This window comes from Ranitomeya imitator, chromosome 1 (assembly GCF_032444005.1).
Source record: "Ranitomeya imitator isolate aRanImi1 chromosome 1, aRanImi1.pri, whole genome shotgun sequence".
NCBI lineage: Eukaryota > Metazoa > Chordata > Amphibia > Anura > Dendrobatidae > Ranitomeya > Ranitomeya imitator.
In genome coordinates this window covers 1198436471-1198724828 of record NC_091282.1, presented here as the reverse complement: position 1 = coordinate 1198724828, position 288358 = coordinate 1198436471, and the positions used below count along the sequence as shown (strand labels likewise).

Here is a 288358-nt window from a genome sequence, read left to right as displayed (position 1 = left end):
AAAAGAAGGCGACATAAATACAAGTGTTTTTGTTTTTTCACAAACAGCGTATTTATTGTAGAAAAGTAACCAAACAATTAAAACTACATAAATTTGATCTTGAACCAAACTATAGAATAAAGAGATCGCTTTATGCGGCACGTGAAAAGCAATAAATGTAAAAAAAAAAAGTTGCTTTTTTTCTAGTTCTTCCCAAAAAGAGTTACGGTAATAAAAGTTAGGCATTAAGTTAGCTGTACTCCCCGAAATAGTGCCATGGAGAAATGCTACTCGTCTCACACAAAAGAAAGAAAAACTAAAGCCGTAAAAAAAAAAACGAATGTAGAAAATAGAACTAAAAATCGAATTTGATGATTTTATAAAGGAAAATAGATGTTTGCGCTCTGTGACCAAATCAGACCCCATCCTTAAGGGTGTAAGAAATATTTTTAAAACATAAATCTGTGGCTTGTGATTACTTTTTTTTTTTAGGAATTCATTGCAAAATTTTGACCCTGTAACGTAGAGCACGCGATACACAAATGTTCCACTAGGGGGAGCACAAGATCTGTGCGGATAAACCGTTTCACGGGTTTTGCACAGTACCATATGCATATGGCAGATTAATTAATAATAAAATAATAAATAATAATGCTGGCAGTGTTACACAGTCCGCATCTTCCTGCAACAGCAGCGATCAGCAAAGCGTCAATTGCCACTGTTAACCTCCGGAGGTGTTTAAGGCGCCCAGTTCAGGGGGAACACCATTCTGTGAGCTCTCCTGGCCCCCCTCGGTAGTCCTGTGATGCCCAGTCATAGGCGATTGTGATTTTCTCTACATACAAATACAGTTGCATTTCATTATATAGTAAAAGCGAAAAAAAACAATCAAAGGGTCAAGTCCCCTAAAGGGAACTAGAAAAAAGTTTACAAATTTTGTAAAATGAGAAAAAAAAACAAGCTATAATTTGGAATCAGTGCTCTTTCCCCCCATTCATGAGGAAAAAATACATTTAGTATTGCCACATCCCTAAAAATTCAGTCTATCAAAATATAAAATTATCTCACAGTAAGGTAAACACCGTAAAGCAAAAATAAACAAGACGATCTGCTGTTTTTCAGTGTCACATCTCTTTCATAAACTGCAACAAAAAAAAAGAGATTAAAACTTTTTATGCCCATTAAAATGGTTTTGATAAGTTTGGTATCGCAGTAATTGTAACGACCTCAGGAATCATATTTATAGGTCAATTTTACAACACAACGAACACTGTAAAAACAGAACCCATCAATGGCGGGGTTAATGGGGTTAAGCCGCAGCACTTCTGGTCTCCTCTGATCGCTGCTATCTCTGTGACCACGGGCTCTAGTGACCGGTGGTGATGTGCCATCTAGGTCAAGGATGTGAATATCAAACACACAGAGGGCCAAAATGAAAAAGTTCATCAAAGTTGAGTGGCCTACATAGTCTTCCATACAGAATAATGGGCCTCACATAATCCTCCATACAGAATAATGGTCCCCACAGTCCTCAATGCAGAATATTGGGCCCCACATAGTCCTCCATACAGAATAATGGGCCCACATAGTCCTTCATACAGAATAATGAGCCCCCCAAAGACCTCCATAAAGAATAATGGGCCCCACATAGTCCTCCATGCAGAATAATGGGCCCCACATAGTCCTCCATGCAGAATAATGGGCCCCACATAGTCCTCCATACAGAACCATGGGGCCCACACAGTCCTCCATACAGAATAGTGGGCCCTACATAGTCTTCCATACACAATAATTGGCCACACATAGTCCTCCATACAGAATAATGGGGCCCACACTGTCCTCCACACAGAATAATGGGCCCCACATAGTCTTCCATACAGAATAATGGGCCCCACATAGTCCTTCATACGAATAATGGGCCCTACATAGTCATCCATACAGAATAATGAGCCCCACATAATCCTCAGTGGGTTAAGCACTTCTGGTCTCCGCTGGTCGCTGACATCTATGTGACCACTGTGTCTAGTGATCGGTGGTGATGTGCCAGGTCCATCTAGGGCAGGGATGTGAAAATCAAACACACAGAGGGACAAAATGAAAAACTTGTACAAAGTTGAGCGCCCCACATAGCCTTCCATACAGAATAATGTGCCCCATACAGTCCTCCATACAGAATAATGGGCCCCCCATAGTTCTCCATACAGAATAATGGGCCTCACATAATCCTCCATACAGAAAAATGGGCCCACACAGTCCTGCATACAGAATAATGGTCCCCAATAGTCCTCCATAAATAACTAGATGGGCATTTCCTGAAGGAAATACATGGTGCTTGAACAGCGCTGCCAGCTTTACAGCAGTGTATCAGGTGTGGACTGTAAAGGCCCCTTCACATTAAGCGACGCTGCAGCGATACCGACAACGATCCGGATCGCTGCAGCGTCGCTGTTTGGTCGCTGGAGAGCTGTCACACAGACCGCTCTCCAGCGACCAACGATGCCGGTAACCAGGGTAAACATCGGGTAACTAAGCGCAGGGCCGCGCTTAGTAACCCGATGTTTACCCTGGTTACCATCCTAAAAGTAAAAAAAAACAAACAGTACATACTTACCTACCGCTGTCTGTCCTCCAGCACTGTGCTCTGCACTCCTCCTGTACTGTCTGTGAGCACAGCGGCCGGAAAGCAGAGTGGTGACGTCACCGCTCTGCTTTCCGGCTGACCGACGCTCACAGCCAGTACAGGAGGAGAGCAGAGCACAGCGCTGGAGGACAGACAGCGGTAGGTAAGTATGTAGTGTTTGGGTTTTTTTACTGTTAGGATGGTAACCAGGGTAAACATCGGGTTACTAAGCGCGGCCCTGCGCTTAGTTACCCGATGTTTACCCTGGTTACCAGTGAAGACATCGCTGGATCGGTGTCACACACGCCGATCCAGCGGTGTCAGGAGGAGTCCAGCGACGAAATAAAGTTCTGGACTTTATTCAGCGACCAACGATCTCCCAGCAGGGGCCTGATCGTTGGTCGCTGTCACACATAACGATTTCAATAACGATATCGTTGCTACGTCACAAAAAGCAACGATATCGTTAACAATATCGTTATGTGTGAAGGTACCTTAAGAAAGTAAAGTTAGATTAGAAGGTGACTAGCAGATTAGGAAGAACAGGCCTCACACAGTGAAACTGCCTGACAGACAGCTCTAGCTGCCCCGACAACCAATCAGAGGTCAGCTTTCATTTTACCTCAGCAGTTTCAAATATGAAAGCTGACCTCTGGCTGCTATGGACAACCAAAATGGTTTTACTCTGAGGCAATTTTCATTAATCAGGCCACTAACATTTGTTATAGAAATCAGGGAACCTTGTCACATACATTTCTTATAGCAGTGCAGTGGTCCCTATTTACTCAATAAAATTGTACAATTAGTGGACTAGTAAGTGCTTAAGGTCCCTTCACACTGAATGATACCACTGACGATTGCAACGCTAGAGGGTTCAAGCACCGTAAAAAATGTATTTATTTCAGAGTCGGGTGTCGGAGTGTCGGGTGTCGGAGTGTCGGGTGTCGGAGTGTCAGGTGCCAGAGTGTCAGATGTCAGAGTGTCGGATGTTGGGGTGTCAGTGTGTCGGTTGTCAGTGTCGGGGTGTCGGAGTGTCGGGTGCCAGAGTGTCGGATGTCGGGGTGTTGGGGTGTCAGAGTGTCGGGTGTCAGTGTCGGAGTGTTGGGTGTCGGATTGTCGGGGTGTCGGAGTGTCGGGTGTCGGAGTGTCGGGGTGTCAGAGTCGGGTGTCAGAGTCGGGTGTCGGAGTGTCGAGTGTCGGGTGTCAGAGAGTCAGAGTGTCGGGTGTCGGGTGTTGGAGTGTCGGAGTGTCGGGGTGTTGAGTGTCGGGTGTCGGAGTGTCAGGTGTTGGGGTGTCGGATGTCGGAGTGTCGGGTGTCAGAGTGTTGGGTGTCAGAGTGTCGGGTGTCAGTGTCGGGTGTCAGTGTCGGAGTGTCAGGTGTCGGGTGTCAGAGTGTCGGGTGTCAGAGTGTCGGGTGTCAGAGTGTCGGGTGTCAGTGTTGGGTGTCAGTGTCGGAGTGTCAGGTGTCGGAGTGTCAGGGGTCGGAGTGTCAGAGTGTCGGGTGTCGGAGTGTTGGGTGTCAGAGTGTCGGGGTGTCGGATTGTCAGTGTGTCGGAGTGTCGGGGTGTCGGATTGTCGGGGTGTTGGAGTGTCGGAATGTCGGGGTGTCGGAGTGTCGGGGTGTCGGGGTAACGGCGTAGTGAGAAAAAAGTAAAAACGCCAGAATTACGTTTTTTGGTCGCTGCTACATTGCATTAAAATGCAATAACGGGCGATCAGAAGAACTTATCTGCCTAAAATGGTATAATTAAAAACATCAGCTTGGAACCAAAAAATAAGCCCTCTCCCAACCCCAGATCACGAAAAATGGAGACGCTACGGAAAATGGTACAATTTTTGGAATTTTTTTTGACCACTTAGATAAAAAAGAACCTAGACATGTTTGGCGTCTATGAACACATAATAACCTGGAGAATTATAATGGCAGGTCAGTTTTAGCATTTAGTGAACCTAGTAAAAAAGCCAAACAAAAAATAATTGTGGGATTGCACTTTTTTTTGCAATTTCACCGCACATGGATTTTTTTCCCGTTTCCTAGTACAAGACATGGTAAAACCAATGGTGTCGTTCAAAAGTATAACTCGTCCCGCAAAAAATAAGCCCTCACATGGCTATATTGACGGAAAAATAAAAAAGTTATGGCTCTGGGAAGAAGGGGAGCGGAAAACGCAAAACCGAAAAAAGCCTCGGGGGTTTAGGGGTTAAAAATGTACAGTTCTTAGAAAATTGCAACAAATACCAATTTTTTTTTCCAATTTTTAACAAAAGTTTTGAAATTTTTTAACCACTAAAATATACTACACTAGGATTGAGTGAAATGGATCAGACAATTTCAAAAGTCGCCGACTTTTGAAAAAGTCGGGTTTCATGAAACCCGACCCGATCCTGGTGTGGGATCGGGCATGCGGTCCGCGATCTTCGCACCAAAGTCGGGTTTCGTATGACGCGTTCAGCGCCATTTATATATATATATATATATATATATATATATATATATATATATATATATATGTAATTGAGACACATATATATACAGTGGGGCAAAAAAGTATTTAGTCAGTCAGCAATAGTGCAAGTTCCACCACTTAAAAAGATGAGAGGCGTCTGTAATTTACATCATAGGTAGACCTCAACTATGGGAGACAAACTGAGAAAAAAAAATCCAGAAAATCACATTGTCTGTTTTTTTAACAATTTATTTGCATATTATGGTGGAAAATAAGTATTTGGTCAGAAACAAACAATCAAGATTTCTGGCTCTCACAGACCTGTAACTTCTTCTTTAAGAGTCTCCTCTTTCCTCCACTCATTACCTGTAGTAATGGCACCTGTTTAAACTTGTTATCAGTATAAAAAGACACCTGTGCACACCCTCAAACAGTCTGACTCCAAACTCCACTATGGTGAAGACCAAAGAGCTGTCAAAGGACACCAGAAACAAAATTGTAGCCCTGCACCAGGCTGGGAAGACTGAATCTGCAAGAGCCAACCAGCTTGGAGTGAAGAAATCAACAGTGGGAGCAATAATTAGAAAATGGAAGTCATACAAGACCACTGATAATCTCCCTCGATCTGGGGCTCCACGCAAAATCCCACCCCGTGGGGTCAGAATGATCACAAGAACGGTGAGCAAAAATCCCAGAACCACGCGGGGGGACCTAGTGAATGAACTGCAGAGAGTTGGGACCAATGTAACAAGGCCTACCATAAGTAACACACTACGCCACCATGGACTCAGATCCTGCAGTGCCAGACGTGTCCCACTGCTTAAGCCAGTACATGTCCGGGCCCGTCTGAAGTTTGCTAGAGAGCATTTGGATGATCCAGAGGAGTTTTGGGAGAATGTCCTATGGTCTGATGAAACCAAACTGGAACTGTTTGGTAGAAACACAACTTGTCGTGTTTGGTGGAAAAAGAATACTGAGTTGCATCCATCAAACACCATACCTACTGTAAAGCATGGTGGTGGAAACATCATGCTTTGGGGCTGTTTCTCTGCAAAGGGGCCAGGACGACTGATCCGGGTACATGAAAGAATGAATGGGGCCATGTATCGTGAGATTTTGAGTGCAAACCTCCTTCCATCAGCAAGGGCATTGAAGATGAAACGTGGCTGGGTCTTTCAACATGACAATGATCCAAAGCACACCGCCAGGGCAACGAAGGAGTGGCTTCGTAAGAAGCATTTCAAGGTCCTGGAGTGGCCTAGCCAGTCTCCAGATCTCAACCCTATAGAAAACCTTTGGAGGGAGTTGAAAGTCCGTGTTGCCAAGCGAAAAGCCAAAAACATCACTGCTCTAGAGGAGATCTGCATGGAGGAATGGGCCAACATACCAACAACAGTGTGTGGCAACCTTGTGAAGACTTACAGAAAACGTTTGACCTCTGTCATTGCCAACAAAGGATATATTACAAAGTATTGAGATGAAATTTTGTTTCTGACCAAATACTTATTTTCCACCATAATATGCAAATAAATTGTTAAAAAAACAGACAATGTGATTTTCTGGATTTTTTTTTCTCAGTTTGTCTCCCATAGTTGAGGTCTACCTATGATGTAAATTACAGACGCCTCTCATCTTTTTAAGTGGTGGAACTTGCACTATTGCTGACTGACTAAATACTTTTTTGCCCCACTGTATCTATAATATAAGGCTGGGAGCGTTACTCTGTTCGAAGCCTTTATAGACTGCGCAAGCGCAAGCGCCGGCGCAGTCTGGACCCCACAGAGTGACGCAGCCCAGGAGATCGCGGTATGCGTAAGCACTGAACGCACACCGCGATCTCCAACGGAGAGGCAGGGACGTGCCAGGAGGGTAAGTATGAGCTATATTCACCTGTCTGTCCCGTTCCAGCACTGCGCGCTGCTCCATCTTCCGGGTCCTCTGCCTGTAATGTTCACAGTTCAGAGGACGCGATGACGCGCTTAATGCACGCTGCCCTCTGACTGAACAGTCACAGCCAGAGAACCCGGAACACGGAGAGGCACGCAGCGCTGGATCAGGGCCAGGTGACTATAGCAAGTGTCGGGGGTCTGAGCTAGCGGCGATACCGGCACCTGACCCCCACAGCGCACCGGTGTCCCCGCCTGCTCAGGCCCCTCAGCACTCGGCGCCCAGCGACGATAGGTGAGTATGTTATTTTTTTTTTTATATATCGCAGCAGCATACGGGGCATATAATACAATGGAGCATCTTATGGGGCCATCAACATTTATGGAGCAGCATACGGGGCATATAGTATGGAGCATCTTATGGGGGCCATAAACCTTTATGGAGCAGCATACGGGGCATATACTATGGAGCATCTTATGGGGGCCATAAACCTATATGGAGCAGCATACGGGGCATATACTATGGAGCATCTTATGGGGGCCATCAACCATAATGCAGCAGCATACGGGGCATATACTATGGAGAATCTTATGGGGGCCATCAACCATAATGGAGCAGCATATGAGGCATATACTATGGAGCATCTTATGGGTGCCATAAACCTTTATGGAGCAGCATACGGGGCATATAGTATGGAGCATCTTATAGGGGCCATAAACCTTTATGGAGCAGTGTACGGTGCATATACTATGGAGCATCTTATGGGGGCCATAAACCTTTATGGAGCAGCATACAGGGCATATACTATGAAGCATCTTATGGAGGCCATAAACCTTTATGGAGCAGTGTATGGGGCATATACTATGGAGCATGTTATGGGGGCCGTAAACCTTTATGGAGCAGTGTATGGGGCATATACTATGGAGCATCTTATGGGGGCCATAAACCTTTATGGAGCAGCATACGGGGCATATACTATGGAGCATCTTATGGGGGCCATCAACCATAATGCAGCAGCATACAGGTATATACTATGGAGAATCTTATGGGGGCCATCAACCATAATGGAGCAGCATATGAGGCATATACTATGGAGCATCTTATGGGGCCATCAACCTTTATGGAGCAGCGTATGGGGCATATGGATGGGAGCAGCAAATTACAGAACGGTGGCGCAGGATGGGAGCAGCACATGACAGAACGGGGCGCAGGATGGGAGCAGCACATGACAGAATAGGGCAACACATGACAGAACGGGGGTGCAGGATGGGAGCAGCACATGACAGAACGGGGGCGCAGGATGGGAGCAGCACATGACAGAACGGGGGTGCAGGATGGGAGCAGCACATGACAGAATAGGACAGCACATGACAGAACGGGGGTGCAGAATGGCAGCAGCACATGACAGAACGGGGGTGCAGGATGGAAGCAGCACATGACAGAACGGGGGTGCAGGATGGAAGCAGCACATGACAGGATGGGGGCGCAGGATGGGAGCAGCAAATGACAGAATGGAGGCGCAGGATGGGTGCAGCACATGTCAGAATGGAGGCGCAGGATGGGTGCAGCACATGTGAGAATGGAGGCACAGGATGGGTGCAGCACATGTCAGAATGGAGGCGCAGGATGGGTGCAGCACATGTGACAATGGGGGCACAGGATGGGAGCAGCACATGTCAGAATGGGGGCACAGGATGGGAGCAGCACATGACAGAATGGGGGCACAGGATGGGTGCAGCACATGACAGGATGGGGGCGCAGGATGGAGCAGCACACGACAGGATGGGGGCGCAGGATGGAGCAGCTCATGACAGGATTCGGGACGCAGGATGGAGCAGCACATGACAGGATGGGGACGCAGGATGGAGCAGCACATACCAGGATGGAGAGCATATACCAATATAAATGAAACGGGTTCAATAGCTAGTATACAGTGGGGCAAAAAAGTATTTAGTCAGTCAGCAATAGTGCAAGTTCCACCACTTAAAAAGATGAGAGGCGTCTGTAAATTACATCATAGGTAGACCTCAACTATGGGAGACAAACTGAGAAAAAAAAATCCAGAAAATCACATTGTCTGTTTTTTTAACATTTTATTTGCATATTATGGTGGAAAATAAGTATTTGGTCAGAAACAAACAATCAAGATTTCTGGCTCTCACAGACCTGTAACTTCTTCTTTAAGAGTCTCCTCTTTCCTCCACTCATTACCTGTAGTAATGGCACCTGTTTAAACTTGTTATCAGTATAAAAAGACACCTGTGCACACCCTCAAACAGTCTGACTCCAAACTCCACTATGGTGAAGACCAAAGAGCTGTCAAAGGACACCAGAAACAAAATTGTAGCCTTGCACCAGGCTGGGAAGACTGAATCTGCAATAGCCAACCAGCTTGGAGTGAAGAAATCAACAGTGGGAGCAATAATTAGAAAATGGAAGACATACAAGACCACTGATAATCTCCCTCGATCTGGGGCTCCACGCAAAATCCCACCCCGTGGGGTCAGAATGATCACAAGAACGGTGAGCAAAAATCCCAGAACCACGCAGGGGGACCTAGTGAATGAACTGCAGAGAGCTGGGACCAATGTAACAAGGCCTACCATAAGTAACACACTACGCCACCATGGACTCAGATCCTGCAGTGCCAGACGTGTCCCACTGCTTAAGCCAGTACATTTCCGGGCCCGTCTGAAGTTTGCTAGAGAGCATTTGGATGATCCAGAGGAGTTTTGGGAGAATGTCCTATGGTCTGATGAAACCAAACTGGAAATGTTTGGTAGAAACACAACTTGTCGTGTTTGGAGGAAAAAGAATACTGAGTTGCATCCCTCAAACACCATACCTACTGTAAAGCATGGTGGTGGAAACATCATGCTTTGGGGCTGTTTCTCTGCAAAGGGGCCTGGACGACTGATCCGGGTACATAAAAGAATGAATGGGGCCATGTATCGTGAGATTTTGAGTGCAAACCTCCTTCCATCAGCAAGGGCATTGAAGATGAAATGTGGCTGGGTCTTTCAACATGACAATGATCCAAAGCACACCGCGAGGGCAACGAAGGAGTGGCTTCGTAAGAAGCATTTCAAGGTCCTGGAGTGGTCTAGCCAGTCTCCAGATCTCAACCCTATAGAAAACCTTTGGAGGGAGTTGAAAGTCCGTGTTGCCAAGCAAAAAGAAAAAAAACATCATTGCTCTAGAGGAGATCTGCATGGAGGAATGGGCCAACATACCAACAACAGTGTGTGGCAACCTTGTGAAGACTTACAGAAAATGTTTGACCTCTGTCATTGCCAACAAAGGATATATTACAAAGTATTGAGATGAAATTTTGTTTCTGACCAAATACTTATTTTCCACCATAATATGCAAATAAAATGTTAAAAAAACAGACAATGTGATTTTCTGGATTTTTTTTTCTCAGTTTGTCTCCCATAGTTGAGGTCTACCTATGATGTAAATTACAGACGCCTCTCATCTTTTTAAGTGGTGGAACTTGCACTATTGCTGATTGACTAAATACTTTTTTGCCCCACTGTATATATATATTTATATTTACTTCAGCGCGATATAGCAGAAAAGCCGGTAATTCAATTGCCGGCTTTTCATTTCTCCTTCCTAAACCCGACATGATATGAGACATGGTTTACATACAGTAAACCGTGTCATATTCCCATTTTTTTTTGCATATTACACACTACTAATGTTAGTAGTGTGTATGTGCAAAATTTGGGTGCTGTAGCTATTAAATTTAAGGGTTAAATCGCAGAAAAAATTGGCGTGGGCTCCCGCGCAATTTTCTCCGCCAGAGTGGTAAAGCCAGTGACTGAGGGCAGATATTAATAGCCTAGAGAGGGTCCACGGTTATTGCACCCCCATCCCCCGGCTAAAAACATCTGCCCCCAGCTACCCCAGGAAAGGCACATCTGGAAGATGTGCCTATTCTGGCACTTGGCCACTCTCTTCCCACTCCCGTGTAGAGGTGGGATATGGGGTAATGAAGGGTTAATGTCACCTTGCTATTGTAAGGTGACATTAAGCCTGATTAATAATGGAGAGGCGTCAATTATGACACCTATCCATTATTAATCCAATAGTATGAAATGGTTAAAAACACACACACAATATTGCAAAGTATTTTAATGAAATAAACACACAGGTTGTTGTAATATTTTATTCCATTCTCAATCCACCTGAAGACCCTCGACCTGTAACAAATTAAAAATAATAAGCCAACAATATCCCATACCTTCCGATGATCTGTCACGTCCCACAATGTAAATCCATCTGAAGGGGTTAAATTATTTTACAAGCAGGAGCTCTGCTAATGCAGCTGTGCTCATGCCAGTAAAACCCCAGCGAATGAATGGAAACTAAGTCAATGACCTGTAGTTACCTTCATTCGCGGTGATGCGCCCTCTGCTGGATTTCCTCATATGACCTCGAGGCTGGGAAAATATTCAGAAAAGTTCCCACGCTCGAGGTCATATGAGGACATCCAGCAGTGGGCGCATCACCGCGACTGAAGGTAACTACAGGTCATTTACCTACATTCCATTCATTCCCTGGGGTTTTACAGGCACGAGCACAGCTGCATTATAGCAGAGCTACTGCTTGTAAAATAATTTAACCCCTTCAGATGGATTTACATCGTGGGACGTGACAGATCATTGGAAGGTATGGGATATTGTTGGTTTATTATTTTTAATTTGTTACAGGTCGAGGGTCTTCAGGTGGATTGAGAGTGGAATAAAATATTACAACAACCTGTGTGTTTATTTCATTAAAATACTTTGCAATATTGTGTGTGTTTTTTAACCATTTCATACTATTGGATTAATAATGGATAGGTGTCATAATTGACGCTTCTCCATTATTAATCTGGCTTAATGTCACCTTACAATAGCAAGGTGACATTAACCCTTCATTACCCCATATCCCACCGCTACATGGGAATGGGAAGAGAGTGGCCAAGTGCCAGAATAGGCGCATCTTCCAGATGTGCCTTTTCTGGGGTGGCTGGGGGCAGATGTTTTTAGCCAGGGGGGGCCAATAACCGTGGACCCTCTCCAGGCTATTAATATCTGCCCTCAGTCACTGGCTTTACCACTCTGGCGGAGAAAATTGCGCGGGAGCCCACGCCAATTTTTTCCGCGATTTAACCCTTAAATCTAATAGCTACAGCGCCCAAATTTTGCACATACACACTACTAACATTAGTAGTGTGTAATATGCAAAAAAAAATGCGAATATGATATGGTTTACTGTATGTAAACCATGTCTCATATCATGTCGGGTTTAGGAAGGAGAAATGAAAAGCCGGCAATTGAATTACTGGCTTTTCTGCTATATCGCGCTGAAGTAAATATATATATATATATATATATATCTCAATGACATATATATATATATACTAGCTATTGAACCCGTTCTACGCCCGGGTGGCGAGCATTTATATTGGTATATTGTCTCCATCATGGTATGTGCTGCTCCATCCTGCGTCCCCATCCTGTCATGCGCTGCTCCATCCTGCGTCCCCATCCTGTCATGTGCTGCTCCATCCTGCGTTCCCTTTCCTGTCATGCGCTGCTCCATCCTGCGTCCCCATCCTGTCATGCGCTGCTCCATCCTGCGTCCCCATCCTGTCATGTGCTGCTCCATCCTGCGTTCCCTTTCCTGTCATGCGCTGCTCCCATCCTGCGTCCCCATCCTGTCATGCGCTGCTCCATCCTGCGTTCCCTTTCCTGTCATGTGCTGCTCCATCCTGCGTTCCCTTTCCTGTCATGCGCTGCTCCCATCCTGCGTCCCCATCCTGTCATGCGCTGCTCCCATCCTGCGTCCCCATCCTGTGATGCGCTGCTCCATCCTGCGTCCCCATCCTGTCATGCGCTGCTCCATCATGCGTCCCCATCCTGTCATGCGCTGCTCCATCCTGCGTCCCCATCCTTATGTGCTGCTGCATCCTGCGTCCCCATCCTTATGTGCTGCTCCATCCTGCGTCCCCATCCTTATGTGCTGCTGCATCCTGCGTCCCCATCCTTATGTGCTGCTCCATCCTGCGTCCCCATCCTTATGTGCTGCTCCCATCCTGCGTCCCCATCCTTATGTGCTGCTCCATCCTGCTTCCCCATCCTTATGTGCTGCTGCATCCTGCGTCCCCATCCTTATGTGCTGCTCCATCCTGCGTCCCCATCCTTATGTGCTGCTGCATCCTGCGTCCCCATCCTTATGTGCTGCTGCATCCTGCGTCCCCATCCTTATGTACTGCTGCATCCTGCGTCCCCATCCTTATGTACTGCTGCATCCTGCGTCCCCATCCTTATGTTCATGCTGCATCCTGCGTCCCCATCCTTATGTGCTGCTGCATCCTGCGTCCCCATCCTTATGTGCTGCTGCATCCTGCGTCCCCATCCTTATGTGCTGCTCCATCCTGCGTCCCCATCCTTATGTGCTGCTGCATCCTGCGTCCCCATCCTTATGTACTGCTGCATCCTGCGTCCCCATCCTTATGTGCTGCTGCATCCTGCGTCCCCATCCTTATGTTCATGCTGCATCCTGCGTCCCCATCCTTATGTGCTGCTGCATCCTGCGTCCCCATCCTTATGTTCATGCTGCATCCTGCGTCCCCATCCTTATGTTCATGCTGCATCCTGCGTCCCCATCCTTATGTGCTGCTCCATCCTGCGTCCCCATCCTTATGTGCTGCTCCATCCTGCGTCCCCATCCTTATGTGCTGCTCCATCCTGCGTCCCCATCCTTATGTGCTGCTCCATCCTGCGTCCCCATACTGTTATGTGCTGCTCCATCCTGCGTCCCCATCCTTATGTGCTGCTCCATCCTGCGTCCCCATCCTTATGTGCTGCTCCATCCTGCGTCCCCATCCTTATGTGCTGCTCCATCCTGCGTCCCCATCCTTATGTGCTGCTCCATCCTGCGTCCCCATACTGTTATGTGCTGCTCCATCCTGCGTCCCCATCCTTATGTGCTGCTCCATCCTGCGTCCCCATCCTTATGTGCTGCTCCATCCTGCGTCCCCATCCTTATGTGCTGCTCCATCCTGCGTCCCCATACTGTTATGTGCTGCTCCATCCTGCGTCCCCATCCTTATGTGCTGCTCCATCCTGCGTCCCCATCCTTATGTGCTGCTCCATCCTGCGTCCCCATCCTTATGTGCTGCTCCATCCTGCGTCCCCATCCTTATGTGCTGCTCCATCCTGCGTCCCCATCCTTATGTGCTGCTCCATCCTGCGTCCCCATCCTTATGTGCTGCTGCATCCTGCGTCCCCATCCTTATGTGCTGCTCCATCCTGCGTCCCCATCCTTATGTGCTGCTCCATCCTGCGTCCCCATCCTTATGTGCTGCTCCATCCTGCGTCCCCATACTGTTATGTGCTGCTCCATCCTGCGTCCCCATCCTTATGTGCTGCTCCATCCTGCGTCCCCATCCTTATGTGCTGCTCCATCCTGCGTCCCCATCCTTATGTGCTGCTCCATCCTGCGTCCCCATACTGTTATGTGCTGCTCCATCCTGCGTCCCCATCCTTATGTGCTGCTCCATCCTGCGTCCCCATACTGTTATGTGCTGCTCCATCCTGCGTCCCCATCCTTATGTGCTGCTCCATCCTGCGTCCCCATCCTTATGTGCTGCTCCATCCTGCGTCCCCATCCTTATGTGCTGCTCCATCCTGCGTCCCCATCCTTATGTGCTGCTCCATCCTGCGTCCCCATACTGTTATGTGCTGCTCCATCCTGCGTCCCCATCCTTATGTGCTGCTCCATCCTGCGTCCCCATCCTTATGTGCTGCTCCATCCTGCGTCCCCATCCTTATGTGCTGCTGCATCCTGCGTCCCCATACTGTTATGTGCTGCTCCATCCTGCGTCCCCATCCTTATGTGCTGCTCCATCCTGCGTCCCCATCCTTATGTGCTGCTCCATCCTGCGTCCCCATCCTTATGTGCTGCTCCATCCTGCGTCCCCATCCTTATGTCCTGCTCCATCCTGCGTCCCCATACTGTTATGTGCTGCTCCATCCTGCGTCCCCATCCTTATGTGCTGCTCCATCCTGCGTCCCCATCCTTATGTGCTGCTCCATCCTGCGTCCCCATCCTTATGTGCTGCTCCATCCTGCGTCCCCATCCTTATGTGCTGCTCCCATCCTGCGTCCCCATACTGTTATGTGCTGCTCCATCCTGCGTCCCCATCCTTATGTGCTGCTCCATCCTGCGTCCCCATCCTTATGTGCTGCTCCATCCTGCGTCCCCATCCTTATGTGCTGCTCCCATCCTGCGTCCCCATCCTTATGTGCTGCTGCATCCTGCGTCCCCATCCTTATGTGCTGCTCCATCCTGCGTCCCCATCCTTATGTGCTGCTCCATCCTGCGTCCCCATCCTTATGTGCTGCTCCATCCTGCGTCCCCATCCTTATGTGCTGCTCCATCCTGCGTCCCCATCCTTATGTGCTGCTCCATCCTGCGTCCCCATCCTTATGTGCTGCTCCATCCTGCGTCCCCATCCTTATGTGCTGCTCCATCCTGCGTCCCCATCCTTATGTGCTGCTCCATACTGCGTCCCCATACTGCCTCTGACCCGCTCGGCGCCGAGTGCTGGGGGGCCTGAGCAGGCGGGGACACCGGCACGCTGTGGGGGTCAGGTGCCGGTATCGCCGCCAGCTCAGGCCCCCCCAGCACTTACTATACTCACCTGTCCGGCGTTCCATCGCTGCGCGCCGCCATCTTCCCGGTCTCCTGGCTGTGACTGTTCAGTCAGAGGGCGGCGCCGGCGCGCATTAAGCGCGTCATCGCGCCCTCTGAACTGAAGGCCACAGACCGAAGACCGGGAAGATGGCGCCGCTCAGCGATGGAACGGGGACAGGTGAATATAGGCCGATACTCACCCTCCTGGCGGTCCCTGCTTCTGCGGTGGAGATCGCGGTGTGTGTTCAGTGTGAACGCACACCGCGATCTCCCGGGAGCGTCGCTCTGTGAGGCCCAGACTGCGCCGGCGCTTGCGCTTGCGCAGTCTATAGAGGCTTCGGACAGAGTGACGCTCCCAGCGTTATATTATAGATATATATATATATATATATAGGCACTACATATGTTTTTATGATTTTTTGAGCACATGGATCCATTGTATGTCCGTATGTCGGTTTTGCAAGCCTGCGAGAAAATTTCGCAGTACGGATGCCATACGGATTACATATTTCCCATTGACTTGCATTGGGTTTCGTGTTTCGGTCTATCCCCGACCCCGACTTTTCACGATAATCGGCCGATTTCACTCGACTCGACTTTTGAGAAAGTCGGGTTTCGCGAAACCCGACTCGACCTTAAAAAAGTAAAAGTCGCTCAACCCTATACTACACATAAACTATATTTGGTATTGTCATACTTGTACTGACCTGAATAATGATGGTGCCTGATTATTTTTACCGCACAATGAACGCAATAAAAACAAAACCCAAAAGACAAGGACGGAATTGCGTGTTTGGAGTTTTATTTACACCATTGTAACCAACTTAAAAAAAAATGTACCCATTCTTCAGCATTATATCATTATGTGGTAAAATAAATGGTGTTATTCATATTTCTTACTTGTCACGAAAAAAACAAGCTCTCGTACAGCTGTGTCGATGGACAGGTTACAAACAAAAACGTTATGAAACTTGGAAAAAGAGCAAAAAAAAAAATGAAAGCGCAAAAAATGTACGTTTGTCTGGTTAAGATGGGATTAAAAAAAAAACATTTTCATTATAATATTGAGGTTCTTTCCACATAACACTCCCCTGTGAATGATCCACAATACCGCATAGTTTTTATACATCCAATTAAAAATGTGATTCCGGTTTTCCTAACATTTAAAAAAAAAAAGAAAAATTAAAAAGTAATTAAAATATTCTGATAAGGACCCAGGGGGCTTATTAACCCAGTTACTGCATGCTAGGCCCTTCTCAGCTTGAACGGGTTTGCATTTTAGAATTCCAATTATTATATTTTATATTCAGTGAATAGAAGAAAAAAAAGAAAGATGTTTTGTTTTGCGCATATTTAATAACTATTAATGGAAAGTTATGCAAATTTTACTTACTGGAAGGGAGTAAAATTTTTGCATCATCCGGTCCAAGTGGTTTTGCATGCGTTACCATTAATAATCCGTTAGAGCGTCTTTTACTTTGCGCCAAGGCCCTATATTAATTGCATGGTATTTCGTTGTGTGGTCCCTTCCCCCACCTGACCATTATATTCGGCTGGCCCCTCTGATCTTGGCGCTTCTGTTCAATTCTTCTTCTAAAAAAAAAAAAATAAAGCACAGCGGGAGGCTATGGAGTCCTGACATAAGAGGCCATGAAGAAAAGCTTCCCTCTCACAAAGACATGGAGGGAAATTGGAGACGAGGTATCAAATATTTATCAGAAGTAGCTGCCTTTACATCCAGATGCCATTTTTTTTTTTGTTAAAATTTGAGGAGGATTGTCAAGCCCAGACAGATGTGAAATATAGCAGATAATTTTTAAAAATGGCACAAGTCCAATCAAATCTTGTTACGAATGTGCCCCGGTGACATTCACAACTAATATTAAAGATCAGGTCAATTAAATACAAAAGAAAGTCACAAGGTAAAACTTGCACTTGTCCTCTACTGCTGAAAAAAAAATTTGTATTAAGCCAAAGTAGCAGGAGCAAGCGTGCTCAGCAATTTTTGGAGCTCCCAAAGAAGTACGGTAAGTAGAGAAAGCCAGGTAACTTGGCGCAGGGTGGTAGCTGTGAGCAAGGTACTCGTCTCTTACGCCCCAACACATTACATGAAGGCGAAGACTGTTCAATGAGAGAGACCACCATTCCATAATAAACTGTTTACTGAACGGGAACATGGTATGGAATATATATCTTCACTCTCTCTACTTGTCCTCTTTCTCCACCGTTTCTCACTACTTCACCACAACCCAGCTCAGTATTACAGTCGTCCTTAGCAAAAGTGCGTATTCCACGTATTCTTTCTCTTTAGAGTACCAGTATGGCCGTACTCAGCTCCAAGCTCTCTGATGCTCTGGTACACCTGCCTGGGACTTTCTACTCGTCTCACGTACTCAGTCCTGTCTAGGCCCGTTACCTTCAAGAGTTACAAACTTTGTGACTTACTGCTGGGCATCCGCTATCAGGATCCGTTTCCGATCTATCATTCTGTCATTCTGTCATTTAGTCACTTCTGCTCTGGATCTTACTATCTTTTCCTTCCGACTCTTCTCCCTCTGGGGACAGCCCAGAATGCTGCACTGCTCACAATGTACCCGAGGTCCTTTCTCTATGCACTCCATGCCCTATCTGACTCTCGTCACTTCCGTCAATTCCCCTTCAGCTCAGCTATTCACACTCTCGACTAGTCCCACACACCAACTTCCACTATCAAACTATATACACTATCTGTAATGGGGATACCACAATAGAGGGGGGCCAGAATATCATGGCTTCTGGTTACACGAACTCCTGCACTTATTAGAACTGCTTCACCATCCTACTAAACAGTGCAGGTTTCCTTGTTGTCATGGCAAGGGTTAATCAGTTCAATTGGTCTCCTGGACCTTTCCATCCTGAATTGCCTTAGCTGTTCTGTGTTGGCCACTCCCCTCTGGTATGTATGCTTGCCAATGGCACTTCGGAGTTGCCAGTGATCGTTCTACTTCCTGGTTTGGTGGTGAAGGCGAAAGTTCAGTGTTTGGAATTGGCGATTGGAGAGTTTTTCTGGAGATTACTGCGTTGGTTTGCGTGTTTTTCCTTATCCTCTCACATTTGGTTTCCCCTTCCTATATCTCCTCTGTTTTCCGCTCTTTTGTTTTGTGAGTGCATTTGTAAGATTGCTGTTTGCTTTTTTCCCTGTCTGTTAGCCCTGTCTGTCTAATGTTTTCTTATACACTTCAGCCCCTCACCTCCCTGGGTGAAGGGGGGATCAGATGAGGGTAAGTTAGGAGCATAGATAGATACGATAACCCTCCTTCAGGAGTAATCCAGGTGACAGGGATAGACTAGGGCATCCCCTAGTTATAAAGATCAGATAGGTGCCCACAGTTTCTTGTCACTACGTGACATTTTCACTGGTCCAACTTTTTGGATCCATTATGGATCCTGTGGTTGCTCAGGCAGGGCAGCTACAACAACTCTGCTGGAAGTGGCAGACTTGCGCGATGTGGCTTTAAAGCACCCTTCAACTCCAGGCTTAGGACCCGCGGCTCCCGAGCAACCCATGGTGGAGCACAAGATCGCTTTGCCAGATAGGTTCTCTGGGGTCGGGATAAGTTTGTGATTTTCAGGGAGGCCTGCAAACTTTATTTTAGTTTACATCCTCATTCCTCAGGTACCGAGGAACAACGGTTGAGGATCGTCATCTCTGTTATCCAGGGTGACCCTCAAGCCTGGGCATTTTCTCTCCCATCTGATTTCCAGTTGCTTCAGACGATCAATGAATTTTTTCTGGCTCTAGCTCTTATCTATGACGACCCCGACCGTGTTTCTCTGGCAGAGTCCAATCTACATCACCTGCGGCCAGCGGAGTATTGCTTTGAGTTCCATAAGTGGTCTACAGATACTAAGTAGTTTGACCCTGCGCTGCGTAGTCAGTTCGGTCAGGGGCTTTCTGGGAGGGTAAAGAATGCCTTTGCTCTGTATGGACTCAGATTTCCCTGGAAGCGGTCATGTCTCTAGCTATGCTAGAGGACCGCCGTCTATGTCAGAGACATAAAGAGACACCTCTACTATCGGGGGGGCAGGGGTCAATGGAACCTAGGGCTGAGTCTACCGAGAAACCCATGCAGTTGGGGGGGGAACGACTCATTTTTTTCGGTTCTCCTGAAGTTCGGAGCAAAGAGGGAGTGTTTTTTTCTGTGGCAAGAAGGGTAATTTTGTTGGTACTTATTCATCTATATGTATCCGCAAACAGCCGCTGGAAAACTAAGGAGCCCAGGTTGCAAGGAGGTTAGCAACCCGGGTGTACATATTTCCCTTGAGGGTAAATCACAATTCTTTTTACAGGCCGAGATCCATTTTGGAGAAAGAAAGGTGGTTAATTCAGCCTTTTTAGGCAGTTAATCCAGTCATGGTAATCACCGTTCTTAAAAATCTTTTGTATTTGGAATTGACAAACGTCTGAAGCCTTGACAGGCAAGATGGTCATTGTTCTTTACTACATTCAACTTTTTTGTGACTTATAGGCCAAGGAATAAGAACATTAAGGCGGATGCTTTATCTCGTTTTCCAGGGGGAGGATGTAATTGCAAGCCTTTTCCTAAATAACAGAAGGGTGTAATTATTGCTGCTATATGTTCTGATCTGGAGAAGGTTGTAGAGGCTCAGGGGGATTCCCCTGCTGCCTGTCCTTCAAGTAAACTGTTCGTTCCTGTGAATCTCCATCTTAAAATTTTGAGTGAACATCATGCTTTGGTCCTGGCTGGACATCCTGGTAGTAAAGCCACCACAGATCTTCTTACTCGTCATTTGGGAATGTGTAGCTGCCTACAGTACTTCAGCACATTCTAAGGGCTCTTCAATCTTTGCCAATTCTATGTAGACCATGGGCAAATTTGTCTTTAGATTTAATTACTGATCTACCCTCTTCAGTAGGGAACACTGTAATATTGGTGGTGGTGGATACATTCAGCAACATAGCTCCTTTCATTGCACTACCTGCTTTACCAAATGCCAAGACTTTGGCGCAAATTTTTATTAAAGAAATCGTGAAATTACATTGAATTCCATCTGATATTTTTCCCACCGAGGGGGTTCAATTTAATTCCAAATTTTGGAAAGCGTTTTGTGCTCCCTTAGGGATTCATCTTTCATATTCATAAATCTTTCATCCACAGTCTAATTGGAAAACTCAAAGAGTGAACCAGAATCTTGAAACATATCTTAGGTGCTTTGTGTCTGAAAATCAGGAGGATTGGGTTTCTTATATACCTCTAGCTGAGTTCACTGTGAATAACCGTTGACATGAATGTACTGTTAAGTCCCCGTTCTTCAGAACATACGGTTTTCATCCTTAGTTCTGCTCCTTAAATAGGAATTGTTCTTGAGTACTTGATGAGGAACAGTTTTCTTCGTCAATTACATCAGTAAGGCAAGGGGTTCTTAATAATTTGAGAAAGATGGGGTCAAAATATAAGATTATGTCTGATCGGAGACGCTTTGTGGGGTCCGGACCTATGTGTCGGTGATTTGGTCCTCGAAAAACAATAAGTGAAGGGTTCCTTCTTGGAAATTGGGACCCAGATTCTTCAGTCTCGATAAAATATTTGCCGACGTTAATCCTGTAATGTTTCGCGTAGCTCTGCAACCCACTTTTAAGATTCATAATGTGTTTCATCGATCACATCTCAAAAAATATATATTGCTTCCTCTGAACCATCTCCACCACCACGTTTCCCAGTCATTGTTGATGGGAATCAGGAATTTAACCCCTTAGTGACCGAGCCAAATTTTTGAAATCTGACCAGTGTCACTTTATGTGGTAATAACTCTGCAACGCTTCAACAAATCCCAGTGATTTTGAGATTGTTTTTTCGTGACACATTATACTTTATGATAATAGTAAATTTTGTTCAACATTTTTTGTGTTTATTTATAAAAAATATCAAAAATTTTAGAAAAATGTTAAAAAATTAGCAATTTTCTAAATTTGAATGATTATCCCTTTAATCCAGATAGTCATACAACAGCAAACCATTAATAAATAACATTTCCCACATGTCTGCTTTACATCAGCACCATTTGTAAAATGTTATTTTATTTTGTTAGCATTTTAGGAGGTTTAAAAATGTAGCAGCAATTTTTCATTTTTTCAAAGAAATTTACAAAATGTATTTTTTTAGGGACTTATCCATGTTTGAAGTGACTTTAGGGGTCCCATATATTGGGAAACCCACAAACGTGATACCATTTTAAAAACAGCACCCCTAAACATATTGAAAACTGCTGTCAGGTAGTTTATTAACCCTTCAGGTGCTTTACAGGAATTAATGCAAAGTGGTATGACAGAAATGAAAATGTGTATTTTTACCACCTAAATGTTGCTAACTTCTAAACAGATTACTACAGCCATCAGACTCTAAGGCCACTATTTGGTCATGAATTGCCATGGCAAACATCAGGACAACAAAATCATGATCTGAGGGCACCAATTGTGACAAAGAAGAAGCCCCCACACTCTGTTAACCATTTATAATGATGTAGTCACTATTGACAGCAGCATCTAAGGGGTTAAACAGATTTAGATGGTGCAAATACTGATCGTGGCTGGTACAGCAAGTTGTCAGCTATAGTGTACAACCGACAGATGCTGGATTGTCATCTGTATGGGGAGGCTATTCTCTTATATCTCAGGTCAGTTAAAAGACGTATTGGCGGTCATTAAGGGGTTAATATAGCAAAGAGTATCGATTCTCACTTGGTACGCCGGTCTCTTTAATATTTGGTTAATTGGAAAGTTTACGGTCCTCAGGATCTGTGTACTAGCGTCTGACATTCATGTGAACAGGTTGTTCCAGTCTTTTCACACATCATATCCAGATAAACCTGCTACTGAGGTTCCGGAGGTCCCTCTTTGGAGGGTGGAGTACTGTCACAGGGATACCGTTACAGAAAGGGGCCAGAAGGTCGCTGCATCTGGTTACACGAACACCTGTATTTATTAGAACTGCTTCACCATGCTATTAAACAGTGCAGGTTTCCTTGCTGTCATGGCAAGGGTTAATCAGTTCAGTTGATCTTCTGGAGCTCTCCATCCTTAACTGCCTAAGCTGTTCTGCGTTGGCCAATCCACTTTGGTATATATTTTCGCATATTGGCACTTGGGAGTTGCCAGTGATCGTTCTACTTTCTGGTGTGGTGGTGAAGGAGAAGGTTCAGTATTGGAGTTGGCAGTTGGAGAGTTTTTCTGGAGATTGTTGCGTGAAGTTGGTTTGCGTGTTTTTCCTTATACGCTCACATTTAGTTTCCCCTTCCTATACCTCCTCTGTTTCCCACAATGTTGTTTTGTGAGTGTATTTGTATGATTGTAGTTTGATTTTATACCTGTCTGTTAGCCCTGTCTGTCTGGTTAGTCTTTTCCTATACACTTCAGCCCCTCACCTCCCTGGGTGGGGAAGGGATCAGGTAAGGGTAAGATAGGAGCATAGAACCCATTGTCTCCACATTCAGGAGTAATTCAAGGGGTTGGTATAGACGAGGGTGCCCCTAGTGCGAGGGATCGGGTAGGTGCCCACAGTCCCTTGTCACTACATGACACTATCCATATTACCAATACCTTTAACACACATCCCGTAGAATGTACGTCCGCAAGGACAAGGTCCTCTCCCCTCTGTACCAGTCTGTCATTGTATATTTGTTTACTGTAAACGATATCTATAACTCAGTACGTAACCCCTTTCTCATGTACAGCACCATGGAATTAATGGTGCTATATATATGAATAATAATAATAATCACAATTCACATTACTACACATAACATTTTAAACTAGGTTCTTCAAGGGGAAACGTGGGTAGCATGTCCATCTCCAGACAGCCACACATACATCTGTTCCTGGGACCATTGTTTATCGAATAGTTAGGCGAGGGTTACACGATAAACTGCTTCTGACCTTTTGCGGCTTGCTTGTTTCAGTTTTAGTACCTTGCGGGTTGCAATCTGGAAGCTGCATACTGCGATCTTTGGCTATGTGACCCGTGTCATGGGCAAAGTTGCTATGCAGCCCCAGCCTTATTGCAAGTCCTGAAGATGAGACACTTAAGGGGCCGATTTATCATAGTGTTTGGGACTTTTGGTGTTTTTATGCCTGTTTGAAACAGCTCCGCCAAAATGGGCAATGCTGGGGAGGAACCGCAGCTACACCCACCCGGCATGTTCAGCCAGGATGCTGGTCCAGAAATTATACTCCAAAGGCGCACTCCAGTGCTCGATGAGCTGAAATCAATAAGTGGTGTGTACCACTTAGTGAATTGGGTACATCTTATTCCTGCACACCCCTGATGGCATACAAAACATCAGTCTTGATGAATCAGGGCCTAAGAGGGTGGCCTAAGCAGAAGAACCTCTGTAATATTCAGCCACCCAGATCCCCTACAGGTCTCGTTCCATCACTTACCTGGTCACTGCTGGTCTCTGTTGCTGGATCCTGTCCTCGACAAACCAGAAATGGCACCACATAAACCAGCATAGAGTCCATTTCTAGTGTGTTGAGGACGGGACAACAGTGAGGCACCTCCTCTTCTTTCTCCGAAACTAAAAATAAAAAAGTGGCAACCCACGCCGGAGAGCATTAATGGTTGGGAAGTCAGATACAGCTTTTCCAAAGTCGGATTTTGAAAGTATTAGCATTTTTTCACTCCGCTGAGGGGGATATCTATGTGTATCGATAGCCTCCCAATGTAGATAAAAAAAATAAAAAACAACTATATCACCGAGGAGTAGACTGTCATGCTATGCCACAAACCATCAAAAACATATACTGGACTAATGTAGGCCAAAAGGGGTCCTCATGTGGCCTCTACAAGGCAAGTAGTGGCCTATGGGTGAGTTACAACATTTCCACAGGATAAGTAACATCTGATTGCTAGCGGTCATGAAGCAGTAGACCAAAGCTTTATTCACTGTCTATAGTAGTGACGCATGCTTTTCCACAAGGGGGTCTTTTGTCCCCCACTTTGATGATGCCACGATCATGCATGCTACACATGAGCACCCGTTAATTAAATCTCTTGCCAAGTGACCGTCCACTTAGCGTATCTTGTGCATCGGTGATATATATTGTGTGTGATTCAACCCTTCTAACCTGTAGAGTACAATGGGGAACCCATGTGTGATTGCCGGTGAATGATTATGAGAGTGTTGGGTTAAGTCGATGCTATTATTACACGGCTCAGCTCCTTGGAGGAAGTGGTTTTATTACAAAACAATCTCAACTGGTAACCTTAATATAGGCATGGTGACAGCTCTGGGAAAAAAAAAAATCACCTACGCAGTCCGAAAGTGCATGCAAATGTATATTAGTGCGGTGCATAACCTTATTTGGGGCGAGTGTCACACATCGAGTAAGTGATGAAAATATCACGAACAGTGAGTGATCAGTCAGATAGAAACAGACGTAATGCTCGGATTACCCACAACTTCTCAGGGAGGGTCACCAAGTAATTCAGCAAAAAATAAAATGGTATATGACGCATCATGTGATCAAGAAGCATTAGGTTTAGGCATACCTTTACCCAAAGGCTCCCGAAAAAAAAAAAGGGAAGACCTCCTTAATTCCTGAGGAAGTTAAAAATTCCCCGTGGTACAGCAGAAGCCTTCCAAAAATCAACGCTCGTTAGACGTTTCATGTGTGTTTGATCGCGCATTAATAGGCTCCGCACTCGCGGGCAGACATACTTTTAGCGGGGGGTGGGGGGTTGCAAATGTGTCCTGTCAGAGTTTGTTTATGGGCACTGTGGGGGTTTCGGCTCTCTGGTATCTGCCTGGATACGCACAGGCACAGGCCTTTTATATCAAAACAGAATAAAGTTTATTGTCCTTCATAAACTTTACAGCTCCACAAAAAAAAAACATCCTTTCTTCAGTAGAAATGAATAACCAAACAGTCCTTTCTCTGGGTAAGGGAAAGTAAAAAAAATGGTCACACTAATTTCGTATTACAAGCACTTCTCAGTCTCAAGCATAGACTATCCACCATGAATGGTCTTTCGCCAACTCCAACACACTCGGCTGAGTTATTCCCAGCTGCCCTTTATTAAGCCTGTAAGATCCGGACTGGAGTATGGGTGCAACCTTTCCCACCCTGGCACCTTTGGTCGCTCCTAAATCCCGGACCAAAAATCTAATTACAATAAAACCATCTCAGTAACACTTGCCATCCAGGACCTTGCTTTCTTACACGTTGAATGTGGATCATAATTGGACATGTCTCCGGTTTTTTTTGGTGCAGACATGTGAATAGCTCCATAGACTATAATGGGTACGCGTTCTGTCCATGAAAAATGCAGATAAAACACTACAGTCTGAATGGGACCTAAAGTCTATAATTATCATGAATGACAAATGTAGGAGTTTTAAGTATATGTCAAACATATCCATTCACTCAGTCTTTTGGCGGCCGTTCAGATGGTAGACTTCGGTATAATTTCTTTTTAATTTCATAATAATTTACAGTAAGGTGCACTCTCCTGTACAGCGTCCTACACAGTATCCTGTTTTGTTTTTTTGTTTTTTTAATATTGTGAGCAAAGGATGATATAGGCCACCAAATAGCTGAATACACCTTCTATCCCAGCCGTAATCCCAGAACAAAGCTCCAAATTCCTCACTTTCTTTGTACAGTCGCACTGTACTGCACTTTCCATCCTGTCACTTCCAGCGCATTCATCAAACTGAACGTTTATTGTGTCTGCTTTATGCCCAGACATAATTCAACATGCACAAAACACTAACACTGACAAAATCATGCTGGGATAGATAACTCTCTCATATGTCAGGAAACCGTCCCTAACTATACCTCTGATAATAAGTTTTAAGAGGTTGTCTGGTGAATAAAAGTTATTAATTATCCATACCAACGGTCACTGGGGGTCCAACTGCTGGGACATGCTCCAATCAGCAGAACGAGGCATTTTTATCCCCTTTAAAATTGGGAGGTGGTGCTCTTGCTTGACCACAGCACCATTCATTCCCTACGAGGATGACGAGCTGCATTCGACTTTTCCCAGCAGCCCCATAATACATGAATGGAGCGACGTTCGAGCCTACGTATTGCTGCTCTATTCTAACTGGAATATAAATGCCCTGTTCTGCCAATCGGTGAGATCCCAGCGGTCAGACTCTCAGCGATCAGTATGTTATCACCTATCCTGTTTAACACTTAAGGTACCGTCACACTAGACGATATCGCTAGCGATCCGTGACGTTGCAGCGTCCTCGCTAGCGATATCGTCCAGTGTGACAGGCAGCAGCGATCAGGCCCCTGCTGTGCTGTTGCTGGTCGGGGAAGAAAGTCCAGAACTTTATTTGGTCGCTGGACTCCCCGTAGACATCGCTGAATCGGCGTGTGTGACACCGATTCAGCGATGTCTACGGGGAGTCCAGCGACCAAATACCGACAACGATCCGGATCGCTGCAGCGTCGCTAAGTGTGACGGTACCTTAACAACTTAGTTTTACTACAAGAAAGATATATATCTTGGTACCGGGTTGGCCAGTAGATAGAAAAATAGACTAGTCTATGCCTGATGAAGAGACCTGAGTAGTCTCGAAAGCTTGCAATTTGTTACCACCTTTTCAGTTAGCCATTAAAAGGTATCAACCACCGAGGACTCTCAATTCTAAATATTTTTTTAGTTTTACTATACATTCTAAATGCAATTTTCACTAGGACTATTATTTTACTATGTGCCTAAGAACTAACAGGCAGGTAGTTGAAAACTAGTTGCGTCTGGTACCGATCTCTGCTGGCACGGAGCGGTCACAGACTCCGCTCCTACCGGCGATTCAACGGCTTCTGCTGACAGTACGTCTACAAAGCGGCGGCTGCTCTTCCGGGCTGCTCTGTCGATGCGGAATGACTGCTAACATCATGCTGATTGACAGTCAGTTCCATGCTGCCTAATGGCGGGAAGTTGCCTGTCAATTGGCATGACTTCCGCAGTCGCGCCCTGTCGAGAGAGCGACCCGGAAGAGTTGCTTTATTGAAGTGGAGCAGCAGAATCGTCAACAGGATTGGTCAATGACTGTATTGAGCCAGCACCAAATAGGTCAGGCAGGTAGTTGCCTCTGTTAGAAACTACCTGCCTATTATTTGTAAGGCCTATAGTAAAAAAAAAAAAAGAAAAATAGTCCTGGACAAGCCATTTAAAAGCAAGAAGGATTCTTGTTGATGCAGCATGAATTAAAGCCTGGCTGCATGATTGCAGCCAGGTATATATTTTTTCAAACGCTCCAGTTTTATTCTAATTGGGGCAGATCTGCAGTAACTTGTAGCGGCCACTACATGATGGACGGAGCTGCGCTATTTAGCGTGGGAACTGCTAACAGCCAGCCGATATCGGCATCGAAAACATACGAGTGTGTGGATGAGAGGGGGTCCGTCTGATCTGATATTGATGATCCTCAGGATAGGTCACCAATGTAAAAGTACTGGAGCAATCCTTAAAAAACAAAAACTAAAAATGTTTTATATTTTTTGGCACATCCACAGGTTTCTGGCACCTTCAGCAAACTGAGAATTTTGGCAGGCAAAGCCAGGGATGGGCAGCAGGGCTGGGGTCACCACCCAGGCAAGTGCTGGGAGCCTGGATGAATGGGGGGGGGCTCCACTCGCCATCGGGGTGACCGGCACGTTATGGGGCCTGTGAGTAGGGGGAGCCTGGTGCCCTGGCCCTGAGCCACCCCCCTCAAATACTGACCTCTCACCGTTTCCACGCTGCTTCGGTCTCTTCAGCATCTTCTGACTCTCTGTGGTGTCTCAGGGCAGAAGGTGTAATGACGTAATTACAGCAAGACCTCTGCCGAGTAGTGCAGAGTCAGAAGTGCATTTGATTTTTTTTTTTTTTTTATGTAAGGAGCATTATATGGGGCCCAGTATACTGTATGGAGCATTATATGGGGCCCAGTATACTGTATGGAGCATTATATGGGGCCCAGTATACTGTATGGAGCATTATATGGGTCCCATTATTCTATATGTAGCATTATAGGGGGCCAATATACTGTATGTGTCAATTTATGTTTCTATTATATACTGCATGGAGCAATAACAGGGGGCATTATACTGTATGGAGCAATATATAGCGCCCATTATACTGTAAAGAGCACTATATGGGGCCATTATTCTGTATGCAGAATTATATGGGGCCCATTATACTGTATGGAGCAATATATGGGGCCATGATATACTGTATGGAGCAATATTAGAGGCCCATTATACTATACTAGATTGTGGCCCGATTCTAACGCATCGGGTATTCTAGAATATGCATGTCCCAGTAGTATATGGAGAATGATGATTCCAGAATTCGCGGCAGATTGTGCCCGTCGCTGATTGGTCGAGGCGACCTTTATGACATCATCGTCGCCATGGCAACCATTATGACATCATCGTCGCTGTGCCCGTTGCTGGCGACCAATCAGAGAGCCGGGATTTCCAGGACAGACAGACAGACAGACGGAAAAACCCTTAGGCAATTATATATATAGATGGAGCAATGTATGGGGCTATTATATTGTATGGAGCCATTATATTGTGTGGATCATTATATGGGACCCATTAAACTGTATGGAGCATTATATGGGGGTCATTATACTGCATGGAGCACTATCTGGGACCAAACATGTAGACTTTTGAAAAAAAAAAAAAAATTGGTAAAGAAATAAATGTTGTTTGTACGGCCATTTTCTGAGGCCCGTGACCATTTTTCCCCATGGATCCGGCTGGGTGAGGGCTCGTCTTTTTTGCGCGGCCACCTGTGGTTTTCATAGCTATTATTTGGGGGTTTTCATTACTATTTATTACATTTTGGAGTGAGGTGACTATTTTTTTCTTCACAGTGTTTATGGTACCGATTATATGTGCATTGCTTAGACTTTTATGGATGAGACAATAATAATTATGTATTTTTGGGTACTTTTTTCGTCCCCTCATATTTTTAGCGGTTGCCTCTGCTGTATTTTGTTGGGACCCGGTCTATCAGGTGGGCTGGCACAGCACTGTATGTGGCCACACGTCAATCAGTGTCACCATGACACCGCAAAGCCCCGCCCTCCTGTGTTGACAGCGTGTAAACACCAAGGCCACGCCCCCACCCTTCGTGACGTTCCCGCCAAAAAATATCAGGAACATTCGGAAGCCCCTACGAGAGGTAATACCGATGTGACCGTCTCAGTTTATACATCGGGCAGCGTCTGCGCAGTGCGCGACCACCGGAGACCGGTAAGGAGCGGGCACTATAAGCGGCCGCTGAGCACCCATGTACACGGGGCAGCCAATCATCATCGCATGTTTACCGTCTGTGGGCGGGGCTTCCTCTTGTTGTGCTGTGACGTCAGATGGCTCTGGCTCCCCCTGGCTGTCAGGGAATGACATTGGCACTGACGGCTGATGGCGGCGGTCGCCTCTGTCTGCCCCGGGCGCCGCTGCTGCGAGTACGGGGGGCGGGATGGCGGGTGTCACCTATATATCACCCTGCAGGAGGGGAGCTCAGCCAAGATATATCCACAGTCACCAGAGTATAGGAAATATATCCACAGTCACCAGAGTATAGGAATATCCACAGTCACCAGAGTATAGGAATATCCACAGTCACCAGAGTATAGGAATATATCCACAGTCACCAGTGTATAGGAATATCCACAGTCACCAGAGTATAGGAATATCCACAGTCACCAGAGTATAGAAATATCCACAGTCACCAGTGTATAGGAATATCCACAGTCACCAGAGTATAGGAATATCCACAGTCACCAGTGTATAGGAATATCCACAGTCACCAGAGTATAGGAATATCCACAGTCACCAGAGTATAGGAATATCCACAGTCACCAGTGTATAGGAATATCCACAGTCACCAGTGTATAGGAAATATATCCACAGTCACCAGTGTATAGGAATATCCACAGTCACCAGAGTATAGGAATATCCACAGTCACCAGAGTATAGGAATATCCACAGTCACCAGAGTATAGGAATATCCACAGTCACCAGAGTATAGAAATATCCACAGTCACCAGTGTATAGGAATATCCACAGTCACCAGAGTATAGGAATATCCACAGTCACCAGTGTATAGGAAATATATCCACAGTCACCAGTGTATAGGAATATCCACAGTCACCAGAGTATAGGAATATCCACAGTCACCAGAGTATAGGAATATCCACAGTCACCAGAGTATAGGAATATCCACAGTCACCAGAGTATAGGAATATATCCACAGTCACCAGTGTATAGGAATATCCACAGTCACCAGTGTATAGGAATATCCACAGTCACCAGAGTATAGAAATATCCACAGTCACCAGTGTATAGGAATATCCACAGTCACCAGAGTATAGGAATATCCACAGTCACCAGTGTATAGGAATATCCACAGTCACCAGTGTATAGGAATATCCACAGTCACCAGTGTATAGGAAATATATCCACAGTCACCAGTGTATAGGAATATCCACAGTCACCAGAGTATAGGAATATCCACAGTCACCAGAGTATAGAAATATCCACAGTCACCAGTGTATAGGAATATCCACAGTCACCAGAGTATAGGAATATCCACAGTCACCAGTGTATAGGAAATATATCCACAGTCACCAGTGTATAGGAATATCCACAGTCACCAGAGTATAGGAATATCCACAGTCACCAGAGTATAGGAATATCCACAGTCACCAGAGTATAGGAATATCCACAGTCACCAGAGTATAGGAATATATCCACAGTCACCAGTGTATAGGAATATCCACAGTCACCAGTGTATAGGAATATCCACAGTCACCAGTGTATAGGAATATCCACAGTCACCAGAGTATAGGAATATCCACAGTCACCAGTGTATAGGAATATCCACAGTCACCAGAGTATAGGAAATATATCCACAGTCACCAGTGTATAGGAATATATCCACAGTCACCAGAGTATAGGAATATATCCACAGTCACCAGAGTATAGGAAATATATCCACAGTCACCAGAGTATAGGAAATATATCCACAGTCACCAGAGTATAGGAAATATATCCACAGTCACCAGAGTATAGGAAATATATCCACAGTCACCAGAGTATAGGAATATCCACAGTCACCAGAGTATAGGAATATCCACAGTCACCAGTGTATAGGAATATCCACAGTCACCAGTGTATAGGAATATCCACAGTCACCAGTGTATAGGAATATCCACAGTCACCAGTGTATAGGAATATCCACAGTCACCAGAGTATAGGAAATATATCCACAGTCACCAGTGTATAGGAAATATATCCACAGTCACCAGTGTATAGGAATATCCACAGTCACCAGTGTATAGGAATATCCACAGTCACCAGTGTATAGGAATATCCACAGTCACCAGTGTATAGGAATATCCACAGTCACCAGAGTATAGGAAATATATCCACAGTCACCAGAGTATAGGAATATCCACAGTCACCAGAGTATAGGAAATATATCCACAGTCACCAGAGTATAGGAAATATATCCACAGTCACCAGAGTATAGGAATATCCACAGTCACCAGAGTATAGGAATATCCACAGTCACCAGAGTATAGGAATATATCCACAGTCACCAGTGTATAGGAATATCCACAGTCACCAGAGTATAGGAATATCCACAGTCACCAGAGTATAGAAATATCCACAGTCACCAGTGTATAGGAATATCCACAGTCACCAGAGTATAGGAATATCCACAGTCACCAGTGTATAGGAATATCCACAGTCACCAGTGTATAGGAAATATATCCACAGTCACCAGTGTATAGGAATATCCACAGTCACCAGTGTATAGGAATATCCACAGTCACCAGAGTATAGAAATATCCACAGTCACCAGTGTATAGGAATATCCACAGTCACCAGAGTATAGGAATATCCACAGTCACCAGTGTATAGGAAATATATCCACAGTCACCAGTGTATAGGAATATCCACAGTCACCAGAGTATAGGAATATCCACAGTCACCAGAGTATAGGAATATCCACAGTCACCAGAGTATAGGAATATCCACAGTCACCAGAGTATAGGAATATCCACAGTCACCAGAGTATAGGAATATATCCACAGTCACCAGTGTATAGGAATATCCACAGTCACCAGTGTATAGGAATATCCACAGTCACCAGTGTATAGGAATATCCACAGTCACCAGAGTATAGGAATATCCACAGTCACCAGTGTATAGGAATATCCACAGTCACCAGAGTATAGGAAATATATCCACAGTCACCAGTGTATAGGAATATATCCACAGTCACCAGAGTATAGGAATATATCCACAGTCACCAGAGTATAGGAAATATATCCACAGTCACCAGAGTATAGGAAATATATCCACAGTCACCAGAGTATAGGAAATATATCCACAGTCACCAGAGTATAGGAAATATATCCACAGTCACCAGAGTATAGGAATATCCACAGTCACCAGAGTATAGGAATATCCACAGTCACCAGTGTATAGGAATATCCACAGTCACCAGTGTATAGGAATATCCACAGTCACCAGTGTATAGGAATATCCACAGTCACCAGTGTATAGGAATATCCACAGTCACCAGAGTATAGGAAATATATCCACAGTCACCAGTGTATAGGAAATATATCCACAGTCACCAGTGTATAGGAATATCCACAGTCACCAGTGTATAGGAATATCCACAGTCACCAGTGTATAGGAATATCCACAGTCACCAGTGTATAGGAATATCCACAGTCACCAGAGTATAGGAAATATATCCACAGTCACCAGAGTATAGGAATATCCACAGTCACCAGAGTATAGGAAATATATCCACAGTCACCAGAGTATAGGAAATATATCCACAGTCACCAGAGTATAGGAATATCCACAGTCACCAGAGTATAGGAATATCCACAGTCACCAGTGTATAGGAATATCCACAGTCACCAGTGTATAGGAATATCCACAGTCACCAGTGTATAGGAATATCCACAGTCACCAGAGTATAGGAAATATATCCACAGTCACCAGTGTATAGGAATATCCACAGTCACCAGTGTATAGGAATATCCACAGTCACCAGAGTATAGGAAATATATCCACAGTCACCAGAGTATAGGAATATCCACAGTCACCAGTGTATAGGAATATCCACAGTCACCAGTGTATAGGAATATCCACAGTCACCAGTGTATAGGAATATCCACAGTCACCAGAGTATAGGAAATATATCCACAGTCACCAGAGTATAGGAAATATATCCACAGTCACCAGAGTATAGGAATATCCACAGTCACCAGAGTATAGGAATATCCACAGTCACCAGTGTATAGGAATATCCACAGTCACCAGTGTATAGGAATATCCACAGTCACCAGTGTATAGGAATATCCACAGTCACCAGAGTATAGGAAATATATCCACAGTCACCAGTGTATAGGAATATCCACAGTCACCAGTGTATAGGAATATCCACAGTCACCAGAGTATAGGAAATATATCCACAGTCACCAGAGTATAGGAATATCCACAGTCACCAGTGTATAGGAATATCCACAGTCACCAGTGTATAGGAATATCCACAGTCACCAGTGTATAGGAATATCCACAGTCACCAGAGTATAGGAAATATATCCACAGTCACCAGTGTATAGGAATATCCACAGTCACCAGAGTATAGGAATATATCCACAGTCACCAGTGTATAGGAATATCCACAGTCACCAGTGTATAGGAATATCCACAGTCACCAGAGAATAGGAATATCCACAGTCACCAGAGTATAGGAATATCCACAGTCACCAGTGTATAGGAATATCCACAGTCACCAGTGTATAGGAAATATATCCACAGTCACCAGAGTATAGGAAATATATCCACAGTCACCAGTGTATAGGAATATCCACAGTCACCAGAGTATAGGAATCTCCACAGTCACCAGAGTATAGGAAATATATCCACAGTCACCAGTGTATAGGAATATCCACAGTCACCAGAGTATAGGAATATCCACAGTCACCAGTGTATAGGAATATCCACAGTCACCAGTGTATAGGAATATCCACAGTCACCAGTGTATAGGAAATATATCCACAGTCACCAGAGTATAGGAAATATATCCACAGTCACCAGTGTATAGGAATATCCACAGTCACCAGAGTATAGGAATCTCCACAGTCACCAGAGTATAGGAAATATATCCACAGTCACCAGTGTATAGGAATATCCACAGTCACCAGAGTATAGGAAATATATCCACAGTCACCAGAGTATAGGAATCTCCACAGTCACCAGAGTATAGGAAATATATCCACAGTCACCAGAGTATAGGAAATATATCCACAGTCACCAGAGTATAGGAATCTCCACAGTCACCAGAGTATAGGAAATATATCCACAGTCACCAGTGTATAGGAATATCCACAGTCACCAGAGTATAGGAATATCCACAGTCACCAGAGTATAGGAATATCCACAGTCACCAGAGAATAGGAATATCCACAGTCACCAGAGTATAGGAATATCCACAGTCACCAGAGTATAGGAATATCCACAGTCACCAGTGTATAGGAATATCCACAGTCACCAGAGTATAGGAATCTCCACAGTCACCAGAGTATAGGAAATATATCCACAGTCACCAGTGTATAGGAATATCCACAGTCACCAGAGTATAGGAAATATATCCACAGTCACCAGTGTATAGGAATATCCACAGTCACCAGAGTATAGGAATATCCACAGTCACCAGAGTATAGGAATATCCACAGTCACCAGAGAATAGGAATATCCACAGTCACCAGAGTATAGGAATATCCACAGTCACCAGAGTATAGGAATATCCACAGTCACCAGAGTATAGGAATATCCACAGTCACCAGTGTATAGGAATATCCACAGTCACCAGAGTATAGGAATATCCACAGTCACCAGAGTATAGGAATATCCACAGTCACCAGAGAATAGGAATATCCACAGTCACCAGAGAATAGGAATATCCACAGTCACCAGAGTATAGGAATATCCACAGTCACCAGAGTATAGGAATCTCCACAGTCACCAGTGTATAGGAATATCCACAGTCACCAGTGTATAGGAATATCCACAGTCACCAGAGTATAGGAATATCCACAGTCACCAGAGTATAGGAATATCCACAGTCACCAGAGTATAGGAAATATATCCACAGTCACCAGTGTATAGGAATATCCACAGTCACCAGAGTATAGGAAATATATCCACAGTCACCAGAGTATAGGAATCTCCACAGTCACCAGAGTATAGGAAATATATCCACAGTCACCAGAGTATAGGAAATATATCCACAGTCACCAGAGTATAGGAATCTCCACAGTCACCAGAGTATAGGAATCTCCACAGTCACCAGAGTATAGGAAATATATCCACAGTCACCAGTGTATAGGAATATCCACAGTCACCAGAGTATAGGAAATATATCCACAGTCACCAGAGTATAGGAATCTCCACAGTCACCAGAGTATAGGAAATATATCCACAGTCACCAGAGTATAGGAATATCCACAGTCACCAGAGTATAGGAATATCCACAGTCACCAGAGAATAGGAATATCCACAGTCACCAGAGTATAGGAATATCCACAGTCACCAGAGTATAGGAATATCCACAGTCACCAGTGTATAGGAATATCCACAGTCACCAGAGTATAGGAATCTCCACAGTCACCAGAGTATAGGAAATATATCCACAGTCACCAGTGTATAGGAATATCCACAGTCACCAGAGTATAGGAAATATATCCACAGTCACCAGTGTATAGGAATATCCACAGTCACCAGAGTGTAGGAATATCCACAGTCACCAGAGTATAGGAATATCCACAGTCACCAGAGTATAGGAATATCCACAGTCACCAGAGAATAGGAATATCCACAGTCACCAGAGTATAGGAATATCCACAGTCACCAGAGTATAGGAATATCCACAGTCACCAGAGTATAGGAATATCCACAGTCACCAGAGTATAGGAATATCCACAGTCACCAGTGTATAGGAATATCCACAGTCACCAGAGTATAGGAATATCCACAGTCACCAGAGTATAGGAATATCCACAGTCACCAGAGTATAGGAATATCCACAGTCACCAGAGTATAGGAATATCCACAGTCACCAGAGAATAGGAATATCCACAGTCACCAGAGTATAGGAATATCCACAGTCACCAGAGTATAGGAATCTCCACAGTCACCAGTGTATAGGAATATCCACAGTCACCAGTGTATAGGAATATCCACAGTCACCAGAGTATAGGAATATCCACAGTCACCAGAGTATAGGAATATCCACAGTCACCAGTGTATAGGAATATCCACAGTCACCAGTGTATAGGAATATCCGCAGTCACCAGAGTATAGGAATCTCCACAGTCACCAGAGTATAGGAAATATATCCACAGTCACCAGTGTATAGGAATATCCACAGTCACCAGAGTATAGGAATCTCCACAGTCACCAGAGTATAGGAAATATATCCACAGTCACCAGTGTATAGGAATATCCACAGTCACCAGAGTATAGGAAATATATCCACAGTCACCAGTGTATAGGAATATCCACAGTCACCAGAGTGTAGGAATATCCACAGTCACCAGAGTATAGGAATATCCACAGTCACCAGAGTATAGGAATATCCACAGTCACCAGAGAATAGGAATATCCACAGTCACCAGAGTATAGGAATATCCACAGTCACCAGAGTATAGGAATATCCACAGTCACCAGTGTATAGGAATATCCACAGTCACCAGTGTATAGGAATATCCACAGTCACCAGAGTATAGGAATATCCACAGTCACCAGAGTATAGGAATATCCACAGTCACCAGAGTATAGGAATATCCACAGTCACCAGTGTATAGGAATATCCACAGTCACCAGAGTATAGGAATATCCACAGTCACCAGAGTATAGGAATATCCACAGTCACCAGAGTATAGGAATATCCACAGTCACCAGAGTATAGGAATATCCACAGTCACCAGAGTATAGGAAATATATCCACAGTCACCAGAGTATAGGAATATCCACAGTCACCAGAGTGTAGGAATATCCACAGTCACCAGAGTATAGGAAATATATCCACAGTCACCAGTGTATAGGAAATATATCCACAGTCACCAGTGTATAGGAATATCCACAGTCACCAGAGTATAGGAAATATATCCACAGTCACCAGAGTATAGGAAATATATCCACAGTCACCAGTGTATAGGAATATCCACAGTCACCAGAGTATAGGAATATCCACAGTCACCAGAGTATAGGAATATCCACAGTCACCAGAGTATAGGAATATCCACAGTCACCAGAGTATAGGAATATCCACAGTCACCAGAGTATAGGAATATCCACAGTCACCAGAGAATAGGAATATCCACAGTCACCAGAGAATAGGAATATCCACAGTCACCAGAGTATAGGAATATCCACAGTCACCAGAGTATAGGAATATCCACAGTCACCAGAGTATAGGAAATATATCCACAGTCACCAGAGTGTAGGAATATCCACAGTCACCAGAGTATAGGAATATCCACAGTCACCAGAGTATAGGAATATCCACAGTCACCAGAGTATAGGAATATCCACAGTCACCAGAGTATAGGAATATCCACAGTCACCAGTGTATAGGAATATCCACAGTCACCAGAGTATAGGAATATCCACAGTCACCAGAGTATAGGAATATCCACAGTCACCAGTGTATAGGAATATCCACAGTCACCAGAGTATAGGAATATCCACAGTCACCAGAGTATAGGAATATCCACAGTCACCAGAGTATAGGAATATCCACAGTCACCAGAGTATAGGAATATATCCACAGTCACCAGAGAATAGGAATATCCACAGTCACCAGAGAATAGGAATATCCACAGTCACCAGAGTATAGGAATATCCACAGTCACCAGAGTATAGGAATATCCACAGTCACCAGAGTATAGGAAATATATCCACAGTCACCAGTGTATAGGAATATCCACAGTCACCAGTGTATAGGAATATCCACAGTCACCAGAGTATAGGAATATCCACAGTCACCAGAGTGTAGGAATATCCACAGTCACCAGTGTATAGGAATATCCACAGTCACCAGAGTATAGGAATATCCACAGTCACCAGAGTATAGGAATATCCACAGTCACCAGAGTATAGGAATATCCACAGTCACCAGAGTATAGGAATCTCCACAGTCACCAGAGTGTGGGAATATCCACAGTCACCAGAGTGTGGGAATATCCACAGTCACCAGTGTGTAGGAATATCCACAGTCACCAGAGTGTAGGAATATCCACAGTCACCAGAGTATAGGAATATCCACAGTCACCAGAGTATAGGAATATCCACAGTCACCAGAGTATAGGAATATCCACAGTCACCAGAGTATAGGAATATCCACAGTCACCAGAGTATAGGAATATCCACAGTCACCAGTGTATAGGAATATCCACAGTCACCAGTGTATAGGAATATCCACAGTCACCAGAGTATAGGAATATCCACAGTCACCAGTGTATAGGAATATCCACAGTCACCAGAGTATAGGAATATCCACAGTCACCAGAGTATAGGAATATCCACAGTCACCAGAGTATAGGAATATCCACAGTCACCAGAGTATAGGAATATCCACAGTCACCAGAGTATAGGAATATCCACAGTCACCAGAGTATAGGAATATCCACAGTCACCAGAGTATAGGAATATCCACAGTCACCAGTGTATAGGAATATCCACAGTCACCAGAGTATAGGAATATCCACAGTCACCAGAGTATAGGAATATCCACAGTCACCAGAGTATAGGAAATATATCCACAGTCACCAGTGTATAGGAATATCCACAGTCACCAGAGTGTAGGAATATCCACAGTCACCAGTGTATAGGAATATCCACAGTCACCAGAGTATAGGAATATCCACAGTCACCAGAGTATAGGAAATATATCCACAGTCACCAGAGTATAGGAAATATATCCACAGTCACCAGAGTATAGGAAATATATCCACAGTCACCAGTGTATAGGAATATCCACAGTCACCAGTGTGTAGGAATATCCACAGTCACCAGTGTGTAGGAATATCCACAGTCACCAGTGTATAGGAATATCCACAGTCACCAGTGTATAGGAATATCCACAGTCACCAGAGTATAGGAATATCCACAGTCACCAGAGTATAGGAAATAAATCCACAGTCACCAGAGTATAGGAATATCCACAGTCACCAGAGTATAGGAATATCCACAGTCACCAGAGTATAGGAAATATATCCACAGTCACCAGAGTATAGGAATATCCACAGTCACCAGTGTATAGGAATATCCACAGTCACCAGAGTATAGGAAATATATCCACAGTCACCAGAGTATAGGAAATATATCCACAGTCACCAGAGTATAGGAAATATATCCACAGTCACCAGAGTATAGGAATATCCACAGTCACCAGAGTATAGGAATATCCACAGTCACCAGTGTATAGGAATATCCACAGTCACCAGAGTATAGGAATATCCACAGTCACCAGAGTATAGGAAATATATCCACAGTCACCAGAGTATAGGAAATATATCCACAGTCACCAGAGTATAGGAATATCCACAGTCACCAGTGTATAGGAATATCCACAGTCATCAGTGTATAGGAATATCCACAGTCACCAGAGTATAGGAATATCCACAGTCACCAGAGTATAGGAATATCCACAGTCACCAGTGTATAGGAATATCCACAGTCACCAGTGTATAGGAAATATATCCACAGTCACCAGAGTATAGGAAATATATCCACAGTCACCAGAGTATAGGAATATCCACAGTCACCAGAGTGTAGGAATATCCACAGTCACCAGTGTATAGGAAATATATCCACAGTCACCAGAGTATAGGAATATCCACAGTCACCAGTGTATAGGAATATCCACAGTCACCAGTGTATAGGAATATCCACAGTCACCAGAGTATAGGAATATCCACAGTTACCAGTGTATAGGAATATCCACAGTCACCAGAGTATAGGAATATCCACAGTCACCAGAGTATAGGAAATATATCCACAGTCACCAGAGTATAGGAATATCCACAGTCACCAGAGTATAGGAATATCCACAGTCACCAGAGTATAGGAATATCCACAGTCACCAGAGTATAGGAATATCCACAGTCACCAGAGTATAGGAATATCCACAGTCACCAGAGTATAGGAAATATATCCACAGTCACCAGTGTATAGGAATATCCACAGTCACCAGAGTATAGGAATATCCACAGTCACCAGTGTATAGGAATATCCGCAGTCACCAGAGTATAGGAATATCCACAGTCACCAGTGTATAGGAATATCCGCAGTCACCAGAGTATAGGAAATATATCCACAGTCACCAGAGTATAGGAAATATATCCACAGTCACCAGTGTATAGGAATATCCACAGTCACCAGAGTATAGGAAATATATCCACAGTCACCAGAGTATAGGAAATATATCCACAGTCACCAGTGTATAGGAATATCCACAGTCACCAGTGTATAGGAATATCCACAGTCACCAGTGTATAGGAATATCCACAGTCACCAGAGTGTAGGAATATCCACAGTCACCAGAGTATAGGAAATATATCCACAGTCACCAGAGTATAGGAAATATATCCACAGTCACCAGAGTATAGGAATATCCACAGTCACCAGAGTATGGGAATATCCACATTCACCAGTGTATGGGAATATCCACAGTCACCAGAGTATAGGAATATCCACAGTCACCAGAGTATAGGAATATCCACAGTCACCAGAGTATAGGAAATATATCCACAGTCACCAGTGTATAGGAATATCCACAGTCACCAGAGTATAGGAATATCCACAGTCACCAGAGTATAGGAATATCCACAGTCACCAGAGTATAGGAATATCCACAGTCACCAGAGTATAGGAATATCCACAGTCACCAGAGTATAGGAATATCCACAGTCACCAGTGTATAGGAATATCCACAGTCACCAGAGTGTGGGAATATCCACAGTCACCAGAGTATAGGAAATATATCCACAGTCACCAGAGTATAGGAAATATATCTACAGTCACCAGAGTATAGGAATCTCCACAGTCACCAGAGTATAGGAAATATATCCACAGTCACCAGTGTATAGGAATATCCACAGTCACCAGAGTATAGGAAATATATCCACAGTCACCAGAGTATAGGAATCTCCACAGTCACCAGAGTACAGGAAATATATCCACAGTCACCAGAGTATAGGAAATATATCCACAGTCACCAGAGTATAGGAATCTCCACAGTCACCAGAGTATAGGAAATATATCCACAGTCACCAGTGTATAGGAATATCCACAGTCACCAGAGTATAGGAATATCCACAGTCACCAGAGTATAGGAATATCCACAGTCACCAGAGAATAGGAATATCCACAGTCACCAGAGTATAGGAATATCCACAGTCACCAGAGTATAGGAATATCCACAGTCACCAGTGTATAGGAATATCCACAGTCACCAGAGTATAGGAATCTCCACAGTCACCAGAGTATAGGAAATATATCCACAGTCACCAGTGTATAGGAATATCCACAGTCACCAGAGTATAGGAAATATATCCACAGTCACCAGTGTATAGGAATATCCACAGTCACCAGAGTGTAGGAATATCCACAGTCACCAGAGTATAGGAATATCCACAGTCACCAGAGTATAGGAATATCCACAGTCACCAGAGAATAGGAATATCCACAGTCACCAGAGTATAGGAATATCCACAGTCACCAGAGTATAGGAATATCCACAGTCACCAGAGTATAGGAATATCCACAGTCACCAGTGTATAGGAATATCCACAGTCACCAGAGTATAGGAATATCCACAGTCACCAGAGTATAGGAATATCCACAGTCACCAGAGTATAGGAATATCCACAGTCACCAGAGTATAGGAATATCCACAGTCACCAGAGAATAGGAATATCCACAGTCACCAGAGTATAGGAATATCCACAGTCACCAGAGTATAGGAATCTCCACAGTCACCAGTGTATAGGAATATCCACAGTCACCAGTGTATAGGAATATCCACAGTCACCAGAGTATAGGAATATCCACAGTCACCAGAGTATAGGAATATCCACAGTCACCAGTGTATAGGAATATCCACAGTCACCAGTGTATAGGAATATCCACAGTCACCAGTGTATAGGAATATCCACAGTCACCAGTGTATAGGAATATCCACAGTCACCAGTGTATAGGAATATCCACAGTCACCAGTGTATAGGAATATCCACAGTCACCAGTGTATAGGAATATCCACAGTCACCAGAGTATAGGAATATCCACAGTCACCAGAGTATACGAATATCCACAGTCACCAGAGTATAGGAATCTCCACAGTCACCAGAGTATAGGAAATATATCCACAGTCACCAGTGTATAGGAATATCCACAGTCACCAGAGTATAGGAAATATATCCACAGTCACCAGTGTATAGGAATATCCACAGTCACCAGAGTGTAGGAATATCCACAGTCACCAGAGTATAGGAATATCCACAGTCACCAGAGTATAGGAATATCCACAGTCACCAGAGAATAGGAATATCCACAGTCACCAGAGTATAGGAATATCCACAGTCACCAGAGTATAGGAATATCCACAGTCACCAGTGTATAGGAATATCCACAGTCACCAGTGTATAGGAATATCCACAGTCACCAGAGTATAGGAATATCCACAGTCACCAGAGTATAGGAATATCCACAGTCACCAGAGTATAGGAATATCCACAGTCACCAGTGTATAGGAATATCCACAGTCACCAGAGTATAGGAATATCCACAGTCACCAGAGTATAGGAATATCCACAGTCACCAGAGTATAGGAATATCCACAGTCACCAGAGTATAGGAAATATATCCACAGTCACCAGAGTATAGGAATATCCACAGTCACCAGAGTATAGGAATATCCACAGTCACCAGAGTGTAGGAATATCCACAGTCACCAGAGTATAGGAAATATATCCACAGTCACCAGTGTATAGGAATATCCACAGTCACCAGAGTGTAGGAATATCCACAGTCACCAGAGTATAGGAAATATATCCACAGTCACCAGAGTATAGGAAATATATCCACAGTCACCAGTGTATAGGAATATCCACAGTCACCAGAGTATAGGAATATCCACAGTCACCAGAGTATAGGAATATCCACAGTCACCAGAGTATAGGAATATCCACAGTCACCAGAGTATAGGAATATCCACAGTCACCAGAGTATAGGAATATCCACAGTCACCAGAGTATAGGAATATCCACAGTCACCAGAGTATAGGAATATCCACAGTCACCAGAGTATAGGAATATCCACAGTCACCAGTGTATAGGAATATCCACAGTCACCAGAGTATAGGAATATCCACAGTCACCAGAGTATAGGAATATCCACAGTCACCAGTGTATAGGAATATCCACAGTCACCAGAGTATAGGAATATCCACAGTCACCAGAGTATAGGAATATCCACAGTCACCAGAGTATAGGAATATCCACAGTCACCAGAGTATAGGAATATATCCACAGTCACCAGAGAATAGGAATATCCACAGTCACCAGAGAATAGGAATATCCACAGTCACCAGAGTATAGGAATATCCACAGTCACCAGAGTATAGGAATATCCACAGTCACCAGAGTATAGGAAATATATCCACAGTCACCAGTGTATAGGAATATCCACAGTCACCAGTGTATAGGAATATCCACAGTCACCAGAGTATAGGAATATCCACAGTCACCAGAGTGTAGGAATATCCACAGTCACCAGTGTATAGGAATATCCACAGTCACCAGAGTATAGGAATATCCACAGTCACCAGAGTATAGGAATATCCACAGTCACCAGAGTATAGGAATATCCACAGTCACCAGAGTATAGGAATCTCCACAGTCACCAGAGTGTGGGAATATCCACAGTCACCAGAGTGTGGGAATATCCACAGTCACCAGTGTGTAGGAATATCCACAGTCACCAGAGTATAGGAATATCCACAGTCACCAGAGTATAGGAATATCCACAGTCACCAGAGTATAGGAATATCCACAGTCACCAGAGTATAGGAATATCCACAGTCACCAGAGTATAGGAATATCCACAGTCACCAGAGTATAGGAATATCCACAGTCACCAGTGTATAGGAATATCCACAGTCACCAGTGTATAGGAATATCCACAGTCACCAGAGTATAGGAATATCCACAGTCACCAGTGTATAGGAATATCCACAGTCACCAGAGTATAGGAATATCCACAGTCACCAGAGTATAGGAATATCCACAGTCACCAGAGTATAGGAATATCCACAGTCACCAGAGTATAGGAATATCCACAGTCACCAGAGTATAGGAATATCCACAGTCACCAGAGTATAGGAATATCCACAGTCACCAGAGTATAGGAATATCCACAGTCACCAGTGTATAGGAATATCCACAGTCACCAGAGTATAGGAATATCCACAGTCACCAGAGTATAGGAATATCCACAGTCACCAGAGTATAGGAAATATATCCACAGTCACCAGTGTATAGGAATATCCACAGTCACCAGAGTGTAGGAATATCCACAGTCACCAGTGTATAGGAATATCCACAGTCACCAGAGTATAGGAATATCCACAGTCACCAGAGTATAGGAAATATATCCACAGTCACCAGAGTATAGGAAATATATCCACAGTCACCAGAGTATAGGAAATATATCCACAGTCACCAGTGTATAGGAATATCCACAGTCACCAGTGTGTAGGAATATCCACAGTCACCAGTGTGTAGGAATATCCACAGTCACCAGTGTATAGGAATATCCACAGTCACCAGTGTATAGGAATATCCACAGTCACCAGAGTATAGGAATATCCACAGTCACCAGAGTATAGGAAATAAATCCACAGTCACCAGAGTATAGGAATATCCACAGTCACCAGAGTATAGGAATATCCACAGTCACCAGAGTATAGGAAATATATCCACAGTCACCAGAGTATAGGAATATCCACAGTCACCAGTGTATAGGAATATCCACAGTCACCAGAGTATAGGAAATATATCCACAGTCACCAGAGTATAGGAAATATATCCACAGTCACCAGAGTATAGGAAATATATCCACAGTCACCAGAGTATAGGAATATCCACAGTCACCAGAGTATAGGAAATATATCCACAGTCACCAGAGTATAGGAAATATATCCACAGTCACCAGAGTATAGGAATATCCACAGTCACCAGAGTATAGGAATATCCACAGTCACCAGTGTATAGGAATATCCACAGTCACCAGAGTATAGGAATATCCACAGTCACCAGAGTATAGGAAATATATCCACAGTCACCAGAGTATAGGAAATATATCCACAGTCACCAGAGTATAGGAATATCCACAGTCACCAGTGTATAGGAATATCCACAGTCATCAGTGTATAGGAATATCCACAGTCACCAGAGTATAGGAATATCCACAGTCACCAGAGTATAGGAATATCCACAGTCACCAGTGTATAGGAATATCCACAGTCACCAGTGTATAGGAAATATATCCACAGTCACCAGAGTATAGGAAATATATCCACAGTCACCAGAGTATAGGAATATCCACAGTCACCAGAGTGTAGGAATATCCACAGTCACCAGTGTATAGGAAATATATCCACAGTCACCAGAGTATAGGAATATCCACAGTCACCAGTGTATAGGAATATCCACAGTCACCAGTGTATAGGAATATCCACAGTCACCAGAGTATAGGAATATCCACAGTCACCAGTGTATAGGAATATCCACAGTCACCAGAGTATAGGAATATCCACAGTCACCAGAGTATAGGAAATATATCCACAGTCACCAGAGTATAGGAATATCCACAGTCACCAGAGTATAGGAATATCCACAGTCACCAGAGTATAGGAATATCCACAGTCACCAGAGTATAGGAATATCCACAGTCACCAGAGTATAGGAATATCCACAGTCACCAGAGTATAGGAAATATATCCACAGTCACCAGTGTATAGGAATATCCACAGTCACCAGAGTATAGGAATATCCACAGTCACCAGTGTATAGGAATATCCGCAGTCACCAGAGTATAGGAATATCCACAGTCACCAGTGTATAGGAATATCCGCAGTCACCAGAGTATAGGAAATATATCCACAGTCACCAGAGTATAGGAAATATATCCACAGTCACCAGTGTATAGGAATATCCACAGTCACCAGAGTATAGGAAATATATCCACAGTCACCAGAGTATAGGAAATATATCCACAGTCACCAGTGTATAGGAATATCCACAGTCACCAGTGTATAGGAATATCCACAGTCACCAGTGTATAGGAATATCCACAGTCACCAGAGTGTAGGAATATCCACAGTCACCAGAGTATAGGAAATATATCCACAGTCACCAGAGTATAGGAAATATATCCACAGTCACCAGAGTATAGGAATATCCACAGTCACCAGAGTATGGGAATATCCACATTCACCAGTGTATGGGAATATCCACAGTCACCAGAGTATAGGAATATCCACAGTCACCAGAGTATAGGAATATCCACAGTCACCAGAGTATAGGAATATCCACAGTCACCAGAGTATAGGAATATCCACAGTCACCAGTGTATAGGAATATCCACAGTCACCAGTGTATAGGAATATCCACAGTCACCAAAGTATAGGAATATCCACAGTCACCAGTGTATAGGAATATCCACAGTCACCAGTGTATAGGAATATCCACAGTCACCAGACTATAGGAATATCCACAGTCACCAGTGTATAGGAATATCCACAGTCACCAGTGTATAGGAATATCCACAGTCACCAGAGTATAGGAATATCCACAGTCACCAGTGTATAGGAATATCCACAGTCACCAGTGTATAGGAATATCCACAGTCACCAGACTATAGGAATATCCACAGTCACCAGAGTATACGAATATCCACAGTCACCAGTGTATAGGAATATCCACAGTCATCAGTGTATAGGAATATCCACAGTCACCAGAGTATAGGAATATCCACAGTCACCAGTGTATGGAAATATCCACAGTCACCAGAGTATAGAAATATCCAGTCACCAGAGTATAGAAATATCCACAGTCACCTGTTATGAACAGGTGGCCTTGGAGCAGCATGAAATGACCTTCGCTGGAGCAGTGGTAACTTTACTGACCGCAACCCCTGATCCTATCACCGAAACTAGAAGTAGCCGTGGGGTGTGCCTAACCAGACCTAGACACCTCGACACAGCCTAAGGACTAAATATCCCTAAAGATGGAAACAGGAAAACTCTCTTGCCTCAGAGTAGACCCCCAAAGGATAGGTAGCCCCCCACAAATAATGACTGTGAGTAGGAGAGGAAAAGACAAACGCAGACAGAAAACAGGGATAAGCAAAGGAGGCCACTTCTACCTAGATAGGAAAGGATAGTACAGGATACTATGCGGTCAGCATAAAACACTACAAAATGTCCACAGCAGAATACAAAAACTCCACCACCTAACTAAAGATGTGGAGAGTATATCTGCGACTCCAGCGAGTCCAACTAGACTGAGAAAAACAACAGGCACAGTCTAGCAGGAACAAAATAGAAACAAGATAAGCACAGAAAATAAACACACAGCAGTGTGTGTAAAAAAATGAAGAAAAGACTTAGCTGAATTGGCAGCAAGCAGGAGGGGCCAGGCAGAGGACCAACACTTCCAAAGGAACATTGATTACTGGCAAGGACTAATGAGTCCTGCACAGCTAAATACCCCAGTCCGAATTGCAATTAGCAGAAACACCTGTCCAAGACTGCTCCTCAGGAATAACTGCATTACCATCAACAACCACCGGAGGGAGCCCAAGAGCAGAATTCACAACAGTACCCCCCCCCCCATTGAGCAGGGGTCACCAAACCCTCACCAGAGCCCCCAGGCCGGTCAGGACAAGCAAGATGAAAGGCACGAACCAAATCAGCGGCAAGGACATCAGAGGCCGAAACCCAAGAATTATCCTCCTGGCCATAACCCTTCCATTTGACAAGGTACTGAAGCTTCCGCCTCGAAAAACGAGAATCCAAAATCTTCTCAACCACATATTCCAACTCCCCATCGACCAACACAGGGGCCAGAGGATCAACAGAGGGAACAACGAGCTCCACATATTTCCGCAACAAAGATCTATGGAAGACATTATGGATAGCAAAAGAGGCTGGAAGCGCCAGACGAAAAGACACCGGATTAATAATCTCAGAAATCCTATAAGGACCAATAAACCGAGGCTTAAACTTAGGAGAAGAAACCTTCATAGGAACATGACGGGAAGATAACCAAACCAGATCCCCAACCCGAAGCCGAGAACCAACACAGCGACGTCGGTTAGCAAAACGTTGAGCCTCCTCCTGAGACAACACCAAATTGTCCACCACCTGAGCCCAAATCTGCTGCAACCTGTCAACCACAAAATCCACACCAGGAAAGTCAGAAGACTCAACCTGCCCAGAAGAAAAACGAGGATGAAAACCAAAATCACAAAAAAAAGGCGAAACCAAAGTAGCCGAACTAGCCCGATTATTAAGGGCAAACTCTGCCAATGGCAAAAAAGCCACCCAATCATTCTGATCAGCAGACACAAAGCATCTCAAATAAGTCTCCAAAGTCTGATTAGTACGCTCGGTCTGGCCATTTGTCTGAGGATGAAATGCAGAAGAAGACAAATCAATGCCCAGCCTAGCACAAAAGGCCCGCCAAAACCTAGAAACAAACTGGGAACCTCTGTCGGACACAATATTCTCAGGAATACCATGCAAACGGACCACATGCTGAAAAAACAACGGAACCAAATCAGAAGAAGAAGGAATTTAGGCAAAGGCACCAAATGAACCATCTTAGAGAACCGGTCACAAACAACCCAGATAACCGACATCCTCTAGGAAACCGGAAGATCGGAAATAAAATCCATAGAAATATGCGTCCAGGGCCTCTCAGGGACCGGCAATGGCAAAAGCAACCCACTAGCACCGGAGCAACAAGGCTTGGCCCGCGCACAAGTCCCACAGGACTGCACAAAAGACCGCACATCACGCGATAAAGAAGGCCACCAAAATGACCTACCAACCAAGTCTCTGGTACCAAAAATGCCAGGATGACCAGCCAACACAGAACAGTGAACCTCAGAAATCACTCTACTAGTCCATCTGTCAGGAACAAACAGCTTCCCCACAGGAGAACGATCAGGTTTGTCAGCCTGAAATTTCTGAAGAACCCGTCGTAAATCAGGAGAAACGGCAGAAAGGACCACCCCTTCCTTCAAAATACCGACTGGTTCCAAGACCTCAGGAGAATCAGGCAAAAAACTCCTAGAGAGGGCATGAGCCTTAATATTCTTAGAACCTGGAAGGTACGAGACCACGAAATCAAAACGAGAAAAAAACAAGGACCATCGAGCCTGTCTAGGATTCAAAATTTTTTTAGCCCTGTGTCAAGGTCAAGAAGCGGCAGAATCGTATTGCCAGAAATTTAGAAAATGGTCTGTACTGACTAAATGGAATGAGGATGCCTTGGCGGCAATTTTCAGAAAGGGTCTTTCTGAATCCGTTAAAGTCGTTATGGTGGGGTTCCCCACGCCTGCTGGTCTGAGTGATTTTATGTCTCTGGCTATTCAGATTGATCGGCGCTTGCGCGAGCGCAGAATTGTGCACACTGTGGCGTTGTCCTCTGAGCGGAGCCCTGAGCCTATGCAGTGTGATAGGATTTTGTCTAGAGCTGAACGTCAAACATTCCGGCGTCAGAATAGGTTGTGTTTTTACTGCGGCGATTCTGCTCATGTTATTTCTGATTGCCCTAAGCGTACTAAGAGAATCGCTAGTTTTGTTGCCATCAGTACTATACAACCTAAATTTCTGTTATCTGTGACCTTGATCTGCTCATTATCATCATTTTCTGTCATGGCATTTGTGGATTCAGGCGCCGCTCTGAACTTAATGGACTTAGAATTTGCCAGACGTTGTGGTTTTCCCTTGCAGCCTTTGCAGAACCCTATTCCTTTGAGGTGCATTGATGCTACACCGTTGGCTAAAAATAAACCTCAGTTTTGGACACAGCTGACCATGCGCATGGCGCCAGCCCATCAGGAAGATTGTCGTTTTCTGGTGTTCCATAATTTGCATGATGATATTGTGCTGGGTTTTCCATGGCTGCAGCTACATAATCCGGTGTTAGACTGGAAATCCATGTCTGTGACTAGTTGGGGTTGTCAGGGGGTTCATGATCAGGTTCCTTTGATGTCAATCTCCTCTTCCCCCTCTTCTGAAGTTCCTGAGTTTTTGTCAGACTTTCAGGATGTATTCGATGAGCCCAAGTCCAGTTCCCTTCCACCGCATAGGGACTGTGATTGTGCTATTGACTTGATTCCAGGTTGTAAGTTCCCTAAGGGTCGACTTTTCAACCTGTCTGTGCCTGAACATGTCGCCATGCGGAGCTATATTAAGGAGTCTTTGGAGAAAGGGCATATTCGGCCATCTTCTTCATCGTTGGGAGCGGGGTTCTTTTTTGTTGCCAAGAAGGATGGATCCTTGAGACCCTATATTGATTATCGCCTCTTGAATAAGATCACGGTTAAATTTCAATATCCCTTGCCTTTGCTTACTGATTTGTTTGCTAGGATTAAGGGGTCTAGCTGGTTTACTAAGATTGACCTTCGAGGGGCATATAATCTTATTCGTATCAAGCAGGGTGACGAATGGAAAACTGCATTTAATACGCCCGAAGGCCATTTTGAATACCTTGTGATGCCATTCGGACTCTCTAATGCCCCATCTGTGTTCCAATCCTTCATGCATGGTATCTTTCGGAGTTATCTTGATAAATTCATGGTTGTATATTTGGATGATATTTTGATTTTTTCCAATGATTGGGAGTCTCATGTGAAACAGGTCAGGATGGTATTTCAGATCCTCCGTAATAATGCTTTGTTTGTGAAGGGGTCAAAGTGCCTCTTTGGAGTGCAGAAGGTTTCTTTTTTGGGTTTCATTTTTTCTCCCTCATCTATAGAAATGGATCCGGTTAAGGTTCAGGCCATTCATGATTGGATTCAGCCCACATCTGTGAAGAGCCTTCAGAAATTCTTGGGCTTTGCTAATTTTTATCGTCGTTTCATTGCCAACTTCTCCAGTGTGGTTAAACCTCTAACCGATTTGACCAAGAAAGGCGCTGATGTGACGAATTGGTCCTCTGCGGCTGTGTCTGCCTTTCAGGAGCTTAAACGCCGATTTACTTCTGCCCCTGTGTTGCGTCAGCCAGATGTTTCTCTTCCATTTCAGGTTGAGGTTGACGCGTCTGAGATTGGGGCAGGGGCCGTTTTGTCTCAGAGGAATTCTGATGGTTCCTTGATGAAACCGTGTGCCTTCTTTTCTCGGAAGCTTTCGCCTGCGGAACGCAATTATGATGTCGGCAATCGGGAGTTGTTGGCTATGAAGTGGGCATTTGAGGAGTGGCGACATTGGCTAGAGGGGGCCAAGCACCGTATTGTGGTCCTGACCGATCATAAGAATCTGATTTACCTCGAGTCTGCCAAACGGCTGAATCCTAGACAGGCTCGATGGTCCCTGTTTTTCTCCCATTTTGATTTTGTGGTCTGGTACATTCCTGGTACTAAGAATGTTAAGGCGGATGCCCTCTCTAGGAGTTTTTTTCCTGATTCCCCTGGGGTTCTTGAGCCGGTCGGCATTTTGAAGGAAGGGGTGATTCTTTCTGCCATCTCCCCTGATTTGCGACGGGTTCTTCAGGAATTTCAGGCTGATAAGCCTGACCGCTGTCCTGTGGGGAAACTGTTTGTTCCTGATAGATGGACTACTAAAGTGATTTCTGAGGTTCATTGTTCTGTGTTGGCTGGCCATCCTGGGATTTTTGGTACCAGAGATTTGGTTAGTAGGTCCTTTTGGTGGCCTTCTTTGTCGCGGGATGTGCGTTCTTTTGTGCAGTCCTGTGGGATTTGTGAGCGGGATAAGCCTTGCTGTTCCCGCGCTAGTGGGTTGCTTCTGCCATTACCGATCCCCGAGAGGCCCTGGACACATATTTCTATGGATTTTATTTCCGATCTTCCTGTTTCCCAAAGAATGTCAGTTATCTGGGTTGTCTGTGACCGATTTTCTAAGATGGTTCATTTGGTGCCTTTGCCTAAATTGCCTTCTTCTTCTGATTTGGTTCCGTTGTTTTTTCAGCATGTGGTGCGTTTGCATGGTATTCCGGAGAATATTGTGTCCGACAGAGGTTCCCAGTTTGTTTCTAGGTTTTGGCTGCCTTTTGTGCCAAGCTGGGCATTGATTTGTCTTTTTCTTCTGCATTTCATCCTCAGACAAATGGCCAGACTGAGCGAACTAATCAGACCTTGGAGACCTATTTGAGATGCTTTGTGTCTGCTGATCAGGATGATTGGGTGGCTTTTTTGCCATTGGCCGAGTTTGCCCTTAATAATCGGGCTAGTTCGGCTACTTTGGTTTCGCCTTTTTTTTGTAATTTTGGTTTTCATCCTCGTTTTTCTTCTGGGCAGGTTGAGCCTTCTGACCTTCCTGGTGTGGATTCTGTGGTCGACAGGTTGCAGCAGATTTGGGCTTATGTGGTGGACAATTTGGTGCTGTCTCAGGAGGAGGCTCAACGTTTTGCTAATCGTCGTCGGTGTGTTGGTTCCCGGCTTCGGATTGGGGATCTGGTTTGGTTATCTTCCCGTCATGTTCCTATGAAGGTTTCTTCCCCTAAGTTTAAGCCTCGATTTATTGGTCCTTATAGGATTTCTGAGATTATTAATCCGGTGTCCGTTCGCCTGGCGCTTCCGGCCTTGTTTGCTATTCATAATGTTTTCCATAAATCTTTGTTGCGGAAATATGTGGAGCCCGTTGTTCTCTCTGTTGATCCTCCGGCCTCTGTATTGGTCAATGGGGAGTTGGAATATGTTGTTGAGAAGATTTTGGATTCTCGTTTTTCTAGGCGGAAGCTTCAGTACCTTGTCAAGTGGAAGGGTTATTGTTGTGAATTCTGTGGCAGAGCTCCCTCCTGTGGTCACAAGTGGTACTTCGGCTGATTCTCTCTGGGAGCTTCCGTTTGTGGAGGAAACTGGTACTGCTGCTTCTGAGTTTCCTCCCTCAGGTGATCTGGTGAGGTCGTTAGGTGCTTCTCTACTTAACCCCACCTAATGCTTTGATTCATGCTTCCTGTCAATGTTCCAGTGTTGGACTTGTGTTTCTCTGGATCATTCCTGTGGCCTGCTGCTCTGCATAGCTAAGTGCTTCTTTGCTATTTGTTGCTATTTTTTCTGTCCAGCTTGTCTATTTGTTTTGCTGGAAGCTCTGGGACGCAAAGGGTGTACCTCCGTGCCGTTAGTTCGGTACGGTGGGTCTTTTTGCCCCTTTGCGTGGTTTTCTTTAGGGTTTTGTGTAGACCGCAAAGTTATCTTTCCTATCCTCGTTCTGTCTAGAATATCGGGCCTCACTTTGCTGAATCTATTTCATCCCTACGTTTGTCTTTTCATCTTACTCACAGTCATTATATGTGGGGGGCTGCCTTTTCCTTTGGGGTATTTCTCTGAGGCAAGGTAGGCTTATTTTTTCTATCTTCAGGCTAGTTAGTTTCTCAGGCTGTGCCGAGTTGCATAGGTAGCGTTAGGCGCAATCCACGGCTGCCTCTAGTTGTGTTTGGAGAGGATCAGGGATTGCGGTCTGCAGAGTTCCCACGTCTCAGAGCTCGTTCTATTATTTTGGGTTATTGTCAGATCACTGTATGTGCTCTGACCTCCATGTCCATTGTGATACTGAATTGCCTTTCATAACAGTACAGGAAGCCAAAAGTACTAATGATTCTCAATAGAGGGAAAAAAGAAGTTCTGAGACCATTTTTTTTTCTTGGCTTTGTGTTTTGTCTTTTTTTTCCCCTAGACATTTGGGTGGTTCAGTACACAGGTGTAGCGATGGACATTAGAAGTCTGTCTTCATTTGTGGATCAGCTCTCGGCAAGAGTACAAAAGATTCAAGACACTATTGATCAGAAATCTATGTTAGAACCAAGAATTCCTATTCCTGATTTGTTTTTTGGAGATAGAACTAAGTTTCTGAGTTTCAAAAATAATTGTAAGTTATTTCTGGCCTTGAAACCTCGTTCCTCTGGTGATCCAGTTCAACAGGTTTTGATTATTATTTCTTTTTTGCGCGGCGACCCTCAGGACTGGGCATTTTCTCTTGCGCCAGGAGATCCTGCATTGAGTAATATCAATGCGTTTTTCCTGGCGCTCGGATTGCTGTACGATGAGCCTAATTCAGTGGATCAGGCAGAAAAGAATTTGCTGGCTCTTTGTCAGGGTCAGGATGAGATAGAGGTATGTTGCCAGAAATTTAGAAAATGGTCAGTGCTCACTCAATGGAATGAATCTGCGCTGGCAGCTATGTTCAGAAAGGGTCTCTCTGAAGCCCTTAAGGATGTCATGGTGGGATTTCCTATGCCTGCTGGTTTGAATGAGTCTATGTCTTTGGCTATTCAGATCGGTCGACGCTTGCGTGAGCGTAAATCTGTGCACCATTTGGCGTTATTACCTGAGCTTAAACCTGAGCCTATGCAGTGCGATAGGACTTTGACCAGAGTTGAACGGCAAGAACACAGACGTCTGAATGGGCTGTGTTTCTACTGTGGTGATTCCACTCATGCTATCTCTGATTGTCCTAAGCGCACTAAGCGGTTCGCTAGGTCTGCCACCATTGGTACGGTACAGTCAAAATTTCTTCTGTCCGTTACCTTGATCTGCTCTTTGTCATCATATTCTGTCATGGCGTTTGTGGATTCAGGCGCTGCTCTGAATTTGATGGACTTGGAATATGCTAAGTGTTGTGGGTTTTTCTTGGAGCCCTTGCAGTGTCCTATTCCATTGAGAGGTATTGATGCTACGCCTTTGGCCAAGAATAAGCCTCAATACTGGACCCAGCTGACCATGTGCATGGCTCCTGCACATCAGGAGGATATTCGCTTTCTGGTGTTGCATAATCTGCATGATGTGGTCGTGTTGGGGTTGCCATGGCTACAAGCCCATAATCCAGTATTGGATTGGAAATCCATGTCGGTGTCCAGATGGGGTTGTCAGGGGGTACATGGTGATGTTCCATTTTTGTCAATTTCGTCATCCACCCCTTCTGAGGTTCCAGAGTTCTTGTCTGATTACCGGGATGTATTTGATGAGCCCAAGTCCGATGCCCTACCTCCGCATAGGGATTGTGATTGTGCTATCAATTTGATTCCTGGTGGTAAATTCCCAAAAGGTCGACTGTTTAATTTATCCGTGCCTGAGCACACCGCTATGCGCAGTTATGTGAAGGAATCCCTGGAGAAGGGGCATATTCGCCCGTCATCGTCGCCATTAGGAGCAGGGTTCTTTTTTGTAGCCAAAAAGGATGGTTCGCTGAGACCTTGTATAGATTATCGCCTTCTTAATAAGATCACTGTTAAATTTCAGTACCCCTTGCCTTTGTTATCTGATTTGTTTGCTCGGATTAAGGGGGCTAGTTGGTTCACCAAGATTGATCTTCGTGGTGCGTATAATCTGGTGCGAATCAGGCGAGGCGATGAATGGAAAACTGCATTTAATACGCCCGAGGGTCATTTTGAGTATCTAGTGATGCCATTCAGACTTGCCAATGCTCCATCAGTGTTTCAGTCCTTTATGCATGACATCTTCCGAGAGTACCTGGATAAATTCCTGATTGTGTACTTGGATGACATTTTGATCTTCTCGGATGATTGGGAGTCTCATGTGAAACAGGTCAGAACGGTTTTTCAGGTCCTGCGTGCTAACTCTTTGTTTGTGAAGGGATCAAAGTGTCTCTTTGGTGTGCAGAAGGTTTCATTTTTGGGGTTCATCTTTTCCCCTTCTACTATCGAGATGGATCCTGTTAAGGTCCAAGCCATCCATGATTGGACTCAGCCGACATCTCTGAAAAGTCTGCAAAAGTTCCTGGGCTTTGCTAATTTTTATCGTCGCTTCATCTGCAATTTTTCTAGTATTGTCAAACCATTGACCGATTTGACCAAGAAGGGTGCTGATTTGGTCAATTGGTCTTCTGCTGCTGTGGAAGCTTTTCAAGAGTTGAAGCGTCGTTTTTCTTCTGCCCCTGTGTTGTGTCAACCTGATGTTTCTCTTCCGTTCCAGGTCGAGGTTGATGCTTCTGAGATTGGAGCAGGGGCTGTTTTGTCGCAGAGAGGTTCTGATTGTTCAGTGATGAAACCATGCGCTTTTTTTTCCAGGAAGTTTTCGCCTGCTGAGCGGAATTATGATGTGGGCAACCGAGAGTTGCTGGCCATGAAGTGGGCATTCGAGGAGTGGCATCATTGGCTTGAAGGAACTAAGCATCGCGTGGTGGTATTGACTGATCATAAGAACCTGACTTATCTCGAGTCTGCTAAGCGTTTGAATCCTAGACAGGCTCGTTGGTCGCTGTTTTTTGCCCGTTTTGACTTTGTGATTTCGTACCTTCCGGGCTCTAAAAATGTGAAGGCGGATGCTCTGTCTAGGAGTTTTGTGCCCGACTCTCCGGGTTTATCTGAGCCGGCGGGTATCCTCAAGGAAGGAGTAATTGTGTCTGCCATCTCCCCTGATTTGCGGCGGGTGCTGCAAAAATTTCAGGCTAATAAACCTGATCGTTGTCCAGCGGAGAAACTGTTTGTCCCGGATAGGTGGACAAATAAAGTGATCTCTGAGGTTCATTGTTCGGTGTTGGCTGGTCATCCTGGAATCTTTGGTACCAGAGAGTTAGTGGCTAGATCCTTTTGGTGGCCGTCTCTGTCGCTGGATGTGCGTTCTTTTGTGCAGTCCTGTGGGATTTGTGCTCGGGCTAAGCCCTGCTGTTCTCGTGCCAGTGGGTTGCTTTTGCCCTTGCCGGTCCCGAAGAGACCTTGGACACATATCTCTATGGATTTTATTTCAGATCTTCCCGTCTCTCAAAAGATGTCAGTCATTTGGGTGGTCTGTGATCGCTTTTCTAAGATGGTCCATCTGGTACCCTTGTCCAAGTTGCCTTCCTCCTCTGATTTGGTGCCATTGTTCTTCCAGCATGTGGTTCGTTTGCATGGCATTCCAGAGAATATCGTTTCTGACAGAGGTTCCCAGTTTGTTTCGAGGTTTTGGCGAGCCTTTTGTGGTAGGATGGGCATTGACTTGTCTTTTTCCTCGGCTTTTCATCCTCAGACTAATGGCCAGACCGAACGAACCAATCAGACCTTGGAAACCTATCTGAGATGCTTTGTTTCTGCCGATCAGGATGACTGGGTGTCCTTTTTGCCTTTGGCTGAGTTCGCCCTTAATAATCGGGCCAGCTCGGCTACCTTGGTTTCGCCATTTTTCTGCAATTCTGGGTTCCATCCTCGTTTCTCTTCAGGACAGGTTGAGTCTTCGGACTGTCCTGGTGTGGATACTGTGGTGGACAGGTTGCAGCAGATTTGGACTCATGTAGTGGACAATTTGACCTTGTCCCAGGAGAAGGCTCAACGTTTCGCTAATCGCAGACGCCATGTGGGTTCCCGACTTCGTGTTGGGGATCTGGTTTGGTTATCTTCTCGTCATATTCCTATGAAGGTTTCCTCTCCGAAGTTTAAACCTCGTTTTATTGGTCCTTATAGGATTTCTGAGGTTATTAATCCTGTGTCTTTTCGTCTGACCCTCCCAGATTCTTTTTTCATACATAACGTCTTCCATAGGTCATTGTTGCGGAGATACGTGGCACCTATGGTTCCATCTGTTGACCCTCCTGCCCCGGTTTTGGTGGAGGGGGAATTGGAGTATATTGTGGAAAAGATTTTGGATTCTCGTGTTTCAAGACGGAAACTCCAGTATCTGGTTAAATGGAAGGGTTATGCTCAGGAGGATAATTCCTGGGTTTTTGCCTCTGATGTCCATGCTCCCGATCTTGTTCGTGCCTTTCATGTGGCTCATCCTGGTCGGCCTGGGGGCTCTGGTGAGGGTTCGGTGACCCCTCCTCAGGATAGGGGTACTGTTGTGAATTCTGTGGCAGAGCTCCCTCCTGTGGTCACAAGTGGTACTTTGGCTGATTTTCTCTGGGTGCTTCCGTTTGTGGAGGAAACTGGTACTGCTGCTTCTGAGTTTCCTCCCTCAGGTGATCTGGTGAGGTCGTTAGGTGCTTCTCTACTTAACCCCACCTAATGCTTTGATTCATGCTTCCTGTCAATGTTCCAGTGTTGGACTTGTGTTTCTCTGGATCATTCCTGTGGCCTGCTGCTCTGCATAGCTAAGTGCTTCTTTGCTATTTGTTGCTATTTTTTCTGTCCAGCTTGTCTATTTGTTTTGCTGGAAGCTCTGGGACGCAAAGGGTGTACCTCCGTGCCGTTAGTTCAGTACGGAGGGTCTTTTTGCCCCTTTGCGTGGTTTTCTTTAGGGTTTTGTGTAGACCACAAAGTTATCTTTCCTATCCTCGTTCTGTCTAGAATATCGGGCCTCACTTTGCTGAATCTATTTCATCCCTACGTTTGTCTTTTCATCTTACTCACATTCATTATATGTGGGGGGCTGCCTTTTCCTTTGGGGTATTTCTCTGAGGCAAGGTAGGCTTATTTTTTCTATCTTCAGGCTAGTTAGTTTCTCAGGCTGTGCCGAGTTGTATAGGTAGCATTAGGCGCAATCCACGGCTGCCTCTAGTTGTGTTTGGAGAGGATCAGGGATTGCGGTCTGCAGAGTTCCCACGTCTCAGAGCTCGTTCTATTATTTTGGGTTATTGTCAGATCACTGTATGTGCTCTGACCTCCATGTCCATTGTGATACTGAATTGCCTTTCATAACAGGTTATGGCCAGGAGGATAATTCTTGGGTTTCTGCCTCTGATGTCCATGCCGTTGATTTGGTTCGTGCCTTTCATCGGGCTCATCCTGATCGGCCTGGGGGCTCTGGTGAGGGTTCGGTGACCCCTCCTCAAGGGGGGGTACTGTTGTGAATTCAGCTTTTGGGCTCCCTCCGGTGGTTGTAGAGGGTAATGCAGTTGTGCCTGGATTGCAGGAGTGGACAGGTGTATCTACTAATTGCAGGACTGACTGGGGTATATAGCTTTGCAGGATCCTTTAATCAGTGCCAGTTGTCCATTGTTCTTGAAGGATTCACTTCCCTGCTGGTCTCTCCAGTTTGCTGTGTTTTTCTACAAAGATAAGTCCTGGCTTTGTTTTTGCTGTCCACCTGCAGTGGACCTTATAGTTCTGTGCATTTTCATGTTTTTGTCTTGTCCAGCTTGGTCTGTGAAGGATTTTTTGCAGCCTAGCTATTTCTCCGGAGATGCAGATATACCCCCCATGTCTTTAGTCAGATGTGGTGATCCGCATTTTCTGCGGTGGATATTTTCTAGTGTTTTTATACTGACCGCATAGTACTCTGTTCTATTCTTTCTTTTTAGCTAGTTTGGCCTCCTATGCTAAAATCTGATTTCATATCTGCGTATGTTATTTCCCTCTCCTCTCACAGTCAATATTTGTGGGAGCTATCTATCCTTTGGGGATTTTATCTGAGGCAAGATAGGTTTCCTGTTTCTGTCTTTAGGGGTAGTTAGATCTTAGGCTGTGCCGAGGGGTCTAGGGAGAGTTAGGTACCCGCCACGGCTGCTTTTAGTTGCGCTGCTAGGTTCAGGGTTTGCGGTCAGTACAGGGACCACCTTCTCCAGAGTACGTCTCATGCTGCTCCAAGGCCACCAGATCATAACACAGACTATATTGTATAATGCTCCCCTGTAGACAGACTCTATATTGTATAATGCACTCCCCGTAGGCCCCTATAGTATAATGCACTCCCCATAGGCCTCTACAGTTTAATGCACTCCCCATACGTAGAGTCTATATAGTATAATACACCGCCCATAGGCAGACTCTATATTGTATATTGCACCGTCGTAGGCAGACTCTATATTGTATTATGCATCCCCATACGCCTCTACAGTACAATGCACCCCCTTAGGCAGAGTCTATATAGTATAAGGCATCCCCATAGGCAGACTCTGTTGTATAATGCACCCCCGTAGGCAGACTCAATATTGTATAATGGACTCCTGTTATGATCTGGTGGTTTAGGAACAACATGAGACAAACTCTGAAGGAGGTGGTATCTGTACTGACCGCAGACCCTGAACCTAGCAGCGCAACTAGAAATAGCCGTGGGGGGTACCTGACGCTCCCTAGACCCCTCGGCACAGCCTAAGATCTAACTTCCCCTAAAGATGGAAACAGGAAACCTATCTTGACTCAGAGAAAATCCCCAAAGGAAAGATAGCCCCCCACAAATATTGACGGTGAGAGGAGGGGAAAATAACATACGCAGAGATGAAATCAGATTTTAGCATAGGAGGCCAGTCTAGCTTGATAGATAGGACAGGAAAGGATACTGTGCGGTCAGTATAAAAACTACAAAACAATCCACACAGAGTTTACAAAATCTCCACACCTGACTAAAGGTGTGGAGGGTAAATCTGCTTCCCAGAGCTTCCAGCTAACAGAAAAAATCCATAATGACAAGCTGGACAAAAATAGAATGCACAGAACAATAAGTCCACAACATGTGGACTGAAATGAGCAAAGTCAGAACTTATCTTTGCAGAACTGGTCAGGAAACCAGGAGAATCCAAGCAGAGATGTGAATCCAGCCAGAGAACATTGACAAGTGGCATAGGCTGAAGACTAGAGCCAGGTTAAATAGCAGAGCCAGGAGAGACGATTAGTGGAAGCAGCTGCAAAGCTAAACCCAAGGAGCAGCAGTTCCACTCAAAACCACCAGAGGGAGCCCAAGGGCAGAATTCACAAAAGTGCCATTTACAACCACCGGAGGGAGCCCAAGAACGGAATTCACAACAGTACCCCCCCCCCTTGAGGAGGGGTCACCGAACCCTCACCAGAGCCCCCAGGCCGATCAGGACGAGCCAAGTGAAAAGCACAAACCAAATCGGTAGCATGGACATCGGAGGCAACAACCCAAGAATTATCCTCCTGGCCATAACCCTTCCACTTGACAAGATACTGGAGCCTGCGCCTCGAAAAAACGAGAATCCAAAATCTTCTCAACCTCATATTCCAACTATCCCTCAACCAACACCGGGGCAGGAGGGTCAACCGAGGGAACAACGGGCACCACATGTCTCCGCAACAAAGATCTATGGAAAACATTATGAATGGCAAAAGAGGCTGGAAGAGCCAAACGAAAAGAGACCGGATTAATAATTTCAGAAATTTTATAAGGACCAATAAACCGAGGCTTAAACTTAGGAGAAGAAACCTTCATAGGAACATGACGAGAAGACAACCAAACCAAATCCCCCACACGAAGCCGGGGACCAACACGCCGACGGCGGTTAGCAAAACGTTGAGCCCTTTCCTGAGACAACGTCAAATTGTCCACCACATGAGTCCAAATCTGCTGCAGCCTGTCCACCACAGAATTAACACCAGGACAATCAGAAGGCTCAACCTGCCCAGAAGAAAAACGAGGATGAAAACCAAAATTACAAAAGAAAGGTGAAACCAAAGTAGCCGAACTAGCCCGATTATTAAGGGCAAACTCGGCCAACGGCAAGAAAGACACCCAATCATCCTGATCAGCAGACACAAAGCATCTCAAATAGGTCTCCAAGGTCTGATTAGTTCGGTCAGTTTGGCCATTAGTCTGAGGATGAAACGCCGAAGAAAAAGACAAATCAATGACCATCCTAGCACAAAAGGCCCGCCAAAATCTAGAGACAAACTGAGAACCTCTGTCAGACACAATATTCTCCGGAATGCCATGCAAACGAACCACATGCTGAAAAAACAATGGAACCAGATCTGAGGAGGAAGGCAACTTAGGCAAAGGTACCAAATGGACCATTTTAGAGAACCGGTCACAAACAACCCAGATAACAGACATCTTCTGGGAAACAGGAAGATCCAAAATAAAATCCATGGAAATATGCGTCCAGGGCCTCTCAGGGACCGGCAAAGGCAAAAGCAACCCACTAGCGCGGGAACAGCAAGGCTTGGCCCGGGCGCAAGTCCCACAGGACTGCACAAAAGCACGCACATTGCGAGACAAGGAAGGCCACCAAAAGGACCTAGCAACCAAATCTCTGGTACCAAAAATCCCAGGATGACCAGCCAACACTGAACAATGAACCTCAGAAATTACCTTACTTGCCCATCTATCAGGAACAAACAGCTTCCCCACTGGACAGCGGTCAGGCCTATCAGCCTGAAATTCCTGAAGCACCCGGCGCAAATCAGGGGAGATAGCAGAAAGAATCACCCCCTCCTTAAGAATGCCAACCGGCTCAAGGACTCCAGGAGAATCAGGCGAAAAACTCCTAGAGAGGGCATCAGCCTTAACATTCTTAGATCCCGGAAGATACGAGACCACAAAATCAAAACGGGAGAAAAACAGGGACCATCGAGCCTGTCTAGGATTCAGCCGCTTGGCCGACTCGAGGTAAATCAGATTCTTATGATCGGTCAGGACCACAACACGGTGTTTAGCTCCCTCAAGCCAATGTCGCCACTCCTCAAACGCCCACTTCATAGCCAACAACTCCCGATTGCCGACATCATAATTGCGTTCCGCAGGCGAAAACTTTCTGGAAAAAAAAGCACACGGTTTCATCAAAGAACCATCAGACTCCCTCTGAGACAAGACGGCCCCTGCCCCAATCTCAGAAGCGTCGACCTCAACCTGAAAAGGAAGAGAAACATCCGGTTGACGCAACACAGGGGCAGAAGAAAATCGGCGTTTAAGCTCCTGAAAGGCCTCAACAGCCTCAGAGGACCAATTCGTCAAATCAGCGCCTTTCTTCGTCAAATCAGTAAGGGGCTTAACCACACTGGAAAAGTTGGCAATGAAACGGCGATAGAAATTAGCAAAGCCCAAAAATTTTTGAAGACCCTTCACAGATGTGGGTTGAATCCAGTCATGAATAGCTTGGACCTTAACAGGATCCATTTCTATAGACGAGGGAGAAAAAACAAAACCCAAAAAAGAGACCTTCTGAACTCCGAATAGGCACTTAGACCCCTTCACAAATAAAGCATTATCACGAAGGATCTGGAACACCATCCTGACCTTCACATGAGACTCCCAATCATTGGAAAAAATCAAAATATCATCCAAATATACAACCATGAATTTATCAAGATAATTGCGGGAAATATCATGCATGAAAGACTGGAACACAGATGGAGCATTAGAGAGCCCAAATGGCATCACAAGGTATTCAAAATGGCCTTTGGGCGTATTAAATGCAGTTTTCCATTCGTCACCCTGTTTAATACGAACAAGATTATATGCCCCTCGGAGGTCAATCTTAGTAAACCAACTAGCCCCCTTAATCTGAGCAAACAAATCAGTAAGCAAAGGCAAGGGGTATTGGAATTTGACCGTGATCTTATTAAGAAGACGATAATCAATACAGGGTCTCAAGGAGCCATCCTTCTTAGCAACAAAAAAGAAACCCGCTCCCAATGGTGACGAAGAGGGCCGAATATGCCCTTTCTCCAAAGATTCCTTAACATAACTCCGCATGGCGGCATGCTCTGGTACAGACAGATTGAAAAGTCAGCCCTTAGGGAACTTACAACCAGGAATCAAGTTAATAGCACAATCACAGTCCCTATGTGGAGGAAGGGAACTGGACTTGGGCTCATCAAATACATCCTGGAAATCCGACAAAAACTCAGGGACCTCAGAAGAGGGGGAAGAGGAAATTGACATCAAAGGAACGTCACTATGTACCCCTTGACAACCCCAACTAGTCACAGACATAGTTTTCCAATCCAGCACCGGATTATGTTCCTGTAACCATGGAAATCCCAGCACAACAACATCATGCAGGTTATGCAACACCAGAAAATGGCAATCTTCCTGATGTGCAGGAGCCATGTACATAGTCATCTGTGTCCAGTACTGAGGTTTATCCTTGGCCAAGGGTGTAGCATCAATGCCCCTCAAAGGAATAGGGCTCTGCAAAGGCTGCAAGGAAAAACCACAGCGCCTGGCGAATTCTAAGTCCATTAAGTTCAGGGCAGCGCCTGAATCCACAAATGCCATGACAGAAAAGGACGACAATGAGCAAATCAGGGTCACAGATAAGAGAAATTTAGGCTGTATAGTACTAATGGTAACAGACCTAGCGACTCTCTTAGTACGCTTAGGGCAATCAGAGATAACATGAGCCGAATCACCACAGTAAAAACACAGCCTATTCTGACGTCTGAATTCCTGCCGTTCTATTCTAGTCAAAATCCTATCACATTGCATAGGTTCAGGACTATGCTCAGAGGATACTGCCATATGGTGCACAGCTTTGCGCTCGCGCAGACGCCGATCAATCTGAATGGCTAGAAACATAGATTTGTTCAAACCGGCAGGCGTAGGAAAGCCCACCATACATCTTTAAGGGTTTCAGAAAGACCTTTTCTGAAAATAGCAGCCAGAGCCTCTTCATTCCATTTAGTGAGCACAGACCATTTTCTAAATTTCTGGCAGTATAACTCTGCCGCTTCCTGACCTTGACACAAGGCCAACAGTGTTTTCTCAGCATGCTCTACAGAGTTAGGTTCGTCATACAATAATCCGAGCGCTTGAAAAAATGCGTCTACATTCAATAATGCCGGATCCCCTGTTTCAAGAGAAAAAGCCCAGTCTTGCGGATCACCACGCAGCAAGGATATGATGATTTTCACCTGCTGAATGGGATCACCTGAAGAACGGGGTTTCAAAGCAAAAAACAATTTGCAGTTATTTTTAAAGTTCAAAAACTTGGATCTGTCCCCAAAGAACAAATCCGGAGTAGGAATTCTGGGCTCTAAAGCCGGAGTCTGGACAACATAGTCCTGGATATTCTGTACTCTTGCAGCAAGTTGATCCACACGAGAAAACAAACCCTGAACATCCATGCCAGAGCATAAATCCTGAACCACCCAAAGATCAAGAGGAAAAAAAAAAAGACAAACCAAAGCACAGAAAAAAAAATGGTTCAGAACTTTCTTTTCCTTCTTTTGAGATACATTTAATTCATTTTTGGCCACTTGTACTGTTATGATCTGGTGGTTTAGGAACAACATGAGACAAGCTCTAAAGGAGGTGGTATCTGTACTGACCGCAGACCCTGAACCTAGCAGCGTAACTAGAAATAGCCGTGGGGGGTACCTGACGCTCCCTAGACCCCTCGGCACAGCCTAAGATCTAACTTCCCCTAAAGATGGAAACAGGAAACCTATCTTGCCTTAGAGAAAATCCCCAAAGGAAAGATAGCCCCCCACAAATATTGACGGTGAGAGGAGGGGAAAATAACATACGCAGAGATGAAATCAGATTTTAGCATAGGAGGCCAGTCTAGCTTGATAGATAGGACAGGAAAGGATACTGTGTGGTCAGTATAAAAACTACAAAACAATCCACACAGAGTTTTTCAAAATCTCCACACCTGACTAAAGGTGTGGAGGGCAAATCTGCTTCCCAGAGCTTCCAGCTAACAGAAAAAATCCATAATGACAAGCTGGACAAAAATAGAATGCACAGAACAATAAGTCCACAACATGTGGACTGAAATGAACAAAGCCAGAACTTATCTTTGCAGAACTGGTCAGGAAACCAGGAGAATCCAAGCAGAGATGTGAGTCCAGCCAGAGAACATTGACAAGTGGCATAGGCTGAAGACTAGAGCCAGGTTAAATAGCAGAGCCAGGAGAGACGATTAGTGAAAGCAGCTGCAAAGCTAAACCCAAGGAGCAGCAGTTCCACTCAAAACCACCAGAGGGAGCCCAAGGGCAGAATTCACAAAAGTGCCATTTACAACCACCGGAGGGAGCCCAAGAACGGAATTCACAACAGACTCCCCGTAAGCCTGTGTATAGTATAATGAACTCCCCATAGGCAGACTCTATATTGTATAATGCATCCCGCCATAGACAGACTATAATGCACCCCTATAGGCAGACTCTATATAGCATAATGCACCCCCATAGGCAGACTCTATATTGTATAATGCACCCCCATATGCCTCTAGAGTATAATGCACTCCCCATAGGCCTCTATAGTATAATGCACTCCTCATACGCAGACTCTATATTGTATAATGCACCCCCCATAGACAGACTATATAGTCTAATGCATCCCTATAAGCAGATTCTATATTATAATGCACCCCTATAGCCAGTCTCTATATTGTATAATTCACCCCCCATATGCCGCTAGAGTATAATGCACTCCCCATAGGCCTCTATAGTATAATGCACTCCCCGTAGGCAGACTCTATATAGTATAATACACTCCCCATAGGCCTCTATAGTTTAATGCACCCCCCATAGGCAGAGTCTATATAGTATAATGCACCCCCTATAGGCAGACTCTATATTGTGTAATGCACCCCCATAGGCCTCTATAGCATAATGCACTCCCCATAGGCAGAGTCTATATATTATAAGGCAGACTGTTGTATAATGCACTCCAGTATGCAGACTCTATGTTGTATAATGCACTCCCTGTAGACCTCTATATAGTATAATGAACTCCCCATAGGCAGACTCTAATACACCCCCCATAGACAGACTATATAGTATAATGCACCCCTATAGGCAGACTATATAGCATAATGCACCCCCACAGGCAGACTCTATGTTACATAATGCACTCTCCATAGGCAGACTCTATATAGTAGAATGCACTCCCCATAGGCAGACTATATAGTATAATGCACTCCTATAGGCAGACTCTATTTTGTATAATGCACCTCCTATAGGCAGAGTCTATATAGTATATTTCACCCCCATAGGCAGACTGTATAATAGACCCCATAGGCTAACTATATTGTATAAAGAACCACCATAGGCAGACTATATTGTATAATGCACCCTGTAGTGCTGTGGTAACACACTTATGCAGTGAGGAGGCAGTGACCAGAGTTCCAAATCAAAGTCTCTTTAATGCGGTTACTTCACAGCATTAATATCCTATTCACACAAGTGTGTAGCATTAATGTCCAGTTCACAGCACAACATAGTAACCAGTATCCTCCGGATCGCAGCCTAGACTAGCTCTGACCCTGACACATCCAAACCCTTTACTGCAGGGATTTTAACTGGGATCTGTGGTCTTCAGCCACATGGAAAACCCGGGCCTGGAATGAAACAGACTGCATGACTGCCATCCTGCAGTCTGTTTCAAAATACAAAAAAAAAACCAGAGCAGGTTTTCCAAACTCTGCCTTGGACACCAACATGCCCAAGACTAACACTTATTTTTAGTGTGCATTGCAGTCACAGCTATGCCTGTGCCTGCAATGCACTCTCATAGCCTCCATGCACACCCTGGGGAGAACCCACAGCGACCCCTACCTGTGATATTGGTTACTGCCTCACAATTGCAATCACAACTACACCTGTGACTGCAATGCACTTTCATGGCCTCCATACGCCTTTGTGCGCATCCTGGGCAGAACATACAGCGATCCTTACCTGTGACACCGGTCACTGCCTCACAACTCGCATTGGAAGAATTTATAGTGTATAATGCACCCCCATAGAAAGCTATATATTGCATAATGCACCCCCCATAGGCAGACTCTATATTGTAAAATGCACCCCCATAGGCATCTATAGTATAATGCATCACCAATAGGTAGATTCTATAGTATAATGCACTCCCCATAGGCAGATTCTATATAGTATAATGCGCTCCCCATAGGCAGACTCTACCGTATATAGTATAATGCACTCCCCATAGGCAGACTCTATATAGTATAATGCACTCCCCATAGTCAGACTCTATTATTATTATACATTTTTATAGCGCCATTTATTCCATGGCGCTTTACATGTGAACGGGGCAAATATAGACAAGTACAATAAACAGGAGTAAAACAAGGCATACACAAGTACAGGAGGAGAGAGGACCCTGCCCGCGAGGGCTCACAGTCTACAGGGGATGGGTGAGGATACACTAGGAGAGGGTAGAGCTGGTCATGCGGCGGTTCAGTAGACTGGGGATCACTGCAGGTTGTAGGCTTGTCGGAAGAGGTGGGTCTTCAGGTTTCTTTTGAAGGCTTCCGTGGTAGGCGAGAGTCTGATGTGTTGGGGTAGAGAGTTCCAGAGTTTAGGGGAAGCACGGGAGAAGTCTTGGATGCGGTTGTGGAAGGAAGAGATGAGAGAGGAGTAGAGGAGGAGATCATGAGATGATCGAAGGCTGCGTGTAGGTAGGTAACGGGAGACCATATCACAGATGTATCGAGGAGTCAGGTTGTGAATGGCTTTGTATGTCATTGTTTTTGTTTTGAACTGTAGCCTCTGGGCAATAGGAAGCCAGTGAAGGGCCTGGCAGAGAGGAGAGGCTGGGGAGTAACGGTGAGACAGGTGGATTAGTCGGGCAGCAGAGTGTAGGATGGATTGGAGTGGTGCCAGAGTGCTAGAGGGGAGGCCAGAGAGGAGAAGGTTGCAATAGTCGAGGCGGGAGATGATAAGGGCATGTACTAGTGTTTTTGTGGTTTCATGGTCAAGGAATGCACGGATCGGGAAATGTTTTTGAGTTGGAATCGGCAAGAGGAGGCAAGGGCTTGGATATGTGGCTTGAAAAAGAGGGTAGAGTCAAGGATCACCCCAAGGCACCGAGCGTGCGGGACCGGGGAAAGTGAGCAGCCATTGACATTGATGGATAGGTCGGGTGGAGGGGTAGAGTGAGGTGGGGAAAGATGATGAATTCTGTTTTGTCCATGTTCAGTTTTAGAAAATGAGCAGAAAAGAAGGATGAAATAGCAGACAGACATTGTGGGATTTTGGCCAGTAAGGAAGTGAGGTCGGGTCCAGATAGGTAGATCTGCGTGTCATCAGCGTAGAGATGATATTGTAAACCGTGGAATTCTATGAGCTGTCCCAGGCCAAAGGTGTAGATGGAGAAGAGTAGAGGTCCTAGAACTGAGCCTTGGGGAACACCGACAGACAGGGGGCGAGATGAGGAGGTGGTGTGGGAGAGGCAGACACTAAATGTCTGGTCTGTTAGATATGATGTGATCCAGGATAGGGCCAAGTCTGTGATGCCAAGAGATGAGAGAATCTTTAACAGGAGGGAGTGGTCCACAGTGTCGAAGGCAGAAGACAGATCCAGGAGGAGGAGGACAGAGTAGTGTCGCTTGCTCTTGGCGGTTAGTAGGTCATTGGTCACTTTAGTCAAGGCGGTTTCAGTTGAGTGATATGGTCGGAAGCCCGATTGTAACCGGTCAAAGAGGGAGCAGGAGGAGAGGTGGGAGGACAGTTCAAGATGGACATGCTGTTCCAGTAGTTTTGAGGCATAAGGGAGAAGGGATATCACTCTATATAGTTTAATGCACTCCCCAGAGGCTTTTTAGTATAAAGCACCACCCATAGGTAGATTCTATAGTAAAATGACCCCCCCATAGGCAAACTCTATATTGCATAATGCGCCCCATAGGCCTCTATAGTATAAAGCACCACCCATACTGTAGGTAGATTCTATAGTATAATGCAATCCCCATAGGGAGACTATATAGCATAATGCACCCCCATAGGCAGACTCTATATAGTATAATGCACTCCCCATAGGCCTCTATAGTATAAAGCACCACCCATAGGCAGATTCTATAGTATAATGCACCCCCATAGGCTGATTATAGAGTATAATGCACCCCCATAGGCACACTCTATATTGTATAATGCACCCCCATAGGCCTCTATAGTATAAAGCACCTCCCATAGGCAGATTCTATAGTATAATGCACCCCCATAGGCCTCTATATTATAATGCACCCCCATAGGCCTCTATATTATAATGCACTCCCCAGAGTCTATATTGCATAACGGCCGGGTGACAGTGCAGGGAGATCGAGTCTCCCTGCTCTGCCACACAGTGTAGCTGTATGGACGTGCCGATAGTTACAGTAGCGTAGATTCAGGGGGGCCTCAGTGAGTGCAGCCTGGGGAGACCGCCCCCTCGGGAAGTTACGCTACTGTGCTGTCCCTTGGGATCTCCATCACCATGTGTGCACCTGACCTGCGTCTAAAGCCCCTCGTACACATTATAATAACGCGGGCCACACCCCTCAATACCATTGAGTTCAGCCTACGGGCTAATGTGCTCGGTGGCGCCGGACGACTTGATGGTCGGGGAAGATGTTGATCGTGCATGTCCAGTTTTCTCATAGAAACAGGAGGGCTCGGCCAAGTGTGTGCCTCTGTGTATGGGAGAGATAGCCAAGATGTCTGCCTGCCAGAGGAGCAGGGCAAGTATCGTTTGACCAACAGCCATCTAGTGTGTATTAGGATTAGGCCAAGTGCACACTGTGATGCTGCGCTGCATTGGATTTCCTGCACCTCTGACTGTTCTGGTCCCCAGAAGTGACTGGAAAAGCCAAAAGGCTGAATGTGGCACACGGTACTGTACGGTGATGTCATGGTGGAGCTCTCTATTCTGGCTATTCACACCCAACTCCTCACTCACACCTGATTGTCCTTAGTCGCAGATATATTCCGAGCCATGTGTCTGCCCTAGACATAGTCTGCCCCAGCCATCTTTCAAATTACAGATTTCTAATTACACTACTCTGAATTAGACTGGAATTGACTATAAGGTGAAGGAATATAAAACCACTACAATGTTTCGGTTTCTTTTCTCTTTCAACCCTGTACTATTTTCCTTCTTACAATCTCCTGCAATCCCTCCACCCAGCAAAGAACTAGTCATTTCTCCCTCAATACTCCCCAGCCATCTCACCTTCTCCTCAGAACTGTTCCTCCACATGCAATCCTCTTTCTCCAGAAACACACGGCCACATCATGTCCTATCCTGCTCCCACCTTCTAACGCTCTACTACTCCTCATTGCTGGTGACGTATCCCCAAATCCTGGCCCTCCTCAACACATCCCCACACTCATTTCTAACCCCCTGCCACGATCCTCTACACGTTTTCCCAACCATGTTAACCTCATAACCATTCATCCAGCCCCCACTCCCCCGTTCCCCTTACCTGGAGCACTATGGAACGCACACTGTCTGCAATAAACTGCCATTTATCCATGACCTCTTTATTACCAACAAACTCTCCTTCCTCGGCATCACTGAAACCTGGCTCACCCCCTCTTACTCTGCCTCTCCGGCTGCACTTTCCTATGGCGGATTCCACCTGTCTCACACACCTCGCCCCAGCAACAAATGCGGTGGAGAAGTTGGCTTGCTCCTGTCCGACACCTGCTCCTCTACCACAATTCCACTACCACCCTCTGCTACTCTTCCCTCGTTTGAGGTGCACTCCATCTCCGTCTACTCCCCCTCCAACCTCCAGCTGGTTGTCATCTACCGCCCCCCAGAACTAGCCATCTCCACCTTTCTCAACCACTTCACCACCTGGCTACTTCACTTCCTCACTGCTGACATCCCCACTATCATCATGGGTGACTTCAACATCCCCATTGACGCTTCCACCCTAGCTGCCTCTAAACTTCTATCGCTCACTGCCTCCTTTGGCCTCACTCAATAGTCCTCCATGGCCACTCACAAAGATGGTCACACGCTGTACCTCATCTTCACCCACCTGTTCCCTTACTAATTTCACTAACACACCCCTCCCCCTGTCTGACCACAACCTGCTGACATTCTCTTCCCTCTCCTCTCCTAGGGCGCAACCCCTAACCAAAAAACTCACTCACTCTCGCAGAAATCGCAAACACCTCAATTTACAATCTCTCTCTGAGTCCCTTCTCCCTCTTACAGACATACTGTAGCTTCTCTTCATGACACAGATGCTGCCGCCACTTTTTATAACACAATAACAGCAACACTTGACTCGGCCGCCCCCTCACGCACAGCAAAACCCGTACAATCAACAGACAGCCCTGGCTGACCAGCCTGACCAAAGAACTGAGACGGGCTTCCAGGATCACTGAGCGGAGATGGAAGCCATCCCGCTCTGCCGACCACTTCATCCCATACAAGCAATCCCTCGCCAGCTTCAAGTCCACACTCACTGCTGCAAAACTAACTTCTCATGTCTCATATCCTCCGTTTCACAACTCTAAATAGCTTTTCAACCCTTTCAATTCTCCACTCCGTCCCCCAGCACCTCCCCCCTCTCCTTTCATTTCTGCTGAAGACTTTGCCTCTTTCGTTAAGAAGATTGATACAATCAGAGAAAACTTTGGCCCGCAGCCCCCACTGCCTCTCTTAGGTGCTCTACCCTGTTCCTCCAAAACCAACTTCTCCACCATGACAGATCAGCTCTCCACCCTCCTGTCAAAATCTCATCTCACCACTTGCACGCTTGACCCGCACCCGTCCCACCTCATCCCTAACCTTTCCACAGTCTTCATCCCAACTCTAACACACCTCTTCAACCTCTCACTCACAACTGGTGACTTCCCCTCATCCTTCAAGCATGCCAAGATCACACCCATCCTCAAAAAGCCCTCCCTCGACCCATCCTCTGTGTCCAGCTATTGCCCAATATCTCTTATGCCTCAAAACTACTGGAACAGCGTGTTCATCTTGAACTGTCCTCCCACCTCTCCTCCTGCTCCCTCTTTGACCAGTTACAATCTGGCTTCCAACCGCATCACTCAACTGAAACTGCCCTAATTAAAATCACCAATGACCTACTAACCGCCAGGAGCAAGCGACACTACTCTGTCCTCCATCTCCTGGACCTGTCTTCTGCCTTTAAGGCTACGTTCAGATTAGCGTTTCCCGACGCTGCGTCGGGAAACGCAGCGGCGACGCACGCGTCATGCGCCCCTATGTTTAACATAGGGGACGCATGCGTTTTTCTTGTTGCGTTTTCCGACACGTGCGTCGTTTTTGACGCTAGCGTCGGACGCAAGAAAATGCAACAAGTTGCATTTTTCTTGCGTCCGATTTTCGTCAAAAAACGACGCACGCGTCGCAAAACGCAGCGTTTTTGCGTGCGTTTGCACGCGTTTTTTCGTGCGTTGCGTCGCCGACGCAGCGGCGCGCAACGCTAATCTGAACGTAGCCTAACACTGTCGACCATTCCCTCCTGCTACAGATTCTCTCATCTCTTGGCATCACAGACTTGGCCCTATTCTGGATCTCGTCATATGTAAGGGTATGTGTCCACGGGCCGTTTTACATCCGGACTAGCTGCGGATTGAACGCTGCGTGGAGCCACAGCGTTCAATCCGCAGCGTCCAGATGTTACAGCATAGTGGAGGGGATTTTATGAAATCCCGTCTCCACTATGTGTGGTAACACGCATCTGGCGGCCCTGCGATTCCGGACATGCTACGCGTCTTTTTAGATTGCAGCATGTCCGTTTACCTTGCGGCAATGCTGCGCCGCCGCAAGGTAAAACACAGGGCCCTATGTGTGGGGTGCGATGATTCCGGATGTGTGCAATGAACATCCAGAAGGGGGCGGAGCGAGTTTTCCGCTCCGTCCAAAGCGCCGGCCATCCTGAACGTGGACACGTACCCTTACAGACCGAACATTCAGTGTCTCCCTGTCCCACGCCACCTCCTCACTTCGTCCCCTGTCTATCGGTGTTCCCCAAGGCTCAGTCCTTGGACCCCTACATTTCTCCATATACACCTTCGGCCTGGGACAGCTCATAGAATCCCACGGTTTGCAGTATCATCTCTACGCCGATGACACGCAGATCTACCTATCTCACTGACCAAAATTCCAAAATGTCTTTCAGCTTTCTTTTCTGCTCGATTTCTAAAACTGAACATGGACAAAACAGAATTCATCTTTCCCCCATCTCACTCTGCCCTTCCACGAGACCTATCCATCAATGTCAATGGCTGCTCACTTTCCCCAGTCCCGCATGCTCGGTGCCTCGGGTGATCCTCGACTCTGCCCTCTCTTTTAAGCCACATATCCAAGCCCTTGCCTCCTGCCGACTCAAGCTCAAAAACATTTCCCGGATCCGTGCATTCCTTGACCACAAAACGACTACTACACGCCCTTATCATCTCCTGCCTCGATTACTGCAACCTCCTACTCTCTGGCCTCCCCTCTAGCACCACTCCAATCCATCCTACACTCTGCTGCCCGACTAATCCACCTGTCTCCCTGCTATTCCCCAGCCTCTCCTCTCTGCCAAACCCTTCACTGGCCTCCTATGGTCCACAGACTCAAGTTCAAAACCCTTACTATGACATACAAAGCCATCCACAACCTGTCTCGTCCATACATCTGTGACCTCATCTCCCGGTACTTACCTACACGCAACCTCCGATCCTCCCAAGATCTCCTTCTCTACTCCCCTCTCATCTCTTCTTCCCACAACTGCATACAAGACTTCTCCCGTGCTTCCCCCATACTCTGGAACTCTCTACCCCAACACATCAGACTCTCACCTACCATGGAAACCTTAAAAAAGAACCTGAAGACCTACCTCTTCCAACAAGCCTACAACCTGCAGTGATCCTCAGCCTACTGAACCGCCGCATGACCAGCTCTACCCTCTCCTAATGTATCCTCACCCATCCCCTGCAGACTGTGAGCCCTCGGGGGCTGGGTCCTCTCTCCTTCTGTACCTATTAGGCTGGTTTCACATTTGCGGTTTTTGCCGCAGCGTTTGTACCGCATATAAACGCATGTGTGTTTTCCTATATTTAACATTAAAAACGCATGCTTTTTTTTTTGTTCGCGTTTTGCCGCATTTGACGACGCATGCGTCGTTTCGTCGCTTGCGGCTTGGCGCGGAAATGCAACATGTAGTAATTTCTAGAGGCGTCTATTTGCCGCCAGGAAACGCATGTGTTCGATTGCGCAAGGTTTGCGTAAAAAAAACGCATTGCTGTCTATGTAAACGCATGCGTTTTTAAGCACATGCGTTTGGTTGCGCTTTTGAACGCATGCGTTTCAATAGAGAAAAACAAGTCTAGACACTGATAAGCCACCCCCGACCATCAAGGTGATAAAGGGATCCAAACCCTAACCCTAGCCCTAACCCTAATGGGAAAATGGAAATAAATACATTTTTTTAATTTTTCCCTAACTAAGGGGGTGATGAAGGGGGGTTTGATTTACTTTTATAGTGGGTTTGTTAGCGGATTTTTATGATTGGCAGCCGTCACACACTGAAAGACGCTTTTTATTCCAAAAAATAGTTTTTGCGTTACCACATTTTGAGAGCTATAATTTTTCCATATTTTGGTCCACAGAGTCCTGTGAGGTCTTGTTTTTTGCGGGACGAGTTGACGTTTTTATTGGTAACATTTTCGGGCAAGTGACATTTTCTGATTGCTTTTTATTCCGATTTTTGTGAGGCAGAATGACCAAAAACCAGCTATTCATGAATTTCTTTTGGGGGAGGCGTTTATACCGTTCCGTGTTTTGTCATAATACACGCTCTCTGTAGTCCCATTGGCGGTGTCTGGTTATCTTGATTTTTCTCTTGTGAAATTTCTCATCATGTGTGCCAAAAACGCAAACGCAGGAAAAAACGCGTACAAACGCGGCGTTTTTTTAACCGCATGCGTCTAAAAAACGCTGCGTTTGTGTTTTTTCCACCACTTGCGGATGTGTTTTAAACGCTGCGGATTTAAACGCAAATGTGAAACCAGCATTAGTGCCTTGTTTTGGTCAGGTTTATTGTATTTGTCTATATTTGCCCCGTTCACATGTAAAGCTCCATGGAATAAATGGCGCTATAAAAATGTATAATAATAATATAGTACAATGATGTCACGGCTCGCCATATCGCACGGTGATGTCACGGCAGCTCTGTCTTCTGGTGTGATGTCACAGCAGCGCCATCTTTCATGGTGACGTCTGTCACGATGAAGCTTTAGTGCACGGTGCTGTGATGGCATGGCGGCAATGTACAGTAACACGTGGTAATGCCATGGCGGTGATGTGACGTCATATGTGATGTGACGTCACGGCGGCGCTGTAGTATGAGGCGATGTGACGTCACGGCGGTGACTGAATCCTCACGGTTACACGTTTGGCCCCCGACAAGAGCACGCTCTGCTATAACCCCTGTGATTGCTCGCTGCAGTGAGGATTCGCTGTGATTAATAACGGACCGGACCCCGCTCCTCCTCAGCCGCCGTTATCCTCCTCCTCCCTCCCTCCTGACGTCACACTATAAACGTTAAATTTGAAATGTCCGGTTGCGCCGCCGCTGCCTCCGCCCCCCGCACCCCTGCAGCCAATCACAGGCCGGAGATTTTCCCGCGGGCTGCTGCGAAGAGAGGGCGTGTCCTGGGCCCCTCTCTCTGGTGGGCGTGTCCCTGTGGCTGCGGGGGAGTGGCCTGCCGTCGCCGTGTGCCGTCTGTCTGTCTCCATTGATTGCCAGCCAGGAGCCGCTCTCACCTCCGCCGGCGCCGAAGGATGCCACAGACAGGTGAGCGCCGGCCGTGTACAGTGTGTCCCTCCGCGCCCGCCCGGACACCGGGCCTGACCGCCAGCCGCCGCCGCTCCTGGGTCCCTGTGCTGGGCGGGAGGGAGGCGGGCGGCTGGGCCTGAAACTTGGCGGGATCGCCTGTGCTCCGTGTGCGGTGCGGCCTCCATTAACCGCCTGTCAGCGGCGGCCCCTGTGCACACCACACGGCTTCTATACACTAGCAATCGTCTACAAGCTGTAGGTACACTACAGCGCCCAGCATGCCCTCAGGCCCCGGGGAGAGCTGTGCACATCCTAGTATGGGCCCTATTTCCCAGGGGCCCCCGCTCTATTATCTCCTCCTCAGCTGATACATTGTAACAGAGCCGCTGCGGTGGGGGCAAAGATAGCACTGCTTCTGCCCGGTCTCTTTTTTTTTTTTTTTGTTGCCCCGTCTCTTTTTTTTTTTGTCCTGTCTTTTTTTTTTTTGTCCTGTCTTTTTTTTTTTTGTCCTGTCTTTTTTTTTTTTGTCCTGTCTCTTTTTTTTTTGCCCCGTCTCTTTTTTTTTTGCCCCGTCTCTCTTTTTGCCCCCGTTTTCCTTATTGGAGAAGTATTATACTTTATAAGGCGATAAATGTTAATGTAAAAAATGGGGATGATAGGAACTTCTTTACTTTTTTTTTTTAAGAATTTTTTTTTTTTTAATATTTGTTCCTTTCTGGGCGTTAATAAACCCGCGATGACTTTAGCACTTGTATGATAGAGCGCTGGACTGTAATATTGCCGGTTATGGTGGGATTCCCGCCCTATGATGTCCAGTCACAGGCCCTGGGGGTACCAACATGGCAGACGACACTCATCATGTGATGGGGTACACACGTGGCAGACGACACTCATGTGATGGGGTGCACACGTGGCGGGTGCACACGTGGCAGACGACACGCATCATGTGATGGGTGCACACGTGGCAGACGACACGCATCATGTGATGGGGTACACACGTGGCAGACGACACTCATCATGTGATGGGGTACACACGTGGCAGACGACACTCATCATGTGATGGGGTACACACGTGGCAGACGACACTCATCATGTGATGGGGTACACACGTGGCAGACGACACTCATCATGTGATGGGGTACACACGTGGCAGACGACACTCATCATGTGATGGGGTACACACGTGGCAGACGACACTCATCATGTGATGGGGTACACACGTGGCAGACGACACGCATCATGTGATGGGTGCACACGTGGCAGACGACACGCATCATGTGATGGGGTACACACGTGGCAGACGACACTCATCATGTGATGGGGTACACACGTGGCAGACGACACGCATCATGTGATGGAGGGTACACACGTGACAGACGACACTATGTGATGGGGTGCACGCGTGGCAGACGATACTCATCATGTGATGGAGGGTACACACGTGACAGACGACACTCATCATGTGATGGGGTACACACGTGACAGACGACACTCATCATGTGATGGGGTACACACGTGGCAGACGACACGCATCATGTGATGGGGTACACACGTGGCAGACGACACGCATCATGTGATGGGTACACACGTGGCAGACGACACTCACTATGTGATGGGGTACACGTGGCAGACGACACTCATCATGTGATGGAGGGTACACACGTGGCAGACGACACTCATCATGTGATGGAGGGTGCACACGTGGCAGACGACACTCATCATGTGATGGGTGCACACGTGGCAGACGACACTCATGTGATGGAGGGTACACACGTGGCAGACGACACTCACTATGTGGGGTGCACGCATGGCAGACGACACTCATGTGATGGGGTGCACACGTGGCAGATGACACTCACTATGTGGGGTGCACGTGTGGCAGACGACACTCATCATGTGATGGAGGGTACACACGTGGCAGACGACACTCACTATGTGGAGTGCACGCGTGGCAGACGACACTCATGTGATGGGGTGCACACGTGGCAGACGACACTCATCATGTGATGGGGTGCACACGTGGCAGACGACGCTTATCATGTGATGGGGTACACACGTGGCAGATGACACTCATCATGTGATGGGGTGCACACACGTGGCAGACGACACTCATCATGTGATGGGGTGCACACGTGGCAGACGACACTCATCATGTGATGGGGTGCACACACGTGGCAGACGACACTCATCATGTGATGGGGTGCACACACGTGGCACACTCATGTGATGGGGTGCACACACGTGGCAGACGACACTCATCATGTGATGGGGTGCACACACGTGGCAGACGACACTCATCATGTGATGGGGTGCACACACGTGGCAGACGACACTCATCATGTGATGGGGTGCACACACGTGGCAGACGACACTCATCATGTGATGGGGTGCACACACGTGGCAGACGACACTCATCATGTGATGGGGTGCACACACGTGGCAGACGACACTCATCATGTGATGGGGGTGCACACGTGGCAGACGACACTCATCATGTGATGGCGGGTACAGCAGCTGTTACACTCTGGTCGGGAGAGTCGCCGGCCAGTCTGAGCTTTGCGTTCCCAACTCTAAAGCCAGCTTAGACTCAGGTGTTGGCTGTATAACACAGCCGGCATCTACCCTGTGTAGCTGGATCAGCTCCTGAGCCCGCACTGTATGCTAATGCATGGTGTCATGGATGCAATAATGTCAATGAGCCCCGTTATTTGTGTCCCTTGTAACTTGCTAGACGCACTGAGTGCCGTCATCCCTATGTACCAGTATTGGGGTACGGCGGATAGGCCATGGTTTCCTGCAGTGTATTAGTGACTGTGTCCTGTGTGAGTTTCATCCACAGTGGGATTTGGCTGGTGCGTGTAACATGCCGTGGATTTCACCCTTTGCATTGCACCGATACCGCGACGCACCGCAGCTATTTTTGGAGCTGCCGATAATTCCTGTGCACACACCGCCGGGTTGTGGATTTTATGCTTTCAGCTTCCTAATGCGCAGGATGAATGACGTCTATTCTATATTTTTTTTTTCCTTGATATCAAAACGCCTTTTCCATCTATAATAAAAGAAAAAAAAAGTGCTAATTAATACATAGCAAACCGCACAAATTACGCAAAAATGTGCACGGCTTTGTGCCTAATTTTCTGCATTTATACAAAAAAAAAAGACGTGTCTTCCGTCATGAGCTAGTCCCTCGGGCAGCTGGCAGAATACAGGGGCCCATTGACATGGCCGAGTGGGAAGGGCAGATGTTGGCGCAGTCTCATTAAAGCGTTTTTTACAGATTTGGATACAGTTCTTTAGTCTGAGGTCATGAATGGATTCTATAAGACCGGGAAATAGAAATGCAGGGGTTGTACTTCTTTTCCTGCTGGATCTGCCCCTGTTTTTGGCTCGTTGTGTGGCTTGCGCCCGGTGTTGCCGCTGGATTAATCTCATTGATTTAAGACGTTGCAGGCCCATTTTCTTGGGATTATTTTTTTTTATCATGCTAGTCTCGTTTGCGTGGCTTATTGACCATCGTGTACGTTTCCGTCTCTCGTCTCTGACCGGTGTGGTAGTCACATGTCGTTATGGGCGGCCATCTTTTCGTGGCGGCTCAGAGTTGAGGTTGCATCGGGCTTGCTCTTGCATTGCCTCCATTGGGGCGTTAGCACCTTCCTTTTGTTTTGCAGATGTAGAAGCCATGACTGGATGCGGGGGTCCAGACCCGAACTTGACGGCCTGAAAGGCGTACATGAGGCTGTCACGTTTAGGTCGGGAGACCCACGTCCGGGGCCGTGCATCCTACACGAAGAACATCTGAATGAGTCTTCTAAAGGACACAACACCCGGAGGACTGCAGGAGCCAGTAATAACGGATGCAATAGTTGTGTATGAAGGAATTGCTAGTATAACAATTCCCTAGTCTGTGTTTTTTTTTTTTTTCAATTGCTCCCTTTCCTGCCGTTCCACGCTATGCGATCATTGCTGGGTCTCCGTGCAATCTAATCCCGTCCGGTCAATGTGCGTCATGGGTTGTATGGGGGCTGTGACGTGCGCTGGCTCACCACAGATGCCCCCTCGGTGCCTGTAGAGGAGGCCGTATCACCCGGATTTCAGCTCTGCAGCCGGCGGTGAAAGGATCTGCGTGTAAAAACAGCAGAGGAATGCTAATATAAAGCGCTGCGTGTAATCTGGGTGAATGGAAGGCGCTTCGGGGGCCTGCTTTCCTCCACGTCTTTTTGCAAACAATATAATGCCGGAGAAACGTCTGTTGCAGAATCGCCCCCCATGTTTGCACTTCATGTGTATTATATGGATGCCTTTGCTGCAGGGGACTCGTATCATGCACTCTTGGGGGTCTTTACAGCAATGCAAAACTGCATTTTTGCAGCCCTCTATGAGAATGCTCGGGAGCAGCTGCCCTGCCGGGCGCCTGGAATAGGGTGAAAGTTGAGCAGGGATTAGTCATGGTGGGTCCCGGGCCGTCCTGTACCCTGCCTATATCCGGGGAGAGAACAATATACCCAAATCGTTTTACTCTCAGGGACTCTGGGGATATGGCTGATGGGGCCCCATACTATGAGGGTTCATTGGCTTTCAGCAATGCAGATTACATGTGTGCGCGGCATGGTCGGAAGTCAGGAGACGGGCCTAATCCGATTTCCTGTGACTCAGTCGTAGTCATTCGTCCGTACATTCCTGGAAATGGGGTCACTGGGATTTGGCATTGCTTGATGAGGGGGGTTTATAGTGTTTCAGTATGTGTGTTTTAGGGATTGCGGTATTTTTTTTGTTTACCATGTCCGGAGCTTTGTGGGGGAACCAGGTCATCAATATCGGATCGGTGGGGGACCGGCAACGTGTATCTCCACTGATCAGATGCAATGGTTGAACACTGCAGCTCCATACACCGTGTAGTGGCCGTTCTTGGGTACTGCAGCTCAGGTCACATTCACTTTAGTAGGAGCTGAGCTGCAGAACTCCACAACGGCCGCGTCAGCCACAGCTGGCAGATGACCATCTAATGTGTATAGAGGTGTCCTAACTTTCCTACAGCAACAGATTGGGAAAAGATTGGGCTGAATTTCAACACTCAACCGAGCATGCATGTGTATGGGGGGAGGCTGAGCCGACACTGTGGTGGCTGACTGCAAAGTAAACCATGTGTTAATTATGGTATGTTTTATGCGTTTTTTAAGTCGCTTATCTCTTTGGTAAAGATGGCTTTTTCATGTTTTACATGACTTAATACCTTGAAATCAAGACTTGCATTATTTGGGTTTTATGTCCGGCCCGTTTTTTTATGCTAATTTTATTTATATATTTTTTTCTACTAGTCCGTTACATCTAAAATGGAAAAAAAATGTAAGAAACTTTGCAATACGTGTCGATTTAAAAAAAAAAATCCTTGTTTTGTTTCCACAGCTCATACGCAGACCTATGTGTCTCCATGGTAACGGATGACAAAAGTTGTGCAGCTGCGGTTTTACTTCCCTCCGTATCTGTTTTGCTTTGTGCAAAAAAAAAAAGCAAAGTAGGAGATAGAAGGGAATGACTGAGGCACGAGATGACGCAGCGTTTGTGGTCTGTTGCCATGGGGACACATTAATCAGTACAGGAGCTGTGAGCACAAACGGTTAGAAATTGATTGAAAAGTGCTCAGTATATTTTTATTTTTTCCTAGTAACCGCCGGAATATATGAATGCATTTTGTGTTGTGACTCGCATTGTTCGATATTTGGGGGTCTTCACTTAGGGTCTCACCGCCGCTTAGGGAAATCTATTCATTTTGGATGTCTGGCCCATGATGGAGGAGAGGGCTCCTTTTCATACATGTCGTGGTGATGAGCTGGAAATGTTAGTGCCAGGTCCAGCTCTCATCTCTTAAAATCAGTTTTTTTTTGTCAAACCCTTTTAACTTTTCAATAGGAATTATTATTTAAAAAATTTGTGATGGCGCCCACTGCTATTCTTTAGGTTCTTTCTCGGAGTGTCCCATCTCGCGTGTCCATTGCAGATGTTCGCACATGCTCAGTAGCTGACCCTGGATCCTGTACGTAAGCTGCCAAGTGATTCCTATTGTACGAGCCACTTGGCAATAAAGGCAGCACAGTCTGAAAAGAACAGCAGTGGCCGTCGTAACATTTTTTTTTTTATTATTATTATTATTCCTATTGAAAAGTTTCTGCTTTGCATCAGGAAATATTTCATCATGAGTTTTGTTAGGCCTACATAGTGGTAAGTAAAAGCTTGGCACCCCTGGTCAAAATTAGTAAAACAAGTTGAAGATGAAATGATCTCTAAAAGGCCTAAAGTTACAGTCGTGGCCAAAAGTTTTGAGAATGACACCAACATTATATTTTCACATGATCTGCTGCCCTCTGATTTTTATTAGTGTTTGTCTGATGTTTATATCACATACAGAAATATAATTGCAATCATATTATGAGTACCAATAGGTTATATTGACAGTTAGAATGAGTTAATGCAGCAAGTCAATATTTGCAGTGTTGACCCTTCTTCTTCAAGACCTCTGCAATTCTCCCTGGCATCCTCTCAATCAACTTCTGGACCAAATCCTGACTGATAGCAGTCCATTCTTGCATAATCAGTGCTTGCATTTTGCCAGAATTTGTTGGTTTTTGTTTGTCCACCCGTCTCTTGATGATTGACCACAAGTTCTCAATGGGATTAAGATCTGGGGAGTTTCCAGGCCATGGACCCAAAATCTCTATGTTTTGTTCCATGAGCCATGTAGTTATCACCTTTGCTTTATGGCAAGGTGCTCCATCATGCTGGAAAAGGCATTGTTGGATGCCAAACTGCTCTTGGACGGTTGGGAAAAGTTGCTCTTGGAGGACATTCTGGTACCATTCTTTATTCATGACTGTGTTTTTAGGCAAGACTGTGAGTGAGCCGATTCCCTTGGCTGAGAAGCAACCCCACACATGAATGGTTTCAGGATGCTTTACAGTTGGCATGAGACAAGACTGGTGGGAGCGCTCACCTCTTCTTCTCCGAATAAGCTGTTTTCTAGATGTCCCAAACAATCGAAAAGGGGATTCATCAGAGAAAATGACTTTGCCCCAGTCCTCAGCAGTCCACTCCCTGTACCTTTTGCAGAATATCAGTCGGTCCCTGATGTTTTTTCTGGAGAGAAGTGGCTTCTTTGCTGCCCTCCTTGAAACCAGGCCTTGTTCAAAGAGTCTCCGCCTCACAGTGCGTGCAGAAGCACTCACACCAGCCTGCTGCCATTCCTGAGCAAGCTCGGCACTGCTGGTAGTCCGATCCCGCAGCTGAAACAGTTTTAAGATACGGTCCTGGCGCTTGCTGGTCTTTCTTGGGCGCCCTGGAACCTTTTTGACAACAATGGAAGCTCTCTCCTTTAAGTTCTTGATGATGCGATAGATTGACTGAGGTGCAATCTTTGTAGCTGCGATACTCTTCCCTGTTAGGCCATTTTTGTGCAGTGCAATGATGGCTGCACATGATTCTTTAGAGATAACCATGGTTAACTGAAGAGAAACAATGATACCAAGCACCAGCCTCCTTTTAAAGTGTCCAGAGATGTCATTCTTACTTAATCATGACTGATCGCCAGCCCTGTCCTCATCAATACCCACACCTGTGTTACTGGATCAATCACTAAAACGATGTTAGCTGCTCCTTTTAAGGCAGGACTGCATTGATGTTGAAATGTGTTTTGGGGGTTAAAGTTCATTTTCTGGGCAAATATTGACTTTGCAAGTACAGTAATTGCTGTTAAACTGATCACTCTGACATTCAGGAGTATATGCAAATTGCCATTAGAAAAAATGAAGCAGTAGACTTTGGAATAATTAATATTTGTCTCATTCTCAAAATTTTTGTCCATGACTGTACAGATGACACATTTCCTTTGTATTTTGGGAAAAGAAAAACCTTCATGTTGTCATTTTTTATATTTTAAAAATTACAAAAAAGAAAATAGCCCAATGCAAACGTTTGGGCACTCTGTATGGTCAGTCTCTAGCAACGCTCCCTTTTGAAAGTATCACCGCTTGTAAACGCTTTTTGTAGCCAGTCTTTCAGTTCTTGTTTGAGGGATTTTCATCTATTCTTCCTTGGAAAATTCTTCCAGTTCTGTGAGATTCCTGGATTTTCTTGCATCCTCTTATTACTTTGAGGTTTAGCCACAGATTTTCAATGTTGTTCAGATCAGGGGACTGTGAGGGCCATTGTAAAACCTTCAGTTTCACCTTTTGAGGTCGTCTATTGTGGATTTTGCCGTGTGTTTAGGGTCATTGTCCATTTGTAGAAGCCATCCTCTTTTCAACTTCAGCCTTTTTACAGATAGTGTTTATGTTGGCATCAAGAATCTGTTGAAATTTCATTGATTCCATTCTTCCCTCTACCCGTGAAATGATTCCTGTGCCATTTGGCTGCAACACAACCCCAAAGCATGATTGATCCACTCCCATGCTTAATGGTTGGTGAGATGTTCTTTTCCAGAAATTCTGTGCCCATTTTTCTCCATGTTTACCTTTGATAATAGTGGCCAGAGATTTCTATTTTGCCCTCATCGGTCCGCAAGACTAGCTTCCAAAATGCATCGGGCTTGTTCAGATGTTCTTTTGCATACTTCTTGCGCTGAATTTTATGATGACGACGCAGGAGAGGTTTTCTTCTGATGATTCTTCAATCATATTTGTGCGTGTCTTTGAACAGTAAAACATTGTGCTTCAACTCCAGAGCCTGTTAAAACTTTCTGAAGGTCTTTTGCAGTCAAGTGGGGGTTCTGATTTGCCTCTCTAGCAATCCTATGAGCAGCTCACTGAAATTTTCCTTGGTCTCCCAGATCTTATCTTGACCTCCACTGTTCCGGCTACCTACCATTTCTTAATTACATTTCGAACTGAGGAAAGGACAACTTGAAATTTATCTGAGCACACAAATCTCTCAAGGGTAGCCAAACTTTTACGTTGGCCCATTTTCCTTTTTTGTAATTCTTAAAATGTAAAATATGACAATATATTTATTTTTTGCCTAAAATACAAAGGGAATGTGTCATCTTTAACTTTAGGCCTTTTTAGAGATCATTTTGTCTTCATCTTGTTTAACTGTTCACAATAACGGTAATTTTGACCAGGGGTGCCCAAACTTTTACATGCCACTGTATTAATGACTGTGATTGTGACTATTATTCACTGTTGCGTCTGGGTTTTTAGGGGGGGAGAGATTTGTCATTGCATGTGGTTCGCTTCACCTTTTCCTTATAGTTGATCATGGGGGTGTCCATCCCGCTGTAGGGATCCCTGGCGAATAACTGACTTGTGTAGAGGAACCAGCAGCAAGTGATCAGCCATCTTAGTTTATTTCACCTGCACGGGCAATGTTTTACCCATTGCTAATTAAAATATATTCACCGCTTTAAAAAAAATAAATAAAGAGAACACTAAAATCCCACATCCTAGATATCACTGAATGAAATATTCCAGGTGTAAATCTTTATTCATTACATAGTTTGATGCGTAGAGAACAATTAAACATAAAAATGACCATTGTGTATTAAAATTAATATCCCATGGAGGTTCTGGATTTGGAATGATAGTCAAAATCAAAGTGGAAAATCAAATTACAGGCTGATCCAACATCAATTGAAATGCCTCAAGATAAGGAAATGATGCTCAGTAGTGTGTGTGGCCTCCACGTGCCTGTATGACCTTCATACAACGCCTGGGCATGCTCCTGATGAGCCGGTGGATGTTCTCCTGAGTGATGTCCTCCCAGATATGGATTAAAGCAGCAGTCAACTCCTGAACAGTCTGTGGTTTAACGTGGTGTTGGTGGATGGAATGGGACATGTCCCAGATGTGCTCAATCGGATTCAGGTCTGGGGAACGGGCGGGCCAGTCCATAGCTTCAAATGCCTTCACCATGCAGGAACTGCTGACACCCATCAGCCACATGAGGCCTAGCATTGTCATGCATCAGAAGGAAACCAATGCACCTGTATCTGGTCTCACAATAGGTCTAAGGATCTCATCCTGGTACCTAATGGCAGTCGGGCTACCTCTGGTGAGCACATGGAGGACTGTGTGGCCCTCCAAAGAAATGCTACCCCACATCATTGCTGATCCACTGTCAAACCGATCATGACAGAGGATGTTTGATGCAGCAGAACGTTCTCCATGTAGTCTCCAGGCTGTCACGTGCTCAGTGTCAACCTGCTTTCATCCGCGAAGAGCATAGAGCGTCAATGCCGAATCTGCCAATTTTGGTTTTCTCTGGCAAATGACAATCACTCTGCACGGTGTTGGGCTGTAAGCGCAACACCCACTTGTGGACGTCGGGCCCTCATACCACCCTCATTGAGTCAGTTTCTGACGGTTTGAGCAGACACATGGATGTTAGTGACTTGCTGGAGGTCAATTTACAGGGCTCTGGCACTGCTCCTACTCATCCTCATTTCACAAAGGCCCACTCCATGTCTCCCGATGTACTAGCCTGTCTCCTGGTATCTGCTGCATGCTCTGGACACTCTCCTGACAGACACAGCTACCATTCTTGTCACAGCTCGCATTGATGTGCCATCCTGGATGAGCTGCACTACCTGAGCAACATCTGTAGGTTGTAGACACCGCATCATGCTACTGTACAGTACCTCTAGGGGTGAGAGCAGTGACCAAAACAGCCAAAAAGAATGAGAAAAGAGAAATGGTCTGTGGTCACCCCCTGCAGAAACACTCATTTACAGGGGGTTTCTTGCTAATTTCCTATCCTTTCTGCTTGTTGTCCTATTTGCACAGCAGCAGGAGAAATTGATTCACAGTCTGTGTTTCTTCATAACTGGACAGGTTGATTTCACAAAAATGTGATTGACTTGGAGGCAGTTTTTTTTTTTTTTTAGTGTGTGTGTATATATATATGTATATTTTTTTTTTTTTTTCAAAAAAATAAAGGAACACTGAAATCCCACATCCTAGATATTGCTGAATGAAATATTCCTGTTGTAAATCTTTATTCTTTACATAGTGGAATGTGTTGAGAACCATAAAACATAAAAGTGATCAACGTAAATCAGAACTAATATCCCACGGAGGTCTGGAGTTGGAATGATGCTCAAAATCAAGTGGAAAATTAAATTACAGGCTGATCCACCTTCAGTGGAAATGGCTCAAGACAAGGAAATGATGCTCAGTATTGTGTGTGGCCTTCACGTGCCTGTATGATCTCCCTACAACGCCTGGGCATGCTCCTGATGAGGCGACAGATGGTCTCCTGAGGGATCTCCTCCCAGACCTGGACTAAAGCATCCGCCAACTCCTGGACAGTCTGGTGCAATGTGACGTTGATGGATGGAGCAAGACATGATGTCCCAGATGTGTTCAATCGGATTCAGGTCTGGGGATCAGGCAGGTCAGTCCATAGCTTCAATGCCTTCATCTTGCAGGATCTGCTGACACACTCCAGCCACATGAGGTCTGGAATTGTCCTGCATTAGGAGGAACCCAGGGCCAACCGCACCAGCATATGGTCTCACAAGGGATCTGAGGATCTCCTCTCAGTACCTAATGGTAGTCAGGCTACCTCTGGTGAGCACATGGAGGGCTGTGCGGCCCTCCAAAGAAATGCCACCCCACACCATTACTGACCCACTGCCAAACTGGTCATGCTGGAAGATGTTGCAGGCAGCAGATCGCTCACCACGGTGTCTCCAGACTCTGTCACGTCTGTCACATGTGCTCAGTGTGAACCTGCTTTCATCTGTGAAGAGCACAGGGCGCCAGTGGTGAATTTGCCAATCCTGGTGTTCTGTAGCAAATGCCAAGTGTCCTGCACGGTGTTGGACTGTGAGCACAACCCCCATCTGTGGACGTCGGGCACTTGGACCAGCCTAATGGAGTCGATTTCTAACTCTTTGTGCAGACACATGCACATTTGTGGCCTGCTGGAGGTCATTTTGCAGGGCTCTGGTAGTGCTCCTCCTGTTCCTCCTTGCACAAAGGCGAAGGTATCGGTCATGCTGCTGGGTTGTTGCCCTCCTATGGCCCCCTCCACGTCTCCTGGTAGCGCCTACAGCCTCCGGACACTACGCTGACAGACACAGCAAACTTTCTTGCCACAGCTGACATTGATGTGCCATCCTGGATGAACTGCACTACCTGAGCCACTTGTATGGGTTGTAGAGTCCGTCTCGTGCTACCACGAGTGTGAAAGCACAACCAACATTCAAAAGTGACCAAAACATCAGCCAGGAAGCACTGGTACTGAGATGTGGTCTGTGGTCCCCACCTGCAGAACCACTCCTTTATTGAGGGTGTCTTGACAATTGCCAATAATTTCCATCTGTTCTCTATTCCATTTGCACAACAGCATGTGAAATTGTCAGACAGTGTTGCTTCCTAAGTGGACAGTTTGATTTCACAGAAGTTTGATTTACTTGTAGTTATATTCTGTTGTTCCTTTATTTTTTTTTGAGAAATGTATAATCGCACAGCCGAAAGTGTTGGCACCCTATAAATTGTTCCAGGAAATAAAGTATTTCTCCCGGAAAATTATTGCACTTCCGCATGTTTTGTTGCATGTTTGTGCATTATGTGTATTGGAACGACACAAATTGGGCTGGAGAAAATTGTTGTCACTTTTCCAAAATTGTGGGTAAACAACTTTGTTTCAAGCATGTGATTGGTTTCACTTCCTCACCACTATCTCTGCTTGCTGTCAGTGATAAATAATCCTCATTCACATTGTTTGGCTCTGGCTTCTCGAGCTTCTGCTTCCATGATTGCTGGAGCCGCATATTTCCGTTTGAAGGTGATGAAAGAGGAGAGGCGAGATGGGGCCGTGGTCGGTGCAGACAAGGGCCACGGGCAGAAGGTTTTTTTTTTGTTCATTATGACAGTGTTTCTTTCTCTTATATAGTCGCCCTGACCATATGCTATCATGGAGGAGATACTGGGAAGGGGATGCAGCCCCTTCATTCCCCAGATTGCTGGGGGTCCCTTGTGTTTGATTTACCACTGATAATAATGAAAAAGACCCTTTTCTTTTGAGATGGGGAGGACCCCTTTATTGGTCATTTTCTTTCCATGTATATGACATTTTCCTGCTTCTTCGACCCAGACACAGGTGTCGGTACTTATGCACACAGCTATATCCATACTGTAGTAGTCTCTGGTTCTTACAATGGAGGTATCTTCCCCGGCTTACATCTGCAGGCTGCCTACGTAGACCCTTTAGCTGACCCCCGAGACCATTGTCTGAGGCCTTTAAGGCTCAGTTATTGACTTGTATGGCAAAAGCTAGCTTTATTCTAGGGAGCTAATTTGCATAATCTTACAAGCGTTGCTTGATCTATAAGTCTCCCTTTGCCAATTGGTGGTCTCCACGAGAAGGAGCTTTAAAGGGGACCGGTCATTGTTGGAAGTGGTGTCTAATCTGCAGGAAGATGTTATAGAGCAGGAGGAGTTGATCTCTGTATATACATTTCTGGGATGCATAGGAGTCCAGTGGGCGGGCCTAGTGAGTGGCTGACAGTCTTCCTCCATATGTAGTCCCACCCACTGGACTCTTCATTTTGCTCAGTGCCGTGCTGTCCACAGATCGGACTGCAGGTTCTCTTTAAGCTATTTTTACATGAAGAAGTTAGAGATGAATGCAGGCGCTTGTCTCCAAAGAAGATAGCTTCTATGCAATCAATCTAGTCATATGCAAATCAGACAGTAAGTCCCCTAGGGGGCATGCTAGACACGCCTCAATGCACTTCCATCCTAATTTGCATATGACTACATTTCTCATGACTTTTATCTGATCTATATATATATATATATATATATATATATATATATATATATATATATATATATATTGTCTAAGGGGTGCTTCCGACTGTCTGTCTGTCTTTCTGTCGGCAACTTCCGTCACAGAAATCCCACGTCACTGATTGGTCTCGCCAGCTGCCTGTCATGGCTGCCGCGACCAATCAGCAACCGCCACAGTCCGATTAGTCCCTCCCTACTCCCCTGCAGTCAGAGCCCTGCGCCCGCATACTCCCCTCCAGTCACCGCTCACACAGGGTTAATGCCAGCGGTAACTGACCACGTTATGCCGCGGGTAACTCACTCCGTTACCGCCGCTATTAACCCTGTGTGACCAAGTTTTTACTATTGATGTTGCCTATGCAGCATCAATAGTAAAAACACCTGTTAAAAATAATAATATAAAAAAAAAAAAAAAGCAAAAAACCTGCTATACTCACCTTCCGTAGTCCGACGATGCGCTCGCTCCTGCCGCCAGCTTCCGTTCCCAGAGATGCATTGCGAAATTACCCAGAAGACTTAGCGGTCTCGCGAGACCGCTAAGTCATCTGGGTAAGTTCGCAATGCATCCTGGGAACAGAAGATGGCGGCAGCCGCGCTTATTGCCAGTGCTTCACTGGATCCCGCCGGTGGGTGAGTATATAACTATTTTTAATTTTAATTATTATTTTTTTAAACAGGGATATGGTGCCCATACTGCTGAATACTGCGTGGGCTGTGTTAGATACCGCGTGGCTGCTATATACTACGTGTGCAGTGTTAGATACTATGTGGGCTGTGTTCTATACTGCGTGGGCTGTGTTCTATACTGCGTGGGCTGTGTTATATACTACGTGGCTGTGTTATATACTACGTGGCTGTGTTATATACTACGTGGCTGTGTTATATACTACGTGGCTGTGTTATATACTACGTGGCTGTTATATACTACGTGGCTGTGTTATATACTACGTGGCGGTGCTATATACTACGTGGCGGTGCTATATACTACGTGGCGGTGCTATATACTACGTGGCGGTGCTATATACTACGTGGCCACTGTTAGATACTATGTGGGCTGTGCTATATACTATGTGGGCTGTGTTCTATACTGCGTGCTATATACTACGTGGCCACTGTTAGATACTATGTGGGCTGTGCTATATATTGCGTGGGCTGTGCTATATATTGCGTGGGCTGTGCTATATATTGCGTGGGCTGTGCTATATATTGCGTGGGCTGTGCTACATATTGCCTGGGCTGTGCTATATATTGCCTGGGCTGTGTTACATACTATGTGGGCTGTGATATGCTGTGTGGGCTGTGTTATATACTAAGTGGCCTATATTCACACATCGGGTATTCTACAATATGTATGTATGTATATAGCAGCCACATGGTATGTACCACAGGCCACGTAGTACTCCTATATACTACGTGGCCTGTGCTATATACTATGTGGCTGTGTTATATACTACATGGCTGTGTTATATACTACGTGGCTGTGTTATATACTACATGGCTGTGTTATATACTACATGGCTGTGTTATATAATAATAATAATAATAATAATAATAATAATTTTATTTATATAGCGCCAACATATTCCGCAGCGCTTTACAAATTATAGAGGGGACTTGTACAGACAATAAACATTACAGCATAACAGAAATACAGTTCAAAACAGATACCAGGAGGAGTGAGGGCCCTGCTCGCAAGCTTACAAACTATGGGGAAAAGGGGAGACACGAGAGGTGGATGGTAACAATTGCTTTAGTTATTCGGACCAGCTATAGTGTAAGGCTCAGGTGTTCATGTAAAGCTGCATGAACCAGTTACCTGCCTAAGTATGTAACAGTACAGACACAGAGGGCTAATACTGCATAAAGTGTATGAGAACATGATGCGAGGAACCTTTTTTTTTTTTTTTATTATAAATAGGCCACACAGGGATCGTTAGGTTAATGCATTGAGGCGGTAGGCCAGTCTGAACAAATGAGTTTTTAGGGCACGCTTAAAACTGTGGGGATTGGGGATTAATCGTATTAACCTAGGTAGTGCATTCCAAAGAATCGGCGCAGCACGTGTAAAGTCTTGGAGACGGGAGTGGGAGGTTCTGATTATTGAGGATGCTAACCTGAGGTCATTAGCGGAGCGGAGGGCACGGGTAGGGTGGTAGACTGATACCAGGGAGGAGATGTAGGGTGGTGCTGAGCCATGGAGTGCTTTGTGGATGAGGGTAGTAGTTTTGTACTGGATTCTGGAGTGGATGGGTAGCCAGTGTAATGACTGGCACAAGGTAGAGGCATCGGTGTAACGGTTGGTGAGGAATATGATCCTGGCTGCAGCATTCAGGACAGATTGGAGCGGGGAGAGTTTTGCAAGAGGGAGACCGATTAGTAGAGAGTTACAATAGTCCAGACGAGAATGAATAAGTGAAACAGTCAGAGTTTTTGCAGAGTCGAAATTAAGAAAAGGGCGAATTCTAGAAATGTTTTTGAGATGCAGGTAAGAAGAGCGAATACTACATATACTACGTGGCTGTGTTATATACTGCGTGGCTGTTATATACTACGTGGGCTGTTATATACTACGTGGGCTGTTATATACTACGTGGGCTGTTATATACTTCGTGGGCTGTGTTATATACTACGTGGGCTGTGTTATATACTACGTGGGCTGTGTTATATACTACGTGGGCTGTTATATACTACGTGGGCTGTGTTATATACTACGTGGGCTGTTATATACTGCGTGCTATATACTACGTGGCCACTGTTAGATACTATGTGGGCTGTGCTATATATTGCGTGGGCTGTGCTATATATTGCGTGGGCTGTGCTATATATTGCGTGGGCTGTGCTATATATTGCGTGGGCTGTGCTATATACTAAGTGGCCTATATTCACACATCGGGTATTCTACAATATGTATGTATATAGCAGCCACATGGTATATACCACAGGCCAAGTAGTACTCCTATATACTACGTGGCTGTGTTATATACTACGTGGCTGTGTTATATACTACGTGGCTGTGTTATATACTACGTGGCTGTGTTATATACTACGTGGGCTGTTATATACTACGTGGGCTGTTATATACTACGTGGGCTGTTATATACTACGTGGGCTGTGTTATATACTACGTGGGCTGTGTTATATACTATGTGGGCTGTGTTCTATACTGCGTGCTATATACTACGTGGCCACTGTTAGATACTATGTGGGCTGTGCTATATATTGCGTGGGCTGTGCTATATATTGCGTGGGCTGTGCTATATATTGCGTGGGCTGTGTTATATACTAAGTGGCCTATATTCACACATCGGGTATTCTACAATATGTATGTATATAGCAGCCACATGGTATATACCACAGGCCACGTAGTACTCCTATATACTACCTGGCCTGTGCTATATACTATGTGGCTGATATATATATATATATATATATATATATATATATATATATACACATGCATACATACATGCATACATACATGCATACATACATACATACATACATACATACATACATACATACATACATATTCTAGAATACCCGATGCGTTAGAATCAGGCCACCATCTAGTCTCTACATAAAAGGCATTAATTTTCGACCGCCATTAAAAACATGGTTCACTTAAAATACCCCATCTAGAGCCTTGTGTAACGCCTCTCGTGATGCAAAACTTTGTAGGTCGGCTATTTCCAATAGGTGGCTGTAGAGAGCCGCCATTCATTCTTCTAGAGGAGATCTCCTTTGCATATCTTTTTTCCCAGGCTGCATTGCCCGGCCACCTATGTCTGGTGTCCACAAGGAGAAACCTCGCTTGTAGAACGATTGCTCTGACATATGGCATTAATTCTGTCCTCTTTGGACTTGTATTGTACCTCCCAATAGTGGGGTCTTTACATCCTCCTTTCTGACCCTGAGCAAACATGCGTACGAATGTAGGCTGAAGAGAGGGATGAGCCTTTCCTCCTGCTATTTCGGATGATTGATGTGTAGGGTGGTGGTCTGCAGCCTGCCGTCCTGTGACTCCCCGCTCCTCCGCTCTGGCAGCGGCTTTACATCCGGTCTATATTAATAGCTCACCAAATATCTCACAACCGAGGACCCTCCTGTCAGTCCTGGCTCCGCAGCGCTGAGTCCCCCCTCCATAGTCTGTACGTGCACCACGGGTTTTTTTTTTCCATTTTGCTTATTTCTGCTTTTTATTAGCAGCTTTCATTAGCATTCAGTAAAGCGATCCGTTTGCATTGCATTATCCCGGCGCTATAAATCCTAATTGTGCGTTTGCTTCCGCTCTGATTGGTTTTCCCTGTAGTCAGCCAGACTGCAGCTTTCTTAAAGAGACACCGCACCCCCTTTAAGGCAAATAGGTTCCCTTACATTATTATATCGTGGTATTTGTTCCTTTTTTTTATTTTAGCTGTTCGGATCATAAAACCTCTTCACTTTCTCCAGTCTTGTGGGGAGTCCCTGAGCTTGGCATCTGTGTCTATCTGCCCCCTCCCCCCATATATTTTTTTTTTATGCATTCGCAAGAAAAGATATGAATGTGTGATGGCAAAACAAATCATACAGCCGGGTATACGGTATCTCATACGGTATCTCAAGACGGAAGCCGGATTCCCTTCCCGCCGGCGGCCGCACTCTGGATGGGTGCCCTTCCAGCCTCCCGGCCGCACTCTGGGCGGGTGCCCTTCCAGCCGGCAGCCGCACTCTGGATGGGTGTCCTTCCAGCCTCCCGGCCGCACTCTGGGCGGGTGCCCTTCCAGCCTCCCCACCGCCGGCCGCACTGTGGAAGGGTACCCTTCCAGCCTTCCCTCTGGAGGCCGCACTCTGGGCAGGTGCCCTTCCAGCCTCCCCGCCGGCGGCTGCACTCTGGGCAGGTGTCCTTCCAACCTCCCCGCCTCCGGCCGCACTCTGGACGGGTGCCCTTCCCTCTGGAGGCTGCACTCTGGATGGGTGCCCTTCCAGCCTCCCTGCCAGTGGCCGCACTCTGGATGGGTGCCCTTCCAGCCTCCCCGCCGTCGGCCGCACTCTGGATGGGTTCCCTTCCAGCCTTCCCTCTGGAGGCTGCACTCTGGATGGGTGCCCTTCCAGCCTCCCCGCCGTCGGCCGCACTCTGGATGGGTTCCCTTCCAGCCTTCCCTCTGGAGGCTGCACTCTGGATGGGTGCCCTTCCAGCCTCCCTGCCAGTGGCCGCACTCTGGATGGGTGCCCTTCCAGCCTCACCGCCGCCGGCCGCACTCTGGACTGGTGCCCTTCGAGCCTTCCCCGCCAGTGGCCGCACTCGATGGGTGCCCTTCCACCCTTTTTTTTTTTTCTCTCCATCCCCCACCAACTGTATATTGATCATTTTTCTAAAACCGGGAGTCTGATGAAAGTTTGACCAGTTGCATTGCAGATTTCGTTCTGTAACTTTTCCAGTTTTCTGAATGGGTGGATAGCAGAAATGTATGTGCACGCCGCAGACATAACCCTGTTAATATGTATGTACATGCCTGTAACAAATCTGCATTCTCCAGCTATATGAATATAAGCACTTGCACAGCCAACTCTGCTTTCAAAGATTAGGACCCGAGTTTTTATTTTTAAAATCTGAATGTTAGGCTATGTGCACACGTTGCGGATTTTGATGCGGAGCTGCAGCGTTTTTGGACGGACAGAATTGCATCAAATCCGCAGTGTGGTGCACAAGCAATGTTAGTCAATGTCAAATTGAGAATTGTGCACATGCTGTGGAAAAAAACACACGGATTTGCAGCATTTTTTTTTCCCGCAGCATGTCAATTCTTTTTGCGGATCTGCAGCGTTTCTGCATCCATTGACTTCCATTGTGTCAGGCCAATCCGCAGCAAAACCGCAGGTGTAAAAAAGATCTGCGGTTTTGCTTCGGATGTGCCTGCAAGAAACTCTGCAGGTCGGGAGGTGGAAATTGTGTGGACGGAGACTGTGTGTGAGCGGAGAAGATGTGCGGGTGTTTCTGTGTGTGTGCGGGGCTGTGTGTGTCAGGCATCGTCCAATGGGACTACTAGTCCCATCTGGCTATGCCTGCTACAGTGACGGCTAGCCGGATGATGGGACAGTTGTAGTCCCATCATCCGGCTACTGTATTCAAGTGTAAAAAAAAAAAACCACATATAGACATACTGTACATACTCACCAATCACCTAGTCCCCAAAGCCCTCGATCACCTGGAAAAAAATAAAGCAAAAAACCAACAGTATACTCCCTGATCCAATGTAATACATTTAATAACGAGTGTCCAACGACGATTTCCCCGTGGAGAGCTGTCACATTGGCAGATGCGACCGCTCTGTAGGGCCTCCGGTAATAGTGACAGGAGGTAATCCTCTGCACTGTATCACTCTACCGTCAGAGGTCACTGTCACTTGCGGCACCGCTGCGTGGGAATATTCTCACGCAGCGTTGCCGTAAAGTGAGAGCCTGAACTCAGGTAACCTCTTCAGTGATGCTCTCCATTGTCTCCTGTCAGTGTGTCACTGAAGGTCTATAGATCTGTCATATCTCCTGATGTGACAGCTCTAAAGGGGGAGATCGTCGTGGGACACTCGTTATTAAATAGACTGCATCGGACCAGGGAGTATTTGTGTTGGTTTATTTTTTTTCTTTCTTTTTTCAGGAGATCGAGGGCGTTGCATGGATTGGCAGAACAATAAAGATGGCAAAACTGCGTAGTGTTTTTTCATTAAAACACTTTTTTTCTGGCTGTCTTTTTTTTAACCTTTCACTATAGGATTAGTAATGGATTGGTTTCTTATTGACGCCTCTCCATTACTAAGTCGGCTTGATGTCACCTTACAATTCAAAGGTGGCATCAACCCCAATCTATTACCTCATATGCCACCGCTACAGGGCAGTGGGAAGAGAGAGGCTAAGTGCCAGAGTCCCTGAGCTTGGCGTCTGCGTCTTATCAGCTGCCCCCTACCCCTCATATATTTTTATTAATGCATTTGCAAGTAAAGATATGAATGTGTGATGGCAAAACAAATCGTACAGCCGGGTATACGGTATCTCATACGGCCGAGTCATGAATTATGGGTCTTTCCTGGTTTGTTTGTCTGTCGTCTCGGGTGACAATGATTCCCTGAACGGTGCAGACGACCAGTGGTCCAGTCCGGGCTTCCATGACCGGATGCAGACCTGGTATTCATCATTTTATTTTTTATTATAATGCATCCTCTATCTATAGATCTATCCTCTATCACACTTTGTGTAAACATTATTGTTCAATGGAGTATGTAAATGAAGAGGTTGGACAAGAAATGACATCACAATTCTTATATATATATATATATATATATATATATATATATATATATATATATATATATATATATATATATATAATTTTATTGAAAATATTACAGAAAAAACAGCATAAAACATACCAGCATAGGTAGCATCAATCATGACAGATAGACGTCACGGTACTTCTTTTTTTTTTTTTTTTGTTCAATAATAGATCTTTATGTAGCCTACAAAACGTACACAAATCCGCATGAAAATCCGCATAAAAAATGCATCTAATCCGTGCAGATTTTCACTTCTTTTTTTTTCTGCCAAGAGGTGCAGAATCTGCACAGAAAACTCCACAGGCAAATCTGCAACGTGTGCACATACCCTTAGTCTGAGCTATAGCTCTTGGTTTTTTTTTTTTTTTGTGCGAATTCTCGGAGTGTTGCAACGATTGACATTTTGGGCGAAGTTGTTGGCACATTAAATTTTGAGAAGATTTGCCAAATCCATTGAGTCATTCTTTAAGTAAGGCTAGGTTCACATTGCGTTAGTGCAACCCGTTTAGCGCTAGCGGGTTGTGCTAATGCAATGTTTTTATGGGGCCGCTTTCTGGGGTCGCGGTAACGTCCCCGCTCTCGCAGATCCCCGATCTGCGAGAGCGGGGAACGGACCGCGGGCGCGCCTCGGACACTGCGAGCAGCGTCCGCGGCGCGCCAGGAAACACCGGTGCGTCGCTAGCGCGTGCCGAACATGGCACGCGCTAGTGCTGCGCGTTCCCATTGCCTTGAATGGGCGCGCTAACGGACGTGTTGCACGGCGTTAATTTCGCCGTGCAACGCTGTCCGTTAAACGCGATCCCATAACGCAATGGGAACCCAGCCTAACTGGCCTGGTGATTTAGTAATTGTACATGGAGTATAATAATATACTAAAGCAAAGCTAAGTTTAGGCCATGTGTAATGCACATATTTTGGCAGGACCACTGACCATCTAATATGTATTTGGGCCACAGGGCAGATGACGTTGGGGGAGATAATCTTCTGGTAGTTAAAAAATTTTTGTTTAAGGATTACTGAGTACAGGCTGCAATCGGCTTGCATCTAATGTGTATGGCCACCCAATGGCCATGTCTATCATCTCTGTTCATGTGTACACTCTATTTTAAGTCGCCGCTTTCAAAGAAAAGTTTATAAAGAAATGTTTTTTTTGTTTTTTTTTAAATTGTAATCGCCCCCTTTTCCCCTATTAAAAGCTTGTCCTCGCTGTGTCGTTAAACGTCCAGTATAAAATTATTTAACCTGTGTGGCTGGCTTTATGGGAACTGGTCCATATAACGTATGTTGTAGGATGGTAAAGACAAAGGGATACAGTATTTGTGCCGTCTTGGCCCATGGTTTGAATTTGATGAAGGACCCAGTTTCTGAAGGTTTTTACCCACTTTTGTTTTTGCAGTGGCGTAAGTCCGGACGACTACTTGAAGTTCTGCACAGAAGTTCTAACACTTGAGCACAATGAAGCAAGTTCCTCATATCATTCCCAATCCTGCCGCCAAGACGTCAACCCAGGAAGTGAGTCGGGAGTGCTCGGTATTCCTGGGAAGAGCACAGATTTCCACCACAATTCAAAAAGAAGGAGTGATACAGAAGCTGAACGGCCACGACGCCTTGCCATTCCTGCCGACGGACAAACTGAAGGATCTGACGTCTCGGGTTTTTAATGGGGAATCGGGAGCTCAAGAAGCCAAAGTGCGTATCGACGCACAAGAAATTCAAGGCATTGAGACTCCACCCAACACCACTCCAACCAAGAACGGATCCCCGGAGATAAAACTGAAAATCACCAAAACCTACATGAACGGGAAACCCCTTTTCGAATCTTCTATATGTGGAGAGCAAGGGGAGGAAGCTCCGAAACCCCAGGCGACGGAGACAAAAGGCAAGAGAGGAAGGAAGCGGAAAAGTATAAAGTTGGAGCCTAATGAGGAGGATAAAACCTGTGAGGAAAAAACTCCAGATGAGTCCAGTACTTCCGAAGCCCCTGAAGAGAAGGTATTGGTTTTTCCAAACCTAAACTTTGTGTTTTATAAGGTAGCAAACTAGTTTAGCAAAGCCAGGCCCTTTTTCTATTGCTTTCATTGGATGTTGTCCCCTTCGTCATCCACACTGCAGTCATGATCTCCTGCTTGGGCCATACGGTATAGGATCGGCGCATACACAATTTAAGTCGCCTTGTTCTGGGCAGAGGAATCTTTGCTGTAATATTTATTTTCTCCCCGTAGCCGTCTTCGGATTTGAACACCTCCGACCTCCAAGAACAGGAAGAAACAAAATTCTCTGTTGGAGATTTGGTTTGGTCCAAAGTGTCCGGCTATCCCTGGTGGCCATGTATGGTGACGTCCGACCCTGTCCTGCACAGCCACACCAAGATAAAAGGTAAAATCTTCTCTTATTTTGGGTGTAACATTTATCCACATTTGATGGGTCACAGATGTCTGTCGAATCTGCAAGACCCTATACATCCACCTAAAAAGATCAATTGTTGCCACACCCATCATTCATTTTGCTAGTGTGACCTCCATATATATGTGGCCACGATGGTGAGCCAATCAGACACTCCTGTTAGGGATTGGCGGGTGGGCTCCCGGAGTTTAGGATTGGCGAGGGGGGAATCCCGGCGTTTGGGATTGGCGAGGGGGGAATCCCGGCGTCTGGGATTGGCGGCGGGGGACTCCCTGCATCTAGGATTGGTGGGGGGACTCCCGGCGTTTGGGCCCCTCCACTCGTGCTCTACTTTTAGCCTCTAGTCACTGCAGTCGTTACTAACATTTGTCTGTAGATATGAATTTGACCATGACAAACGCTTTTTAGGTGCTAATGTTTTGTCATGGGTTTTTTTAGGGCAAAAAAAGAGTATCCGCCAATACCACGTGCAGTTTTTCGGCAACGCACCTGAAAGAGCTTGGATATTTGAGAAGAGTTTAGTGAACTTCAAAGGAGAGCACGAGTACGATCGTCTGTGCCAAGAGAGCGCGAAACAAGCGCCCAAAGCTGAAAAACTCAAGGTATGTAACAGACTTCAATGTTTGTTGTTGTTTGTTTTGCATATTTTTTTTCCCAATGCTTACTTCTATCTTTATAAGTGATCCTCTATCTGTAAGTCACGTGAAACCCCTTCACTATCCCCAGAATCCCCTATTTGGCGGCGGCACTTGCCCCGGAAATACTTACCATTGGTTCACTTGCATTTTTGGAATCTCTTGGCTCCCCACCAATTAATATTAGTGATCTGCCATGATGTAGTCACCCTTTTAATGTTTTTTTTATTGTTGTTGTTTTTCAGCTTTTAAAACCGATCTCCGGTAAACTTAAAACCCAATGGGACATGGGTATAGAGCAAGCTAAAGAAGCCATATCTATGTCTAAGGAGGAGAGGAAGGAAAAGTTTACTTTCATCTACATCAAGGACCGTCCCCATCTTAACCCTAAAGTATCCGGGGAAGCGGCTATCCCCGTGGAGGCTAACAATGAAGACGAAGATGAAGAAGACGAGCCACCAGAGAGCCCCAAGAAAGATGATGAAGTGCCCAGCAAGAGGCGGAGGGCGTCCAGGAATTCATCTTCTAGCTGTCAAGACACTGACCCTGATTGGAAAACCACTACCGCGAGCTCGGAGCCGAAAAGTGGCATGATGTCAGCTCCGCAGAAAAGGAAATCCGGAGGGCACGGTGCAAGAGGGAGAAAGGGAGATGCTGTGAACCAGTTTCTAGTATTTTGCCAGAAGCACAAAGACGAGGTTGGTCATCCGTGTTTTCCTTACTTTGCGGCATTAGTTTCTTAGTATTGCACATGGTTTGCAGTATTTGGGGATTCTTTTATTTTAACAAACTTTACATAAATGTATAGTACAAGTGACTATAAGAAACAGTTTCTTCATGTATGAGCCATATCTTTCTCTCCTCTGCCTCCTAAATTCATCATTCACTTTAATACTGCTAAAATCTGTCTTGAGAGAGAAGATGGGCTTTTAAGTTCACTGAGGGATCAGTTTACAGCTGCTTATAGATGTTCATGGAGAGGCAGAAGCACACTGACTGTTCTTCTGCTTTTTATTGTTTAGTTTACCACAGAGCTGGGCTCACATTTACACTACTCAGTACTGCTGTGTAATGTCATTCCTGCTGCTTCTGAGGATGTTTTGCATAGAAACAAGAGAGCAGGAATCCCCTCTCGTGTGTAGTGTATGGGAGACCTCATAGTAGCTAGTCTCCACCATGGCATTTATTCGTAAAAGTCACAGGAAACTGACCACTTTCAGGTGATAGTAGTGTGTGATACAAAGAAAATTCCACGTTATCCTCCAATCTTGATAGGTGATGTCACAGCTCACCTCCTCCTCCTGTACAATGACTGATAACACCTCTATATACAGTAGATAACACAGGATCCACCATTCACAATAGGTGATGTCACAGCTCACCTCCTCCTGTACAATGACTGATAACATCTCTATATACAGTAGATAACACAGGATCCACCATTCACAATAAGTGATGTCACAGCTCCCCTCCTCCTCCTGTAAAATGACTGATAACTAGTGATGAGTGAACGTGATCTGAGAACGTGTTTAGAGCATGCGAGTATCTTGGGCATTATTATTTTTATTATTATTATACATTTTTATAGCGCCATTTATTCCATGGCGCTTTACATGTGAATACGGGGCAAATATAGACAATTACATTAAACATGAGCAGATAGCATGCTCGGATAATATATTCGAGACCCTGCAGCTGTATGATTAGTGGCGGTAGACAGCCGCAACACATGCAGGGATTGCCTTTTAGGCAATTCCCTCATGTATTGAGGCTATCTACTGCCATGAGACATGCAGCCGTGGGGACTTGATCATGTTATCTGAGCACGTCCAAGATACGCGGATAACACCCGAGCATGCTCTAATAACGCGTTATCTGAGAACATTCGCTCATCACCACTGATAACACCTCATGTACAGTAGATAACACAAGATATGATCTAACATTCACAACAGGTGATGTCACAGATCACCTCCTTCAGTGCGATGACTGATGTCTAGTAATGGGCGAACCCCTGGATGTTCGGGTCCAGCGGAACAGTTAAAAAAAAAAAAAAAAGAGCACTACCCAAACCCTGACCCCATTCACTTGAATGGGGTGGACAAATATCCAGTGTTTGCCATGTTGTATGCATGACAGCGTGGCAAACACTCCCTTTGATAGGTGGTAAACTCATTACCACCGGTCAGAGAGCCGCGGCTCCCACACTATCAAATCATATCGTGAGCACGCAACTGTGAGTGGAGGTAAAATAATTAAAAAAAAAATTTATTTTATTTTTTTAAAGAAAAGGCGTTGGTTTCTCCTGTATTTTTTTGATAACCAGTAAGGCAAAACTGACAGCTGTGGGCTGCAACCTTCAGCTGTCAGCTTCAGCAAGATTGGTTATCAAGAATAGAGGAATCCTCACACAATTTTAACTATTTAAATGCAGTTAAAAAAAAATAATGGCTTGGGTCCCTCCCCTCCTCCCATTTTTAACAACCAGCCAAGCTAAAGCAGACAGCTGGGGGCTGTAAGGGGCCATGGATATTGCCCCCCTCAGCCAAAAAATAGCAGCCCGCAACTGCCCAGAAAAGGTGTATTATTATTATTATTATTATTATTTATTATTATAGCGCCATTTATTCCATGGCGCTTTACATGTGAGGAGGGGTATATATAATAAAACAAGTACAATAATCTTGAAAAATACAAGTCACAACTGGTACAGGAGGAGAGAGGACCCTGCCCGCGAGGGCTCACAATCTACAAGGGATGGGTGAGGATACAGTAGGTGAGGGTAGAGCTGGCCGTGCAGCGGTTTGGTCAATCGGTGGTTACTGCAGGTTGTAGGCTTGTCGGAAGAGGTGGGTCTTCAGGTTCTTTTTGAAGGTTTCGATGGTAGGCGAGAGTCTGATATGTTGTGGTAGAGCATTCCAGAGTAGGGGGGATGCACGAGAGAAATCTTGTATGCGATTGTGGGAAGAGGAGATAATAGGGGAGTAGAGAAGGAGATCTTGTGAGGATCGGAGGTTGCGTGCAGGAAAGTACCGGGAGACGAGGTCACAGATGTATGGAGGAGACAGGTTGTGGATGGCTTTATATGTCATGGTTAGGCTTTTGTACTGGAGTCTCTGGGTGATGGGGAGCCAGTGCAGGGATTGACAGAGGGGAGAGGCCGGGGAATAGCGGGGGGACAGGTGGATTAGTCGGGCAGCAGAGTTTAGAATAGATTGGAGGGGTGCAAGAGTGTTAGAGGGGAGGCCACAGAGCAGGAGGTTACAGAAGTCAAGGCGGGAGATGATGAGGGCATGGACTAGGGTTTTTGCAGATTCTTGGTTTAGGAATGTGCGGATCCGTGAAATATTTTTGAGTTGGAGGCGGCAGGAAGTGGAAAGGGTTTGGATATGTGGTTTAAAGGAGAGATCAGTGTCAAGGATTACCCCAAGACAGCGGGCTTGTGGGACTGGGGAGAGTGGGCAGCCGTTTACTGTAATGGATAGGTTCGTTGGGGAGATCGCGTGAGATGGGGGAAAGATGATGAATTCTGTTTTGTCCATGTTAAGTTTTAGAAATCTAGTGGAGAAGAAGGATGAAATAGCAGACAGACATTGAGGGATTCTGGTTAGTAGGGAGGTGATATCTGGTCCAGAGATGTAGATCTGTGTGTCGTCAGCATAGAGATGATACTGAAAGCCGTGAGATTCTATGAGCTGTCCCAGGCCAAAGGTGTAGATGGAGAAGAGCAGGGGTCCTAGAACTGAACCTTGCGGGACTCCGACAGATAGGGGGCGAGGTGAGGAGGTGGTGTGTGAGTGGGAGACGCTGAATGTACGGTCAGTTAGGTATGATGAGATCCAGGATAGGGCCAATTCTGTGATGCCAAGGGATGAGAGGGTCTGCAGCAGCAGGGAATGGTCCACTGTGTCAAAGGCAGAGGACAGGTCCAGGAGGAGGAGGACAGAGTAGTGTCGCTTGCTCTTGGCGGTTAATAGGTCATTGGTGACCTTAGTTAGGGCAGTTTCAGTGGAGTGGTGTGACCGGAAGCCTGATTGAAAGCGGTCAAAGTGTATCTATTAGATGCGCCAATTATGGCACTTTGCCCGACTCTTCCTACTTGGCCTGTGGTGGTGGCAAGTTGTGTTCATATTTGTGGGGTTGATATCACCTTTTGTATTATCCGGGGACATCAAGCCCACTAATGGAAAAGCTTCTAGAAGAGACCTGTCCATTACTAATCCTACAGTAGTACAGTAAATAAAGACAAAGCCAGAATAAAGTCCTTTATCTGAAATAAAAAAACGGACATTTTCTTTATTTTAAAATCTATAATATAACGCTGGGAGCGTCACTCTGTCCGAAGCCTTTATAGACTGCGCAAGCGCCGGCGCAGTCTGGGCCTCACAGAGTGACGCTCCCGGGAGATCGCAGTGTGCGTTCACACTGAACGCACACCGCGATCTCCAACAGAGAAGCAGGGACCGCCAGGAGGGTGAGTATCGCCTATATTCACCTGTCCTGCGTTCCATCGCTGAGCGCCGCCATCTTCCCGGTCTTCGGCCTGTAACCTTCAGTTCAGAGGGCGCGATGACGCGCTGACCGGGAAGATGGCGGCGCGCAGCGCTGGAACGCAGGACAGGTGAATATAGTAAGTGCTGGGGGGCCTGAGCTGGCGGCGATACCGGCACCTGACCCCCACAGCGTGCCGGTGTCCCCGCCTGCTCAGGCCCCCCAGCACTCGGCGCCGAGCGGGTCAGAGGCAGTATGGGGACGCAGGATGGAGCAGCACATAAGGATGGGGACGCAGGATGGAGCAGCACATAAGGATGGGGACGCAGGATGGAGCAGCACATAAGGATGGGGACGCAGGATGGGAGCAGCACATAACAGGATGGGGACGCAGGATGGAGCAGCACATAAGGATGGGGACGCAGGATGGAGCAGCACATAAGGATGGGGACGCAGGATGGAGCAGCACATAAGGATGGGGACGCAGGATGGAGCAGCACATAAGGATGGGGACGCAGGATGGAGCAGCACATAAGGATGGGGACGCAGGATGGAGCAGCACATAAGGATGGGGACGCAGGATGGAGCAGCACATAAGGATGGGGACGCAGGATGGAGCAGCACATAAGGATGGGGACGCAGGATGGGAGCAGCACATAACAGGATGGGGACGCAGGATGGAGCAGCACATAAGGATGGGGACGCAGGATGGAGCAGCACATAAGGATGGGGACGCAGGATGGAGCAGCACATAAGGATGGGGACGCAGGATGGAGCAGCACATAAGGATGGGGACGCAGGATGGAGCAGCACATAAGGATGGGGACGCAGGATGGAGCAGCACATAAGGATGGGGACGCAGGATGGAGCAGCACATAAGGATGGGGACGCAGGATGGGAGCAGCACATAAGGATGGGGACGCAGGATGGAGCAGCACATAAGGATGGGGACGCAGGATGGAGCAGCACATAAGGATGGGGACGCAGGATGGAGCAGCACATAAGGATGGGGACGCAGGATGGAGCAGCACATAAGGATGGAGCAGCACATAAGGATGGGGATGCAGGATGGAGCAGCACATAAGGATGGGCACGCAGGATGGAGCAGCACATAAGGATGGGGACGCAGGATGGAGCAGCACATAAGGATGGGGACGCAGGATGGAGCAGCACATAAGGATGGGGACGCAGGATGGAGCAGCACATAAGGATGGGGACGCAGGATGGAGCAGCACATAAGGATGGGGACGCAGGATGGAGCAGCACATAAGGATGGGGACGCAGGATGGAGCAGCACATAAGGATGGGGACGCAGGATGGAGCAGCACATAAGGATGGGGACGCAGGATGGAGCAGCACATAAGGATGGAGCAGCACATAAGGATGGGGATGCAGGATGGAGCAGCACATAAGGATGGGGACACAGGATGGAGCAGCACATAAGGATGGGGACGCAGGATGGAGCAGCACATAAGGATGGGGACGCAGGATGGAGCAGCACATAAGGATGGGGACGCAGGATGGAGCAGCACATAACAGGATGGGGACGCAGGATGGGAGCAGCGCATCACAGGATGGGGACGCAGGATGGGAGCAGCGCATGACAGGATGGGGACGCAGGATGGGAGCAGCACATAACAGGATGGGGACGCAGGATGGGAGTAGCGCATCACAGGATGGGAGCAGCGCATGACAGGATGGGGACGCAGGATGGGAGCAGCGCATGACAGGATGGGGACGCAGGATGGAGCAGCGCATGACAGGATGGGGACGCAGGATGGAGCAGCGCATGACAGGATGGGGACGCAGGATGGAGCAGCGCATGACAGGATGGGGACGCAGGATGGAGCAGCACATGACAGGATGGGGACGCAGGATGGAGCAGCACATACCAGGATGGAGACCATATACCAATATAAATGCTCGCCACCCGGGCGTAGAACGGGTTCAATAGCTAGTAAGTTATATTCCCCTAACGCCCATTATAGTGAATCCAAAGTTTCCTGTAATAAAATAAGATGTATCATTTCTCCTTGCGGAGAGTGACATGCTAAGCATGTGGAGATGAGGAGACTTAAAGCCGCAATGCTCCTCTGGGAAATATGCAAATTGTCTCTTCAGAGAGGAAGTGGACTAGAACTCTAGTGCCACCTATTGGAAGTAGCGATCCTAACACTCAATGTCGACCCGTTAACGAGCCTTGTCACATGACTTGGGATAAAAGCCAAAACAATCTCAATTTGCTGACTCTGTAATACTGTAATAAAATAAAAAACGATATCCCTCACCTGTCCAATGTTCTGTCCCACGCCGTAATCCATGTCCGCGATAAACAGTTTTCAAGGTGAAAGGTGCCAAGATACGACCATCCAGGCTGAGAACCACGTCAGAAACGATCGGCCTCCAAGACGACCATTCCCAAATGGTTCAGTTCTGCTGTTGTGGAACCCCTAAAGGCCAATGACAAATTTGCACGCTTCTGGTTTAATTTCACAAGGGCGATCGGGGACCTCCTGGGTGATCAAACATTAGACCCCTGTTTTACCAATCTGCAAGGCTCTGCCACCTGGGCCTCTGTCCACACCTTCACCAACTTCTACAAGATCTACTCTATGGTTTCATCGTCTGCCAGCTTTGGGTGTAAGTTGTAGTATGGCACTGTCTGTCTTAATGCTATTACAAAAATGTGGATTTCTTTATCTCTTCATTGGGGGACACAATGGCTGACACTAGGCAAAAAAGGAATATGGCTCCTCCTCAGCAGTATACACCCACCGACGGGCACCAGGTACCTCAGTTTAAGCTTAGTGGCTGTAGGAGGCGAACCTGGATCTGCTCCCAGATCTGCATTTTCCTTTGAAGATTTTCTGTGTTTGATCTCTTTTCCTTTTATTTTTCAGGTTCCTTTTTCTTAGGGTAACAGGGTGTAATTTCTCACCCTGTTTTCCCGTATGTATACGACCAAGAGAGCAGTGTAGTGTCACCCACATCGCCCACTCTCGGACCCGCAGGCAGGGCTTCATTCCTTGTCGCCCTTACGGGGTGATTCCTGGTGGCCAGTCCTTGCCTTTTCCCCCCCTCACCCCTCTCCTCCGAGAGGAAGACGGCGGCCACCAGTGGTGACCTTCCCCCTTCTTGTAAGGTATTGATGCCGTCTTCTGCACCATCTCGCCCACGGCGTATCAGACAATTGCAGGGGGGCTTTTTTGATTTTGGCCGGCAGATCTCTGGTTGTTCACGCCCCAGCATTTCAGCCAATAGGATCTTAGCTTTTCCTTTCACCGGCCGGCAGACTTCAGCCTGCGGTGACGCAGTGAGCCTGCATCTGGCTTAGTACGTCGCCATATTGTGTGCTCACTGCAGACCGAAGGACGCTCTGCACACGAGGGGGATACCGCCATATTCTTGCCAATGCTCTGCTCACAGGGGAACACGGCTTTTACAGCTCTTTCTGCTGGTCATCACTGGCATCAGGTGTGCTCTTTCTTTCTGTCTGGGCTCCATCTCAGCAGTATCCCCATGCTCAACTTATGCCCAACCTTTGAGAGGTTTGTTCCTGTCCCTCTAAGGCCACTGTAATTCACTACACCTGTGCACTCTGCAAAAAGAAGTGGTCTTCAGGCCAGCCCTCCCCCCTTCTGCCAGTCCTGCAGCCCCACCACCATGTCTGCCCCGCACGAGCCCTCTAACGCCTGAGATGAGAGCACACCCCTCCCTCCAGAGTGGGCTGTTGCCATGTTTGTCAGTCTCCTTGTCCAGGTCCTGGAGCAACTTCCACATTTTTCTAATGCCACAAATGCTTTAAACACCTCCAACGGTGATTCACACGCACCTGACTGCGACCTTCACAGGGACAAATCGGCTTCAAAGGAAGCGGACTCTTTCCAGTTCTTCCTCTGGTACTCCGGGTCCCTCTGCATCCTCCTGGATGCATTCTTCACCCCATTATCCCTCCCCGGAGGCGGTTTTTTAGGTCGGATGTGGATTCTAAGTCTGAGTCCGATAGGGACCAAACTTCAAAGTTGCAGGATATAGTAAATAGCCTCACCTTGGCAATTACCCAAACGTTGAGCCTAAAGGAGGACGAGGCACCTGCTCGGGAGCACTCAGTTTCCTTCAAGCGGGTAAAACGTCCTTCCCGGAATTTCCCTAATCACAGAAAGTTTGAGACGAGCTTATCTAACCACTGGGAACACCCTGAGAAGCACTTCCCAGGAAGGAAGCATCTTGACATACTCTATCCCTTTTAGTCCAGACCTCATTGGTAAATGGGCAGAATCCCCTAACGTGGATCCACCGGTTTCTCGCCTGTTTTCTAAGACCGTTGCCTCTACCGGACGGTGCATCTCTTAAGGATTCTACAAACAGACAGATTGAATCCTTGGCTAAATCGGGTTTTGAAGTAGCTGGCGCCTCTCTCTGCCCCATTTTTGCCTCCCCTGGGTGACAAAGTCTATGTCTACCTGGGCAAAAATGTTTAATCAGGGTATTCTAGCGGCAGCTCCTCCAGAGGAGATGGCGAATTTGACAGGTCAGATTACCCATGCCGGCAAATATCTTTTGTCTGCTTCTTTAGATGCGGCAGGTTGCTCTGCCAGGGCTTCTAGCAACATCTTTGCTATACACCGCATCCTCTGGTTGAAAGCGTGGAATGCAGATCCACCATGAAAAAAATTCCTCACTGGTCTGGCCTTCCAGGGCTCTAGACTTTTCGGGTCCAAGCTGGATCAAATAATTTCGGATGCTGCCAGCGGGGAGAGCACCTCGCTGCCTCAGTCCAAACCTAGGCACCCTTTCAATATGAAGCGGTCGCTCCAGTTTTTCTTCTTTCGGCCCCTCTTCTTCAGGGACCTCCTCACAAAAGGACCGCTCTTCTGCCCAGGGGGAAAGGAAGAAGCCGTCCTTCAAACCAGCTTCTCACTGGCGAACAAAGAGTTGCTCTTCCAAGCCTTCAGGATCTCGCGCCAACAAGTTCAGTTCGGCTTGACGGGTCTCCCCCCACCCGGGAATCTTTCAAGGGTGGGAGGCCGACTTCTTCTCTTCCAGGACGCATTGGTTGTCGGTGGTCGACAACGCCTGGGTCAGAGAGTCCCTTTCGGTTACAAAATCCACTTTTCTCTACCCCTTTCCCCAGGAAGGCATTTCTTTCCGTCTCTCCCGCCAAGACAAGCGTTTCAGGCAGTCTATTCCCTGCTAACAGTTTTCAGGGTTCTACTCCCAATCTTTTCGTAGTCCTGAAAAAAGACAGATTGCTCAGTCTGATTTTGGACTCAAGCGACTAAACCGTCATGTTCGGACCCACCATTTCAGGATGGAGTGTATTTGTGCAATGCAAACATTTCGGTTTAGTATCAGAGATTCCTACGGTTTGCAATCTAGGAGAATCCTCATCAGTTCATGGCCCTTCCTTTCAACCTGGCCTCTGCCCCCAGAGTGTTTATGAAGGTCATGGTAGCTGTTATGGCCATCCTTCGTTCCAATGGGATTCTCCTAATTCCTTACTTGGACGATCTTCTGATCAAGGGGCTGTCCTGCCGACACTGCGACCAGAGTCTTCGGATCTCTCTGGACACTCTAATCCAATTCAGATGGATGATCAACAGAGAGTTTTCCTTGACCCCAGCTCAGCACCTGGTGTTCCTGGGTGTGAGGTTCGACACAACCCAAGCCTGTGTCTTCTTTCCAAAGGAGAAGTTTTCATCCCTCTGCCAGGCGATCCACACGCTAAAGCAACCAGCTCCTCTTCCACTCCTGCATGAGCGTTCTGGGAAAGATGAAACATGAAAGCCGTTCCGTTTGCCCAGTTCCATACCTGTCCTCTTCAGCTGGCCCTCTTGTCGGCTTGGGACAAGATGACCGTCTCCCTGGATTGGCCCGTGCTTTTCCCTCAAGATGAGGCAGTCCCTGACCTGGTGGACGCTATCAGCCTCAGTCCTACGCGGGAAGTCCTTTCTTCCTCTCCGGTAGCAGGTCGTTACCACCGACGCCAGTCTCCTCGGTTAGGGAGTTTTCTTTCTACATCACACAGCACAGGGCCGCTGGAACGCCCAAGAAGCCACTCTCCCCATCAATCTCCTTCCGATCTGAGCAATTTTCCTTGCCCTTCGCCGCTGGCAGACCCTCCTCGCAGGCCAGTTGCTCCGCATACAGTCGGACAACGCCACGGCCGTGGCTTACATAAATAATGTAATAGGATCTTAACCTTGTCCTTGGCGCGCTCCAGCGTGTTCCTTTTGAGCCCATTCAGGATATTTTGTTTTCTCTCCTGTCATGGAAAGTTGCCTTTTTAGGCACCATTACGTCCATCAGGAGAGTTTGAGTTAGCGGCATTGTCCTACCGTTCCATGTTCCTGATTCTACATCAGGACAAGGTAGTTCTCAGACCTGTTCCCTCCTACCTAAGGTGGTCTCTTCATTTCACATAATTGAAGACATTCTTTCCTTTTCCATATCCCTCTCCGGTCTACCCCCTCGAGAAGTCCCTTCACAAGATAGATCTGGTCTGAGCTATCTGAGTCTACCTCTCAAGGACTGCTTCCTTTTGTTAATTCGATGCCCTTTTCGTCATCTCTGAAGGTCGTCGTAGGGGGCTCCCAGCTTCTAAGTCCACTATTGCTTGTTAGATTCGTTCGGCAATACTGGAGGCATGCCACATTCAGGACATACGGCCTTCTCCGGGAGTGAATGCTCACTCCACTCGGGCCATGGGGGCTTCCTGGCCCGTTCGTCACCAGGCCTCGGCTCTACAGATTTGTACGAACGCTACCTGATCGTCCTTGCACACCTTTTGCGAGATTGTACAGGGTTCATACCCATACCTCGTCTGATGCAGGCCTGGGAAGGAAGGTGCTTCAGGCGGCGTTTACACACCATGGTTACCAGTGTCCCCCAATGAAGCAATAAAGAGCGATTTTTGGTACTCACCGTAAAATCTCTTTCTTGGAGCCTTCATTAGGGGACCGCTTTTGGGCCTATGGGTCTTTGTTGCTGGGTAGGTACATATGTTGAGTTTGGGTTGCTTCTCTTACTGCTTTAAGGTTGAGATACTTGGTGCCTGTCGGTGGGTGTATACTGCTGGGGAGGAGCCATTTTCCTTTTTTGCCTTTTTTTGGCCTAGCGACAGCAGCATACACCCATGGTTACCTGTGTCCCCCAATGAAGACTCCAAGAAAGAGATTTTATGGTGAGTACCAAAAATCCCTCTTTTTGTACTTGCTGTAAAATCCCTATCTTGTTGAATGCAGTGATGGGGGAGGGTCCGTTCTGGTTGTCTCTGATTTTATATTTACTGGTTTCAGGTGATATTGATTCCTAGTTTTGTTTTGTTTTTTCCTAGTGAATGTTTTTTGGGTTACTCTCCCACTGCTTTGGCACTAAGCCTTGCTCCTGATGTCTGAGGAGCAGCGGGTATAGCTCACCAGGTGTCGCCGCCAAAGCTTTTTTTTTTTAACTTTTCTACTTGATGTCAAGCTTCTCTTCCACAAGTTGAATACCTGTGTTTCCTCCCCCAATGTAGTCAACGAGAAAGTGATTTTGCAAAGATCAACTGAAAAAAAAAAAAAAAATCTGTGTTTGCTGTTAAATGGTAAAAAAAATGGGTGATGTATAGCATTTTAAATAAAACCCTCACTGTCAGTTTCGTATAAGGTTGGAGTTCCTCAATTGTCAGTGCCACACGTGTATGTAGAAGGATTTGCCGTGATTTTTGTGAACTCTTCCCCTTCTCTCCCTTCCGTAGGTAATAAGCGAACATCCCGACGCGTCCAGCGAAGAGATCGAAGAGTTACTGGAGTCGCAATGGAACATGCTCAGCGATAAACAAAAAGCCCGCTATAATACAAAGTTTGCCATAATCACCTCGCCCAAATCTGAAGAAGACTCTGGTAAACATGATACTGCACTGTACTCTAAGGCATTTAAATAGCTTTCATCATGCTTTTAAATGGGAGCAAAAAAAAAAACCCCCACCTTTCTACTAATCCCTTTTACTATATCTATATCGGCCATTGTTTTGTATGTTCCCGCTGACGTAGTTACATCTCCTCCTCGTCCTCCTCTTCTATTGTTTTACGTATAACGCAGATGTAGAGAGTCTATTTTATAGCAATGAAAAAAAAAAAGCCAACGGGAGGAAAGAAAAAAAAAAAAATTCCTCCCTTTCCTGGTTTTTACGTTTGGCCGAGATGCTTTTCGCCATATTGGAAGCGTCTGTACCAATTTTTTTTTATTTATTTTTTTTTTGCGCCTAACGGCATATTTTGGTTCAATTTATGTAATTATTCATTTTTCTTACTAAAGGAATTATACACACACGTTGTGGTTCTGCCGCAGCTTTTGCCGCCATTTTTTTAGTTAGAAAAAACAAAAATGGCAGCCACGAAGGCGAAACGACCCAGAAAATATTCTGTATAATATGTACGGCCGTTATCTGGAGCTGTAACCCGCCTCACCGTTATAACGCTGCCGTTTCCTGTAACCGCCGGTTAGTTGGCTCTTTATTGAAAGGTTGGGTGCAATGCCTTTAAGACCACTTCATTAAAGGGGCGCCTTCACACCTTATGTAAAATGTACATTTGTCTGTGGGCGGTTGACGAAAGTGGATAAGTCTGCTCACCCCATAAAATAAATGTTCCTTGTGTTGTCCCTCTGTTACTCCTCCTGGAAATGGGGAGTGCAGGTCTTTTTCTTATGGAGGTTGCAAATTATCTCTCTATGGCAGTTATTACCACCCCTCCTAGACTCTAGTCCGTGGTCTCTGACCCAGACCCTTGTTCTGCACTGATGAGGGGCAAGTACCGTGAAACATAATGTGAAGCATTTAGGGCTAAAAAAAAATTATTTTTATAATTGGGCTACATTAGAAATTTTGCACTTTTTTTCTTCTATAGCCTTCGTATTGCATTTCCTATTTCTGGCTGCAGAATGAGTTAACTGAGATTTCATCAGTGAGTTCACTCTCATTGACGGATGGGAGAGCTTTCATCTTTTTCTGAGATTACCATAGACCACAACAAAGTTGAATTCTCCGGGAAACAGCCTGTAAAAGTCAAATTGTGCTAAATTGTTAATGAAACCCAATCGTAAAAAAAAATATTTATTATAGCCCCAAATATATACATTTTTGTGAGGGGAAAAAAAAAGCCAATTAGTGCTTAACCCCCTTAAGATTGCTATTTCCTAAAGGTGGCACAAGAAGTCCAGCTTGCTTTTTTATACAAGTGGATAGATAAACCACCTAGAAGTGAATGAAGGAGGAGTAACAGAGGAATAAGATTTCTAGCAAAAAACTCTCCAACAAAAGGGAAACCTATAATGTCATGGGGGAAAAAAAATCAGGGCTGAGTCTACAATTAAGCTTGTTTTCCCTTAATCTAAAAATATTGTCCTTGGTTACCACCGCAATCAGAATAAGACATAAAATGATGGTGAACAGCAGTGAAAAAGCACATTAAAACAATACTGGGGTGACTGATTTTGATTTTCACCCTCCCCCCACCCAAATAAAATTATTAAGAGGCCATAAAAAAAGAAGCACCACTATGGAGCATGTATATAAAGCACAACTCTTCGCACACAAAACATCCCCTTATGCTGCTATGTTTACAGAAAACTTTAAAATTACTGCTGATTAAGTGGTTAATAAGGCTTACAAAAAATACAAGTCTTATTTCGAAATAATCCATTATGATCATTGAGTTAAAGGGTTATTCCCATCTTCCTAGATATCAATATTGTCGGATAGTCCTCGTAAAAACAATCACTTTTGCAATTTACTGCATGTTAAAATTTTCATCTGTTCCTGAGATATTAACACTAATGTTTCTAACTCGTTGCCTAGGAGACCGACCATCTCTGCTGCTTATCAGCCATGGTCGGTCTCCAAGGCAATAAGCTTTTAAACAAATGTTAATATCTCAAGAACGGCTGCAAATTTTAACAAGCAGTAAATTACAAAAGTGATTGTTTTTACGAGCTCTATCCATTATACTAAGTGGGCAGTTATTTTATCCAAATGCAAATAGAATTTTTTTTTTTTTTAAACGGAGGGAAGAAACACTCCTCAGTGCAAGTACGATATAGAGGCGGCTGAACATGGGCGACAGTTTACATTTATCAATCTCTGATGCTCCTTTTTAGGAAATGAATATTTCAAGTTTAGGATGTTTAAAAACCTGTTTTGGGGGTCTTGTAATGGGAACTCATTTCTGTTCCCACCCCTGATTAGTCTTTTATGGCATATATATCTAGTTGTAAGACCCCTTTTTAAAGGGATTGTCCAGCTAAAGTGTAATTGCATGCCTTTATACGGTCTACTAATCTAGAGGAGGCCTCCATCATCGTAAAAACTTGGGTTTGTCAATCTTGTTGCTGGTATTTGGATTAGGCTGAGGAGCTGAGCCCGCACCATATCTTGCACATGCAGGCTGTGTTACACATCCGGCTTCTGCCTGTAGCAGCAGCGAGCGGAGCTAGCTCTGATCACTGCTGCTAACCCCTTTAAATGCTGCTGACCATTTCGAACAGCGGCATTTAAGGTGTGCATTCCCAGGTTCAAGCTGTAAGAGACTGAGATTTTAGCTATATACTGAGATAGTGGTATTGAAGTATATAGAACAAGTGATCGAACGATCACAGGTTCAAGTCCCTTAAGTATGAAAAAATAAAAAAAAATGTTTTTGAAATATTTCAAAAAAATCCTGAAATTTCAAGAGACTTTTTTTTTCCTGTTAAAAATATATGCATAAAAAAAATTCTCCTCGTCCATACGGGTGCGATCTATCAAGTTGTAAAGTTATGTAATGCTACATTCACATTTGTGTCTTTGGGCGCAGTGTCGTCGACGGATACCGACGCATGCGTCATGCGCCCCTATCTTTAACATGGGGGGTGAATGGACATGCACCGGTATGCGTTGTGATGCGTTGTACGACGCATGCGTCATTTTGGCGCACCAGTCAGGGCGCGGGCGATGCTACATGTAGCATTTTGTCTGCGTCAAATTTCCAATCAAAAACGCATTTAACGCACTTGCGTCGTACATGCGTAACATAAAACACATTAGTGTCTATGATAAACGCATAGGGCGCAGGTGCCTGCGTTGACCTGCGTTGTACAACGCATGCGCCTTTTGAGAAAAAAACCCATTGATGAAGTGTCTACACATAAGCATTTGAGGACAACGCATGCATCAAAAAACGCTGCGTTGTGTATTTGCGTTGCGTCGACGACACTGCGCCCGAAGACGCAAATGTGAACGTAGCGTAACCTGTATGGTAGCGACCACGAACCCAAAAAAATAAATAAATGGAAACACCAAATCTACTACATATTGGGATAGAATCTCAGAGATGGATGGGAATACCCCTTTAAGGCTCTTGGAAGAAGGGGAGTGAAAATAAACAGCTGAACTCTGCTGCGATGGGAAGAGATGGGTTAAGACTACTTTTTTAATTATTTTTTTTTTTTAGCTGGACAACGCTTTAATTTTCAGTTTTCGTTACCTCTTGTGTACTTAACGGGGAATTCCCATTTCCAAGATCCTATCCCAACATGTAGTAGATGTAATAATATTGGCAAATACCTCTAATTAGAAATGTAGTATAGTTTTTCTGATTTCCTCTGTCTCTTTCCTCATGTGCAGACATTGCAGGAGCTTAGGTATCCATGGTTACGACCACTAGCAACTAGCGAACTGTCACTTCATCAGTGGACGTAACCATGGATACCTCAGGTCCTGCAATGCCTTCACATGAGGAAAGAGGCATAGAGAATAAAAAAAAAGACTATGCTACACTTCTAATTGAAGGGATTTGCTAATATTATTACACTTACTACATAATGGGATCGGATTTTGGAGATGGGAATTCCTCTTTAAGTCGGTTTAATAACACACCCAGGGTCAAGCAGAAAGTCTTTTTAGGTTATAAAATGCTGCTACAAGGCCCCCCAAAATAATACAATGAAATGTGACTTTAAATGACCCGAGACCGTCAGCCGGCCCCCTTCACACACGCAAAGGGGGCCGGCATCCTGGCTAAAGTCTGTAAATTGGCGCGGGTCCTTCAGAAGGAAAATGTCTCTAGAAGGTAGCGACCCATAAAAGACTTGACTTTGTATCCCAGACCACCCTAAAAGCATTTCTGGCGGTCCGACCCTCCCCCCCTTTGATCATATTATATCACCATTGGAGCAGTGAATATTTTTTGCCCTTTTTATCTCAGCAATTTGTCATGGAATATTGGCGAACAATGAAACAAAAAAAAACTTCTGTATCCTTCCAAGGTACAAAGCAGAAGAGCGCCACGGAGGACGTCGAGCGAAATGTGTGCGAAGAGCGACCAGAGAGGAGATCAAGAAGTAAATGAATTTCATGTTGTCCGTTCACTTCCGATCAGAAATGGAATTCTTTGTAAATGGAGCGTAGAGATGGGTTCTTCTAACTTCATTATTTTATTTTTTCCCCCCCCCCAATTTATTATTTTTTAACCCTTTTTAAAAAAACAAAAAAAAAATAAAAAAACACTCACAACTGCATGTAATATCACAAAGTTGCAGAGTTTGGTTCAGCATCTCTTTTGGATATATATATACTCCCGTCCAGTTAGATATTAAGCCGAGTCCGGTGCCGAGGAGCTCGCCTTCTCCGAGGTCGCCGGCTTCTGGACACACACTTGTACTTTTTACTGTCGTACGGCTTCCTTATGAAGAGACTGCTTGTCAAAAAAAAAATATATATTTTCTTTTTCTTTTTTTTTGTTCTCGTGGTTCTTTTTCCCCTTTCCCCTTCGTTGTGCAGTCACACGTTGTATCGGCACAGTGGTCCTCCCTAATGGTAAACCTGTCCATCCTAATAAACAAAGTCATTTCATCTGTTTTTTCTTACATGGAGTAACTATAGTGGTTGTTGCAACTATGCTAGCTATGTCCGAGATGACAAAAGTTTCCTTCCCATTCTCTTCCTCCTTTGTGCGCGGGGCGGACACTTATCCGAGTCGCATGTATTACCGAAAAAAAAAACACGCTCAACACAGTGATGATGATGACGGAAGGAAAACTGTGATTATTTATATGCTGTGCATCCGACGCTTTCACTTTCTTTAAGGTTTTAAATGGGTGACCTTAGCCAGCAATAAATAAAACAATTGACCTTTTACCTGGCGTTGCTTTACGTCCTGTCTTTGTGCACACTACACATACATACGAGCCACCTAGTAGCCGAAAAAGGACAAAGGAAAAACCACAGCGCCGGATGAATTCCAGATAAGTGCACCTTTTTAATGCAACACTGTGCCGATTTTATCATGCGTTTCCAATTTCAAGCAGAGATGACATTTATTTGCACCGTTTTGCATTCTGCAGCTTCTGTATTGCGCTGTCTTGCTTTAGCTGCAGAGTGAGTTAACTGAGAATTGGTCAGATGGGGATTTTGTGGGTTTTTTTTTTTTTTTTTTTATTCTGAGCACCTCTTGCCTGATTTATGACCACATCAAAGCTCAATGTGCAGGAAGCCACAACCTGTTAAAAAAAAAAAAATTAATAATTTGAAAAATGCAAACTTTATAATGAAACTCATTTGCAAGAAATGGACAACCCAATACCATGCACATAGCAAGATTTGGAAGCATATAAAATAGCGCTAATTACTCCCTACTTTCTTATACATTGGCTGGCTTGATATGAACCGGCCAGCCAGCCCCCTCCACACACATCCTGCATAGCTCTACCAGATAATTTGGAAACTCCCCAGTGCTCTGGTTTTTCCTTTTTTTTTTTTTTTTTTTTTTTTTTTTGTGTCTTTTTTGGTGATTTTTTTCCCCAGGGTTGATAGATGGGGGTTTCGGCACCAGGATTGCTAAAAATCTAAGGCAAAAAGCACTTGGACGAGCACTAGTAAAAAAAAAAATTGAGTAGTCCTTAGAGGTGAGCGGCTCGTTTGCCCCCTTTGTGGTTTAGGAATCATGCACCTAGACCTCTAGTGATCAGAACTTCAGACTTAAATGTATGATCCATTTGGCAGGGTACCAAAAATAATGCATTAAAGTGCATTATGCCCCCCCATCCCCAGACTGTGGCAGAAAATGTGCTTTCTCCATGGAAAAGCCGATTGGGGCAGCTCTGGCAATGGTTGGAGTACCAATGGATCATACATTTATGGCGTAAGCCTCGGACCTGTCCGCTGGGGACTGCTTTGCTGCGATCAAATGAAAGGCCTACTCGCTATTAGATCTGGCATATAAAATGTGACCAAATGTTATATGAGGGGCTGGAGAGGAGCACCTTTCTTATTCCTGGGATTTTCATACACGTTTCACAACCTCCCTCTAAAGGTAGATTGCATGAAAACACACGAAGCCACATAGAGGCGGACGGCAAAGCCCCCGACGAGGAAGCGGCTCCTAGGAAGAGGCTCAGGACCCAGACTCAGAAGGTAACGTCTTTCCATCTGCCATAGTAGTAATATACTAACAAAGTAGATCTAACCCTGCAGCCGCCGCCGACGTTGTGCAGCCGTTGGGAAGAAGCCCGCTGTGTAACTGTGAACACGGAGGAATAATATTCCATTCACTGCCAATCGGATACAGCACATAATGAGGTTTGCTCAGTGACAAAAGGTTGGTCACATGGCTTTAACCCTTTCCTGGTGTCACACTGGTAGACGTCAACATCATCGTGGTGAGCCTAAACCTCCAGGTTACTGTTTACACAGGATCGTTCTTCGCCATGTGACCGATTTAACGTAGCTTTACATCAGTTACCAGAAACTGGCGGAAGTCTAAATCAATCTTTATGGACAGTCATTTCATTTATTTATTTCCATAAATGCATGTCTTTTGGGCTAAAAAAAAAAATCATTTTGTCCATTGGACTTCATTAACAAGTTCTCCTCCATAAGTGTAATGCTGGCTGCAGAAGGAGTTAACTAAGAATCCATGAGTGAGCTCAGTCTGATGGGAGAGTTGGTAACTTTTATATGTCTTTCTTGGCTCCACTGTGCTGATTTCTGACCACATCAAAGTGGCTTTTACAGACCTTGTGCAGTCAACTTTGATAAGTGGTGTGGGATCCTAAAACAGGAGTGTTTTTGTTTTTGTTTTTTTTTTGTCCAGTGCATCCATTCCAAAGAAAAACTGCCTGAGGAATCCCTGAAGACTACCTCTTTATATCTATTGTCAAACCACTTTGTTCTTCATCTGTTCTTAGTTTTTTTTTTTTTTTTGTTCCACTTAATGCAAAAAAAAACTCATGCTCCAAACTAGGTGCCGTCCAATCAAAATGCTGCAAAAAGTCTATTAAAACCGCTTTCGAAAAATGAGAAACTCCTTAATGTGGAAGTTTCCTGAAGCGATTTCCTCTGACGTTTTTTGACAGTCTGAGGCTGTGTTGCCCACATCGCGTTTTTTTTTCTCGCAGCGTTTTTCCGCTGCGTTAATGCTTGCAAAACGCATTCCATTATTTTTAATGGAATTCCGCATTGTTGTGCCCATGCTGCGTTTTTTTTTTTCCGCTGCGAAAAAAAACCAAAATGCAGCATGTTCATTAATTTTGCGGAATTGCTGCGATTTTTGCCGCTAAAGAATAGTATTTGGACGCATGACAAAAAAAAGCATGAAAAACGCAAGAAATAAGCAATAAAAAATTCTTTTGTAGGAACCACAGCCTTGGGGAAGAGTCAAGCGGTGGACGAGGATCACTTTCCCCGGCCTAGCCGTCTGCTCTCCTGATCTGAGCGTGCCTTCATGTATTTCTATGCAGCCGTCACTCTCTGGTCGGCAGAGCCGCCGGCCATTGTGATCGTTGTCCAAGTGATACTGCCATCTGACTCCTTTAAGAGTTACAAGATCTCCCGCCAGGCTGAGCTCACTGACAGATTCTTAGTTAACGCGTTCTGCAGTCGGTGCAGCACAGAGACTAGGGAAGTCAAATGGTGCAAAATTCTTAATGAAACCCAATTTGCAAAAATGATTTAAGCCCCAAATACATGCATGTATGAAAAAACATGACCCCCTTAAGTTTTAAATGTGCCCTCAACACTGTAGAAGCAACTGATCAAAGCCCCCCCCCCCCCCAATGGATTCTCACTACTATATTACTATCCCATCCAAGATAACAGATCCTGCTGCACCCGTCCAGACCCTATACATCCTATAAGTGTTATACCTCGCAATAATCGGCTCTTCTAATAATAAAAATATATAATAATAAAACCGTATCCTGTCCTGTAGTGCCGCATGTAGCCACAAGACCTCAGAATTGCTTTCAGAATCATTTGCTCTCTTACATGCAAATTTTTTCCCCCTCTGTGGCGCTTTAAAAATAAATACAAAATTTAGATGCAGTTAAAAAAAAAAATAATAATAATAATAAAATTAAACGCACTATACAAATACAAAAAATAAATGGACTTAAGGAAAAACTATTAAATGCAGTTAAAAAAAAATAAAACAAATGAACATAAAATACAATACAAAATACTAGTACAAATGCAGAATAAATACAAAAATTAAATGTGCTTAAAAAGTGAAATAAGGTACTTAAAAAAAAAAAAAATAATAATTAAATGCACTTAATAAATACACTTAAATAAAATGAACTTAAAATAAAAAAATTAAACGCCCTTAAAAGTAAAAATCGCTTCAAATGAAAAATTAAATTAAATGCAGTAAATAAATAAAAATGCAACTACAAAAATTAAATTCACTTATAAAAATAATAAAAGTAAATGCCGTTAAAAAAATAAATAAAAATTAAATGCAGATAAAATTTAAATGCACTTATAAAAATATTTAGGTGCAATTTAAGATAAAAAATGAAATGCACTTAAAAAAAAAAAACCAACCTTCCTTTGTGCGTGCAGCGCTCTGCAGAATCTGGGTGAGTATTTCCGAGGTCTGCAGGATTGTTCTGCCCTTTCCAGCCGTGTACGCAGAAAACTGTTTGCAGAGATGACACAAATGGCGTCCTTTAGAAGTGGTACGCCGGCCGTGCAATATGTCTACATGGCCAGCACCGGATCTGTAGCTGCGGAGAGGATGCAGCTCTCCAGTCCAGGCCTGGGGAAAAGGCCAAATGACCTCCTCCTTGTACAGATCTGTAAGTCACAAGGTTCCCGCAGATTTACTACCAGTGCAGACGGGAGATTTCCTGGCAGATCCCCGAGTATACACTGCACGTATAAATGTGTTACCCGCAGCAGCCAATCAGATTGCTTAAATCATTCTCTGACTAATGAAAACTTTTGGTGTTTTTTGTACTTTAATAAATTCCCCTAATGTCTCCGTAACACATTAGCAAGTTAATTCTGCAGCTACGATTTTTTTTTTTTTTTTTTTGCCATGAATAGACTCCAATTTTTCCATAATCCCACAAAGGAGACATTTTAAGAGGATGATAATATTAAAAAATTGTTTGTTGTTTTTCTCCCATACGCCCCCCCCCCCCCCGTCCCTCCCTTCTCTGAATCTCGTCAATGGAAATGAGCTGTAATGTCTGATTTACATACAGGCTCTACATTAATAATACAGCAATTACAAGCTCGTCCTTCTCTTCGGTCACCACAGATTTCAGCTTTTTTTTTTTTTTTTTAGCCCCCCTTCATGCACATCATGCTGCAGAGGTACGGCGTCATGTCACTTCCTGTTTACGCAGCTGCTGGTTGAAGGCTGCCCTTCTGCAGTGTGTCCACTAGATGGCAGCCAAGGACAGGTGTACGGCATGATGGGACTATTCCTATGTTGCCCCCCCTTCTCTGCCCCCCACGTCTCGCCCATCGGCCGCTCGTTTCATGCAGAAATAGGCTTTTAAGATCCTGATGAAATGTAAGGTTAAGAAATATTGATCTTTTTTTTTTCTCCCCTAAACTCTAGAATGTGGAGACCAATAACGAAAAGTCCTCCAGACCATGTCGTAGCAGAGAAAGCGCCCCCGTTAGGACCCAGACAGGTAACGCACATAATCTTCTCCAGATCCAATTCCTTGTGACCTATATTCTATATACTGGCCATCTTCTATGAGAAAGACCACCCACCCAGAAGTTTACTTTGGCAAATATGGGTGGTCACCTTACATATATATATCAATATATCCAAATTTCTTCCAAGCGTGGTTTTCTGCACAGATTGACCCTTTTTATAATTTATGATCACGGCTGGTCTGGCTTCTGAGACCCCTAAGTTTGGGTGTTTGATTCAAGTCAGGACCAGCGGCCGTTCTCTACATCAGTCTGTAAATTTGGGTGTGTGGAGCCGACCCCAATAAAAAAGTATAGTATTAAAATGAGCTGGGTAATAGGGACACGCGTCCCCTGGAGGTTCCCCCTGGTATCTCCCTGTCCAGCTTTCGTTTGATTGACGGGTCTCACTATACACATATAAGGAGAGACCTGTCAATCAAACCAGCCTTACCTGCAGTCCTGGCTTGTTTCTGAAGATTGTTGTTTTTTGTTTAGAAGCTCAGCTGCATCATTTTAGTTTCATAACACAGGTCTACAAAAACATTTTTTTTTTTTTTGGTAATCATCGCAGGTGACTTTGTATTTTTTCTGAATCCTCTTTTTGTCCTGATTTAAAAAATGTATATAGTTTTTCTGTAGCACATATAGATTCCATGGAGCAACATCATTATTATAAGGTATAGGAAATATACTGGCGACATTAAGAAAACAATAATCTACATATCAGGGAAAAAAATGCTTCACCTTACAAAATAGTTTTTATTTAACCAAAATAATTTCAAAATATGAAATAAAATGCAAAATATGAGCAGAAATTAAAAGTGCTTGACCTTAGACTGTCATGGATACGATTTTTCAGGGTTGTCCCTATATAACATCCAAAAACCCTGGTAGCGGTGTTCCATTACTTTAATGTCCTGGTCAAACCTCTCGCCTTGTTCATCGCCTTCAACATATTCTGGAGATGATTTTTTTTTTCCCTAAGAAGTTTTCATAGATCCACGTGAAGCTCGATTCCTTATCATTTAATGATAATTTCTGTGAAATGTGCTGGCACCCTTGTGAATTTGTCTTTGCCATGGCTTTCACAAAGTTTTTTATCAATTCTAACTTTATATGTAGTGGAGGAAGAAAGATTTTTGTTGGAGTAACTGAAGGATTATGCTGAACATTGTTTCTACCTGGAGCTTAGATGTTTCTCTGTCCCCAATCACGACGCACATAATCTGTATATATCCTGTCCCATAAAAACAAGAGGCAACAATATTTTGTGAAACCTCCTTGCATTCCCATTAGCAGACCAATCACTTTCAAATCTCCACAGATATTACATTGATGATGCTTATAAGGTACAGCATCCAAAACGACTGACAATTTTCATAACTTTCGTTTAGATGACATGAGTGAGCAATAGGGATTGATGGTTTCAAATTACCATTGTGAAGCAACACTGCTTTCAAACTTCTCTGGGATGAGTCAATAAACAATCGCCAATCTGCAACATTCAGTTCTTCAAAGGGGCCATTCACATTGTTCCAGTACACCATTGTTCCATGAACTGAAAAATTGTGCTAAAGAGTTACGGTACTTCCGTTTCGGTAATAACACACTTTGACATCATCATGAAGAAGATTCATCTGTTTCAACCTAGATGCAAGTAGTTCAGCTTTATCTTTTGAAAATGAAAGGTTTCTGATGAGATCATTTGTCATGTTGAGTAAACCATTCTGGCTGCTTAGCTGATCCATCAGGTACATACTCATCTTGAATTGAGGTCTCCATGTCTTTGCCAATAGCTTCAGCTCAATAGTCTTCATATTCGAGTGTTGAGGGAGGATCTAAAGTGATCCTTCACGGTTAACTCAGTGATTTCCAAATTAATCTACAGGTCGTTGCCGGCAACTGAAAATGACCAGACGGAGACGTGTGTCTCTGTTTGGGGGGGCACAAGCAGATCTCTGGCCCCCGTTTATTGTGTATCACTTTTCATAATCATAGAAATTATACTTCAACCAATCAGCATAAGAACACGCTCACAGTTCTTAACCTATAAGAATGCAGGAACAGTCTGTACGTCAGTCGTCGTGGAACAATACACCCTCAGTCTGATGTCCTGTCCAGATTGCAACAATCAAGGTCTCATAACAGCTGTGAACTTTAGCCTAGTAACAAAATTTATCTTAAAACAGCAAAATGGAGTCTCAAAGCACAAAATGGAGAATCTTTCGTAATTTGTTCCTTCACATTCCCCCCTAGATCAATTTTGTTAACTAATATGCAGCATCAGAGGTACTATCCCAAGCTATAAGCTAGAGGGGTACTGGTCTTCACATGGCTGGTGCCATGTTACCAGCCATGTCTGTTGCGGCGTACCCGTCCCCCCTGTATGCTACAATTTACAGATAACTATTTTTTGATGACGGTGGAGGAGGTCTTTTGAAGGTAACCATGCGGTTGGCTTTAGCATCTTCATCAGGTAACTTTATGAAATAGGGGTAGAGGAGAGCAGTGGTGGCAACACTTTTGGTATCATCATTAGTTGTCTTAGTGCAGAATTTCCTAATACATACAGAAATACACCAAAGAACAAGTTTTAGTATTACATACATGACAAGGATGAAAGCAGCGATGTGTAACAAACTTTGCAAGATTCCAGCTATTCAGCCCCCAAGTCCCTTAAACCAATTGGCTGGATTAAAAAAGAAGTTGTCTGCCCACCAACTGTCCTTATTACTGTCATTGTTTTTATCATATTAATCTGAGTCTTTGAATGTCTTCTAACTTTAACTTTAAAATACTAATGGGATCTATATAATGACAGCAAGCGGGTCCAATAACCTGACACATACCACCCTGTGCTGCTGTTAAGTAATCCAGTACTACAGTATATTGATTAGTGACTATGATAAGTTGGTTTTGGACAGCAACAGTAGTATTAAGTATATATCCAATATATCCCAAATTTGAAAATCTAGATAGTCTGTGGCCCTAACCAATTTATCCCACATTTGTGTAATCATAGGGTAAATGAAAATAGAACTGACAATTTTATTGGCTATACCCATCTGTACTACTAATCTTTCATGATATTGTACAAACCTATTATTCAAGGATGTTGGGGGAATTTAGGCTGTCCCATGCGGTTACCAATATTATATGGAAATACGAAAAACCAAAACATTATGTCCCCTTTATCTGCCACTAGTCTGTTTGCTTGCAGTGCGATGCGTGGATCAATGTCGGCCTTCCTTCCAGCTTTACTGACGTAGGAGTAATGAGGAGGACTTGGTAGGGACCGTCATACAAGGGTTCTAGTCCGTGTTTTCTGACATAGCTTTTTCACGACCACAAAACCACCAGGCTTCAAGTTGTGACAAGTGTCGGTTTCTGCTGAATCTGGAAGGGAAGAAAAAACTAAAGCATTTTTACTAAGCTGAATAACATATTGAACAGCACGGTCAGTTTCTTCTGATAACTACTGAGACTGGAAATTTGCAACTGAGGGCCTAGCACCAAACAATATCTCATGGGGACAGGCCATGTTTTGCAATAGGGGTAGTACAAATGGTACAGTACAATGGGTGGGAGCTCTGGCCATGGAGCCGTAGTCTCCTGCATCATTTTGGTCAATTGTCCCTTCAGTGTGCCGTTCAGCCTCTCAACTTTCCCACTAGATTGTGGATGGTACAGAGTATGGAAGGCTACAGTGGATCCAAGCATTGTCAGAACCTCCTGATACACATGAAAAGAAAAGGCCGAAACTTGGGTCACTTTCGACGACTTCTGGAACACCATATCTGCATATGACTTCCATCACCAGTTTCTTTGCTGTGGTCTTTGCAGTCATGTTGGTAACGGGGAATGCTTCCGGCCAACTGGAGAACATGTCGACAGCCACCAGACAATATTCATACCTTCCAGACTTGGGCAACGTGATGTGGTCCACCTGGAGCCTTTGGAAAGGATAGTCGTGCTTAGCAAGGTGCTTTGGGGGTACACGTTGAAGTTGACCGGGATTACAGGTCTGACAGATATTACATGCACGGTCGAGTGCTGTCAGGACTGTAGAAATACCTGGAGCCCAGTAGAATTTTTGTACCAGGGCTAGGGCCTGGTTTTTTCCTCGATGTGTGGACCCATGTGCCCACATGGCAATAGCTGGGTACATCCGCTTAGGGAGACACACAAGTTGGTCCTTTTCCAGAGACCATTGTCCATACATGCTCCATCAGCCTTCCACTGCTTCACTTCTTTGGGGACATTCTCTGCATCGTCATTAAGCGGTCTCGCGGGGTCCAGCAGAATACCTTAGTCTGTCGTGGATCATCAGGTTCCTGTAGAGTCAGTGTTTCTTGTAACTGTTTAGAGCGTGTAGTCACCATAGTTGGTATGGTCTGTTCAACAGGTAGAGCAGCAGCTTTTGCTTGCATATCCGCAAAGGCGTTACGAAGTCTGTGGACTGTTCCTAGGACCATGCGCCTTAACTTTGATAATGGCCACCTGGATAGGTAATTTGATTGAGTCCATGAGGGTTTTAACAGCTTCAGCATTCTCCACTGGAGTCCCGGCGGTAGTAATAAACCCTCGATTGGCCCATAGGGCTCCGAAATCATGAGCAATACCAAATGCATACTGTGAGTCCGTGTATATATTAGCCCGCCTGTCTTTGGCCAGAACACATGCAGTAGACAGAGCCTGAAGTTCTACTTCTTGTCCTGACAGTGAGGGAGTGCAGCTCCGTGCACTACAGTATCTTCCATAATAACAGCGTATCCGGTGTGGAATCTGCCAAACTAATCAGCATATCTTGAACTGTCTTTCAGGGCATTGTAGAGAAGTTGCATTATGCGGGATGCGTCCGGTATCCACTGACGACAATAAGTACATAGTCCAAGAAAACGCTAGAGTTCAGTCTCATCTTTTGGAAATGGAAGGGAGCTGGCGCTATTTTTCTTTCTTTTGTGAGGTGTCTGACACCCTGAAGGTGACATTGACCCAAAAATATCACTTGACCAAGGCAGAACTGAAATTTCGAGGCCTAAACCCGACAGCTCAGATCTGCCAGATACTTGAGGCTAACAGTGGCAGCAATGGCTTCCTGCTCTGTTAGTGTACATAACAAAAGATCATCCACATACTGAAGCAGCGTGACATAGGGGTGATTTAACTGCCAGGATAAAAGACACTCACCCATATTTTTTGCAAACTGATTGGGTCTATTTTGGGCCCCTTGTGGCATAACTGTCCACGTCAATTGTCGGTCCTGATAAGTGAATGCAAACAGAACTGGCAATTTGGGTGTAATGGAATGCTGAAGAAGGCATTGGCAAGGTCGATGACTGAACCAAGCAGCATCCTGAGGTATCTGGGACAAGAGAGTATGTGGATTAGGCACCACCGGAGTTTCTAGAACAGTAGCTGCATTAACTGACCGTAGATCTTGTACCAGCCGGTACACAGGGGGTTGGCCGGGTGGGGTCTTTTTTCTTAACGGGATACAATGGAGTGTTACATGGGGAAACACAGGGTACCAGGGCACCATTATCGAGTAACGTGTGTATTTGACACTGGAGGCTCCGCTCCTGATCATGTTTCAAAGGGTATTGATGGACTTTGGGAAAAGGGGCACCAGGTTTGAGAAACACTTTTACTGGTTCTACAGGCATTATTGGGGGTGGATCTGGGCCTATTAGGGCCATCATCACTGTCGGAAGGGCGTGTAAGATACAGATCTCCTCATTATGTTCATTTGCATAGGGGTTATATAACGTAAGGACCATCTGACCATCATCTTGGAATTGTATTCTGGAGCAGAACTGTGTTAATAAATCTGCCCCAAGTAAATTTACTGGACATGTGGGAGAGATTACGAACTGAGCAGTAACTTCAGGGAAAGGTCCCACAGGGATGGGTCTTGTAAGAATACACCGATTAAAACAAGCTCTTGGTCTGAGAATTGACATGGCAGGGCTGGGGAGTGAGATTCCCAGACATAGGGTTAAAAGGGATATTGGAGTATGGGACTGGATTTGTGTAAGGTGGGGAGGGCAGGAGCTGGAGTCTGTTGCATGGGCCACTGACAAGGAACGGAGCTGTGCCCTTGTAGCTGTGGTGGGGGCTGAGGTTGGTGCAGGAATCGCTGTGGCCGTTGATTTAACCTTTAATCTCCCTGCTGATTCAGAGCGGGCTAAATTCTGAAAACTTTGTACTACTTTTAATGCATCATCCGGAGTGGAAGTCTCAATATCGGGTCTGACTGACATTATTGCCTCTTTCAATTCAGATTTAAGGCCGGACATTAAAGCTACTACATAAAGGTGCGTATGGGCTTTATTTTGCAATGAGAATCCCAGATCTTTAAATACTACCATAAGACGCCCATAGAACTTCTCGGCAGTCCAGGATATATTGGTGCCTTGGGGTTAAGGGGCATAGGGCTTACAGTCGGGAGGAGAGGCTTAATTTCCTGGGGAGTGTCCATATCTATCAGGGAGACCCCCCTGTCCCAAATTTTTAATTGTTTGCTTTCCCGACACATTAATCTCAGTCACTCTCTCAGTTCCTTCTTGCACCACAAAACATCCAGTTTTTTGTCATAGTAATAGACCACTTTGTTTTTGTTACGTTGAAAAAGGAATCGGAATTCACTTCCTCTGTTGATCCTCAATTTGCTATATATCAACCACGCAACTTGAAGCAGGTGAATCTTTTACCAATCTTTCAATCACCCTGATAACCAAACAATCACTTACAAGTTTCCTTCTAAAATTAGGCACCATATTTCACTTCCAACTTCAACTTAAAATATTTCTTTCTACTTCAATACATACAGTACTATTGCTTTAAACACAGATCTCCCAGCACGTGTTACACCAAGGACAGAATATACAGAGAATCTTGAGAGCAGCTATGTGCCCCCTCCATACCAGAGACACAGCAGAAATAAGACCAGAGAGGAGAAAATCACAAACAAATCCCGCAGCGGTTTGATTCCCCCCTCCCATCAGGTATTCAGCAGAGATAAGAATTCACAGCATTCCTCAACACAAAAAGGAGAAAGCAATAGCGCAGCTGTTTGACTCACCCCTCCCATCAGGTATTTTAGAGATTTCACACAGAAACAGAATACAGCAGTTCTCAGACTGAATTAATTTCTACAAAACCTTCATCACACAATTCATGTGCCATACCGCCTTAGAAAAACCCATGATTGAGAATATTTTTCCTGCATTCCTGACAGATTTCTTTCCCCATCTTTGGCTAAAAGTATCAGATTCATCACACAAATTCAAAGTCGTCTTTTTCTTCCACGGAAACTGATTCTACTTTAGAGCTAAATATCCTTACTTAAGTTGTGTACAGTACTAGAGCGGCCGTATAGTCTATTCTACTGGGTCTACCTGTCCCCCTCTGGGACAACCCAAAAACGTGGTACTCAGTGAAAGGAGGAGGGCGTCTCAAACTAACCGTCCAGACACCTCTGGAAATATACATATATATCTATATATTCCTGAGTTACGCATCCTACCCATCTTCGATCACCTCGCCTGATTCTAACAGTGATCAGGAATTCAGGATATTTTGACACTAAAGAGAATTACATCAATGGTCAATCCGGGGTGTCCGTCCCTTATGAGGTACGGTTTGAGCACTGGGCTCACAACGGAACTACACCTCTATATGATTCCACCCAAGAATCACCCCACCATCAGGGACAAACCTCAGATCCTCTTTGCAGCACAAACACAGGAAAACCACACCAAACGGTCAGTCTTGACATTATAACTGCCAACTTACCATGGTTGTTGTGGGGGATGATCAGTCCCAATTTTCCAGTGCCGGTGTCCGGTCCGAGGGTCCTTTGTCTTGTCCTCCGGGGGGCAGAGGCGTTCCTGTTTGGGGCCCTACGTTGGGCGCCAACTGTTGAGGGAGGATCTAAAGTGATCTTTCACGGTTAACTCAGTGATTTCCAAATTAATCTACAGGGCGTTGCCGGCAACTGAAAATGACCAGACGGAGACGTGTGTCTCTGGGGGGATCAAGCAGATCTCTGGCCCCCGTTTATTGTGTATCACTTTTCATAATCATAGAAATTATACTTCAACCAATCTGCACAAGAAAACGCTCACAGTTCTTAACCTATAAGAATGCAGGAACAGTCTGTACATCAAAGTCTCGTAGAACAATACACCCTTAGTCTCATATCCTGTCCAGATTGCAACAATCAAGGTCTCATAACAGCTGTGAAGCCTAGTAACAAAATTTATCTTAAAACAGCAAAATGGAACCGAAAAGCACAAAATGGAGAATCTTTCTTAATTTGTTCCTTTACACTAGTTCCAGACAATGGTGGTACAGGAACTGGCAAGGTACCATCATGTGGAACTGGCCTAATCGCAGATTCAAGTTCAGGGTAATTAATCTTATGTTTGTTCTTTGTAGAAAAGCCCTTCAGTTTGACAAAACAAAAGTAGCAGTGATCACTCTGATTTTTGGGTTCTCTCCAAATCATGGGAACAGCAAATGGCATAGCCACTTTCCTCATATTGAATCAGGCACAAAGACCATTTGAACAACTTGAGCATATCACATGAGGAGCCCAGCTTTTGTCTTGATCACCAAGTGGACACTTAAAGTACATCTGATACATCTTTTTAATATCATGAGTGAACGTACTTGGCATTCTGGTGTAAAAGAGCCACACACATCAGAAATCTGTTCGGATGATTGATACTCTGTCGGGGCATTTTTCTGCTTTAAATCAGATCAATAGTAGAGTAAGTTTAGTTCAATGGTGGTGACAAACTATAAAAAAATGCAATGAGTCGACCGATATTTCCCCAGAGATGACAGAGGCAGCTTGTATTTAGAACTGATTTTACTGAAGGTAATCTGGTAGATAACTATGTACAGTTGTGAGGTAAACGGGTCAGCCTATTCCTTACAGATGAACATTTGCAGATGGGCAGTTTCTCAGTGTGATATTGGCTGCTTTCAGGTTCTCTCTCTGTGGAGACCCTCACTCAGTTACACCTCAGTGGCTGAGCTGTCTTCTTCTCTCTGAGGCGACTTGCCCTCCTAGAAATGCAGTGAAAATCCTCTCACAATGGTAGCTGTCCGCTGCCTTCTCTTCTCTCTCCCTGTGGCAGGTCTCAAATCCCTGTAGAGGCCTGTCTCCTGTCAGTCTCACATACCAGTCCTTGCTACCATCACCATCCTTTTCTGACTCAAATCTTACCGCCTGAGACTGTGTGCACACGTTGCCGTTTTTTCGCTATAAAAACGCGATAAAAAAAACGCATACATATGCATCCTATCATTTAGAATGCATTCTGCAATTTTTGTGCACATCATGCGTTTTTTTCCCCCGTTTTTCCCGCTATATAATGCATTGGGAAAGCTCCGGAAAAAAACACGGTAAAAACGCATGCGGATTTCTTGCAGACAATGTCCAGTTTTCTTCAGGAATTTTCTGCAAGAAATTCTTACGTGTGCACATACCCTAACAGTTAGCTCCTCCCCATAACATGTGACTTTCCGAGAAGCAGTCATTGGTTGACTGCACTGTCAATACTCCTTCCCATAAGGGTATGTGCACACGATGCAGATTTAGTGCAGTTCTGCAGCGTTTTTTCTGCAGCAGAAACGCTGCAGTACTGCACTGTGATTAAGGTTATGTGCACACTTTGCGGATTTCCTGCGGAGCCGCAGCATTTTTTGCGGTGCAGAAATGCTGCAGATCCGCAATTGATTTACAGTACAATGTAAATCATTGAGAAAAAAAACGCTGTGCTAATGGTGCGGAAAATTCCGTGCGGAAACCCTGCAGATTAAAAGTAGCATGTCACTTCTTTTTTGCGGATCTGCAGCGCTTTTTTACCCATTCCATTATAGAAATCCGCAGGGGTAAAAACCGCAGTTAATCCGCACCAAAAACGCACAAAAAAGCGACAAATCCGCACCTGCGTTTTTTGCCAAGAGATGCAGAATCCGCATCAGAAATTCCTAAGCCTAATCCGCAACGTGTGCGCACAGCCTTACAGTACAATGTAAATCAATGTGAAAAAAAAAAGCTGTGCGGAAAAATCTGCGCAGAAACGCTGCAGATTTCAAAGAAGTGCATTTCACTTCTTTTGTGTAGTTCTGCAGCGTTTCTGCACCCCTCCATTAATAGAAATCTGCAGTGGTAAAATCTGCACAAAAACTGCAACAAAACCACACAAAAACTGCAGAATATCTGCACCTGCAGATTCTGCCAGGAGATGCAGATTTAGTGCAGAAAATTCTGCACCACATTTCCTACGTGTGCACCTCACTAAAACCTTTACTGATGTTGTCCCTGTCAGAAAATTCACAATTAAGACAGAAATGGAAATAACATAGGAAAAACCACATACGTTGAAAATGCAGAAATAACGTAATAACAAATATACTTATATCTCAGAAACTTTGTGATAGAGCAAAGCTAAGCATATTTTTGGAATTGGCACATCAAACTCCATAAAACAGACATACTATCTTTTTTTGTGTTGACCAGTATAATGTTCAGCAATAGCTAGTGTCCACAGTGGTGCCGTAAAGGGAGACTTTTTGTTTTGCAGCAGTGCATAACCTGTCTGATGCCTGTAAGCCACTGAAGAAGAGGACTCGCAATTCTGACCTGGCCTCGGTCACACTGGCTGCGAGCAAGAGTTCATCTCCTGTGTCTATGATTGAGAATGAGGTACGCACCATCCTGTTTTACCTTTGTTTTATGTGCTGCGCCATGCTTGGACTATATGGCGGTATTTTGCATATTCCCTCCTGAATTTTGCAGACAAGGGATTTTAAATTTTTTTTGCAATGGTTAGTTGAAAAGGAAAAAAACTTGCCAAATCTTGGTCCAGCCGCCATATTGGCAGTACGTGACCGCCAGATTAGAGCGCTGTGAGTACATTGCTAGCCACTGGCACCCTTCTGATTAGTAGGCCCAATGCAATCTAATCTTTGCGGCATGGTGCACGCATGAAGTTACAAGGCCTATGTATCGGAAGAGGCACAGGGGATGTAGGTAAGAAGGTTGGCAGGGCTCTGGCGTAACAGACACTGACTAATGTTCAATTCTTGGTTCAAAGTCTCTCGTCACTATGTTATCCGTATGGAAAGATAGTGGTGACGTCCGATGATTTTAAACTACGTTTTTCTTCTGTCATAGGTGTCTGATGAAAGATCAGAGTCTCCTTCTGAAAGTGCCGATGAATTGTTACTGTGCAAGAAATCCGAAAAAGGAAAGAAGGAACTTGTGTGCCTGGTAACACATGACAACTTTACATTTCATGGCACCAGCCAACTACGTAATAGTATGGCCCCCTGATTGATCCTGAATCCCACCTGCTACCTTATTCTGGGCGAGCAGTGACTCCTATTGCCGATAAAGCTTATTTAGGGTATAATGGAAAGTAAAGGGGTTCTCCGGTGATCAGTGGGGGTCTGACCTCTTGTATCTGCCCCCATCTGTAGAACGGGGAACTTTTATGCCCTTTACAAAATGGTGCGGCAGGTCAGATGTCCGACACTTGCTCCATTCATTCTCTGGAAAAAAGCAAAGTTCTGCGCTCAGCAGCCCCAAAAAGCATGAATGGAGCGGCGGTCAATCGTGCACTGATTCCCCATTATATCATGGATAAAAGAGCAGGTCGGACCATCAGCATTGGGTAGATTATCACTTGTTTTGATCGGACAACCCCTTTCAAAAGGACTCTTGTCAGCACAGAATGACTGTTCAAACCAAGCACAGGCGCTCGGTGCATCATGGTGGGGCTGAACAGTTCAGTGCCCCTTTCTATTTACAAATCAATGTACAATGTATGACGAACCAATTTGCAAATTTTGATCCCTATTTTAAACTAAGTATTGATTTTCAATCTGTGGCACTCTAGTGTTCCAGAACTACAACTCCGAGCATCCCCCGAGTACTTTGGCACGAGCTGAAAAACCACAGTTTTGAACATTTATTGCATTTACATCTTTTTAGTCCCCAAAAAACTATTTGCGTAATGTACTAAAAACTTTTTGAAGCTCAGCCTTGTGTGCGGTCAGTTGTTCTCTGCGGATCTAGCCGGCGTTCGCTAAAAGAACCGCTCTCTGCGTAGTCTAGAAGACAATGTCCCTAGAGAAAGCGGGGGGTTTAAAGGGAATGTGAAAATCGCCTTTTATTTACATCGGGTTTTTGTTTAAAAACTATACTTTTAGCCAAAGCTGAGATTTGGACCAATCACCCAGATAAAAACAGCTCTACACTAGTCCGGGTCAACGTTTCTCTGTGCTGCCCTGTGTAATGGCGGTGTCTGACCGTGCAGAGACATGGTCTAAACAAAATAGATCTCCAGGGCAGGGGAACGCGGAAAAAGCGTTTGCAGACAGGACACCAGGGAATCACAGCTGATACTTAAAGCCTTTCCCTGCCTGTTTAAAAACAATGTTTTTTACCTCAGAGATGCAAGGTTTTTCTTTTACCTCAGAGACGCAAGGTTTCTTTCTTTTACCTCAGACGCAAAGTTTTTTTTCTTTTACCTCAGAGACTCAAGGTTTTTTTGTACCTCAGACACGCAAGGTTTTTTTCTTTTACCTCAGAGACTCAAGGTTTCTTTCTTTTTACCTCAAACACGCAAGGTTTTTTTCTTTTACCTCAGACATGCAAGGTTTTTTCTTTTACCTCAAACACGCAAGGTTTTTTTCTTTTACCTCAGACGCAAGATTTTTTTCTTTTACTTCAGACATGCAAGGTTTTTTCTTTTACCTCAGACACGCAAGGTTTTTTTCTTTTACCTCAGACGCAAGATTTTTTTCTTTTACCTCAGACACGCAAGGTTTTTTCTTTTACCTCAGACACGCAAGGTTTTTTCTTTTACCTCAGACACGCAAGGTTTTTTTCTTTTACCTCAGACGCAAGATTTTTTTCTTTTACCTCAGACACGCAAGGTTTTTTTCTTTTACCTCAGACGCAAGATTTTTTTCTTTTACCTCAGACACGCAAGGTTTTTTTCTTTTACCTCAGACGCAAGATTTTTTTCTTTTACCTCAGACACGCAAGGTTTTTTTCTTTTACCTCAGACGCAAGATTTTTTTCTTTTACCTCAGACACGCAAGGTTTTTTTCTTTTACCTCAGACGCAAGATTTTTTTCTTTTACCTCAGACACGCAAGGTTTTTTTCTTTTACCTCAGACGCAAGATTTTTTTCTTTTACCTCAGACACGCAAGGTTTTTTCTTTTACCTCAGACACGCAAGGTTTTTTCTTTTACCTCAGACACGCAAGGTTTTTTTCTTTTACCTCAGACGCAAGATTTTTTTCTTTTACCTCAGACACGCAAGGTTTTTTCTTTTACCTCAGAGACTCAAGGTTTCTTTCTTTTACCTCAGACACGCAAGGTTTTTTCTTTTACCTCAGAGACGCAAGGTTTCTTTCTTTTACCTTAAACACGCAAGGTTTCTTTCTTTTACCTCAGACACGCAAGGTTTTTTTTTCTTTTACCTCAGACACGCAAGGTTTTTTTCTTTTACCTCTGACACGCAAGGTTTTTTTGTACCTCAGACAGGCAAGGTTTTTTTCTTTTACCTCAGGGATGCAAGGTTTATTTCTTTTACCTCAGAGACCCAATGTTTTTTTCTTTTACCTCACACGCAGGGTTTTTTCTTTTACCTCATAGACGCCTAGTTTAATTTATGATTCTGTTCTGTCCTGTTTGTACACTCTTTTGCGTCCTCCCCTGCCAAGGAGCTGTGGTATGATCAGCCCATGTCTCTGCACGGTCAGACACGGCCATTACATAGTACACAGCAGGGGCACATTGATAAGACTATCTCAGCACAGGAACACTTTATTAACACATCCAATTGTGTAAATTATTATTCCAAGATGTATTGATTAGTGTACTTTTTCTGTGGGACAATCCATATGACCCGGACCTCGCTCACCCATCGCATATACTGTTCTGACTGGTGCGTTGTACAGGCATACACCATGTTCCAAATTATTGTGCAAATGATATTTTTCCCGGATTTTCCTAAATGGTCGGTGCAAATGACAGTCAGTCTAATAAGTCATCACCCGTTAGATTATACATCGAATTTTATTGAAGAACCCTCCCAATGATAACAGTATAATCTCCAAAATGAATAAAAACTCAAAATGCACTGTTCCAAATTATTAGGCACAGTAGAATTTCTAAACATTTGATATGTTTTAAAGAACTGAAAATGCTCATTTGTGGAATTTGCAGCATTAGGAGGTCACATTCACTGAACAAAAAAGCTATTTAACTCCAAAACTTCCTAACAGGCCAAGTTACATGTTAACATAGGACCCCTTCTTTGATATCCCCTTCACAATTCTTGCATCCATTGAACTTGTGAGTTTTTGGAGAGTTTCTGCTTGTATTTCTTTGCATGAAGCCAGAATCGCCTCCCAGAGCTGCTGTTTTGATGTGAATGGCCTCCCACCCTCATAGATCTTTTGCTTGATGATTCTCCAAAGGTTCTCTATAGGGTTGAGGTCAGGGGAAGATGGTGGCCACACCATGAGTTTATCTCCTTTTATGCCCATAGCAGCCAATGACTCAGAGGGATTCTTTGCAGCATGAGATGGGGCATTGTCAGCATGAAGATGATTTTGTTCCTGAACACACGTTTCTGCTTTTTATACCATGGAAGAAAGTTGTCAGTCAGAAACTCTATATACTTTGCAGAGGTTATTTTCACACCTTCAGGAACCTTAACCCCTTCACGACATGCCCCGTACTAGTACGGCGCATGTCGTGTCTCCCCCTTTGATGTGGGCTCCGGCGGTGAGCCCACATCAAAGTCGCGACATGTCAGCTGTTTTGTACAGCTTGACATGTGCGCGCAATAGCGGCGGGTGAAATCGCGATTCACCCGCCACTATTAAACTGTTAAATGCCACTGTCAAAAGCTGACAGCGGCATTTAACCCCTTCCCGACCTTTGACGCCACGTAGGCGTCATGAAAGTCGGTGCCATTCCGACCCATGACGCCTATGCGGCGTCATGGAAAGATCGCGTCCCTGCAGATCGGGTGAAAGGGTTAACTCCCATTTCACCCGATCTGCAGGGACAGGGGGAGTGGTAGTTTAGCCCAGGGGGGGTGGCTTCACCCCCTCGTGGCTACGATCGCTCTGATTGGCTGTTGAAAGTGAAACTGCCAATCAGAGCGATTTGTAATATTTCACCCATTATAACGGGTGAAATATTACAATCCAGCCATGGCCGATGCTGAAATATCATCGGCCATGGCTGGAAATACTAGTGTGCCCCCACCCCACCCCTCCGATCGCCCCCCCACCCCCCCCGATCTGGCCGGTACACTGCTCCGGCTCCCCTCCGTCCAGTGCTCCGCTCCCCCCCGTGCTCGTGTCCGCTCCCCCCGTGCTCCAATCACCCCCCCGTGCTCCAATCACCCCCCCTGCACTCCGATCCACCCCCCCCCGTGCTCCGTTCAACCCCCCCGTGCTCCATTCCAGCCCCCCCGTGCTCCGTTCCACGCCCCCCGCGCTCCGTTCCACCCCTCCCGCGCTCCGATTCCCCCCCCCCCCCCGTGCTCCGATCCCCCCCCCCCCCCCCGTGGTCCCCCCCCACCCTATCATACTTACCGATCCAGCCGTGGTCCCGTCCGTCTTCTCCCGGGCGCCGCCATCTTCCAAAATGGCGGGCGCATGCGCAGTGCGCCCGCCGAATCTGCCGGCCGGCAGATTCGTTCCAAAGTGCATTTTGATCACTGAGATATAATCTATCTCAGTGATCAAAATAAAAAAAATAATAAATGACCCCCCCCCCCCCCCCCCCTTTGTCACCCCCATAGGGACAATAAAAAAATAAAGAATTTTTTTTTTTCCACTAATGTTAGAATAGGGTTAGGGGTAGGGTTAGGGTTAAGGTTAGGGCTAGGGGTAGGGTTAGGGGTAGGGTTAGGGGTAGGGTTAGGGCTAGGGTTAGGGTTAGGAATGTGCACACGTATTCTGGTCCTCTGCGGATTTTTCCGCTGCGGATTTGATAAATCCGCAGTGCTAAACCGCTGCGGATTTATGGCGGATTTACCGCGTTTTTTTCTGCGCATTTCACTGCGGTTTTACAATTGCGATTTTCTATTGGAGCAGTTGTAAAACCGCTGCGGAATCCGCACAAAGAAGTGACATGCTGCGGAATGTAAACCGCTGCGTTTCCGTGCAGTTTTTCCGCAGCATGTGTGCAGCGATTTTTGTTTCCCATAGGTTTACATTGAACTGTACACTCATGGGAAACTGCTGCGGATCCGCAGCGTGTGCACATACCTTTAGAATTAGGCTATGTGCACATGGTGCGGATTTGGCTGAGGATTCGTAGCAGTTTTCCATCACGTTTACAGTACCATGTAAACATATGAAAAACCAAATCCGCTGTGCCCATGGTGCGGAAAATACCGCGCGGGAACGCTGCGTTGTATTTTCCGCAGCATGTCAATTCTTTGTGCGGATTCCGCAGCGTTTTACACCTGTTCCTCAATAGGAATCCGCAGGTGAAATCCGCACAAAAAACACTGGAAATCCGCGGAAAATCCGCAGGTAAAACACAGTGCCTTTTACCCGCAGATTTTTCAAAAATGGTGCGGAAATATCTCACACGAATCCGCAACGTGGGCACATGGCCTTAGGGTTAGGGTTGGAATTAGGGTTGTGGTTAGGGTTAGGGGTGTGTTGGGGTTAGTGTTGTGGTTAGGGGTGTGTTGGGGTTAGGGTTGTGATTAGGATTATGGCTACAGTTGGGATTAGGGTTAGGGGTGTGTTGGGGTTAGTGTTGGAGGTAGAATTGAGGGGTTACCACTGTTTAGGCACATCAGGGGTCTCCAAACGCAACATGGCGCCACCATTGATTCCAGCCAATCTCGTATTCAAAAAGTCAAATGGTGCTCCCTCACTTCCGAGCCCTGATGTGTGCCCAAACAGTGGTTTACCCCCACATATGGGGTACCAGCATACTCAGGACAAACTGCGCAACAATTACTGGGGTCCAATTTCTCCTGTTACCCTTGTGAATCTAAAAAAATGCTTGCTAAAACATAATTTTTGAGGAAAGAAAAATGATTTTTTATTTTCACGGCTCTGCGTTGTAAACGTCTGTGAAGCACTTGGGGGTTCAAAGTGCTCACCACATATCTAGATAAGTTCCTTGGGGGGTCTAGTTTCTAAAATGGGGTCACTTGTGGGGGGTCTCTACTGTTTAGGCACACCAGGGGCTCTGCAAACGCAACGTGACACCCGCAGACCATTCCATCAAAGTCTGCATTTCAAAAGTCACTACTTCCCTTCTGAGCCCCGACGTGTGCCCAAACAGTGGTTTACCCCCACATATGGGGTATCAGCGTACTCAGGAGAAACTGGACAACAACTTTTGGGGTCCAATTTCTCCTGTAACCCTTGGGAAAATAAAAAAATGCTTGCTAAAACATAATTTTTGAGGAAAGAAAAATGATTTTTTATTTTCACGGCTCTGCGTTGTAAACGTCTGTGAAGCACTTGGGGGTTCAAAGTGCTCACCACATATCTAGATAAGTTCCTTGGGGGGTCTAGTTTCTAAAATGGGGTCACTTGTGGGGGGTCTCTACTGTTTAGGCACACCAGGGGCTCTGCAAACGCAACGTGACACCCGCAGACCATTCCATCAAAGTCTGCATTTCAAAAGTCACTACTTCCCTTCTGAGCCCCGACGTGTGCCCAAACAGTGGTTTACCCCCACATATGGGGTATCAGCGTACTCAGGAGAAACTGGACAACAACTTTTGGGGTCCAATTTCTCCTGTAACCCTTGGGAAAATAAAAAATTCTGGGCTAAATAATTATTTTTGAGGAAAGAAAACGTATTTATTATTTTCACGGCTCTGCATTATAAACTTCTATGAAGCACTTGGGGGTTTAAAGTGCTCACCACACATCTAGATAAGTTCCTTTCAGGGTCTAGTTTCCAAAATGGGGTCACTTGTGGGGGGTTTCTACTGTTTAGGCACATCAGGGGCTCTGCAAACGCAACGTGACGCCCGCAGAGCATTCCATCAAAGTCTGCATTTCAAAACGTCACTACTTCAATTCCAAGCCCCGGCATGTGCAGAAAACAGTAGTTTACCCCCACATATGGGGTATCACCGTACTCAGGAGAAACTGGACAACAACTTTTGGGGTCAAATTTCTCCTGTTACCCTTGGGAAAATAAAAAATTGCAGGCTAAAAGATCATTTTTGAGAAAATAATTTTTTTTTTTATTTTCATGGCTCTGCGTTATAAACTTCTGTGAAGCACTTGGGGGTTCAAAGTCCTCACCACACATCTAGATTAGTTCCTTTGGGGGTCTAGTTTCCAAAATGGTGTCATTTCTGGGGGATCTCCAATGTTTAAGCACACAGGGGCTCTCCAAACGTGACATGGTGTCCGCTAATGATTGGAGCTAATTTTCCATTTAAAAAGCCAAATGGCGTGCCATCCCTTCCGAGCCCTGCCGTGCGCCCAAACAGTGGTTTACCCCCACATATTGGGTATCTGCGTACTCAGGACAAACAGGACAACAATATTTGGGGTCCAATTTCTCCCATTATCCTTGGCAAAATAGGAAATTCCAGGCTAAAAAATCATTTTTGAGGAAAGAAAAATTATTTTTTATTTTCATGGCTCTGCGTTATAAACTTCTGTGAAGCACCTGGGGGTTTAAAGTGCTCAATATGCATCTAGATAAGTTCCTTGGGGGGTCTAGTTTCCAAAATGGGGTCACTTGTGGGGGAGCTCCAATGTTTAGGCACACAGGGGGCTCTCCAAACGCGACATGGTGTCCGCTAACAATTGGAGCTAATTTTCCATTCAAAAAGTCAAATGGCGCGCCTTCCCTTCCGAGCCCTGCCGTGTGCCCAAACAGTGGTTTACCCCCACATATGAGGTATCGGCGTACTCGGGAGAAATTGCCCAACAAATTTTATGATCCATTTTATCCTACTGCCCATGTGAAAATGAAAAAATTGAGGCGAAAATAATTTTTTTGTGAAAAAAAAGTACTTTTTCATTTTTACAGATCAATTTGTGAAGCACCTGAGGGTTTAAAGTGCTCACTAGGCATCTAAATAAGTTCCTTGGGGGGTCTAGTTTCCAAAATGGGGTCACTTGTGGGGGAGCGCCAATGTTTAGGCACACAGGAGCTATCCAAACGCGACATGGTGTCCGCTAACGATGGAAATAATTTTTCATTCAAAAAGTCAAATGGCGCTCCTTCCCTTCCGAGCCTTACCATGTGCCCAAACAGTGGTTTACCCCCACATGTGAGGTATTGGTGTACTCAGGAGAAATTGCCCAACACATTTTAGGATCCATTTTATCCTGTTGCCCATGTGAAAATGAAAAAATTGAGGCTAAAAGAATTTTTTTGTGAAAAAAAAGTACTTTTTCATTTTTACGGATCAATTTGTGAAGCACCTGGGGGTTCAAAGTGCTCACTATGCATCTAGATAAGTTCCTTGGGGTGTCTAGTTTCCAAAATGGGGTCACTTGTGGGGGAGCTCCAATTTTTAGGCACACGGGGGCTCTCCAAACGTGACATGGTGTCCGCTAAAGAGTGGAGCCAATTTTTGATTCAAAAAGTCAAATGGCGCTCCTTCCCTTCCAAGCCCTGCCGTGCGCCCAAACAGTGGTTTACCCCCACATATGAGGTATCAGCGTACTCAGGACAAATTGGACAACAACTTTCGTGGTTCAGTTTCTCCTTTTACCATTGGGAAAATAAAAAAATTGTTGCTAAAAGATAATTTTTGTGACTAAAAAGTTAAATGTTCATTTTTTCCTTCCATGTTGCTTCTGCTGCTGTGAAGCACCTGAAGGGTTAATAAACTTCTTGAATGTGGTTTTGAGTACCTTGAGGGGTGCAGTTTTTAGAATGGTGTCACTTTTGGGTATTTTCAGCCATATAGACCCCTCAAACTGACTTCAAATGTGAGGTGGTCCCTAAAAAAAATGGTTTTGTAAATTTCGTTGTAAAAATGACAAATCGCTGGTCAAATTTTAACCCTTATAACTTCCTAACAAAAAAAAATTTTGTTTCCAAAATTGTGCTGATGTAAAGTAAACATGTGGGAAATGTTATTTATTAACTATTTTGTGTCACATATCTCTCTGGTTTAACAGAATAAAAATTCAAAATGTGAAAATTGCGAAATTTTAAAAATTTTCGCCAAATTTCCGTGTTTATCACAAATAAATGCAGAATTTATTGACCTAAATTTACCACTAACATGAAGCCCAATATGTCACGAAAAAACAATCTCAGAACCGCTAGGATCCGTTGAAGCGTTCCTGAGTTATTACCTCATAAAGGGACACTGGTCAGAATTGCAAAAAACGGCAAGGTCTTTAAGGTCAAAATAGGCTGGGTCTTGAAGGGGTTAACTACCGCTTCCGACCGCACGGCCGGAAATGAGCGCATCGCCGACCCCCGTCACATGATTGTCACATGTGTTTGAGATTGTTTTCAGTGATCCATTGAGCCCTGAGACACAATACCATCCATGAGTTTATTTGAAAAACAAAACAATTAAATCTTTGACACTTAAATTCAATTTGCATAATAATATGGAACACTGTGTAAAAATTGTCCACTGATTTGTCTGGGCAGCAGTTCAGAAGTTAAGCGCACTGCCTTAGTCATACCCCTCTCTGAGTCGGTAGGGTTGGATTATGGGATAGGGCATATCTGGTATGTTTATCTCTGATCTATGTGGCTTTAAGCCATTCAATACCCTAAAGGAAGAATTCCACTTCCTACAACTTGGGCACTTCCTGCTGGCCCAGTTCCCAAATTCTCCACCTACTGTGTAAGATACTGCCCACTAGCTGAGGTGCTGCTGAGCCGCATGATACCAAACTTGTGCCTTATGTATTGCCGGGGCCATTTATTTTGCAGTACCGGGCCATTTATTTTGCAGTTGGTACGGGGTGTAAAATTTATCAAAATGGCGCACACAGTTCGTGCATTCCACACAACCTAAAAAAAGTCCCTTTTTTACAATTTAGACCCCCTTTTTTTTGAGGGGGGGTTAACACCCTTTTTTGTTATGGTATCTTTTCTCCCCCCCCCCCCCCCCTTTTTTTTTTTTTAAATAGCACTCCAAGAAGTGGAGGGAATAAAATCACATTTTTCGAGACCTATAAAAAAAAATAACACACGAATGAAGAATTGGATCAAAAAAAGAAAACCCTAAACTATGGTATATCCACAGCAGGGCTGTGGAGTCGGTAAACCAAACCTCCGACTCCTCAATTTCCATGACTCCGACTCCACCAAAACGGACTCCGGCGCCACCGCCCTGATCTACAGTGATAAACAAAAAACGAAAACACGCATCTAAGCAATTTAAAAAATGGCACGTAAAGCCAGGCATAAATGCAATAATGAATCCAGGCCCTTGTTTATCACCCGAACGTGTGTTGTCGAATACTGGACGTCTCGGAAGGTACCCATTATTTTTTTTATTCTTTTTTTTTTTTATATCGCTGATGAACTTGTCTGTTGACTTTTTAAAAATAGCATTTATATATGCCGAAGTCACCACGATAAATTTTCTAAAATCTGAGACAGATGAACCTTGCTTTTCTCGGACCTCCGCTGTCTCGCCTTACGAGCTGAGTGTACCCTTATAGTCATCCCTTCCGACTAATCATAATATATCTGTAATCCCTTGTTTTTAGTGAGAAAAACGCACATGGTGGCTATACTTGTTTTCTACTTTTATTGTAATGTCACTGTTGATATTGTGCATATTCACATTTTCATATCTCATTGGTGTAGATTTTGCCCTTATGAAAACTGTATTTGCAATGATTTATGTACATCCTTATACTTTTTAATAAACTTCATATGTTTAAAATGTAGTTTTTATTAATTTTCAGTTTTTTTTGTTTTTTTTTGTCCGGCAAATCACAATCTGTATTAAAAATAAAAAATGATAAATCTTGCAATTTTCTCACATGCCACTGAGACTTTTCATGAAATGCATGAACATTAGCCACAATGACCCTATTTTTGTATTGAAGCTGCTAATGAGCGTGTGCAAATGTTATTGTGAAAGGAGCCTTGTATAGTGGTGTTACCGGTAATTGTAATCCTGTCTGTGGTGATAGTGAGCCTGATGAAAAAACTCTTACTGAAAGTACATGGAGTGTGAGTATAAAACTGCCCCCAGTGGTCAGTCTGAAAATTGCAAATTTACTATTTATTTTTTCTTTTTTAAATGAAGATCATATGAAAAAAAAACTTGACACACTTGAAAAAAATAAATGTCACAAAAATCTTTTTTTTTTTTTTTTTTTTGTAGCACATTTCCCTTTAAGAGACTAGATCCACAGTGATCAGCTGATCGCACAACAGGATAAATTCTAAAAAATATATTACTTTCCGCTTGAAACTTAAGAATGTGTATATTCATGTAGATGTATTATAAAAATTCAAGTATATGGCTGACGGTGCAACATAATGGCCCAGACCACCATAGGAGGTACCTTGCCTATTCATGTTGGACATATTTGAAAAAAATATAAAAAATGGAGTAAAAAAAAAAAACACATATATATATTTTTTTTTTTGCCATTATTTTTCATTTGTTTTACCCAAACCCAATACTCAACAATCATCCTTATCGTGCAGATTTTTTTTTTCCGTTATTTTGCATTTCAATATATTTTTTTCTTTCTAGCTCTGTGAAAAAACAGGTGATCTCGTGTTATGTGAAGGTCTGTGCTTCTCTGCTTTCCATTTATCATGTCTTGGACGCTCAGAAAGACCAAATGGCCCATTTCAATGTGAAGAATGTACATCAGGTAGGAGCCTGAGGATAAAATTACCCATACCACACATACCCACACCACACACATCACTTTAGTATTGTCTGCAGTCCTATTTCCCTATGTGCTTTTGTGCCGTCTCGTAGATTAGCAAGAAGAAAAAGACAGAAGGGAGCATGACTGGCGGGGGTCGCTTTGTGGAGGGAACACGACTGGCGGAGTCTTTCTGGAGGGAACGTGTGACTGGCGGGGGTCACTGTAGGGAATGCGTAACTGGCGGGGGTGGCTCTGGAGGGAACGTGTGACTGGCGGGGGTCGCTCTGTGGAGGGAACATATGGTGGGGGTCGCTCTGTAAAGGGAACGTGTGACTGGCGGGGGTCGCACTGGAGGGAACGTGTGACTGAAGGGAACTTGTGACTGGCAAGGGTCGCTCTTTGGAAGGAACGTGTGACTGGCGGGGGTCTCTGGAGGGAACGTGTGACTGGCGGGGGTCGCTCTGTGGAGGGAACTTGTGACTGGTGAGGGTCGCTCTTTGGAGGGAACGTGTGACTGGCGGGGGTCGCTCTGGAGGGAACGTGTGACTGGCGGGGGTCGCTCTGGAGGGAACGTGTGACTGGCGGGGGTCGCTCTGGAGGGTACGTGTGACTGGCGGGGGTCTCTGGAGGGAACGTGTGACTGGCGGGGGTCGCTCTGTGGAGGGAACTTGTGACTGGTGAGGGTCGCTCTTTGGAGGGAACGTGTGACTGGCGGGGTCGCTCTGGAGGGAACGTGTGACTGGGGGGTCGCTCTGTGGAGGGAACGTGTGACTGGCGGGGGTCTCTATGGAGGGAGCGTGTGACTGGCGGGGGTTTCTATGGAGGGAACGTGTGACTGGCGGGGGTCGCTCTGTGGAGGAAACTTGTGACTGGCGGGGGCCGCTCTGGAGGGAACATGTGACTGTCAAGGGTTTCTCTGTGGAGGGAACATGCGACTGTCGAGGTTTTCTCTGTGGTGGGAACGTGTGACTGGCGGAGTCGCTCTGTGGAGGGAACGTGTGACTGGCGGAGTCGCTCTGTGGAGGGAACGTGTGACTGTTTAGGGTCGCTCTGTGGAGGGAATGTGTGACTGTCGATGGTTTCTCTGTGGAGGGAACATGTGACTGGCGGGGTCGCTCTGTCGAGGGAACTTGTGACTGGCGGGGGCTGCTCTCTGGAGGGAACGTGTGGCTGTCGAGGGTCTCTCTGTGGAGGGAACGTGTGACTGTCTAGGGTTTTTCTGTGGAGTGAACATGTGACTGGCAGGGTCTTACTGTGTAGAGAACGTGTGACTGGCGGAGTCGCTCTCTGGAGGGAACATGTGACTGTCGAGGGTTTCTCTGTGGAGGGAACGTGTGGCTGTCGAGGGTCTCTCTGTGGAGGGAACGTGTGACTGTCTAGGGTTTTTCTGTGGAGTGAACATGTGACTGGCAGGGTCTTACTGTGTAGAGAACGTGTGACTGGCGGAGTCGCTCTCTGGAGGGAACATGTGACTGTCGAGGGTTTCTCTGTGGAGGGAACGTGTGACTGGCGGGGGTCGCTCTGTGGCGGAATTGCAATCTATCGCCATGGATGCGCATAGGTCTGCTCAAGGGCTGTAGAAACAAAATGGAAAACCATATTTAATTTCCACACTTTCTGACGCCCCAGTGGCTTTCTGTTCCTCTGCAGGTATTCACTCATGTTTTATATGCAAAAAAAAGGATGGCGATGTGAAGCGCTGCACCTCATCAAACTGTGGCAAATTTTACCACGGGTCCTGTCTACAGATGTATCCTAATGCCATAATTGATGGGAAAACAGTGCGCTGCCCGCTGCATCGCTGTGCCAGCTGTCTTATGCCCCAGCGCTCCTGTGCCCGGGTAGTCAAAGGTCAGTGGGTAGCCGTCCATGGCGTGTCCTGTGCTTGGATAAAGGTTTCTGGTGCTGGATGTTTAAGATGCTGTTCTTCATGTTTTTCTAGCTAAATTGACCCGATGTGTCCGCTGCCCGGTGGCATACCACGTGGGAGACTCCTGTATATCTGCAGGATGCACGGTGCTTTCCCCGTACAGCATCATCTGCTCTGCTCACTTTGTCGCCCAAAAGGGCAAAAGTCACCATGGCCACGTCAATATATGCTGGTGTTTCGTGTGCTCCAAAGGTATGTATGTATGTCTGTCTGCACGGTTACATACTGCCCTAAGACCCTGAGTGCAAAGTAATAACACAATCCAATACTTCTGTGCCCTCTTTATATTTGTAGGTGGCAATCTGCTGTGCTGCGAGTCCTGTCCTGCTGCTTTTCATCCTGACTGCTTGAATATTGAAATGCCCGTTGGCACCTGGTTTTGCAACGACTGCAGGGCGGGAAAGAAGCCACGATTTCAGGACATTATTTGGGTGAAGCTAGGCAACTACAGGTACGAGTGTTGTACAAATGGCACTGCTTGTAGAGGGATGGAAAGTAAGCGGAAGCCATAAAAAAGCTCAAGATTAGTCATGTGAGCGTGCTCGGATTAGGAGTTATGAGCATGCTCGGGTGCTAACCAAGTGTCTTCTACGTGTTAGAAAAATACATTTCAACAGCCTCATCACATGCGGGGATTACCTGTTTGTTAGACAATCCCCGCATGTGTTGCGGATGTCGAACAGATGCAAGACATGCAGCTGCGGGGACTCAAACATATTTTCGAGCACGCCAAAGACACTTGGTTAGTGCCCGAGCATGCTCAGATAACACCTTATCTGAGCACAGTCGCTCATCACTACTCAAGGTCAATACACCCGGATTTCCCTAAAGACAATACTGTCCTAACAAGATCAGAAGGGACAGGATACCATGTATTGTTCTGTGATTCGGGGTCTTTATTAAAGACCACGATCTTATTACCCAGAACTGGAAACCGTGGTGTAGAAACTGGCCGTGTATCGTTTGAGTCGAACTTGACAACCTCGTGTATAAGGCTGCTGTTTGGGTCAGGAGATCCAAAGCCGGTCCATAACGGGCTGGAATCATACGCACATTTTGACCCAAAATCTTATGTGATGAAGTGAGAAAAATTAAATTATTAAATCGGCCTTGGTTCAGAAAAGAAAACTTCACCAAAATAAATCCGTGTGATTCCAGCCACGGAAAATAATTCTGGATTATGTAGTATGTCATTGTAAACATGTTTGCTTTCATTTTTTAATTTTTTTATTTTAAATATCTTTTTCTTAATAGATGGTGGCCCGCAGAAGTTTGTCACCCCAAAAACATCCCTCCAAATATCCAGAAAATGAAACATGAGATCGGGGAGTTCCCAGTTTACTTCTTCGGCTCCAAAGACTATTACTGGACGCACCACGCACGGGTGTTTCCGTACATGGAGGGGGATCGTGGCACTAAACATCACGGCGTGAAAAGCATCGGCAAAGTGTTTAAAAATGGTGAGATTACAAAAATGGCCGAATCTTGATATAAAAAGTCTTTTTACAGTATTCCAGCATATCGGTCGGTGTAATCGGGCTCCTTACGATCTGCCACACTCGCAGAGCCGTTTATATTAGTGATGAGAGCTGCCAGTCACTTCCCAAAATCAATGCAGAACTATCCTGTGTCACTTTGTTTACTCTGTTGCCTCATTGGGGGACATAGGACCATGGGTGTTATGCTGCTGTCCACTAGGAGGCGACACTATGCATAATCTGAAAAAGATGCAGTATACACCCCTGGACGGCGTCAGCCTTCTCCAGTTTTTTTGCTTAGCGTCGCATAGGAGGCACACCTAAAATGTTTTACTCTGTTTTTTTCTGACGGATTACAGATGAAGAAAAGTGGGTCTCCTGTGAGACTCCCGGCATGGCTCCTTCCTCGGCCCCCTATTACGGGGTGCCCGGTTGAAGTCGAGATGGCTATTCCCCATGTTGCTCCTTCCCCAGTCCCTCGGGTGCTGGTTCGAAGTCGAGACCTCCACTGCGCCTGCATCCAGGGACCCCAGCCCAGCTTTGGGTTCCTGTCGGGGGCAGGCAGGCATGGCACAACAGAGACACAGGGCTCCCTGCTCCCCTGTATCTGCAGCAACACCAGCTCTGTACTGCCTCAGGGGGACCCCTCACAGGGCCCCCCTTCCGCTTATAGCTCCACCGCTATCCTGATTTTAAATCCGGGGGGTCCGGTTCAGATCCGACCCCCTCCTGGACTTTCGCGCCGGCCTGGAGCCTTTCTGGGCATCAGGCATCTAATTTAGGCCGCGGCTTCGGCCTAGCTGAAGCCGCCGCCCCTGGATGACAAATATGACACTACAGTGTCATAGAGGGGGCGGATCGAGACAGAAAGGGCGTGTTTTTACACAGCTCTGCCACCTTTTTTTTTCTCAGCTCTCCGCCCCCTTTTCCCCATTCCTCTTCTCCTTGGCGGCCATTTCTACTGCAGCAAGGATTAACCCTGCATCTCCCGGTCAGCAGGACCAGGCCAGCCAGTCTCCGGGGGCACAGGACTGTGGATCTTCGGCGCTGGACCTAAGGGCAAACTGGTGTGGTAAGATCACAGCTGGGTTGTTTTAGTCGGCTGTGAATCCATATTCCCTATAAGGCTCCCCTATAGGTTCCTCTGCATAGCTACCCCTGTAAGGTCCTCTGCATAGCCAGCCCTTCTGCATTTTGTGCACTATGCCGGACTCAAGGTCCCAGAGAACCAGGCAGGACTGCTATTACGCATTCTGCACAGCCTGCGGGACCGCTCTCCCCAGTGGCAGCACGTACCCGCACTGCCAGGACTGCACTCAGACTACTGTCTGAGCCTCAAGAAACCCCTGCCAATGCTTGTGTCTAATGCCACGCCGGAATGGGTCACTCAGATGTTGCAATCTATAGATAACCTAACCTCCACATTGCTTCAGGCTCTGCAGAGTCATGCCTCGGCTATGACCGTTACCCAGCAAAGGGAGAGCTTGACTCAGGGACAGGACGACCCTGGCACATCCACGTCTAGGTGAGGACGCAAGCGGACCCATAGGTCAAGTCCATCTGCGTCATCCCATAACACACGGTCATCCCATTCTAGGGAGAGACACCGTAGTTCACCGTCCCCTTCCAGGGACAGACAATGCAGATCTCCGCATTCCCCGACCAGAGAAGGCCTCCTCCCCAGCTCACCCAGCAGGGGACGCCTCAGTGATACACAGGATTCGGAAGGCATCTGTGACTCAGACAAGGAAACGGAGAGGTCCCTGATCCCAATCCCCCCTAGCAATACAGCGCTTGTTGAGGACTTAATCTCTTCCATCCATCGGGTGCTGGACATTTCTGATCCACCACCAGAGGCCCCAGAACACAAGATTTCCTTTGAAGGACCTCTGAAGCTGGCTAAGATTTTTTCTAACCACCCAGAGTTTAAGGCGATCCTTAAAAAGCAGCTCACAGCCTGAGAAAAAAATTCGCTAATTGCAAATTTCTGGAGGCGAGGTACCCCTTCCCGCAGAAGGATATCAAGGAATGGACAGACCCACCCGAAGTGGACCCCGCAGTCTCTAGACTAGCAGCACAGACCCTCCTTTCACTGCCAGATAGCTCAAACCTCAGGGACGCAGCAGACCGGCAGGTAGAACGCATGGCTCGTTCAATTTTCAAGGCTGCAGGGGCATCCCTGGCTCCCGCATTCGCTTGAGTTTGGGCTGCCAAGGTCATTCTGGCCTGGGCCAAAAATTTACAAGCTGGCCTCCAAGCATACACTCCTGAGCTGTCGGACCAAGCGGTTCAAATAGCAGTCGTAGCAGATTACATGCTTCATGCAGCTCTGGATTCAGCAAGGGGTGTAGCTGGGATAGCATCAAACGCCCAACTGAAACCTAAACGCACTTACAAGAAGCATAACCAAACTCGATTCTGATCCTTTCGGAACTCCTCGGGCTGGTCCGTCTCGCGTCCAGCCCAAAATCGTAACCGTTCCCCACGCAGGGACAACTCACGATCGACGCAAAGGTCGGACAAGACCTGGCAGTCAAAAGCAGGCCAGTCTAAGCCCAGAGGAGGAAAATCTCAGACTTTCTCCTCATCATGACTCATGGACTCCACACCCTTAGGCGGCCGACTTTTGCTCTTTCAAGTCTGGCTGCCTATTACAGAAGACAGGTGGGTCAGGGAACTAGTGTCTTCCGGATACAAGATACAGTTCACTTCCAACCCACTGGACAGATTCTTCCTCTATGTCCGCCCAAAACCACCAGCCAAGGCTCGTGCCTTCCGACAAGCGGTCTCCTCGCTTTTTCAAGCAGGAGTCATAGTACTGGTACCCACGGCCGGGCGCTTCCAAGGGTTCTACTCCAATCTATTCATAGTCCCCAAGAAAGGAGGCAGCGTGCGGCCAATACTGGACCTAAAACAACTCAACAAATATGTACGGGTCCGTTACTTCCTCATGGAGTCCCTTCGGTCCATCATTGCGTCCATGGAGAAGGGAGAATATCTCGCAGACATAGACATACAAGACGCATACCTGCATATACCTATTGCACCCGCCCATCAGAGATTTCTCAGGTTCGCAATCGACCAGGACCACCACCAGTTCGTGGCTCTCCCGTTGAGACTCGCCACTGCTCCCAGAGTGTTTACCAAAGTCATGGCAGCCACCTTGGACGTTCTGCACTCCAGAGGCATAGTAGTCCTTCCATACCTGGACGATCTACTCATCAAGGCTCCCACCTTCAAGGAATGCGAGCTCAGCGTCTCAATCACAATCAACATTCTGTGTTGCATGGGCTGGTTAGTCAACTTACAAAAGTCATCACCAACCCCGAGTCAGTCTCTGACCTTCCTGGGAATGCTATTCAACACCTCCAGGGGTCGCAACCTCCTCCGCAAACACCCTTGATCTCTCCGGTTTGCCATGAGAGTCCTTGGCAGGATGGGGGCATGAATAGAAGCGGTCCCATTTGCCCAGTTTCACCTCAGGCCTCTCCAACTAGCCATTCTCAAGTCCTGGGACAAGAACCCTTTCTCTCTCGACAGGGAGTTCCGGCTAACGTCATCAACCAGGAGGTCCCTGCACTTGTGGCTCAAGCCAACCTCGCTAACAAAGGGGACATTTTTTCTCACCGGTCAATGGAAGGTTCTGACCACCGATGCGAGCCGGTGCACCTACACCACAGGGCAAGTGGTCACCAGTGGAAGCGACCATGACCATCAACATCCTGGAAATTCGTGCCATCCTCCTGGCATTGAGGGCCTTCCATCACTTACTGGCAGCCTCTCACATCAGAATACAGTCGGACAATGTGAATCGCCAAGTGGGGACCCGCAGTACCCAGGCGATGCGAGATGTGTCACACGTCTTACACTGGGCGGAGGACACAGGGTCGGTTCTCTCGGTGGTCCACATTCCGGGTGTGGACAACTGGGAAGCAGACTTCCTCAGCCGACAAGTAATAGACTCGGGAGAGTGGTCTCTCCATCCCGAAATTTTTTGCCAGATCTGCCATGGCTGGGGGACCCTGGATGTGGACCTAATGGCAGCACGGTGGCTCAGTGGATAGCACAGCAGCCTTGCAGCGCTGGAGTCCTGGGTTCTAATCCCACCCAGGACAACATCTGCAAAGAGTTTGTATGTTCTCTCCGTGTTTGCGTGGGTTTCCTCCGGGTACTCCGGTTTCCTCCCACATTCCAAAGACATACTGATAGGGATTCTAGATTGTGAGCCCCATCGGGGACAGTGATGATAATGTGTGCAAACTGTAAAGCGCTGCGGAATATGTTAGCGCTATATAAAAAATAAAGATTATTATTATCCCACTTCAATGCCAAGGTCTCCAACTTCATGGCCAGAACACACGATCCGTGGTCGCTTGGAGCAGACGCTCTGGTTCAGGACTGGACCCAGTTCCAGCTTCTGTACATTTTTCCACCTCTCCCCCTGATATCCAGAGTGGTGAGGAAGATCAAGCAAGAGGGAGTTCCAACCATCCTAATCGCACCGGACTGGCCCAGACGTACATGGTACGCCGACATCATACAACTTACAGCAGACTCCCCCTGGCGCCTCCCCGACCGCCCGGATCTTCTATCACAAGGCCCGTTCTACCACCAGAACTCAGGGACCCTCAATTTGATGGTGTGGCCCTTGAAACCTGGGTTCTAATCCAGGCAGGGCTCTCGCTGGACATCAGTAGGACCACGATCAGGGCACGGAAGCCAGCCTCTGCCAAGATTTATTACCGTACCTAGAAAGCTTTCTTTACCTGGTGTGAATCTCGTGGCCAGACCTCATTCCCTTATTCCCTCCCCAAACTACATAGTTTTCTCCAATGGTGTCTGGAGGCCAGGCTGTCCCTCGGCTCGCTTAAGAGCCAGGTGTCAGCCCTCTCAGTGCTTTTTCAAAGGCGCATTGCTACCAAGTCGCAAGTAAGGACATTTCTTCTGGGGGTTTCCCGATTGGTTCCCCCCTACAGACGACCACTAGAAACGTGGGACCTCAACCTGGTCCTGACAGCATTTTAGGAACCACCCTTCGAACCTCTTAAGGAGGTCCCGCTCCACCTTCTATCCCAGAAGGTGGTTACCTTCTATCCCAGAAGGTGGTTTTCCTGGTGGCAATCACTTCGCTACGCAGGGTATCTGAACTGACAGCACTCCCCTGCAGACGGCCCTTTCTGGTTTTTCACCAAGGTAGTCTTCCGTACGGTCCCATCCTTCCGAAGGTTGTGTCCAACTTCCACCTCAATGAAGAAATTTCTCTGCCTTCCCTTTGTCCGGTCCCGGTTCATAGTGGAGAAGGCTCTGCATACGCTTGACCTTAAATATCTCACATTTAGTGTGACCTGATAAATAAAGATTATCACCACTATGGTACTCCAATATAAAAAACCAATTTTATTAAATACAAAGATAAATTTTATATTGAAATATATTTTTTATGACCAACATGTAAACAGGGGAATAGAATCCACCAAAACAAGGGACAAAACAGCCATAGGCTACCTCACATACATCAGGACAAGCACTAGTATATAGAGAATAAATCAATTAAAGGTGACCCACTAATAAACATTGCCTAGATATATGGCCAAAAGGTAATATTACAAATTTACCAGGTACTGCTATAATAGCATATATCCTAATGAAAGACACTCTTAGCCTGCCTGCTCGCAAAAATGCTAAGCAAGGCTTAAATATGGCATAAACAAGATGGGCAATATAAATACAATAAGTGTATACCTTAACTGTGCGTCCTGAGTAGGAGCCCCGGCGTCCCTCTGCCCCGACGCGCGTTTCGCGTTCGCTTCTTCTGGAGGCGTGTCAGGGCAGGGGGGAAACCGGATTTTATATCACCAGTGTCGGTGTTCATAGGATAATATTGATGAACAACTGCCATCAGCTGCGTGGGGGACCGAACGTGTAGAAATGCGCCTGCGTATGGTTACCGCTCGCAATGTACGGAAACCGGAAGTCCATAAATTACCGGTCCACCACCCGATATAACCAAACAGTTCAATATTGCAAGCACAAGCATCATTTGCGGCGATCCAACGCTATAGGGGCATTTACAAACCCCTAGAATATGGAAACACATAAGGAACATACAATACTGTGTCACAACTAGTGTACGGAAACCGGAAGTATTCGAACCGGACCTCCCATAGGTAGCGCTGTTCAAACATGCATAATGAATGGGAGTATCGGCGCATGCCCAGATCTATTAGCTCCCGAAACCAATGGGAAGCTGACCCACGGTAAAAAGGCCGGCGGTGCCGGGTCGTCCGTAAGTACGACTCGGCCGCACCAAACCCCAAATGACACCGTATTTGGGACGGACGACCCGGCACCGCCGGCCTTTTTACCGTGGGTCAGCTTCCCATTGGTTTCGGGAGCTAATAGATCTGGGCATGCGCCGATACTCCCATTCATTATGCATGTTTGAACAGCGCTACCTATGGGAGGTCCGGTTCGAATACTTCCGGTTTCCGTACACTAGTTGTGACACAGTATTGTATGTTCCTTATGTGTTTCCATATTCTAGGGGTTTGTAAATGCCCCTATAGCGTTGGATCGCCGCAAATGATGCTTGTGCTTGCAATATTGAACTGTTTGGTTATATCGGGTGGTGGACCGGGAATTTATGGACTTCCGGTTTCCGTACATTGCGAGCGGTAACCATACGCAGGCGCATTTCTACACGTTCGGTCCCCCACGCAGCTGATGGCAGTTGTTCATCAATATTATCCTATGAACACCGACACTGGTGATATAAAATCCGGTTTCCCCCCTGCCCTGACACGCCTCCAGAAGAAGCGAACGCGAAACGCGCGTCGGGGCAGAGGGACGCCGGGGCTCCTACTCAGGACGCACAGTTAAGGTATACACTTATTGTATTTATATTGCCCATCTTGTTTATGCCATATTTAAGCCTTGCTTAGCATTTTTGCGAGCAGGCAGGCTAAGAGTGTCTTTCATTAGGATATATGCTATTATAGCAGTACCTGGTAAATTTGTAATATTACCTTTTGGCCATATATCTAGGCAATGTTTATTAGTGGGTCACCTTTAATTGATTTATTCTCTATATACTAGTGCTTGTCCTGATGTATGTGAGGTAGCCTATGGCTGTTTTGTCCCTTGTTTTGGTGGATTCTATTCCCCTGTTTACATGTTGGTCATAAATTTTATATTGAAATATATTTTTTATCTTTGTATTTAATAAAATTGTTTTTTTATATTGGAGTACCATAGTGGTGATCATCTTTATTTATCAGGTCACACTAAATGTGAGATATTTATGTACAATGGGTACTCTGACCCCCATATAGGAGGGGTGTGTACTATATTGATGAGAGCAAAACGTCTGTGAATATACGCTTGACCTTGTCAGGGCATTGCATATATATATATATATCTAATATATAATTGCCTAGAATACTACTTCCTGCAATTTGTGCCAACTTCCGTGGCTTTGTCCGGAGCTAATGTCCGGAGATAAGTGACGTCAACAGTGTCCAGTGTCTGATTGGTTGCCGCCTGCTGCGAGCGACCAATCAGAAACGTGCCGTACTGTGACACACTCCGCCCGCCATTTTGGTGTGATTTTTGAATTTTTACCTCACAGCAAGTTTCTACTGCGTGGAGGCGGGCCCAGTGACGTTGCTCTTCAAGCTCCTGCCGAATTTCGTCAAAAAAATGATAATACCATTTACCAAAACTATATATATTTAGTTGTGAAGTGGTTCAGTGACATTTTCACACCAATTTTGAACTTTTGTTTGGTGTTTTCTCCATATACTGCCTATTATTTTTGTTCTTTCTTACTATTATTTATTAATTGTATTATTCTTACATTTGAATAAATAAAGTATATATGGATTCTAGACTCCCGATTCTTTAGAATCGGGCTGCCATCTAGTGTGTGTGTGTATATATATATATATATATATATATATATGTGTGTATATATATATATATATAGCTCCCAAAGCTACCCTTGCCAGGTGGATCAAATCCACCATACAAGAGGCCTACCGCCTTAAGAATTCTCCTCTTCCAGATGGTATTATGGCACACTCTACACGGGCAATAGGGGCCTCCTGGGCCATTCGGCACCAGGCTTCGGCACAATAAGTGTGTAAGCCGGCCACTAGGACTAGCCTACACACGTCTACTAAACACTACAGAGTTCGTTCCCGGTCCTCAGCGAACGCGAGCCTGGGTAGATGGGTTCTGCAGGCGGCAGTGCCCCAAGTTTAGGGGCCTGTCTGCACAATATTCGTCCATTGCTTCCCACCCAGGGACTGCTTTGGGACGTCCTATGGTCCTGTGTCCCCCAATGAGGCGACAGAGTAAAGAAGATTTTTGTGTACTCACCGTAAAATCTTTCTCTTAGCCTCTAATTGGGGGACACAGCTCCCACCCTGTTGCCCTTTCCGGGCCATTGTTACTGTTGAGTTCTCATATTGTTTTCTTGAGCTCATACATAGTTGCCTCCTTATAGGCATGGTTATGTTATTCATGTTACTTTCCTCCTAATGCTTTTGCACAAAACTGGAGAAGGCTGACGCCGTCCAGGGGTGTATACTGCAGAGGAGGAGCCACGGTTAATCTTTTTCAGATTATGCATAGTGTCGCCTCCCAGTGGACAGCGGCATAACACCCATGGTCCTGTGTCCCCCAGTTAGAGGCTAAGAGAAAGAGATTTTACGGTGAGTACACAAAAATCTCCTTTTTGTCTTTTTTTTATTTTTTTTAACTTCTTCATAGGCCTGTTATGCTTTTGCATTGGTCAGCCGTCTGTGTGGCTGGTTTTTGACATTGGTTCATTTCTTGTTGGATGTTAGAAACCTTTTTCTTTTTAGAAAAGAAATGCTCAGTAAATGCTACTTCTTTTTATTCCCTTAAAGCTTTACAAGAGGCTGAAGAACGATTTATTGAAATCCAGTCGCAACGAAAAGCAAAAGAAACTCAGGAAAATGAAAGAAAGCCTCCTCCTTATAAGCACATAAAGGTACAATGCCGAGATTTCATAACAGCGGCTGCATTGGTAAGAATGTGGATCTGTGTAAATGGAGTCCTAGTGAGCATACGCCACCACTGATCCATTCATTGTACTGCACCATCATTCCCACAGACAACTACCATAGAAGTGCATGAAGCAGTGGTCGTGCATGCTCACTAGCAGGGCTGCCACTAGGAATTTCAGGGCCCCATACTGGCAAAATTTTCAGGGCCCCTTAAGACTCCGCCCAGGCTCCACCCCAGCCCCGCCTCCACCCCTCGAACTGTCAACAGCCCCACCGCTGTCTCTTGCCAAAACTCCACTTCTCACAAATCACACATTAACAGTTCCCATTACCAGATCAAACACATAGCCAGCAGCTTTTGTTTTGGCCAAAAGGTTTTTTTAAATTTGAGACGACAACAAGGTAGACTCTTTTGGCCGAGCCCTACTCTACTCTAATCTATTAAACATTTGTTAAAATATGCAATACAATTTAGGTGTATTTTTATTTATTTTTCAATTGACCAATAATACCACATACAAGGGACAAATACCACAACACCATGACCAGACACCATATTATCACCACATAGTGACCTATAATACTATCTACAAGGAACAAATACCGCCACACCATGTGCAGACCACATATTACCACCACAGTGACTGAACAATATCACATACAAGGGACAAATACCACCGCAGCATGTCCAGACCACATATTACCATCACATGGTGACCAACTACATACAAGGAACAAATACCAACACAACATGAACAGACCACATATTACCACCACACAGTGACCGAATAATAGCACATACAAGGAACAAATACCGCTACACCATGGCCGGACAACATATTACCACCACATTGTGACTGAATAGTACAATACTGATCATTAATAAAAAAAAAAATACTATCACCATAAATGCCATTATACACAGGAGATCTGTACTTAGTATGCAGTGTGTGTACAGGTAATACAGTGGTCGCCGATGCCATTATACACAGGAGCTCTTCATATAGTGTCAGTGTACATGTAATACAGCGATCACTAGTGACATTATACACAAGAGCTCTGTATATAGTGTATAGTGTACATGTAATACAGCGATCACTAGTGACATTATACACAGGAGCTCTGTATATAGTGTATAGTGTACAGATAATATAGTGATCACTAGTGACATTATACACAGGAGCTCTGTATATAGGGTACAGTGTACATGTAATACAGCAATCACTAGTGACATTATACAAAGGAGCTCTGTATATAGTGTATAGTGTACAGATAGTATAGTGATCACCAGTGACATTATACACAGGAGCACTGTATACAGTATACAGTGTATGGTGTCAGTGTACAGGTAACATACTCACCAGTGACGTCTCTAGCTAAAGTCCTTCATCTTTGCGTTTCTTTTTAATCCAGCGCAGACCGCTATCACTTCTTTCTGCCAGGACTCGTCTCATCTGCATAAAATAACACAGTTATCTAGAGCACCGCTTCCAGAGCACATTCCCCATTTTTTCCCTTTCTTCTACACTACACATCTGACTACAGACGTTCACCCACCATTAATATATAATTGGTTATTATGCAACCCACCATTCCAAATATAAATTATAATCCGCCACTGTGCCCCCACTATCTGTATATAGCCACTTTCCTCATTTAATATATAAATTAATTAGCACCTGTATTCTTCCAATTTATTACCAGTTACTTTATCCTCAACGAACCCACTATGTACCTCCCGCTCTAACCCTTACCCCAATTCATTATAGTTACATGCCCCTTCTGCCTCAATTCATTGCCACGTCTTCTCTCTCTCCCACCCTCTATTCATTATCAATTGATCTTCCCCACCCTCAAAATTCATTATTTGCTCTCCCCACCTTCAATACATCATTTGCTCTTCCCACCCCCAAGTTCAATTCAATTGCTGTCCACGTCCCTCACACTCACTTCATGTGCAGTCCCCATCACCCCCACTTCATCATTTAGTCCCCTATCATCATTTAGTCCCCTATCCCCCCCGTCACTTCATCTGCAGTCCCCCTTACTTCATCATTTGCAGCCCCCTATCATTTCATCATGTGCAGAACCCCCTCAAACACACTTCATCATCTGCAGTCCCTATCACTCCCACATCATTACCTATCCCCATCCCCCCCACATCATTTGCAATTCCCATCACCCCCACATCATTTGCAGTCCCCATCTCCCACATCATCATTTGCAGTCCCCATCACCCCCACATCATTTGCAGTCCCCATCACCCCCACATCATTTGCAGTCCCCATCACCCCCACATCATCATTTGCAGTCCCCCCACATCATTTGCAGTCCCCATCACCCCCCATCATCATCTGCAGTCCCCATCACCCCCACATCGTTTGCAGTCCCCCAACATCATTTGCAGTCCCCATCACCCCCACATCATCATTTGCAGTCTCCATCACCCCCACATCATTTGCAGTTCCCATCACCCCCACATCATTTGCAGTCCCCATCACCCCCACATCGTTTGCAGTCCCCCAACATCATTTGCAGTCCCCATCACCCCCACATCATCATTTGCAGTCTCCATCACCCCCACATCATTTGCAGTTCCCATCACCCCAACATCATTTGCAGTCCCCATCACCCCCACATCATTTGCAGTTCCCATCACCCCCACATCATTTGCAGTCCCCATCACCCCCACATCATTTGCAGTCCCCATCACCCCCACATCATCATTTGCAGTCCCCCAACATCATTTGCAGTCCCCATCACCCCCACATCATCATTTGCAGTCTCCATCACCCCCACATCATTTGCAGTCTCCATCACCCCCACATCATTTGCAGTTCCCATCACCCCCACATCATTTGCAGTCCCCATCACCCCCACATCATCATTTGCAGTCCCCCCACATCATTTGCAGTTGCCATCACCCCCACATCATCATTTGCAGTCCCCATCACCCCCACATCATCATTTGCAGTCTCCATCACCCCCACATCATTTGCAGTCTCCATCACCCCCACATCATTTGCAGTTCCCATCACCCCCACATCATTTGCAGTCCCCATCACCCCCACATCATCATTTGCAGTCCCCCCACATCATTTGCAGTTGCCATCACCCCCACATCATCATTTGCAGTCCCCATCACCCCCACATCATCATTTGCAGTCCCCCAACATCATTTGCAGTCCCCATCACCCCCACATCATCATTTGCAGTCCCCATCACCCCCACATCATCATTTGCAGTCCCCATCATCCCCACATCATTTGCAGTTCCCATCACCCCCACATCATCATTTGCAGTCCCCCCACATCATTTACAGTCCCCCCACATCATTTGCAGTCCCCATCACCCCCACATCATCATTTGCAGTCCCCTATCCCCCCTTCACTTCATCTGCAGTCCCCCTTACTTCATTTGCAGCCCCAATCATTTCATGTGTAGTACCCCCTCAAATACACTTTATCATTTGCAGCCCCCTATTATTTCATCATGTACAGTACTCCCTAAAACACACCCCATCATCTGCAGTCTCACTCCCCCCCACCTCACCTCACCTATTAAAAAAACAAAAATGTTTTTTATACTTACCTCAGTCGTTCCCGGGGCGTCTAGTGTTTCCAGCAGTGAAGCAGCAGCTAGAATGTATGTGCTGCTGAGAGGACCTGACAGGAGCCCCTACATTCTAGCACATTCACTACTGAGACGGCTAGAATGTATGGGCTGTAGTCAGGACCTGCAGGGAGCCCATACATTCTAGCCACAGCCGAGCAGGAGCTGTGCAGCCGACTAGGTGAGACGGCCGTGCACAGCTCCAAAAAGGCTCCCGGGCCCCAGCGCCGCAGTGCACAGTATTTTACTGCATGATGGGGCCCGATCAGTAGAAGCACAACAGTGGGGCCCCGGATCTGCGGGCCCCTCTGTGTACTGCTGCTGACCGGGCCCCATACAGCAGTAATGGCTGTAATGCCCTGATGGCGGCCCTGCTCACTAGCAATCCATTAAAAGTGAGCACCTGAGTCTCACGCTCTCAAGATCTGGGGAGCTTAGTGGGCATGCATTTTGTGAATAGGGGATTTTTTTTTCTCTTAACACCTTTTAATCTAAGTTTTATTTTTCCTCTAGATAAACAAACCTTATGGGAAAGTCCAAGTTTACACTGCTGATATCTCTGAAATACCCAAGTGCAATTGTAAGCCGACCAGCTACAAACCCTGCGGACTTGACTCTGAATGTCTGAATCGCATGCTGATGTACGAATGCCACCCGCAAGTGTGCCCTGCTGGTGATAAATGTCAGAATCAGAATTTCACCAAACGTCTGTATCCAGAAACTAAGATCATCAAAACCGAGGGCAAAGGATGGGGTCTCATTGCTACAAGAGACATAAAAAAGGTAATCTGCAGCTTGATCTTACTTTAAAGACTATACACACCTCTTGACATGGAAAAAATTGTTTAATTTGTTTTTACATATGTTAGTGGCTGGTTAATAGGTTGATACTGCAATTTTATCTTCCTTCATTCATTTTTAGACCCCCTGTTTATTTTCCCGCCTTTTGCAAGTTTACGATTTTTCTCTTAAGTTAATTTTTCTGTAATATAATAGGCTGGATGTGTCGTCCAGGATTCTGCAGTCTTCACTAGCTTTCATCTTCCTCTAATTGCCTCTCCATATGCTTTCCTATATATATATATAGATAGATAGACATATATATCTATATATATATATATATATCTCTGCCCTCCCTGAGACTGTAAGTGCTTTTTCCCCTCTCCACACTTTGGATCTGGGCAAATACTTCTTCCTTCTAGTCTCTCTAACACTGAGAGAAGAGAAGGGTAGAGAACAGATCCAGGAGCTCGGGTTCTTACAGATTTGTAACATTTTCATAGATCAACAACCTAGATTAAGGACTTAAATACTCTACTGTAGCAAATGGTTAATGGATATTTACAATCTTTAGCTGACAATATCCATCTATGAAAATAGAACTAACTCTTTTTAGTTGTGCAGATTCATTGTTTCCCTATAAAGGGGAAAGTCACTTACCGTATATACTCGAGTATAAGCCGACCCCCCCTAATTTTGCCACAAAAAACTGGGAAAACTTAATGACTTGAGTATAAGCCTAGGGTGGGAAATGCAGCAGCTACCGGTAAATGTCAAAAGTAAAAATAGATACCAATAAAAGTAAAATTAATTAAGACATCAGTAGGTTAAGTGTTTTTGAATATCGATATTGAATCAGGAGCCCCATATAATGCTCCATAAAGTTTATGATGGCCCCATAAGATGCTCCATATTAAAGTATGCCCTATATAATCCTGCATAAAGGTTAATAATGACCCCATAAGATGCTCCATAGACACATTTGCCCAATATAATGCACAAATGTTTATTATGGCCCCATAAGATGCTCCATACAGACACTTGCCCCATACAATGCTGCACAAACGTTATGGCCCCATATAGAGCTGCACAAACGTTATGGCCCCATATAGAGCTGCACAAACGTTATGGCCCCATATAGTGCTGCACAAACGTTATGGCCCCATAGATGCTCCATACAGACACTTGCCCCATTTGCTGTTGCTGCGATAAAAAAATCACATACTCACCTCTCCATCGCTCAGGCCCCCGGCACTTTCAATATTCACCTGCTCCTCGTTCCGGCGCCGCTCCGTTTTCAGCGTCTTCTGCACTGACGTTCAGGCAGAGGGCGCGCACTAACCACGTCACCGCGCCCTCTGACCTGAGCTTCACTGCAGAAGACGAAGCGGCGCCGGAACGAGGAGCAGGTGAATATTGCGCAGCGCTCCCCTCCCCGTTATACTCACCTGCTCCTGGCGCTGTGCAGTCCCTGCTTCCCCGGCGCCGCAGCTTCTTCCTGTACTGAGCGGTCACCGTTACCGCTCATTACAGTAATGAATATGCGGCTCCACCCCCATGTGACCGCTCACTACAGGAACAAGCTGGGGCGCCAGGGACCGCGCCAGGAGCAGGTGAGTATAATTAGACAGCTCCCCCTCCCCCCTCCCCTGCCGAACCCTGGGTATGACTCGAGTATAAGCCGAGAGGGGAACTTTCAGCCCCAAAAAATGAGCTGAAAATCTTGGCTTATACTCGAGTATATACTGTAACTATTATAAATCATCTGCATGCTTCTTCCCTCCCTATGGGGAAGCATGGAGGTCGCCCAATGCAATGTAAAAAGTCTCATCAATTAATGTCTTTCATTTGCAGGGTGAGTTTGTAAATGAATATATAGGGGAGCTTATAGATGAAGAGGAGTGTATGGCAAGAATTCGCCGCGCACAGGAGAACGATATCATGCACTTTTACATGCTGACCATTGACAAGGTACGTGCTGTAACGTGAGCAGCTTTGCCGCAAACTCGATGAACACCTATAACTTTTTATAGAAGCTGAATACCACAGCCTATTCTTTTTCTATACAATGGGGACCTAATAATCCCTAATATTTCCTCCAGAGCCACCAGGGTAAAATGGAAAATCTCCTAGTCCTGTGCAGGCTCTTCATTTATAGTATGATGCACCTGCTGGGCTCATACCTTGCTATAGTAGGTGGGCACGTGACTTAGAAACCCTGCACTAATGCGTCCAAAATAAAGAGTTAGCACCTTTGCAAGTAAGCTTAAGGCTGCAGTCAATTTTCCTTTTTTTGTGTTTTTGTTTTTTTATTTTTTTTTTATTTTGTTTTGAAGATTGACAGTTTTTAAAAATCATAATCTCCCAAGATGTCTAGCGTATAGCTGTGACGGGGGGCCATCAGCCGGTCTCCAGATGTGATGGCATCCAACTGCACCCCATGATTGCATCATGGTAGCAATGGTTAACCTAACTGATGGCACCCACCCAACCCCCTGGAACATGCCCTGTGTGCACCCGCTCCATGATGTACGTACATATACGTATGTACATCGGGGAAGGGTTAGCCAAACTTTAACCATTTGTCTGTCTACAGCTCCTGTGCAAACTGGAGAAAAACTTTATCAATCACCCATGACTGCAGCAGGCAGAGGGGGGATCCGCCTTTCAAGTAATTGACGGGGAAACCTTTCGTTGAGATGAAGTGTTATGTGAAGACTCAAGATCGTTCCAAGGCCTGGCCGGTCCGCTCAGGCAGCGGTCCCTTCCCTGCCTCATGTCCGGTGCCGAGGACCCGAAGGCACTGCTGTGGGTTCATGGGAGGCCATCACCTATGTGGTTTGCTGACTTCTCTGTGTCTCAGCCAGCACATGCGCCAGGAGCTTTGTCCTAATGACGCCCTCTCGAGACATTTGACCTGGAACTTTCAGGGATGGACCCCAGAAGAGTTAGCTGAGGAGGGCGGGCTGTATCGGGCAGGTACAATGTTTAAAATGCGGTGAGACCACCTGTAGAGAGGTTCGCTTCGTTCTGGCATTCCCCCCCAGACAGTATGGAGGAGGAGCAGCAGCAGGTGGAAGGTCAGCGATGCTGTGGCAGTGGTGGTCACTCTGAAGGAAGACTTGGTACTGCAGGTGGCAGCAGAGCCGGAGCTCCAGTAAGGTGGATGGATCCATCAGTCCCCTAACTTTCGCCTCTGAGCCAAGATCTATCGTTAGGGCCGAGGTAAAAAAATCCCTGTCCCTAACAGAAGATGGGAGAAAAGTAGAAGTTAAAGTCTAGTAATTTATCTCCCGAGTCGGACGCTTCTGTCAAATCAGAGGATGAAGATGGGTTTTCAGAATCCTCTTCAACATCTTCATCAGATGATTATACAGGGGGGCGTCACTGATTCCTTACAGAGGATACCAATAAGTTGGTGAAGCCGGTTAGATCCATGTTTGGTGGCCTAGAGCAGAGGAAGCGTCGAACCCATGAACAAAATAATTCAAGCATTTGAGAGTGGAAGAAACCAGAAGAGGTTCCTTTCCCCCATCTTTCAAAAGAAAGTGTCCTTTTGATGAAGCTGCATAGTCTTCCTGAGATAAAGCTCCTAAATTCGCACTAGCTTTTGAGGATATGGGGATGCTAAAGGATTCCCTGGACAGGAAGGTAGACAACTTTCTACCTGAGAAGCTTTAGATGGAGCCTTGAAGCAAAAAATTGCAGCAACACGTACTGCAAGATCTTTGATGATCTGATCAGATCCCTTAGAAGATCAGATAAAGGATAAGGAGGCTAGGGACAATGTTTTATCCACAGTTCCGCTAACACAGTGAGCAACATCATTCCTGTAGGATGCTTCAGCCGATTCAGTAAGACTGGCGGCCAGGTCAGCAGCGCTTTCCAATGCGGCCAGTGAGGTTCTCTGGCTGAAGTGCTGACTGGGACATATTCAGGCTAAAGGGGAATATCCAGCCCTGGACGATATTTTGGAGAAGGCAGGAGATGGCAAAAAGGGTTTCCTTATCTGTCCTTCTAGGCCTATAAAAGGCTTTTCGGAAGAAAAGATTTAATTGGCGAAAACCCAGTCAGTAACTCAGTTTACCCTGACTCCCCCCACAAGCATCAATGAGTGAGGAGCTAGCATTGGAATCCGAAGTCCTGGATTTGGTGGAAAAAGCTGATTTTCTAGAAGTCGCTATACGATCTCCCTGAGATGTTTAATGAATCCTGCATTGAGCGGTGGTTTGGACACGATGACCATGGAGGTCCCTTCCAACTCTAACATTCTTTGGTTCTATGAAAAAGGGGAAAGGTTTTGCTATCCTTGATGAGAAAAGACAGATGGAACGTTCAGGACTATAGTCAACTTAAGAGGCTTAAACAGATTCCTAAAGGTTCGGTCGTTCAAGGTGGAGTCTATAAAATCAACAATAAAAATGCTCTTTCCAGATTGTTTCTCGGCGGTCTTGGACCAGAAGGATACCTATTATCACGTGCCACTACACAAAAGACCAGACGTTCCTCAGGGTGGCTGTAACCATGGCCAGGATAGTTAGTCACTTTCAGTACAGGGTCCTTCCGTTTGGTCTAGCGGTAGCCCCTCTGGTGTTTACAAAAGTGATTGCCGAGGTAATGGCTCACCTCAGGCAAGAGACGTGTTTGTCATCCCTTATCTAGACTACTTCCTAGTTATATGGAATTCAGTCCATCACTGCGGGGTTCAGTTAAGAGATCTCTACCTTTTTTAAAAAAAAAAAAAACCTTAGGTTGGCTCTTAAATCTAAAGAAAACAAGACTAAAACCCTAGAAGTTGCAGGAATTTTTTGGAACGCTTGTTGGATTCAGAGAGAAACAGGAACGTCGTCTTCCAGAGAACAAGATAGTTTGCAGCCAGATGTCACAAACGTTAAAGGTTCCTGCCATGTCTCATAAAAGCCCTGCTGTGTTCCTTGAACTCCTGTATCCTAGTAGTGTTGTGGGCTCGGTTCCATGTCAGGAAATTGCAGTGAAGCAAAAAAGTCCTTTGGGCGTGGAATGGAGTGAATATTCATTTCTCTTTAGCAGCGGGCACTCTCTTTAGCAGCGGGAACAGGAGTTAGCCGCGGCAGCCGGCTCCTGCGTCCTGTGACCCGCTGCTGCTACCCCACCTTCCCACCACAGCCTTATTAGGGACATCTGGAAAAAGTGTCTTGTAGTCCGAAAAATACGGTATGTACATGCAATTTTTTCCAATTATATATTCATATAAAAAGTATGTGCATGTATGTGTGCACATATATATTCGCCATAAATTAAGTTATGTAATAATGAGAAATGACACAGGGAAAAAGTATTGAACACTGAAATTGGTTTAGATTCCGATTTCCTATGCTGTATAAAGATGGCAGCTGGGGTCATCCGCAGGCACCGATCTGGTCTGTCTGCCCCCGAATCATGTGGTAGGGTGTAAGGGGTGCGATGAGCGGCAGAAGGCGGGCACCAGCTACATGTCGCAGTGTGAGATGGTCCGCAGCTCCTATCGCTGCTCTAAGAGGCAGATGCTGGCTGTATGACACTGCCTGCACCATCTCCTGACCCATGCAAATATACATGTAAAATAAAGCACAGGTCAGGGTATGCAAGTGACAAGAAGCAGGTTTGTGTCCATTTTAATGTCTGACCGTTTGGGTATTTTCTTGCAGGACCGGATCATTGATGCAGGACCGAAGGGCAACTTTTCCCGCTTCATGAACCACAGCTGTCAGCCAAACTGTGAGACCCAGAAATGGACCGTAAATGGAGACACCCGTGTGGGCCTCTTAGCTGTGCGGGACATCCCTGCAGGTAACGATCCGAGTCTGTTTACTCCCGGTGGAGGGTTTATTACGATAGCGATTCGATTAGCCGGTCTGTGTCAACATCATCGACGCAACTGAACAGACTGCCTAATGAAAAGAGGAGTCAGGGATGCTGTCGGGTAGGAAGCAGATTTCAGGGCTCCTGTCCAGATGGGACAACAACCCCACGAATGGGGTTTTGAAACGCCTCCGCACACGCTTCTCCTCCATCATCTGTGACTGTTTTTGGTATCGTTGGGGAGTCCCAAGTTATCGTGGATAGGTAATAACATTAAATCCTAGGATATGCCGTTTCTTAAAGGGTTGTTCTCCCTGACCTTCCTGCTTTTACGAAGACCTCTCCAGTGTGATCAAGGCGATCCTCTGTGCTGCTTGTTCAGGGCATACAAGGGTCGTGTTCTTTCTCCTTCTATATCTCTTCATTTTGCAGGAGAAGAGCTAACATTCAACTATAATTTGGATTGCCTTGGAAATGAGAAAACCGTCTGCAGATGCGGGGCTCCCAATTGTAGTGGATTCCTTGGAGATCGACCCAAGGTTTGTCTATATGTGCTCATACGAGCGTATGTCATATGCCAAGCACATGGGTGACACATGCCATCCATCCTCAGCAATGTATACGGGATACAAGATCTCCCCTGCTACAGTAAGGCCTCCAAGCATTATAGATGAAAACCATCCAAAGAACAATCATGGAAACAATTGTCCATTGTGTTCCCCTATTAATGTGTGTGGGCATTTATTTTATGCTGCTGTCAGGAGACCTATCGGGTGTTAATCCAAGCAGGCTCTGTGTTTCACCAAACAGCGTACATAAGGAGAGGCCTGTCAATCACCGGGGGTGGTGCGGGGGAAGATCCGCCCAGATAGGGCATCAAGAGTCAAGTGTCTCACTGCTTTTCCTGAAGGTGTTGTGGCTGTCGTCGAGTGTCTCACGGCTGTTCCTGCAGGTGTTGTGGCTGTCGTCGAGTGTTTCACGGCTGTTCCTGCAGGTGTTGTGGCTGTCGTCGAGTGTCTCACTGCTGTTCCTGCAGGTGTTGTGGCTGTCGTCGAGTGTCTCACGGCTGTTCCTGCAGGTGTTGTGGCTGTCGTCGAGTGTCTCACGGCTGTTCCTGCAGGTGTTGTGGCTGTCGTCGAGTGTCTCACGGCTGTTCCTGCAGGTGTTGTGGCTGTCGTCGAGTGTCTCACTGCTGTTCCTGCAGGTGTTGTGGCTGTCTTCGAGTGTCTCACGGCTGTTCCTGCAGGTGTTGTGGCTGTCGTCGAGTGTCTCACGGCTGTTCCTGCAGGTGTTGTGGCTGTCGTCGAGTGTCTCACTGCTGTTCCTGCAGGTGTTGTGGCTGTCGTCGAGTGTCTCACGGCTGTTCCTGCAGGTGTTGTGGCTGTCGATCAGCCGTGGGGACTCAAACATATTATTCGAGCACGCCAAAGACACTCAATTAGCACTCGAGCTTGCCCAGAGAACACCTTATCCGAGCTTCCTAGCTCCTCACATATAGTCGCCCGATCTGGCGCACTCGATTATCTGCCTCCTCCTCCACCAACATAGGCGGTCTGTGCCTCCTTCAACCAACACGTCTAAACCCTAGTTTCAAAGATGTGGTTCAGACTTGCCACTGTCCCCCATGTCACAGCCGTGGCCATCATTGTTGCAGCCTGTACCCTGGTAACTGGCTTCGGCATCCCCTCAGACTCCAGCGCTCGCCTTCACAGTTCTTTTTCCCTCTGATATTTTAGAACTCCACAGCGTCATCGCATGACGAGAAAGCCAAGAAGGCCAAGAAAAAGCCGAAAAGACGCAAGACTAAAGGCGAAGGGAAGAAAGAATCTGAGGATTACTGCTTCCGCTGTAACGACGGCGGCGAGCTAATTCTCTGCGACAGGAAGTTGTGTACGAAGACCTACCACCTGTCGTGTCTCGACCTCAACAAACCGCCGTTCGGTGAGTAACGCCCAACATGTGTTACGCCGGTTTCCTAAAGCTGAGCATTAACATCCTTGATGGCTTAGTCTAAAGAGAAACAGTATTTGGTCTGTGGGGGTCCGACCCTCAGCACACCCCACCAGTTAGAGGTTTAAGGGTGCTGAGGTAAGCAATGAGAAGGCTATGAGGGCCATAGGATGTAATGGTGGTAGCAACGATGTATGGAGCGAGCTCAGGAGCTGAATCCCAATAGGACATCGATTCTGGCACCCGTTGCCTTCTCCAGCAGGCATGATCGCTGGCTAGTGATGGTTTGATAGTTTTGGCCAGTTGAAGACCCCAAAAGGTGGTGCCGAATAATGAACCCCCTATGTATAGCCTATTTTAAGGGTAGGCCATCAGTTGTGACACGCTGGATAACCCCTTTAATATAGCTTTATAGCTGTCTCTCTTTCTGATGCATAGATGCAGTGTGAAATTCATTCATTAATGATCTGGTAGAAGGTTTACACAGTAAAATATCGATATTTGCAGATGATACAAAACTATGTAAAGCAGTTAATACAAGAGAAGATAGTATTCTGCTACAGATGGATCTGGATAAGTTGGAAAATTGGGCTGAAAGGTGGCAGATGAGGTTTAACAATGATAAATGTAAGGTTATACACATGGGAAGAAGGAATCAATATCACCATTACACACTGAATGGGAAACCACTGGGTAAATCTGACAGGGAGAAGGACTTGGGGATCCTAGTTAATGATAAACTTACCTGGAGCAGCCAGTGCCAGGCAGCAGCTGCCAAGGCAAACAGGATCATGGGGTGCATTAAAAGAGGTCTGGATACACATGATGAGAGCATTATACTGCCTCTGTACAAATCGCTAGTTAGACCGCACATGGAGTACTGTGTCCAGTTTTGGGCACCGGTGCTCAGGAAGGATATCATGGAACTAGAGAGAGTACAAAGGAGGGCAACAAAATTAATAAAGGGGATGGGAGAACTACAATACCCAGATAGATTAGCGAAACTAGGATTATTTAGTCTAGAAAAAAGACGACTGAGGGGCGATCTAATAACCATGTATAAGTATATAAGGGGACAATACAAATATCTCGCTGAGGATCTGTTTATACCAAGGAAGGTGACGGGCACAAGGGGGCATTCTTTGCGTCTGGAGGAGAAAAGGTTTTTCCACCAACATAGAAGAGGATTCTTTACTGTTAGGGCAGTGAGAATCTGGAATTGCTTGCCTGAGGAGGTGGTGATGGCGAACTCAGTCGAGGGGTTCAAGAGAGGCCTGGATGTCTTCCTGGAGCAGAACAATATTGTATCATACAATTATTAGGTTCTGTAGAAGGACGTAGATCTGGGGATTTATTATGATGGAATATAGGCTGAACTGGATGGACAAATGTCTTTTTTCGGCCTTACTAACTATGTTACTATGTAAATTACAGGATTCTAGATCCCTGCTGTCACCACTAGGGGGAGCTCACTGCATTCACTTTTTACTGAGAGCAGTGAGCTCCCCCTAGTGGTGCTTGTGGAATAATTCAGTGTCTGTGCAGGTGATTTGGAGCTGGGGTGTGATGAAAAACGCATTAATTGATATGAACTTTACTTACAGGGAAGTGGGAGTGCCCGTGGCATCACTGCGATGTCTGTGGAAAGGCTTCGGTGAGCTTTTGCAGCGTGTGTCCAAACTCATTTTGCAAACGTCACCACGAGGATGGACTGTACAGCAAGACGTCGGACGGCAGACTCTGCTGTCTGGACCACGACCCGGACGAGTTCAATGAAGTACAAGCTGAATGTATGCCCAACGAGCACTCGAAAGCCAAGTGTAAAAAGAGCCTGAGGAGCAGATAACGAGCGGACTGCAACACTAGTGTACATAGGACTGTTTGTGAATATCGATAATGGGGGGAGACGGAAGCTTATCGCTTTGATTGCTGTACCCTCTTGTGATATACCCCGATTCAGGACAGAACATACCCACTGAGCCACCCTCTGCAGCCTTGGCTGCGTCTGCACTGATTGCCAACTGCTCCTGCCATCGCTCACTCTCCGTATAATACGACACCCACACTTACACTGCATTACCGCTATACCCCTCACCAATGGGAAGGAGCCGCTTACAGCAAATATTTTCTTTTTGTAAAACAAGACACTATTGGCTCCGCCATGGAAATTTATATATCATTTACGCTTTTTTGTTTTAATACTAGCCCTAAAGGTTCTCTGCATTTACACTTTTTTTTTTAAAGAAACTTTAGGTACATTTAACCCAATACTTTTAGAATTTTTTTTTTTTAATTGTTTTTTTTGCTGCAAGGGCTCATTGATGACAGTGCTGTGTGCACTAGGGTCAATAGTGGAGGCATGGTGCTCTGCAGGCTCAATAATGGAAGCACCAGGTTCAATGCCCCGCTGCGTACATTTTCACAACATTTTGAAGCCTGTAGTATGCAGCGCGCCATTATTAAGGCTTGGGCTTTATAATGGCATGCTGCGTGCAATGAGATTGATAATGCGCCCTGCTTGTAACAGTGCGATGTGTGCAACAGTGTTGATAATGGAGCGCTGCATGCAACAGTCTTGATAAATGAGCGCTGCATGCAACACAACGGGCTTGATAATGGCGTGCTGCGTGCAATGAGTGATAATGGAGCGCTGCGTTCAACAGTCTTGATAAAGGAGCGCTGCGTCCAACGCAATGGGTTTGATAATGGCATGCTGCGTGCAATGAGTGATAATACGCCCAGCTTGCAACAGTTTTGATGGTGCGATGCTGCAACGGTGTTGATAATGGAGCGCTGCATGCAACAGTCTTGAAAATGGTGCGCTGCATGCAATGAGACTGATAATGAAGCGCTGCGATCAGCAGTCTTGATAAATGAGCGCTGCATGCAACGCAACGGGCTTGATAATGGCGTGCAATGAGAGAATGTAGGGCTGCGTTCAACAGTCTTGGTAAATGAGCGCTGCGTGCAAAGTGCTTGATAATGGCGTGCAATGAGAGATAATGTAGTGCTGCGTTCAACAGTTTTGGTAAATGAGCGCTGCGTGCAAAGGGCTTGATAATGGCGTGCTGCGTGCAATGAGATTGATAATACGCCCTGCTTGCAACAGTTTTGATGGTGCGATGCGTGCAACAGTGTTGATAATGGAGCGCTGTGTTCAACAGTCTTGAAAATGTTGCGCTGCATGCAATGAGATCGATAATGGAGCGCTGCACGCAACAGTCTTGATAATGGAGCGCTGCACGCAACAGTCTTGATAATGGAGCGCTCCACGCAACAGTCTTGATAATGGAGCGCTGCATGCAACAGTCTTGAAAATGTGCTACATAAAACAGGATCGCTAATGGCGCACAGCGGGCTGCACCATTGCCAATGGCCCTTTTGCCACGTTCACATAGCCATATGACCTGCCAGTTAAACTGTGCTGTCAACCGCATTTTTATTTTTAGCACGTTCTTAGCATTTTAAGCTTGACTGTGAGAACGTTATTTCTATGGGTTTTTTCTATTATAAAGTTTTTCTCTTGTATTCAGTCACAGTAGTGTGCTCGTTTTACAAATGTACAGTTGCTACCTCACCTGGCTATTAAGTGTGGCTCCCAAACTAACTTTTATATTTTTTTATTTTTTTTTAAATATTGCAATGGGACTGCAAAATATTCCTCCATGCTGCAGCGGAGCGTCCCCGTGTGCTTTTAAGGATTGATGTAAATCTGCAACCTCATGGCTTTGTCATCTCAAGCTTCTGAGAACTCTCCTTTGGGAGGAGGAAGTTGTTTTTTTTTTTTTTTTTTTTTTTTTTAAATATATATTATATAAAATTATATTTTTTATTTTTATACAGTTACATGGTGTCATATACCTCCGTACACTCAGGCTGGGACTCCACCACATCGTTTAGTTTTTGCGTCCTTTTCTGTGGATAATCAATGTATGTGTGCAGGGTCAGGGAGAATACACATTGTACACGTATCTTGATACGGTGTTATCTGAGCATGCTCGAGTCCCCACGGCCGCATGTCTCGCAGCTGTTTGAGAGCGCAACACATGCAGGGATTGCCTGTTCGTTAAGCAATCCCTACGTACCAGCGTGGGGACTTTAACATATTTTTCAAGCACGCCGTAGACACTCGGTTAGCACTGGAGCATGCTCAGATAACACCTTATGTCACACATCATTAGTATTTTGGGTTTTCATTCTGCAAAGGTGGCTGTTATAGAAAGCAGACTCTGCAAATATTTTTGAGGGTTTTTTTTTCTTTCTCCTTTTTACTGGGAAAAGTAGAAATTGGGTTTGGGATTTAGGACCGTGGATGGATTACTTAGCCAGGATTCTTGTCGATCGCGGAAGGTAATGTCCAATGTTAACACCATGCATTTTATAGCTCATTTTACTGTGCAGAATGATTTTTTTTTTTAATATATATATATGTCTTTTTATTTGTGGCGGTAACTATGTCACTCTATGGCCAGTTTCACGGGATGTGGTGCCCAAGTCTGGTCACTGATCTCGACAGCTTCATAGGCATCTGAGTCTGTGGAGTTTGGGCATAAGTATGTGCTTGGGGTGTGAGTGTTGCCTCCCGATGCCCTGCAGGTCCTCCATCCTCATAGCTAAAATGTTATCATTTAACTACTATGTGCCTCCACTAGAGGGAGCTCACTGCATACATATTTGTTGAATTCAGTGTGCTGTTGAGCGCCTCCTGGTGGTGACGGCGGGTAGTGATAAGTTTATTATTTGATTTATACGGTGCATTTTGGAGATCCTTATCAAACCTAAACTGATGTTTAATAAAATCTGCCGGGATCAAATTTTTTGATTTATTACAACATGTAAAAAAAAATTTAAGATAAAAAGGGAACATTCACTTGACACTTAAATAAGCATCTGATTTTTCCATGATCTGACCTCATAAGGGGGTATTTAGGTTTGTCCACGATTAGAAAAGCATAGCTGCTTTCTTGCAGCAACAGCGCCACACCGGCCTACGGGTTGGGTCTGGTATTGCATTTCTGCTCCATTCGAAGTGAATGAGTATGAGGTGCAATATGACACTTGAGTTACGGGCCGGCCGCAGCTCTCCTGACCCGAACTCATCATCTTCGTAGGCATATGTGACGTTGGGGGTCAGGAAGCCCTGTGACATACGGACCTGTGAATGCGGCATAACTGGTAGCAGCCATGTTTTTCTAATCTCGGACATCACTTCTTAGGTGCTCGGGGGAGGGAAGATATTTGCATAGTTCGGCCCCTTTAAATCCGTCTACACTTCCATCTTTTAGCGTGTTTTTTTTTTTTTAGAAAATAGGTTGAACTGTAGATCTTGAGCTCCCTTTTATATTTTGTCCTAAGGAAGAGAATAAATCTGTATAAGTAGTAGGCTGTACGTTATTGGATCCTGGTATTACAGGCCGGATATAGTCTGTATATTGAAGAATCTGGACTTGTTGAAGTTAAGAAAAAAAAAAAAAAACTGTTCATCAGCAATGAAAGACGCACTTTATTACATGTAATGCCTTTATTTTATCAATTATTCAACTTGAACTTAATACAAAAACGTATCTTTATTTTTGTTTTTCATGAGCTGTCCGAATAGAGTTTTCATTACTTAATGTGTCCGGTTGTGATTTATTTTCCAAAAGATGCATAAAACTGCTTTTACATGGGCACATTTCAGCTATCTGATTTCCCACAGTTAGATCATTTTGATGGCAATAACCTGGTGATGAGATTCTCTGAGAGCACCAAGATGTTGGGACAGAATTCCTGATTCCATTGATGTGTCACTTACTGGGCTGCTTCCTGTAGTTTTGATATCACTGTTATATTGGCTGCAGATCTACTAGTTCTCGGAATGCTGAGCTCTGCATAACCCCGCCCCCTTCACTGATGGGCAGAAAGCAGCCAATGCGTAGTGTACACAAGTGGTGTGGGCGGGGTTATACAGAGCTCCACATTCCGAGAACTAGTAGGTCTGCAGCCAGTAAATCAGTGTTATAAAAACTGCAGCTGGAGACTCGTTCATCATTTCTTTACCATCCCCATCTGTCTCTACATTATGCTACATCCAGATTCCCTTTTAAACAGAATCTATCATCAATTATCATGGGGTTTCCGGGTGATCGGTGCAGTTGAACCACCCCGCTACTAAAGCTGTGATCTCGCTGTACGACATTGACCCCTAGAACGGACAGGTTGTAGTATCTGCACCAAAAGAAAGCTTCACATCCCACCCAACAAGGCACCTGATGATGTACAGAGCTGAAGTGATGTCATTGCCCTGTGTTTAGTTAGTCTCCTCATTGGAGTTACAAAATACACACTTTTTCTACATCTTGGCCCTGGTTCTGGTGTTTTTTTTTTTGCTCTGCTTAATGTAGGTGTCAAACATTTCTGACTTAAGAGGCACATGCCACTTGTCTGATTCGGTAAAAGGCTTCGCCACAAACCTGACTCCTGTCCGGTCCCCATTGTGCCCATTTTGGCGGAGCAGGGAGAAACCGGAAAGAACTTCAAAAGTTGCAAAAATTGTGGCTTTTCAAAGCGATTTACTCAATAATTGCCTTGATAAATCGGGGCCTTTATGAACAAAATTGTGCTTTTTCTGACCTCCCGGTCTACATTCGGACATTAACATAGCGTTGGCTCTTGTCAAAAGGATTTTTACAAGATTTTGGAATAGTCTGTGAATTTTTGCCCCTTCATCCAGAAGAACGTTTGTGAGCTCAGACCCTGATGTTGGGGGGAGGATGGGCTCACAATCTCCATTTTGCTTCATCCAGAAGGTGTTGGATGGGGCTGAGGTCCGGGCACCGTGCGGTCTTGTTCTTCCCTCCGTGTCTTTATGGACCTTGTGTACTGGACTCAGTCATGGAGAACAGAAATGTATTTTCCCTAAACTGCTCCCACAAAGATGGAAGCTGCAATTGTCCATAATAGCTGGTATGGTGAAGCATTAAGATTTCCCTTACAGAAGTTGTCTACTACAACGTGCAGTGGGCAGATCAATAAACCTTGGAACTAAGGCTTCCTTCAACTACCTCAGTTTCCATATGTGCCTGCACGTGGTGCTATCGCTGTCCGCTCATCACCAGCATGTGATCACACAGCTACAGCTGTCTCCGATGTGTTCACATCAACTTCTGGAATTGGAAGATTTGGCATCACCGAGGCGGGACCCAATGTTCCCGAGTGACTGGGCTGTGGATGGAGCTTCACCGCACATTATTGCGCAGGCTTGCTGCTCTCTGGAGGAAAGAGCCTGCGCAATACTAGACTGTAACCTGCGCTGAAGCTCTGCCCACAGCCCAGTCACTTCGGGAGGCTGGCTCCTGCCTCTGTGATGCCTAATTATCTTCCGAAATCGATGTGACATCAGAGGCAGCCAGAGGTCAAGTGATGGGGATGAGCGGACAGCGATAGCGCCACTCACATTTTGAAATGCAAGATATTTGAAGAACGATCTACCTGCTACTTGTTGTAGTGGACAACCTCTTCAACTGGAACTAATGGGCTCGGTCCTAAAAACAAAACACCCCCATAGTTTTATCCTAAAACTGGCAGCTAACGATCACCTGGCATTCACCAAACCCAGACCCCTCTATCAGAAGCAGATGAAGACGTGTAATCCATCACTGCACAGAACACGTCTCCTCCAGAGTCCACTGGTGGGGGTTTTAGATCACTCCATCTGACGCTTGTGCTTGGTGAAGTAAGGCAGGTGCAGCTGCTCGGTGGGAGTGCCGATAACACTAGAGGAGGTCTGGAATCTGCAGAGCACTAGTGGTTTTTAGGCTCCAGTTTATTATAAGATAATACTTACGTTTTGCAGATCTGTACGTGCTATTGTGCATGAACCAAGCAATCCGGGGTGACCCAAAGAAAGGTCGTAACAGTGCAGGTCCTGCCGCAGGAGCTCAATAGAAAGTTTGTCTGTGCACACTGATACAGAAGCTGAGCAGAGGATATAACAAAAATAAGTATTTTAAGGCTTCCAAACTTTTTTGGAGGAAAGTTTTTAGCTCCTTAAGTTTGCCATCTTTCAAGAAAATACTTCTATAATAGCAATGATCAAACCTGACTTGTACTGTTCAGTATCCGTACTGGACAGTAAGTGTCTGATGTTATCCGGCAAACTGACTTCACCTGGCAGTCCGGTTCTCCGAGGGTGGGATGTCAGAGTGTGATATGTAACGTCCAGGATCCCATGCATTTCAATGGGGTTCAGGTGTCCAAACCACGTTCTGGTACTCGCCCAAACTTCCACCGGTCCGCTCCTCACTATTCAAGAACAAACTACTCCCATCTGTCTGTGCTCAGTCACATACACCGATGGTCAGGAGATCCATACTCTTATGATATACAATCCAATGCAGTGACAGAGCCAAAACGTTGTTGTTTCTCCTCACCCTTCTCCAAGAAGCACTCATTTTTTTGATAAATACAGAAAAGCCTGAAAATTAGTTTCTCAACCACCAAACCTGGTTTACATTTTATGGAGAAGCATAATTAGCATGAGCGATGGTTGAAGAGTTAGGTCCTTTCTTGCCGAAGAAACCTTTCCTGGCCTCTAAGCAAGTAGTGGGAACTGTGTATAAGGGTCTTTTTGCAGCATTTTCGGAGCAAAAACTCAAAAAGTATTTGGAGAGAATTTTTGATCCAAACACTCCGTGTTCACTGCCCTTTTATGTAATCCTGACTTTACGTTTTCTGGACCTCAGAGGGATCATCGGAGAATGACCATACTTCCTTTTACCTAGGCGAAATTCTAAGATGAGCAAATAGAGTTGCCCAGTAGCCATAGTCTGGGATGGATCGTGTGCTGGAGTTAGACTGGCCTAGACATTAATGATTTTGGCGCATGTTCTAGTCACCATGAACCAAGAAATATACGCCAGTGAGCCTCAGGAGAACATTTGTTGTAGTTTGTGTCACTTTTTTTTTTGGTGTCTATTATGGTGGATGGCTTTGTTGGCCGTTCCCCTTCCATGTTGGCTAAGCTCCAAGCACTTTGAGAAGTTACAAAAATTTCTCAACTTTGTTTTTACAAAATTTTTGCACAACTGTTTTATGGTAGAATTCTGGTGCAAACTGATGATCAGGGCTACTGTGTTTTGTAGCCCTTTTTTTGGCTTATACATATGGATTCGTACACGTGAACAAGGGTCCAGAAGACCCAGACAGAATTTTGGAGCAAATCTTCTACACAGTAGTCACAGTCTGGGCTCAGTGTTTCAAGATCTCAATGCAAAATATGCTCCTCACGTCACTCAATCATCTTCCCATTGGCTGCTTACTCACACAAAAGTAGCCACCTTTTGCATTTTAGGGGCCAAGATCTATTACCGCTTCATGAAAAAACATTTATTGCATTATTTAAATTTTTTTATTTTACCCAAAAAACACATACCACGCTGGTCAAGGAAAATAAAAAAAAAAAAAAACACAAACCAAATGCTTATTGATATGGCACTTAGCCATAATAACCCAATAAGTGGGGGTGGAGTGGCCCAAAAAAAAAAAAAAAAATCCACATACAGTTGTAAAACGTGTTACATCATATATGTACAGGAGAAAATTTTTTTTACAAACCGCTATAAATAAGAGTGCTATTGCTACACCCCACAGACCTGCAGGACAAGAGAGAACCTTACATAAAGGCTATTCACAGAATGTACAAAATAATCATAAGAGAACAACAATGTAACGTCAAGTCAGAAACGCGCACCAGTCACCATCCAGTGAGCACAGGTGGCATCATGTAGGGTGGGCAGCCATGTTACCATCCGGCGTACACAGGTTCTGCATCGTATGTGGTCCCATATATAGAACTAGATCGCGTTGGGTGTAGAAGAGGAGACTTGGGGCTCAGACCCATGGCCCGTCTTCTCGACGACTTCTGTTTTCCAATTATGTACATCACGCCAAGAAGTATTACTGAAGCGAGAAATGGAGAAAACACATTACAAGAGCTAGTTGTTTTTTGCAGGGCTGGATACCACCATGTACACTAAACCTTCCCATCCTCATGCACTCTCAGTTTGGCCAAGTGTTCCCAATAGGGCAGTGATGTCAAGCTCAATACAGAGAGGGACAAAATGTAAAAAAAAAAAAAAACTGACAAAGTCGTTGGCCAACCTTGATGTACAATACAATGTATTGGTCGCGGTGAATCCACCACACGGTTTAGTGATCACATGCAGACCTTCGTTTAATAGCCAACAGCGCTTTGGAAGCAGCAAACATGCTGCGTTCAAAGCGCTGCCGATTACGGATCACCTGCACATACCCTTTCAAAGTAATTTTCCTCCTATTGAAGCCCCTTGATTCCCCTCTCATTACCCCCATAAAGTATGATATCAGCAAAAGTGCCCCCCAAACAGTAGGATATCCCCACCGTGAATTCATCCAGACCTACTGTATGGTGACCCTACTTTACCACCCCCAGCTAAGTATTGTGATCTCCACCTAGCATAATGGGCCCCATAGTGCTCCATACAGCATAATGGGCCACACAGAGTGCTCCATACAGCATAATGGGCCACACAGAGTGCTCCATACAGTATAATGACCTTTGACATAGTCCTCCATACAGAACAAACAGTGGGCCCCACATAGTCCTCCATACAGTATAAGGGGCCCCGCATAGTGCTCAATACAATATAATGGGCCCTATATTGTGCCCCAGACAGTTTAATGGACCCCCGCATAGTGCTCCATACAGTATAATGGACCCCCGCATAGTGCTCCATACAGTATAATGGACCCCCGCATAGTGCTCCATACAGTATAATTGCCTTTGACATAGTCCTCCATACAGAGTAAAACTTTTCTTGATTAGTGATAATATATCAAAGGCATAAATGAAGTGCACAGTCCATGACTCAATGGGCAGACGACAGACCAGGTGGTCTACAAGTTTCTGGTGTTATCCAGCCTTATGATGGTCATCTGGTCATCGAGTCACGGACTGTGCACTTCATAGCTATGCGATGCCTTTGATAGAATATTTTAATCCTCACTATTGGAACTGAATTCATTCACTAATAAAGAAATGTTTGACGCTGTGGAGTTGTATTCCTTTTCCTATGCTGCTTATCGCTGCTTGCAAGAAAAAGAAAAGAAAAAAAAAATGCTTTTCCATGCTCCAGAACTACTTGGGCATTGGTGGCTTCTTTCTCTTGTCGTTCCCCTGCTGCTCCAGTCTTGGCAGCGAGTGATCTGAAGCTCTTCTCTGCTCGGCACAGTGGGCGTGAAATAGTGACATCCTAGGAATGGAGCCCCTAAATGGGGGAGAGAGCATCAGTGACGCCCCCTCTTCCAAAATTGCTTTCAACCTCATTGGCATCCATGATGCTGATACAGTTGCAACATGCCCATTCAGACTCCAATCCCCTTAATATCTGTTGAGCCAGTCTCTGCCAACAAACATCAGCCAAAAGCTCTTAACATCTGATGGTTGGCTGATGATGCGAATATGGGCGAGTTTGGTATTTGCCATCTACATCTGCAGTTGAAGCTGCACAACTGGTTGGGATGGTCCTAAAACAACACGGTGTCTTCCATTCTTGAAACAGAGTAAAAAAACAGAAATTGCTCAACTTACCAACTACGCAAACTACAAGTATCGCGATAGTTAAAGGCGCCAGTCGACAGGACTCTCCATCCTTACGCAAGAATGTCTCCATGCAATAACTCGGTTCAGAGCTCCCAGAGGGACAAAAGGCATCTTCAGGACAACTGATAGGATTAATGTCTGGACTCTGTGCATGAGAGAAGACATCTTATGAAGTTATATTGTAAGTAAAGCCAAATAATCTAAGTACAGGGCTTGACTTTTGCTTCCTGTCGTCCACATTACTCTCCCACCCTCTCGTTGAAACTTTTGGACGCTTGCTCTTTCCACAGTCCTACAGTAAAAGGCCAGCTTCATATACCCAAGTTTCACCGTCAAGTACAGACCACGATTTCCAGACTGATCAAGAGTATTTCTGGGTTGACATCATGCCGAAGTGTTGTGGTCGGAGTATGGACACATGACCCGAACTGGACAGCCTCATACATGTCCTTCAGGCTGCAAAACCGTGGCCGGTCCAGACATCACATCACATCTGATTTTCATGGTCCCAAGTCTATAGATTTCCAAGGGGGGCTGCATTACAGTTTCATACGGTCAAGGTCACACACAAAGTGTTCTCTGATGAACAGCGAGTTGGACTTTCGGAGTCCCCGAGATATAGGAGGTTAACGGGAACTCAGATGGAGCCATTCACTATCCGGGAACATTCAGATGTCCATAAAAATCGGTCTGAGAGTTAACCGCATTGCAAAAGACCGGCTGGTGGGTTTTCCGACCCTAACGGAACAGCCTCATAGAAATATATGGTGTATGACTGAAAAAGACAAATACTACCAGCAGTCTAAATTGACAATGTCGGCCTCAATAGTGAATAACTCCATCAAAATCCTTTTTTTTTTTGGGGGGGGGGGGGGGGGGAAGGGGGGAAATCTAATGGAAAACCTTGAGGACCAATGTTTTAATAACCCTTGCGGAAGATTGGGTCTTCTTCCCTGTGCATCTATATACTTACAGGACAGTAGTGATCTTCAGGACACTCTTCACAGTGTTCTCCTCCCGAGTTCACCTGGTATTCACCATCATGGCAATATTTGCATCGATCGTCTCCACGTCCTTTATACATACCTAGGTAGGTGAGAAATACAAACAGGGGAGCATGAGAACGGGAGAACATGGGAACGGTACACGTTATCCATCCTAAAAAGGAGCCAACATAGAATGTGGCCGAATCGGCAACTTTCACTCTCCGACTGCCAAATACGCACTCTCTGTCAACTCTTTGGCTTGTGTGTTTATTTTATAATGGAGAGCAGTAATAAGCTGATGCCAGACTTCACCAGCAATGGGTTAGGCAGGGTCAGGCATGTAGAAATCCAACATGCCCAATCTCCGATATCACCTCCGTGAGAGACCTCGTATCCAACGTGTATGGATGGCCGGACCAAGAAAAGCAAATCCTGATCTGCAGAGTTCCGTTCCCACAGAATTAATGATGCATTAATATTTACCGGGAGGACACAAGGTGCACACTACGGAGCCGACGTCCAGAGATTCCTGCCCTTCAGGACACATTGTGCAGTGGGTACACGAGGATGTGCTGCAGACAAAAGAAATATATTAATTATTAGTTACACAGATTACATGGTCTCCAAAGACAAAAAAGTTCAATGGCCAACGAGCATCCGGCAGCGCTTCAGGGAACTGCAATATCACTTAATTCAAGGGAACGGGCAAGGATATTTCCATATTATCATCTGGGACCCCATGGATTTTAAGAATCGCGCAACAGCTGCTCATGATGAGTACAGCTATGTACCCCAGTCCTATAGACAACAGCAGACGCCATCACTAGCAGCCATTGCTCCATTCAAATGTGCATATAAGGGGCCCATTTGTAGGATCCGTGAGGTCCCAGTGATCAGGAAGTCATCACCTATCATGTGGATAACTTGTTATGATGGGAATAACCTTTAACTAATACTGTAAGGATTGCGGGGGTCATCTGACAATCCGGAAGTGATCACATATCCTAAAGGGGGGGGGGACTGTAAAATACACGTGGTCAAAATTGTTGGTACCCCTCGTTTAATGACAGAAAAACCAATAATGGTCACAGAAATAACTTGAATCTGACAAAATAAATTAAAAATCTATGAAAACAACAAATGAAAGTCAGACATTGCTTTTCAACCATGCTTCCACAGAATTAAAAAAAAAAAAAAAAAAAGAAAAAGAAAATAAACCTCATGAAATAGGCGTGAACAGAAATGATGGTACCCCTGAAAATAATGTGACAAAAGGGACATGCTAAATCACGGTGTGTCCACTAACTAGCATCACAGGTGTCTACAATCTTGGAATCAGTGAGTGGCCGGTATATAGGGCTACAGATACTGTACTGTTTAGTGACATGGTGTGTATCACACTCAACATGGACCAGAGGAAGCGAAGGAAAGAGTTGTCTCAGAAGATTAGAAAGAAAATTATAGACAAATATGTTAAAGGTAAAAGTTAGAAGACCATCTCCAAGCAGCCTGATGTTCAAATGACTACAGTTGCACATATTATTCAGAAATTTAAGATCCATGGGACTGTAGTCAACCTCCCTGGACGTGGCCGCAGGAGGAAAACTGATGACAAATCAAAGAGACGGATAATACGAGTGGTAACAAAAGAGCCCAGAAAAACTTCTAAACAGATTAAAGGTGAACCCCACGCTCAAGGGACATTAGTGTCAGATCGCAACATCCGTCGTATGAGCCAAAGTGGACTTCGAATCATAGAATGGTTGAGTTGGAAGGGACCTCCTGGGTCATCTGGTCCAACCCTCTGCTCAAAGCAGGATTCACTAAATCATAACAGATAGATGTCTGTCCAGCCTCTGAAGACTTCCATTGAAGGAGAACTCACCACCTATTGTGGCAGCCTGTTCTACTCATTAATCACAGTTACTGTAAAAGATTTTTCTAATATCTAATCTGTGTCCTCTCCCATTCAGTTTCATCCCATTGCTTCTAGTCTTTCCTTATGCAAATGAGAATAAAGATGATCCTTCTACAATGTGACAGCCCTTGAGATATTTGTAGACACCTATTAAATCTCCTCTCAGTCTTTCTTGCAAGCTAAACGTTCCCAAATCCTTTAACCGTTCCTCCTAGAACATGGTTTGCAGACCGGTCACCAATCTGGTCGCTCTTCTCTGAACTTGCTCCAGTTTGTTGATGTCTTTTTTAACCCCTTCACGACATGCGCCGTACTAGTACTGCGCATGCCGTGTCACCCCCTTTGTACAGCTGACATGTGCGCGCAATAGCGGCAGGTGAAATCGCTATTCACCCGCCGCTATTAACCTGTTAAATGCCGCTGTAAAACACAGACAGCGGCATTTAACTACCGCATCCGGCCGGGCGGCCGGAAATGACATCATCGCCGACCCCCGTCACATGATCGGGGGTCGGCGATGCATCAGGAAGGTAACCATAGAGGTCCTTGAGACCTCTATGGTTACTGATGCAGGCCTGCTGTGAGCGCCCCCCTGTGGTCGGCGCTCACAGCACACCTGCATTTCAGCTACATAGCAGCGATCTGATGATCGCTGCTATGTAGCAGAGCCGATCAGGCTATGCCAGCTTCTAGCCTCCCATGGAGGCTATTGAAGCATGGCACAAGTAAAAAAAAAATGTTTTTAAAAATATGAAAAAAATATAAAAAGTTTAAATCACCCCCCTTTCGCCCCATCCTAAATAAAACAATAAAAAAAAAAAAATCAAACATACACATATTTGGTATTGCCGTGTTCAGAATCGCCCGATCTATCAATTAAAAAAAAGCATTAACCTGATCGCTAATCGGCGTAGCGAGAAAAAAATCAGAAACGCCAGAATTACATTTTTTTGTCGCCGCGACATTGCATTAAAATGCAATAACGGGCGATCAAAAGAACGTATCTGCGCAAAAATTGTATCATTAAAAACATCAGCTCGGCACGCAAAAAATAAGCCCTCACCCGACCCCAGATCACGAAAAATGGAGACGCTACGGGTATCGGAAGATGGCACTTTTTTTTTTTTTTTTTTTTTTTTTTTAAAGCAAAGTTTGGAATTTTTTTTTCACCACTTAGATAAAAAATAACCTAGTCATGTTTGCCGTCTATGAAATCGTAATGACCTAGAGAATCATAATGGAAGGTTAGTTTTAGTATTTAGTGAACCTAGCAAAAAAGCTAAACAAAAAACAAGTGTGGGATTGCACTTTTTTTGCAATTTCACCGCACTTGGAATTTTTTTCCAGTTTTCTAGTAAAAGACATGGTAAAACCAATGGTGTCGTTCAAAAGTACAACTTGTCCCGCAAAAAATAAGCCCTCACATGACCATATTGACGGAAAAATAAAAAAGTTATGGCTCAGGGAAGGAGGGAAGTGAAAAACGAAAACGCAAAAATGAAAAAGGGCCGCGACTTGAAGGGGTTAAAATGTGGTGCCCAGAACTGGAACACAGTATTCCAAATGAGGCCTGACCAAGGAGGAGTGGACGGGATAATGACTTCACGTGATCTAGACCAGGGGTGTCAAACTGCATTCCTCGAGGGCTGCAAACAGGTCATGTTTTCAGGATTTCCTTGTACTGCACAGATGATAATTTAATCACCTACACAAATAATGAGTTGGTGATTAAATTATCACCTGTGCAGTACAAGGAAATCCTGAAAACATGACCTGTTTGCAGCCCTCGAGGAATGCAGTTTGACACCCCTGATCTAGACTGTATGCTTATGTTAATACCTCCCAGAATTGTATTTGCCCTGTTTGCTGCTGCATCACACCGTTAACTCATGTTCAGTCTGTGATCTATTAGTATACCCAAGTCTTTTTCACATGTGCTGTTGCTTAGCCCTATTCCTCCCATTCTGTTTATGCTTTTTTTTTTATATATTTTTTGCCCAGATGTAGTACAGTTGCATTTTTCCCTGTTAAAATCATTCTGCTAGTTGCTGCCCACTGCTCCAGTTTATTTATATCTTTTTGAATCCTCTCTCTTCTCTAGTATTAGCTATCCCTCCTAGCTTTGTGTCATCAAATGTCATCAGTGTACCTTCAATTCCTTCATCTAAATCATTGATAAAGATATTGAACAACACAGGGCCCAGGACAGAGCCCTGTGATACCACACTTGAGACTTGAATGGAGACGACCAAGGAGGACACCATTGTTGAAAAAAAATCATAAAAAAGCCAGAATGGAAATTGCCAATTCGTGTTGACAAGACACAAAACTTTTGGGAGTATGTCCTGTGGACAGATGAGACAAAAATATAACTTTTTGGCAAGGCACATCAGCTCTATGTTCACAGAAGGAAAAATGAAGCATATCAAGAAAAGCACTCTGTCCCTACTGTGAAACATGGAGGAGGCTCTGTTATGTTCTGGGGCTGCTGCATCTGGCAGAGGGTGTCTAGAATCTGTGCAGGGTAGAATAAAATCTCAACACTATCAAGGGATTCTAGAGAGAAATGTGCTGCCCAGTGTCAGAAAGCTTGGTCTCAGTCGCAGGTCATGGGTCTTACAACAGGATAATGAGCCAAAACACAAAGCTAAGAACACCCAAGAATGGCTAAGAGGAAAACATTGGACTATTCTGAAGAGGCCTTCTATGAGCCCTGACCTAAATCCTATTGAGTATCTTTGGAAAGAGCTGAAACATGCCGTCTGGAAAAGGCAACCATCAAACACGAGACAACTGGAGCAGTTTGCTCTTGAGGAGAGGCCAAAATACCTGTTGAGAGGTGCAGAATTCTCATTGACAGTTACAGGAATCGTTTGATTGCAGTGATTGCCTCAAAAGGTTGTGAAACAAAATATTAAGTTAAGGGAACCATCATTTCTGTCCAGGCCTATTTAATTAGGTTTATTTAAAAAAAAAAAAATTCTGTGGAAACATGACTGACAAGCAAGGTCTGACTTTCATTTGTTCATTTTCATAGATTTTTAATTTGATTAACAAGGGGTACCAATAATTTTCACCATGTGTGTAAATTATTCCCCATTCTTCCATTTCCAAGTTTATACTAATTGTACTGCAATTCTGCAATTTAAAACCATTCCCCATGCATTGGTATCCTGGGGAACTGATCCTTCTATGGAGCAGCCAAGCAGATCTGCAGTGTAAAATCTTGCACTCTGGGTATGACCATTGCATGTTACAAAAAAAAAAAAAAAATTATATATTAAAATAATGATAAATAGTACAATAATAAACAAGGAAATTACTTGCAGAATGTGTCCTCTGGACAAGGCTTGCAGCGCGAAGCATTCTGTGTAGATGCAAAGTGACCTTAGGAGAGATACAATGACAATCACAATACTGAAGTAATCATCTGATAGATCATCCTAGTGCCCAATGTTAGGATGCTGCAGGCTGGCAAGTTGGATTTTTATTATGTCCATTATATAAAGCATTTACACCTATGAAACACTTATCCTTGAGTTTTTTTCCTCACCAGGTTGTCCCACAGTCCTGTCAGCAGTTTCCTACTTACATCCGTTTCTGGGTGATCACCAAAATGCCATTACCATTCCTGATACTTATCTCTCGAAGCCTTTACATACGACTTCAAGGAGATGGGTCACCAAATTTCACAGTACAAACAGCATACATTAGATAGATCTCTAAACTGGTGAGGCTATATAATCCTTATATTAAGAAGAGCATTTTAGGAGATCAGCCGTAGAATGAAATATCTCGTGTCCAAGTGTATTTAAGCTTTGTCCATCCAGCCTGACAACTGCAGCTTGTACTGAGCAGTGTGTGTGAGATCTTAGCAGCAGCAGCAGGGAGGAGAGACACTGAGGATCTGTCAATCAGATAAGGGGAAGACGATTCAGCAGCAGGAAGGAGAGACCGTGAGGAGCAGCCGCAAGGTAGATGAGCAGAGATTCAGTAGCAGAAGAGAGGAGGGACACTCAGGAGCAGTCAATGAGGCTAGATGGGTGGAGATTAAGCAACAGCAGGAAAGAGGGGCATTGAGGAGCTGTCAATCAGGTAGGTGGAAGAGCGGTCACCTACAGTTTTGTGCACCTCTGAAAAGAAGGAAACAGCTGAACAGAGGCCATTAAAGGAAGGTGTGAGATTGTGTGAGGTGTGAGACATGCTCAAGTTCAAGGTGCTATGGGCTGGAGGTTCATGAAGTCCATATTGTTCTGGCAGTATGAGATACCAAATTTCTTGCAGAGCCTCCTGCAACGTCTGGAGTCTACAGCCCAAAATAGGCACTGAGGAGTGTGCCTCAATCCTTTCCATACAGAGGAAGCCGGACAGGGTACCCCATGAGGAAAACGTAGCGGAGCTCGGGAATACTGCGGTACTGGACAAGGAATCCCTATGGCTAACGACATGTTAAAAGTAGGGTAGTCCAATCTGAATGTAAGAAAATGACTGAAATGTCCTGTGTTGATGGAACAAGACCCGGACGAAGGGTGCTGGCACTGCTGTGCCTAATACTGCGTATTAAAGATTGATGTACTTGAACTGCCCAGTAAAGTTGAATTTGCTAAAATGAACCAGGCGTCACCTGATTTGTGTGCGGCTGGTCCAGGAACTATGGACATTGAGACAGTGAAGGCCTCCGACCTTCAAGTGAGTACAATGCAATGTACACATCACAACACTTATGTACTTAGACAAGATTTATTTGTAATGTGCCAAGGTGTTATGAAGCAGCAGCTCACCTATGGGTGCCATCCTGGGCACCTTACAGCCAAATGGAGTCCAGAATAACACTTCTGCCTCATTAGTGAATGAATCCCTCAGGTGTTTCATCTGAATCAGCTCACTTGGAGATTTAGATGTAAATCCCGACGTACGTGCTCAGTGTAGAGCGCAGGATAAATGTGATCCCATACGTTATGTAAAATGTTCCTGTTCCTGCAGTGCCCCAGGGTCCTGGTCGTTGCAGTAATATTCTCCTCTAGGGGGGAGTGATGTTACGTTTGAAGGCAAAGGAGATCTCACTACCAGATAACACCAACACACAACACACTTCATACTCCAGTCCACCAGGGGGAGCTATGCTCCTATTTATTAGGGCACTCTTCACAATTAGGTAAAACTTGTGGTCTGGATAGGAAGTTAGACAGAAGCTGGCTGAGCTTCACTCAGGCAGCTGCTAGCTGAGCTCCGCTCAGTTAGTTGGTCCCTGACGGGTGGGATCCTGTCAGAGGCCTAGACAGAAGGACACGGAGCTGCGCCTGCCACACGTGTGGCAGCTTCCAGAAAGAAACACTGAAGGAGAACTATATTGCAAAGAGTGAGAAGAAGTCATAGCAAAAGGAGAGGAAACCAGAGGGAATTCTGCCCTACACAGGCTACCTCCTTCTGAGGCACAGGATCCCGGTAGCCGGAACACCGAGGGAGCAATAGTTCTTTATGCCTTGCTCCAGAGACCGGCAGGACAGCTAATTCCACGTTACTTGCCCGCCCTATACCCAAGACGCAAGGTGTCACCCACGAGAGGCTGGGGCGTGATAGAGTCCCTGTAAAAAGCCTCACGCCACTGGTCATACGGGTTTGTCCTATCCATCTGGGGGACAGACAGACAACATCTAGAACATCTACAACAGTTGTGAGGACCTTATGAGAGGCTCAGCAGTAAGGTACTACAACACCCAGGCGCTAGAGGAAGGCTACTGATTTCCACCAGGATAAGGGGACTCTGGATTTGCCTTCAAACCAGCCGGACTCTGCCTGCCCCCGTGATCTGGTGCTCTGGACTGTGGATGCTGAAGTCTTCAGTAAAAAAGGTAAAGAGACTGTAAACTTGTGTCCTCGTTCTTCACTGCGCCTCACAACATCCACCATCTACACACTGGGAAGCCCTGGGGACACACTTCACCTGTGGGAAGGTATACCAACTAGCTGCCATAACATCACCCCAGCGGACCCCTAAGCAGTGTCGGTCACCCTGACCAAATACCACAGGTGGCATCACGAACATTTCCTCTTTAAAGACCTTTCCCTCTTATTAATGGACCTCCCAAGGGCCACGGACCGCCACCGTGACATCCCCCCTTTGAGAACCTAAGGACCCGGTACCAAGTACTCCTTGCCCTACACGGGGGCGATCCATTCCTAATAAAAGCTTCAAATCAATTCACAAAAAAAGTCCCTAATCTGGTCTGTCATGTGTTAACGTAAATATAGGGGGCTTCCAAGTTACTGTTAGTACAAAGGCTCTAGAAAAGTACCATGGCTCATCACACCCCAAAAGAAATCCAGCAAATTCTGTACTTCCAAATGCCCCCTCCCTTCTGAGCCTCTATGTGCCTAAACCACATAAAAAAAATTTAGAATTGAGAGTCCTCAGTGGCTCAATTCTAAATATTTTTCTATCTACTCGCTAACACGGTACCAAGATATATATCTTTCCTAAACCACATAAAGCGTCTACATGTTTGGCATTCCTTATTGACACTGAGGTCAACATTGACACATGGTAAGTTTTTAATATTAGACAGTGTAGGACCATTCCCGATCAGAGTTACCTTGTCGTGGTTGGATGGATTTTATGCTATTTTTGATCAAAAACAGCATTACTAAATACTTTTATTTAGATGCACTTTTTGCTTTTTATTTATGGCAGGGTTTTTGCGCATTTTTTCCCTAGTAGGTTTTAGATTTGGCATTGCTGCAGTAATGAAAGCCCGCCTAATTTACGAGTGCATGTCTCCAGAAGCATGACCTGGTCACTACAACGTACTGGTCTGAAATGTACTGGGGACTTCAATAGTAGATTTGCAATTTTCACTTGGCATCATCCACTACTGAGTCTCGTCATGTGGTCAAGAAGTGTAGTCTGTACTGCCACATATGGGATACTGTCACTTTCAGCAGAAATTGTGTGACAAATACTGGTATGACTTACTAATTTTCCAGTGTGAAAATGTAAAATATGGGTAATGGAGGGACCTAGGCACACCACATATCCTAATTCTGTGAGGCACATGTGATGTCAATATGATCACCGCACCCCTAGATGAATTCATTGAGGGATGTAGTTTGTAAGATTGGGTCACTTATGGGGACTGTGTGTTGTTCTGGCACCTTTGCCAATGTGACATGGCACCTTCAAACCATTCCAGAAACATCTGAACTCCATTATGGCGCTTCTTCTCTTCTGAGCTTTGTACTGTGCCTCAAAAGTAGTTTTTGACCACATATGGGGTATCGGCTTACTCAGGAGAAATTGCTTAAAGTACCATTCATTTTCTCCTATTATCCTTTTTGAAAATTGAAAACTTGGGACCAAAGTAACATTTTAGTGGGAAAAAAAAAATAGTAATTTTACAATGTTATACAATTCTTTGAATTACCTGAGGGTTAAAGATGCTAACTACACACCCTAGATGAATTTCTCCAGATGTGTAGTTTCCAAAATGGGGTCAATTGTGGGGGGTTTCTACTATTTGGCATGTCAGGAGCTCTTCAAATGTGACAAGGCATTTGCAATCTATTTCAGCCAAAATTATGCTCTAGAATTATATTGGCACTCCTTGCCTTCTGAGCCCTGCCGTGCGCCCAAACAGAAGTTTTCCACCGCATGTGGGGTATTGACGTATTCCGGAGAAATTGCAGAACAAATTGTATAGGTCCTGTTTCTCCTTATTAAAATGAAAAAATTGGGGCTAAAGCAACATTTTAGTGGGAAAAATTAGATTTTTTATTTTTGTGGCTCAATGTTATAAAATTCTGTGAGGCATCTGCGGGTTTAAAGTGTTCACCACACATCTAGATAAATTCACTGAGGGATGTAATTTCCAAAATGGAGTCACTTGTAGAGGGTTTCCACTGTTTAGGCACATCAGGGGCTATACAAATCCAACATGAAGTCCACCATCTATTCCAGTAAAATGCAACTCCTTCCTTTCAGAGACCTGCTCTGCGCCCAAACAGTAATTTTCCATTATATACGGAGTATCTGCATACTCAAGAAAAATAACACAATTTATACACATTTTCTCCTGTTACCCTTTTTGAAAATGCTAAATTTAAGGCTAAATCAACATTTTTGTAGGAAAAAGTAATTTTTCCCCTTCCACATTGCTTTGATTCCTTTGAAGCCCCTAAAAGGTTAATAAACGTCTTGAATGCGGGTTTGAGCACTTTGAGGGGTGCAGTTTTTAAAATGGTGTCATGTCTGGGTATTTTCTATCACATAAACCACTCAAATTCACTTCAAATGGGATGTGTTCCCCCCAAAAATAATTTGTTGGAAAATTGAGAAATTGATGATCAACCTTTAACCCTTTCAAAAAGGATGATGTAATGTAGACATGTGGTAAATTTTATTTATTAATCACTTTATCTGCTAAAAACCATCTGGTTTAAGAACATGAAAATTGAAACATTTTCATATTTTTCGTAAAATTTTTAATATTTTCATAAATAAAGCGCAAATCATAGCGAACAAAAATTTACCAGCAACATAAAGTACAATGTGTCACAGAAAAAACACTCAGAATCAGTGGGATCTTTTGAAGCGTTCCAGAGTTATTATCACATAAAGTGACAGTGGTCAGAATTGAAAACAATTGGCCGGGTCAAGGAAGGTCTTTTACTGGCACGGGGCATGAATCTTCTTACTAGCACTGCTTTTGTATGAAGGCACCTCTGTTTTAAAATTTCTTCAGGGCTTTATTTCATATCCTACATCTTATGACAGAGAATTTATATTCTTACCTCCCACACGATTTAGCGTTACAAGCCATCTCTTTCCATTTGGACAGATATAGTGCGTATTCAGCGGAACGGAAAGAGTGTTTCCTGCTAACATGTGAACATTTAAAGCCTTGCAGAAATTTTAAAACAGAGATGCTTTCCTCCTTCATACATTGTTGTGGATTTCTCTGCGGGTAAGCACCTTTAATCCTGCAGAATGCCGTATCCAATAAGGCTTGCAACAACCCAGTATGGTGAGATCACTCCTTTTTTCATTTGATTAGCACTGCTTTTGGTAACGGATCTTCCTATCAGCCCAGGTCAACTATCTTACTTTCAGCTCAGGCCTTCGACATCTAATCACTCTCGGACCCTTCTGTGGCGATGGCAGCTACAAGTCCCCCTCGTAGCCACACAACCTGTCCTGGTCCAGGTTCTGGGGCCAACTCCCTCTTCTCTTTTATAATTAGTTACTGTGACACAGGTGTCACCTGACCTGTTGTCATCTTCAAACCTTTCCTGTCAGAAAATAGGTTCCCACTATTAGGTTTCTACTACTGTAATTCTTTTACCCTCATTTACGCCTTTGACCAACAGATGACGGTGTTGACTTGATATTACTCAGCTAGGCATCAACTTCAACTGTACTCCTCCACACATCATAAGGACCGGTGAGATACCAATTAACTCCTTTTCTGTATATGTGACATATCTGTCCGAAATATTTTATGCCTTTACGGGAGACATAGAATATATATATATATATATATATATATATATATATATATATATATACACACACACATAGACCAAAAGTTTGGTCACACCTTCTCATTTAAAGATTTTTCTGTATTTTCATGATTATGAAAATTGTACATTCACACTGAAGGCATCAAAACTATGAATTAACACGTGGAATTATATACTTAAAAAAAAAGTGTGAAACAACATGTACATGTATATACTGAGGTGAAAATGAGGGGTGTGAGGTGAAAATGAAAAGGTGTCAGTGCAAAATGAGAGGAGTGAGGGAAAATAGTGGAGTGATCGGAAAATGACAGATGTGAGGGGGAAAATGAGAGAAGTGAGGGGGAAAAATGAGAGATGTGAGGGGGGAAATAAGAGAAGTGAGGTGCTATAACTAACCACCGATATTTACTATGCCCAGGCAACATTTATTTATAAATGAGCAGAATAACTTCGGGATCAATCGACTGTATGTCCAGCTGACTGACACGGAGCTGTTCTCCTGTAAAATATGTTGTGCATGTTCTGCATTCACAATTCTGCTGCTCGTTCGTACATACGATTGACAGTCCCTGGCAGATTAGCTGAGTGTGTATAAATACAGGGGACAGTTAGGCTACTTTCACACTGGCGTTTTTTGCCAGACGTCGCAATGCGTCGTTTATGGGGAAAAAAACGCATCCTGAAAAGTTGTTTGCAGGATGTGTTTTTACCCCATAGATTAACATTAGCGACGCATTGCGACGCTTTGCCACACGTCGCAACCGTCGTGCGACGGTTGCGCCGTGTTGTGGCGGACCGCCGGGAGCAAAAAACGTTAAATGTAACGTTTTTTCCTCCTGACGGACCGCTTTTTCCGACCGCGCATGCACGGCCGGAACTCCGCCCCCACCTCCCCGCACCTCACAATGAGGCAGCGGATGCGCCGGAGAAATGCATCCGCTGCACCCGTTGTGCAGTGCGTCAAACGCTAGCGTCGGAATCTCTGCCCGCCGCATTGCGACGGGGAGATTCCGACGCTAGTGTGAAGTAGCCTTAGTTTTCCTGGTATATGTGAATTTTTGGTTTAGGCTACAGTTCACACTGAAGAGCTCTGAGTAAGTACTGCACCTGCAAGGAATGCAGGGAAATGTCAGATTATGTAGATTGCATTGATAAAGGGGCATTAATGTAGATATGTTAGCACTGGACACCACTTTAGTTAATGTACACTTATGTTCTTACCTTTTTCACACGGCATACAAGATACAGATGCTGTCTCATCTGTGAAATACCCAGGGTCGCACGACTGGCAGATTACACTTCCCGTTGTGCTGTGCAATGAAAAAAATAGACATGCACGGCTCAGATATCCACGAGGAGTACAGAGACGTTATAGGACAGAGCTTATACCTGGTGACTGGATGGAGAACGACTGTATGCATGTCATCTAGGGAAAAATAATGATGGCCTGTAATACTACATTTCCCCAATAGTGGCAATGCATCTCTTGGGAACGGAAGCTGGCGCCCGCATCGCGCATGTCGGGACAGCTTCGAAGGACGACGGAGGGTGAGTATAACACTTATTTTTATTTTTTTAAACAGGGATATGGGACCCACACTGCTATAAACTATGTGGGCTGTGTTATATACTACGTGGCTGTGCTATATACGACGTACATACATACATATTCTAGAATATCCGATGCGTTCGAATCGAGCCACCATCTAGTATATATACCCAGCTTGTATTTATACCTACATTTCCAGGAGGAATAACAGAGCAACTTCAGAAGTTTTATTTACTGAATATTCTGAAACTTTCAAAACATAAAAAAAAAAATCCAATTTGAAAAGACATTGTCCAGGATAAAGAAATAAAAATAATACAAAAACACACTGCTGCTTTCTTTTAGAAATAGTGCCACCTCTGACCATGGGTTGTTTGTAGTATTGCAGCTCAGATCCATTTACTTCAATGTGGCTGAGCTGCAATGTCGCACACAACCCATGGCCAGGGGTGCTTGTTGTGAATTCTGCTCTTGGGTTCCCTCCAGTGGTTGTAGGTGGGAATGCAGTTGTCTCTGAGTCACAGTCCTGGCCAGGTGTATCTGCTAATTGCTGTTCTGACTGGGATATTTAAGTGTGCAGGATTCATTAGCCCTTGCCAGTTGTCAATGTTTCTTTGGAAGTATTGGATCTCTGCCTGGCCTCACCTGTTTAGCTGCCAGTTCAGCAAAGATAAGTGTCTGTTTCTTTTTCTGAAGCACACTTGCTGTGTGCTTATTTTCAGTGCTGATCTTTTGTTTCTATTTGTCCTGCTTAGACTGTGTCAGTTGTTTTTCTCAGTCTGGTTGGATTCTCTGGAGTTGCAGTTATACTCTCCACATCTTTAGTTAGGTGGCGGAGTTTTGTATTTTCTGCTGTGGATATTTTTGTAGTATTTTTATGCTGACCGCTTAGTATCCTGTACTATCCTTTTCTATTTAGCTAGAAGTGGCCTCCTTTGCTAAGCCTGTTTTCTGCCTGCGTGTGTCTTACCTCTCCAACTCACAGTCATTATTTGTGGGGGGCGGCCTATCCTTTGGGGATCTACTCTGAGGCAAGATAGTTTTCCTATTTCCATCTTTAGGGGTATTTAGTCCTCCGGCTGTGTTGAGGTGTCTAGGTTTTGTTAGGCACACCCCACAGCTACTTCTAGTTGCGGTGATAAGATCAGGGTTTGCGGTCAGTATAAGTTACCACCTACTCCAGTGAAGGTTTTCATGCTGCTCCAAGGCCACCTGATCATAACAGGTGCTGCTGCTTCGGAAACAAAGCAACCAGTTTTCATTACTAGCCCTGGACAACCACCTTTAAATATTGCCAATTCCAGTTACAAAAAAAAATACAAAAAACAATCCCTGTGAGACATTTGATAAATCTGAAATGGTTCCTTACTTGGTATAAAGTCCAGCAGGACATGGCAGACATGTCACCTGACCGCCCCATGGCTGGTAGAAGCCAGAAGAGCAAGGCGGGCAATCAGAAGAACTTACACAGAAGCCACTGACGCAGCAGAAACAAGATTCTGTATCTGGAAGAAAAAACATTTCATATTACAGAGATTCTCCGCTTTGAGAAATTCCTACTTTTCCCCAAGCCTATCTGGCTTATCCTACTGTGTCTTGTGTGGTACCCTTCTGTACTAATGTCCCATGTCCAGGGTTGTACTTTTCAATTATGAAAAAAAAAATTCATTTTATCATGCAATGCCCTGTAAATCTGGAAAAAAAAAATTCTAAGTGTGGCAAAGTAGAGAAAAAAAAGTGAACTTCTACAATTGCTTCTTTTTTTTTTTTTTTTTTTTTTAAATTATTTACCATGTTCACTATACAGTAAAACTGACCTATATAACTCTCCAAGTCAGTACGAGTACGCAGATGACAAACAGGTATAGTTAAAACGGAAAAAAAAAAAGAATTTGAAACTTTGTACAAAAAAATATATATTTAAAAAAAAAAAAAATGAGATAGAGATAGATGCACAAACAAACACACACACACACACACACACACACACACACACGTTCAAAAGTTTAGGGTCACCCAGACAGTTGTGTTTTCCATGAAAACTTTTATTAATCAAATGATTTGCCAAATGAATTGAGAATCTAGTCCAGACATTGACAAGATTTGAAAAAAAGATTATTTGAAATAATAATTTTCTCCTTCAAGCATTGCTTTCATCAAAGAATGCTCCCTTTGCAGCAATTCCAGCATTATAGACCTTTGACATTCTAACAGTTAATTTGCTGAGGTAATCTGGAGACATTCTTCCCCCCCTCCATGCGCCCAGAAGCCCTTCCACAAGTTGGTTTGGCTTGTTGGGCGTTTTTTACACCATACGGCCAAGCTGCTCCCACAGCAGCTCAATGGGGTTGAGATCTGGTGACTGTGCTGGCCGCTCCATTACAGATAGAATACCAGCTGCCTCTTCTTCCCTAAATAGTTCTTGCATAATTTGGAGGTGGCTTTGGGTCATTGTCCTGTTATAGGATGAAATTGGCTCCAATCAAGCGCCGTCCACAGGGTATGGCATGGCGTTGCAAAATGGAGTGATAGCCTTCCTTATTCAATATCCCTTTAACCTTGTACAAATCTCCCACTTTACCAGCACCAAAGCAACTCCAGACCATCACATTACCTCCACCATGCTTGACAGATGGCGTCAGGCACTCTTCCAGCATCTTTTCAGTTGTTCTGTGTCTCACAAAGGTTCTTCTGTGTGATCCAAACACCTTAAACTTGGATTTGTCTGACCATAACACTTTGTTCCAATCTTCCTCTGTCCAATGTCTGTATTCTTTTGCCCATATTAATATTTTCCTTTTACTAGACAGTCTCAGATATGGCTTTGCCACTCTGCCCTGAAGGCCAGCATCCCGGAGACGTTGACACTGTCATTTTACGTGTACTATTTAATGAAGCTGCCAGTTGAGGCAGAGGCGTAGCTAGAGCTTTTGCCGCCCGGGGCTGCTCCTGAGTTTGGCGCTTCCCCCCCCCCCGCCCCCGCTCAATACACACAAAGTTTACCAAAAATAGTTTTCCTGTTTTGTAGAACTTAAACTGGGCCTAATGGTGTCACCCCCACATGCCAAACCTGTGACTTTTAATTAATTAATATCAGAGAGAACAAATGACCGCCATACACAACAGAATCCACTATACCAAGACCAATAATATCACATACAGGAAGAACCACCACCACACCATGACAAGACCACATAGTGACCGAATAATACTATATACAAGGGACAAATACCGCCTCACCATGACCAGATGACATATTACCACCACTTGGTGACCAAATAGCACATACAAGGGACAAATACCACAACACCATTTCCAGGCCACATATTACCACCACATAGTGACTGAATACTACAATACTGATCAGTAATAAAGAAAAAAAAAACACAATACTATCACCATAAGTGCCAGTATTCACAGGAGATCTGTACTTAGTATGCAGTGTCAGTGTAGAGGTAATACAGAGATCACTGGTGGTATTATACACAGGAGCTCTGTATATAATGTATAGGTAATACAGTGATCACTGGTGACATTGTACACAGGACCGCTGTATATAGTATATAGTGTATAGTGTCAGTGTATAGGTAACACTGACTCACCAGTGACGTCTCTAGATGAAGTCCTTCATTCATCTTTCATCCAGCACAGACCGCCATCATTTCTCCCAGCCAGCACTCGTTTCTGCAGGAAATAACACAGTTATCTCGAGCTCCGCTTGCAGAAAACATTACTTAATTTTTAACAACTTCTACATTACAACACGAAGAAAAAAAGGCGATATAGTGTTACTCTGCACAGTAACAGGACCGCCCCCCCATTTAAAACAGTATACTCAAAAAATAAATTAAATACATCACTGCAGTAATAACATCCCTTAATTAGCCCCTATGGTAATACTATTCCCCACCCTGGCCCCGTTTATCTCATTCCTGGCTCCAGCCATATGTTCTCCCATCCTGCACTCATGAGTATCCATTCTACACCATGTGATCTCCCCATCCTGCCCCATCAGTCTCCATCGTATCCATCCTGCCCCATGATCCAATCCTGCCCCATGTCTTTCATTCTGCCCAGTGTCTCCAATCATGCCCTGTATCTACATTCTGCCCATGCCTCAAGTCCTGCCCCCAGTGTGTCCAGCAATCTGCCCCAGTGTGTCCAGCAATCTGCCCCAGTGTGTCCAGCAATCTGCCCCAGTGTGTCCAGCATATTACCCCCAGTGTGTCCAGCATATTACCCCCAGGTGGTCCAGCAATCTGCCCCAGTGTGTCCAGCATATTACCCCCAGTGTGTCCAGCAATCTGCCCCAGTATGTCCAGCAATCTGCCCCAGTGTGTCCAGCATTGCCCCAGTGTGTCCAGCATTTCCCCCAGTGTGTCCAGAAATCTGCCCCAGGGTCTCCAGCATTGCCCCAGGGTGCCCAGCATTGCCCCCAGTGTATCCAGCGATCTGCCCCAGGGTCTACAGCATTGCCCCCAGTGTGTCCAGCATTGCCCCAGTGTGCCCAGCAATCTGCCCCAGTGTGCCCAGCAATCTGCCCCAGTGTGCCCAGCAATCTGCCCCAGTGTGCCCAGCAATCTGCCCCAGTGTGCCCAGCAATCTGCCCCAGTGTGCCCAGCAATCTGCCCCAGTGTGCCCAGCAATCTGCCCCAGTGTGCCCAGCAATCTGCCCCAGTGTGCCCAGCAATCTGCCCCAGTGTGCCCAGCAATCTGCCCCAGTGTGCCCAGCAATCTGCCCCAGTGTGCCCAGCAATCTGCCCCAGTGTGCCCAGCAATCTGCCCCAGTGTGCCCAGCAATCTGCCCCAGTGTGCCCAGCAATCTGCCCCAGTGTGCCCAGCAATCTGCCCCAGTGTGCCCAGCAATCTGCCCCAGTGTGCCCAGCAATCTGCCCCAGTGTGCCCAGCAATCTGCCCCAGTGTGCCCAGCAATCTGCCCCAGTGTGCCCAGCAATCTGCCCCAGTGTGCCCAGCAATCTGCCCCAGTGTGCCCAGCAATCTGCCCCAGTGTGCCCAGCAATCTGCCCCAGTGTGCCCAGCAATCTGCCCCAGTGTGCCCAGCAATCTGCCCCAGTGTGCCCAGCAATCTGCCCCAGTGTGCCCAGCAATCTGCCCCAGTGTGCCCAGCAATCTGCCCCAGTGTGCCCAGCAATCTGCCCCAGTGTGCCCAGCAATCTGCCTCAGTGTGCCCAGCAATCTGCCCCAGTGTGCCCAGCAATCTGCCCCAGTGTGCCCAGCAATCTGCCCCAGTGTGCCCAGCAATCTGCCCCAGTGTGCCCAGCAATCTGCCCCAGTGTGCCCAGCAATCTGCCCCAGTGTGCCCAGCAATCTGCCCCAGTGTGCCCAGCATTGCCCCAGTGTGCCCAGCATTGCCCCAGTGTGCCCAGCATTGCCCCAGTGTGTCCAGCATTGCCCCCAGTGTGTCCAGCAATCTGCCCCAGTGTCCAGCATTGCCCCAGCGTGTCCAGCAATCTGCCCCAGTGTGTCCAGCATTGCCCCCAGTGTGTCCAGAAATCTGCCCCAGGGTCTCCAGCATTGCCCCAGTGTGTCCAGCATTGCCCCCAGTGTGTCCAGCGATCTGCCCCAGTGTCCAGCATTGCCCCAGTGTCCAGCATTGCCCCAGTCTGTCCAGAAATCTGCCCCAGTCTGTCCAGAAATCTGCCCCAGTCTGTCCAGAAATCTGCCCCAGTCTGTCCAGAAATCTGCCCCAGGGTCTCCAGCATTGCCCCCAGACAGAGTCAGACAAAGAAAAAAAAAAGTAAAATCCTCACCTCTCCCGTTCCCAGCGCAGGTCCGGTGCACTCAACGTCTCTCCGGCTCTGCAACGCTCAAGACAGAGAGGCTGAGCGCGCAGTGATGACGTCATCGCGCCCTCTGCCCTGAGACGTCGCAGAGTCAGAGAGCGCTGAAGACGCTGCAGCTACCGCGCAGCCGCAGGAACCAGGGGAGGTGAGCATTAGCGCTGGCACGGGGGGGGGGGGGGGCGCCCGAAGATTTAAAGGGCACAGATTTTTTTATTTTTTTTTTCCCTCCTCCTGCAGCGCCGGCCGCGGCCCGTTGACCCGCCCCCCGCAGTGTGCCGCCCAGGGCGGCCCGCCCCCCCGTGCCCCCTTTCCTACGCCACTGAGTTGAGGACCTGTGAGGCGTCAATTTCTGAAACTACAGACTAGTCTTGTTGCTCAGTTGTGCAGCGGGGTCTCCCACTTCTGATTCTACTATGGTTAGAGCCTTTTTGTGCTCTCCTCTGAAGAGAGTAATACGCCATTGCAGGAAATCTTTATTTTCTTGGCAATATCTCTCATAGATGGTTGATTTTCATGTGAAAGTTCTTTTTTCTGGTCATTTTGAAAGTTTAATGGAACCAACAAATGTAATGCTCCAGATTCTCAACTAGCTCAAAGGAAGGTCAGGTTTATAGGTTCTCTAATCAGCCAAACTGTTTTCAGCTGTGCTAACATACTTGCACAAGGGTTTTCAAGGGTATTCTAACCATCCATTAGCCTTCTTACACAGTTAGCAAACACAGAGTACCATAAGAACACTGGAGTGATGGTTGTTGGAAATGGGCCTCTATTCACCTATGAAGATATTGCATTACAAAGCAGATGTCTGCAGCTAGAATAGTCATTTACCACATTAACAATGTACATAGTGTATTTCTGAATCATTTAATGTTAGCATCATTGGAAAAAAACTGCTTTTCTTTAAAAAATAAGGACATTTCTAAGTGACCCTAAACTTTTGAACGGTAGTGTGTATATATTATTAATAAAAACAAAAAAAAAAAAACAAAAAAAAAAAAAAAAACACACACTTGTGTTGCCATTTTCCTCTAACAATTTTAATTTTTAGTCGACAGGGCTGGGTGAGGGCTTATTTTTTGCATCCCGTGTTGATAGTTTTGATACCATTTTGGGGTAGATACGATGTTTTGATAGATTCTTATTTTATTGCATTGTTGCAGCTGCTGAAAAAGTGTAATTCTGGCATTTTGATTTTTTTCCTCATTGTGCCATTCGCCTACCCAGTTAATTCATTTTATGTTTTAATAGATCGGACTTTTATGTACTCAGAGAAACTAAGTGTTTGTTATTTTTATTTATTTATTTTTAATGGGAAAAAGTTGAGTGATTTAAATGTTAAAATTATAAAAATTATGAACTCTGGGGCAGGGCCACTTCTCTCCGCTCAGTGCTTTAATTATTTACTTTTCCTCCATCCTGACTTCACCGTTCTCCCCGGAACTCACATTTCCACGTTTTCATGCTTTTGCTCTATCTAGGAGCCACAGCCCACAATGACGTAGATAGTAGAATTTAGTAATTGCATTAACGATTGCATATACAAGAATCAGTAAATGACGTAAAAAAAAAAAAAAATGGTGTAATTGATATTTTTTCTCTATTAAACCCATAATTTTTGTTTCTTTATAAAACTGTAATGCTACAGCCATATTCACATCTAGAGAAAATAGTGAATTGTTTCTGCTGCTTTTTTTCTGCGGGTGTCCTCATCACACAACTCAATAACAATCTTCTCTGATTATTGCTTATTTGCAGCTTTTCTTTTATGCATTTTCCCGCTCATTTGATGCAATTGTTGGACAGATATAAAGCAGTTTTTTTTTTTAATTTAACTTATTACTTTTTGTAAAGGGAAACAAGTACACGTCATAACAGAAGCCTCAATTGAAAACATCAGTAGCGTGTCTTATATAACAAAAAGATAAGAGTATATACTGCAGTATAATTGCAAATAATACAATGATTCAACATTTTTAGAGTAAAACAGCAGATTCAGGAGTTGTACTTAAAAGAATCGTTACCTGCCCAAATAAATTAACGCAAAAGAATGAGAGAAACAATTAAGAGACATAACACAAGAAGAGGGGGACAGCAGAGAACATCTTGAGGTGTATGCTTATCCATCTCCCATAGGGTCCAGGTAATCCGCTGAGGATCTAAATTCCAGCCAATAAAACCATGTTTTGTAGAAGTTATCATGAGTGGTGGTGATTGTTAAGGTGAGCTCCTCCATCAACATCATCTCGTTCATTTTAGATAACTAAAGTGAGACTGTCGGGGTGGTGTCTCAGAATCGAGATGTTATACGTTTTTAGGGGGATGTCACTGTGCTGAAGAAGAGCGATAGCCGAGTCAAGGTCAGAATGAGATCCGTGAATCTACGAATCACTAATTGTACTTTTTCCCAGAAATATGAAGGCGGCTTAATTCCTCCTCCCTACACCTCCAACACATACAGTCATGGCCAAAAGTATTAACACCCCTGCAATTCTAGCAGATAATACTCAGTTTCTTCCTGAAAATTATTGCAATCACAAATTGTTTGGTATTATCATCTTCATTTAATTGGTCTTAAATGAAAAAACACAAAAGTGAATGAAGCAAAAAGCAAAACATTGATCATTTCACACAAAACTCCAAAAATGGGCCAGACAAAAGTACTGGCACCCTCAGCCTAATACTTGGTTGCACAACCTTTAGCCAAAATAACTGCGACCAACCGCTTCCGGTAACCATCAATGAGTTTCTTACAATGCTCTGCTGGAATTTTAGACCATTCTTCTTTGGCAAACTGCTCCAGGTCCCTGACATTTGAAGGGTGCCTTCTCCAAACTGCCATTTTTAGATCTCACCACAGGTGTTCTATGGGATTCAGGTCTGGATTCATTGCTGGCCACCATAGAAGTCTCCAGTGCTTTCTCTCAAACCATTTTCTAGTGCTTTTTGAAGTGTGCTTTGGGTCATTGTCCTGCTGGAAGACCCATGACCTCTGAGGGAGACCCAGCTTTCTCACACTGGGCCCTACATTATGCTGCAAAATTTGTTGGTAGTCTTCAGACTTCATAAGCCATGCACATGGTCAAGCAGTCCAGTGCCAGAGGCAGCAAAGCAACCCCAAAACATCAGGGAACCTCCGCCATGTTTGACTGTAGGGACTGTGTTCTTTTCTTTGAATGCCTCTTTTTTTCTCCTGTAAACTCTATGTTGATGCCTTTGCCCAAAAAGCTCTGCTTTTGTCTCATCTGACCAGAGAACATTCTTCCAAAACGTTTTAGGCTTTTTCAGGTAAGTTTTGGCAAACTCCAGCCTGGCTTTTTTATGTCTCGGGGTAAGAAGTGGGGTCTTCCTGGGTCTCCTACCATACAGTCCCTTTTCATTCAGATGCCGACGGATAGTACGGGTTGACACTGCTGTATTCTCGGACTGCAGGGCAGCTTGAACTTGTTTGGATGTTAGTCGAGGTTCTTTATCCAACATCCGCACAATCTTGCGTTGAAATCTCTTGTCAATTTTTCTTTTCCGTCCACATCTAGGGGGTTAGCCACAGTGCCATGGGCTTTAAACTTCTTGATGACAATGCGCACGGTAGACACAGGAACATTCAGGTCTTTGGAGATGGACTTGTAGCCTTGAGATTGCTCATGCTTCCTCACAATTTGGTTTCTCAAGTCCTCAGACAGTTCTTTGGTCTTTCTTTTCTCTATGCTCAATGTGGTACACACAAGGACACAGGACAGAGGTTGAGTCAACTTTAATCCATGTCAACTGGCTGCAAGTGCGATTTTGCTATTGCCAAGACCTGTTAAGTGCCACAGGTAAGTTACAGGTGCTGTTAATTACACAAATTAGGGAAGCATCACATGATTTTTCGAATAGTGCCAATACTTTTGTCTACCCCCTTTTTTATGTTTGGTGTGGAATTATATCCAGTTTGGCTTTAGGACAATTCTTTTTGTGTTTTTTCATTTAAGACAAATTAACCCCTTTCTGACATAAGACGTACTATCCCGTCGAGGTGGGGTGGGCCCCTATGACCATCGCAGCTAACATCCGGCACTATGTGCCAGAAGTGGTCAGGGACATGATCGCGGTGTGCCGGCGGTACAGGGAAGCATCACGCAGGGAGGGGGCTCCCTGCAGGCTTCCCTGAGCCCCCCGCAGCAACGCGATGTGATCGCGTTGCTGCGAGGGTCTCCATACCTACCTCCCTGCTCCAGGCCCGGATCCAAGATGGCCGCGGCATCCGGGTCCTGTAGGGAGGGAGGTGGCTTCACAGAGCCTGCTCAGAGCAGGCACTGTGAAGCCTGCAGTGCTGTAAGTCAGATCGGTGATTGGACAGAGTGCTGTGCAAACTGTCAGATCACCGATCTGTGATGTCCCCACCTGGGACAAAGTAAAGAAGTTTAAAAAAAAATTTCCAAATGTGTAAAAACAAATAAACATTCCTAAATAATGAAAAAAAAAAAAATATTCCCATAAATACATTTATCTAAATAAAAAAAAAAAAAAACAATAAAAGTACACATATTTAGTATCGCCGGGTCCGTAACGGCCCGACCTATAAAACTGGCCCACTAGTTAGCCCCTTCAGTAAACACAGTAAGAAAAAAAAAAAAACAAGGCAAAAAACAACGCTTTACTATCATTGTCACGATATGGTATGAAATATCATAAGTAGTTCTCTTGCTAGCCTGCGTGGGCTAAGCCCCCCTTCTTGGAGTGATGCTGCAACAGTTTGTAGCTTCAAATTCCTGACTTTCAACTCCCAAGCCCCCTTCCCTTTCACTCAGCCAAGAGCTGCTTTGCCAATGTACTGGGGGGAGTTTTATGGCCGAAAGGTATTTACGACCAGGTTAGAATCTTCCTCCAGCTGGAATTGGAAAAATGGCTCCAAAATTCATGAAAGATTCTTTGTTTGGTTTTTGTACGATATTATGCACAATGTTTACGTTAAGAACACGAAAATATATACTCGTATTCCCACTCGGTGTATCTACCCATCCCTTGAAACTCGGGCTTCTAACTCCGTCTGGTAAAGAAGTAGGGTTTTCTCTGTAAATATGTATCCCAGATAGGACATATTTGATCTCATTAGCATGCTCACGTTAATCCGAGATGAATGATGGGTTTGTTAGGACTATGACATGTTTTGTAGCGGAGTTATCGAAATTAGATATAGATTAGAATAAAATGAGTTAACTGAAGAGGTAGGAGAGACGAGGTGATCCAACCCCTTTCTGGGATGTTACAGGCTTGGCTATAACTGTCTGCACAAATCCCCAGCTTCCCTCTTGTCCTATTTTCCTGGAAGAGCTGAGCACATCCCATGAGCTGGGACGTATGGAAAACCGCACTAGCCTGGGTGCCTGCCATGCTTTGAACATGTGAGTGTTATCTTTTCTCCTTTATTCCCTTTATGTTATAATTACCCATGTACATATTTGCAATTGTCTCATTTGTAACATCTTTATAAAATATTTTTGATAAAGCACTGCCTAATTTTTATGGAATATAATATTTAATATTAGTTCGTTCTCCTGTTCTAAACCATACCCTAAGTCTTCTGAAGGGAAATACGCTACTGTTGTGTTGGGTTAGCTTCGGACCCGTTTAATCGAAGCTGGTGGCAGCGAGAGTGTACTGACTTCTGGGTTATGCTGAAGCGACTGCGGCGTTGATAATTATTGTTCATGCCTGAGTGGGAGTAGTTTATCGCGTCGCTGCAGCATGCCCAATAGCCAGTACATAGCAGGCAGCCTTTCTGGCGACTAATTACCCAGGGTGCAGTACCTAATCTGACCTGAGAGTAAGGGGGGCGCCAGAGAGCTGCAAGTGTTAAGTGGAACTGTAAGCGGGATATACATAAATCCCTGCAGTTTGTGGTATATTGAAAGCAGTGGGATACCTAGAATAAGCCCTTGCTGTAAACTAAGAGGTCAATAGCCTTGTATGTGTTTTCTCATCACATTGTTAGCAGTGGAGGGATAACTAAGATAAGCCCCCCTGCACATGTGATAGCCGTCTGTTGGCCTAAAGTAACCCCGACCCGTGACGTAGGGGTGACGGTCACGGTGTGAATCGTGACGAATTGGTGGCAGCGGTCAGGGGATTCCTGACAATCATACCGCCGAACAAAAAGTGGAATAACACGCGATCAAAAAGACAGATATAAATAACCATGGTACCACTGAAAACGTCATCTTGTCCCGAAAAAACGAGCCGCCATACAGCATCATCAGCAAAAAAATAAAGTTATAGTCCTGACTAAAGCGATGCAAAAATTATTATTTTTTCTATAAAATAGTTTTTATCGTATAAAAGCGCCAAAACATGAAAAAAGATATAAATGAGGTATCGCTGTAATCGTACTGACCCGAAGAATAAAACTGCTTTATCAATTTTACCAAACACGGAACGGTATAAATGCCTCCCCCAAAAGAAATTCATGAATAGATGGTTTTTGGTCATTCTGCCTCACAAAAATCGGAATAAGAAGCGATCAAAAAATGTCACGTGCCCGAAAATGTTACCAATAAAAACGTCAACTCGTCCCGCAAAAAACAAGACCTCACATGACTCTGTGGACCAAAATGTGGAAAAATTATAGCTCTCAAAATGTGGTAACGCAAAAAATATTTTTTGCAATAAAAAGCGTCTTTCAGTGTGTGACGGCTGCCAATCATAAAAATCTGCTAAAAAACCTGCTATAAAAGTAAATCAAACCCCCCTTCATCACCCCCTTAGTTAGGGAAAAATTTAAAAAATGTATTTATTTCCATTCTCCCATTAGGGCTAGGGTTAGGGCTAGGGTTAGGGCTAGGGTTAGGGCTAGGGTTAGGGCTAGGGTTAGGGCTAGGGCTAGGGCTAGGGCTAGGGCTAGGGCTAGGGTTAGGGCTAGGGTTAGGGTTAGGGCTAGGGCTACAGTTAGGGTTGGGGCTAAAGTTACGGTTAGGGTTTAGATTACATTTACAGTTGGGAATAGGGTTGGGATTAGGGGTGTGTTTGGATTAGGGTTTCAGTTATAATTGGGGGGTTTCCACTGTTTAGGCACATCAGGGGCTCTCCAAACGCGACATGGCGTCCGATCTCAATTCCAGCCAATTCTGCATTGAAAAAGTAAAACAGTGCTTCTTCCCTTCCGAGCTCTCCCGTGTGCCCAAACAGGGGTTTACCCCAACATATGCAGTATCAGCGTACTCAGGACAAATAGGACAACAACTTTTGGGGTCGAATTTCTCCTCTTACTCCCGGGAAAATACAAAACTGGGGGCTAAAAAATAATTTTGGGGGGAAAGTTTTTTTTATTTTCACAGCTCTGCGTTACAAATTGTAGTGAAACACTTGAGGGTTCAAGCTCTCAACACATCTAGATAAGTTTCTTAGGGGGTCTAGTTTCCAAAATGGTGTCACTTGTGGGGGGTTTCTACTGTTTAGGTACATTAGGAGCTCTGCAAACGCAATGTGACACCTGCAGACCATTCCATCTAAGTCTGCATTCCAAATGGCGCTCCTTCCCTTCCGAGCCCTCCCACGCGCCCAAACAGTGGTTTACCCCCACATATGGGGTATCAGCGTACTCAGGACAAATTGTACAACAACTTTTGGGGTCCAATTTCTACTCTTACCCTTGGAAAAATAAAAAATTGGGGGCGAAAAGAATTTTTGTGAAAAAATATGATTTTTTATTTTTACGGTTCTGCATTATAAACCTATGTGAAGCACTTGGTGGGTCAAAGTGCTCACCACACCTCTAGGTAAGTTCCTTAGGGGGTCTACTTTCCAAAATGGTGTCACTTGTGGGGGATTTCAATGTTTAGGCACATCAGGGGCTCTCCAAACGCAACACAGTGTCCCATCTCGATTCCAGTCAATTTTGCATTGAAAAGTCAAATGGCGCTCCTTCGCTTCCGAGCTCTGTCATGTGCCCAAACAGTGGTTTACCCCCACATATGGGGTATCAGTGTACTCAGGACAAATTGTATAACAACTTTTGGGGTCCATTTTCTTCTGTTACCCTTGGTAAAATAAAACAAATTGGAGCTGAAGTAAATTTTTTGTGAAAAAAAGGTAAATGTTCATTTTTATTTAAACATTCCAAAAATTCCTGTGAAGCACCAGAAGGGTTAATAAACTTCTTGAATATGGTTTTGAGCACCTTGAGGGGTGCAGTTTTTAGAATGGTGTCACACTTGGGTATTTTCTATCATATAGACCCCTCAAAATGACTTCAAATGAGATGTGGTCCATAAAAAAAAATGGTTTTGTAAAAACGAGAAATTGCTGGTCAACTTTTAACCCTTATAACTCCCTAACAAAAAAAAATTTTGGTTCCAAAATTGTGCTGATGTAAAGTAGACATGTGAGAAATGTTACTTATTAAGTATTTTGTGTGACATATCTCTGTGATTTAATTGCATAAAAATTCAAAGTTGGAAAATTTCATAATTTTCGCCAAATTTCCGTTTTTTTTCACAAATAAACGCAGGTACTATCAAAGAATTTTTACCACTATCATGAAGTACAATATGTCACGAGAAAACAGTGTCAGAATCACTGGGATCCGTTGAAGCGTTCCAGAGTTATAACCTCATAAAAGGGACAGTGGTCAGAATTGTAAAAATTGGCCCAGTCATTAACGTGCAAACCACCCTTGGGGGTAAAGGGGTTAAATGAAGATAACCCCAAATAATTTGTGTTTGCAATTATTTTCAGGAAGAAAATGAGTATTATCTGACAGAATTGCAGGGGTGTCAATACTTTTGGCCATGACTGTAGGACTGGCCTCTGGCAATATAGAGTTTAGGTGAGTTGGAACTCTGTACCATCGAGAAAGTAATTTGTACCCGGCCTCTTGAAATCGTGAGCTGATGGATGTTTTAGGTGTCAAGATAAAGAAGCGCCTTCATTGAACATTTGTCAAGGTGCAATTCAGGTCCATCTCACATTGGGTTTGAAAAAGTGTTTTAGGCTGGTCTGGGGGGTTCCACCTGGAGGGAATGAGAATGACAAGGTGTGTCTCAAGTGGCCGGTCTTTGAACATTCCATCTCAAAATTTGTTTTCTCATTTTTTATAAAAGGCTCTTGGTGGCAGAGAATGGAAAAAACAAGCAACTCGCCTAATTCTCCAGTGTCCAAAGGGCAGAGCTGTTATAAGAACCTGAAGTTGGTCTTTTGACTGTCAAATGTTCTCTTGTCCAAAATGTGACACTCTATAATTGCCCTTTTCGAGGCAGGAGCGGAAAACCTCATCCTCAATTCCAAGGGGAAAAAGTGGATTGCCCAAGACAGGATACATGGAGTATTCTAATGGTAAACTTACCAAGGGATTGTTGCAGCATGCCAGGGTGGCCCCAACTATAGGATGAGATTTGAGTGTAGAGACTGTGGATACCTTGAGCCAGGGGATGGTTATTAATGGGGTGTTTGTAAAGCTCTGTTTAATTCCAATCCATGCTTTCCCAGACCAATTCCTGCACCAGTCTAGTACTCTAGAGAGGTGAGAGGCAAAATAATATGATCTGAAATCTTGTAGCCTATACCCCCCTGAGGATATAGGGCAACATAATGTAGCCCTACTTATGCTTGGGGGTTTTCCCGTCCAGAGGAGTTTAATCTGAACCATGGCTAGATTTCTAAAGAAGGACGAGGGAATGCTGATCGGGAGCACCTGAATCACAAATAGGATACAAGGCAGGATATTCATTTTAAAAACTGCACTTCTTCCAAACCAAGTAAAGGCACTCCTCATTTATCTCAAGCCGTCCCCTGGAACGGATTTAAGTAGTCTCGGAAAATTAAGACAATACGTCAATTTAATATCTTTTGGTAACAATATCCCTAGATATTTGACTGTTTTAGGCCATTTAAAACTAACGGCTGTCTTCAAGGGTGTTAGGACAGAGTATGGAATGTTGATGTTTAAGGCTTCAGATTTAGCAAAGTTAAGTTTAAAGTTTGAGAAGCTATTAAATGTGCTGAATTCTGTAATTAAATTGGGTAGGAAAGTTTTTGGTTAATGAAGAAAAGCAAATCATCTGCATAAGCTGCGATATTTTATGGAGAGCCACCAATGCAGGGACCCGCTATGTCATTGTTAGATCGAATTCTCCTGAGGAAAGGTTCTAATGTGAGAATAAAGATCAGCGGGGATAGCGGACACCCATGTCTTGTACAGTTTCAAATATTACATTTCTTGGAGAGGAATCCCATTTACTTTTACACTAGCAGATGGTTTTGAGTAAGGCCGAAATCCATCGTAGCATATTGGACTTCAGGCCTAGTCGGGAGAGTGTCTCATTCACCCTATAAAATGCCTTTTCTGCATCAGTAGACAGTAGCATTGGTAGCTGTGACTTGAGTCTAGTTCTATAGATTAGGTTCAAAGCTTTGGTTGTGTTGTCTCTTGCTTCCTTACCCCTCATGAACCCCACCTGATCCAGGCGCATGATGTTTGAGAGAAGGGGAGCTATTCTGGATGCAATCATTTCTGCAAAAAGCTTAAACGACTACATTGAGAAGAGAAATGGGTCTGGAACTGTTGCACTGGGATGGGTCTTTCCCTTCCTTGTGTACGACCGATAGGTGTTCTCGCAGTGAGTCTCCTGGAAAGGACGAGCCTTTAGATAGAGAGTGTTGAGACTGGAAATAAGATGGGGGGACAATGACTCCATAAACATTTTGTAGTATGGTAAAGGGAACCCATCTGGGCCGGGGGCTTTCCCCGATTTTGTCTCTCACCGCAGTTTGTAGTTCCTCCATAGTAAAAGGTGATTCGAGTGATTCTATTTCAGCTTCCTGTAAAGATTGGAGGTCAGGCTCTTCAATTTATGCTCTAATACGGAATTTAAGATCAGCACTATGTGTAGTTGGATTATATGAGTAAATTGGGTATAAAGAGGAGTAAAAAGTTTTAACAGTTTCTGCGATGTCAAGAGAGTAGGCGATTCCCCTTTTTTCTGCTTGAGACATTATTGATGGAATGTACGTGTTAGCTCTTCGTAATCTGAGGGCTCTAGCCAAGGACTTACCGCTTTTGTTGCCATGTTCGTAGTGACCTTGACATTTAGGGAGATCTGCTTTTGCTTTGTGTAGGAGTAATGAGCGTAGGGATTCTCACATTTAACTATTAAAGACCTTCTTATGTCCTCATACTGAGAGCAATTAGCTATCTCTAAAGGTTTTCAATCTCACGCAGCAGACAAGTGATCTCCCTTTTCCTGCGGGCCCCCATGTTTGATAAGAATACCTCTAATCACGCACTTGTGTGCTTCCCACACAAGACACGGATCTGTTCCCTCCACAGTGTTTTCGGAAAAATGTGTCCATGGAATTTTGCAAATCTGTCCTGACTAATGGGTCATCAAGGAGAGATCGGTTCAGATGCCAGTGACACTGCTTAGTGTTAAAAGCAGGAAGAACGATAGAGATACTAACAAGTGCGTGATCAGAGAATATAAAGTTATCTATATTTTCTCTAAGTAGCAAGGAATAGTCAATTCTAATATATGTGTCATGGGGGTTAGAGTAGAAGGAAAAAAATTCTTACCTGCCGGGTGGAGAAGCCGCCAGGAGTCAATTGGTGTTCCTGAACTGTTTTCAATACACGTCTGTGTGAGGCGAGAAAGATTATGCACCCTTAGAATTGTCTATAGAAGGACCAAAGGTTATACCCTAGTACCAGTGTTCCTTCCACAAAAGTCGCCACCTGGTCTAAATATCCAGAGAGAACCTTGTCCTCTCTGGATATAAGTTGGATAGATACAGTGAAGCAAACTTTACCTTATTGGGACCTATGAGACCTTTTGACCATTAAGAGGTGACCCTCTTTGTCGGTACAGGAGTTACTGAACAAGATATTAGTATGCATGAGCCTCTGGATTTGGAGTCAGGAGAGGGACTATAGTACCTCGTTGGTAATCTATAGTTAGTGAGCTTATAAGTTTTATTTTGGCAATAGTGTGTTTCCTGTAGGAAAGCAATGTCTAGTTTCTTTTTATACAGGTGATTTAGTAGTATAGTTCTCTTCTCTCGACTATGTAGCTATGTAGTCCCTAACATTTAAGGAGCCCACCTTGAGTTCTGAAGACTGTTCATGAGTCATTCTGTAATAAGATGGGATAGGTATAGGGGCGGGGGGAGACGGGAGGAAACAATTGGTTTGGCAGGGGAAGTAGACAAGAGATGGACAAAAAGAAGGGAGAACTAGAAAGAAGAAAAGCTTAACAAAAAGCAAAAGGAGAGAACAAAGCTATCGCAAATTGTCCAAGATGAATTCCTGGACAGCCTCCAAGAACCCGGAAGTTAAGGGGATACGGAAAATAACCCCTAGGGGGAACAAAAAAAAAAAAGAGTGCCATAAGGGCATTGGACACCCATAATTGAATGTATCAATACAAAAATTATTGCCCAAAACTGAGTTTCTATTTCCCGGGATAGAGGTCAGAAATAACTTTTCATTAGGGGGATCGATGACATTGTTGATGAACTAAAAGGTAGACTTAGTAAGCTGACAATTTCCTGTTAAGAGACTATGGTTAGGAGAAGTAAGACGGGAGCACAGAAAAGTATTACTAACATTATTCACATTCAAGCCTGTGCTTGAAACCCTTGTAAGTTTCTCCTTAGCCTCCCTCCACGTCACCCACCTGACTCCCATGTTACCCTTGTCTGCCCGATAAGGTCTATTTCTGGCAAAAATACTTATCCAAACAAATAGTCAAACAAATTTCCAGTAAAACAGACCATGAAACATTAACTGATATCAAAGCAAAGATAAGAGCAAATAAAAAGGATATAAAGATATAACAGCTTAAACATCTCAGGCGAGTCTTCCCAATACGGTGGGTGGGGTAATAAGAATCAATACTGGAGAGAGGTCCTCAGATTCATAAATAGGAGTGAAACATTCCTGTTGGTCTCCGATAGGAACTCGTGGCATGTGATCCTCTTTTCTGTCTTGACATCTATGGCATGAGAGGAAATCCACCTAACAAGGGCCAGTTAGCAATTGGAATTGGTTCTTGACTCACGAATTTAAAGAGTGCAAGAAGATCTGTGTGTTGTTTGAGGGCAAAGGTAGCATTCTCTTTTTTAACAATTAGATGGAAGGGGTGACTCCATCTGTATGAAGCACCAATCTCACCGATTTTTACCAGCAGTTTGTACGATACGCCTCATGTAGAGAGTACAACCTGAGACGTCTGGGAAAAGTTTAATCTCTGCTTCATCCATGGATATGAGGTCCGCAACGCATGCATTCAGCAGATTGTCCTCTTTATCTGTAAAATATTGAAGTGTAAATAAAATGTCTCTTGGATTATTAATGTTAATGATGCCCAGTCTCATGACTATGTACGGTGTCAATGACGAACGTTGCATCTAGTTGGTCTTTGTGAGGTTTTGTTAAAAAGGGCGATAACCGTAGATTTCAGATCCTCCTTGCTTCCATTTTCTGGCAATCCCTTAATGCGAATGTTGTTTCTTCTGCCACTGTTTTCTTGGTAGTCGTCGAGAAGGGTTGTATTTTGTACCTGAGCATATAGGGTTTCATATTTATTTTCCACATTTTGAATCCTGCTGTCTGAGAGATCCTTAGAAGCACCTTCTGCAACTGTTGTCCTGGAGGCCAGATTAATCTCTCATAGCGAGTCAATGGCTTGCTGATGTGAGGTCTCTATCCTCTGTGCAAGGAAGTCAATGTCCTGCTTCGTTGGCAAGGCCTGAATCAATACCCGCAGACCATATAGGTCTGAATGCATTGCAGGAGAGGATATTGTGTTTCTTTGATTATAGAATAGGACTGGCTCATTGGAATGGGCTGAGTTGTTTCTGCTTCTTCCAAGATGCATGACTGACCCGAGTCTTCTGGAGAAGGAAATGTGGCACCCCAGGGTCCTAGTCATCACAGTGGTCTTGCTTTCCTCCTGGGGAGATTGATGCTACGTTCGGAGGCAAGGAAGGATAACTGCATCTCGGTATCACAAACATGCAACACATTTTATACTCCAGGCCACCATGGGGAGCTTTTGATCCTATTTACTAGGTGACTCCCCAAATATATATAACTGGTAGTCTGTAGGGAAAGTTATGAGTCCTTCAGGGAAGCTGTTCCTGGCAGGAACGAATTCCTGTCAGAGGACAAGAGGAGAGGATCCACGGAGCTGTGCATGCCCTAAGAGCTGCAGCTCCCGGAAAGACATTATGAAAGAAGAATTGTATTGCCGCGAGCGTGAAGGAAAGCAAAGCAGAGGAGAGGATACTAGAAGGGGACCAGCCCGCGAACAGGCTGCCTCCTTCTGAGGCGCAGAACACCGGTAGCCGGAACACCAAGGTAGTAAGGACCTCTATGCCTTACAATTAGCTGTCCTGCCGGTCTCACAGGTATGTTACCTGTCCGCAACGGGAGAAGAAAATAATCAAGCCGCACAGCCCGTGTTGGAACCCGGTGTGCAGTTGGCCACTAGAACTGACGTACTCAGGGAGGTGCTCGCGTTAGAAAACAGTACATGAAATATATCATAGAAAGAGAAACACGCGGCAACACTCACCGAGCCTGTGGTAGGAATTCGACTTTATTGAAGCATCTTTGTAACAATCTTCACGGTACGGGGGAGTAGAGAAAGAAGAGGTGTGAGCAGGGAAGAAACGACGGCCGTTTCACGCCAAAGCCGGTGCTTCTACGGGTTCAAAACGTAGAAGCGCCAGCTTTGGCGTGAAACGGCCGTCATTCCTTCCCTGCTCACACCTCTTTCCCTACTCCCCCATGCCGTGAAGATTGTTACAAAGATGCTTCAATAAAGTCAAATTCCTACCACAGGCTCGGTGAGTGTTGCCGCATGTTTCTCTTTCTATGACATGTTACCTGTTTGCACCTACATCCAGGAGGCACCCCTCAGAGGCCGGGGGGTGCTAGAGACCCTATAAACAGCCTCAAGCCAACAGGCATACGGGTTTTGTCCTATCTGACTACGGGGGACAGAGAGAGAGACACACCACATCTGTGAGGACCTTATTTGAAGCTTATGCAGTAAAGGACTACACCACTGCAGTGCAAGGGAAGGCTATTGATTTCCACCTGGACAAGGGGACTCTGGACTTGCCTCCGAACCGGCCAGACTCTGCCTGCCCTGTGATCTGGTGCTCTGGACTGTGGATGCTGAAGTCTTCAGTAAAGGTAAAGAGACTGAAAACCTGTGTCCTCGTTCTTCACTGCGCCTCTCACCATTCTACCATCTATACACTGGGAAGCGCTGGGGATATACTTCACCTGTGGGAAGGTATACCATCTAGCTGCCATAACATTACCCCAGCGGACCCCTTAAAGCAGGGTCGATCACCCTGACCGAATACCACAGGTGGCGTCACGAACACAAACTTTATCCCTTTAAAGACCTTCCCCTTTTATATGGACGTCCCAGGGCCACGGACTGGTTCAGCCAATGTGACATCACCCCCCCTTTGATCCGACTGGACTCGGTACCGAGTACCCCCTTGCCCTGACGGGTGGCTCCTTCATGAGGTCAACAGAGGCCTTGCGGGTGGAGTCTGAGGCATTTGGTAGACCCCTTTAAGTTACATGACGAGTTAGGCATTGGAGCCATGTTAGACAGGTGAGGGTTAATGTGTGAGAAAAATCACCCAATTGTGTTACTCTGCACCTCTTCAGCATGTGTAGGTGGAGTAGAAGATCTTATGTCAAGTTCTCTGTCTTTTCCAGGCATCCTCAGCAAAGTCAATAGAAATAGGGAGGGTTGTTAGTCCATATTAGGTGTCCGGGACCCTAGGGCAAGGTGGTTTTTGTGCTCAATCATCTCCATATCACACTTTTCCCCAGGAGATCCAGGTTAGGTGTAATTAGATTAGGTCTGATGTTATATTGTATTATTGATATTCATGTCAGACCTTTGTAAAAGTCTCCTTTAAGGTTCTGGTTTATCTGGATATCCAAAGATTGTGGTATAAAGGTAGTAAGTCTGTAATCTGTCATCTTCCACAGTGAAAACTAGATGGTGCTTGTGCAACGCCCCAGAGTCCTGGTCGTTGCAGTAATGTTCTTCCACCAGGGGGAAGTGATGTTACATCTGAAGGCAATAAAGGAGATCACCTTACCAGGTATCACAAACCACACTTCACACTCCAGGCCACCAGGGGGAGCCATGCTTCTATCTATTAGGGAATTCCTCACAATTAGGTAAAACTGGGAGTCTGGACAGAAAGTTAGGCAGAACAAGGCAGATGCAGACTGAAGCTGAAGCTGGCTGGAGGGAGAGGGAGCCAGATGCAGACGGAGGTCTGCGGAGGACGAGGGTCCACAGAGCTGCGCCTGCCCCACGTGCAGCAGCATCCAAAGAAAGAGACATTCGGAGGGAATTGTCTTGTAGTGAGTGAGAAACGAAGTCATAGCAAAGGAGAGGAATATCAGAGGGAGACCAGCCAGGAGCAGGCTGCTTCCTTCTGAAGCGCAGAAGCCGGTAGCCAGAACACCGAGGGAGTAAGGATCTCTATGCTTTACTTCAGAAACTGGCAGGACAGTTAATTCCACGTTGGCTGCCCGACCTTATACCCAGGAGGCACGGTGCCAACTTGTGGGGGCTGGGGCGTTGTAGGGTCCCTGCAAAAAGCCTCAGGCCATCAGTCATACGGGTTTTGTCCTATCCATCAGGGGGACAGAGAGGAAGAGACATTACATCTACAATAGTTGTGAGGACCTCACCGAGAAGCTCAGCAGGGAGGAACTACAACACTCAGGCGCTAGAGGAAGGCTACTGATTTCCACCTGGATAAGGGAACTCTGGATTTGCCTTCGGACCGGCCAGATTCTGCCTGCCCTGTGGTCTGGTGCTCTGGACTGTGGACACTGAAGCCTTCAGTAAAAAGGTAAAGAGACTGCAACCTTGTGTCTTCGTTCTTTACTGCGCCTCACACCATCCATCTACACTCTGGGAAGCCCTGGGGACATACTTCACCTGTGGGAAGGTATACCATCTAGTTGCCATAACATCACCCCAGTGGACCCCTAAGCAGCGTCTGTCACCCTGACCGAATACCACAGGTGGCGTCATGAACACTATCCCTTTAAAGACCTTTCCCCATTTACAACGGACGTTCCCCTAGGGCCACGGACCGGGTCAGCCACCGTGACATGCCTGACGAGAACTGAAGGGCCCGGCTCCGAGTACCCCATTGCCCTAACGTGGGGGCGCTCCACTTGCATACATGATACAGTATCTTATGTCAGGGTTCAGATCTTCATAGGATTAAGAAATAATATAATATAAATTTGCATATTTTGAGATGACAGGTTGTGCAGTGTTCTATTACCTACTACAAATCAAATGAGGCTTTGTAGGGTCCTAAACCCAGTGTAAATAGAAACCTCTTCAATGTCTCTGTATTGGGAATCAGCGCCCTTTGTCTCCAAAACAGGGAGCCTACAAGATGGCCGCGCTTGGCGGGAAGAAAGTATATATAGAGACGGGGGTCTGGGCTCCCTGTCTCCACCTCTTCCAGCAGACCGCCCACTACACCCCCGGACACACGGGGCCGTCCAGGGGAAGGGAGCCTGAGCTGCCCACACCCAGAGAAGAGAGGTGTCGTCCACAGGTAAGCAGAAAACATCTGCAGACAGACTGACGGTCCGGGAATATCAGGGAAGCTGGACTCACCCAGCGACAACGTTCACACTACGGGGTCTCCTCACCTCGGTATTCTGTCCGGTACTCCCTGCCCGATGGCTGCCCGATGGCTGCCGAGATGCGTGCAGATCCAAAACCTAGGCCGAGGCTTCAGGCCTGTAGGAAGGCCGTGACTGAAAGCAGTGGTGCAGCGTCTCCTCCGATATCTCAAAGTTCTCATCTTCATATCTAACCACTATAGGATGTTCTCTGGGTCGTGGATGGGCGATTCGAGCAGATGGATTGAGAAGATTTTCTCTGGGAAGCCACGAAGCAGAGTTTTTAAACGCTTTTCAATTATACAGAAAAGCTTTGATTCTACGATTAAAAATGCAGCAGTGCTTCCCCCCCCCCATGCGTTTTTTTTTTCACAAGAAGTCTATAGAGGAAAAATGCACCAAAACTGCAGCGTTCAGCAATGTCCAGACCATAGAGGGCGGAGATTTCATGGAAACGCATCTACTTTGCTTCAAAATTTAGACTGTGTTCACACGTAGCGTAAATGCTGCGTATTTTCTGCTATTTTGCACAAAAAATTCTGCTGTGTAACTGTCAAAGCAAAGTGCATGTGAGTGTATGAAAACTGCGCCCCCTGTGGTCTGCGCTGCTGAACTGTGCAGTTTTGGTACTTTTTTTTTTTTTATTTGTTTTTTTTTACCTCTAGAACCTTTTAGGTGCATCCTAAAAAATGCATGCAAGAAACTGCATTTACTATATTGAGTGCAGAATTAAAACTTTTCTGTATTTAAAAAAAAACAAACACATTCAAAACGTAGCTTCACATTTGCACAAAAAACAAACAAAAACAAAACACATCAAATAAGGGGGGAAAGGTCCTAAAAATGCAACAATAATCCCAAAGGATTGTTGTTGTGTAGTTTGGTGCAGATCCTTCAGAAAACAAAAAATATGGTATATTTGCTGTGTGTGAACACGGCCTTACAGACACAAAAAAGCCGGATGTCATGTAGTGAAGCTACGTAAAGGTGAGAAAGTTCTGTCGGATCAAACTGTGAATGAAGGAAAAAAAATTAAATCCACAGGTCCCAACTAGAGAGGAGCAGGACGCACCGGTGAAGCTGCACCGGCCCAGGCTAGTTAAAGCCACGCCGGGGACTCCAGAAGGTTAGAGATTTGCGGCCACCAGCTGCCCGGTAGCTTCGATCTGGACGCTGGACCACAGACGAGTGAATAGATCCGCTCATCTCTAGGCTTTGAAATTTGGGAGGTATGGCAAAGGGCCCATATATTGTTCTTGCACAGGTGCCCTTTTCTGCTTGTGTGCACACAGACTTCTCAAATCTGAAAGATCGTTGCAGATTTTCAGTGTGGATTTCGCCTGTGCGTATCCGTGGTATATCCACGGTAAAATCTGCTCAACAACAATCTTGTTATGTGTTGATTGCAGAAAATATAAGAAGATAAGATAATGATTAATCAAGTTATCACAAATTAACATGGTCGGGGTGGGAGGGAAGCTAAGGTTATTACTGGACCACATTGGCCAACAACCAGCCGATGATCATCAGTTTCACTTCTCTTTATAGAATGAGCCAATTTATGAAAAAAAGGAAGGAAAACCTCGGCCATTTAAGCTTCCTAACCAAATAATGTCTCTGTAGGGTCGAGCAAAGAAAGAAAAATCTTTCCCGATGAGAGGCATTATTTTGGAAAGAAAATCAATGCTATCCAGAATGTTTCCTCCAGGCCAAACGGGATTTAGGAAAATGATGCAGTTAGTGGTGGTCATGGATAATATGAAGAGTATAGAAAATTAAATGAGTATTCCCATCACCAAGATACATATTGAGATAGAAGCAGGTCTAATAAATATAATTTCATTAGAAATGTAGTATAGTTTTTCTGATTCACTATGTCTCTTTCCTCATGTGCAGGCATTGCAAGACCTCGGGCATCCATGGTTACGACCACTGGTATAGTGACAGCCAATTGCTAGTGGTCGTAACCATGGATATCTAAGGTCTTGCAATGACTGTTCATGAGGAAAGACATCGCGAATCAGAAAAACTATACTACATTTCTAATTGGTATTTGCTAATATTATTATTATTACACCTACTATATATTGTGATAAGATCCTGGAGATGGGAATGTCCCTCTAAGTTTTGCCCTAGAATTGCTGTGGTTTTTCATAATATTGCAGTCCAGTCTGCCTGGGAGATGGGATCTGAAGCGGAGAGGAACCTGCCTCTGTGTCAGGTATAATCAAACACAGCTCTGCAGTTAGGCCATCACACGGGTAACTGCCCTTTCTATTTAACCCCTTAGGGACAGAGCCACTTTGTACGTTAACGACCAAACCTCATTTTTATAAACTGTCAATTGTCACTTTATGAGGTAATAACTCGAACACTAACATATCCCAATAATTTGGAGATTTTTTTTTTTCGTGACACATTGTACTTTATGTTAGTGGTAAATTTTGATCTATGCAATTTGTATTTATAAAAATATCAAAAATGTGAACATTTATCAATTTTAAAGACACTGAATTTTTATGTCCGTAAACTCAAAATAGTTAATAAACAACATTTACGTTACATCAACAAAAAAATGGTTTAAAAAAATGATGCTAAGAATTTCGAAGGACTAAAATTGATCACCATTTTTGTATTTTTCCAACAAAATGTACAGCACCAAATTTTTTTTAGGGATCACATCCCATTTGAAATGCCTTTGAGGGGCCCGTGTGACGAAAATACCCAAAAGTGACACTTTTTAAAATTGCAACCCTCAAGGTGCTCAATACCACATTCAAAGAGTTTATGAACCCTTCAGGCACATCACATGAATTAAAACATTGAAGGAAAATGTTAATTTTTCCACAGAAATGCTGCTTTAGCTCCAATTTTTCCATTTTCACAAGGGCATCAGGAGAAAATGGGCCACACAATTTGGGGTCCAATTACTCCTGAATACGCCAATACCCCATGTGTGGTGGAAACCTACTGTTTGGGCACACAACAGGGCTCGGCAGGAACACCATTTGATGTTTGGACACAAAATTAGGTGGAAAAGGTGGTGGAGTCAGGTCTCATTTGCCGAGCCCCTGATGTGCTCAAACAGTGGAAACCTTCCCTCCTAGTGACTCCATTTTAGATACTATACCCCTCAAGTAAATCATTTAGAGGTGTTGTGAGCACCTTGAACCCGCAGGCGTTTCACAGCATTTTAAAACATTGGACTGTGAAAATTAATTGTTTTTTTTTTTTCCAAAAAACTTTGTTTTAACCCCACATTTTTTCATTTTTACAAGAGAGTGACAAAAGAAAATGGACCTCAAAGTTTGTTGAACAATTTCTCCAGAGTACAGGGATACCCTATTTGTTGTCGGAGGCTCTTGTTTGGGTGTGCAGCAGGGCTCAGAAGGGAATGAGCACAATTTGATTTTTGCAGTGAAAAATTGTCTAGAATACACTGGACACCACATCACATTTGGAGAACCGCCAAGGTTGCAAAACAGAAGAAACCTCCACAAGTAGCCTCATTTTGGAAGCTACATCTTTCGAAGAATTCCTCTAGGTGTGTAGTGAGCGTTTTAAACCCACATATACAAATCTATGAAATACAATATTGGACTGAAAATGAAAAAGTTTAAAATTTTTCACTAAAATGTTGTTTTAGCCCCAAGTTTTAAAATTTTCAAAAGGGCTAATAGAAGAATATGAGCAGCACCTCATAGGTTTTGACTACATACTTTTGAGGCACAGTACAAAGCTCAGAAGCAATGTTGCTAAGTGAAAAGCATTAAGCTACTTACTGGTAGCGGCATTTCTCGGAGGCCCATGACAGCACGACGAGAGAGGGGATCCGCCCATTAGGAACAGGAAACCTACAGATACAAAAGGGCGGTACCTCTCCCTTGCCTCAGTTGTATTTCAGAGTCTTGAGAGGACTACCGCGGTTAGTGGCACAAAAAATATACACTATGTACAAATTATATACAGATTATATACAAATTTCCAGCTATATATTTGGAACTGGTATCATGTGTGAGATATATACATCTATAGGAAGTGCAACCCCCACGTGAATAGGGAGGGAACTAAGGGTGCTGTCATGGGCCTCCGAGAAATGCCGCTACCAGTAAGTAGCTTAATGCTTTACTCGGACTCCCATGACAGCACGACGAGAGAATTACAGAGATGTAAGGTACCTTAGGGAGGGACTATGGCTTGTAGCACCCTTAACCCGAATGTGAGATCAGAGGAAGCCCCCAAATCCAACCTATAGTGCTTAAAGAAGGTGGACGGGGATGACCATGTGGCCGCCTTACATATCTGGTCGATTGATACTCCAGATTTTTCCGCCCAGGATGTAGCCATGGCCCTGGTGGAATGCGCCCTCAGATTCTGCGGAGCCGGACCCCCACCTGCAGTATAAGCCAAAGAGATAGCCTCCCTAATCCACTTTGCTAGTGTGTATTTTGATACCCTGAGTCCCTTTCTAGGATTTTGGAAAGATAAAAATAATGCATCATCTTTCTTCCATGTGTCGGTAACAGATGTATTCTAGCAGGCATCTCCTAACGTCTAATGTATGGAGTAGTTCTTCCTTAGGGTTAGCAGGATTAGGGAGGAAGGATGGTAAAATTATCTCTTGTGACCTGTGAAACCGTGATGACACTTTTGGTAAATAGGCTGGGTCCGGTCTGAGGATTACTCTGTCTGGTAGAAACTCTGTATAAGGGGAAACCCTGGAGAGAGCTTGTATGTCTCCTATTCTACGGGCAGATGTAATTGCTACCAGAAACGCTGTCTTAAGGGATAGGGCCTTAATTGAAGCTGATTGTAAAGGTTCAAATGGCTCTTTAGTCAATGCTGATAGGACTAAGTTGAGATCCCAAGGCATAGATCTATCTTTCTGAATGGGTCTAGATCTACTGGATGCCTTAATGAACCTTGAGATCCAGTAATTATTGGCGATGTTACAGGAGAATAGAGCCCCTAGGGCCGAGACCTGTACCTTTAGTGTACTAGTGGATAGACCTAGCTCTAAGCCTTTTTGCAGGAATTCTAAAATCTGTTTTACAGGTATTCCTTCTTCTAAATTGAAATCAGAAGAGGCAAGAAACTTTCGCCAGGTCCTAGCGTAAATCGTTGTGGTTATTTGTTTCCTACTTTTCATAAGGGTTTCAATCAAACTCGGGGAGAACCCTTTGTTTTTCAGTAACGCCCTTTCAAAATCCATGCCGTTAAATGAAGGTTCTTTACTTGCGGATGACTGATCGGACCCTGGTAGAGCAAATCCGGAATCTCCGGAAGCACCCAGGGATCCTCCACTAACATGATCCTGAACCAAGTGAACCAGGCCCTTCTGGGCCAGAATGGGGCAATCAATATAACCCTGGCTCGATCTTCTCTTATCTTCCTGACTACTAAGGGTAATAGGCCTAGTGGAGGAAATGCATATGGCAGCTGAAAATCCCAATTGATCAGAAAAGCGTCTACGGCTAGAGGATTCTCCCTGGGATTTAGGGAACAGAATTTTGTTGTCTTCCGGTTGTCCCTGGTAGCAAATAGATCTACATCTGGATGTCCCCATTTGTGGACAATCTGATCGAACCCACGATTGTTTAGGGACCACTCCCCTTGCTTCAAGGTGTTGCGGCTTAGAAAGTCCGCTTTGACGTTTTCCTTTCCTCTTATGTGTAGAGCGGATAGGGATAAAAAGTGATTCTCTGCTGTCTGGAACAGACGATCCGCCACTCTCATCAGTGACTCGGAATGAGTTCCACCCTGATGATTTATGTACGCGACCGTCACCCGGTTGTCCGATAGGATCTTGACATGATGACCCTGCAGATATGAGAGGAATTTTTTCACTGAAAGCTCTACTGCCATTAATTCTTTCTCGTTGGAGGAGGCTGATATTAGGGGAGGGGGCCATAGACCCTGAACCATCATGTGATCCATGTGTGCTCCCCAACCCGCAGGGCTAGCATCAGTTGTTACCACACGTGTTACCCGAGACACCCAGGGAACCCCCGCCGATAAATTTTCACTGACTAGCCACCACTTAAGAGATGTGAGTACTTTTGGACCTAAAGTAACCTGACTCTGCAGGGACCCCTGTAAGATTTTGTCATTAATCAGCACCTCAGATTGTAATGGTCTGGTGTGGAATTGGGCCCAACGGACAGCGGGAATGCAAGAGGTTAAGGAACCCAATAGACACATAGCCTGTCTAAGGGTCATGGATGGTTTGTCAATTGCCTTAGACACCTGTTGCTGGATATGTAATGATTTGTCGGGTGGAAGACAACACTGTTGGGATTCTGAGTTTAATGACAGTCCTAAGAATCTTTGTATTTTTTGAGGCTGTAAACGAGATTTCTCAATTTATGATCCACCCCAGACGCTCCAGTCTGGATGTGGCTGTTTCTAGCTGGGACAGGCAATGGTCTGCTAAGCTCCCTACTATAAAGAAGTCATCCAAGTAGGGAATGATCAGGATGTCGGACTCTCGCAAGTGCGCCATGACCTCAGCCACTAGTTTTGTGAACACCCTAGGAGCCGCTGATAAGCCAAAGGGGAGAGCTCTGAACTGGAAATGGCGAATGCTACCCTCCATTGACACCGCTACTCTCAGGAACTTCTGGAAATCTTCATGTATTGGAACATGATAGTATGCATCTTTAAGATCTACAACTACCATGAAACAGTGATTAAACAATATCTTTATTGCTGAATTAATCGTTTCCATTTTGAAGGATTCATTAACCAGGAACTCATTAAGACACTTTAGATTAATGATCGTTCTAAACGATCCATCCGGCTTCTTGATCAGAAAAAGAGGAGAATAAAATCCCCTTCCTTTTTATGAATCTGGAATTTCCACCAATACATTCTTGGCGCATAAGTTCATGACTTCAGCCTCTAGGGCTGCTTGCTCCAGGGGGGAGGAACGATAAGGGGTTAATTTGAATTTATCCCGAGGCCAATGATTGAAGTCCAGCTTTAGACCTTTAGTAACAATGCCTCTGACCCATCTACTGTTCGTTATGTCAAGCCATGCTGAGGAGAATGCTGACAGTCTACCCCCCACAGGGATTGCTAGTCATTGGTCTGGTTTTTTCTGATCCTTTGAGGAACGGCGAAACATATATCCCGTACCTCTAACGCGTCTGTCTTCCCATCTGAAACTCTCTCTAGTGGGAGAGGACCCGCGTTTCTTCCCACGACCAAATCTTCTTCGACTGAAGGGTCGGCGGTAGGATGCCGAGTACAGGCTTGGAAACTTCTTTTTATCATCGCCTGCCTTTTCCAGCAACTTGTCCAGCGTCGGACCAAAGAGATACTGTCCCTCGCACGGAATGGCGCAGAGCTTAGTTCTGGACTGGATGTCACCTGACCAGCACTTTAACCATACGGCCCTGCGAGCCGCGTTAGATAGACCTGCCGCTCTGGCCGCCATCCTGACAGAGTCCACAGAAGCATCCGATAGGAAGGCTGCAGCATTCTGAATTGTCGGAAGCGCTTTCAGAATAGAATCTCTGGATGCCCCATCCTTCAGCTGAGACTCTAATTGATCTAGCCAGACCATTAATGACCTGGCTGTGCACGTTGCGGCCACTGCTGGTCTGAGGGATCCAGCCGCCATCTCCCAGGTACCTTTTAGAAAGATATCCGCCTTTCTGTCTAGGGGATCTTTGAGGGACCCCATATCCTCAAAGGGTAATGAGGCTTTCTTTGACGCCTTTGCTACTGCCGCGTCCAACCTCGGAGCTTTATCCCATGTCTCCACCACTGGATCATCAAAGGGATACCTGCGTTTTAAAGCTGGCGGTAAGGCCCCCTTTTTTTCCGGTTTCTTCCATTCTCGGAGTATCAATTCTTGGATCTTCTCATTTACCGGAAAAGATCCATGTTTCTTACGATCTAAACCACTAAACATTAACTCCTGTTTTGAGGGCTGTGATTTGGGTTCCTCTATACCCATCGTGCCTCTAACTGATTTGACTACCTTGTCAATCTTATCCAAGGGTAGACAAAATCGTCCAGACTCCTCATCTGATGAAGAGGAGAAAGGACTAGAGAGATAGATACTTTCTTCTCTTTCCTCTTCTGACAAATTAGAGTCCAGAGGGGTCCTATGCTTCGGGCCTTCTGCTTGGGATAGGGATCGTAATGACTCCCTTACTTCTAGCCGGATCATTTCTTTTAAATTTGCCGTACTCACGGACTCTTCTGCTACCTGGGGGAGGACAATATAGGTGATAACCACTATCTGACCTAAGGTCACTTCCACCCCAATCACTCCTGTAGACCTCACCGTCTGTTGTATACAGGGGGCACATAATTTTTTAGTACAAGAGTCGGGTAAGGGGACTCCACAGAGGGCACACTCCTTATGCTTGGATTTTTCCGTACTTTTCTTCCCCTGGAAAGATAAAGTATAAGGGGCCCGCGTCACAGAGTGAACTTTCACGTAGGTCACTTACCCGTGCGCCCAAGTCAAATACCGGAATCCGAGGGGGTTCTTTCCTAGTCGAAGCTCTGGATCCCTGTTCGGATGAGCTTTTTCGACTGGGTTGGTCGCCTCTATCCTTTTTGGGCTTCTGACGCATCTCGTCTGACAGCTGCTGCTGCTGCTCACCACCACTCTCCATGACGGATTACGACCAAAAGCAGGGTTCTGCCATTGTAACCTGCTTATATCCCCCTTGGATCCGGTCAGCAGATAGGCCAGCGCTATCCCTATTGGTTCTGGACACAGCAAGGAGGGCAGAGGGCTGTTGGACGAACCGGAGTTCAGATGCGATGGGCGCCGCCATCTTGGATCGCCTGCGCATGCGCAGACGTCCGGCGACCCGGAAGCGGCTACCAAACTCCGCCCCCCCACGTCACCGCACCTGGAAACGCTCCAGCACATGCTGAGAGCGGTGCAGGACGCCGGGGGCGGATCGGCAGCGCTCCGGAGCTCCCCACACATCTGAGCCCGGCACCCGCAGCCATGCCGCACCGCTGCACCACCAATGGGAATACTTACCTGCTGCGACGCTGATGGATGCAGGAAATCCTCCGGACTCCGCTCCCTGCTGCGAACGCCACTGCCGTGAAGTCCAGCAAGGACCACCGTGGCGTCTCCAGGGATCTCCGCACCGGCCGAGGTAGGAGACCCCCCCGCTACCGTAATCGGCCGGCCGGCCTGGGCCTTCTGTCTGTAGGCACCCGTCCCCTCAGGAACAGGAAACCAACTGAGGCAAGGGAGAGGTACCGCCCTTTTGTATCTGTAGGTTTCCTGTTCCTAATGGGCGGATCCCCTCTCTCGTCGTGCTGTCATGGGAGTCCGAGTAAATTGCAAATCTGCCATTATAGTGCCCGTACATTGTGCCCAGCTCCTGGAGCTATGGACCTAGAAATTATGTGGGTTCTCATTGCTACAGTAATGCTAAACATGTGGATGCTAACTGTAGCTTGGGCAAACTGTGGGGTTCAGAAGGGAGGGGGGGCATTTCTTTTGTGGGGCGAGAGGTCAGTGTTTTTCAAGAGCCTTTGTACTGCCAGTAAGGTGGGAGCCTCCTGTATTTCTGTTACCAGATGAAGGAGCTTAGTGGGGACTTTTTTTTGTGGGTTGAGAAGAAGCCTTTATTAGTGAGATTTTTCGGGAACATAACATTATGAAGAAGGTCACATTTATCTTGTGCTCTTTGCTGAGCACTTACATCGGGGACATCGGGGTTTCCCTCCAAGGCCGTTGTCACACTTGCGAGTGCAATGTGAAAAACTCGCCTCAATACCCGGCACTCGGGACCGGAGCGTGCGGCTGTATGTATTTCTATGCAGCTGAACGCTCTGGTCCCAAGTGCCGGCGGCAGTGCCGGGTATTGAGGAAAGTTTCTCGCATTGCACTTGCAAGTGTGACCCTGGCCTAAATCTGCAAAATACGTTATTGAGATGACACGCCTAATGGATCCATTCACTAATGAGGCAGCAGATTTAGGCCTCCTTCACACGTACTGACGATTTCTGTACAGGAAAAACCAGCACTGGCGTGATCCTTGTCCGTATGTGACATCAGTGTATCCGTGTCTGCTGTCAGTGTGTCAAATCTGTGTGCCGTCCGTGTGACACGTTTCGGCGCCTGGGAAGAAGTGGTACAGTTCATGTTGAAAACCAGATATCGCAGAGATGGATCATGACATGGGACAGTATGGCCTATCTGCACCTTGGACAATTGAGGGAGATGGTTGCTTATCATTTTCTGTTTGTTTTTTTTTGTTTTACAGAGGACATGGGCTTCAATGGGATAGGTGTAAGGCTAGCATAACTGCTTTTTATTTACAAATAAATGTGTAAAACGGGGTGTTGATTTTTTATTTAAAATAAACTTTATTTTGGCTGTGTCTTATTTTACAATATGACTATGTGGTTAGTAATAGATGCCTCTCCATTACAAACCCCTGGGTTTGATGTCAGCTGACAATACAAAGGCGACATTAACCTCAACCCTACTACACCACTTGACACTGCACCAGGGCAAGTGGGAAGAGCGAGGCTAAGAGCCAGATTTGGCGCATCTTATGGATGCTCCATTTCTGGGGCGGCTGAAGGCTGATGTTGTTAGCCAGAGGATGGGGGGGGGGGCAATATCTCTGACCCCTTCCAAGGCTATTAACAACAACCAACAGCTGTCTGCTTAACCTTTGCTGGTTTGAATTTATAGGAGTACCCAACATTTTTTTTTCCAGGGTCCTCCTTCCTGTAAATGGACCAGGAAATGGTAAGCAAATAGCTGTGAGCTGTTATTAATAGCCTGGGAACCTTAAGGGATATTGTCCCATAGATTATTAACATCAGCCCCAGCCATGGGCTTTCTCTCTGCTGGTTATGAAAACTGTGTGGGAGCCCACAACATTTTTTTTAATTTAATTCTTTATTTTACACAGTAGGGACACAGTAAGTGGTGAATACAAGTCCCATCATTGTCTACTGTTTGCGCTGATTTCAGGGAGACCAAGCGACAAATCATGACGGCTGCCTTCAACCACTGGCACCAGGGAACAACGTGAACTGTACTGCTTGTTCCCAGGCGCTGGTACATGTCACACTCATGACAACTCTCATCATCATCTCCTGGTCGCGGTGATCTCACCTAGCATCCTTATGTTTTAGTGAAGCAATCTTATATACAGGCAGACAGAAATATGTCAGTCAGAATAATATATATACAGTTGTGCTCAAAAGTTTACATACACCGGCAGAATTTTTGCCTTCTTGGCATTTTCTCAGAGAATATGAATGATAACACCAAAACGTTTTCTCCACTCATGGTTAGTGATTGGGTGAAGCCATTTATTGTCAAACTTCTGTGTTTTCTCTTTTATAAATTATATTGACAACCCAAACATCCAAATGACCCTGATTAAAAGTTTACATCCCCTGGTGATTTTGGCCTGAGAACATGCACAGAAGCTGACACAAATGGGTTTGAATGGCTACTAAAGGTACCATCCTCATCTGTGACCTGTTTGCTTGTAATCAGTGTGTGGGCAAAGTGAGTTTCTGGGATCCAGATAGACTCTTGCATCTTTCATCCAGCCACTGACGTTTCTGGATTGTGAGTCATGGGAAAAGCAGAACAATTGTCAACGGATCTAAGGGAAAAGGTAGTTGGACTGTATAAAAGAGGAAACTGATGCAAAAGATATCCAAGGAATTGATAATGCCAGTCAGCAGTGTTCAAACTGTGATTAACAAATGGGAAATCAAGGGCTCTGTTAAAATAAAACCACGGTCAGGTAGACCAACAGAAACGTTTTCCACAACTGTCAGGAAAATTGTTTGGGATGCAAAGAAAACCCAGAAATAACATCTGCTGAAATACAGGACTCTCTGAAAACTAGTGGTGTGGCTGCTTCAAGATGCACAATAAGGTGGCACTTGAAGAAAAATGGGCTGCATGGTCGAGTCACCAGAAGGAAGCCATTACTGCACCAATGCCACAAAGTATCTCACCTACAATATGCAAAACAGCACAGAGACAAACCTCAAAACTTCTGCAACAAGTTAATTTGGAGTGATTTGACAAAAATTGAACTTTTTTGGCCACAACCATAAATGTTACATTTGGAGAGAGGTCAATAAGGCCTATGATGAAAGGAACACCATTCCTATGGGAAAGAACTGAGGTGGATCGCTGATGTTTTGTGGATGTGTGAACTACAAAGGCATAGGAAACTTGGTCAAAGTTGAAGGAAAGATATTCATCAAATACTGCGCAGCGCATTATCAAATACTGGAGGCAAATTTGCACTCATTAGCCTGGAAGCTGCGCATGGGACATACTTGAACGTTCCAAAACACAGGGGCAAGTTGACCCATCATTGGCTAGAGCAAAACAAAGTGAAGGTTCTGGAGTGACCATCTCAGTCTCCTGACCTCAATATCATTGAGCCACTCTGGGGAGATCTCAAGCAGGGAGTTCATGCTAGACAGCCCAGGAATTTACAGGATCTGGAGGCTTTTTGCCAAGATGAGTGGGCAGCTTTACCATCTGAGAAAATAAAAGAACCTCATCCACAACTACCATAAAAGACTTCAAGCTGTGATTGATGCTAGAGTGGGCAAAACACGGTGGTAAGAAATGGAGTATGTAAACTTTTGAGCACAATATATACCAATGACAGGTCGACTTGGCCCTGTGTTTTGGAACGTCCAAGTATGTCCCATGAGCAGCTTCCGGGCTGATGAGTGCAAATTTGCCTCCAAAATTGTAATATAACATTCACACACATACATATATACATATACATACATACATACATACATACTTTGGGCTTTGCGTGTGTAGTTTTCTATACTTGTATTCAATCGATAATCAATATTTATAAATCAAAAAAAAAAAAAAAAACAGGGATTTTTGTGTTACTCACCGTAAAATCCTTTTCTCCGAGTCGTTCATTGGGGGACACAGGACTGGGTGTATGCTACTGCCGCCAGGAGGCTGACACTAAGTAGATACAAAAAAAGTTAGCTCCTCCTCCATAGGATACACCTTGCCACTGGCCCTGACAGCTCCAGTTTGGTGCACAAGCAGTAGGAGATAGATAAAACAAAACAGCATTAGAGCAAAGACAACATGTCTAGAATAATACTACTGTCTGAACAGCCCATAGACACATAAGATGAATAGGGAGGGAGCTGTGTCCCCCAATGAACGACTGAGAAAAGGATTTTACGGTGAGTAACACAAAAATCCCTGTTTCTCCATCGTCTCATTGGGGGACACAGGACTGTGGGATGTCCCAAAGCAGTCCCAGGGTGGGAAGAAAAGAAAAAAAAAAAAAAAAAACTCACTGGAATAAACCCCTAGGCACTTACCGCCTATAGGTGCGATACTGCAGCCTGCAGAATTTTCCTTCCCAAACTTGCATCAGCAGAGGCCTGAGTGTGGATATTATAATGTTTAGAGAAGGTGTGCAGGCTGGACCAAGTTGCCGCTTTACAAACCTGCTCTGCTGAAGCTTGGTGCTAAAGCGCCCAGGAAGCCCCTACCGCCCGAGTAGAGTGTGCCCTGATCCCAGCCGGGATGGCTGCACCCTTGATACGGTAGGCCTCCTGAATAGTGGCTCGTATCCATCTGGCTAAGGTCGACCTAGAGGCTGCGAGTCCCTTTTTATGACCCACAGGAAGAACGAACAGGACATCAGTCTTTCGAAAAGAAGCGGTCCGAGAAACATATCTTCTCAGAGCTCTCACCAAATCCAGAGTATGGAGAGCTTTTTCCACCCGGTGTGTAGGCGCAGGACAAAAAGAAGGCAAGACAATGTCCTCATTGATGTGGAATGAGGAAACTACTTTTGACAGAAAGGAAGGTGCTGGTCTCAGCACCACCTTATCCTGATAAAATTGTAGAAACGGTGCCTGACAGGACAAGGCCGCTAATTCCGATACCCGCCTAATGGAAGTTATAGCTACCAGAAACAAAACCTTCCAAGAAAGGTACATTAAAGGGACGTCTTGGAGGGGCTCAAATGGAGGTTCCTGAAGAGCACTCAAGACCAAATTAAGGTCCCAAGCTTCTATCGGAGCTTTGTAAGAAGGGACTATATGAGAGACTCCCTGCAAAAATGTTTTTACTTGCAGATTGGTAGCGATCCTGCGCTGGAAAAGAACCGATAAGGCTGATATTTGCCTCCTGAGGGTACTTGGAGCGAGACCTGAGTCTAGACCAGCTTGGAGAAAAGCTAGGACATTAGGAATGGAAAACCGAAGAGGAGGAAGACCCTTCTTCCTGCACCATGAGAGAGAGACTTTCCAGGTGTGGTGGTAAATGCGTGCTGAAACTGTCTTTCGAGCATTAATCATAGTGGAAGCTACTTTCTGAGAAAAACCAGCCTGGGTCAGAATCCAAGATTCAACGGCCAAGCCGTCAAACGCAGGGCCTCTAAGTTCTGGTGGAATATCGGCCCCTGCGACAGAAGATCTGGCTGCATTGGTAGCTGCCAAGGAACCCCGGCGATCAGCTGAACTAGGTCTGCGTACCATGACCTCCGAGGCCAATCCGGGGCGACTAGAATTGCTGGAACTCCCTCTAACTTGATCTTCCTGACTACCTTTGGAAGCAGCGCCAGAGGGGGAAACAGATATGGAAGACGAAATTGGTTCCAAGATAGGACTAGTGCATCTACGGCAATTGCTCCTGGATCTCGAAACCGTGCGACAAACCTGGGTACCTTGGCATTCGACCCGGTGGCCATTAGATCCACGTCCGGGATTCCCCAGCGTTGGCATATCTGCCGAAAAACATCGGGGTGAAGAGACCATTCCCCGGATGCAAGACCCTGTCGGCTCAGAAAGTCCGCTGCCCAGTTCTCCTTGCCCGGGACGTAAACTGCCGAGATCACGGAGTGATTGTTCTCGGCCCAGCGGAGGACTTGCCCTACCTCGCACATGGCTGATCTGCTGCGAGTGCCCCCCTGATGATTTACGTAGGCCGCAGCCGTGGCATTGTCCGATTGGATCCGCACCGGGCGACCCGCCAGAAGATAGTGAAAGTGCTGCAAAGCCAGCCAAATTGCCCTCATCTCCAACAGATTGATTGGAAGGGTTGATTCCCTTGGGGACCAATGACCCTGAGCTGTGTGCTGGTGAAACACTGCTCCCCAACCGAGAAGACTGGCGTCCATAGTGACTACCAGCCAATGAACTGGAGGAAAGGCTTTCCCCTGAAGCAAGGAGGAACTCCTCATCCACAATATCAGGGATTGCCTGACCCCTGGAGACAGACGACACCTGAGGTTGAGAGACAAAGGACTCCTGTCCCAGGCTGACAGAAGTGCCTGTTGGAGTGGACGAAGATGGAATTGGGCGAATGGAACCGCTTCTATAGCCGCTACCATCCTGCCCAAGACCTTCATGCAGAACCGGATTGAATGGAAACTCGGCTGCCGAAGAATTTTTACCTCCTGCCGGAGACAAAGCACCTTGTCCTGGCGTAAAATAGTTAGACCCCGAGAGGTGTCGAAGATCATCCCTAAAAAAGAAATCTTTCAAGATGGTACTAGAGATGACTTCTTTAAATTGACCAGCCACCCTAGACGAGCTAGGGTGTCCAAAGAGATGTTGACGTTGTCCCTGCATGCCTGAAAAGTTGATCCTTTGGCTAAGAGATCGTCTAAGTATGGCAGAATGACTATGCCTCGAGAGTGCAGGATGGACACCACTGTTGCCATCACCTTCGTGAACACCCTGGGAGCAGTGGCGAGCCCGAAAGGTAATGCTGTGAATTGGAAGTGTCGCTCGCCTATGGAAAACCGTAGAAATCTTTGATGTGGAAGAAATATAGGAACGTGCAGATAGGCGTCTTGAATATCTATGGAAGCTAGGAATTCTCCCCTTTCCATAGTCGCAATGACCGAGCGGAGAGATTCCATACGGAAGTGACGAGTGCACTGCTGACGAATTTGTTCAAACACTTTAGGTCCAGAATGGGTCTCACGGTCCCATCCTTTTTGGGAACCGTAAACAGATTTGAATATAATCCTTGGAACCTTTCTTCCTTTGGAACAGGGACAATGACCCCGTTGGACTGAAGAGACTCGACTGCTCTGAATAAAGCTCTTAGACGGGTTTTTGAACTGGGAAGACTGGACGGAAAAAAAACGGCCTGGAGGGAGATAGGAAAACTATTTTGTACGCTGAAACCACCAGGTCTCTTACCCATCTGTCGTGAACAACTGACAGCCAGGACTGATGGAACAGTAGTAGGCGACCACCTACTCTGTTGGAAGCGACGAGAGGCTGCCTCCAGTCATTTAGCCGAAGACCGAGGATATCTAGATCCCCTAGATCTTGACGGTTGATACCGCATTCTTGCCAATGGATTGGCCCTATAGGAGACCTGGTGCTCCCTGTCTTGGATAGACCGACTTGGGGGACCTGCGCTTGGTGCTGCAGACCACCGGGAGTTATGAAAGGATTTAAACCTTGCTTGAAACTGGCGACGAAAAGGTTGCTTAACCTTTTGTTGAGGAAGGAAATTACTTTTACCTCCAGTGGTATCAGATATAAGCTGATCCAATTTTGCGCCAAAAAGTCGGCCACCTTGATAAGGGAGGGATGTAAGGGACTTTTTTTAAGTAGAGTCCGCCCGCCAATTTCTTAGCCATAGGGCCCTTCTGATCGCAATAGCATTTGCAGCAGCCAAGGATGCATTAATCAGATAATTTCCCGCTAAAGATATCTGATTTGACATCTCTATCACCTCTACAGGAAACCCCTTATCCTGAAGAGCCTTAGTTACGGACTCTGACCAAGCTATCATAGCTTTGGCAACCCATGTGGCCGCAAAAGACGGCGCGAGGGCTGACCCTGAAGCCTCAAACACAGACCGAGCTAGACTCTCTATGAGCCGATCAGTCGGATCCTTAATAGCCGACCCATTAGGAAGAGACAGCAACGTGCTAGAGGCTAAACATGACACGGGGGATCCACTGAAGGGGATTCTGCCCACTTTTTACAAAGCTCTGTTGCGAAAGGATACCTTGCACCTAGGGCCTTCTGACCTAAGAAACGTTTATTGTTGTGAATTCTGTGGCAGAGCTCCCTCCTGTGGTCACAAGTGGTACTTCGGCTGAATCTCTCTGGGAGCTTCCGTTTGTGGAGGAAAGTGGTACTGCGGCTTCTGAGTTTCCTCCCTCAGGTGATCTGGTGAGGTCGTTAGGTGCTTCTCTACTTAACTCCACCTAATGCTTTGATCCATGCTTCCTGTCAATGTTCCAGTGTTGGACTTGTTTTTCCCCGGATCATTCCTGTGGCCTGCTGCTCTGCATAGCTAAGTTTTTCTTTGCTATTTGTTTGCTATTTTTTCTGTCCAGCTTGTCTAATTGTTTTGCTGGAAGCTCTGGGACGCAAAGGGTGTACCTCCGTGCCGTTAGTTCGGTACGGAGGGTCTTTTTGCCCCTTTGCGTGGTTTTCTTTAGGGTTTTGTGTAGACCGCAAAGTTATCTTTCCTATCCTCGCTCTGTTAAGAAAGTCGGGCCTCACTTTGCTGAATCTATTTCATCCCTACGTTTGTCTTTTCATCTTAACTCACAGTCATTATATGTGGGGGGCTGCCTTTTCCTTTGGGGTATTTCTCTGAGGCAAGGTAGGCTTATTTTCTATCTTCAGGCTAGTTAGTTTCTCAGGCTGTGCCGAGTTGCATAGGTAGCGTTAGGCGCAATCCACGGCTGCCTCTAGTGTTGTTTGGAGAGGATTAGGGATTGCGGTCTGCAGAGGTCCCACGTCTCAGAGCTCGATCTATTATTTTGGGTTATTGTCAGATCACTGTATGTGCTCTGACCACTATGTCCATTGTGATACTGAATTGCCTATCACAACAGTTTATCTGGTCGCTCCATGTGACGTTGGACTAAATCCTCAAACTCAGGATGAGTAGAAAACACCTTATGAGGTTGCTTGAATTTCTTAAAGGACACCTTATGACCAGAAGGTAAGGTGGCCACATCCTCTACTATCAAAGTCTGGTTAACGGCCTCAATGAGACTGTCAGATTCCTGATAACCAGGAGCTTCTAAATCAAAAGACCCCTCTGAGTCATAGTCCGAACCATGTTCACTCACTCCCACAGGTGAGGGAGACCGAGAGACGGAATTCAAAGATGCTGATGCACTTGACGGACCTGGAGACACGGTGTGGGTTCGTTTCCCCAGTGTCTGCCTAGAGGGAGCACGGCCCCTGCAGGCCGGAGGATCCTGAGAATCGGAGGATCTTTCCAAAACAGGCGGATGAATGTCCCTGACAGGGGCTTAAAGGGACTCAACCGCTTTTGTTAGAGACGCCATAGACTGCGTTAATGATATGACCCCCTCAGGGGGAGACACTGCCGACCCAGGTACAGGCACACCCGGCAGGATAGCAGGCGGGGTAGCAGACAGGGTAGCAGACAGGGTAGCAGACGGGGTAGCAGACGGGGGCTTCTGCACGCGCTCGGAATCACAAGCCTCACAGAGATGGTTAATTTGCGCATGCGGAAAAGCAGACCGACAGGTAATGCATGAGGTATACAGAACTGAGTGAGTCTTAGTGTTTCTAGACATGATGACTCTTGCTGCCGCTGCCGCTATGCTCCGTATCTCCTTATGAGCTACTAGGTCTAGGACAAATACTGCTGTCAGGCTGAGAGAAGTAGCACTTACCCCAGTCCTGTATCCCCGTATGTTCTCCAACACTGAACCATGTCTCCTGTGCAAATCACACATTTGAACTAGATTACAGGGCGGATTCCTGAGAAAGTGGGAGGAGTTACCGCGCATGGACCCTGACTAGGCCGAAGCAGGGGACTAGATTTTACTCCTTCCCGTGCTCTCCCAGGAAAGCTGGGTGTGCGAAACTGGAAGTAAACCGCCGCGGATGGAGGCGGGACTTCCGCCCAAGCCCCAGACTACAAGACCCATAATGCCACAGGCCGCACAAAGAACCGGAAGCTGCCGAAAAAGAGGCGGGACTTCCGCCCATGCCCCTGCTGAAGACGCCCATGTCCTTGCTTATGGGGAATAACGCTGGAACCCAGCACAGCGCCGGAAATAGTCGCCACCTGTGCAGTACCAGCAGAACGCGCGATGAAGCAGGAGCCCCCCCTGTAGCCCTCTGACAGCGCATGAGGTCAGACAAAAAAAACCTCACATATAAATCTCTATCTCTATCTAGAGTATATAAGTATATAAGTATATATATATACACATACATACATACATACATATACACACGGTGCAGGCACCCTAACTCCTTACACCCTTCAGAAAGTGAGGAGAGGGACCGTTTGCCTCCTTTAAACACCGTAGCCCGCGCATTGGTGATGAAGTGGAGGCTGCACGGACAAGGAATGAATGCCTGTACAACCTAGGGTTCCGTTACCTCAGGGTGGTCAGGTTCTTAGTCCGGCAAAAAATCCCACGTCGCGGGAGAGGATACGTGGAGGCGACACTCCACGTGCTCGCCCGTTGTTGGTTTGGGGAGATCGGACCCCTTCAAAAGGGTCCGTCGCCCCTGTCTTATCTTCAGAGAAAAAAAGCATCTGAGAAAACCCAGAGATGTGCCTCCTACGGACACTAAGCATAAACTGGAGCTGTCAGGGCCAGTGGCAAGGTGTATACTATGGAGGAGCAGCAAACTTTTTGTATCTACTTAGTGTCAGCCTCCTGGCGGCAGTAGCATACACCCACAGTCCTGTGTTCCCCAATGAGACGATGGAGAAAGTAGGGTTCCCCTATTTTTAATAAGCAACGAAGGCTAAGCAGACAGCTGCGGGCTAATATTCATAGGCTGGGAATGGGCCATGGATGTTCGCCCTCCCAAACTAATAAAACCAGCCCTCAGTCACCCCAGAAATGGCGCATCCATTAGTAGTTTTGGTGTTGATGTCAGCTGACATCAAGCCCAGGAGATAGTAATGAAGAGTTGTCTATTAGACACCTCCATTATTTGTCTACGGGGGTTAGTAATTAGGGTGTCTCACTCCTCTCCATTACCAACTCCTGGGCTTGATGTCAGTGGACATCAACCCCATAACTAGTACCCCGATTGCCTACCCACCAGGGCAATTGGGACGAGCAGAGGATGCGGCATTTCTGGGGCGGCTGAGGGCTGGTTTTATTGGTAATATCCGTGGTCCCTTCCCAGCCGAGTAATATTAGCCTGCGGCTGTCTGCTTAGCATTTGCTGGTCATTAAAAATAGTGGGGACCCCCATATCTTTTATTTTGGGGGGTGTACCCCTTTAACCCCTTCCCGACCTTTGACGCATACGCTGCGTCATGAAAGTCGGTGCCATTCCGACCCATGACGCAGCATATGCGTCATGGAAAGATCGCGTCCCTGCAGGCCGGGTGAAAGGGTTAACTCCCATTTCACCCGATCTGCAGGGACAGGGGGAGTGGTAGTTTAGCCCAGGGGGGGTGGCTTCACCCCCTCGTGGCTACGATCGCTCTGATTGGCTGTTGAAAGTGAAACTGCCAATCAGAGCGATTTGTAATATTTCACCTAAAAAACTGGTGAAATATTACAATCCAGCCATGGCCGATGCTGCAATATCATCGGCCATGGCTGGAAACACTTATGTGCACCCACCCCACTCCTCCGATCGCCCCCCCAGTCCCCCGATCTGTGGTCCGCTCCCCTCCGTCCTGTGCTCCGCTCCCCTCCGTCCTGTGCTCCGCTCCCCCGTCCTCCTGCCCGCTCCCCCCGTGCACCGATCAGACCCCCCGCGCTCCAATCAAACCCCCCCGCACTCCGATCCCCCCCCGCACACAGCGACCCCCCCCGTGCTCTGATCCACCCCCCCCCGCACAGCAATCCCTCACCCCGTGCTCCAATCCTCCCCCGTGCTCCAATCCTCCCTCCCGTGTTCCGATCCACCCCCCCCATGCTCCGATCCACCCCCCCGTGCTCCGACGCCCCCCCGTGCCCTGATCTCCCCCCCTTATACTTACCTAGCCGCCCGAGGTCCGTCCGTCTTCTTTCCTGGGCGCCGCCATCTTCCAAAATGGCGGGCGCATGTGCAGTGCGCCCGCCGAATCTGCCGGCCGGCAGATTCGTTCCAGAGTGAATTTTGATCACGGAGATATAACCTATCTCAGTGATCAAAATAAAAAAAAATAGTAAATGACCCCCCCCTTTGTCACCCCCATAGATAGGGACAATAAAAAAAATAAAAAAATAAAGAATTTTTTTTTCTTTCACTAAGGTTGGGGTAAGAACTAGGGTTAGGGTTAGGGGTAGGGTTAGGGTTAGGGGTAGGGTTAGGGTTAGGGGTAGGGTTAGGGTTAGGGGTAGGGGTAGGGGTAGGGTTTCGGTATGTGCACACATATTCTGGTCCTATGCGGATTTTTCCGCAGCGGATTTGAAAAAATCCACAGTGCTAAACCGCTGCCGATTTATGGCGGTTTAACCGCGGTTTTTCTGCGCATTTCACTGCGGTTTTACAACTGCGATTTTCTATTGGAGCAGTTGTAAAACCGCTGCGGAATCCGCAGAAAGAAGTGACATGCTGCGGAATGTAAACCGCTGCGTTTCCGTGCAGTTTTTCCGCAGCATGTGTACAGCGATTTTTGGTTCCCATAGGTTCACATTGAACTGTAAACTCATAGGAAACTGCTGCGGATCCGCAGCATTTTCTGCAGCGTGTGCACATACCTTTAGAATTAGGCTATGTGCACACGGTGCGGATTTGGCTGAGGATCCGCAGCAGTGTTCCATCAGGTTTACAGTACCATGTAAACATATGGAAAACCAAATCCGCTGTGCCCATGGTGCGGAAAATACCGCGCGGGAACGCTGCGTTGTATTTTCCGCAGCATGCCAATTCTTTGTGCGGATTCCGCAGCGTTTTACACCTGTTCCTCAATAGGAATCCGCAGGTGAAATCCGCACAAAAAACACTGGAAATCCACGGAAAATCCGCAGGTAAAACGTAGTGCCTTTTACCCGCGGATTTTTCAAAAATGGTGCTGAAAAATCTCATACGAATCCGCAACGTTGGCACATAGCCTTAGGGTTGGGTTGGAATTAGGGTTGTGGTTAGGGGTGTGTTGGGGTTAGGGTTGTGATTAGGGTTATGGCTACAGTTGGGATTAGGGTTAGGGGTGTGTTGGGGTTAGTGTTGGAGGTAGAATTGAGGGGTTTCCACTGTTTAGGCACTTCAGGGGGTCTCCAAACGCAACATGGCACCACCATTGATTCCAGCCAATCTTGTATTCAAAAATTCAAATGGTGCTCCCTCACTTCCGAACCCCGACGTGTGCCCAAACAGTGGTTTACCCCCACATATGGGGTACCAGCATACTCAGGACAAACTGCGCAACAATTACTGGGGTCCAATTTCTCCTGTTACCCTTGAGAAAATAAAAAATTGCTTGCTAAAACATCATTTTTGAGGAAAGAAAAATGATTTTTTATTTTCACGGCTATGCGTTGTAAACGTCTGTGAAGCACTTGGGGGTTCAAAGTGCTCACCACATATCTAGATAAGTTCCTTGGGGGGTCTAGTTTCCAAAATGGGGTCACTTGTGGGGGGTTTCTACTGTTTAGGCACACCAGGGGCTCTGCAAACGCAACGTGACGCCCGCAGACCATTCCATCAAAGTCTGCATTTCAAAAGTCACTACTTCCCTTCTGAGCCCCCATGTGTGCCCAAACAGTGGTTTACCCCCACACATGGGGTATCAGCGTACTCAGGAGAAACTGGACAACAACTTTTGTGGTCCAATTTCTCCTGTAACCCTTGGGAAAATAAAAAATTCTGGGCTAAAAAATTATTTTTGAGGAAAGAAAACGTATTTATTATTTTCACTGCTCTGTGTTATGAACTTCTGTGAAGCACTTGGGGGTTCAAAGTGCTCACCTCACATCTAGATAAGTTCCTTTCGGGGTCTAGTTTCCAAAATGGGGTCACTTGTGGGGGGTTTCTACTGTTTAGCCACATCAGGGGCTCTGCAAACGCAACGTGACGCCCACAGAGCATTCCATCAAAGTCTGCATTTCAAAACGTCACTACTTCACTTCCGAGCCCCAGCATGTGCCTAAACAGTGGTTTACCCCCACATATGGGGTATCAGCGTACTCAGGAGAAACTGGACAACAACTTTTGGGGTCAAATTTCTCCTGTTACCCTTGGGAAAATAAAAAATCGCGGGCTAAAATTCATTTTTGAGAAAATAATTTTTTATTTTTATTTTCATGGCTCTGCGTTATAAACTTCTGTGAAGCACTTGGGGGTTCAAAGTCCTCACTACACATCTAGATTAGTTCCTTTGGGGGTCTAGTTTCCAAAATGGGGTAATTTGTGGGGGATCTCCAATGTTTAGGCACACAGGGGCTCTCCAAACGCGACATGGTGTCCGCTAATGATTGGAGATAATTTTCCATTTAAAAAGCCAAATGGCGTGCCTTCCCTTCTGAGCCCTGCCGTGCGCCCAAACAGTGGTTTACCCCCACATATGGGGTATCTGCATACTCAGGACAAACTGGACAACAACATTTGTGGTCCAATTTCTCCTATTACCATTGGCAAAATAGGAAATTCCAGGCTAAAAAATCATTTTTGAGGAAAGAAAAATTATTTTTTATTTTCATGGCTCTGCATTATAAACTTCTGTGAAGCACCTGGGGGTTTAAAGTGCTCAGTATGCATCTAGATAAGTTCCTTGGGGGGTCCAGTTTCCAAAATGGGGTTACTTGTGGGGGAGCTCCAATGTTTAAGCACACAGGGGCTCTCCAAACGCGACATGGTGTCCGCTAACGATGGAGATAATTTTTCATTCAAAAAGTCAAATGGCGCTCCTTCCCTTCCGAGCCTTACCATGTGCCCAAACAGTGGTTTACCCCCACATGTGAAGTATCGGTGTACTCAGGAGAAATTGCCAAACAAATTTTAGGATCCATTTTATCCTGTTGTCCATTTGAAAATGAAAAAATTGAGGCTAAAAAACTTTTTTTGTGAAAAAAAAGTACTTTTTCATTTTTACGGATCAATTTGTGAAGCACCTGAGGGTTTAAAGTGCTCACTAGGCATCTAGATAAGTTCCTTGGGGGGTCCAGTTTCCAAAATGGGGTTACTTGTGGGGGAGCTCCAATGTTTAAGCACACAGGGGCTCTCCAAACGCGACATGGTGTCCGCTAACGATGGAGATAATTTTTCATTCAAAAAGTCAAATGGCGCTCCTTCCCTTCCGAGCCTTACCATGTGCCCAAACAGTGGTTTACCCCCACATGTGAAGTATCGGTGTACTCAGGAGAAATTGCCAAACAAATTTTAGGATCCATTTTATCCTGTTGTCCATTTGAAAATGAAAAAATTGAGGCTAAAAAACTTTTTTTGTGAAAAAAAAGTACTTTTTCATTTTTACGGATCAATTTGTGAAGCACCTGGGGGTTTAAAGGGCTCACTATGCATCTAGATAAGTTCCTTGGGGCGTCTAGTTTCCAAAATGGGGTCACTTGTGGAGGAGCTCCAATTTTTAGGCACACGGGGGCTCTCCAAATGTGACATGGTGTCCGCTAAAGAGTGCAGCCAATTTTTCATTCAAAAAGTCAAATGGCGCTCCTTCCCTTCCAAGCCCTGCCGTGCGCCCAAACAGTGGTTTACCCCCACATATGAGGTATCAGCGTACTCAGGACAAATTGGACAACAACTTATGTGGTTCAGTTTCTCCTTTTACCATTGGGAAAATAAAAAAATTGTTGCTGAAAAATCATTTTTGTGACTAAAAAGTTAAATGTTCATTTTTTCCTTCCATGTTGCTTCTACTGCTGTGAAGCACCTGAAGGGTTAATAAACTTCTTGAATGTGGTTTTGTGCACCTTGAGGGGTGCAGTTTTTAGAATGGTGTCACTTTTGGGTATTTTCAGCCATATAGACCCCTCAAACTGACTTCAAATGTGAGGTGGTCCCTAAAAAAAAATGGTTTTGTAAATTTCGTTGTAAAAATTAGAAATAGCTGGTCAAATTTTAACCCTTATAACTTCCTAGCAAAAAAAAATTTTGTTTCCAAAATTGTGCTGATGTAAAGTAGACGTGTGGGAAATGTTATTTATTAACTATTTTGTGTCACATAACTCTCTGGTTTAACAGAATAAAAATTCAAAATGTGAAAATTGCGAAATTTTCAAAATTTTCGCCAAATTTCCGTTTTTATCACAAATAAACGCAGAATTTATTGACCTAAATTTACCACTAACATGAAGCCCAATATGTCACGAAAAAACATTCTCAGAACCGCTAGGATCCGTTGAAGCGTTCCTGAGTTATTACCTCATAAAGGGACACTGGTCAGAATTGCAAAAAACGGCAAGGTCTTTAAGGTCAAAATAGGCTGGGTCATGAAGGGGTTAAAAAAAAAAATTGTGGTGCGTGGGGAGAATAAATCCAATTTTCCTCCATTTTTGATCCATGTTGCCATTTTTTAAATTTTATCAATTAGAATGTGGACATCACGCAGATGGCACCCGTGAGCTGCCCATTTTCACAAAGCCATTGATTTGAATGTGTGAATTTCATATTTGATCCATTACTCTGTTCAAAACACACTTTATGGACACAAAAAAAAACAAAAGAAAAAAAACCAGACATGTGAACAGCCCCATGGACTTTAATGAGAACATGTCCTGTGAAAAACGCTGAAAGAACATTTACTTTTCTTGCATATGCCACACTGATCATAAAAACAGACCAAAACAAAACAAAACAAAACAGACCAAAAAAAAGCAAAAAAAAAAACAAAAAAACACCCCCTGTCTGAATGAGGTATTAAATGTGTGGAAGTGCGGTCATGGGGACACTGTTCAGATTTTATTCACGTTTAGTCAACAGTTACATTATTTTCCTCCCAAAATCCCCCTGGCCACTGTGTATAATGAAAGCTATTGATAGTTTTGGTTATTTTCTTTAAATCCAGTCATTTTTGTATTTCTGAGTCACAGGACCACAAAAAAGGGAAATAACCCAAATCCACAGAGAACATCAACATGAAAACACGACATTTTGACCATTTAGATCATCGCATCAAACCTCTTGATATGTGGGATATGGGACCTCGTGTAACCTACAGGCCTCGTATCCCCTCTAGGGACTGTCCAGTTCTCCAGACCCCTCGCTCCGGGCTGCTTCATCTGCTGGAGGTGGCACCCCCTCTTTATTCACCAAGTCTTTGCAGACACTCGGTCTCTAATTCCTTACTCTTCACCCACAGGACTGTTACTCCTGGGTAAAGACTTGACAACTTGACTACTAGACGACAAATCTTTTGTGCGTGAGCTCCCTCATGGGGCGGAAACTCACCACTTTCTCCTGGTGACTACATTTTGGTCTCCTTAGGGGGTCGGTCTCTTTCGCTCCCTTTGCGGTGCCATCTTTGCCACCTTCTCTTCCCCAGTTCTGGTCTTGCTACAGGGGCGAATCACTACTAGAGTGGAAATTCTCCTCTTCTCTTTACTGCGGGCACAGTTTCCTCTACCCGGGACAGTCACAGAGACATACATCCTAACTCTGAAGGACAGCAATGAGTGACAGCTAGTCCATGTACCTAACCCGCATTGTTCTCTTTTGTGTACCCACAAAGATAGTGCCCTTAATGAAATCCCTTAGTGTTCCCACAAAGATCAATATCCCCTTTATGGCTTACACGCAATATAATGCCCCAAAGATGTCCCCCCCCCATTGCCTTCCCACACAATATGATATCCCGTAGGGCCCCCTTTTTACCTCCCAGAATTGTGTCCATTTACTCTACCAGCAAATATATATGTATAAAAAAACAAACAAAATATTAAAATATAGAAAATCTTCAGGCGTATTTTACATTAAAGCTCATATCCAATACGCAAGATGTGCACTTCTGTTAGCGGGCACGATTATGTGCAATGGTCATGATAGACAGGACGTCATCACTTTAAATAAAGTAATACTTATTTCTTTGAAATTATCTACATTTTAGAAATCTTAAAAAAAAAAAAAAAATCCATTATAGTTGCCTAAATTGTAAGTTCATTGTAAAGGAATTACTAGAGATCTTAATTCCCCTTCAGCAGGCGTCCGTAAGTGGTGTCGGAATATTATAATTTGATGGACGTGTCCCAATAAAAAGCATTTATTACAAATACACAACTTTACCTCTAGAACGGGGGTCCGGAGCCCCCTCTCACAACTTATTACCCCCATCTTTACTCACCATTGTCGGAATGTGTTCCAGGGGCGCAGGCCCCGCAGGACGAGGTATTTACTGTAGTGCAGTTGGTATCGGGCGAGGTTGAGGGGGTGATGGTGGTGGTGAGCTGGCACATGACTGCCCATGCTGTGGAAAAATGACAAAAGTAATGAGTGGGAAGAAGATGACGGTGTCCTCCACTATTAATCTAAATCAAGTGATTAACATGAACACGGACATGCTGAAAGTCTGACAAACTGATGTAGCGCAACGTGTGCGTATGGTACAGGAGAGCGGAGCTTGACATTAGCTACAACTATGGCTGGTAAACTTATACTTTTACCAAATCGCTTAACATGCCCCCAATGCACTCCCAGAGTAATTTGCATGTGGCTTCAAAGCTGGTACTTTGGATTTCTACAGGATAGGTATCATTTTTCTTGATGTACTAGGACCTATACAGTCATTCTCCTAGTTTATGTCTTCATATTTACACATCAGCCATTAAGAAACCCTACGGCACACTGGGTGGGACAGATCGTGCAATGGTTACCTCGCCAACATTCTCACCTGGCAGGCAGCAGGGTCTCTCAACATCGATGTGGAAATGTAACATGCTACTCAACCCCGTTCCGTATGTCTTAATTGGGCACGAATACATGGATTAAATTCACGAGAACCTATACAAGCAGGGGTGCAAAATCTCTTCTGCACTGCCCAGGTGTGCGGCAAGAAAGCCATCTCCGGTCTCCCATATTTAGGACTCTTCAGTTTCTCCATCCAGGGGCAGAAATATAATTGGTGCAACCATACAGCAGCTCAAGAAGTAACGGGGCCCATTTCTACCTCCAAAACAAGTGAAAACTTGTGCATTAGGGTTCCCGCACACCTGTGTGTATAAAGTAGCTGAGATTCTCAGCCAGAAAAATTGGAGAGAGTGTCATGCATGTTTTTTTTTCTTACCTAGCATCCGTATGTCATGCGATTACATTCCTTATGTAATGAGCTTTTCCATAAACTAATGACAGGATTACTGTACTAAAGATTGACAGACATACATATATCATCAGCACTTTGCATGTGTAGTTTTCTGTACCTGTATTTAGCTAATAAATTAAAAAAATGACTTTGGGGTCACCCTTATTTCTATCTGCAAGGAGTTTTTCTGTTCTCCCCGTGTTTGCGTGGGTTTCCTCCGGGTTCTCCAGTTTCCTCCCACATTCCAAAGACATACTGAGAGGGAATTTAGATTGTGAGCCCCATCGGGGACAGCGATGATAATGTGTGCAAACTGTAAAGCGCTGCGGAATATGTTAACGCTATATAAAGATAAAGATTATTATATATTATTGACCAACTGAGGGAAAGCAGACAGCTGAGAGCTGGTCTTAATAGCCTGAGAAGGAGACAAACATGGGGCTTCCCAGGCCATTAATATCAGCTAGCAGCTGTTTACTTAGCCTTTACTGGTGACTAAAAAGGGGGGGGGGACCAAAAAAAAAAAAAAAAATAGGGGGGCCATGAATATTAGCCCCCTCCCAGACTAATAACACCAGCCCTCAGCTGCCTCAGAAATGAAGCATCCATTAGATGCACCAATTCTGGCCATTAGCCTCGGATATTACCGGTTGCCTTGGTGATTTGGTAAGTGAGGTAATAGTTTTGTTGCTGATGTCAGCTGTTTAGTGTTCGCTACTATCAAGCCCAGACGTTAGTAACGGAGAGGTGTCTATCAGACTCTCCCATTATTTCTTTTGACTATCAGGTTAGTAATGGGGTTGTCTGATAGACACCTCTCCATTACTAACCCCTGGTTTTGATGCCAACAGACAGCTAACATCAACCGCAAAACTATTACACTGATTGCCCTGGTGGGGTGGCAATCGGGAAGAGCAGAGGCTAATCGCAAGAATTGGCAAATCTAATGAATGTGCTATTTCTCGGGCGACTGAGGGCTAATTTTATTAGTTTGAGAGGGTGAATATCCATGGCCCCTTCCCAGCCTATTAATGGTCTGCAGCTGTCTGCTTAGCCTTTGCTGGTTATTAAAAAAAGAGGGGGCCTCCCTTTAAGTAACCAGTAATAGTTAAGTATACAGCTGTGAGCCGATATTACTATCTTGGGAAGCTCCATGTTTAATTGTCCCTTTCCAAGGTATATATGAGCACAATATAATTGAATCACTATGTACAGACAAAAGTGGCATCTTATTCATTTAGAAACCTACCCAGTTCATTGTTATATAAATTTATGATTTAGGATAATGTCATATTTGCATGTTGTTGAAAAGTGGGTCCCTAGCGTTGGTTACTGGTGGGTCCTTGGCTCCCCAGTCGGACACTGCCACCCATATATTGTTCTTGCACAGGGGCATCTTCTGTTGGTGTCTGCCAGTCTCTCCATCATATTTTATTGCATGTGACAAGTTTGGCTTCTTCCGTAAATGTCAAACTACATGTAAATAGTCATTAAGTATGGCCACCTCTAATTACGGTATTTTCTCTGGAGCAGTGGAACCACTATTCTCCAAAGTGGAATTGAAAAAAAAAAAAAATCATACACTTTATGTTGGCATATACTGTGGTTAGTTCTGATAGTGGAATGCCCCTGTTTGTGGGCATTGGGAGTAGTAAAAAAAAAAAAAAAAAAAAGATATTGGACACTGGATTTTGGTGTATTGAAAAAAAAAAAAAAAAAAATCGTGCCCCCTGGTGTAGAGGGAGAACGTTGGAAGGGGAGGTCCACCAAGCCGCTCTGCTAAGGGTCATTTCTCACAAGATTGATCATAATGAGCCTCAGCCGATGATATTGGAAGTCGATCATCGCCTGATATTTTCGTTCAAATGTAGCATTGATTAGTGGAGGAGTTTATACAAATGATTTTCCATCATACAAATTAATAATTATCAACAGATCTTCTGCTATTTACACAAGGGCCGACGACTAATGATCGTTTTTCTTTTTTTTTTAAGCGTGCATAAAAGGTGCGATTAGATGAGCGTGTTAGACTCGACAATAACCGCATGTGCACCGAGAAGACAGACGAGAAATCCGGAAAAAACGAAACTTGATAAAATTGAAAATTGTTACTTGCTATCAGAATGTGCTGCCGGTAGTTTTTACATAGGACTGCAATAAAACAAATTAAAAAACTAGGAATTACCGATGGTAGCTCTGTGACATCTATTAGTCCATATACTGTATTTATATATAAGCCCCGGCATGTTTTAAGCAAAATTATAAAATTGATTTTAAAAAGGATCAGCACTCACCTAACAGGAGGCTCAGAGCCGGGGTCGTCCAGCGGAGACTTTGCATGTCTACAAGAGCATGTCCTCAGCCTGGACACCAGTCCTCATCTATCACAGACTAGAAACTCTGAGAAAACTTCCTCCTTCTCTCCCTGCAGCTTCTCCTGTTCTGGATGTGAGTCACCACCTGACTGAGATCATGTGCTTGGCTCACAACTCCTACCAAGGCGAGCCTCCTCAGCCTGATGGATCCCTCCCTAAACCATTGTTACTCCAGATTGGGTTAGGTTAAGTTCCCACAATGAGTTTCTGATGCTGCGGCAAAAAAAAAAAAAAATTCCTCATAGAATTGTCTTGTACATGGAAAAGCACTAAAAACGCATGTAATCCGCACATGACTGTATCAATAATGTTTTATCAAAGCGAAATACGAGAAAGAATCAAAAACAAACATTAATTTTCAACATGACACACCAAAAACGCAATAAAAATTAAATGAAAAAAAAAAACACAAGTCAATAAACTTACCTAACTGGTGCAGAAAATCTGCAACATAAAAAAGTCATCAAAATCTTATAGTGAGAAGTAGTCTCAGGCTATATTCACACTTAGCGGTTTTTACCGCGGAACCGCCGCGATTTTGATGCTGCGGGTCCGCAGCAGTTTCCATAGCGTTTACAGTAACATGTAAACCCTATGGAAACCGCAAACCGCTGTGCACATGCTGCGGGAAAAACCGCGCGGGAACGCAGCGGTTTACAACCCGCAGCATGTCACTTCTTTGTGCAGAATCGCTGCGATTCTGCACCCATAGGAATACATTGAACCGCTTACTTCCCGCATGGGGCTGTGCCCACGTTGCGGGAAGTAAGCGGATAATGTGCGGGTGGTACCCGCGGTGGAGGAGAGGAGACTCTCCTCCAGGCCCTGGAACCATATTTGGGGTTAAAAAATAAAAAATCTGGTTATACTCACCCTCTGATATCCGGAGCTCCTGGGCGCTGCACGCGGCCGTCCGGTCAGAGTTGCTGTGCGACCAGGACCTGCGGTGACGTCGCGGTCACATGACCGTGACGTCACGAAGGGTCCTTCTCCCACAGCATCTTAGGAACCGGACCGCCGGGTGCAGCGCCCAGGAGATCCGGACATCAGAGGGTGAGTATAACCAATTTTTATTATTTTTAACATTACTATTGATGCTGCATATTGCTGCATATGCAGCATCAATAGTATAGGCGGAAACCCGCAGCGGAAAACGCGGAACAAACCGCGATAAATCTGCAGGGAGAACCGCAGTTGTTTTGCCCTGCAGATTTATCAAATCCGCTGCGGGAGAACCCGCAGGGACCCGACGCAAGGTGTGAACATAGCCTCAGGGTTCCCTCACACTGGTGTATAAGGCTACTTTCACACTAGCGTCGTACGACGCACGTCGCAATGCGTCGTTTTGGAGAAAAAACGCATCCTGCAAAGTTGTCTGTCGACGGTTGCGTCGTGTTGTGGCGGACCATCGGAACAAAAAAAACGTTGCTTGCCTGGTTTTTTTGTGCGTCGTGTCCGCCATTTCCGACCGCGCATGCGCGGCCGGAACTCCACCCCCTCCTTCCCTCAACTCACAATGGGGTAGTGGATGTGTTGTAATAATGCATCCGCTGCCCCCGTTGTGCTGCGTTGTCACAGGATGCGTTGGTACGTCGGCCCGACGCACTGCGACGGGCCGATGCCGACGCTAGTGTGAAAGTAGCCTAACACGGATGTTTTATTGGATAGTGGTTTTACCACTGTTATTCTATGGGGCAGAACTGATCAGTGATTATTTTCTCATGCCGATTCGTGAGAAAACAATCACATCGAGTGGCTGCAAGACTCGGCTTACATGCACCCACACAAGCCTATGGATGTGTGTGATACATTGTACTGCATTCAGATCTCATCCCAGTGCAGTCTGATTACAACAGACAAAGACAATGGAGAAGATGGAGAAATTAAGTTCTCCATCTTCTCCACAGTTCTGCTGCGACTCCCTCATGCAAGAGAATTCGACCACACTAAGATGACACTCGGATCAGACTCTAACAGAGTTTGAGCCGAGTGTCATTAGCATATTTCTCGCATAATAGAAAAGACGCCAGAGTTAGCGAATCGATAGGTCGGGGTCACACTAGAGAGGAATACGGACATATGAGAGGCGCAAAAACAATGCATTACACACGGACCAATGATTGTCTATGGGGCAGATCCTATCTGCCGTATATTTCTCGGCCATATTTTACAGGCTGAGAAAATCGCAGCATGCTGAGTTTGTCAGAGTATTGCGCAAAAAATCTGACAATGAAAGTCTATGGGGGCGAGAAAAATACGGATTACACAAGGACCACACGTGTGACTTGCCAGAAATACTCACCGGTGTCCTATAGAAAAGCCGCTAATTCAGCGCAGTGTACAGTTAAATCACACTGACAGGTTAGGCTACGTTCACATTTGCGTTGTGCGCCGCAACGCACAACGCAAATAAAAACGCACCAAAACGCACGCAAAAACGCTGCATTTTGCGACGCATGTGTCGTTTTTTGCCGAAATTTGGACGCAAGAAAAATGCAACTTGTTGCATTTTCTACTCCCGACGCTTGCGGCAAAAAAAACGCATGCGTCGCACAACGCCGCATAACGCATGTCCATGCGTCCCCCATGTTAAATATAGGGGCGCATGACGCATGCGTCGCCGCTGCGTCGCACGACGCAAACACGCAAAACGCTAATGTGAACGTAGCCTTAGAATAGAATAAATGTCTACACATAGAATAGGTGTACAGTGGGGCAAAAAAGTATTTAGTCAGTCAGCAATAGTGCAAGTTCCACCACTTAAAAAGATGAGAGGCGTCTGTAATTTACATCATAGGTAGACCTCAACTATGGGAGACAAACTGAGAAAAAAAAATCCAGAAAATCACATTGTCTGTTTTTTTAACATTTTATTTGCATATTATGGTGGAAAATAAGTATTTGGTCAGAAAAAAACAATCAAGATTTCTGGCTCTCACAGACCTGTAACTTCTTCTTTAAGAGTCTCCTCTTTCCTCCACTCATTACCTGTAGTAATGGCACCTGTTTAAACTTGTTATCAGTATAAAAAGACACCTGTGCACACCCTCAAACAGTCTGACTCCAAACTCCACTATGGTGAAGACCAAAGAGCTGTCAAAGGATACCAGAAACAAAATTGTAGCCCTGCACCAGGCTGGGAAGACTGAATCTGCAATGGCCAACCAGCTTGGAGTGAAGAAATCAACAGTGGGAGCAATAATTAGAAAATGGAAGACATACAAGACCACTGATAATCTCCCTTGATCTGGGGCTCCACGCAAAATCCCACCCCGTGGGGTCAGAATGATCACAAGAACGGTGAGCAAAAATCCCAGAACCACGCGGGGGGACCTAGTGAATGAACTGCAGAGAGCTGGGACCAATGTAACAAGGCCTACCATAAGTAACACACTACGCCACCATGGACTCAGATCCTGCAGTGCCAGACGTGTCCCACTGCTTAAACCAGTACATGTCCAGGCCCGTCTGAAGTTTGCTAGAGAGCATTTGGATGATCCAGAGGAGTTTTGGGAGAATGTCCTATGGTCTGATGAAACCAAACTGGAACTGTTTGGTAGAAACACAACTTGTCGTGTTTGGAGGAAAAAGAATACTGAGTTGCATCCATCAAACACCATACCTACTGTAAAGCATGGTGGTGGAAACATCATGCTTTGGGGCTGTTTCTCTGCAAAGCGGCCAGGACGACTGATCCGGGTACATGAAAGAATGAATGGGGCCATGTATCGTGAGATTTTGAGTGCAAACCTCCTTCCATCAGCAAGGGCATTGAAGATGAAACGTGGCTGGGTCTTTCAACATGACAATGATCCAAAGCACACCGCCAGGGCAACGAAGGAGTGGCTTCGTAAGAAGCATTTCAAGGTCCTGGAGTGGCCTAGCCAGTCTCCAGATCTCAACCCTATAGAAAACCTTTGGAGGGAGTTGAAAGTCCGTGTTGCCAAGCGAAAAGCCAAAAACATCACTGCTCTAGAGGAGATCTGCATGGAGGAATGGGCCAACATACCAACAACAGTGTGTGGCAACCTTGTGAAGACTTACAGAAAACGTTTGACCTCTGTCATTGCCAACAAAGGATATATTACAAAGTATTGAGATGAAATTTTGTTTCTGACCAAATACTTATTTTCCACCATAATATGCAAATAAAATGTTAAAAAAACAGACAATGTGATTTTCTGGATTTTTTTTTCTCAGTTTGTCTCCCATAGTTGAGGTCTACCTATGATGTAAATTACAGACGCCTCTCATCTTTTTAAGTGGTGGAACTTGCACTATTGCTGACTGACTAAATACTTTTTTGCCCCACTGTATATACATATCTAATATATAAAGCTGAGTGTGTGTATGTGTGTATGTCCGGGATTGGCATCTGCACCGTCGCAGCTACAGCCACAAAATTTTGCACAGTCACACGTCTGGACCCTGAGAGCGTCATAGGCTATGTTGTGAGGCGAAATTTTAACCCCGCACGTTCCAATTCACCAAACAATTTTGCCCCTATCTACATAATGGGGAAAAAGTGAAAGGAAAAGTGTTGGAGGCAAATTGACAGCTGCCAGATGTGAAGGGGGACTTAAAGAATGAGAGCGATGGCACCAAAGAGTATATACCGTACAGTTGCTAAGGTGGGGCCCCGACATGGGATACTCCCCACACACGGGGATATGAACACACAAAATGCACCACGCACCACCACGTGCTTGAATACATATACGACCCTCAGCACACATTTCACCACACATACACCAACCCCGCCACATAAAAGTCGAAACACAAAAGTCGGCACTCAAAACTCGCCACGCGCAAAATTCGCCACATGCAAAACTCAGCACAAGCAAAACTAGGCTCACGCAAAACTCGCCACACGCGGAAAACTCACCTCATGGAAAACTCGCCACAGGCAAAACTTGCACATGCGGAAAAATTGCCACATGCACAAAAGTTGCAACACATGTAAAAGTTGCCTCACACAAAACTTGCACATACTCAAAACGTACCACAAATGTACCATATAGGAAATACGGCAGCTGTCAGCCACATGACCTGTCTATTATGTGTATGCGTGAGCTAATATATACTGCCAGGGGGGAGGGCTTCCTGTTGGCTGGGGATTTATCAGGCTGCCAATTTAGCTTACAAATACGGAGGTAAAAATACTGACCAAATAACGTGTGAACGAGGTCTAATACAGGAGGAGATGACACACAGATATATACTATATACAGGAGGAGATGACATACAGGTACATACTATATACAGGGGAGATGACACACAGGTATATACTATATACAGGAGGAGATGACTTACAGGTATATACTATATACAGGAGGAGATGACATACAGGTATATACTATATACAGGTGGAGATGGCATACAGGTATATACTACATACAGGAGGAGATGACACAGGTATATATTATATACAGGAGGAGATGACAGGTATATACTAAAAGTGGAGATGACACATAAGTATATAGGAGGAGATGACATACAGCAGGTATATACTATATACAGGGGAGATGACATACAGGCATATGCTATATACAAGAGATGACATACAGGTATATACTATATATAGGAGGAGATGACATACAGGTATATACTATATACAAAAGAGATGACATACAGTTACCGTATATACTCGAGTATAAGCCGAGATTTTCAGCCCAAATTTTTGGGCTGAAAGTGCCCCTCTCGGCTTATACTCGAGTCAATGTGGGTGGCAGGGTCGGCGGGTGAGGGGGTGAGGGCGCTGAGGTATACTTACCTAGTCCCAGCGATCCTCGCGCTGTCCCTGCCATCCCACGGGCTTCTGTGCTGCAGCTTCTTCCCCTCTTCAGCGGTCACGTGGGACCGCTCATTAGAGATATGAATAAGCGGCTCCACCTCCCATAGGGGCGGAGCCGCCTATTCATTCCTCTAATCAGCGGTGCCGGTGACCGCTGACAGGAAGAGCTGCGGCACCGAAGACCAGGCAGAGGGACAGCGCGAGGATCGCCAGGACTAGGTAAGTATAGCATATTCACCTGTCCTCGTTCCAGCCGCCGGGCGCCGCTCCATCTTCCCGGCCGGCGCCTCCATCTTCCCGGCGTCTGCGCTCTGACTGTTCAGGCAGAGGGCGCGATGACGCATACAGTGTGCGCGGTGCCCTCTGCCTGATCAGTCAGAGCAGAGACGCCGGGAAGATGGAGGCGCCGGAACGAGACGCCGGGAGCTGTATATGGCACAGCAATGGGGCACAATGAACGGTGCAGAGCACTGTATATGGCACAGCAATGGGGCACAATGAACGGTGCAGAGCACCGTATATGGCACAGCTATGGGGCACAATGAACGGTGCAGAGCACTATACGGGGCACAGCTATGGGGAAATAATGAACGGTGTAGAGCACTATATGGCACAGCTATGGGGAAATAATGATCTATTTTTATTTTTGAAATTCACCGGTAAATGCTGCATTTCCACCCTAGGCTTATACTCGAGTCAATAAGTTTTCCCAGTTTTTTGTGGCAAAATTAGGGGGGTCGGCTTATACTCGGGTCGGCTTATACTCGAGTATATACGGTATATACTATATACAGGAGATGACACATATGTATATACAATATCCAGGAGGAGATGACATACAGCAGGTATATACTATTTACGGGGGAGATGACATACAGGTGTATACTATATATAATGGAGATGACAAACATGAGAGGTGTGAGGTGAAAATGAGAGGTGTGAGGTGAAAATAAGAGGTGTGAGGTGAAAATGAAAAGATGTGAGTGCAAAATGAGAGGAGTGAGGGAAAATAGTGGAGTGATCGGAAAATGACAGATGTGAGGTCGAAATGACAAGTGTTAGGGGAAATGAGAGGAGTGAGGGGGAAAAAAGAGGAGTGAGTGGGAAAATGAGAGGTGTGATGGAGAAAATGAGAGCTGTGAGGGGGAAAATTAGAGATGTGAGGGGGAAAATGAAAAAGTGTGAGGTGCTAAATGAGAGGCCTGATGAGAAAATAAGAGAAGTGAGGTGCTATAACTAACCACAGATATTTACTATGCCCAGGCAACACCGGGCTCTTCAGCTAGTATCTATATATATGTCATTGATACACACACATATATATATTTATTTAATACAGAGCTAGATAGCATAAAAGCCGGTAATTCATTTGCCGGCTTTTGCCATCTCCTTACCAAACCCGACAGGATATGATATGGTTTACATACAGTAAACCATTTCATATCCCTTATATTTTTACATATTCCTCACTACTAATGTTAGAAGTGTCTGTGTGTAAAATTTGGGAGCTCTAAATTTTAAAATAAAGGGTTAAATCACCCGCGCAATTTTCTCCGCCACAGTGGGAAAGCCAGTGACGGAGGGCAGATATTAATAGCCTAGCGAGGGACCATGGTTATTGCACCCCCTCAGGCTAAAAACATCTGCCCCCAGCCACCCCTGAAAAGGCACATCTGTAAGATGCGCCTATTCCGGCACTTAGCCTCTCTCCTCCCATTCCCGAGTAGTGGTGGCATATGGGGTAATAAGGGGTTAGTGCCACCTTGCTAATGTAAGGTGACATTAAGCCTGGTTAATAAGGGAGAGATGTCAATAAGACACCTATCCATTATTAATCCAATAGTAATAAAGGGTTAAAAAAAAACACCTACACATTAGGAAAAAAGTATTTTAATGAAATAAATACACTTTGGGTTTTAATATCTTTAATGTACTCTCAATCCAACTGACGACCCTCGATGTTCTGAAATAAAACAAGAAAATAAAAAAGCTTCAATATCCCATACCTGTCCGCCATACAGACATGTCCCACGATGTAAATCCATCTGGAGGTGTTAAATAAATTTACAACCAGGAGCGGTGCAAATGCGACTGCTCCTGCCTGTAAAAACTGGGGAATGAATGGAAAGCAGCTTCGTTGACTTGCAGTGATGCACCCCCTGGTGGCATAAACTCATATGAACTCTAGCGTGGGAATTTTTCTGAATATTTTCACACGCTAGAGTTCATATGAGTTTATGCCACCAGGGGGCGCATCACCACAAGTCTAGGTAGCTACGTTCCCCTGCTTTCCATTAATTCCACAGTTTTTACCACCAGGGGCGACAGCTGCATTAGCAGGCTCCTGGTTGTAAATTTATTTAACCCCTTAAGATACATTTATATCGTGGGACATGACTGTACGGCGGACAGGTATGGGATATTGTTGCTTTTTTATTTTCACTTTTTTTTTTCAGAAGATCGAGGGTCGTCAGTTGGATTGAGAGTACAATAAAGATAGTAAAACCCCATGTGTAGTTATTTCATTAAAATACTTTATTCATAATGTGTGTGGTTTTTTAACCCTTTATTACTATTGGATTAATAATGGATAGGTGTCTTATTGACATCTCTCAATTATTAACCAGGCTTAATGTCACCTTACAATAGCAAGGTGACATTAACCCCTTATTACCCCATATCCCACCGCTACATGTGAGTGGGAAGAGAGAGGCTAATAAGTGCTGGAATAGGCGCATCTTGCAGATGTGCCTTTTCTGGGGTGGCTGGAGGCAGATGTTTCTAGCCGGGAAGGGGGGGGGGGCAATAACCGTGGTCCCTCTCTAGGCTATTAATATCTGCCTTCAGTCACTGGCTTTCCGACTCTGGCGGATAAAATTGCGCCGGAGCCCATGCCAATATTTTCCGTGATTTAACCCTTTATTTTAACACCTAGAGCTCCCTAATTTTACACACAGACACTATTAACAATAGTAGTGAGGAATATGTAAAAATATAAGGGACATGAAATGGTTTACTGCTAGTGTTGAGCATTCCGATACTACAAATATCGGGTATCAGCCGATATTTGCGGTATCAGAATTCCGATACGGAGTTCCGATACTTTTGCAATATCGGATACCGGAATTGGAAGTTCCCACAATTCAATGAGCCAGTTTGATTTAATTCAGCCAATGAGGAATCCTAAGAAGTGTGGGCACATCCTGTTATGCATGTTAGCCATGTAACTACTGGCATGGCTGTGATTGGCTGCTGAAATGATGTCATGATGCACTATAAAAGTCGCCGCCGCCATTTTGGGTTCACTCACAGGATGCTGTGTTCTGACTAAGAGCCAGTTTGAGATAGCGATTTGCTTCATTGTGCTTTACCCAGGCTAATTTAGCAACCGCTGTGTGAGAACCTTGTTTTTGCCTTGCATGCTGTTCACGGCTGTCTGCAAGGTCTGTGTTTGTGAGTGCAGTTCACTCTGTAGTCTGTTCTGCAGCCACAGCTGGTGTCACTGCCTCATACATTGTCGTTTTTTCAATTAGTGCTGCCTGCTGCACATTTTTCCAGATTTATCCTATTAGTGGGTTTCCATCCTTATCCTGCTAGATTGTGGAAAAACACTATATAGGAGTACATAGAGGAGCTTTTTTGGCCTTTCAGTGCCGTTCACGGCTGTCTGCAAGGTCTCTGTGTGAGTTCAGCTCACGCTGTAGTCTGTTCTACAGCCACAGCTGGTTGTAGTCAGCTCAGCATGCGTCACTGCCTCATACTGTTCCATTGTCCATTTTTCAATTAGTGCTGCCTGCTGCACATTTTTCCAGATTTATCCTATTAGTGGGTTTTCATCCGTATCCTGCTAGATTGTGGAAAAACACTATATAGGAGTACATAGAGGAGCTTTTTTGGCCTTGCAGCGCCGTTCACGGCTGTCTGCCAGGTTTCTGTGTGAGTTCAGCTCACGCTGTAGTCTGTTCTGCAGCCACAGCTGGTTGTAGTCAGCTCAGCGTGCGTCACTGCCTCATACCATTCCATTGTCCATTTTTCAATTAGTGCTGCCTGCTGCACATTTTTCCAGATTTATCCTATTAGTGGGTTTCCATCCGTATCTTGCTAGATTGTGGAAAAACACTATATAGGAGTACATAGAGGAGCCTTTCTGCAGCCTTGTGCCCTGCAGCCCCAGCCAGATTAGTATTAGCCTATTTTTTGGAGCGTAATCTATTGCATTGTAGGTTACCTTCCTGCATTGTAATCGCTCCAAAAAGTTTGTGATACTATCGGTTTTACATCTTTGGGCACATCCAGTGTCTTTTTGTGAAATAAACAAAAAGTTAATAAAGTTCACCAAACACTCCACTTTACAGTTGTGTAGGCCACATTAGCTCATATTAAAGTCTAGTCCACACTTTATAAAATTAGTGTTTTTTATACCTGTTAGCAGCTGTTCAGGAATAAGCACACTTCCTGCATTGTAATCGCTCCAAAAAGTTTGTGATACTATTGGTTTTACATCTTTGGGCACATCCAGTGTCTTTTTGTGAAATAAACAAAAAGTTAATAAAGTTCACCAAACACTCCACTTTACAGTTGTGTAGGCCACATTAGCTCATATTAAAGTCTAGTCCACACTTTATAAAATTAGTGTTTTTTATACCTGTTAGCAGCTGTTCAGGAATAAGCACACTAAGCCCTTAGTACTTTTCTGCCTATCTTTATCAGTCTACCAAGATGAAGAAGGCAGAGAGTAAAGCACGTGGTCGTGAGCGTGGAGTTTCTGCAGGGAGAGGACGTGGGGATTCTGTGCCTGCTGCGAGCACCGGTGACTCATCATCCCCCAGTTTTAGCAGGGAACAGTCCTTCATGCGCAGCTTTGTAGGAGCTCGCCGTACCGCACTGCTGCGGGACGAACAAATTGAAGCCATTGTCGGATGGATGGCAGCTAACGCATCAACTTCAATTAGTGCCACATCCTCTCATGCACAGAGGACTGAAGAGCACCCATCTGTCTCTTCACCACCTGCCAAATTGCCCAGGCAGTCAGAGAGCCCAGGACAGGAGCCATCTCTATTTCTGTTCTCTGAATCTCTTGGCTTGGAAAGAGGGGGCCAGCCAAGCAGCATTCGAGAAATTGAAGAAGAGGCAGTATGCAGTGATGCGCAACTGCTTTGACTCTCTGAATCTGAAGAGGCGGGTGGGCCAGTGCCTACGGTCAGCACACCTCAGTACGCATCTGATGATGAGACTCAGGTGCCACTTTCTGGTGCGTACTGTGCTGCCGAGACTACCCAGGAGAAGCAGTTGCTGGAAGAGGGTAGTGTAGATGATGAGGTCCTTGACCCATCATGGCGTGAGGTACAGGAAGGTGGTGGGAGCAGCTCTGAGGAAGAGATTCCCCGAACGGCCCAAAAAGGAGGGAGAGGGAGGGGAAAAACTGCGTTGCCTGTAGCCTCCACTTCGGCACCCATTAGAAGCATGCCTCTTCCAAAACCCAAAACGGGCGCTCCCAAGACTTGCAGTGCCTGGTCCTTTTTTGACACAGTTGCAGATGACATTTGCTTTGCCAAAAGCAAGCTGTGTAATCAGAAAGTCAAAAGAGGGAAAAGTGTCAGCAACCTCAATACTACAAATATGTGGAAACATGTGCGGACCAAGCACTTGGTGAAGTTACAAAAGCACACTGAAGACCTAGGCCAACCTACAGTGGCACCTACCACCTCTTCAGTTCATGTTGTAGCCTCTTCCTCCAGCTCACACACAGCTGGTTCGGCTTCCTCACAGGATCGCCATGGAAGAACCTCTGGCACTGTTGTACAGAGACCCAGTGTAATTCCACCCACAGCACCATGTTCCCTGTCATCCTCACACTCCCAGCCCAGTCTACAGCCATCGGTAGCACAGGCATGGGAGAAAAGGCTTCCATTCTCGGCAAACCACCCCCGAGCACACGCTCTGAATGCTGGCATTGCAAAACTACTGTCCCTTGAAATGCTCTCATTCAGGCTGGTGGAGACTGACACTTTCCGTAACTTCATGGCATTGGCAGTCCCACAATACAACATGCCCAGCTGCTTTTATTTCAGCAGGCAAGCCATCCCTGCCCTGCAAAAGCATGTGGAGGGAAACATTAAACATGCGCTACTAAACGCCGTTAGTAGCAAGGTCTACCTCCCCACCGTTGCGTGGACCAGTCACCATGGACAGGGATGATACCTTTCCCTCACTGCCCATTGGGTAAATGTTGTGGAGCCGGGTACAGATCTTGAGAGTGGCACTGTACGTGTTCTGCCAACTCCAAGGATTGCAGGAATCCAGTCTGAACACATTGACTCCTCCTCATACTCCAGTTCCTCTGAATCAGCGCTGCAGGAGCCGTCACAGTCTACCTTCACATGGACCCATGAACGCTTACCTCTTACAACCGATATGAGCACAGCTGTGGCCAAACGTCAAGAGGCCGTATTGAAATTAATTTCTTTGGGGAATCGAAGCCACACAGCGCAGGAGCTCTGGAATTCCATCAAGCAGGAGAGTGTGGTTTGTGCCAGCGAATCTCCAGCCAGGCTTGGTAGTGTGTGACAATGGCCGAAATCTGGTGGCAGCTCAGGGCCTAGGCAACCTCACTCACATCCCATGTCTGGCACATGTGCTCAACTTGGTCGTGCAGAGTTTTTTGAGGGACTATCCGGATCTTGATGCACTGCTGCACAAGGTCCACCTAGAGTGTGCTCACTTGCGGCGTTCAGCATGGCAAGATCGCGCATTGCAGCTCTGCAGCGCCGATTCCGCCTTCCGGAACATCGCATCATATGTGACCTACCCACCAGGTGGAATTCAACGTTACATATGTTGGAGTGGTTGTGTAAGCAGCAGGCAGCAGTAATGGAGTACCAGCTGCATCAGGCGCAAAAAAATCGCAGTGCGCGCCATTCAGACTTCACAACCACTGAGTGGGCCACTATGTAGGACATCTGCCAGGTTTTGCGTGCCTTCGATGATTCCATGTGGATGGCGAATGCAGATGATGCACTAGTCAGCATGACTATCCCCCTTATCTGCCTGCTTGAAAAAACTCTGCAAGCGCTAAGGGAGGAGGTTGTGGAAGGGGTGGAGGATGAGGAGTCACAAATGCCATCTGCTTCTGGACAGTCTGCGCAACGTGATTCCTCACAACGGCCTAGGCAGGGGAGCCTATGTGAGGAGGATGAGGAGGAGTCAATGGAGGAGGAAGACATCTATCCAGAGGAGGGAGTTACACAATGCTCTAGTAGTCAGTATGTAGAGTGAGGGTGGGGTTATGAAGAGCAGGCAGAGATCACGCCTCAAGCAGGGGACAGCGTTTCTTGGCCAGTTGGCAGTCTGCAGCACATGGTGGATTTCATGCTGTAGTGCCTGAGAAACGACCGCCGCATCGCCCACATTCTCAACACGGCTGATTATTGGGTGTACACCCTCCTAGATCCTCGCTACCGTGACAACTTACAAAGCCTCATAAAACTGTTGAACCGGGAGCGTGAAATGCGGGAGTACCAAGACACACTGGTGCATTCCATCATGTTCTCCCTTCCAATCGAGAGCAGTGGTGCTAGTGCTTTACAAAGCAGCTCAGTGCATCAAGGCAGTGGAGGAAGCTCTGCACAAAGAGGGAGCCTCAGCACAAGGCAATGCCAGTTTGGCCCAAATGTGGCAAAGTTTTGTGTGCCCGCCAGAAATGTCTACACCATCACAGACGGCTCCAGTCAGCAGGAGGCAACGTTTCCGTCAGATGGTGACAGACTACATGTCTTGCCCTCTCAGTGTGCTCCCACACGGCTCTTCCCCCTTCAAGTTTTGGGTCTCTAAGCTGGACACATGGCCAGAGCTTAGCCAGTATGCATTGGAGGTGCTGGCTTGCCCTGCTGCTAGTGTATTATCGGAACGCGTTTTTAGTGCCGCAGGTGGTGTACTAACAGACCGTCGCATGCGACTATCCTCCGATAACGTTGACCGGCTTACTTTTCTGAAAATGAACAAGGCCTGGATCTCGCAGGAATTTGCCACTCCTCTTCCAGATTAAATAATTGGTTGGCAACAGTATCCAGGTCTCCTGTTGTGTTCATGTTTCTACCACCTGAACTGTAATCCCTGGGCTCCAACACCGCCAGTTGCTGCTCAGAAGTGCCGTCTGCACAGTCAACACATGACCCAGTGATATTGGGTTTCAGTAACGTCAGCTGATCCCCAGCTGTGTATCCGGCAATTTCTCCTGCTACGTCCACACTCAAACTACTTCAGATATTAAACTTGCTCCAATTAGGCCTCAGCCTACACTCTGCTTCTCCTGGATTCCCTGGGCTCCAACACCGCCAGTTGCTGCTCGGAAGTGCTGTCTGCACAGTCAGCAGTTGCTCCTCTGTTATTTGGGTTCAGTAATGTCAGCTGATCCCCAGCTGTGTATCCGGCAATTGCTCCTGCTACCTCCACACACACACTACTTCAGCTATTAAATTTGCTCCAATTAGGCCTCAGCCTACACTCTGCTTCTCCTGGATTCCCTGGGCTCCAACACCACCAGTTGCTGCTCAGAAGTGCCGTCTGCACAGTCAACACTTGCTGCCATGTTATTGGGGTTCAGTAATGTCAGCTGATCCCCTGCTGTGTATCCGCCAATTTCTCCTGCTCCCTCCACACTCACACTACTACAGATATTAAAGGGAACTTGTCCCCCCCTGGCATTTGTAACTAAAAGAGCCACCTTGTGCAGCACTAATGCTGCATTTGGACAAGGTGGTCTTTTTTTGTATAAATCAGGTTTATTGAAGCAAATAAACAATACAAACAATAGTACAATGCTGAAACAATTGTTAAACTCAGCGGGTTACAGCCCGTAGATCGTATAAAAAGAGAGAGTCTCAGCAGGTATTAAATGTAGTTGGCCACTGCCAACGATAACACTTTCAAATTAGTAATGATATTCTTCACAGTTGAAACTAATAAGCAGCATCAAAGGCAATCAAGCATTACTAGCTATATTAATCATTTGTATTAGTGTATAATGTCACTAGATGTAAAAAGTAAGCAAAAGTAGAAAGAATTAAAGAAACGGAAAGAGGAGGAAAGAAAGAAGAAAGAGGAAGAAAGAGGAGAAAAAAAAAAAAAGGGGGGGGGAGGGGAAAGGAAAGCGGGTGAAGGTAAGAGGGTACACTATGTGTGAGGAGTGCGACACTCCTCCCGGGCCGATCCCAGGCCCCACGTAGAGGACAGAAGAACATTGAGTCATCAACATTGGCTCCAGGCCGCAACAGCAAGTCAGAGGATATGGGTCACTGCCATTACACTAGCGCTCCCAGATCGGCTCCAGATGTGAATTAGGACCTGGACAACCATGCATCCAGTTCCGGGGTCTCCCTGAATACAATCCATAAAGCCCAAGTGTTAAAAAATTTCGTCGAGTCCCCCATGGATTCACTTATCAATTGTTCCATTCTGTAAATGTTGTTAAGCTCCGCAACAAAGTCGGAGCCTGAGGGGTAACGATCTTGCTTCCAGTATCTAGGAATCAAATTCCTGGCAGCCGTAAGAAAATGTCTGAGAAGACTCCTCTTAAAACCAGATATCGACATGTCACACAGAGACAAGAGAGCTAGTTCCACTGTGGGTTGTATTTTGCGAAAGGCTAATTTGTTATGGAGATCAAAGACCAACATCCAGAATTTCTTTATGGGTGGACATTCCCACCAGATATGGACATAAGTCCCTTTTTCTGATGAACATCTCCAACAAGTATCCGGTATCACCGGGAACATGGTGTGAACCTGGCAGGGGCATCTATACCACCTCGACAGAACCTTGTAACTCCTCTCCTGTGATACGGCCGACAGCGAAGTCCTAAAGGTGAACAGCAAGATCTTATCCCTTTCCTCTTGGGATAATGAAATCCCCAAGTCACTCTCCCATCTTGAGAAAAATGTTAGGAAGTCATCTGTTGGAGTCTGACTCTCTTGGAAAAGATTATATAAGAGGGACACCTTACGAGACGGGGCCTCCTCTGCGAGACAAATTTTCTCGAAAGGGGTCAACACCCCCATGGACTTGTTGAGTTTAAATGATGTGCCTATGAAGCTCTTTAGTTGTTCGTAAAAGAACCAAGAGCCCTCAGGAGGTTCCCCCCCCTGGTATAATTCCCGTAGGGACTTAATACCTGTCTGGTTTATGAAGTCAAATATAATGGGTTTTGAAGCTCTGTTTTTATTCAGGAAATTTTCCTTCGGAGACCTGCAGGGAAGTGAGGATTGTCGTAGATTGGGGTTAGAGGACCCGGGGCTGTAGAAGTTATAGTATTTCTGCCACTCTGTCGAATAAGTAGGAGCATGTTTCTAGTCATGAATGGAAGGTTCGACCTCGCCCCCCCCCCTCCCGTGTTCCACAAAATCGTCTGAGGATCCCCGCCAACAAGATCGCCCTCCAAGCCCACCCATTTCTTGTTGTTGCTGCTATGATATAGGTCTAATATGCAAGAACCTATTGAGGCACGACTATATACTAGGAAGTCTGGTAGGCCAATTCCCCCCCTCCTCTTGGACCTGCTTAATACAAAGTGAGATATTCTTGATCTAGCATGGGACCAGACCAGTCGGATGACCGCTTTCTTGAGTCGTGAGAAAAAGGACGCGGGAAGATATAATGGGATTGTCTGAAAATAATATAAAAGGCGAGGCAACAAGTCCATTTTAATTACACTGACTCTACCAAACCAGGACAATTGTAATTTATGCCACTTCTCTAAGTCCAGCTCCGCTTTTTGCAACGCCTTTTTGAAATTTGCATCGTACAAACCAGATGTTTTGGCTGTTATTCTGATCCCCAGATATGGAAGTGAATCAAAGCGCCAACCGAACGGGAAGGAGGCTCGCAGCCTACTCACCTCAGATGGTGGTAGGGATATATTTAATGCCATGGATTTATGGGAATTAATTTTAAAATTGCTTAGGTGACCGAATTTCGATAATTCTAGTATAATATTAGGTAAGCTAGTTATGGGGGAGGTATACATATAAGAGGATATCATCGGCAAAAAGCGCCAACTTGTGTTCCTCCGAACTTAATTTAACTCCTCCTATGGAGGGGTTATTGCGTATGGCGGTTGCCAGGTATTCCATTGACAGGATATACAGGAGAGGGGAAAGCGGGCACCCCTGCCTCATGCCATTTCGTATCTCGAACGCGTCCGAAAGGGTGCCATTCACCTTCACCTGGGCGTTGGGGGAGGTATACAAGGCCTTTATTCTGTGCATCATATTTTCTCCCAGACCAATCCCCGCCAGGGCCCGGAACAAAAACTCCCAGTGCACCCTGTCGAAGGCCTTCTCAGCATCGATCGACAGGATACACATGGGGTCGCCCCCCTCCCATCCCGCAATTTCTATTAAAGAGATGGTCCTAATGGTGTTGTCGCGCGCCTCTCTACCCGAGACAAAACCCACCTGGTCTTGGTTTATCACGTGTGGAAGGAGAGGGCTCAATCTATTTGCAATCATCTTCGCGTAGATTTTAATGTCTAAATTTATAAGAGATATCGGACGGTAATTATTACATAACGAGGGGTCTTTATCTGGTTTTGGTATGACCGTGATATGAGCGGCCAAAGCCTGAGAGGGAAAGGAACCACCCGAGGAGACCGAATTACACACTTCAAGAAAAATCGGGCTCAATAATGAGGAGAATGATTTATAGAAACCAGCTGAGTACCCGTCTGGACCTGGACTTTTCCCTTGTTTCAGACCTTTAATAGTTTCCAAGACCTCCTCCAGCGTGAACTCCCCCTCTAGGCCCTGAATCTTGTCCTCCGGTAGAAGGGGTATATTGTTTTGATGTAAATACGTATTGATTTTGTTGTGGAGAGCGGATATGGACAGATCTTTGTAGTGGCCATCTATGTTGTATAAGTCTTTGTAGTAGTCACTGAAGCTCGAGATGATGTCTCTGGTACTATGTAGCTTTTCCCCTTTCCCATTTTTAATGAAGGGGATAAATGTATTTGGGCCCCGTGGGTTAATGTATCTAGCCAAGATCTTGCCACTTTTGTTTCCAAATTGGTAAAAGCGATTTCGGAGCCTTTCTCTGAGGTAGCGTGATCTTTGGTCTAGTAAGGCGAGCAACTTTTGTCTGGTTGTGGACAAGTGTGCGAATGTAACCTCGTTAAGATCTTTTTTGTGTTGTGTTTCTAATTTATGAATTTGGTCTGAGAGTTTAATTATTTCTGCGACCCTCTCCCTCTTCAAACGTGCACCGTGTGAAATAAGAACTCCCCGTATCACGCTTTTCAGGGCCTCCCACTTCATGGGAGAAGATGTGGTGTCCCCCCCATGGTCTGCTACGAAATTGGATATCGTCTTTTCTACATCGGTTTTGCATTGTGCGTCCTGGAGTAAGTTCTCATTCAGGCGCCACGAAAAGCCCGATTTTGTATTAGAATGGAACAGAATTGATAAAAATATCGGGGCATGGTCTGACCACAAAATCGAACCTATCTCTGCTTCCACTGGGAGATCCAGCAGGTTGTGTGATATAAAGAAGTAGTCAATTCTGCTGTAGGTGTTATGCACTTGTGAGAAAAAACTGTAATCCTTTGTACCCGGGTGAAGTACCCTCCATATGTCAACTAATCTCATGTCGCGTATTTGTTTCCTAATTCGAGCAATTGAAGAAAGCGAGTATGAAGTCTTACCCGAAGAGACGTCTACCACCGGATTCATGGGAATGTTGAAATCGCCCCCCACTATCACAGGAGAGGAGCCAGCGAATTCCCCGAGGCGCCTCCCACACTCCGCACTGAAGCTCTGCTGACCTTGATTCGGAAAATAGACATTAGCTAAGACCAATTGACGTGTATCACAGGAAATTTTTAAAAACACGTATCTACCATCTGGGTCTATAGAGGAACTCTGCACTTCAGGCGCAAAGTTTTTATGAAAAGCTATCGAGACCCCCTTAGATTTGGCATGCGGATTGGAACTGTGATACCATTTGGGGTAATATTTTGAAACGCAGGGGGGGACAGCCCCAGTTTTAAAATGCGTCTCCTGGAGCATCAGGACCGAAACCTGCTGTTTATGACTTGTGTATAGGACCTGTCTCCTTTTTTCAGGGATATTTAGCCCCTTTACATTAAAGGAGCAAAACTTTAATTTACCCATTATCTGAATGCGCCGCTGTGCAGCAAATTTTTATTGATCTGCCCGGAAGGAGTACCCGCATGGAGAGGAAGTACTTAGAAAGGGGAAGAAAAGGAACGGGAGTAGAGAAAAAAAGGAGAAAAGAAGCAAAGAAAAAAGAAAACATATCTATAATTGCTCTAAAGCCAGAGCTTTGTAGCTCTAACTACAGTAAGGCAAATTTTGGTAGTATACTACCTGAGAACCCAACCAAAGGGAAGGAAGCCCAAGGAGGAACCATGACCCCCCCACCCCCCACCCAAGAAAATATAAGAAATACCTGTAGGACACATGTCAAAACATCAAGTTAAATGTCATATAAGTAACAAGACAATTGATTGTCAGTACAAGAACCCAAGTGTGAAGTCTAGTCTATATATAAATCGTGAAAAATGTAAACGCAGGCCCATTTGTGCAGGCGAATCCTCCGAGTAGGAAGGAGAAAGAGGGGAGGGATAGGAAGAGAGGGTGGGAGAGGTAGTGAAAAAGGGTGGTAAGGAGAGGGGGATGTAGGAGAGGTGAAAGAAGGGGAGAGAAAGGAATGTCTAGGAAAGGAGGAAGGGGAGGGTCTGGAGGGAGAGCTCCTGCTACGGGCCTATGACTTCTCGCAATCTTCAACACTTGCACCTAAAACACTGAGAACATGAGAATAAAGTGCAAACATAATAAAACTAAGCAGTAAATGCCAGACTATCATAACCGACATAACAAAAATACAAAAAAAGAGAGAAAAACCAGGCTATAAAAGCCTTCAGACGAAACCTCCTCCATCAGCAGGCCGAGCTCGCCCTTCTGTACCACCACACCAGGATGCTAAGTTCTCAAGGCGGATCAGATGGAACCAGCTTGTTGTCTCGTTTCTTGGTTTGTTGAACCTTGAGCCATTTTGGTGGAGCTTCAGGGAGTGTTGGGCTCACGGGCCACTCGGGAAGATTTACCATAGGAAGTTCGAAGGTGCTCAGGAAAGTAGTTAAGTCACAAAGCCTTCGAAAAGAAGCCGACTTGCCTCCCTTAGAGGCCGTTAATTGGAATGGGAACCCCCATCTATATGGAATGTCTCTTCTCTTTAGTTCGGCCAGTAATGGTTTTAGAGCTCTGCGCAGTAATAAAGTACGTCTAGATAGATCAGAAAGGATTAAGATTGGATGATCCTCAAATCTGATGACTTCTTTCCTCCTGGCAGCCGCCATAATGGCTTCTTTGATTCTGTAGTAGTGGATTCTGCATATAACATCACGTGGTCGGGAATCGGAGGTAGGTTTGGGACCCAAAGCGCGATGAATCCTATCGAACTCGATAGAGCCACCATCCTTGTCGTCCAGCAGGTCTAAGAAGATATTTTGCACTGTACGGTCCAGATCAGAAAAACCGACCGATTCTGGGAGGCCTCGTATGCGAATGTTATTCCGTCTATTGCGGTTTTCGAGGTCCTCCATTCCAGATGAGATATCTTCTAGTTTGAGAGTATGATCTATTAAGAGGTCCCTATGGGCCTGCAGTTCTCGAAAAATATTCTCGTGTGTTTTTTCAACGTCCTCTATTCGTGTGGTAAATTCTTTCTGCAAGTTGTGGATTTCTTGCTTATATGTATTTTCGAGCCTGCAAGCGAAACCTTCAAGGTCTTTTTTAGTAGGTAGGGCTTTGATGTACTTGCTCAATTCTGCGATGTTCATTTCCTCTGAATCCACGGTGTCCTCCTCGAAGCCGTCAGCAGACGAGCTACGTGCACCCACTGAGTCCCCGGACGGGGAGTTATCACGGTTAGTAGTGGAAGTCATTGCAGACCTTGTATTTCTAGTCTGGGGAGTTGAATTTAGATAACGTTTCATGTCTTCAGAAGTAATTTCCCCGACCAATTTTGTTTTCTGTTCAGGGATCTTTCTGGTTTTTCCCATAGATGTCTATGGTAAGCACAGTGTGTCCAAGGTAGTGGTGGGATATGGGGGGTGGGGCGGTCACTCCATAGAACCTAGCACCCCATCAGCAAGCCCGCCCCGGGCCGAGTTCCCAATTTTCAAGGGGGCCGTAGGCCAAGCCCCGTGAGCTGGATCCCAGAATCCAAGGGTAATGGAAGTAATAGAAGTCTGGTGTTATTCCAGATTTTGCCACAAGATGGCAGCAGAGACCTTTAGTGATTTATTTCAGTGTCTTAGATTCAGCGTTTCAACAGTCACTAAAAATCCAAGATATTACATAAAAGGTGATGCCTGTAGAACTAAAGGAGCCAGCCAGGTCTCTTAATTATGTTGCAGGAGTGTGGCTTGGGTGTCAATATAGCCAGATCCAGAGCGCAGTGTCCCCTCAAAGCTGCTCCCAGCTAGATTGATAATATGTGAGGGTTAAACTGGTCCTGAGGGTATGGGACAGCAGGGAATGAGACCCAGGGGCCAGCCACAGAGAGGAAGCAAGCCTGACCCGAGCAGCAGGCGATAAGTACCCCGACCAGGTCGAACAGTCTCTTCCACCAAGGGGTCACAGGCTGTCAGAGAGAGGGCCCAAGATGGCGGCGTATGGCGGGAAAAGAGGGCTGGGAGGGAGAAGAAGACACCCCTGCGTCTCTGCAGATCCCTCTCGCCAGAGCCCAAGGCCGGGACCAACAAGGCAGCACGCACCCCAGCAGGCAGATCACCAACCTTCTCCTCGGGTGACCGAGGGCTGACCAGGACTCCGGGTCCACCGATGCAGGAGCACCCAGGTGAGTGATGGGGGAGGCCACAGAGAACAGCGGTGTGTATAACTGCAGAGGTCGGGCACCAGGGCGCACACCTCAGGCTTGGGGCGCCGGCACCACTAACCTCCGGGCGGTGGGAGCAGGGATGTCTCTCTGTGACGGCGCCTCCTTTCAGCGGCTCCCCTCGCCGCACGGCGAATCCAAGATGGCGCCCCCTCACTCCTCTCGCCTCTCACAGCCGCCGGGGCACAGGAGAGATCCGCTCCTCAGGCGCTGGTGCACGCTTCAGCCGATCCCCTGTGTTCCACGGTATGGGGGGAGTTCGCCGCTCTTGTCCTCCTCGATCCGGTCTTCAGCCAGTCAGCGGGGGGGGAGCGATCTCCCAGCATTTCCCCAGACCGCCTGTGTGGCTCCGTTGTTTACTGCGGCTCAGCACTGTAATCCACGCTCCAAACGGACAAGGAGCGCTCCCTGGATGATGTGCTGATAGTCCACGACCCTCGGGATGATAGATGGGTCGTCTAAGGCACGGATTAGGTTGGATTGGGAAAACCAGCAGGGGAGCTCATGGAGAACGCGTCCTGCTCCTTAGGTTGCTGGCCACGCCCCCAGACAAGGTGGTCTTTTAATTATGCTCCTTGCACACGCTGAACTAAACACTTATAAAATGTGTCCCCTCAGTTAGCGCTGCATGTCTTCTGACATCATTTGATGTCAGGCTGACTGCGCCTGTGCGGCTGCGCTGCCCGAGATCCAGCCCCGCAGTGTCTTCTGATTTATTCACACTGCGGGGCTGGGATTCATGGGCATGCGCAATGCATATCTTCGCCTCTCACTCATCTCCCTCCGCCTTCTTCAGACTGTGCGGCGTCAGCTGATCCCTAATCGCCGTGGCTGCTGACATCAATCCCAGGGGTTAATAAGGGAGAGGCATCTATAAGACACCCCATTACTAACCCCATATTCAAATGTAATAAAGACACAAAATCCTTTAATTAAAATAAAAACACAGAGTCCATTATTTGAAATAAATACTCCCCACTCTCTTTTACCCATTTATTACTGTAAAATTAAAAAATTATGAAACACCATATTCCTCACCTGTCCGACGACAATCTATTTGTCCCACGAAGAGCCCAATGCTTCATCTGGATTGCATGGCTGATTGGTGGCATGATGTGACCGCTCAATCGTGAATCCAGGAGAAACTGAGCGCGAGAGAGCAGCTTCAATAATCTGCAGTGACATCACTGAGGTTACCGCAGGTCACAGTCAGCTGTTCTCACCATCAGTTCAGTGTGAGCCAGCCGATGATCTGCAGTAACCTTTATGATGTCACCATTAGCACTGTGAGAAATCTCTGTTAGTTACGATGTCACAAAGGTTACTGCAGTTGATCTTCCGGCTCACCCTGAACTGTCCGTGGGAACGCGGCTGCCTGTGACCTGCGGTCAGGGCCGGCGTCAGCACCCGGCGCACGCGGGCAAGTGCCGGGGCCCTGGCGAGATGGGGGGGCCCATTTATGGTAGTGTAACTACATCCTGGACCCTGCTGTGTGTGACTGACTCAGACTCAGTCAATCAAATCCCTCATGCCGGCACCCAGCGGGCGGCGGCGCCTCGGCAGCAGACAGCACAGAGCTCTGACTGTGGTTTCGCTGGCGCCTGGCGCTGCGCAGCTGCCTGCAATACTCACCAGTCACCTCCGCTGGACCGTCACCATGGATATACAATACAGAGAGTCACTTCCGGGCGACGCCGGGTCATCTGTCCTGTCACTTCCGGTTGCCGCCGTCGTCATCCTAAGAGTCGGCAAGAAGAGCTCCTCACACAGTCACAGCAGAAGATCTTCCTGCATTCGTTTAGTTCCATTCCAAGTCCACCACAGCCACAGGTCCAGCAGCGGCAGCGCCAAGCAGGAGAAGAAGAGCAGCAGCTGCAGTCAGGTGCACGGTCGGTGCACGGTGCACCCTCTCCCTGTGTCCACAACGAGGGCGACGGACAGCGCCGAGTGAAGCAGTGAGTGAGTGACTCGTCTTTGATGACGGTCCCAACGCTGCGCATTGCGGGGGCGGGGGAATGGGATGCAGTCTGCTGACTGCCTGCCTGCCTGGGCCTGCTGCGTGCATCCTGCCAAGCTGTATTGCTTCATTCAGAGTTTGTGAACGTTATCGCGGGGCTGTGCTATACTACGTGCTCTGTGCTGTATACTACGTGAGCTGTGTTTCTTTGTTATATATTGCGCGGGCTGTGTTGTATACTGCGCTGCTGTGTTGTATACTGCGCGGGCTGTGTTATATACTGCGTGGGCTGTGTTATATACTGCGCAGGCTGTGTTAAAGGGGGGGCCCAGTGAGACTCTTTCGCCTGGGGCCCTCAAAAACCTGGAGCCGGCCCTGCCTGCGGTAATGTCAATGATATCAGCGCAGTTCACTGAAGTTGCGCGCTCATGCTCAGTGTCTCCTGGATTTACAGCTGAGCGGTCGCATCATGCCACTGTTCAGCCATGAAATCCGGATGTGGCACATGAGTACGGCACACACTGATGCCGCACAGTGACGGCACACGGATGCAACACGTATGTAACACACGGACACGGATAGAACCGGTACTGGTTTTCCCAGTAATGGTAATATCAGGACACGTGAAGGGGCCTTAGTGGGTGAATTTGGTCCCCTTAAAATCTGCAATTATTTATAGGGGGAAGAATAAAGAATAGAGCCCAGAAGCTACAAGTTTCGCCTGTGCTCTTACCTTTTTTATAGATGACATTATTCCCATGATTGGATCACTTGAGTTTTATTAACTCAGCACATGAAAGATAACTTATTAGTAATTGTCGTGATTCTCTTCAAAGCCTGGAGATAACTTCTCCACTCACTTTTAGAATTTCTGCTCTATAATTTCGGGTACAATGGCAGCTGTATTGCAAAACTCACAACTATTGTACTCGTCCAGGAAGCATAAAGATGAGACATGATACCTACAGCACAACTGGGAACACCCTGCAATCTGGGCGGAATGCTGCGTCGCCTGTAATAACAGGGTCTTGATTATAGGTATCCCCAACAAAACCAGTTATATACTTTAGGACATTGACATAGACGGTCAGGGATTTTGGAATCTTTGTTTTTGGGAATCTTTTATAGTGTGCTATAAGAGTGATATATTTGCTGCGATACAATGTGGACACTCTGTTCAGTGAAAAGTTTGTTTCATTTTAAGATTTATTTTACACAACATACTGCATATTTTTTTTTTATAAGCTGTAACTTATTGCACATACTGTAAAACTCCTCAGAACGATCAATGCCATTTCTACCTTGACAACGTTGCTCCTGACTTAGGGTACCGTCTCACAGTGGCACTTTGGTCGCTACGACGGCACGATCCGTGACGTTCCAGCGATATACTTACGATCTCGCTGTGTCTGACACGCTACTGCGATCAGGGACCCCGCTGAGAATCGTATGTCGTAGCAGATCGTTTGAAACTTTATTTCGTCGTCAAGTGTCCCGCTGTGGCGGCATGATCGCATCGTGTAACAAAGGTGTGCACGATATTCTCCACCTCCTGTGTGCTGATTCTACATCGCAAATACGTCATGAAATTATCGCTCCAGCGCCGTGCATTGCGAAGTGTGACCGCAGTCTACGATGCTAGAGCGATAATGGAGCGACGCTGGAGCGTCACGGATCGTGCCGTCGTAGCGACCAAAGTGCCACTGTGAGACGGTACCCTTAGGTGCAGGTCCCAGAGGTGGGACCCACATTCACAAGGCATTTATGGTATATTTGGTGTGGTAGATTGGCTCACTTGTTTGCACATAGAGGTAGACACAGGAACACTGTCTCTTTAAATCTTCCACTGGTTTATGAAAAATCAATAAATATTCAGTTATTAAAAAAAGTACTGCATTAACCAGTGCAACATTAGCACAAATGAACCCAGTGTTCCTGGCCTAAGAGGAAAAACAAAAACATAATGTATGGCACAAAATATTCAGCTTTCCTTAACATGAATACACAGTTCCAGAGTTTCACCTTCAGACCTAACACCCTTAGTGAAACATACCTCCCCTCCAGTACTTAGCCAGTGACTTTGTCACATATCCCCCACCTCTGCCCAAAGAAAGAGGTTTTGGCACCTTCAGTCACCAAATGGGAAAGTTTACACAGGGCATCTGCATTACCACACAGCTTCATATTCCATATGAAAGTTGAAGTCCTGTAGACCTGAGTTTCAACTGTAGGAACACCTTCTCTGCTTCAAAAGATCATTTGGACATCAACGTCTTCATGCCCTTAAGAAGGTCATTCAAGGATGCGGCTATCATGGCGAAATTCGGATAAACTGCCTATAGTATCCCAACATTCCCAGAAATGCCAATTTTGGATTGCTCTCCCTTGTTCACTTTAGGCTTTATTTTGCCTTTTCCAACAATGTATTCAAAGTATTTTTCTTTACCCATGGCACACTTTTTTGGGTTTATGGTAAATCACACCCCCCCAAACACTCAGCGCATCCATCACGGCCTGGACCTTTTGCAGATGACGTCCCCAATTCTGGCTGAATATAACAATATCATTGAGGAAAGCTCTGGTGTACTTTTTGTGAGCGCCTAAGATCCGTCCCGTGGCCCTCGGAAAGGTAGCTTGGGCTCCTTGCTGCCCAAATGGAATTCTGGTATACTGGAAGCAAGCGTCAGGTGTAGAAAAGGCCGTCTTCTACTTTGCACTCTGAGAGAAGGATTTGCCAGTTACCTCTCGTTATGTCCAGAGCGGTGATGTATCTGGCTGAACCTAGCTTCTCTATGAGATCATCGATGCAGTGCATAGGATACACGTCACATTTAGACACATTTAGTTTCCTGTGGCAGCTGCAAAAATGCTACTCTCCACCAGGCTTCCGCATAAGGACGGTGGGGCTGAATCTGCCGCTCTTTGATTCCTTGACTGCACCCAGGGTCACAATTTTTTTGCTCACCTCTTTTGAAATGACCGCGTGGCTGGCTTCGGGGATTCTATACGGCTTTTGGTTCACCCGCATGTGGTTTTGTCAAGATTTAATGTTCAGCGACCTGTGTACGCCCTGGCAACTCTGAAAACAGGTCCCCGTTCCGCTGAAGCAGTTCTTGGCGCTGTTGTTTCTGGGTTGGTGACAGTGGCTCTGTCACTGTGACATCCTCAGCGTCCCCTTTTGGCTTGTCCAGCTGTAATAGAGTGCAGGGTTGAGTATGTCACCACGGAACAGACAGACCAACTGTTGGGGGGAATTTATTAACAGGAGTAAGATTCTCCTCGCAGGGAGTAAACAGGGGGTTAATAGAGATAAATCAAACAGTAAACAGTTAAGCGGAATCAAAAGGGTTACCGAGTGTTCCTGTAACTTATCAGTCCAGGGAGGTCCTGACTGGAGAGTCCTAATTACAACGTGGGTACAGTCACCAGCAGCGCTTGAGATCCTGAAGTCTCTCCTCTTTCCCCTGGGAACTGGAGACTCCGGGTTTAAGTCTTTTGCAGATTTTTTCTTCCAGTGAAGCTGAAAGCAGGAAGTAACTCAGCCACTCTGCTGCGAGTCTCTGTATGTCAGGCTGGCAGGCTTTCTGCAATAGCAATGCTACACACACTGAGCAGTTTAATTGTCACACTCAGGGATCTTTGCTTGTCACTGCGGTCACCGGGGCTGTGCCCGGGTCACTGTCTCTGCGCAGTCAGAGTCTTCTCTGATTCAGGAGGCTTCCGAGTCTACACCCTCACATACAGCCTTCACTAAGGTGGGTATCTCAGCCTCAGTGCCCTCACGGGGAGCACTACCTTTAGGGGAGCACGGCGCTGCAGCCTGCCCTCTCTTTGGCGCGCTGCCCTCTCTCTGCTCTCCCGCTCTTTTCTGACCACACCCCTCTCTCTTCCCAGCAGTCACCTGGTCCCCTCTGTCCAGGGCAGAAAGTCTTCCCCCCAACAACCCAGCTGTCTGACTAAGTGGTTCCAGGCAGGGAGCAGGGAAAGCAACCTCCTTACACAGCCAACATGGAGTTTCAACAGGGTCCCTCCCTTTCCTTGCCTTGATGGGTAGCAGCATGAATGGATTTTGGAAGTGAGAGGTAGTAGCAGTTGGGACAGGACTCGCAATATCTTAGGACTTCCTGGTGACATCCGGGCCAATAGAACCTTCCCATGACCCGTTCTTGAGATTCCTCAGTCCCCAAGTGGCCACCCAACACATGTAAATGGGCCATGTCCAACACCCTATGTCTATAGGGTCGTGGTACCAACAATTACTCCACTATTTCTTCCCTCACCTTAGTAACCTGGTACAATAATTTTCCATTCAACATGAAATAGGGAAACCAGATGTCGGCCCCCGACTCCTGTGCTGTGCCGTTTATATTGGTTACTTTATTGAACACTTCTTTTAAAGTTAGGCCCCTATGTTGGGTGAACCTAAAATTTCCTCTGGTCATCCCTATCAAAGGAATGTCTGCCTTGGGTGATACTACCTTCTCCTCTTCTCCCAGTACACATAAGAGAAGCCCATTGGGTCCCTCTTCAGGTGGACAGTTCACACTGCAAGCTGGATATGCGTGGAATGAACACTGGTGTCTCGTGGTTTCATCCATTTGCTTGGTGGTCAGGGCCTCAGGGGACAATGGGAAGCTATATGACATTTCCAGCAAGATACATCCCTCTTGAGGCCCAGAGGTTTCACCTCCAGGCCCACACTGAATGCTCTAGAAGACTGGGTATTTATCCTCTGGACTCCTCCCACTCTACAGCTGTTCAATCAACTGTAGCACTAAACATGGCTGATTAACCCTTTTCAGCACATAGTGTGCTGGAACATTTTCCTAGGTTGCTATCACTGAAGCTAACACCCTTAGTGAAACATATCTCCCCTCCAATACTTTGCTAGAGACTTTGTCACACTTGTTAATGTCTGTGATGGCAATATGCATTTACCACCTTAACGAACAGAGGTATTTTTGTTTTTGCATTTTCATTTTTTGCTCCCCTTCGTCCCAGAGCCATAACTTTCTTATTTTTTTGGTCAAAATGGCCCTGTGGGGGCTTGTTTTTTGCGGGATGAGTTGTACTTTTGAATGGGATCGTTGGTTTTAACATATCATGTACTGGAAAACAGGAAAAAAAACTCCTAGTGCGGTGAAATTGCAAAACAAAGTGCAATCCCACGGTTGTTTTTTGGGTTGTTTTTTTTTAACCATGTTCGCCAAATGCTAAAACTGACTTGCCATTATGATTCTCCAGGCCATTACGAGTTCATAGACACCAAACATATACCGTATATACTCGAGTATAAGCCGAGATTTTCAGCCCAAATTTTTGGGCTGAAAGTGCCCCTCTCGGCTTATACTCGAGTCAAGGTGGGTGGCAGGGTCTGCGGGTGAGGGGGAGAGGGCGCTGAGGCATACTTACCTGCTTCCAGCGATCCTGGCGCTCCCCCTGCAGTCCCACGGTCTTCTGTGCTGCAGCTCTTCCCCTCTTCAGCGGTCACGTGGGACCGCTCATTAGAGAAATTAATAAGCGGCTCCACCTCCCATGGGGGTGGAGCCGCCTATTCATTTCTCTAATCAGCGGTGCCGGTGACCGCTGATAGAGGAAGAAGCTGCGGCACCGAAGACAGCTGTCCGGGGGAAGGAGCCGGGCGCCGGGAGCAGGTAAGTATCGCATATTTACCTGTCCCCGTTCCAGCCGCCGGGCAACGCTCCATCTTCCCTGCGTCTATCCGCTCTGACTTTTCAGGTCAGAGGGCGCGATGACGCATATAGTGTGCGCGGCGCCCTCTGCCTGATCAGTCAGAGCGGAGAGACGCCGGGACCGGACGCCGGGAGCTGCAAGCAAGAGAGGTGAGTATGGCTTTTTTTTTTTTATTGCAGCGGCAGCAGCGGCACAGATTTATGTGGAGCATCTATGGGGCAATATGAACGGTGCAGAGCACTATATGGGGCACAGCTATGGGGAAATATGAACGGTGCAGAGCACTATATGGCACAGCTATGGGGAAATATGAATGGTGCAGAGCACTATATGGCACAGCTATGGGGAAATATGAACGGTGCAGAGCACTATATGGCACAGCTATGGGGAAACATGAACGGTGCAGAGCACTATATGGCAGAGCTATGGGGCAGTATAAACGGTGCAGAGCACTATATGGCACAGCTATGGGGCAGTATGAACGGTGCAGAGCACTATATGGCACAGCTATGGGGCAGTATGAACGGTGCAGAGCACTATATGGCACAGCTATGGGGCAGTATGAACGGTGCAGAGCACTATATGGTACAGCTATGGGGCAGTATGAACGGTGTAGAGCACTATATGGCACATCTATGGGGAAATATGAACGGTGCAGAGCACTATATGGCACAGCTATGGGGAAATAATGAACGGTGCAGAGCACTATATGGCACAGCTATGGGGCAATAATGAACGGTGCAGAGCACTATATGGCACAGCTATGGAGCAATAATGAACGGTGCAGAGCACTATATGGCAGAGCTATGGGGAATGTTGTGAATTCTGTGGCTGAATTCACTCCTGTGGTCACAAGTGGTATTGCAGCCTCTGGGCTTCCTCCCTCAGGTGTTTTGGTGAGCTCGTTGGCTGCCTTGCTATTTAACTCCACCTGAGTCTGTCTTCCTTGCTCCTTGTCAATGTTCCAGTGTTGGATCTGAGCTACTGCATCTTTCCTGTGGCCTGCTGCTCTGCTAGATAAGTGTTACTTTGTTTTTGTTTCCGTTTTTTCTGTCCAGCTGTGCTATTCTCTTTTGCTGGAAGCTCTGAGACGCAAAGGGTGCACCGCCGTGCCGTTAGTTCGGCACGGTGGGTCTTTTTGCCCCCCTTTGCGTGGTTCTGCTTTAGGGTTTTTTGTAGACTGCATAGTTCTCTTTGCTATCCTCGCTCTGTCTAGAATATCGGGCCTCACTTTGCTGAATCTATTTCATTCCTACGTTTTGTCTTTTCATCTTGCTAACAGTCATTATATGTGGGGGGCTGCCTATTCCTTTGGGGTATTTCTCTGAGGCAAGTCAGGCTTGTATTTCTATCTTCAGGCTAGTCAGCTCCTCAGGCAGTGCCGAGTTGCATAGGTAGTGTTAGGCGCAATCCACTGCTGCTTTTAGTTGTGTGAGGATAGGTTCAGGTATTGCAGTCTGCAGAGATTCCACGTCTCAGAGCTTGTTCTATTGTTTTTGGGTTATTGCCATATCACTGTATGTGCGCTGATTACTGCACACTGTGTTGCCTGATAGCACAGCATAACAGTACAAGGAGCCAAACCAATGATTCTCAATAGAGGGAAAAAAGAAGTCCTGACATCATTTTTTTTTTTCCTCAGCTCTGTCTTCAGTTTTTTTTTTTTTTTTTCCCCTAGACATTAGAGTGCTTCAGGACACAGCTGTGGACATGGATATTCAGGCTCTGTGCTCCTCAATGGATAATCTCGTTATAAATGTACAAAAGATTCAAGATACAATTGATCAGAAATCTATGCTAGAACCAAGAATTCCTATTCCTGATTTGTTTTTTGGTGACAGAACTAAGTTCCTGAGCTTCAAAAATAATTGTAAGCTATTTCTGGCCTTGAAACCTCATTCTTCTGGTAATCCTATTCAACAGGTTTTGATTATTATTTCTTTTTTGCGCGGCGACCCTCAAGACTGGGCGTTTTCTCTTGCGCCAGGAGACCCTGCATTGAGTAATGTTGATGCGTTTTTCCAGGCGCTTGGATTGCTTTACGATGAGCCTAATTCAGTGGATCAGGCTGAGAAAAATTTGCTGGCTTTATGCCAGGGTCAGGATGATGTAGAAGTATATTGTCAGAAATTTAGGAAGTGGTCAGTACTCACTCTGTGGAATGAATCTGCACTGGCGGCTTGGTTCAGAAAGGGTCTCTCTGAAGCTCTTAAGGATGTCATGGTGGGATTTCCTATGCCTGCTGGTTTGAATGAGTCTATGTCCTTGGCCATTCAGATCGGTCGTCGCTTGCGCGAGCGTAAATCTGTGCACCATCTGGCGGTATTGTCTGAGAGTAAACCTGAGCCTATGCAGTGCGACAGGACTATGACTAAAGTTGAACGGCAAGAACACAGACGTCTGAACAGGCTGTGTTTCTACTGTGGTGATTCCACTCATGCTATTTCTAATTGTCCTAAGCGCACTAGGCGGTTCGATAGCTCTGCCGTCATTGGTACTGTACAGTCCAAATTCCTTCTGTCCATTACCTTGATATGCTCTTTGTCATCGTATTCTGTCATGGCGTTTGTGGATTCAGGCGCTGCCCTGAATCTGATGGATTTGGATTATGCTAAACGTTGTGGATTTTTCTTGGAGCCTTTGCGGTGTCCTATTCCGTTGAGAGGAATTGATGCTACACCTTTGGCCAAGAATAAGCCTCAGTACTGGGCCCAGCTGACCATGTGCATGGCTCCTGCACATCAGGAAGTTATTCGCTTTCTGGTACTGCATAATCTGCATGATGTGGTCGTGTTGGGGTTGCCATGGCTACAAACCCATAATCCAGTATTAGATTGGAACTCTATGTCGGTAACCAGCTGGGGTTGTCAGGGAGTACATGGTGATGTTCTATTTTTGTCTATTTCGTCATCCACCCCTTCTGAGGTCCCAGAGTTCTTGTCTGATTATCAGGATGTATTTGAAGAGCCCAAGTCTGATGCCCTACCTCCGCATAGGAATTGTGATTGTGCTATCAATTTGATTCCTGGTAGTAAATTCCCTAAGGGTCGTTTATTTAATTTGTCCGTGCCTGAACACACCGCTATGCGCAGTTATGTGAAAGAATCCCTGGAGAAGGGACATATTCGCCCATCGTCATCACCATTGGGAGCAGGGTTCTTTTTTGTAGCCAAAAAGGATGGTTCGCTAAGACCGTGTATTGATTACCGCCTTCTTAATAAGATCACTGTTAAGTTTCAGTATCCCTTGCCATTGATATCTGACTTGTTTGCTCGGATTAAGGGGGCTAGTTGGTTTACTAAGATTGATCTTCGTGGTGCGTATAATCTGGTGAGAATCAGGCAGGGAGATGAATGGAAAACGGCATTTAATACGCCCGAGGGTCATTTTGAGTATCTGGTGATGCCGTTCGGACTTGCCAATGCTCCATCTGTTTTTCAGTCTTTTATGCATGACATTTTCCGTGAGTATCTGGATAAATTCCTGATTGTTTACTTGGATGACATTTTGATCTTCTCTGATGATTGGGAGTCTCATGTGAAGCAAGTCAGAACGGTTTTTCAGGTCCTGCGTGCTAATTCCTTGTTCGTGAAGGGATCAAAGTGTCTCTTCGGTGTGCAGAAAGTTTCATTTTTGGGGTTCATCTTTTCCCCTTCTACTATCGAGATGGATCCGGTTAAGGTCCAGGCCATCCAGGATTGGACTCAGCCTACATCTCTGAAAAGTCTGCAGAAATTCCTGGGCTTTGCTAATTTTTATCGTCGCTTCATCTGTAATTTTTCTAGCATTGCCAGACCATTGACCGATTTGACCAAGAAGGGTGCTGATTTGGTTAATTGGTCTTCTGCTGCCGTGGAAGCTTTTCAGGAGTTGAAGCGTCGTTTTTGTTCTGCCCCTGTGTTGTGTCAACCAGATGTTTCTCTTCCGTTCCAGGTCGAGGTTGATGCTTCTGAGATTGGAGCAGGGGCGGTTTTGTCACAGAGAGGTTCTGGTTGCTCAGTGTTGAAACCATGTGCTTTCTTTTCCAGGAAATTTTCTGCTGCTGAGCGTAATTATGATGTGGGCAACCGAGAGTTGCTGGCCATGAAGTGGGCATTCGAGGAGTGGCGTCATTGGCTTGAGGGAGCTAAGCATCGCGTGGTGGTATTGACTGATCATAAGAATCTTACTTATCTCGAGTCTGCCAAGCGCTTGAATCCTAGACAGGCCCGTTGGTCGTTATTTTTTGCTCGTTTTGATTTTGTGATTTCGTACCTTCCGGGCTCTAAAAATGTGAAGGCAGATGCTCTGTCTAGGAGTTTTGTGCCCGACTCTCCGGGGTTATCTGAGCCGGCGAGTATCCTCAAGGAAGGAGTCATTGTGTCTGCCATCTCTCCTGATTTGCGGAGAGTGTTGCAGAAATTTCAGGCTAATAAACCTGATCGTTGTCCGGCCGAGAAACTGTTCGTCCCTGATAGGTGGACTAGTAAAGTTATCTCTGAACTTCATTGTTCGGTGCTGGCTGGTCATCCAGGAATCTTTGGTACCAGAGAGTTAGTGGCTAGATCCTTCTGGTGGCCATCTCTGTCACGGGATGTGCGTGCTTTTGTGCAGTCCTGTGGGATTTGTGCTAGGGCTAAGCCCTGCTGTTCACGTGCCAGTGGGTTGCTTTTGCCCTTGCCGGTCCCGAAGAGGCCTTGGACACATATTTCGATGGATTTCATTTCTGACCTTCCCGTTTCTCAAAAGATGTCGGTCATTTGGGTGGTCTGTGATCGCTTTTCTAAAATGGTCCATCTGGTGCCCTTGGTTAAATTGCCTTCCTCCTCTGATTTGGTGCCTTTGTTCTTCCAGCATGTGGTTCGTTTGCATGGCATTCCTGAGAATATTGTTTCTGACAGAGGTTCCCAGTTTGTCTCGAGGTTCTGGCGAGCCTTTTGTGGTAGGATGGGCATTGACCTATCTTTTTCCTCGGCCTTCCATCCTCAGACTAATGGCCAGACCGAACGAACCAATCAGACCTTGGAAACATATCTGAGATGTTTTGTTTCTGCTGACCAGGATGATTGGGTGTCATTTTTGCCGTTGGCTGAGTTCGCCCTTAATAATCGGGCCAGCTCGGCTACCTTGGTCTCTCCATTTTTCTGCAATTCTGGGTTCCATCCTCGTTTCTCTTCAGGACAGGTTGAGTCTTCGGACTGTCCTGGTGTGGATTCTGTGGTGGACAGGTTGCAGCTGATCTGGACTCAGGTAGTGGACAATTTGACCTTGTCCCAGGAGAAGGCTCAGCTTTTCGCTAATCGTAGACGCCGTGTGGGTCCCCGACTTCGTGTTGGGGATCTGGTTTGGTTATCTTCTCGTCATATTCCTATGAAGGTTTCCTCTCCTAAATTTAAACCTCGTTTTATTGGTCCGTATAGGATTTCTGAGATTCTCAATCCGGTGTCTTTTCGTCTGACCCTCCCAGACTCCTTTTCCATACATAATGTATTCCATAGGTCGTTGTTGAGAAGATACGTGGCACCTATGGTTCCATCTGTGGAGCCTCCTGCCCCTGTTTTGCTGGAGGGGGAATTGGAGTATATTGTGGAGAAAATTTTGGATTCTCGTGTTTCTAGACGGAAACTCCAGTATCTGGTCAAATGGAAGGGTTATGCTCAGGAGGATAATTCCTGGGTTTTTGCCTCTGATGTCCATGCCCCAGATCTTGTTCGTGCCTTTCATGTGGCTCATCCTGGTCGGCCTGGGGGTTCTGGTGAGGGTTTAGTGACCCCTCCTCAAGGGGGGGGTACTGTTGTGAATTCTGTGGCTGAATTCACTCCTGTGGTCACAAGTGGTATTGCAGCCTCTGGGCTTCCTCCCTCAGGTGTTTTGGTGAGCTCGTTGGCTGCCTTGCTATTTAACTCCACCTGAGTCTGTCTTCCTTGCTCCTTGTCAATGTTCCAGTGTTGGATCTGAGCTACTGCATCTTTCCTGTGGCCTGCTGCTCTGCTAGATAAGTGTTACTTTGTTTTTGTTTCCGTTTTTTCTGTCCAGCTGTGCTATTCTCTTTTGCTGGAAGCTCTGAGACGCAAAGGGTGCACCGCCGTGCCGTTAGTTCGGCACGGTGGGTCTTTTTGCCCCCCTTTGCGTGGTTCTGCTTTAGGGTTTTTTGTAGACTGCATAGTTCTCTTTGCTATCCTCGCTCTGTCTAGAATATCGGGCCTCACTTTGCTGAATCTATTTCATTCCTACGTTTTGTCTTTTCATCTTGCTAACAGTCATTATATGTGGGGGGCTGCCTATTCCTTTGGGGTATTTCTCTGAGGCAAGTCAGGCTTGTATTTCTATCTTCAGGCTAGTCAGCTCCTCAGGCAGTGCCGAGTTGCATAGGTAGTGTTAGGCGCAATCCACTGCTGCTTTTAGTTGTGTGAGGATAGGTTCAGGTATTGCAGTCTGCAGAGATTCCACGTCTCAGAGCTTGTTCTATTGTTTTTGGGTTATTGCCATATCACTGTATGTGCGCTGATTACTGCACACTGTGTTGCCTGATAGCACAGCATAACAGGGGAAATAATGAACGGTGCAGAGCACTATATGGCACAGCTATGGGGCAATAATGAACGGTGCAGAGCACTATATGGCAGAGCTATGGGGCAATATGAACGGTGCAGAGCACTATATGGCACAGCTATGGGGAAATAATGAACGGTGCAGAGCACTATATGGCACAGCTATGGGGCAATAATGAACGGTGCAGAGCACTATATGGCAGAGCTATGGGGCAATATGAACGGTGCAGAGCACTATTATGGCACAGCTATGGGGAAATAATGATCTATTTTTATTTTTGAAATTCACCGGTAGCTGCTGCATTTCCACCCTAGGCTTATACTCGAGTCAATAAGTTTTCCCAGTTTTTTGTGGCAAAATTAGGGGGGTCGGCTTATACTCGGGTCGGCTTATACTCGAGTATATACGGTAGGTTCTTTTCATTTTAAGTGGTGAAAAATATTCCAAAGTTTGTTAAAAAAAATAAATAAATTGCGCCATATTCTGATACCCGTAGCGTCTCCACTTTTCGTGATCTCGGGTTGGGTGAGGGCTTATTTTTTGCGCGCTGAGATGACGTTTTTAATGATACCATGTTGGTGCAGACATGTTCTTTTGATTGAAGACAAAGAGTATAGAGGAGTATTACGGGTATATAAATTTATTAAATATACAAAGTGATAATACACACGTATCAAGTAAATACACAACAATATGTTTACAAAGATTTAAATATAAAGTGCATGAGGATGGTAAAGGGAAACAGGTATACGACCGGTGTGCGGAGCCCAAAGAATAGACCAGTCTAATAGAATCAGCAGACTGGTAATATACAAAGCAGCAAGAAGCCACCTTAGTAAATACCGTAAATGCAATAAGGTGACACTAAAGGTACCTTCACACTGACCAACTTCACAACGATATCGCTAGCGATCCGTGACGTTGCAGCGTCCTGGCTAGCGATATCGTTGTGTTTGACACGCAGCAGCGATCTGGATCCTGCTGTGACATCGTTGGTCGGAGCAGAAAGGCCAGAACTTTATTTTGTCGCTGGATCTCCCGCAGACATCGCTGAATCGGCGTGTGTGACGCCGATTCAGCGATGTCTTCACTGGTAACCAGGGTAAACATCGGGTTACTAAGCGCAGGGCCGCGCTTAGTAACCCGATGTTTACCCTGGTTACCAGTGTAAATGTAAAAAACAAAAACAAACACTACATACTTACATTCCGGTGTCTGTCGCGTCCTGCTTCCCTGCACTGTGTCAGCGCCAGCCAGCCGTAAAGCAGATTACAGCGGTGACGTCACCGCTGTGCTCTGCTTTACGGCCAGCCGGCGCTCAGTCAGTGCAGGAAAGCACAGCGACGGGGGACAGACACCGGAATGTAAGTATGTAGTGTTTTTTTTTTACATTAGCACTGGTAACCAGGGTAAACATCGGGTTACTAAGCGCGGCCCTGCGCTTAGTAACCCGATGTTTACCCTGGTTACCAGGGGACTTCGCATAGTTGGTCGCTGGAGAGCTGTCTGTCTGACAGCTCTCCAGCGACGCTGCAGCGATCGGCATCGTTGTCTAGATCGCTGCAGCGTCGCTAAATGTGACGGTACCTTAAGTCACCAGTAGTGAGCGTATGGAATGTGGCGCTTACCGCAAGTATGGTGGGCTGATCGGCACACCGGACTGGAACCAGGAAACAAAGACCAGGGGTCAGAGACTGACAGCAGCATTTAGCTAGTTAACAGCCGTGGGTGGATCGCTGAAAGTGTTGTAGGAAAAAAAAAGTTTTGCTCATTTTTC

The 288358-nt window shown here is 45.5% G+C and overlaps 3 protein-coding genes and 1 long non-coding RNA gene across 4 annotated transcripts; 2 read left to right on the top strand and 2 right to left on the bottom strand.

Annotated features, from left to right (window-relative positions):
- The first annotated feature begins 3489 nt into the window (after positions 1–3489).
- LOC138657064 (keratin-associated protein 5-11-like) lies at positions 3490–4239 on the top strand. Its single transcript, XM_069744577.1, has one exon. It carries the CDS (start codon positions 3490–3492, stop codon positions 4237–4239), a length of 750 nt encoding a protein of 249 aa, XP_069600678.1.
- A 72719-nt stretch (positions 4240–76958) lies between these two features.
- Positions 76959–176719, top strand: NSD2 (nuclear receptor binding SET domain protein 2). The gene is made up of 23 exons (XM_069744886.1): positions 76959–77078; positions 99548–100143; positions 100374–100527; positions 100993–101156; positions 101435–101887; positions 113419–113563; positions 117963–118037; positions 120008–120108; positions 123545–123620; positions 134232–134353; positions 134825–134920; positions 146379–146502; positions 148153–148353; positions 148445–148624; positions 148727–148883; positions 149687–149892; positions 158823–158926; positions 163068–163337; positions 165189–165305; positions 169001–169142; positions 169587–169693; positions 170891–171095; positions 172709–176719. Exons 2-23 carry the CDS (start codon positions 99607–99609, stop codon positions 172948–172950), a joined length of 3978 nt encoding a protein of 1325 aa, XP_069600987.1. The 5' UTR covers positions 76959–77078; positions 99548–99606; the 3' UTR covers positions 172951–176719.
- LOC138657234 (uncharacterized) lies at positions 118144–123277 on the bottom strand. Its single transcript, XR_011317028.1, has 2 exons — positions 122518–123277; positions 118144–119195 (listed from the first exon to the last, which is right to left on the bottom strand). It is a non-coding gene; the product is annotated as an uncharacterized lncRNA (long non-coding RNA).
- A 3526-nt stretch (positions 176720–180245) lies between the features above and the next one.
- Positions 180246–250776, bottom strand: LOC138657233 (proprotein convertase subtilisin/kexin type 5-like). The gene is made up of 9 exons (XM_069744887.1): positions 250610–250776; positions 247362–247484; positions 198063–198198; positions 196366–196454; positions 188952–189015; positions 184194–184282; positions 183698–183810; positions 182713–182869; positions 180246–181043 (listed from the first exon to the last, which is right to left on the bottom strand). The coding sequence occupies exons 1-9, from the start codon at positions 250653–250655 to the stop codon at positions 180886–180888; spliced, it is 975 nt and encodes a 324-aa protein (XP_069600988.1). The 5' UTR covers positions 250656–250776; the 3' UTR covers positions 180246–180885.
- Positions 250777–288358: the final 37582 nt, after the last annotated feature.

What these genes read in the sequence shown, in the direction of transcription:
- LOC138657064 (XM_069744577.1), top strand. Translation starts at nt 3,490, where the DNA reads ATGTATTTATTTCAGAGTCGGGTGTCGGAGTGTCGGGTGTCGGAGTGT.
- NSD2 (XM_069744886.1), top strand. Translation starts at nt 99,607, where the DNA reads ATGAAGCAAGTTCCTCATATCATTCCCAATCCTGCCGCCAAGACGTCA. An exon ending in CTCCTTATAAGCACATAAAG is followed by an intron (nt 158,927 to 163,067) that starts GTACAATGCCGA and finishes TTTTTCCTCTAG; the next exon opens with ATAAACAAACCTTATGGGAA. An exon ending in ACATGCTGACCATTGACAAG is followed by an intron (nt 165,306 to 169,000) that starts GTACGTGCTGTA and finishes ATTTTCTTGCAG; the next exon opens with GACCGGATCATTGATGCAGG.
- LOC138657233 (XM_069744887.1), bottom strand. Translation starts at nt 250,655, where the DNA reads ATGCAAAGTCTCCGCTGGACGACCCCGGCTCTGAGCCTCCTGTTAG. An exon ending in CCTGCTGGACTTTATACCAA is followed by an intron (nt 196,455 to 198,062) that starts GTAAGGAACCAT and finishes TTCATTGCACAG; the next exon opens with CACAACGGGAAGTGTAATCT. An exon ending in CCAGAGGACACATTCTGCAA is followed by an intron (nt 184,283 to 188,951) that starts GTAATTTCCTTG and finishes TTTTGTCTGCAG; the next exon opens with CACATCCTCGTGTACCCACT.